Source organism: Rana temporaria, chromosome 4 (genome assembly GCF_905171775.1).
Source record: "Rana temporaria chromosome 4, aRanTem1.1, whole genome shotgun sequence".
Lineage (NCBI taxonomy): Eukaryota > Metazoa > Chordata > Amphibia > Anura > Ranidae > Rana > Rana temporaria.
This window is the reverse complement of record NC_053492.1, coordinates 21,727,081-22,015,438: the sequence shown is the minus strand read 5'-3', so window position 1 is coordinate 22,015,438 and position 288,358 is coordinate 21,727,081. Positions and strand designations below refer to the sequence as shown.

The window sequence follows — 288,358 nt, the reverse complement described above, 5'->3', positions numbered from 1 at the left end:
AGTGTTTTGCCCTCTTCCATAGTAAGACCTAGGCTCCCTTCATGCCATCTTTGAGACTTCTTTGCTTTTGTATAATAAAGTTATCGCTCCAAAACCAACAGAGATCCACTTAAATCTCATTCGACCACTCTGAGGAGGGAAGGCTATTGTAGAAAAGAAGGTTCAGTTCACATGTGTATCAATATCTTGATGTATTTATGGTCATATATACCCACCAGGAAGCAGGGTCGGATTCAAGTCCCATGGTGTCTTATATCCAGGCCTAACCGTGACTCAACCGGTGCTGTGACGGCACCAAACTTTGAGGGCTCCTCAATGCTTCATTAGTGCTAAAGGGCCTGTCTGCGCACCGGAACTGGGGTATTTTTAATGCATTACCGCCATGGTAGGCATCCAGAGATTAGCCATACCTGGAAATGATACTCCGGATGGACTCTTAGAGGGTGACTTTCTTCATCTGGTCAAGACTTGACTGAAGAGAACCAAAGCTTTGTAGCAAATGACATTATGGAAGCGTAGACACTTTGGATTGTATTTTTTTTTTTTTTTTTCAAGTTGTAAAGGTTTTACTGTGATTTTCACCTTGACATATTTAGAAGACAAAAGGGGGGTTAGGTGTGACTGGCGCCAAGTTGTCTACAAGGAGATCACAACCACTGCAAGTCACACTTAACTCTCCATCGCTATAATCTCTTTGGACTGCTGTAGGAATAAAAAAAATACAAGAATAGGAATAGACTATTCACACTTTAAAATCTACAATACCCCCCTTTATAACTGAAAAAAAAAATGATTGACGCTCTTCCTTTGCTGTATAACGTGTACAGTAAAGTGAGGGGTCTACTACGAAGCAAATGGAGCCTCGTCCAAAAAAAAAAAAGGCCATCAAGACCTTCCAAGGTCACCTTCTTCTAGAAAATCCGGCCCTGGTGTGCTTCTGATGTAATATGTAACAGAGTGGTTTGTATTATAAAATCCTGCAAATGGCTATCAGTTTGTGTAGCCTAAGACGAGTAATTGCTTTAACCTGCTGCTAGGACATTTTATACCCTCCAGACTCGCCATTACTAAGTCCATAACAATGTAATCTATACTCAGGATATTCCTACTGCCTGTACCCCATAGTGGTACCATGCATCAGGAATCTGTATAAATGTTTTTTTTTTTTTTTTCTTTCTGTCTTAAGAACAGGGCCTTTATTTTCTTTCTTTTTTTTCATTTTTGTACATGGAAGGAAATCTTTATCTACACCAGTATTTTTTTTCTTTTTTTTTTATTAGTTAGATGTCGGGGAAAGTATAAAGGAATTGTATTGTACTTTTTGTAAGCATTGTTTTTACTCTGTGTTTTTGGAGGTCACAGGCACTGCCTTTTATTTCTTATTATTTTTTTATTTTTTTAATTCTAAACGTCTACGCGTTTAATCAAAATTAATTACAATTAATTGTCAATTAAATTTTTTTTTTTATTATTATTCTAAACTCGTTACAGAAATATGACATTGTTTTCAAGTAATAAATTGCTGTAATGAATAATGAATTAGAAAAGCAAGTTTTTGGACTTCATTTTAAACTCACACTATAGATTTGCATGAATTGGCTCACATGGGCAAAGAAGGGTCTGGTTAGGTTTCTGGTGTTAGAAACTGCAAACTGCACCTATTAATTTCTTTTTTTTTTCACACGTTCTCTAACTTGAATTAAAAAAATAAATACAGTTGAAGAGTTTGTATTTCTATTCAATTTTAAATTTGTATTAAAATAATATAGTTGAAGCATTTACTCATACTTAAAGCGGGAGTTCACCCGAAAAAAAATGTTAACCTTAGATTGATGCTCATTTTGTCAAGGGGAATCGGGTGTTTTTTTAAAATCGAAGCAGTACTTACCGTTTTAGAGATGCATCTTCTCCGCCGCTTCCGGGTATGGGTCTTCGGGACTGGGGGTTCCTACTTGATTGACAGGCTTCCGACAGGCTTCCGACGGTCGCATCTATCGCGTCACGAGTAGCCGAAAGAAGCCGAACGTCGGGTCGGCACTATGCGGCGCCTGCGCACCGACGTTCGGCTACTTTCGGAAAATCGTGACGCGATAGATGCGACCGTCGGAAGCCTGTCAATCAAGTAGGAACGCCCAGTCCCGCAGCCCATCCCCGGAAGCGGCGGAGAAGATGCATCTCTAAAACGGTAAGTACGGCTTTGATTTTAAAAAATCTACCCGAATCCCCTTGACAAAATGAGCCTCAATCTAATGTTAAAAATTAACATTTCCGGGTGAACCTCAACTTTAAGAGTTTTAGGAACTCTTCTGCTTCGACATTAAATAAAAAATTAGAGGTTTTGAGGAACCACACAACCGTGACTCATTATGACCAGCTATAATTGGCCTTTTTTTTTAATGATTTTAATTTACAGAAATATGTAGAAAAGCACTAAACTGCTGAGGAACGTTACCTGCTTCGACATTAAAATAAAAATTTGAGGTTTTGAGGAACCACACAACCGTGACTCATTATGACCAGCTATAATTGGCCTTTTTTTTTAATGATTTTAATCAAGAAATCAAGAAAATAAATATGTCATTATTTTTAAATACAAAATATTTTATTTTCTCTAATAAATAATGAATTAGAAAAGCACTAAAGTACTAAAGAGCTTAGGAACTCTTCTGCTTCGACATTAAAATAAAAATGAAAGGTTTTGAGGAACCACACAACCGTGACTCATTATGACCAGATACAAATTTTTAAAACTTTTTTTAAAAATGATTTTAGTTTACAGAAATATATGATTATTTAAAAAAAATATATATTTGATTTGCTCTAATAAATAATGAATTAGAAAAGCACTAAAGTTCTAAAGATTTTAGTAACATTTCTGCTTCAACATTAAAATAAAAAAGAAAGTTTTGAGAAACCAAACAATCATGTAAATGTCAATTAAAAAAAAAAAAAAATGTTTTAAAAATAATTTTAATTTACGGAAACAAGTCATTATTTTTAAATAGAAAATATCAGATCAACTCAGATTTAAATAATTATTAAACCAAGTTTTAGGACTTAATAAAAGATGTCATTTAAAAAACACTTCAAGCACATATTGTTTAAAAAAAAGATTATTTTTAAAACCACAAGTACATTTTTAGAATAATTAACAATGATGTGTTTGGTTTGTGTGTATATATATATATATATATACTCTACAAAAGGCAGTGCCTCTGACTTCTTTTAAAAGTAAGTGACTTTGTTATATTTGCTGCTGCAGATTTGCTGTATATAAAGCTACAGATACAACTTTTTAATTTTTCTCCCTTCTCACACGGTGGGCGCCTTTTTACTTTATCCAAAACCTGACTTCTAGAACTTGTAAAAAATAACCAGCATGTCAACACACTTCTTCTTCTTCTTTTTTTTTTATTTAAATCCCTGCAAAGGGCCTTGTTTCTAAGTCCTACTACTAAATGATAATTAAAAAAAAAATTCAAATAAAAAAAATTGTAAAAGAAACAAACAAACCACAAAGGCCCATATCTTTTAGCATTTCGGTAAATTGCTATATACAATTTATTATTACATTTTGGATCAAGATTCCTTAGCCAGCTGCTTTTTTTGTAATGTAAAAAAAAAAGTATGACAATAAGTTTTATATTGTGATTCTTTCTTAAGAAAAATGAAAAAAAAAACTGATACATCGGGATTTTTCATATTTTCCCCAACCTAATGAAAAAAAAAAAAAAAAGAAAGTGAAACTGTTTTCTGCTAAATAAAAGATTTGTTCCCCTAAAAAAAAAAATGTTTTATATTTTGTTTGAGATAACTGCTGGCTTATTGTAATGGATGAAATAATTTATTGTAAAAAACAAAAAAAGCTAACTGATCTTGCTTTTAATTTCTTAAGGAAAACTGCATAGCAAAAAAATAAAAATAAAATTCAGTTTTTGCTTCTATTTTCTCTACTTAGACTTTGTAGGAGTTAAGGAAAGAATGTACTGTAAGATGGAATTTAAAATTGAATACTTTCCAACGAGCTGTTTGGCGATTTAACGAATCCTTTTTTTTTAAGGTTTGCTCTGGAGAATAAAATACAAAAATATATTTTAAGGAACAGTCACTTCTTTAGAAAATTAAAAACAAAACAAAAAAAAAAACAAAAAACACAAAAAATAAAAAATGTAACAATGCATTAAACAAAAGAGACGAGAATGTAAGGTGCCCTATGATAATCATCTGAATTCAGATGCCTGTGGCGTGTCGCTAAAGAAAAAAAACTTTAATTTAGTTTGGTGACCCCTTTTTTCCCAGCCGGGCGGACCTGCGTCAAATTTGGAGATGTATAAGACGCGGGTTCTCCTGGCGGGGGAAGTGGGGCATGGGGCTGCAAAAATACTGCTTTGTGCTGTTATAATATTGGCTTGTTCAATGTTTAATTATTCTGTTATTGTAAATAAAGTCATTTAAAATTCTGAATTTTTGTTTTTGTCTTTTTTCAATCAAAAGTCTCACACCTCTTTTCATCTGAAAAAATCCTGTAACTAATTTTCATTTGGAAATGCCTTCAGATTGCTTTCTGCACTCCCACTCCAGTGCTCTGTGCTGGCATAGTTGAGTAATAGCCACACCCCTCACTGCAAGTGTTCCAGAGGAAGAGAGGGGGCGTGTCTGACCAGGTCACATAGACTGCAGAGTGCACTGGGCAGCACAGTATATTTGGCATCATGGAAGTGGGTCATGGAAGTATGTTAAATCTCAAGGCATCCCAGTTCAAAATGAGGACACCCTTCACATCAGAGCCCCAGCCCCCTTCCTTTTGCAAGGGAGTCCTCAGCCCCCCCTCCTTTCACATGAGTCCTTAGTGACCCTTCTGTCCTTAGTCCCCTCCCCCTTCACATAACAGTTCCTAGCCCCCTCTTTTTACATCAGAGTCCTTGGCCCCTCCTCCTCTACTTTACACAAGAGTCCTTTTTTTTTTTAAAGGTACATTTTTATTTTGAAATTTTTGTACATACAAAACAGACAATACAACAAACACACATCCTAGGCGAACATCGCCCGGTACATCATTTTACAAAACTTTGGTAGCTGGTACATATTGAGCATTTTCATAAAAACACACAGAGAAAGGTGGGAGAAAAACAACAGAATCGTTCATTTACTCACTTAGTTCTATTCAACGGGCAGAGGTATCAGTCATCAGTCAAAGTTCAAGGAGCAGGAGGTATGGTGCTCTCGGAATCAACCCAAGAGCCCCAGACCTTCAAGAATTTTTTTGGACACCCTCTGGCCTCATATGTCATTTTATACAGCGGTATAGCACGATTGATGGTGGTGAGCCAAAAGGTAATGGTAGGTAAGGATGGAGACTTCCAGTGGAAGGTTATAGACTTCTTAGCATAGAACAGTACTATCCGCAGGAAGGTTTGCATATTCTTAGATATAGTCTCGTCATCAATGTGGCCCAGTAAACACCTCAGAGGATTACATATATCAGAGTCCTCAGCCCCCCTCTCCCTTCACGTAAGAGTCCTCGATCGATCCCTCTTCCTTTTACATCAGTCGTTAGTCCCCCCTCCGTTCATTTCACATAGAAGTCCTTATTCCCTCCTTTTTCCTATAAGAGACCTCAGTACCCCCATTCTTTCACATCACAGAGTCCTTATCCCCCCTCCTTAGTCCCACCTTTCACAGAAGAGTTCTCAGCTCCACCTCCTTTCGTATGAGAGTCCTTAGTCCGCCCTTCTTCCTATAAGAGACCTCAGTTCTCCCCTCCTTTTACATTAGAGTCCTCAGCCCCTTCTCCCTTCACATAAGAGTCCTCGATCAATCCCCCTTCTTTTCACATTAGAGTCCTTAGTCTCCCCTTGTTTCTATTTCATATAGGAGTCCTTAGTCATTGTCCCCTTTCACATAAGAGTTCTCAGTCCCCCATCCTTTCACATCAGGGTCCTTCAACACCCCCTCCCCCACAAGAGACCCCAGCCCCCCTCCTTTTACATCAGATTCTTTAGTCCCCTCTACTTCCATTTCACATAAGAGTTCTGAGCTCCACCTCCTTTCATATGAGAGTCCTTAGTCCCTCATTCTTTCATTGTACATAGGAGTTCTTAGTCCCCCCTCCTTCCCATAAGAAACCTCAGCCTCAGTCCCCCTTCTTTTATATCAGAGTCTTTCAACATTCCCCACACTCCTTCCCATAAGAGACCTCAGCCCCCCTCCTTTTACATCAGTCTTTAGTCCCAACTTTTTTCATTTCACATAAGTGTCCTCAGCCCCCACTCCCTGCACATGAGAGTACTCAGTCCCCCCTCCTTTCACATGAGAGTTCCTAGTCCCCACTTCCTCCATTTCATATAGGAGTCTTTAGTCCCCCCCATGCCCCCCTCCTTTCACATAAGAATTCTCAGTTGCCCCCCTGCTTTCACATCAGAGTACCTCACGCCCTCCACCTTCCCATAAGAGACCCCAGTACCCTCTCCTTGTACATCAGAGTCTTTAGTCCCCCTTTCCTCCATTTCACATAAGAGTCCTTAGTACCCACTTTAACATCAGAGTCATTCACCCCTTCTCCTTTCACATCAGCGTCCTCGTTCCCCGCCTCCACCTTTTCACATAAGCGTCCTCAGCTCTCCGTTTCACATCCCAATTCCCCACTTTTCACATCAGAGTCTTCAGTCTACCCCACTGTCAGGAACAATGAATCAGACAAAGACAGAAAATGCAGTACATAAATCACACCTTTTAATATAATGGTAATAAAATTGTACAAATGGTAAACATAGTCAAAACATAGCCATGGTATGGTAGCCAAAGCGGGTAGTCAGAACAAGCCAGTAAATCGGGAAGCCAGAGATCAGCGTAGTCAGAGGCAGCAGACAGAATCGTCATTCAGGCAAGTCTTCAACAGGAACACAGCAGAGAGTCTCTAGATATGTTTGACCAAAGGCATCGAAGGAATAAACCAGGCAGTTTAAATAGCTAGAAGGGTCTGACTGATGGGCAGGAAATCACCAGGTGAGCCACTGTGGAACGATGGGTGCTGGCAATTAACCAACACCTGAGAAACCTGAGCACTGAGAAGGGAGGGCTGAGCCCAGCCCTGACACCCTCTTCATATAAGACCTCAGTCCCCACCCTTTCATATAAGAGTCCTACTTTCCAGTCTTCCACAGCCTGTCGGTGATGGCTGGGCAGTGGGTGAGAGACAAAGCAGGTCAAGAAGGCCAATGTCTGTCCCCTTCTGGATGCTAGGGCTGCCCTGAATGCTGCCTACCCATGACAGACCCAGTTGGCACCGTAGGGCGTTGCAGTGACCCCATTATGAATTGCTGCTCAGAAGGAGAAATCTGTGTAAAAAAAATTATAAAAGAAAGATAAAATAGATTTGAGCATGTTTGAGGTTAGTGTTGGAATCCAAGGCAGTGTGTTTTAGGTAGGATAAAAAAAGTTTCATATTTAGTGTGAGTTTTGTGTAAGATAAAAAAAGTCTAATTCTTGGTTTATCTATAAAATCCTTCTATTTGAGTACATCACAGAACACAACACAACCATAACAACAGGGTTATGCTGCCACCTTCAGGTGATCAGACACTGGCTATAAAAAGGACAGGAAGTCCCCTCACAAGCATAACTCCTCCCCATTAGGCCAGTCTGTTTTTTTGCAGAAAACCATGAACCACAAAAGGAAGATGGGAGAGCGATCTGTGTCCCGTGATGTACTTGTCAGAAACCATGAATCAGACCGAGACAGAAGTACAGTTAAATCACACTTGTTTAATAATAAAAGTAAATAGAACAAACATAGTCAAAACATAGCCAAAGTTCGGTAACCGGAACGGATAGTCAGACAAGCCAGGAAGTCAGGGATCAGCGTAGTGGAACAGCAAGCAGGATCTGGAACCAGAAGGGACGTCAGCCAAGCAAGTCTTTAACAGGAATGCAGGAGACTCTGTGATGTTGACCAGGCGAAGGCAGAGAAGATCTGGGCTGGACGGCTTAAGTAAGCAGGACTGCCGAGTAGGATATCATCAATAGGGAAGTAACTGTGAAGAGATAGGAGCTGGCAATTAACTGTTAGCTGAGTGGCCAGTTCAGAGAAGGTAGGGCTGAGCCTAGCCCTGATAATACTCCAGTTAAAAAAAAAATCAGTTGTTTTTTTGGTACATCTCGAGTCACAGAGCATTTTTATATTCATCCCAGAGCAATGAATTGAGGGGAGAGTACATGCTACCAACCACCAACCCCAAATAAGCAAGAACCTCACACAGCTGCCTGCAAAACACACCAAAACACATCCACTTGCTAAAACCGAGTAAAGGTATAAACCGAAGACCAGGTAGCAGCTTTACAACCTGAGCTAATTAAGCCTGAGCATGAATAGATCAGGAGGCACCAACACTCCTAGAAGAACAATGTGGAATCTCACCCTTTTAGATAAAATACATAGCCAGATCCATGGAGAAATGGTATATTAAAGAAGTTGCATGACCTCCTCTTGGGCCTTCAGGAAACACAAAAAGGAAATCCAATTACCGAATAGCAGCAGCTGAGTTCAGGTAACTCCTGATGGCACCAACCACATCCAAAGTGTGAAGAGCCCCGTCCTCCACCGCCTCAGGCTTAGGACAAAGGGACGCTACTACAATCTCCTTTTTCACTACTGACCCCAAGAGCTGCACAATTCTGGCCAGAATGATTTTAACTTGAAAAGAACTGCCAGAAAAAGCTTTGGGCCCGGATTCAGATACATTGGAGTATCTATCGGCGGGCGTAACGTATCTCAGATACGTTACGCCGCCGTAAATTAGGGCGCAAGTTCCGTATTCAGAAAGAACTTGCGCCCTATGTTACGGCGGCGTAACGTATGCGGTTTGGCGTAAGCCCGCCTAATTCAAATCTGGATGATGTGGGCGTGTTTTATTTAAATTTCATGTGACCCCGCGTATTTGACTTTTTTTTACGAACGTTCGTGAAAGAATCCCAGTGCGCATGCTCGAAATTATGCCGCAAATCGTCAATGCTTTAGACGTGAACGTAACTTACATCCAGCCCTATTCGCAAACGACTTACGCAAACAACGTAAATTTTTCAAAATGTGACGCGGGAACGACGGCCATACTTAACATAGGATACCCCTCATATAGCAGGGGTAACTTTACGCCGGAAAAAGCAGAACGTAAACGATGTAAAAAAATGCACCGGACGGACGTACGTTTATGAATCGGCGTATCTACCTAATTAGCATATTCCTTGCGTAAATCTATGGAAGCGCCACCTAGCGGCCAGCGTAAATATGCAGCCTAAAATACGACGGTGTAAGACACTTACGCCGGTCGGATTTTAGGGAAATCTATGCGGAACTGATTCTATGAATCAGGCGCATTGATACGACCCTGCAACTCAAGAGTTACGACGGCGTATCCGGAGATACGCCGTCGTAACTTGTCTCTGAATCCGGGCCACGGTGTTTAAGTGGTTAATAGTTCCTCATTTAGGCACACTGGGGCGTTTTTCATGCGGTACAGCGCTAAAAATAGCGCTGCTATACCGCATGAAAAATCATGCCCTGCAGTGTTCAATGTGAAAGCCCGAAGGCTTTCACATTAAAGCGGTGCGCTAGCAGGAGCGCACCAAAAGTCCTGCTAGCCGCATCTTTACCGCGGTATAGGAGCGGTGTGTTCACCGCTCCTATACCGCGCCTTCCCATTGAAATCAATGGGAAAGCGCGGCAACGCGGGCGGTATTAACCCTTTTTCGGCCACTAGCGGGGGTTAAAACCTCACCGCCAGCGCCCGAATATCGGGGTAAATACGACGGTATAGCCGCGCTACAAATATCGCGGCTATACAGTCACCGCGGCTCCACGCTGCAATGTGAAAGCAGCCTTACATACAGAAGTCTATTCCTTTGATGTAATAGTCAAATTGATACAATGTTTACACTTAACATTTCACTGACAGAATGTTTTCAAAAATTGGCAGACTGCCCAGACTTTGACTTTTGGCTGAGAGCAGAGAGAAAATTCTTTGCATACCAAAGATTGTGAAACGCTTTGTCAAGATCGCAACGGGAAAAAAATTGCGATAACGATTCATCCTGCAGCTCTACTGACCCCTGAACTCTGCATCACTACTGACCTCTAAACTTTGCGTCACTTACTACTGACCCCTGAACTCTTATTGTAGCGGCGTGCAGGAAGGCCCAACGTATGATGTTGCACACAGGCGCCCACTGCTATCAGCAAACGCCTCTTCAGGAGTGGCTCCTTACAGGAAAGAGCAGCCAAGTCCCAAACCTTGCGAGCCAAAGTAATGACAACCGGAAAAATAACCTAAAGGACTATCCTGGATGGGTTCAAATGGAGATTTCTGCAATACAGAGAGTACCAGGTGGAGGTCTCACGGTGTCATCGGAGTCTTAACCAGTGGAACAATACATGGAATGCTTTGCACAAAAGCCCACACTAAAGATCGGTCTCTGAAAAAGAACCGGCAAGGACAGAATTTGACCCTTGGCCGCACTCAAGGCCAGTATTAGCAATTATTTAGTTGCGGTTTTAGACTATGTATTAATAAAAAAGCTATGTTATCTCAACAATATGGGATAGAGGAATGCAATGGTAAAGTCTGCAGCCTCTAGTGGCCTACTTTTATGCTTGCTGTACCATATTTTGAGTATCATAATATGCACAAGGATCTTCATATTCGCCCCCTGGTGGTTATCTTGTATGTTGCCGCTGATCTGCCGATATGGTTCCGGCTATCGTGAAAGTTCCTGCGCAGGCGCAATCTGATCTGCCGATATGGTTTTCGGCTAACGAGAAAGTTCCTTTAAGGACAGCGCAGGCGCAAACTTGCCGACGGAAATCTCCGAACCTCGGCCGGCATCCAGGGCGACGTGGATTTCGAGGAAAGTGGCCAGTCGGCCTCACTTCGCTCGAACGGGCTCGCTCCGCCTCCTGGCTCTTTTTTTTTAACATCCTCCAATCCACGGGGATGTTAAAGAATGAGCCTGGATGCCGGGCGAGGTTCGGAGATTTCCGTCGGCAAGTTTGCGCCTGCGCAGTGCTTGAAGGAACTTTCCCGTTAGGGGAACCTTAAGGAGAAGTCACCGCCTCTGATGAACAACTGCTGAGCTCAGCCACAAACTCTTTTTTTCTGGGTCCTCTCCATGTGGCTGAGGTCTTATCTCAGGTGTTGTTCATCAGAGGATGCAACATACAAGATGACCACTAGGGGGCGAATGTGCAAATCCTTATGTGCGATAATATAAATAAAGGTACAGCAAACATAAAAAAAAAGTGAATACCACATGCAAAATTACAATTTAGATGGGGGGGGGGGGGGGTCTTCAAACGATGGCCTGTGGGCAACATCTGGCCCTCTACAGAACATTACCGGGTCCACAGGTGTATCCTCGATGTACACAGATTGAGGATTAAGGTCAGCAGAGGCTGCCTATGGTGCTTCAACCCACCCCAGAATGGGGAACCTGATGTAAGGGGGAGGGGGAGGGGGGGGCTCTTACAGGGATTCTGATGTTAAGGTGACTCTAATGTAAAATTGGACTGTAATGGGGACCCTGACGTAAGAGAAGACTGTAATAGGAATACGGAAGTAAGGGAGAACTCTGATGTAAAGAGGACTCTATTGAGGGGCCCGGGTCTACGGGGAACTCTAATGGTACCCCGATGTGGACTCTGATGTAGAAGACTCTAATGAGGACCAAAATCTACTCCAGATACCCAAAGCCAGATACAAGTCCAAAGGAGAACGTAGATTTGCAGTCCAAGGACCTCGACTGTGGAACGCTCTACCAACCAGCATCCGATTGGAGGTAAACCACCTGGCCTTCAGAAGAAAAATTAAAACCCATCTCTTCTGAGGGCAAAAAAGTTTACTTAGTGAATGGATACTAAGCGCCCAGAGGCGATTCAGTTCGCATGTGTTGCGCTATATAAGTTTCTCACTCACTTAACGTAAGGTTGGATTGTAATGGGGACCCCAGTGTAAGGAGGGACTCTAATGTACGCTAAGGGGTAGATTCACGTAGAATGGCGTAACTTTGTGCGGGCGTAACGTATCCTATTCACCAGTATCATTTTTTATTATTGCTACTCATGATTAGTAGCCAGACTATATTTTCCATTTTTTCCCATATATAAGGATTGGCTACACTTCCTCTGCACGTTATCCCACTCCCTATTCACAGCGCAGCACTACCCCTTTATTCTTCATTCGTATCCTATTTACGTTACGCATAACACACGCCCACCTCTTCACAATTTGAATTAGGCGGGCTTACGCCGGCCTATTTACGCTACGCCGCCGCAACTTTTTTTGAGAATACGCCACTTGCCTGTAAAAGTTGCGGCGGCGTAGCGTAAATAGGCCGGCTTAAGCCCGCCTAATTCAAATTGTGAAGAGGTGGGCGTGTGTTATGTAAATCAGGCTTGACCCCGACGTGATTGATGTTTTTTCCCGAACGGCGCATGCGCCGTCCGTGGAATATCCCAGTGTGCATTGCTCCTAAGTACGCCGCAAGGACGTCAATGGTTTCGACGTGAATGTAAATGACGTCCAGCCCCATTCACGGACGATTTACGCAAACGACGGCCATACTTAACATTGGTACGCCGCACTTACGCCACCATATAGCAGGGGTAACCATACGCCGGGAAAAGCCTAACGTAAACGGCGTAACTGTACTGCGTCGGCCGGGCGTACGTTCGTGAATTTGCGTATCACGCTGATTTACATATTTCGATGCGTAAATCAGCGTACACGCCCCTAGCGGCCAGCGTAAATATGCAGTTACGATCCGACGGCGTAAGAGACTTACGCCTGTCGGATCTAATAGATATCTATGCGTAACCTGATTCTAAGAATCAGGCGCATAGATACGACCGGCCGGACTCAGAGATACGACGGCGTGTCTGGAGATACGCCTTCGTATCTCCTCTGAGAATCTGGCCCTAAGATTTTATCCGGCTCTCGGATGTAAGAAGGTCTCTGATGGGGACTCTGATGCAAGGGGGAACTCTAATGTAAGAGTAGATTCTGATGTAAGAGTGAACTCTAATATAAGGGGCGAGTCTGATGGGGACTTGTGTATGGGGGGACTCTGAGGAGTCTCATGTAGGGAGGGACTCTAATGGAGACCCTGGTGTAAGGGGGCACTGTGATAGGGAGCCCAAGGTAAGTGGGGTGGGGGGGGCACTCTGACTAAGTGTAAAGGGGGAATCTGATAGGAACTCTCATGTATGGGGTGGGGGGGACGATAAGGTGTCTCATGTAAAGAGGGTCTCTGATGTAAGGTGGCACTGAGATAGGGACTCTGAGGTAAGTACGTGTGTTTGTGGGGGGGGGGGGGGGGGGACTCGGAAGTAAGAGTGAATTCTGATGTAAGCGTGGACTACAATGTAAAGGGAAGTCTGATGGGGACTCTCATGTATGGGGGGGACTCTCATTTAAGGGGACACTGTGATAGAGACGGACCCTGATGCAAGAGGGCACTGTGATAGGGAGCCCAAGGTAAGTGGGGCGGGGGCACTCTAATGTAAAGGGGAGTCTGATGGGGACTCTCATGTATGGGGGGACTCTCATTTAAGGGGACACTGTGATAGGGAGCCCAAGGTAAGGTGGGGGGCACTCTAATGTAAAGGGGAGTCTGATGGGGACTCTCATGCATGGGGGGACTCTCATTTAAGGGGACACTGTGATAGAGACGGACCCTGATGCAAGGGGGCACTGTGATAGGTAACCTAAGGTAAGTGGGGGACTCTGATGTAAAGGGGAGTATGATGGGGGATCAGGGCAGCCATCACAAATTTTGGGGCCCCTTACACAGCTTTAGGCAGGGCCCCCCTGAAGCAGAGAATCGGGGGGGGGGGGTAAAAAAAGTGTAATCTCTTCTCCCCTGATGCGAGATAATAAGCGGAGGGGGGGGGGGCCTGGGGACCATCGGGCCCCTTACAGGTGTAATGCAATAAATAAATAAAAAATGGGAGGGGGCCCCAGCCGGGCCTGTAAATGAAGTCTGCACAGAACTTGAATTTCAGACATTTCCATGTAGGCCACACCCCTAATTGGTCTGCCATAGCAGCCAGGGGTGGGCCTTATACTAGATCCCAAGGTATGGGGGCCCATTTGGTCATCAGGCTGGGGGGGGGGGGGGGGGTTATATATATATATAGTAGTGTATATCTTTATTATGGGGTCAGCACAAAAATAACGCTTTTTATTTCCACGTTTAGTTCAGCAGGTACAATTCTTCTCCTGCATATAACTGTATTTACTTTATTCAGCCAGCAGGTGGAGCTTTAGGCTCTTTTTTCCCCCCCATTTACAGAGCTGAAGGTCAGATTACACGTACAGCTGAACGAATTAAAAGTCTTCTTATGGATTTTTTATTTATTGTCCCAGGATAACCAAAACCTCACAATGACTTAGCTTAGAAAATATAAAATAAGAGTTGATTGTGGGGGAGGGGGGGTCCTTTAAGTCCAGAGGTGGAGCAGCCAATAAATATGTCGGTGAGGGGGCGGGGCAATCTGGTCACTTCAGCAGCTTGAACCTCTTGAGGTAGGGGTGGACCTCCTCCTTGCGGTACGGCCTCAGGGCGATGCAGGTGGGGATGTTCTCCGGCTGCTCCGTCCACAATTTGTGATCGATGTTCGCCTGCTTCAACGTCTCCGCCAATCCGGTGAGAGTCACCTCGTCCGGGACCTGAAACCACAACCGGCACCCAATCAGATCTGACCTCCGGGCTTACCATGCACAGTTGTTGGCCCTTTCCTCCCCCAGCCCGACGGTCACTGACCCGCCCCTTTTTAATTCATTGGCTTTCTGTTCTGTCAATCGGAGGCTAGGCATTACAAGTGGGCGTTGCCTACAGTGGTCTGTATGCAAAGGGAACGCCCACTTCTTCAAATATCTAAACGCTTTGATAAGTATCAGTTTGAAGAACTCCTCCCACTACTCACATCAGGGCTGAGGGATGAGTCTGGGGGTGCAGGCCCCTCCCACCAGCCATGATCTACCTGCATTTTTATCACTGTCAGTAAACATAGTGATCACTGTCAGAATATATTATAGTGATCACAGTCAGTACGTGTGTTGATCACTGTCAGTACATAACATAGTGATCACTGTCAGTACATAACATAGTGATCACTGTCAGAATATAACATAGTGATCACTGTCAGTACATAATATAGTGATCACTGTCAGTACATAATATAGTGATCACTGTCAGAATATAACATAGTGATCACTGTCAGTACATAACATAGTGATCACTGTCAGAATATAACATAGTGATCACTGTCAGTACATAACATAGTGATCACTGTCAGAATATAACATAGTGATCACTGTCAGTACATAACATAGTGATCACTGTCAGTACATAACATAGTGATCACTGTCAGTACATAACATAGTGATCACTGTCAGTACATAACATAGTGATCACTGTCAGAATATAATATAGTGATCACAGTCAGAATATAACATAGTGAGAATATAACATAGTGATCACAGTCAGAATATAACATAGTGATCACTGTCAGTACATAACATAGTGATCACTGTCAGTACATAACATAGACATAACATAGTGATCACTGTCAGTACGTAACATAGTGATCACTGTCAGTACGTAACATAGTGATCACTGTCAGTACGTAACATAGTGATCACTGTCAGTACGTAACATAGTGATCACTGTCAGTACGTAACATAGTGATCACTGTCAGTACATAACATAGTGATCACTGTCAGTACATAACATAGTGATCACTGTCAGTACATAACATAGTGATCACTGTCAGTACATAACAGTGATCACTGTCAGTACATAACATAGACATAACATAGTGATCACTGTCAGTACGTAACATAGTGATCACTGTCAGTACGTAACATAGTGATCACTGTCAGTACGTAACATAGTGATCACTGTCAGTACGTAACATAGTGATCACTGTCAGTACATAACATAGTGATCACTGTCAGTACATAACATAGTGATCACTGTCAGTACATAACATAGTGATCACTGTCAGTACATAACATAGTGATCACTGTCAGTACATAACATAGTGATCACTGTCAGTACATAACATAGACATAACATAGTGATCACTGTCAGTACGTAACATAGTGATCACTGTCAGTACGTAACATAGTGATCACTGTCAGTACGTAACATAGTGATCACTGTCAGTACGTAACATAGTGATCACTGTCAGTACGTAACATAGTGATCACTGTCAGTACGTAACATAGTGATCACTGTCAGTACGTAACATAGTGATCACTGTCAGTACGTAACATAGTGATCACTGTCAGTACATAACATAGTGATCACTGTCAGTACATAACATAGTGATCACTGTCAGTACATAACATAGTGATCACTGTCAGTACATAACATAGTGATCACTGTCAGTACATAACATAGTGATCACTGTCAGTACATAACATAGTGATCACTGTCAGAATATAACATAGTGATCACTGTCAGTACATAACATAGTGATCACTGTCAGTACATAACATAGTGATCACTGTCAGAATATAACATAGTGATCACTGTCAGAATATAACATAGTGATCACTGTCAGTACATAACATAGTGATCACTGTCAGTACATAACATAGTGATCACTGTCAGTACATAACATAGTGATCACTGTCAGTACATAACATAGTGATCACTGTCAGTACATAACATAGTGATCACTGTCAGTACATAACATAGTGATCACTGTCAGTACATAACATAGTGATCACTGTCAGTACATAACATAGACATAACATAGTGATCACTGTCAGTACGTAACATAGTGATCACTGTCAGTACGTAACATAGTGATCACTGTCAGTACGTAACATAGTGATCACTGTCAGTACGTAACATAGTGATCACTGTCAGTACATAACATAGTGATCACTGTCAGTACATAACATAGTGATCACTGTCAGTACATAACATAGTGATCACTGTCAGTACATAACATAGTGATCACTGTCAGAATATAATATAGTGATCACTGTCAGTACATAACATAGTGATCACTGTCAGTACATAACATAGTGATCACTGTCAGTACATAACATAGTGATCACTGTCAGTACATAACATAGTGATCACTGTCAGTACATAACATAGTGATCACTGTCAGTAAACAACATAGTGATCACTGTCAGTAAATAACATAGTGATCATTGTCAGTACATAACATAGTGATCACTGTCAGTACATAACATAGTGATCACTGTCAGAATATAACATAGTGATCACTGTCAGAATATAACATAGTGATCACTGTCAGTACATAACATAGTGATCACTGTCAGAATATAACATAGTGATCACTGTCAGTAAATAACATAGTGATCACTGTCAGTACGTAACATAGTGATCATTGTCAGTACGTAACATAGTGATCACTGTCAGTACGTAACATAGTGATCACTGTCAGTACATAACATAGTGATCACTGTCAGTACATAACATAGTGATCACTGTCAGAATATAACATAGTGATCACTGTCAGAATATAACATAGTGATCACTGTCAGAATATAACATAGGGATCACTGTCAGTACATAACATAGTGATCACTGTCAGTACATAACATAGTGATCACTGTCAGTACATAACATAGTGATCACTGTCAGAATATAACATAGGGATCACTGTCAGTACATAACATAGTGATCACTGTCAGTACATAACATAGTGATCACTGTCAGAATATAACATAGTGATCACTGTCAGTACATAACATAGTGATCACTGTCAGTGTGGCCCCTCACCTCCAGCACCACCTTGTGCATGGTGTCCAGCCCCTGTAGGTACTCCCGGGTCTGGGGGTGATCATAGTGCAGGTGAATGGCGGCGGTGGCAGCATGACAGGCCTGAGCCACCAGGGCCCCCAGGGGCCACCCGAGTCCGGCCTGCAGATCCTTCCGGAGCACCACATACTGCACTATGCCAGCCATCCCCCCGGCTACTGACTGTCACTGTCCGCTCTGTCTGTGCTAATAAAGTTCATTCATACAACACACACGTGGCTTCGCCTCTGAATCTTCTAACCACGCCTGGTGGATATAGGATGAAATGCAGCGATTGGTTCATTCAGGAAACCAGGCGCCAATTACCGCCGAAGGGACGCCCTTACTGTACATAGTCCACGCCCTTAAACTTTTACACTACTTCTATTCGCTGACTCATCTGTGTGACAACCAATCACAGCTGACTCCAGATAAACTTTATTGACAGTATTAAACATACAAAGCCTAGAAATGAACACCAGAGAGCGAAGCGTCTCTCTAAAAATGTGTCTCCGCCCGGAGCCCGTTTATAGCGGAAACAGCCATAGACGCAGTCTCACACAACATGGCCGCCAGGTTAATGTGAATGGAGCCGAGTTGGGGACAGGGGCCGCTGTCTATAGAAAGGAGCGTCTCTCTGTATTTGTTGACTCTGGACGTTCTTTGGCGGCAGATTTCAATCCAGGTGAGGGGATGGTGAAGCGCCACATGTCTGTCATGGCCTCTGCTAGCTGGGGGAGCTACACCCCTTCCCCTTCAGTTATTGTTATAGCAGCCAGTACTGGGGCCCTTATATTAGAGCCCCTGGGGGGCCCCCCAGACTAATAATGCAGCAGGTGGTCCTGTATGCCTTGCACATGGTCAGATATGTGGGGGCGTGTTCCATATAGGGTCTACTGCATTCAAAATAACATAGTTTTATTGTTCACTTTTTTAGTCCCGTGTGAACGACGACTCCTGAATATAGCCGTATTTACTACGCCCGGCCAGCAGGTGGAGCCCTAGACTCCTATCTACATCTGCAGAGCCGAAGCTCAGATTACACGCACATCTGAATGAATTAAAGGGGCGGCTCACCGCAAAACAAAAAAAAAAACAGCGTCAGGGGTTCAAAAACCAAAAAAAAAACTGCGTCAGGGGTTTCACCTTGTGTTGGTGACATAACAGGAAGTGAATGGGGATTTTCCCAGAGAAGATGCAGCAATAATGAGAGGTTTCTGACCCCCCCCCCCCATCCCTCCTGCACCATATACTGAATTCTGAGGACTGTTGTGCGTAGAATAATTTGAGGCTTGGCTCAAGACGATCGATTTTTGTAACCGCGTTCTGTCATTCAGGTCACCCCGGTTTATACAGACCTCTGGACGTGTCAAGGGACAGACGGGAGTCATGGAGGAGGTCCAGAATCTGTTCCGGGAAGGTAAGACTGAGAAACTCTGTATTATCTGCACTCTACACACCGTCATCTACAAATTCTATAAAATGTTTTACTTCAACATCAAAGCTGCGTGGGGATCAGTTGTTTACCGGTGTCGGTACTTGAAGGCTGCTTTCTGTCAGGCGGGGGGGGGGGTTCCTGGAGGATCCCGAAGAGTATAAAATGATGGGATGAGAGCGCCGCGGGTCGAAGATCCATCCGTTAGAAGTTTATTACCCACAAGGAGAAGTCAGAGGGTATTGCTGACTTGTTTCAGGGTTTGTGGTAAAAACCAACGCATTTCGGAAGGCTTCATCAGATCTTGCATCCTGGTAATGACTGATGATAATACTGGATGGGTCATTGAGGGAAAGGAAGAGTAAGTAATCACTATGCCTCTATTGCCGGCATACAAGCCCTGATGCTGTGATTATTTACTCTTCCTTTCCCTCAATGACCCATCCAGTATTATCATCAGTCATTACCAGGATGCAAGATCTGATGAAGCCTCCGAAATGCGTTGGTTTTTACCACAAACCCTGAAACAAGTCAGCAATACCCTCTAACTTCTTCTTGTGAGTAATAAACTTCTAACGGATGGATCTTTGACTCATGGCGCTCTCATCCTATCATTTTATACTCTTCAGACTCCCTCCAGGAACACCCCGTCTGACAGAAAGCAGCCTTCAACTACTGACACCGGTAACAACTGATCTCTGATGAAGCCTTCCGAAATGCGTTGGTTTTACCATCTGACCTCGGAATGAAAATAATTAAGATTTCACTGGACTTATCTTTGATTTGTGGCACTCTTCATACAAAACGAGTCAATGGAAATGCAAAACCCACTTGATGGAGGTCAGGGAGGGGGTCTAATGTAGGTCACTATGAGGTGTAGTGCAGGTCATGGGGTCTGCTGTAGGTCTAGAGGAGGACAACTGCAGGCCAGGCGAGGGTCTAGTGCTGGTCAGGCAGAAGTCTACTGCTGGTCAGGAGGAAGAGGTGCAGTGCAGGTCGGGAGGAAGAGGTGCGCTGCAGGTCAGGAGGAAGAGGTGCGCTGCAGGTCAGGAGGAAGAGGTGCAGTGCAGGTCAGGAGGAAGAGGTGCAGTGCAGGTCAGGAGGAAGAGGTGCACTGCAGGTCAGGAGGAAGAGGTGCAGTGCAGGTCGGGAGGAAGAGGTGCAGTGCAGGTCGGGAGGAAGAGGTGTAGTGCAGGTCAGGAGGAAGAGGTGCACTGCAGGTCAGGAGGAAGAGGTGCAGTGCAGGTCGGGAGGAAGAGGTGCAGTGCAGGTCGGGAGGAAGAGGTGTAGTGCAGGTCAGGAGGAAGAGGTGTACTGCAGGTCAGGAGGAAGAGGTGCAGCGCAGGTCGGGAGGAAGAGGTGCAGTGCAGGTCGGGAGGAAGAGGTGTAGTGCAGGTCAGGAGGAAGAGGTGTACTGCAGGTCAGGAGGAAGAGGTGCAGCGCAGGTCGGGAGGAAGAGGTGCAGCGCAGGTCGGGAGGAAGAGGTGCAGCGCAGGTCGGGAGGAAGAGGTGCAGTGCAGGTCGGGAGGAAGAGGTGCAGCGCAGGTCAGGAGGAAGAGGTGCAGGTCAGGAGGAAGAGGTGCAGTGCAGGTCGGGAGGAAGAGGTGCAGCGCAGGTCGGGAGGAAGAGGTGCAGCGCAGGTCAGGAGGAAGAGGTGCAGCGCAGGTCAGGAGGAAGAGGTGCAGCGCAGGTCAGGAGGAAGAGGTGCAGCGCAGGTCAGGAGGAAGAGGTGCAGTGCAGGTCGGGAGGAAGAGGTGCAGTGCAGGTCGGGAGGAAGAGGTGCAGTGCAGGTCGGGAGGAAGAGGTGCAGCGCAGGTCGGGAGGAAGAGGTGCAGCGCAGGTCAGGAGGAAGAGGTGTAGTGCAGGTCAGGAGGAAGAGGTGCACTGCAGGTCAGGAGGAAGAGGTGCAGGTCAGGAGGAAGAGGTGCAGCGCAGGTCAGGAGGAAGAGGTGCAGTGCAGGTCAGGAGGAAGAGGTGTAGTGACGGTCAGGAGGAAGAGGTGTAGCGCAGGTCAGGAGGAAGAGGTGCAGCGCAGGTCAGGAGGAAGAGGTGCAGCGCAGGTCAGGAGGAAGAGGTGCAGCGCAGGTCAGGAGGAAGAGGTGCAGCGCAGGTCAGGAGGAAGAGGTGCAGTGCAGGTCAGGAGGAAGAGGTGCAGTGCAGGTCAGGAGGAAGAGGTGCAGCGCAGGTCAGGAGGAAGAGGTGCAGCGCAGGTCAGGAGGAAGAGGTGCAGCGCAGGTCAGGAGGAAGAGGTGTAGCGCAGGTCAGGAGGAAGAGGTGTAGTGCAGGTCAGGAGGAAGAGGTGCAGTGCAGGTCAGGAGGAAGAGGTGCAGTGCAGGTCAGGAGGAAGAGGTGCAGCGCAGGTCAGGAGGAAGAGGTGCAGTGCAGGTCAGGATGAAGAGGTGCAGTGCAGGTCAGGAGGAAGAGGTGTAGTGCAGGTCAGGAGGAAGAGGTGTAGTGCAGGTCAGGAGGAAGAGGTGCAGTGCAGGTCAGGAGGAAGAGGTGCAGTGCAGGTCAGGAGGAAGAGGTGCAGCGCAGGTCAGGAGGAAGAGGTGCAGCGCAGTTCAGGAGGAAGAGGTGTAGTGCAGGTCGGGAGGAAGAGGTGCAGTGCAGGTCAGGAGGAAGAGGTGCAGTGCATTGTGAAAAGCTCTTGTTGGAAACCATTCATCTTGATTCTGCTCTGTATTTCGGGGGAAGGTGTGATGTCCCACCTGGACCGGTTGCAGGCCCTGTCCCAGAACCTGGCCCAAAAACAAGATGAAAAGAGACAGCAAGAGACGGACCTGAAGCAGAAGAGAGACCTGATAGTGAGACTGCAGAAGGAGCGGGGGGAACTGCGGAGCCAGATCCAGCTGCAGAAGGAGACGGTAAGTACGCGTTTCCAGTTCCTTCCATTAATGTTCCCTCTGTATGGTGAAACTTCCTCTATCAGGGATCCTCAAACTACGGCCCTCCAGCTGTTCCGGAACTACACGTCCCATGAGGCATTGTAAAACTCTGACATTCACAGACATGACTGGGCATGATGGGAATTGTAGTTCCTGAACAACTGGAGGGCCGTAGTTTGAAGACCCATGCTCTACACCATGGAAGCCATGATGGGAACACACAGAGCAACACGGCTCCCTTCATTTCAGGAAAGGAAATCTCTCAATGGAGAAGAGGTTCTGATTTTAGTTTTTGATATGATGAGGATTTCTATATTTTATGTGACTTTAGACTAACAGGGGAGACGTGTCTCTTTATCAGATTCATTCGTTATCAGCAAGACAAGAGGGGAGTGAGCCTCAAGTACAGAGCACACAGAGCGCCCTGCAGGAGCTGAGGCTGGAGGAGATGAAGAACATCATGGAGGCTCTCTGGTTCACAGGTACAGGATCCCCCCCCCCTTTACTGAATGGAGACATTATGGAGACACTCTGGTCACAGGTACAGGATCCCCCCCTTTACTGAATGTAGACATCATGGAGGCACTCTGGTCATAGGTACAGGATCCCCCCCTTTACTGAATGTAGACATTATGAAGACACTCTGGTCACAGGTACAGGCTCTCCCCCTTTACTGAATGCAGACATTATGGAGACACTCTGGTCATAGGTACAGGATCCCCCCCTTTACTGAATGTAGACATTATGGAGACACTCTGGTCATAGGTACAGGATCCCCCCCTTTACTGAATGTAGACATTATGAAGACACTCTGGTCACAGGTACAGGCTCTCCCCCTTTACTGAATGCAGACATTATGGAGACACTCTGGTCATAGGTACAGGATCCCCCCCTTTACTGAATGTAGACATTATGGAGACACTCTGGTCATAGGTACAACCCTATTCCTTTACTGAATGTAGACATCATGGAGGCACTCTGGTCATAGGTACAGGATCCCCCCCTTTACTGAATGTAGACATTATGAAGACACTCTGGTCACAGGTACAGGCTCTCCCCCTTTACTGAATGTAGACATTATGGAGACACTCTGGTCATAGGTACAACCCTATTCCTTTACTGAATGTAGACATCATGGAGGCACTCTGGTCATAGGTACAGGATCCCCCCCTTTACTGAATGTAGACATTATGAAGACACTCTGGTCACAGGCACAGGCTCTCCCCCTTTACTGAATGCAGACATTATGGAGACACTCTGGTCATAGGTACAGGATCCCCCCCCTTTACTGAATGTAGACATTATGGAGACACTCTGGTCACAGGTACAGGCTCCCCCCCTTTACTGAATGTAGACATTATGGAGACACTCTGGTCACAGGCACAGGCTCTCCCCCTTTACTGAATGGGGTAGAAGAGGGGGTTGGGACTTTAACCACTTAAGACCCGAACCAATATGCAGGTTAAGGACCTTGCCCCTTTTTGCGATTCACCAGTGCGACGTGGCTCCCAAACAAAATTGGCGTCCTTTTTTTCCCCCCACAAATAGAGCTTTCTTTTGGTGGTATTTGATCACCTCTGCGGTTTTTATTTTTTGCGCTATAAACAAAAATAGAGCGACAATTTTGAAAAAAAATGCAATATTTTTTACTTTTTGCTGTAATAAATATCCCCCCAAAAAAGATATAAAAAAATGTTTTTTTTTTCCTCAGTTTAGGCCGATACGTATTCTTCTAACTATTTTTGGTAAAAAAAAATCGCAATAAGCGTTTATCGATTGGTTTGCGCAAAATTTAAAGCGTTTACAAAATAGGGGATCGTTTTATGGCATTTTTATTAATAATTTTTTTTTTTTTACTACCAATGACGGCGATCAGCGTTTTTTTTTCGTGACTGCGACATTATGGCGGACACTTCGGACAATTTTGACACATTTTTGGGACCATTAGCCCGGATTCAAGAAGCAATTGCGCCTGCGTAACCATAGGTTACACAGCACAATTGCTTACTTGCTCCGGCGTTACGAATGCTCCTGATTCAGGAACATTGTAACGCCGACTGCAGCCTAAAATCTGCGCGGCATAAGGCTCTTATGCCCTCATATTTTAGGCTGCATTCTTGCGATGGCCGCTAGGGGGCGCTCCCATTGTGCTCAGTGTATAGTATGCAAATTGCATACTTACGCCGATTCACAATGTTGCGCGGGCCCTGCGTACGCAAGTTACGGAGTTTCCGTACGGCGTGTTTAGCGTAAGGCTGCCCCTTCTAATAGTAGGGGCAGCCAATGCTAAAGTATACACGCCGTTCCCACGTCGTGAAATTTGAATTTCACGTCGTTTGCGTAAGTGATTCGTGAATGGCGCTGGACGCCATTCACGTTCACTTAGAAGCAAATGACGTCCTTGCGACGTCATTTTCTGCAATGCACGTCGGGAAAGTTTCCCGTCGGAGCATGCGCTCTACGCTCGGCGCGGGAGCGCGCCTAATTTAAATGCTTCCCGCCCCCTACGGGATCATTTACATTAGGCTCCCTTACGCAGGGCAATTTTAAAGAGCGCACACGCAATTTACGGAGCTACTGCTCCGTGAATCGCGCACAGCGCAGATAATTTGCGGGGACGCAGGGCAAAAACGCTGCCCTGTGCCTCCGTAAAAAAGGGGCAAATCGTACCTGAATCTGGGCCATTGTCATTTTCACAGCAAAAAATGCTATAAAAATGCACGGATTACTGTGAACATGACAATTGCAGTTTAAGAGTTAACCACTAGGGGGCGCTATAGGGGTTATGTGTGACCTCATATGTGTTTCTAACTGTAGGGGGGGCAGGGCTGGACGTGTGACATCAGTGATCGTCTTTCCCTATATTAGGGAACAGACGATCAATGACGGCGCCACAGTGAAGAATGGGGAAGGTGTGTTTACACACAGCTCTCCCCGTTCAGCTCCTGTGAACGATCGCGGGACACCGGCAGCGATCGGGTCTGCGGGTCCTGTGACCATCATGGAGACACTCTGGTCTACAGGCACAACCCCTATTCCTTTACTGACTGTAAACATCATGGAGGAGAACCAACTGATGGGAAAACCATAAAATGTATGCAAGCCTATTAGAACTACTTGTTGCCTATGAGCATTAGGACCCTAACAATAACCGGCTATACATCCCATCATTTCAATAACCTCAAATATCTATTTATTTTACACTTTTACTTTGCAATCACGTGATGTAGTCCATCTACCTCACTGTCTGATAGTGGAGATTATGGGCCAGATTCAGGTACAATTGCGGCGGCGCAACGTAACCCCTTTACGTTAAACCCTCGCAAATTTTCAGTGTTAGTGCCTGATCCTCAAAGCACTTACCTGTAAACACGTCCGGCGTCGGATGTTCTGCGCATGCTCTGTTCGCAATTTTCCCGACGTGCTTTGCGCGAAATTACGGCGGCGCAACGTGTTTGTGAATCGCGACGTGCGTAACGTACTTACGCCGGGAAAAAAAAAATTCAAAATCGACGCGGGAACGACGGCCATACTTTAGCATGGCTGGTGTAAAGTTAAGCAATGAAAAACATTGCTTAACTTTGAGACGGGAAACTAAGACTTGCGCCGACGTAACGAACGCAAAAACCGTCGTGGATCGCCGTAACTGCTAATTTGCATACCCGACGCTGGAATATGACGCAAACTCCACCCAGCGGCGACCACGGTACTGCATCCTAAGATCCGACGGTGTAAGACAATTACACCTGTCGGATCTTAGGGCAAGCTATGCGTAACTGATTCTATGAATCAGCCGCATAGATACTCTGAGAGAAACGCCGTCGTATCTCTTCTGTGAATCTGGCCCTAAGGGCCAGATCCACAGCCAGTGGGCTTAACTTAAATGTTCCTATTTATGTTACACCGCCGCAAAATTTCTACCTAAGTGCCCGATCCACAAAGCACTTACCTAGAAATTTGCAGCTGTGTAACTTAAATCCGTCTGGCGCAAGGCGTTCCCAATCTAATGGGGCGAGTCCCATTTAAATTAGGCGCGCTCCCGCGCCGGACGTACTGCGCATGCTCCCGACGCTATTTTCCCGACGTGCTTTGCGCGGATTTACGTTGCGCCGAGTTTTGAAAATTGTGACGGGTGTAAAAGAAAAAAAAAAGACTTGCGGCGGGAAAAAAAAAATTGAAAAAAAATTTGACAGCGACGCGGGAAAGAAGGGTATACTTTTACATGGTGTACTAAGTTTACACTTTGTAAAAGCAGACATATCTTTGCGACGGCAAACTAACAACTTACGGAAAAAAAAACGAAGGGAAAAAGATTTGTGGATGTCCGTAAGTGCTAATTTGCATACCCGACGCGGAATTTCAACGAGAAATGCCCCCAGTGGCGGCCGCGGTACTGCATCCTAAGATCCGACAGTGTAAAACTATTACACCTGCCGGATCTTAGGAATATCTATGCGTAACTGATTCTATGAATCAGTCGCATAGATAGAAACAGGGATACGACGGCGTATCAGTAGATACGCCTGCGTATCCCTTTTGTGGATCTGGCCCTAAATGCTTAAACTAATGAAACTTGGGAGAGCAAGTGTTGTATGAAAAAAACACATTCTGATATCCCTTTAGTCATGCATTCTCCTCCGTGCTGGCCACTGAGGGGTGCAGATTGTGGCTGTGCAATCTTCTGCTTGATTACACTATCAGACCTATTTTTGGAACAGATTGCACAGCAGTAGTAATTCATGGACATCTAAAGGGATGTTAGGATGTGTTCTTTCATAGGGCTAAGAGCATGCAAGGCTAAAGCTTCAGGATCGGCTGGAATATTGTTGCCACTCTGAATAAGGAAGAAGAGATAAATGACAGGATCAGCCAGGTGTTTACTCTCCTAAGAATTTAGTGATAAATGAAACGCTGAGCACACAGGAAGAGCGACTTATGGATTTTATTTCTCCCGTCAGGGATAAGCGGGAAGCTAAAGGATGACGCGGTGTGTTTCTGCATCTCCACGGCCTTTGAGGGCACGTACCTGGACTCTTACTACATCCAGGTGAATAATCTAAAGAACCCCCAGGTGTTCCGTCACTCCATCCCCGCCTTCATCCCGCTGAGCGACCTCGCCAAGGAGCATCTGCCGGCCGACCTGAAGAAGCTCCTTCATGTTCTCTATGAGCGGCTGAATGGCTATGCGGGGAGGAAGTTCCAGGCCGATCACATGGAGGTAATAACACGAGGAGTGCCAACCATGGAGGGCTGATTGTCTTCCCCCTGATTGGTCGGTATTATGGTCATGTGACCTGCTGGTGATAACTGTCTGGATTTGTCTCCTTGTACAGAAAAAATCCCCTGCGTACGTGGCGGGGTCTCTGCAGAGGAATTCCCTGTACACCGTTCTGTCCTTCACTTACAACGTAACCATAGAGGGTCAGACAGTCAACTTCACCGCCAAATTTCTCTACGGAGACCTCACCGACACCCTTCCCACCGAGGTGACCGTCACGTGTTCAGGTAACTGCCGTCTGATTGGTCCCTGTATTTCCCATTGTACTTTTTCCCTATGCAGTAGCTTTGAAGAGAACCGATGGTTGGATTGAACTCCTTACCAAGGACTGAGGACCCTCCATCGCCCCTTGTGGGCGGGCCCTGCATTGCAGGAGACGGGATACAGAATAACTAACATCTTATTTGTAAATGAGCAATGAAAACGGAAAATTGTATCATACTTACCAGTAATTTTCCTTTCCTGGTGCCTATCCATGGCAGCATACCTGTGATAAATAAACATTTATTGTTAACTAGCTGACATGGGTGGGATAATGCTTAACAATAAATATTTAACCACTTGACCACTGGGCACTTAAACACCCTTCCTGACCAGACCAATTTTCAGCTTTCGGTGCTCTCACATTTTGAATGACAATAACTCAGTCATACAACACTGTAACCAAATGAAATGTTTGGCCCTTTTTTTCCCACAAATAGAGCTTTCTTTTGGTGGTATTTGATCACCTCTGCGGTTTTTATTTTTTTTGCTATAAATGAAAAAAGAACGAAAATTTTGTAAAAAAATGAATTTTTTTTCATTTCTATCATAACATTTTGCAAAAAAAGTAATTTTTCCTCATAAATTTGGCCTAAAATGTATACTGCTACATATTTTTGGTAAAAAAAAAAAATATGGGATATTGGCACTGTAGTGGCACTGGGCACGGTAGTGGCACTGATGGAGCACTGGCGGCACTGATAAGTACTGTAGTGGCACTGGTGCGGCACTGACAGACACTAGCAGCACCAATGGGCACTGAAGTGGCAGAGGAGGCACTGGTGGGGACTGTAGTGGCACTGGTGGGGACTGTAGTGGCACTGGTGGGGACTGTAGTGTCACTGGTGGCACAGATTGGGACTGTAGGGGCACTGATGGGTAGTGTACTGGCACTGCTGGGCACAATGTAGATGGCACTCACTTTAAAAATCACTTCTCTCCTCACACGCTGTATCGGTGTGAGGAGAGAAGAAAAGACCTCAGGATGACCTTTTTTTTTTTGTTTACTTTTCTCTGCTCCCTCATTGGAGGGAGCAATCAGGTGGTGAAGAGCTGCTATCATTGGCTTTTTACAGTGATCCGTGTTGCGTCGGGTCCCCTGGACCCGGCCAGCACGGACACTTCCGCGAGCGCGTCTCAGGGGGCGCGCAAACGAGGAAGTGCACGAGGACGTCCCAGGGACGTTGTGTCAAAACAACTTGACCGCCCTGTAGAAGTATTTTTGCTATAGCGCGGTTGGCAAGTGGTTAATTAGAAGAGGACATAGCAGCCTGAACTGCCCTTCTTCCGAACTCAACAGTCGTGAGAGCTCCTGGACCAATATGGTAGTGTCTGAGGAACGTATGGTGAAAATTCCAGGTGGCGGCCCTGCACACCGTCTTCAACAAAACATTAGCCCTTGCTGCCCAGGAAGCTGAGACTGCCCTTGTAGAATGAGCATTCACTCAGGATGGAGGATATTCTTCACCCTGTAGACCTTCTGGATTAACTTTACAACCCAAGATGCCAGAGTTCTGATGGAAGCTTCTTTGCCCCTGTATATACTGAACGGTGCAATGAAAAGTCTCTCAGAGTTTCTGAAGGGGTCGATGGCTTCTAGGTAGGCCCTGAGCACTCTGGATACATCCAGCTCACGACAAGACTCTGAACCTGAGTGCTCAGGGCCTACCTAGAAGCATTACTCCCCGTTAGCAGTATCGTCTGAGATAGTCGTTGTTTCTTCCACTGCGCCAAGAAACCTGTCTGGAACTACCTCAAGTGCCAATGGGCCCAAGGAACCATGGGTATACAAGAAGACATTGTGCAAATGAGGCTCAGGCATTGTGACGCCGTCAGATACGGGCTCCGGATGACTTTGATCATTCTCTGGTTGACAATCCTTGCCTTTGGCGGTGGTAATGACACTGTCCCCTCCTGAGTGTTGAACATTGCACCCAGGTAGATCACCTGGTGTGTGGGTGCTAGTTGACTCTTTTCGGAATTTATTAGCCACCCTAGCTCTTTTAGGGACTGTAGAAGAATTTCCCGGTGACATACCAACTGATCCGGATCGCTTGCTAGGAGGAGGATGTCGTCCAAGTAGTGGTATATCCTCAAGCCCCTCTACCGCAGGGGAACCAAAGCGGATATTAGTATCTTGGTGAACACCCTGGGAGAGGTGCACAGACCGAAAGGCAGGGCTTGAAATTGTAGGTGGGTCCATCCCACTGCAAATCTCAGATATTTTTGAAATGCAGGTATAATTAGAACGTGTAGGTACGCATCCTGCAGATCGACTGAAATCATCCAATCTGATGGCTGGACTGCCTGAATAATCGTCTGCAGGGGCTCCATTTCGAAGCTTTCGGGGCGGATATACCGGCTGAGCCTCTGAAGGTCTGTCACAGGCCTCCACCCACCTGCCCTCTTTGGGACCAGAAATAGGGTGGAGTAGAAGTCTGCGAAGCGCTCTGCCAAGGGAACCAGAACAGCCGCCCCCTGAAGCTGGAGTAACGTTGGGTAGTTTTTACAGAGTTTGAGCCTTCGGCGGAGAGGATGGAATCTCTGTTCCTTTGAAAGAATTCCAAGGTGGGGGATGAGAGAAATTCCAAAGGTGCCCCCATTGAATTGTTGACAGAACCCAGGGGTCCTGGCAGCATGTGGCCCAGACTGGGACGAAGAACTTTAGCCTGGCTCCCACCGGGAGTGCCTGGGCTACTCTGGCGTCAAAAAGACTGCTTCTGCTCCTGTGGAGCCGGAAAGGTCCTTTCATCTTCCTGTTCCTTTCCAAGGTCTTTTGTTGTCTCTGGGCTGTCTTGACTGCCTAAAATCCCTTGGATTTGTCTGGCGGAACCTAGAGGAACCGCCTCTGAATCTTCGCATCCTTCTGTCCTGGGGACTTCCCTCCTGACAGCCTGGAGATAGCTTTATTCGTTTTGTCCAATTGTCCAATTGCACCAATTTTGGTTGGAGGATAAGTCAGCCGTCCAATCTTTCAGCCAGAAGGCCCTCTTCACCATTACTGAATGCAACATGGATCTTGCACAGCACCTGATCGTGTCACTGGCCGCTACCCTGACAAAGTCTGCCGACAATCTAAGCTCTTCCAAGACTTCAATTATATCCTCCTTGGGGACATCCTGACGCAAAGCCGTCTCAATATTATCTGTCAAAGATCTTATGGCATTTGATACCGATGTGAGGGCGATGGCTGGCTTACACGCTGCTCTTCTAGCTCCTCTTCAGCTCCAGGTCAGTTCGCCTGTCTAGAGGGTCTTTGAAGGAAGTGGAATCCTCCATTGGTAAAGTATTTTTATTTATTTTTGCGAGTCGCACTACCGACGCGTCTGCCACTGGCATGGAGTTTAGTGACTGCCTTCCCGACTCTGTTAAGGGGTATAGTTTATTGAACCGGCCCCATGAAAGTTTTTTTAGCAGTTTTTGACCATTCATTCTGAATGACCTGACTAATCTTGCCCATCAACGAGAAGAGAACCTGCTTCCTTTTGAGGAATGGGAAGTAACTCGTAGACTCTTGGGGAGGCTCTTCCGCGTCTTTTCAGGTGATTGCAGTTTTGACTGCCTGGATGAACGGCTTTACCAAGGAGAGACTGAAGCCAGAAGGTTCTGACTCCTCTGAAGAATCTTCAGGTGGTGAATCTCTAGCTGGTCAGCCTGACAGTGGCAGAGGTGTACTGACTGCTGCAGGACCAGGGAGATTAGGTTCTGTATACTGAACCTGGGATATCTGCTGAACTGGTTGAGCGGGGACCAAAGTCACAAGCTCAGAGAAGGAGTCCTTCATTGTTCACTTGAGCAGGTCTACGTGCTGATTTTCTAGCTCGCAGCCGGACTCATAGTCCATAAAACAGTCCTTACAGTGGTCTTGTATTGGTGTGGCCCCACCTGTCCAGCATTTCTTCTTTGTATAGGTCCTAGGAGAGGGGGAAGGATCTTGTCCTCTGGATCTTGACCTCTCTAATCTATGACGTGAAGAATGGGACCTGGGACCGGTGGCGTGAAGAATGAGACCTGCGATCTGGGCTGTCGTCATCACAGTGTCTTGAAGATTTTCTGGACCTCTTGGAGTGGGCAGGGCCACGATGTAAGGAGCTCACGTTAGACCAGTGAGCGCACTTTTTTTTTTATACATATAGGGCCAGATTCAGGTAGGGCAGCGTAACTTTGTGCGGGCGTAGCGTATGGTATTTACGCTACGCCGCCGCAAGTTAGAGAGGCAAGTGCTGTATTCACAAAGCACTTGCTCCCTAAGTTACGGAGGCGTAGCGTAAATGTGCTGGCGTAAGAGCGCCTAATTCAAATGAGGAAGAGGTGGGCGTGTTTTAAGGAAATTAAGCATGACCCCACGTAAATGACGTTATCATCGAACGGCGCATGCGCCGTCCGTGGACGTATCCCAGTGCGCATGCGTTAGATAGAATGCCTAAGATACGTCGAGCACTGCCTATGACATGAACGTAACTTACGCACAGCCCTTTTCGCGTACGACTTGCGCAAACGACGTAAAAAGATAGGCTTGTTCCGACGTCCATACCTTGCATGGGCTGCGCCACCTATGGAGCAGCTTTATCTTTACGCTGGCATATCTCTTACTTAAACGGCGTAACTAATTGCGACGAGGGAACGTACGTTCGAGAATCGGCGTATCTAGCTCATTTGGATATTCGACGCAGAAAACAACGGAAGCGCCACCTAGCGGCCAGCGTAAATATGCACCCTAAAATACGACGGCGTAGGAGACTTACGCCACTTGTATCTTTGCCTAATCTAAGCGTATCTGGTTCCCAGAATACGCTTAAATGTACGACGGCGTAGATTCAGAGTTACGACGGCGTATATACTGATACGCCGGCGTAACTCTCTCTGAATCTAGCCCATAGTTGATCACATACCTAATAGAGGTGCGAGGATCTTTGTTGCAAGATAAATGACTAATTGCGGAGTTAGGCAGAAGGACCAGCTGCAGAAAATTAGTCAGAAAGGGTAAAAAAGGAACTATGGAGTTTTTTGACACTTTTTATTCTCAAAAAAAAAATGGATATTCAATTTTTTTTTTTTTATGTTTAAAAACAACACAAAAGGTACCTACCACAGAGCAGCGTCAGTGAAACCTAGCAGGGCACAGCTGAAGAGACTCTGGCAGCTAACCCTGAATCTGAACTTAAATAGGCTCAGGTGGGTGGGCTAATCCCATAAACCATCATTGCGAATTGATTCTGGAAGAAAAAGGGCAAATCTGGCCCTTTTTCCCAGAATCCAAGATTCCCAGACAAGTACTTATAACGAACTGCGCACGCCGTGAACGTAACCTACGCCCAGCCAGACACACGTCCAACGTAAAATGCGCCGGCTTGTGTTCCTTGGTGCAGTCCTTTGCATGTCTGCTGCTGGGTTGAGCCTCCTTTATGGGGAATAACTTTACGCCGGACTTACAACTTACGCACGCCTCTTGTAGCCTGCGACGGGCGCACGCAGGTTCGTGAATCGGCGTATTTCCCTAATTTGCATGTTTGAATAGCTAATCAATAGGAGCGGCACTATGCGCCCAGCCTAAATGTGCGCCCACTCTACGCCGGCGTAAGCAAGTTACGTCGGCAGGGTGAAGCCTATTTTTAGGCGCATATCTGTTTGTGGGTCTTGCGCACAGATACGACGGCGCACATTTGCACTTACGTCGGCGTAACTTGATATACGTCGGCGTAAGTGCTTTGTGAATCTGGGCCTATATGCCTACAAATAAAATGGAAACCACCAGCCTGGAAGGATGTGAGCTGATCCTTTTGCGACTCCACTGCATTCATCATGGATGCGATAGCAGACTGCGTTCCTGTGAGGAAACTCTGCGAGATGACCCCAACAGATCCACAGGGGGGTTCCCAGTCTTATCGGCGCTGTGAGCGGCCCAAGAACAGGGACTGCGCACGGGAAAGGCTAAACCCGGCGGACGCTGCCGACTGCAGAGGTATGAACGTACTGCTACTCTTCACCAGCACAAGAAGGTATGAGGGGAAAAAGGAGAATGTTGGGGGAGGGACTATGCCTTTAATTTATGCGATTCACTAGTCCTGAAGGAGGAGTCGAGGCGGAGCTCTATCACAGGTATGCTGCCATGGAGGCACCAGGAAATATTTTTATATCAGCTTTTGTCAGACAAGAGCAAATGTAACAGACGGGGAATATATGACCATGTCTGCCCGAAAATTCTGTATCATGTCTGCAGTCTTCTGACCATCTCCTGTATCAAATCTGCAGTCTCCTGACCATCTCATGTATCATGTTTGCAGTCTCTGACCATCTCATGTATCATGTCTGCAGTCTCCTGACCATCTCCTGCATCAAATCTGCAGCCTCTGACCATCTCCTGTATCATGTCTGCAGTCTCCTGACCATCTCCTGTATCATGTCTGCAGTCTCCTGACCATCTCCTGCATCAAATCTGCAGTCTCTGACCATCTCCTGTATCATGTCTGCAGTCTCTGACCATCTCCTGTATCATGTCTGCAGTCTCTGACCATCTCCTGTATCATGTCTGCAGTCTCCTGACCATCTCCTGCATCAAATCTGCAGTCTCTGACCATCTCCTGTATCATGTCTGCAGTCTCTGACCATCTCCTGTATCATGTCTGCAGTCTCTGACCATCTCCTGTATCATGTCTGCAGTCTCCTGACCATCTCCTGCATCAAATCTGCAGCCTCTGACCATCTCCTGTATCAAATCTGCAGTCTCTGACCATCTCCTGCATCAAATCTGCAGTCTCTGACCATCTCCTGTATCATGTCTGCAGTCTCTGACCATCTCCTGCATCAAATCTGCAGTCTCTGACCATCTCCTGTATCATGTCTGCAGTCTCCTGACCATCTCCTGCATCAAATCTGCAGTCTCTGACTATATCCTGTATCATGTCTGCAGTCTCTGACCATCTCCTGTATCATGTCTGCAGTCTCTGACTATATCCTGTATCATGTCTGCAGTCTCTGACCATCTCCTGTATCATGTCTGCAGTCTCTGACTATATCCTGTATCATGTCTGCAGTCTCTGACCATCTCCTGCATCAAATCTGCAGTCTCTGACCATCTCCTGTATCATGTCTGCAGTCTCTGACCATCTTCTGTATCATGTCTGTAGTCTCTGACCATCTCCTGTATCGTGTCTACAGTCTCTGACTATATCCTGTTGTTTGTCTCCTACACTGTCACTGAACATTCATTGAATTGAATGTGTGGCCCTTTGGGGGTCAAGAAAGCTGACCCCCATTGGGCTAATGCCTGCACTTTTTACCGGATCCCACAACTCGGCTTGTATATTTTATGTGTCCCTCTCAGTGATGATATTGAAGTTTCTCTCTCTCTCTCTAATATTTCAGATGCCTGGGCTCAGGAGATGATCTCATCCCACGTGTCCCTGTTCTCCGGCACAGCCCTGCACAGAGCCCTGGACTCCCTGGCTACATAGAGACGCTTCTATTCTCCAATGAACACACTCCGCAGCCCCGGCATAGTCAGGACTGCCGCGATACGGAACTGCGGGACTTTATGGAGTGTTTATTGTCCTCCTCTTCTCTACAGGGACTTGATTTTAATACAGTCATAATTCCGTGACACTTCATATAATTAGGACTGAAGGGAGAGTGTCAGCAGGTGCCCTCTTGTGGCTGAAATGTAGATGGCGGATTTTTACTCAATGGTGTAGAACAGGGGTCTCCAAACTTTTTACTTCGAGGGCCACATTCTATATTTTACACATATTCGCGGGCCGGAAACATAATTTATAAATAAATCCACAGAAGAAGAATAGAATAGAATTTGACTTACTGCTGACAGCAGGATTGGATGGTGCTCCTATATTCTTTTCTGGCACCTAAACGCTGGAGCATCATGCAGCGGGGCTAAACTTCCAGCGTGCATGAGGCTTTACATCCGTGTCACCATCATCTGTGTCCCCATCAGTCTTCCCATTCATCTGTGTCCCCATTTATCTGTGTCCCCATCATCTGTGTCCCCATCAGTCTCCCCATCCATCTGTGTCCCCATCCATCTGTGTCCCCATCCATCTGTGTCCCCATCCACCTGTGTCCCCATCCACCTGTGTCCCCATCTGTGTCCCCATTCATCTGTGTCCCCATCAGTGTCCCCATCCATCTGTGTCCCCATCCACCTGTGTCCCCATCATCTGTGTCCCCATCATCTGTGTCCCCATCAGTCTCCCCATCCATCTGTGTCACCATCATCTGTGTCCCCATCAGTGTCCCCATCCATCTGTGTCCCCATCCACCTGTGTCCCCATCATCTGTGTCACCATCATCTGTGTCCCCATCAGTCTCCCCATCCATCTGTGTCACCATCATCTGTGTCCCCATCAGTCTCCCCATTCATCTGTGTCCCCATCAGTGTCCCCATCCATCTGTGTCCCCATTCATCTGTGTCCCCATCAGTGTCCCCATCCACCTGTGTCCCCATCCACCTGTGTCCCAATCCACCTGTGTCCCAATCATCTGTGTCCCCATCATCTGTGTCCCCATCATCTGTGTCCCCATCAGTCTCCCCATCCATCTGTGTCCCCATCAGTCTCCCCATTCATCTGTGTCCCCATCAGTCTCCCCATCCATCTGTGTCACCATCATCTGTGTCCCCATCAGTCTTCCCATTCATCTGTGTCCCCATTCATCTGTGTCCCCATCAGTCTTCCCATTCATCTGTGTCCCCATTCATCTGTGTCCCCATCAGTCTTCCCATTCATTTGTGTCCCCATCCATCTGTGTCCCCATCAGTCTCCCCATCCATCTGTCTCCCCATCCATCTGTGTCCCCATCAGTCTCCCCATTCATCTGTGTCCCCATCAGTCTCCCCATCCATCTGTGTCCCCATCCATCTGTGTCCCCATTCATCTGTGTCCCCATCAGTTTCCCCATCCACCTGCGTCCCCATTCATCTGTGTCCCCATCATCTGTGTCCCCATTCATCTGTGTCCCCATTCATCTGTGTCCCCATCAGTCTTCCCATTCATCTGTGTCCCCATTCATCTGTGTCCCCATTCATCTGTGTCCCCATTCATCTGTGTCCCCATCAGTCTTCCCATTCATCTGTGTCCCCATTCATCTGTGTCCCCATTCATCTGTGTCCCCATCCATCTGTGTCCCCATCAGTCTTCCCATTCATCTGTGTCCCCATTCATCTGTGTCCCCATCAGTCTCCCCATTCATCTGTGTCCCCATCAGTCTCCGCATTCATCTGTGTCCCCATCAGTCTCCCCATTCATCTGTGTCCCCATCAGTCTCCCCATTCATCTGTGTCCCCATCAGTCTCCGCATTCATCTGTGTCCCCATCAGTCTCCCCATTCATCTGTGTCCCCATCAGTCTCCCCATTCATCTGTGTCCCCATCAGTCTCCCCATTCATCTGTGTCCCCATTCATCTGTGTCCCCATCAGTCTCCGCATTCATCTGTGTCCCCATCAGTCTCCCCATTCATCTGTGTCCCCATCAGTCTCCGCATTCATCTGTGTCCCCATCAGTCTCCCCATTCATCTGTGTCCCCATCAGTCTCCCCATTCATCTGTGTCCCCATTCTTCTGTGTCCCCATCACTCATTAGGCTATCCCCACAAATTGGTGTCCCCATTAGAGCCCCCCCCATCATTTATCCGAGTCTCCCTGCACATTTGTGTCCCCATCACAGCCCACCCCCGCCTGCATATTTGTGTCACCATTAGAGCCATCAGCCCCCCTCCTCACATGTTTGTGTCCCCATAAGAGCCACCAGCACCCCCACATTTGTGTCCCCATCAAACCCCACAGATATTTGTGTCCCCATCAGAATCATCAGCCCCCCACATTTGTGTCCCCATCAGACCCCACAGATATTTGTGTCCCCATCAGAGTCATCACCCCCCCCCCCCCCATATATATATATTTATGTCCCATCAGTCATCAGCCCCCCCCCCACATTTATGTCCCCATCAGTCATCAGCCCCCCCCCACATGTATGTCCCCATCAGAGTCATAAGCGCCCCAAAATGTGTGTCCCCATCAGTCTACAACCCCCCCTCCACGTGTGTCCCCAGCAGAGTCATCAGCCCCCCAAAATTTGTGTCCAAATCGGTCTGAAAACCCCCTCCACGTGTGTCCCCATCAGAGTCATCAGCCCCCAGATGTTTGTGCCCCATCAGCGCCATTCAACCCACCCCCACTCAAGTGTATCAGCCCCCCTCCTTGCATGTGTCCAGCGCGTCTCCACTCTCCGTCACTGGCTGTGCAGACCTGCTGCATCTCCCGACTCCCGCCCCGCTGGTATTGCACACTCGTTACTGGCTAACAGCGAGGCGGGAGCAGGGAGGCGGCAACGGGTCTGCCCTAAACACCTTATTGGCTGCTGGGATGCCGTGGTCCCAGCAGCCAACACACACAGTGAGATGCCGGGAGGGATTGCGGGACCTGCGCTGCATATTGCCTGGGGCGAATATGCAGCGCAGATTCCACAACTAACAGGTGGACTAAGGAGTCACGCTGCGGGCCGGAAGAAATGGCCTGGCGGGCCGGATGTGGCCCGCGGGCCGTAGTTTGGAGACCCCTGGTGTAGAACACACAAGGGGAGAGATTTATTAAAACTGCATAGAAACCAATCAGCTTTCAGCTTTTGTTGTCAAACAAGCTGAAGTTGGAAGCTGATTGGCTACCGTGCACAGCTGCACCAGATTTTGCACTCCGATATTTAGTAAATCGATCCCCATGTTACAAAGTGTTTACCTTCTATAGAAAAAAAGGTGAACTAACACCGTACAGGCTGCTCTCCTTATAAAGACTGCATTTCCTGTCCCTGTATGGCCACATCACTCCTCCACTGTATCTATGGAGGCAGCCGTGGTTGTTACCCTAGGCTCATCTCATGCTTGTAGTCTCTAGCAGGTTTGTATCTCTTCATCTCCGTTACATCGGGGAGCAGGGCAATCGGCAATTTACAGAAGATAGCAAGTAAGGAAGTGATTCTTTGGTGCAGCTCACAGCAAGTGACGAGGACGCTGCATTTCCAGCAGGATCAACAGGTATTTTCTGTACTTGCTGAAAATGTTAGCTTAAAGAAGAAAACGAATGCAGTCACACGACCACCTTATTCGTTGTAGGGGCTTTGCTCAGACATGACCAATCTGAAAAATGTCAAGATGAGGCAGGCACCCTTCCCAGTCTGACAGCCAGGTTTTCCCGTAGGAGCTACTCTCAGTCAATGCAACGATCTGTCCAATCAAAACGATTGAACCAATGGTGGCAGGTGCTGATGATGCCTAGACCATGGGTGCTCAACCTGTGGCCCTCCAGCTGTTTTGGAACTACAAGTCCCATCATGCTTTAGCCTTTGGGGGCCATGCATGCAACTTGTCAGCCTTGCAATGCGTCATGGGACTTGTAGTTCCTAAACAGCTGGAGGGCCACCGGTTAAGCACCCATGTCCTAGACCAGGCGAGGGCAAACTCGGCCCTCCTGAAACTACAAGTCCCATGAGACATTGCAAGACCCTGACAATCACAGGCATGACTCCTAGAGGCAGAGGCATGATGGGATTTGCAGTTTCACCACAGCTGGAGGGCCGAGATTGCCCACCCCTGGCCTAGACCCATATATGGTCACCTGGGAGGGCATCTGCCCAATCAGGTGGTGCTGCATGTGACATGGGGTAGATAATGACATCAGCAGCTCCTCCTATCAGCCTCCCAGCTGCCTGATTGTCATTGCTGGCAGGGTAGACCAGGAAGGATGCTAAGGTCATGTCATTGCTGGTAGGGTAGACCAGGAAGGATGCTAAGGTCATGTCATTGCTGGTAGGGTAGACCAGGAAGGATGCTAAGGTCATGTCATTGCTGGCAGGGTAGACCAGGAAGGATGCTAAGGTCATGTCATTGCTGGTAGGGTAGACCAGGAAGGATGCTAAGGTCATGTCATTGCTGGTAGGGTAGACCAGGAAGGATGCTAAGGTCATGTCATTGCTGGTAGGGTAGACCAGGAAGGATGCTAAGGTCATGTCATTGCTGGTAGGGTAGACCAGGAAGGATGCTAAGGTCATGTCATTGCTGGTAGGGTAGACCAGGAAGGATGCTAAGGTCATGTCATTGCTGGTAGGGTAGACCAGGAAGGATGCTAAGGCCATGTCATTGCTGGTAGGGTAGACCAGGAAGGATGCTAAGGTCATGTCATTGCTGGTAGGGTAGACCAGGAAGGATGCTAAGGTCATGTCATTGCTGGTAGGGTAGACCAGGAAGGATGCTAAGGTCATGTCATTGCTGGTAGGGTAGACCAGGAAGGATGCTAAGGTCATGTGACGGTATATGTCTTGGTCCCGCCCACCACCCAGGCAGTTCAGAGTCCAGTGTAAGCAAGGTGGTCACCTGACCCATGGGGAAGTCTTAGTCCAATGTTGAAAACGAAAAATGCCTTTGCAACATTGCAGAGGCGCAGGGAAGTCACTGGCCTCCTATGCACGTTTTTTATTATCAAAAGTGAAATTGGTATTTTAAGCAAAACAGAATGACTGTGCCTCTCTGTCGTTTTATATGCAATTAAAAGGATTTTAGCCATCTCTGTAGCCAATTCTTACCTGATTCTGTTCTGGAAATACTGACAGAGGCCCTCTGATCAGTTGAAATCTTTCCAAAGTGCAAATTGCAATTTTCATTTCTTTTACATTTTAAATGGAAGTGAGCGTTATTTTTTCCCCCATATGTCTACAGGAGCCATAGAGAAACAGGTGTTCCAATTTGGCAATAAACTGACATGCTATTTGTAAAACACGTTCATGCAGCCTGAACAAATACCCCTCCCCCTTATTTTCTTTAATAGATTATTTCCTTTGGCTGTCTACCCCCATCTAGTGGCCAAAATGTGCTCTATTTTCTCATTGAAGGATTTCAGGTATATAGAAAACTATACTGCATTTCGGCCACTAGATAGAGCTGACAGATTAATTTCTTTGATTGTCCCAGAAAATACAGGATTAAAGGGGTTGTAAGGGTTCGTTTTTTATTTTCTAAATACCATATTTATCGTGCTCCGGCGTATAGCGCGCACCCCTAATTTTGACCCTAAAATCCTGTAAAAAAAACATTTTACTACTTACAGTTTTGGTGTCTTGCCCGGCGGCGTCGTCCGGTCCGGCGTCCGTCTGCGGCCTCGGTGGTGTTCTCCCGCGCTGTCTTCATGTCGAAAACCCCGCTTCCCGCGCTCAGTTTGAAGCCTTCCGCCGACGTATACCGAGCGCAGTACACTCGGGTATATTCGGCCAGGCTCGGCTTCTCACGCATAAACGTCACAGAGCGTGACTACGAGCGAAGCCGAGCCTGGCCGAATGTACCCGAGCGTACTGCGCTCGGTATATGTCGGCGCAGGCATTCAAACACGGCGCGGGTATCGGCGTATATCGCGCACCCACGATTTTGCCCTGATTTTCAGGGCAAAAAAGTGCGCGGTATACGCCGATAAATATGGTATATAGAAAACTATACCGCATTTTGGCCACTAGATGGAGCGGACAGATTAATGTCTTTGATTGTCACAGAAAATACAGCATTAAAGGGGTTGCAAAGGTTTGTTTTTTATTTTCTAAATAGGTTCTTTTAAACTAGTGTATTGTTGGTTCACTTACCTTTTCCTTTAATTTACCTTCTAAATGTTTTTTTTTCTTTCTCTGAATTTCTCACTTCCTGTTTCTTCTCAGTAAGCTTGCCACCATCATCCGAGCCGTTCTGGCTGGGGGTTAGTCAGCCAGAACAGCTTACTGAGGAGGAACAGGAAGTGAGAAATTCAGACAAAGAAAAAACATTTTTAGAAGGGAAATGGAAGGAAAAGGTAAGTGAACCAACAATGCACTAGCTTAAAGGAACCAATATAGAAAATAAAGGGGTTGTAAAGGTTCGTTTTTTAAGTCGTCCAGCCTGCACAAATCTGCAGGTTATTCATCTTCCGAACGTTTTTATAAATAAACCCCCTTAGTGTAGTTGACCTAAGGAATTTGGAAGGGATGCTCCATTTTGTGTTGTTTGACCCCAAGGGATTGATTTACTAAAGCTGGAAAGTTCAAGTTCTGGTGCAGCTCTGCATGGTGGTAGCCAATCGGCTTCTAACTTCAGCTTGTTCAATTAAGCTTTGACCAAAAAAAAAATTGCAAGCTGATTGTATGCAGAGCTGCTCCAGATTTTGCACTCTCTCTCCAGTTTTAGTAAATCAACCCCACAAGGGTCTACTACAAATGGAGATGAGTGTTCTGGGTGGTCCTTTCACCGAGCCCTATGCCCTAGGATGGGTCATTCTCTAGAAGACCTGGGGCTGGATTCAAAAAGGAGATACGCCGTTGTATCTCTGAGTGGGGGCCGTCATATCTCTGAGTGCGGGCCGTCGTATCGCTGAGTGCGGGCCGTCGTATCTATGCGCCTGATTCAGAGAATCAGTTACGCATAGATATCCCTAAGATCCGACTGGCGTAAGTGTCTTACACCGTCGTATCTTAGGCTGCATATTTACGCTGGCCGCTAGGTGGCACTTCCGTATAGTTACGCGAGGAATATGCAAATTAGGTATTTACGCCGATTCAGAAACGTACGTCCGGCGCATTTTTTTTACGCCGTTTACGTTAGGCTTTTTCCGGCGTATAGTTACCCCTGCCTTATGAGGCGTAGCTAATGTTAAGTATGGACGTCGTTCCCGCACCGAGTTTTGAAATGGTTACGTAGTTTGCGTAAGTCGTTCGCGAATAGGGCTGTACGTAAGTTACGTTCACGTCTAAAGCAATGACGACTTGCGGCGTCATTTCAAACATGCGCACTGGGATTTTTTCACAAACGGCGCATGCGCTGTTCACAAAAAACGTAAAATACGCGGGGTCATCTTAAATTTAAATAAAACACGCTCACAACATCCCCATTTGAATTAGGCGGGCTTACGCCGGCCCACATACGTTATGCCGCCGTAACTTAGGGCGCAAGTTCTTTCTGAATGCGGAACTTGCGCCCAAATTTACGGCGGCGGAACGTATCTGAGATACGTTACGCCCGCAGAAAGATCCGCTCATCTTTCTGAATCCAGCCCCTGGGTGCTAAACAACAATGTGGGCTCATCCTACGGCCCAATAAATCACGTTAGCCTAGGAAGGTGAAAAAGATAGTTGCACATTATGACATTTCAAACACTTGCAACTTTATTGTTCTTGATAAACAGAGTGCCCATCTGGGACCTTCTCTGACACATTTGGCCCACAGCTGGGCATGGATGAAGGCCAAGCTACGAATTAAAGAGGATCTTCGGCTGACTCTCTCGCCCCACCCATTTACGCGCTTACCAAGGTCAAGGTGGCACATTTCTGATACTCGCCACCCAGAGCATCCAGCCTTGTCCCGCTGAGATCGTCGTGCATTCCGTCACCTCTCAGTTCCATGCCTCAATGTTGAATGAATGAATGACTTGTATAGCGCTACACATGCAAACTGAATCGCCTCTGGGCGCTTTTTCCAGCCAGAGTCTGCTTGGCTGGTGTGGTCATTTTACCCCATATGATCGTGACATGCTTGGGACACACAGTCATACATGATTGTGACATCATCAAGAGGCCCACTGGCTCTTCCTGGTTCTGCCGGCCTTGCTCCCTATAAAGCGGCACAAGGGTGGGGGAGGGGGGTTGGAAAGGAGGGAAGGTCTCCTCTGAGGGTGAAGATTCACTTTAAGCCCAACTTTATGGTTGGGACATATGAGAAAGAATCCCTGCCTCTCACCTCCCTATCTGGTACAATAAAGTTCCCAGCATTTGAACTTTCCTGGACTCTGTCCAGTTTTTTCTCTCCCCTATACAAACACAGGTAGACAACCGAAGAAAGCAGAACATTCCAAGATTGGGTGTTTATTTGGTTGGCAAAAAGTTCAAGAATAACATTTTTTTTTTCCCTTGGAGCAGGAAGTGGCATCCATTCCTATTGCATAAAGTAGGCTGACATTGGTGTCTCTGGGTGAAGGGGGATTGGCCTGTGTATGCCTCGGGTTGGCTCCACTGTCTAATGATGTTGGTCAACCAAAGAGGACAGGAAGTCAAAAGATGTTTGTTTTCCGTACATTGAGAGACACAGAAATCATACGCTGTTGAGTTAAGCTCAACAAAAAAGCTGAAGGCAAGCCCAGGAAAACCCTCATCTACTTAGCATACCTCCAAATTTAGACATCTTTTCTTCAACTTATTTATTTTCTTACCCCATATTTCTTAGGTCCCTTTCTGAACCTGTTCCTAATAAGGGCTTGGCCTCATTCCATTGTTGACCGTGACCAGTTTTTTCTTCCTTGGAAATATATTCCAGCTGTTTTGGTGAGTTCTGGTCGTCTTCTCGCTTGATCCATGGTTCGAAGCTTCCTTCCATGTGGATTCATTCCTTGGTGTGGTGTGGCGTGGCGACCAGTCTTGAGCATGAGGCTGTTGCTTTGTGTTTTTCCTCTGGTTGTGTTGGCAGGTAGCACTATCAGGATGGGGGGTTCGGCCTAATCTGCCATCAGTTTGGGTGTTGGTGGGTTGGTCCTTCAGGGGGCTGTTGGGAAGCAGGCAGTCCCAGAGTTCCATTCTCCCTGGGCTTGATGGTGCTGCTGTCCAGCCCTCACTTTTGGACTTCCTCTGGTTTTGTTGGCAGGTACCTCTATTGGACAGAGGGGGGTTCGGCCTAATCTGGCATCAGTTTGGGGGTTGGTCCTTCAGGGGGCTTCTGGGAAGCAGGCAATCGCTTAGTTCCATTCTCACAGGGCTTGATGGCGCTGTTGCTCAGCCCCCACTTTTGAAACTCCTGACCGTATCCAAATACCTGTGTCCCTCCCACTACTTTTTTTGTAGATCATGTTCCTAAAGCCTAATTTAAATAGTCGATTTTAACAGAGGTCTCAAACTGGCGGCCCTCCAGCTGTTGCAGAACTACAAGTCATCATGCCTCTGCCTGTGGGAGTCATGCTTGTAACTGTCAGCCTTGCAATGCCTCATGGGACTTGTAGTCCTGCAACAGCTGGAGGGCCACCAGTTTGAGACCCCCCTGATTTAGAACCAAGCTGGTCCAAACAAACTTTTTCCTTCAGGATACAGTGCTGCTCAGCCATTCACAAGCCTTGTATTTTTATAAATGAATACAAGGCTTCCTGTGATTGGCTGAGGTGGAGATCGTGACATCGTCCGCCTGCCTCTCCACGTCAGCCAATCAGAGGAAGCCTTGTATTCAAAGTCCCTGTGAACAGTTACGCAGAGATCAGCCTGAGTTGATTTTGTTCCAGGGACGGGAAGTACTGCTTTCGAAACACGGTGCTGTATACTGGGCCATATTCTTGTAGAAAGTAGGTGGGCGGCGCGTAAGCCATTTACACTCCGCCGCCCCAACCTACAGGAGCAAGTGCTGTATTCCCCAAACACTTGCTCCGTAGTTTGGGGCGGCGGAGTGTAATTGGCCCGGCGTATCCCCGCGTAAATCCAAAGGGGGCGGCTTCTATTTAAATTAAGCGCGCCCCTGATTCGAACGAACTGCGCATGCGCCGGGCTTAAAATAGACGCCGACGCGTGCGTCATTGACGTAAAGTCGTATTCAAGAACGACTTAGTAAAACGTTGTACCCGACGGGAAAACACGGCGCGGACCCGACGCCATACTTAACATGGCCTACGTGGGACTGGCGTAAGGTTACCCCTCATATAGCAGGGGTAACCTTACGCCTACGCAAGCGACGGTTACGCGACGCAAATTCGTTCGGCAATCGGCGTATCAGGCTCATTTGCATAAACAAATGAGACCTGAACGTAAACGCCACCTAGCGGCCGACGGAGTAATTACATTTAGGATCCGACAGTGTAAGTGTCTTACACAAGTCGGATCCTAGCCTAAATCCGGCGTATATTGTTTTGTGAATACAAAACAATGATACGCCGGCGGGAATTTCAAATTACGCCGGTGTATCAGTAGATACACCGGCGTAACTTGTTTAAGAATATGGCCCACTGTATTTAGCTGATGCTAATGCAGTTCATACAGCACTGACAGCGGGCGCATGTACAGCACTGACAGCGGGCGCATGTACTAGTATAGGAAAACTGTTAAAAGTTAAATGAACTTAGACTTTAATACTGCTTGTTACAAACTGAGGCATGCTGGGTAGAGGAGGAGGTCTAGTTTGCTAGTGTCCCATTGTCCTTTTGCTAGTGTCCCATTCTCCTTTTGCTAGTGTCCCGTTCTCCTTTTGCTAGTGTCCCATTCTCCTTTTGCTAGTGTCCCGTTCTCCTTTTGCTAGTGTCCCATTCTCCTTTTGCTAGTGTCCCGTTCTCCTTTTGCTAGTGTCCCATTTTCCTTTTGCTAGTGTCCCATTCTCCTTTTGCTAGTGTCCCATTCTCCTTTTGCTAGTGTCCCGTTCTCCTTTTGCTAGTGTCCCGTTCTCCTTTTGCTAGTGTCCCATTTTCCTTTTGCTAGTGTCCCGTTCTCCTTTTGCTAGTGTCCCATTCTCCTTTTGCTAGTGTCCCATTTTCCTTTTGCTAGTGTCCCATTCTCCTTTTGCTAGTGTCCCATTCTCCTTTTGCTAGTGTCCCATTTTCCTTTTGCTAGTGTCCCATTCTCCTTTTGCTAGTGTCCCATTCTCCTTTTGCTAGTGTCCCATTCTCCTTTTGCTAGTGTCCCATTGTTCTTTTGCTAGTGTCCCATTCTCCTTTTGCTAGTGTCCCATTCTCCTTTTGCTAGTGTCCCATTGCCATCACACCACACTGTCTCTCAATGGACTTCAATGAAAAAGATTTTATGGAGAATATCTTCTACATAAAGTAGGCTAGGATTGGTCTGGGTATGCCAAAGGATGGCCCACCCTCCTTCCTACAGCAATTTATAAGGATGCAACTATATAATACATCCAGTATTATCAGTTTGTTGTGGCAAGGGACTGTAAAGGGTCATATATACTGTACTATGACACCATCAAACACATATAAAATCTATAAACTTTATTGTACAGAGGTTAAAAACACATATAAATGTCCCATAAAACAAAAGGGCTGACCTATATATTCCATGCCAGTAAGCACTCATGCCACGTGTTGGCTTTTGTAAATAACTTTGCAGGCTTGACACGTTTCGGATATCACAATATCTTTATCGGGAGCATTCGTTGATAGAATCTTCAAATAATTATGGTATATATTTTATAACAAGAACATAACAGCACTTGTATATACATGTTTCCTCAATGCATGAATATATGCCTTCATACTGAAGGTCAAACTTAATTTCTTAAAAAATAAAAGAATTGAGGTTTGACCTTATGTCTAAATAGGTGGATTCAAATAGACCGCTGCATCTTTGCGGCGGCGTATCGTATCGTATTTACACTACGCCGCCGTAAGTTAGCTAGGCAAGTACTGTATTCACAAAGTACTTGCCTGCTAAGTTATGGCGGCGTAGCGTGCCTGCTAAGTTATGGTAGCATAGCGTGAATAGGCCGGCGTAAGCGCGCCAAATTCAAATGAGGATGTGGGGGGCGTGTTTTATGTTGATTAACTGTGACCCGACGTGATTGGCGTTTTTTAAGAACGGCGCATGCGCCGTCCGTGTACATATCCCAGTGTGCATTGCGGCAAAGTACGCCGCAATGACGTATTGGTTTCGACGTGGACGTAAATTACTTCCAGCCCTATTCACGGACGACTTACGCAAACAACGTAACATTTTCAAATTGTCGCCATCGTGCCATCAAACGCAGCCAGTGTGCCCATCAATTGACGTCACTGTACCATCAAACGCAGCCACTGTGCCCATCAATTGTCGCCACTGTGCCCATCAATTGTCGCCACTGTGCCATCAAACGCAGCCACTGTGCCCATCAAATGCCGCCAGTTTGCCCTGTAAAATGCCGCCAGTTTGTCCTGTAAAATGCCGCCAGTTTGCCCCGTAAAATTCCACCAGTTTGCCCCGTAAATTGCCGTCAGATTGCCCCATCAAATACCGCCAGTTTGCCCCCCGCCCGGCACTCACCTTTCTCGGGTCAGCCGTAGCAATAGGAAGAAGAAGATGGACAGCCGCACTCCGAAATAACTTTTCAAAAAAGTTGTCTTTTATTTTCAAGCAGGAACATGCATAATCACCACAACCATAAACCAGGACAGCCGACTAGTTTCGCACTTTTGCTAGTGCTTAATCATGGCTTCAGCCATCCTCCTCCACGCTCCCTCGATGTCGCTTCAGCCAATCAGGTGACCGGTAACCAGACCCCGTGAACCTGACTGGCTGAGACGCGTGTCAGTGTTAACCAGGAAACGCACACACCCTGTGCGCCCTCTGGTTAACCATTTGGAAGCCGATTAGAGCCCACAGGCTGTAATCGGGAAGCCTATCAGAGCCAAAACACACCCACCGCTGTTATTCAGATGGCCGGCACTCAACAAGGGGCTGGACACCTAAATAGTGGGTGGCAGCGGCGACAATACATAGATTCATGCATTGCATGTATTGTTGAGTGACGGTGCAGGAGAGAGGGGGTGGCGCTCCTGCGCCCACTATGGACCCATGCTCCTGATGAAGATATGTAAAATGCGAAACACCTTGAGCTACTGTATAATTGTAGATTCTATCCATACATGCTCCTTATGAAAAGATGTAATATTCGAAACACCTTGAGCTATACTGTAGATTCTATCCATACATGCTCCTGATGAGATATACAATATTCGAAACACATTGAGCTCTATTGTAGATTCTATCCATAAATTCTCCTGATGAAGTCCTTACTGACATGGAATATATAGGTTGAACTTTTTGTCTTCTGGGACATTTATATGTGTTTTTAACCTTTTGTACGGTAAACTTTATGGGCCAGATCCATAGAGGAATTACGCCGGCGTATCTATTGATACGCCGCGTAATTTCAAATTTCCCGCGTCGTATCTTTGTATCTACAAAACAAGATACGACTGCATCTGGGCTCGATCCGACTGGCGTACGTCTTAGTACGCCGTCGGATCGTAGGTGCATTTTTCCGCCGGCCGCTAGGTGGCGTTTCCGTCGAATTCCGCATTGAGTATGCAAATTAGCTAGTTACGGCGATCCACGAACGTACGTCTAGCGCATTTTTTTATGTCGTTTGCGTTCGGCTTTTTCCGGTGTATAGTTACCCCTGCTATATGAGGCGTACTCAATGTAAAGTATGGACATCGTTCCCGCGTCGAATTTTGAATTTTTTACGTCGTTTGCGTAAGTCGTTTGCGTAGAATAACGTCACCGTCGTAAACATTGGCTTGTTCCGGTTTAATTTCCAGCATGCGCACTGGGATACCCCCACGGACGCCCCAGGCGCCGTTCAAAAAAAACGTTGTTTACGTTGGGTCACAACGTATTTACATAAAACACGCCCCCATCACATCGATTTTAATTGCGCGCCCTTACGCCGCCAAAGATGCACTACGCCGCCGTAACTTACGGAGCGCATTCTTTGAGGATTAAAAAAAAAAGTGAGTTACGGCGGCGTAGTGTATCAGAGATACACTACGCCCGGCGCTAATATGCGCCGATGTACGTGGATCTGCCCCTATATATTTTATACGTATTGATGATAGTATATGCCCATACTACAACAAATTAGTCATTTTAAATTTCTAAGGATGTTGATCCCCAAGAGAGTCCTAAGGAAAGGGTTTGCTACTACTAATAAGGTGATTTACAGTCTGCAAATCGCATTGCCCTGTGTGTCTTTTGTAAATCACCACCACAATTCCTTTTTCATTGCACATCTCATTTGACTTGTTAGATATTACCACTGTAAAAAAATAAATAAAAATTCCAGCATAATTTATAGCAAGAGTGCAGTTTATTAAAAGCAGATACCAAAAAATAAATAAAAATGACAGTAGATGTGATCTTAAATTGTAGACGTACTTTTAAAATGTTTCCATGTCCTCCCCTGCCATGACCGACAAGTGTGATGACTGCGTAGCGGAGATGGGTCCGAAGTCTACACAAGTTCAGAATAAATACAACCCTCGCTAGTTTTATTTCCTGCCAGCGGCGGCGCCTGTCCCGGAACCCAACTGGAATCTTTTACCTAAATGATCACAAACATTTTCCTATTTCATGTGCTGTGCAAATCCATATTTGGCTCTATTTCTGAAATAAAAAACTCCACTTTAAACATTTGCATCATTTCTAATGACAGAGCTGATTGAAGAACTATTCCATTAATATTCAAGTTCAAGGTATTTTATTCCACAGGCAAGTTTTTTTTTTTATTCAAAGCCCAACACGTTTTGGGTGCTATACTCTCTTCATCAGGGCTCGGGTATGATGGTGGTACAAGTATGAAGAATCTGGATATTGGGCTGGCAGCTTCTGTACAATGAATGATGCCAACCTCGGGTTGTCATGAGGGTAAATAAGTCTAAGGTTGAAGCGACATACTTATGGTACGTTGAAGTCCAGATGTGATTTTATCCCAAAGATAAGTTATGTACAAAACCAATGCGTTTTGGAAGCTATACTCTGCCTCCTTCATCAGAGCTTGGTAAAATGGTGGTATAAGTATGAAGAATGTGGATATTGGGCTGGCAGCTTCTGTACAATGAATGATGGGGGTAAGCAAGTCTAAGACTGAAGCACCACACTGTAACATTTAAGTCCAGATGTAATTTTATCCCGAAGATGTTATTTCCAAAATCGAATGCGTTTCTGAGGCTATACTCTGCCCCAGTGGCGGCTGGTGCTCAAAATGTTTGCAGCTATCAAATGCAGCTACTGTGCCCATCGATTGCTGCCACTGTGCCCATCAAATGCAGCTACTGTGCCCATCAATTGCTGCCACTGTGCCCATTAAACGCAGCTACTGTGCCCATAAAACGCAGCCACTGTACCCATAAATTGCCACCACTGTGCCCATTAAAAGCTGCCACTGTGCCATCAAGCGCAGCCACTGTGCCCATCAAATGCAGCCACTGTACCCATAAATTGCTGCCGTTGTGCCATCAAACGCAGCCACTGTAACCATCAATTGCTGCCAGTGTGTCCCATCAATTGCCGTCAGTGTGCCCCATCAATTGCCGCCAGTGTGCCCCATCAATTGCCGCCAGTGTGCCCCATCAATTGCTGCGAGTCTGCCCCTTCAATTGCCGCCAGTGTGCCCCATCAATTGCCGCCAGTGTGCCCCATCAATTGCTGTCAGTGTGCCCCATCAATTGCCGCCAGTGTGCCCTAGCAATTGCTGCCTGTTTGCCCCATCAATTGCCGTCAGTGTGCCCCATCAATTGCCATCAGTGTGCCCCATCAATTGCCGCCAGTGTGCCCTATCAATTGCCGCCAGTGTGCCCTATCAATTGCCGCCAGTGTGCCCCATCAATTGCCACCAGTTTGCCCCATCAAATGCTGCCAGTGTGCCCCCCCTCCCGGCACTTACCTGTCTCGGGTCAGCGTTATCCTCCGCGCTCCACTCAGAGTCCTCAAAGTCTTCTTCCATCCACTTCTGCTATGATTGGACGCCTGATAAGTGTCCAATCACAATGTCTGTCGCTTCAGCCAATCAGGTGACAGGTAACCAGACCTGGTGCACCTGATTGGCTGAGAGGCGGGTCAGTGTTAGGGAAGTGATTTAGTCGATTCTCTAACACAACACTGTAAAGAGCGAACGCACAGCATTGCGCCCGCTGTTTACTCTAATCGGGACACCTATTAGAGCCGACGGCTCTAATCAGGCACTTCCAAAAACACCCCCCCGCTGTAATTCAGATGCCCGGCGCCTGACAAGAGGCAGGACACCTGAATAGGGGGCGGCAGCAGCGACAATAGATTAGATTCATTCAATGCATGAATCTATCTATTGGAGATTGACGGGTGCAGAAGAGAGGGGGCGGCGCTCCTGCGCCCTCTATAGATGCATCGCCACTGCTCTGCCACCTTTATTCAAACCCTGATAAACAATGGATGTGGACTCAACAATCAGTAAAAAACATTTTAATACTGGGCGAGTCCGCACAGCAGTTGAAACCAGCTGGAAATAAATTACTCATTGATTTTTGATTCCGCTTACATTGAGTCTTCAAGCCCCAATGGAGGTTGAGGAATATGGTCCCTGAAACGCTTTGGCTTTTGTAAATAACTTCTCTTTAGGATAAAAATTACACCTGGACTTGAAGATTACGCTGTGGTGCTTCATTCCTACGCTTATGTCGACCCAAGGTTGACATTATTTGGCGTGCAGAAGTTGATAGTTTCATAGTCCTAAGTCCATCATACTAAGCTCTGATGAATGGGGGCGGAGTATAGCCCCCGAAACACATTGGCCCGGATTCACAAACAGCGGCGCATATTTATGCCGCCGTAGCGTATCTTCTTTTACGCTACGCCGACGCAGCGCAGAGAGGCAAGCACTGGATTCACAAAGCCAGTGCTGCCAAATCTGCGCTGGGTTTCCTAGGCGTAAGTGGAAGTGGGCGTGAGCCATGCAAATGAGGCGTGACCCCATGCAAATGATGGGCTGAGTCTCAGACAGATACGTATAATGAACGGCGCATGCGCCGTCCTGTGGATGCATCCCAGTGCGCATGCTCAGAATCACGTCGGATCTACTCCCTAAGACAGTGTTTCTCAACTCCAGTCCTCAAGGCGCACCAACAGGTCATGTTTTCAGGCTTTCCATTATTTTGCACAGGTGATTTTATCAATTTCACTGCCTTAGTAATTACCACAGCAGTTTCATCTGAGGGAAATCCTGAAAACATGACCTGTTGGTGCACCCTGAGGACTGGAGTTGAGAAACACTGCCCTAAGATACGACGGATCACTGCCTACGGCGTGAACGTAACCTACGCCCAGCCATATTCACGTCCAACGTAAACAACGTAAAATACGACGGCTTGTGTTCCCTGGTCCATACCTTTGCATGGGTTGCGCCTCATATATGGGGAATAACTTTACGCCAGACGTACGACTTACGAAAACCGCGTATATTATGCGCCGGGCGCAAGTACGTTCGTGAATCGGCGTATCTCCCTCATTTGCATATGTGCATAGAAAATCCATGGGAGCGGCAAATGCGCCCAGCATCAATATGCGCCCACGATACGCCGGCGTAGGCAAGTTACGTCGGTCAGATGAAACCTATTTTTAGGCGTATCTTAGTTTGTGGGTCGGCGCATAGATACGACGGCGCACATTTGTACCTACGACGGCGTATCTTGAGATACATAGGCGCAAGTGCTTTGTGAATGCGGGCCGAAGATTACTCTGTGGTGCTTCAATCCTACACTAATTTCCCCGTTATGTTAAACCAAGGTTGGCATTATTTGGCATGTAGAAGTTGATAGCCCAGATTCTTCAGTTATACCACCATCATTTTAAGCCCTGATGAAGGGGGCGGAGTATAGCTCCCGAAACACGTGGAATTCGTACACATATCTTCTTGATGAAAATTATGGGGCAGATCCACAAAGAAGTTACGCTGGCGTATCTATTGATACGCCGCGTAACTTCTAGTTTGCTCCGGCGTATCTTTGTTTTGTATCCACAAAACAAGATACGCCTGAATCTGTGTTAGATCCGACTGGCGTACGTCTTAGTACGCCGTCGGATCTAAGGTGCATATTTACGCTGGCCGCTAGGTGGCGTTTCCGTCAATTTCCGCATCGAGTATGCAAATTAGCTATATACGGCGATCCACGAACGTACGTCCGGCGCATTTTTTTCGTCGTTTCCGTAAGGCTTTTTTCGGCGTATAGTTACCCCTGCTATATGAGGCGTACTCAATGTTAAGTATGGTCGTTGTTCCTGCGTCGAATTTTGAAAATTTTACGTCGTTTGCGTAAGTCGTTCGCGAATAGGGCTTTGCGTAGAATGACGTTCATGTCGTAAGCATTGGCTTGTTGCGGGTTAATTTCGAGCATGCGCATTGGGATACCCCCACGGACGGCGCATGCACCGTTAAAAAAAAAAAAAAATGTCATTTACGTCGGGTCAAGACGTATTAACATAAAACACGCCCCCATCACATACATTTGAATTGTGCGCCCTTACGCCGGGAGATTTACGCTACGCCGCCGTAACTTACGGCGCAAATTCTTTCAGGATACCGAAGTTACGGCGGCGTAGTGTATCAGAGATGCACTCTGACGGTAGAATGCGGAAGAATGCGCCGCACTATGTGGATCTGCCGCTATATCTGGACTTGAAGATTACTCTATGGTGCTTCAATCCTACACTCATTTCCCCGTTATGTTAAACCAAGGTTGGCATTATTTGGCGTGCAGAAGTTGATAGCCCAGATTCTTCAGTTATACCACCATCATACTAAGCCCTGATGAAGGGGGCGGAGTATAGTTCCGAAACACGTGGATTTCGTACACTTATCTTCTTGATGAAAATTATATCTGGACTTGAAGATTACTCTGTGGTTCTTCAATCCTACACTGATTTCCCCTTATGTTAAACCAAGGACTTGAACATTGCATTGTGGCGTCTCAATCCTAGACTTATTCAACTCAAGGGCCCAGATTCAGGTAGAATTTGCCCCTTTCTTACGGAGGCACAGGGCAGTGTTTTTGCGCTGCGCCCTCGCAAATTTACTGCGCTACCCGCGATTCACGGAGCACTAGCTCCGTAAATTGCGGGGGCGCTGTGTAAACTTGCCCTGCGTAAGGGCGCCTAATGTAAATGATCCCGTAGGGGGCGGGAATCATTTAAATTAGGCGCGCTCCCGCGCCGAGCGTAGAGCGCATGCTCCGTCTGGAAACTTTCCCGACGTGCATTGCGGCAAATGACGTCGCAAGGACGTCATTTGCTTCAAAGTGAACGTGAATGGCGTCCAGCGCCATTCACAAATCACTTACGCAAATAACGTAAATTTCGAACGTCGCGACGCGGGAACGACGGGTATCCTATAGCATTGCCTGCGCCTGCTATTAGGATGTGCAACCTTACGTGAAACCCGACGTACGCAAACTACGTAATTTGCGTACGCAGGGCTCGCGCAATGTTGTGAATCGGTGTTAGTATGCAATTTGCATACTATACGCTGATCACAATGGGAGCGCCCCCTAGCGGTCATCGCTAGATTGCAGCCTAAGATATGCGTGGCATAAGAGCCTTATGCCACGCAGATTTTAGGCTGCAGTCGGCGTAACGAGCTCTCTGAATCAGGAGAACTCGTTACGCCTGGGCAACTAAGCAATTGCGCTGGTTACGCAGGCGCAATTGCTCTCTGAATCTGGGCCAAGATTTGCATTGTTTATGTGCAGAAGCTACCAGCTCAATATCCATATTCTCCATAGTCATGCCACCATCATAGCGTTGGATGATGACAACAATAGAAAATTAACATATAATAAAACTCCAACCTTCCAGCATCTTCCAACCCATGTTTTGGAGTCTTCAGCCAACTTTTGTGTCGCCGGCCTGGGATGACCCAACTTTTGTGTCGCCGGCCTGGGATGACCCAACTTTTGTGTCGCCGGCCTGGGATGACCGGACTTTTGTGTCGCCGGCCTGGGATGACCCAACTTTTGTGTCGCCGGCCTGGGATGACCCAACGTTTGTGTCGCCGGCCTGGGGTGACCTTACTCCCATGAATGCACACGGGACATATGTAATCCCAGCACCCACATCATGCTTTACTACTGTAAAATGGTGAGAAAACTCATCCAAAATCCAAATAAATGATGAATTCACAAACCCTGGGTGAGGAATTAGGGATATATTGCACAGCACATGAATTTCTTTCTCCATCTTCATCCAGATGAAGGATTTCTATACTTGCTGTTTATTTTATAAGAACAATAAATACCTTATTAGCTGACTATTGCCACAATACTTGCAGATCACCTACAATTAAGACAACGCGTGTATCTGCCATCAATAACTCGCTTCAACTCATTGCCAAAAAAAAGAACAGCGCTCAAACCGTGAACGTAAAGGGGAACTCCAGTCAAAAAACAATTGAGGTCACTGCCCTGCATGAGTGCCTCAACTTTTGTGTGCATCCTGAGGACATCAACCAGTGCCTGAAACATGTGATTGTGGTAACAGGACCTTGCACGGTAATGAAAATACATAGTAGGAACCGCAGCTTTATTGTGGGCCCGTACTAAGTGCTGCTAATTGCGTCTTGGCAAATTCTTCTGTTTGCTAAAGGGAAGTTGTTCGGAAAGAATTATGGAGGCCTCCTATGGAGGCCACCTTCTGAAAATGATAGTATGCCTGGGTCTCTTCCTACGTCACTGCATTTGTATTACATAGTAGCCTACATATCTAAGACATCCCATAATTCCTGGTTTTCCTTGGATGTGATATCACCAACCTTCCTCAGCTTTGGATGTAGGGATCTGTATGTGCTTCTACAAGAAGTCTGTGAAAGACCCAACTTTTAGAGGGGCACAAGCCTTCTACCCACTGATTGACCCATGGAGAGCAGGAGTCTAAATCTCATTCAAGGAGGTTAACTTGTAGTGTAGGTGACCTAGTTATGGTCTAGCCCAGCCATTCTCAACCAGGGTTCCTCCAGAGGTTGCTAGGGTTTCCTTGAGTTGTGACGGGTTAACTTCCCATCCGATGATGGTGCCTACATAGTTCTGGGGACAATTCCACTTAGCAGAGTCAACAACATAGCACCAATTATGTTTTTAGCGTTCTGTAAGGGTGGCATTCTGACCACCACTGTAAGGGTTGCCTACTTTTAAACCAAATACACATTCGTTGTATTCCATACATACTTTGAAAATAAAGCTGATTTTTCCTACTGACCCCCAATGTAAGGGACATTGTTCCCACTGATCTCCAATGTAAGGAGCATTCTTCCCACTGATCACCAATGTAAGGAACATTCTTCCCACTGATCACCAATGTAAGGAAAATTCTTCTCACTGATCACCAATGTAAGGGACATTCTTCTCACTGATCACCAATGTAAGGAGCATTCTTCCCACTGATCACCAATGTAAGGAACATTCTTCCCACTGATCACCAATGTAAGGGACATTCTTCCCACTGATCACCAATGTAAGGGACATTCTTCCCACTGATCACCAATGTAAGGAGCATTCTTCCCACTGATCACCAATGTAAGGAACATTCTTCCCACTGATCACCAATGTAAGGGACATTCTTCCCACTGATCATCAATGTAAGGAGCATTCTTCCCACCGATCACCAATGTAAGGAGCATTCTTCCCACTGATCACCAATGTAAGGAACATTCTTCCCACTGATCATCAATGTAAGGAGCATTCTTCCCACTGATCACCAATGTAAGGGACATTCTTCCCACTGATCACCAATGTAAGGAACAATCTTCTCACTGATCACCAATGTAAGGGACATTCTTCCCACTGATCACCAATGTAAGGAGCATTCTTCCCACTGATCACCAATGTAAGGAGCATTCTTCCCACTGATCACCAATGTAAGGAACATTCTTCCCACTGATCACCAATGTAAGGAGCATTCTTCCCACTGATCACCAATGTAAGGAGCATTCTTCCCACTGATCACCAATGTAAGGAGCATTCTTCTCACTGATCACCAATGTAAGGGGCATTCTTCCCACTGATCACCAATGTAAGGAGCATTCTTCTCACTGATCACCAATGTAAGGAGCATTCTTCCCACTGATCACCAATGTAAGGGACATTCTTCCCACTGATCACCAATGTAAGGAACAATCTTCTCACTGATCACCAATGTAAGGGACATTCTTCCCACTGATCACCAATGTAAGGAGCATTCTTCCCACTGATCACCAATGTAAGGAGCATTCTTCCCACTGATCACCAATGTAAGGAACATTCTTCCCACTGATCACCAATGTAAGGAGCATTCTTCCCACTGATCACCAATGTAAGGAGCATTCTTCCCACTGATCACCAATGTAAGGAGCATTCTTCTCACTGATCACCAATGTAAGGGGCATTCTTCCCACTGATCACCAATGTAAGGAACATTCTTCCCACTGATCACCAATGTAAGGAGCATTCTTCCCACTGATCACCAATGTAAGGAGCATTCTTCCCACTGATCACCAATGTAAGGAGCATTCTTCCCACTGATCACCAATGTAAGGAACATTCTTCCCACTGATCACCAATGTAAGGGACATTCTTCCCACTGATCACCAATGTAAGGAGCATTCTTCCCACTGATCACCAATGTAAGGGACATTCTCCCCACTGATCACCAATGTAAGGGACATTCTCCCCACTGATCACCAATGTAAGGAACATTCTTCTCACTGATCACCAATGTAAGGAACATTCTTCCCACTGATCACCAATGTAAGGGACATTCTTCCCACTGATCACCAATGTAAGGGACATTCTTCCCACTGACCTCCAATGTAAGGAGCATTCTTCTCACTGATCACCAATGTAAGGAACATTCTTCCCACTGATCACCAATGTAAGGGACATTCTTCCCACTGATCACCAATGTAAGGAACATTCTTCCCACTGATCACCAATGTAAGGGACATTCTTCCCACTGATCACCAATGTAAGGGACATTCTTCCCACTGATCACCAATGTAAGGAGCATTCTTCCCACTGATCACCAATGTAAGGGACATTCTTCTCACTGATCACCAATGTAAGGAACATTCTTCCCACTGATCACCGATGTAAGGGTCATTCTTCCCACTGATCATCAATGTAAGGGACATTCTTCCCACTGATCACCAATGTAAGGAGAATTCTTCCCACTGACCTCCAACGTAAGGAACATTCTTCTCACTGATCACCAATGTAAGGAACATTCTTCCCACTGATCACCAATGTAAGGGACATTCTTCACACTGATCACCAATGTAAGGAGCATTCTTCCCACTGATCACCAATGTAAGGGTCATTCTTCCCACTGATCACCAATGTAAGGGACATTCTTCCCACTGATCACCAATGTAAGGAGCATTCTTCCCACTGATCACCAATGTAAGGGACATTCTTCTCACTGATCACCAATGTAAGGGACATTCTTCTCACTGATCACCAATGTAAGGAACATTCTTCCCACTGATCACCAATGTAGGGGACATTCTTCCCACTGATCATCAATGTAAGGAGCATTCTTCCCACGATCACCAATCTAAGGGGATTTTTTTTCCATTGACCCCCATTAATTTGGTTTTGGTAAGAGTCCCCTGAGATCTGATTTATTTTAGGGGTTCCTCTGGGGTACAAAGGTTGAAAAAACCTGGTCTAGCCCATCTGGTCCTGGTGGATGAATTGTTAGATGATCTATTCAGGGGTGTGAGTTTTGGAGCACCTTGTTGATTCCTTTGAAATATTGTTTAGAACAGGCTTTCTCAACCAGGTTTCCTCCAGAGGTTGCTGGGGGTTCCTTGAGCAATTTATACCTCTCAGATTAGTTCCCACTGATTGATCTTTTTAGCTATCTGTAAGGGGGTAATTTTTACCAATGACCACAAGTGTAAGGAGCGTTCTTCCCACTGACCATCACACTAATGTATCACGCGTTGTATATATCGTACATTGTAGCAGGGGTTTCCTGAGATCGGCAAGTTATCTAAAGCAGTGGTCATCAACCCTGTCCTCAGGGCCCACTAACAGGCCAGGTTTGCAAGATAACTGAAATACATCACAGGTGATATCATTTGCTGCTCAGTGATTGCAGTATTCTAGTCTGCATCTCCCCAAGGCAATACATAAAATCTGGCCTGTTAGTGGGCCCTGAGGACATGGCTGATGACCGCTGATCTAAAGGGTTCCTCTGTTGAAAAGGTTGAGAAAAGGCTGGGTTAGAATGTCATATACAGGCAACACGTTTCGGGGAAAGACCTCCCTCTTCATCAAGGCTTAGCTGTATTGGTCCTAACTTTTTCTAAATGGAATTCACTAGGAAGCCAGATTTAAGGCTGAAGAGGGCTGATGTGTCTTTGTGGCAATAAGGACGGAATCCTGCCCTGAAGAAGGGGAAGGCCTTTCCCCCCGAAACATGCTGACTGTATATAGGATGTTCTTATCTAATAAACATTTTAAAAGAATCATTGTACTAGATAACTGTACTTGGCACTCCTGTCCCCACACACAAGACTTGAGAGAATTAGATATCGGGAAGCAATCTCTGAGGCTTCTCAATAACTCTGATCTGCCAACAAGCTATTAGCAGAATACACCCCTCCACAGCAGGGGTGTATTTAGGTTTTGTGCTGCCCTAGGCCTGGTGAAACTCACGCACCCCCTACTTTATATATGACGCGCCCCTTTTTAAGACCCGCCCTGTCATTTTCATGGGATGAGGACAGAGGGACGCAGTGGGATGAGAACAGAGGGACAGGGTGGGATGAGGACAGGGGGACAGGGTGGGATGAGGACAGGGGGACACAGTGGGATGAGGACAGAGGGACAGGGTGGGATGAGGACAGGGGGACAGGGTGGGATGAGCACAGGGGGACAGGGTGGGATGAGGACAGAGGGACAGGGTGGGATGAGGACAGAGGGACAGGGTGGGATGAGCACAGGGGGGCAGGGTGGGATGAGCACAGGGTGGGATGAGCACAGGCGATTTTTTGCCGCCCTAGGCCTGGGCCTTGTCGGCCTAGGCCATAATACATCTCTGCTCCACAGAAAACACAATGCGAGGAGATGGGCAGTGGCACTGGTATTTCTAATATAGAAATATTGTATTTCCAGCCAGAACTTTCTTTTTTGGATAGAGCGAGGGAGGGTTTGAACTTTTGCGCTTTGTGAAAATTTTCCCTTTTTTTTTGCATCGTGATGAAGAGAAGCCTCCAAAAGGGACACAGGCAACAGCGAACCTCTAATTAGTAGAGAAAAAAAAATATGTCTAGAACCTCTATCTGCTAATAAAGACCGCTCACTGCTGCTCTTTCTCCTGGTCAGGTCTCCGCCCCCCCCTCCTATAGGTGCCTGTATTGGGGTGGAGTCTGCTGGGCCCCGCCCACAGCTCTGCACAGGCTATGTACAGTACAGTGATGATGTCACTGCTGCTTTTACACGGTCCTATCTGGGCTTGCCAAGACATTTAGTGCACACAGTGTGGATTTATATCCTTTATGGCTATGGACGAATATATATAAAAAAATATATATTTGTTCCTGGATCAGTCATGATTGGATACTTTTTACAGATAGAGTTGAAGATAATGCAAGGTCCTGTTTAAATAAATAGTGACTGATGATTTCCACTGGTGTCACACACACACATATATATATATATATATATATATTAGTATGCAGTGTATGAAGTATTAGTATGAAGTATTAGTATGAAGTATATATATATATATATATATATATATATATATATATATCAGTATGCAGTATATATATATATATATATATATATATATATATATATATATATATATATATATATATATATAAAAATGTGTATATAGAGAGGAAATGTTTTTGCCTGGAGTTCTGCCTAGAAGGCCGCCCCTACCCAAAGTCCAACCTTATCTCTCATAAATATGTCATGGTGAGGATACCCCACAGTGGTCCGTGTCTCTGCCCATCCTACAAAGGCCAAAACAAAAAAAAAATAGGAACTTTTCGCAGTTGGGCTTTTTGATTCTTTTTTTTATTTTTATTCTCCAGCAATCACGGGCAGCCCATTGGCAGAGACAGCCAGACAACCCAGCAAATGGCCTTGAGGATATCTCCCTGAGAGCTCTAAAAGCCACAAACTGAACTATTTAGGGTTGGAAAAGTCATTTGGCGTTAGTCTTCCCCCCTACATGCTGTACTCTGTTTCCCCCCCCTCGTTCAGTGCATATCAAGATTTCTAGCATCCAAAAATGTGTAAAAATATAACTGTGAAAAAAAAACAAAAACAAAAAAAAAGCAACGAAAGTAGACCTCTGTCAATATACGACTTCACGTAAAAACCACCAACTCTCCACATGATCGCCATCTAGTCCCAGGTTCATGTTGTGGAAGCAGCGTGTTCTCTTGTACAAAAGTATATATATGTATATATATTTATCTAGATTTCTGTGTTTATTTTGGGAAAAAAAAAATATAGAGGAATGGCAGAGACTGTATGAAGATTTGCTGTTCTGCAAGCACCAACGTGCACTAGATCTCTTAATGGCCACCCAGCCTTAAGTCTTCCCCCTCCCTGCAAATTCTCATTTAAAGCAAAAAAATAAATAAAAAAATGGTGGTCCACAAGCAGTGAGGGTGGTGCAGGCAGGTGGCAGAAAGGAAAATCCTAGCGGACACTTAAAATATAAATGGTTTAAGGTTTTTTTTTTTGTGTATATATATTTTTACCTTTTTCATATTTTTTTCTGCTTTTGTCCTTTTTTTTCCTCCAAATATAATGAAATATATTGCACTCTTGTTGCATCCCACTAACTACATGGGGCAGGTAATTATCACAGTAAACTAGCAGAGAGCCGTCCGTCCCAAGTCGGACGTCTTGTGACTGACGAAATTCGCTTTCTTAGTCTGTGCTCATTGAAGGCTCCAATAAAAAAAATGTTGTCTACCCTGAATGTTGTGTCGTAATGCATCTTATGTTGTAACGTCTACAGTTTCTATCAATGGTCATCTGTGTCTTTCCCATTTGAATCAGCTGAATCCAGCAGTATCTATCGATAATCATCGGCCATCCTGTTGGGTCAGTTGAATCCTACAGTATCTATCGATGGTCATCCTTGTCCATCCAGTTGGGTCAGCTGAATCCTACAGTATCTATCGATGGTCATCCTTGTCCGTCCAGTTGGGTCAGCTGAATCCTGCAGTATCTATCGAAGGTCATCCTTGTCCGTCCAGTTGGGTCAGCTGAATCCTACAGTATCTATCGATGGTCATCCTTGTCCTTCCAGTTGGGTCAGCTGAATCCTACAGTATCTATCGATGGTCATCCTTGTCCGTCCAGTTGGGTCAGCTGAATCCTACAGTATCTATCGAAGATCATCCTTGTCCGTCCAGTTGGGTCAGCTGAATCCTGCAGTATCTATCGATGGTCATCCTTGTCCATCCAGTTGGGTCAGCTGAATCCTACAGTATCTATCGAAGATCATCCTTGTCCATCCCGTTGGGTCAGCTGAATCCTACTGTATCTATCGATGGTGTGGTTATCCTTGTGCATCCCGTTGGGTCGGCTGAATCCTACTGTATCTTATCGATGGTTATCCTTGCCCATCCAGTTGGGACTGCTGAATCCTACAGTATCTATTAATGGTCATCCTTGTCTTTGCTGTTGAGTCAGCTGAATCCTACAGCATCTATGAATGGTTATCCTTTTCCATACTGTTGGTCAGTTGAATCCTTCAGTATCTATCAATGCTCATCCTTGTCCATCCCATTGGGTCAGCTGAATTCTACAGTATCTACCGATGGCCATCAGTGTCCATCCCATTGAGTCTACTGAATTCAGCATCTCGAATATCTAAGACCATCGGTCTTTATACCTGTAGATCGGTCAGACGTCAAGCAGAAACGTTTAAAAAAAGGCAACTTTAGAGATAAAAGAAAGTGTATAATATACTGTCTCTTCACGTTTGTTTTCCTGGTGTTTTTAGGGTAAGCACTGGAGAAATACCTCCAGGTTTGGTGGCATAAGTCTGCTTGGACTTCATGGTGGGTTGTCTGGGCGATAGCTGCTTGACAGTACAATGGGCTTATCAAGAGTTCTCCACCACTTGGTGGGGCAGAGTGACGGATGAGCCGTTGATGAAGGATCCTTGTTTGTCTCGTCCTTTCAAAAAAAATGTGAGCAGCTCGCCTTTGCCTTTCACAAAAATCGGACCCCTCCTCACGAATCGGAAACCGTACTCCTTGAGGATGTCGTGTGTATCTTCAACAACCTGCAAGTAAGGAGAATACGAAGAGTTAGAATCAGAATTGTAACCATGGATCATGGGGCCACACAGCAACTTTTTTATTGGGCACCCCTGTAATTTCTCTCTGTGGCACCTGGCAATTATATTGTTGTTTATCTTTATCAAGAACAGGCATTACAACCTGAGGCAGATTGCATAGAGCCAGAGGTGTCAAGCTCAATTTCATCGTGGGCTACATTAGCATTATGGTTGCCCTCAAAGGGCCAGTTGTATCTAAAAGACTAGATGTCCAGAGCACCCCACCATGAAGTTACATCAGCTGTCAAGAGCCCACCCTCTTAAGTCAAGCTCCCCCACCCTCCCTTACATCACAGTGCGCCTGAAGAAGAAGGTGGGGTGGAGCTGGGAAGCAGAACGTGCAGGGTCTGGAGGATGACCAGAGGAAGGCTGGAGTCAGCTGAATGCTGAGACCAGGGGAGGCGGTGACCAGGGGGTGCTGTGGCTGCACAGAGAGGCACAGGATCAGTAAGAGGAGTTCTGTCCTCCTCTCTGCTGCCGACTGCTGAGATAAAGTGGTGGCGGAAACGAGGGGTGTTCCACAGCTGCAGGAGAGGTGCGAGAGCCATGTAAAATTGCCTGGTGGACCAGAATCGGCCCTCGGGCCTTGTGTTTGACATATGTGCATTAGGCATAGAGGGTAATCTTACTGCTGGCTAGTAGCTGTAGGAAGTTCTGAGGGAAATACATTTACACTGCTAACACAACAAACAAATGATGCTTACTGCACAATGAAAGAAAAGGGGATCTGCGACTATCTGATGTCAGCTCTTCTAGACTGGAGACTACACAGGGGGTACAGGGCCAATGTCAACTCCAACTTTTAATCATACAGTACTGGATTGGTGCAATCTTCACATATTGTGTTTAATTTGCCTCAACAGCCCCTGTAATGGTGCCCAGTGCCCACCACTACCCTAAGGCCCCATAGCAGCCACATGGTCTACTAAGGCTATGGTTACGCCATTGGTGTAATCGGCACTCCTGTCACCGTATTGCGTTCCTCGCTGGAGCGCATACGGCGACCGCGCAATGACGTCATCGCCCGGCGCCGTGTGCGTTCCAGCTTGGAACGCGGAAGTGCCGAGCATAATCACGCTCAAATCGGCACACCTGCCTCTCCACTATAAACAGAACAGCGTGTAGTATACACGCTGTTCTATTATTGTCAGCACTAAACCTTTATTATTTCCAGCACTAAACCTTTCATCTGATTTCTAAATTGCTGCATTTGTAAATTCCAAAAGCCAATATAAAGGAATAGTAGTGGTAAAAAGCACTTGTGGGTTTAACCAATCTGTTTTTTTTGTACAATTCTCCTTTAAGGGGGCGTGGAAAGGGGTGTGTCCAGGTGGTGCCATTGACTGGCTAGCTCTTCCAGAATGTCACCTAATCACATCCCTCATGTGACCAGCAACAGTGTCTGTGTTTAGGTACTGGTCAGTTCAGGAGGACATGGCTGTACTTATAACACGAGTTTCCCAAATCATCCTTCAAAACAATTAGCCGGATTCAGGTAGAGCGGCGTATGTTTAAGCGGGCGTAGCGCATCTCATATGCGCTACGCCGACGTAACATAGAGAGGCAAGTACAGTATTCACAAAGCACTTGGGCCGGCGTAACCCCGCCTAATTCAAAGTAGGCATGTAGTGGGCGGGCTACATTTAAATTAACCGTGACCCCATGTAAATGAGGGCCGTTCGTACGGCGCATGTGCGCGCATGCTCAGAATCACGACGCAAATACTCCCTACGAAACAACGTTGGCTCAATGCTTTCGACGTGAACGTAACCTACGCCCAGCCCCATTCAGGAACGCTTCCGCAAACGACGTAAAATACGACGGATGTTCCGTCGTCCATACCTTGCATGGGCTGCGCCATCTTTTTGGTGGTTTATCTTTACGCCGGCGTATGTCTAACGTAAACGGCGTAGCTTACTGCGACGGGCGTACGTACGTTCGTGAATCGGCGTATCTTGCTCATTTACATATTCGACGCGTAAAAAAAGATACGACATTGTAGGAGACTTACGTCAGTCGTATCTTAGCAACAGTGAGGCGTATCTCATTTTAAGAATGCGCGCAAAGATACGACGGTGCGCATTCGGACTTACGACGGTGTATCTACTGATACGCCGTCGTAAGTCTTTCTGAATCCGGCTAAATGAGTTTGAACCCACTCATTCGCTCGGTTGGGTCCTGCTCAGTAGGTATGTCATTAAAATTTCTCTTGCTCTAAAGTTGAGTTACTAATTTAAGTTAGTCAAACAAAAGTTTTTTTTCATGGAAGAGTAAAAAAGACTAAATATTGACACACGCTCAATGAGGAAAGTTATACCCATAGGGCCAGATTCACGTAGGGCAGCGGCGGCGTAATGTATCGTAGATACGTTACACCGCCGCAATTTTTCATCGCAAGTGCCTGATTCACCAAGCACTTGCGATGAAAACCTACGCCGGCGCAAGGCGGGCCAATTTAAATAGGCGTGTGCCATTTAAATTAGGCGCGCTCGCGCGCCGGACCTACCGCACATGCTCCGTTTCCGAACTCCCGCCGTGCTTTGCGCGCCGTGACGTCATTTTTACCAACGGCGACGCGCGTAGCGTAATTCCGTATTCCCGGACGGCTTACGCAAACAACGTTATTTTTTAAATTCCGACGCGGGAACGACGGCCATACTTTATACAGCAATACGATTGCTGTGTAAAGTTAAGGCACCAAAAAAACCGACTAACTTTGCGACGGGAAACTAGACTAGCGGCGACGTAGCGAACGCGAAAATCCGTCGGGAATCGCCGTAACTCCTAATTTGCATACCCGACGCTGGTTTAACTCCCCCCAGCGGCGGCCGCGGTATTGCATCCTAAGATCCGACAGTGTAAAACAATTACACCTGTCGGATCTTCTGGCTATCTATGCGTAACTGATTCTATGAATCAGTCGCATAGATAGAAACAGAGATACGACGGCGTATCAGCAGATACGCCGTCGTATCTCTTTTGTGAATCTGGCCCATATACACAGTAGGAAGTCAAGGATCCTTGGAATGGTCTGGGCTTAAGCTCATTTAACTAGTATTTAAACTGCGATAGTGAATGAAGGTAGACCACCTCAATCAAGGGAGGCTGTGGTGTTACCAAACTCAGGAGATATTTTCCAAGATTTCAGTGCTGGCAAGGTGGGCCTAATGTTTACACATTCTCAATGAAAAAAGCTATGTCAATAATGGGCAGCATGATATCAACGATCCCTGGGGTGTTCTGGGTTCAAGCTCATTTTTGACCACCCCAGGAACTAATATTTGAAGACTGGAATGGGTTAAAACAGAGCTTAGACAAGCAACTCCAGAAAACTGACGGAGGCTGTGGTGTTACCCTACTCAGGAGGAAGTGCCTCAGATTTCAGTCCTGGCAATGTGGGCCTAATGTTGGCATGCTCTCAATAAGAAAAGCTATGCCCACTATGGGCAGCATGACATCAACCATACCTGGAGTGGTCCGGGCTCAAGCTCATTTTAGACCACCCCGGGGAACTAGCATTTAAAAATTGGAATGGGTTCAAACAGAGCTTAGACCATGGGTCTTCAAACTACGGCCCTCCAGGTGTTCAGGAACTACAATTCCCATCATGCCTAGTCATGTCTGTGAATGTCAGTGTGTTACAATGCCTCATGGGATGTGTAGTTCTACAACAGCTGGAGGGCCGTAGTTTGAGGATCCCTGGCTTAGACAAACCACTCCGAATAACCAAGGAGCTACAGTACTAACTGAGACAGTGAGTGAAGGTAGACCACCTCAGTAGTCAATGGAGACAGTGGCGTTACCCTACCCAGGGGGAAGTGTCCAAGATTTCAGTGCTGGCAAGAACTGGGGGCCTAATGTTGACACTCTCAATTAGGAAAGCTATCTTCATTATGGGCAGCATGACATTAACAATTCCTGGAGTGGTCTGGGCTCAAGCTCATTTTAGACCACCCCGGGAACTAATATTTGAAGATTGGAATAGGATCAAACAGAGCTTAGACAAGCAAATCCAAATAACTGACTGAGATTGTAGATAAATGTAGACTACCTCAGTCAAGGGAGGCTGTGGTGTTGGCCTAAGCAGGAGGAAGTGTCCAAGATTCATTTTCTGACAAGGTGGGCCTAATGTTGGTTGGCATGGTCTCAATAAGGAAAGCTATGCCCACTATGGCCAGAATGACATTAACCATACCTGGAGTGGTCTGGGTTCAAGCTCATTTTAGACCACCCTGGGAACTAGTATTTAAAAAATTGGAATGGGCTCAGAGCTTAGACAAGCCACTCTGGATAACCAAGGGGATACAGCACTGACTGAGATGGTGGATGAAGGTAGACCACCTCAGTCAATGGAGGCTGTGGTGTTACCCTACTCAGGAGGAAGTGTCCAAGATTTCAGTCCTGGCAAAGTGGGTCTAATGTTAAATGCTAAATAGGGACAGCTATGTCCATTATGGGCAGCATTACATCAACGATCCCTGGAGTAAAGCCCATTTTAGATCACCCCAGGAACTAGTATTTGAAGATTGGAATGGGCTGAAACAGAGCTTAGACAAGCAACTTCAGATAACTGACTGAAATGGTGGATGAAGGTAGACCACCTCAGTCAAGAGAGGCTGTGGTGTTAACCTACTCAGGATGAAGTGCCCAAGAATTCAGTCTTGGCAAGGTAGGTCTAATGTTGATGCATTCAGAATAGGGAAAGCTACTATCTGTCCATTAAGGGCAGCACAGCATTAATGATCCCTGAAGTGGTCTGGGATCAAGCTCATTCTAGACCATCCCAAGGCTTAGTCTTTCAAAGTTGGAACATTACAAGAGTTTCTTATCCAAATCACCAAGAGTGGACCAAGTCCAAGGCTGTTTGGAAAATAGAGAATAGGTGCAGGAACACCTCCTTCCGATTCACCTCTTGTGTCCACTGCCTACCCACCTCCAAGCACCATTCCTTGGTTCCACCCCTACCCACCTCCGAGCACCATTCCTTGGTTCCACTCCCTACCCCCTTCCAACCCCAATTCCTTGGTTCCACTCCCTACCCACTTCCAAGCACCATTTCTTGGTTCCACTCCCTACCCACCTCCAAGCACCATTCCTTGGTTCCACTCCCTACCCACCTCCGAGCACCATTTCTTGGTTCCACTCCCTACCCACCTCCGAGAACCATTCCTTGGTTCCACTCCCTACCCACTTCCGAGCACCATTCCTTGGTTCCACTCCCTACCCCCTTCCAACCCCAATTCCTTGGTTCCACTCCCTACCCACTTCCAAGCACCATTTCTTGGTTCCACTCCCTACCCACCTCCAAGCACCATTCCTTGGTTCCACTCCCTACCCACCTCCGAGCACCATTTCTTGGTTCCACTCCCTACCCACCTCCGAGAACCATTCCTTGGTTCCACTCCCTACCCACTTCCGAGCACCATTTCTTGGTTCCACTCCCTACCCACCGCCGAGCACCATCCCTTGGTTCCAGTCCCTACCCACCTCCAAGCACCATTTCTTGGTTCCACTCCCTACCCACCACCGAGCACCATTCCTTGGTTCTACTCCCTACCCACCCCCGAGCACCATTTCTTGGTTCCACTCCCTACCCACCTTCGAGCACCATTCCTTGGTTCCACTACCTACCCACCTCAGAGCACCATTTCATGGTTCCACTCTTTACCCACCTCTGTGCACCATTCCTTGGTTCTACTCCCTACCCACCCCCGAGCACCATTTCTTGGTTCCACTCCCTACCCACCTTCGAGCACCATTCCTTGGTTCCACTACCTACCCACCTCAGAGCACCATTTCTTGGTTCCACTCTTTACCCACCTCTGTGCACCATTCCTTAGTTCCACTCCCTACCCACCTCTGAGCACAGTCCCTTGGTTCCACTCCCTACCCACCTGAAACCTGATGTCATTATGGTGCATTTTGGGTTGTCAATTAATAGGGGCTGGAGTTAGAAATGCCATTTGCTTCCTGATACCAAAGACATCCTTAATCATCTGGACTGTTTATAAAATGGTTCTAGCCATACCTGGATATTTCCCATGACTCCGGTGGATTCCATTCTGCTGGCCACGTTCACTGTATTCCCCCAAATGTCATAATGTGGCTTGCGAGCTCCGATCACACCAGCCAAGACGCCCCCTTTGTTCAGTCCTGCCATAAGAAAATTTTGATTTATTTTTTGTTAGATCTTTAAATATTTATTCTGTTCACATCCAACAGACCGCACTGCTTCCAAATACTTTCAAGTAGAGCTACAACTGCACCGCCAGTGCTGCCCAGACCTAGGTCTTCTATAGAGTCAAGTTTTATGATTAATGAGAATATAGCCAGTGCAATTTAGCTTCATCACCCACATCAGCTCCCCATACTAAAATGTTGTGTTCGTGAGGAGAGTGTACTGTATGGTGACCTGGGGCTGGTTTCAGAGAAAACCCAGGGGACCCATTATTTGTTAGAACAAAACTAACACCAAATGGGACATTTTATCCACGTTGCCCAGGTCAACGCTGACTCCTAATATTTAAAACAAATGCGCCAGTAGTAATGTATTAGAGCACTACTAGGATATGTCACTGAGGTCAGGGATCTGTGCAGGCCACCCGTGTTCCTCAAACAAATTAAACCATATATTTATGAATCTGGTTTTGTTCACAAGGGCAGCACAGTCATGCTGGAATATAGGATGATGTTGACCAAACTGTTACCACAAGGTTGTAAGAGCACCATGGTCTACAATGTCTTTGCATACTGATCTCCCGCAGCCTCTTATCAGCCACTTTCTGTCCACACAGACTTCAGCGATGGCTGTATGGCAGTTCTGGGGACAAGTTTCCTAATTGGACATCATGCCTAAGTAATGTGCATTTAAATTACCAATTGTAGTCTCCATCGGAAGCCCAGGTGACAGGGTGACATTTGGGAGAGAGGGCTGCAGCATTGTCACCCTATAGCAGGAAGTGCCTGAGCAAGGCGGGATCACCAGATTTGATTTTAATAAAAGCTGCAGATTTTAAAACATTGAAAGGTTGATCCAGGGAATATCTGATTGCCTCTTGGGTGACCAGGAAGGTCCCCCCCCCCCCCCCCCCGCAGGAACAAATTGGATCATGCATTGCTGGGTTTTATTTTTTCAGCAAATTCTTTAAGTATGTAAACAGTAAAAAAGGGAGGACAGACCATATTGGCCCCATAAAGAATGAGGAAGAAAATCTGATTAGAAAGGATGGGGAGATGGCGAAGATATTGAATTTATTCTTCTCTGTCTTCACAAGGGAATAGGGGGGCTTCATTAACCACTTCCGGACCACCGCATGTATATGTACGTTGGCAGAATGGCACGTACAGGCACATTGGCGTACCTGTACGTCCCTGCCTAGACGTGGGTCGGGGGTCCGATCGGAACCCCCCCCCCGCTACATGCGGCGGTCAGAAACCCGCGGGGAGCGATCCGGGATGAGGGCGCGGCTATTCGTTTCTAGCCTCCCCCTCGTGATCGCTCCCCGGAACTGAAGAACGGGGAGAGCCGTATGTAAACACGGCTTCCCCGTGCGTCACTGTGGCGGCTGCATCGATCGAGTGATCCCTTTTATAGGGAGACTCGATCGATGACATCAGACCTACAGCCACACCCCCCTATAGTTGTAAACACACACTAGGTGAACCCTTAACTCCCAAACTGCAACTGTCATTTTCACAATAAACAATGCAATTTAAATGCATTTTTTGCCTTTGAAAATGACAATGGTCCCAAAAATGTGTCAAAATTGTCCGAAGTGTCTGCCATAATGTCGCAGTCACGAAAAAAATCGCTGATCGCCGCCATTAGTAGTAAAAAAAAAAAAAAAACTATCCCCTATTTTGTAAACGCTAGAAATTTTGCGCAAACCAATCAATAAACGCTTATTGCGATTTTTTTTACCAAAAATAGGTAGAAGAATACGTATCGGCCTAAACTGAGGAAATTTTTTTTTTATATATATATATGTTTTTGGGGGATATTTATTATAGCAAAAAGTAAAAAATATTGCATTTTTTTCAAAATTGTCGCTCTATTTTTGTTTATAGCGCAAAAAATAAAAACCGCAGAGGTGATCAAATACCACCAAAAGAAAGCTCTATTTGTGGGGAAAAAAGGACGCCAATTTTGTTTGGGAGCCACGTCGCACGACCGCGCAATTGTCTGTTAAAGCGACGCGGTTTGTAAAAACCCCTTGGGTCATTTAGCAGCATATTGGTCCGGTCCTTAAGTGGTTAACCAAAACTGCAGTGTTTATCCTCATGACACATCACAGGAAGCACCTCCATGGTTAACAGAGGACAGAATTAAAATTAGACTTGGGAAAATTTACATTAATAATCACAGGGACCAGATGGCTTGCACCCGAGGGTACTTAGGGAACTCAGTCAAGTAATCGCGAGACCATTGTTCCTAATTTTTACTGACAGTCTACTGACTGGAATGGTACCAGCCGATTGGAGAAAAGCCAATGTAGCACCAATATTTAAAAAAGGGCCAAAATACATTCCTGGGAATTACAGACCAGTTAGCCTAACATCAATAGTATGTAAGCTATTGGAGGGGATGATAATGCACCATATACAAGATTTTAGTAATGAAAACAGTAACAGTAGTAATCAGCATGGATTCATAAGGAATCATTCTTGCCAAACTAATCTATTAACCTTCTTTGAGGAGGTGAGCTGCCATCTAGATAAAGAGAGGCCTGTTGGCATTGACCATAGGGTGAGTATGTGGATTGAAAACTGGCTACAAGGGTGAGTTTAGAGGGTAGTGATAAATGGGGAGTACTCAGAATGGTCCGGGGTGAGTAGTGGGGTCCCCTAGGGTTCTGAGCTTTTTTTTTTTTTTCATAAACGACCTGGAGGATGGGGTAAACAGTTTTAAACCCTGTATTTGCGGACTATACTAAGCTAAGCAGGGCAATAACTTCTCCGCAGGATGTGGAAACAAAGATCTGAACAAATAATGGGGTGGGCAACTACATGGCAAATGAGGTTTAATGTAGAAAAATGTAAAATAATGCATTTGGGTGACAAAAATTTGAATTCAATCTACTCACTGGGGGGAGAACCTCTGGGAGATTCTAGGATGGAAAAGGACCTGGGGGTCCTAGTAGATGATAGGCTCAGCAATGGCATGCAATGCCAAGCTGCTGCTAACAAAGCAAACAAAATATTGGCATGCATTAAAAAGGGGATTAACTCCAGAGATAAAACGATAATTCTTCTTCTCTACAAGACTCTGGTCCGGCCGCACCTGGAGTATGCTGTCCAGTTCAGGGCACCAGTCCTCAGGAAGGATGTACTGGAAATGGAGGGAGTACAAAAAAGAGCAACAAAGCTAATAAAGGGTCTGGAGGGTATTAGTTATGAAAAAAAGGTTGCGAGCACTGAACTTATTCTCTCTGGATTTCAATTTACAAATACCATACTGGTGACCCCACAATAGGGATAAAACTTTTTTGCGGAAATGAGTTTAACAAGCATTAAAATGCGAAGAAAAGCGGTTTAAACTTAAACTACGTAGAGGGTTCTTTACTGTAAGTGTGGCAAGGATGTGGAATTCCCTTACACAGGCGGTGGTTTAAGCGGGGAGCATTGGTGGTTTAAAAAAACTATTAGATAAGCACCTGAATGACCACAACATATAGGGATATACAATGTAATACTGACATATAATTACACACATAGGTTGGACTTGATGGACTTGTGTCTTTTTTCAACCTCACCTACTATGTAACTGTGGGTATATGATTGTGTATATAGGATTATATATTTTTTTCCCCTTTTATTGGTTGAACTAGATGCACTTGTGTCTTTTTTCAACCAGACTAAATATGAAAATAATAATAATAAAAAAAAAAAAAAAAAAAAGCTTATGAGTATTTTTGGGTGGCCCGTTACCTCTATCTTCTCACTGTCCAGGGTAAAAAGGGAGTCTTAAGAATTTCAATGTCCACACAATGCACTTCTTTTTCTGGGATTTATTTGTAGAACTTTAGTAGAAAAGAAGGATGAGGGGTGGAAGGGTAGGTAGGTTCAGGTGTATAGTCAGAAATAAGGAAACACTCCTGCTTCCAGCAATCATTTCTCGTCGCCACTCTAGCCAGAGTGGGTATTGCTCATCCGGATAGGTCCCTCTCACTGGCATAGCAGCCGGGATGGCACATGGAATAAAGTACAGTCTCTGCCACAGACCTTCCTTTATGAGGAGACACTTTTGGTCCGGAATCCTCTGCCACAGGATTCAGCACCCGGATCTCTCCAGCTTAACTTCTGTAGAACTTCAGATCCGACAGGCGACCACCGCCAGGCCTCTCGGTGTGCTGCACATCCTTCGATGAAGTTTCCAGGCCTTCTCCCAAGGTACCAGCCTCTTGCATGGTCCTCTCCAGGATAGGTCCTCCCCTGGCTTCCTTCATCAAGTGGCTTCCTCCCGCAGGACGGACAGCACACGATCACCTTTGCAAAAGAGCAGGCCCCAGTCTGACTACTGGGCCTACCAGGCAAAGCCGCGACCCTGGACCAATGTGGTCCCGGAGTCAGGATTCAGGACACGCACCTCAGGCCAGGCGGGCCACAAGGCGCAAACAACCCCCACCAATGGTGTCTGTCCCTTAAGTACTTCTCCCCAGCATGCACAGCGGGGCGACCACTCCCACTGATTTGCTGCTGAGGGGGACACCCAATACACCCTGACCTTGCTGCTGCCACCCTTGGCCTGGGGTGGTAATAACACCCCCAGGCGAGCAACGGTGGACACTCCGAGCACAGCCATGGCTGGAACAGAGGCTAAATTGCCCTTAATCACACTAGTCTGAGTCAAATAACAGCTCAGACCCCCACTACATTTACAACAGCACCTGTTCAACAGGAGCAGGGCGCTACACTTATATGACATTTTTAGTGATTGGGCTTATATCTACTTTAAGCTCATGTAAAGACACATCTCCAGGAATAATAACACACACCACTTGACTGAAAGAACCCCAATCAGCATAAATATGGGACCTTGACATAGTGTACCTTGACATACTGGCCCGGATTCACGTAGAAGAGCGCATCTTTGTGCGGGCGTAACGTATCCTATTTACGTTACGCCTCCGCAACTTTGACAGGCAAGTGCAGTATTCACAAACCAAAGTTGCGGCGGCGTATCGTAAATAGGCCGGCGTAAGCCCGCCTAATTCAAATGTAGAAGATGTGGGAGTGTGTTATGTTAATTTTATGTGACCCCACGTAAATGACGCTTTTTACGAACGGCGCATGCACCGTCCGTGAAAGTATCCCAGTGCGCATGCTTCAAATTAACCCACAAGAAGCCAATGCTTTCGACGCGAACGTAAATTACGCACAGCCCTATTCGCGAACGACTTACGCAAACGACGTAATCAACGGGAAATTCGACGCTGGCCCGACGTCCATACTTAACATTGGTACGCCTCATCTACGCCTCATATAGCAGGGGTAACTTTACGCCGGAAAAAGCCTAACGTAAACGTAATGCGATGGCCGGGCGTACGTTCGTGAATTGGCGTATCTAGCTGATTTACATATTTCTAGGCGTAAATCAGCGTACACGCCCCTAGCGGCCAGCGTAAATATGCAGTTAAGATACGACGGCGTAGGACACTTACGCTGGTCGTATCTTATACAAATTCTGGCGTAACTGATTCTTTGAATCAGGCGTCAAGATACGATGCCTCAGACTCAGAGATACAACGGCGTATCTGGAGATACGCCGTCGTATCTCCTACGTGAATCTGGGCCACTGTGTCTTGGCATGGAAGCATGTCATAATCTAAAATGGCCACAAGATGGCAACAGTTCTCAAAAAAAGAAAAAACCCTCTAGAGCAGTGCGTCTTTACCAGGGTGCCTCGCTGTACACAGAATGAGGCAGAATAGGAAATATGTGGTGCACAGAATGAGGAGGTGTGGAATAGAGAATGTACATTGCAGTGTACGGAAAGATGAAGTGTGAAATAAGAAATGTACAAAGCAGCACGGTGTACAGAATAATGAGGTGTGGAAAAGAGAATGTACAGCACAGTGTCAAGTATGCGGTAATGTGGAATAAGGAGTGTACAGGATGAGGCGATGTGGAGTAGGGAATGTACAGTGAGTGAATAAAGTATTTTACCCCCTGCTGATTTTGTACGTTTGCCCACTGACAAGGAAAATCCCTCTATAATTTTAATAGTCGGGTTATTTTAACAGTGAGAGACAGAATAACCACAAAAATATGCAGAAAAACACATTTGAAAAAAGTTATAAATTAATTTGCATTTAAATGAGTGAAATAAATATTTGATCCCCTAAAATTTTGCAAGATTTCTGGCTCCCAGGTGTCTTCTATACAGGTAACAAGCTGAGATTAGGAGCACTCTCTTAAAGGGAGTGCTCCTAATCTCAGCTTGTTACCCGTATAAAAGACACCTGTCCATAAAAGCAACCAATCAGATTCCAATCTCTCCACCATGACCAAGACCAAAGAGCTGTCCAAGGATGTCGGGGACAAGATTGTAGACCTACACAAGGCTGGAATGGGCTACAAGACCATCGCCAAGTAGCTTGGTGAGAGGGTGACAACAGTTGGTGAGATTATTCACAAATAGAAGAAACACAAAATAACTGTCACTCTCCCTCGGTCTGGGGCTCCATACAAGATCTCACCTTGTGGGGTGTCAATGATGATGAGAACGGTGAGGGATCAGCCCAGAACTACACGGGGGAATCTTGTCAATGCTCTCAAGGCAGCTGGGACCATAGTCCCCGAGAAAACCATTGGTAACACACTACGCCGAGAAGGACTGAAATCCTGAAGCACCAGCAAGGCCCCCCTGCTCAAGAAATCACATGTACAGACCGTCTGAAGTTTGCTAATGAACATCTGAATGATTCAGAGGAGAACTGGGTGAAAGTGTTGTGGTCAGATGAGATCAAAATCAAACTCTTTGGCATCAACTCCAAAGACATGCTGGTAGGTTAATCAGATCCTGTCTATAAATTGGCCCTAGTATGTGTATGTGTTTGTATGCGCGTCAGGACCCTATGGGGTAAGACCGTGCTATATCAAGACACCTCTCAACTCAACTCAACTCGCCGTGTTTGGAGGAGGAGGAATGACCCCAAGAACACCATCCCCACCGTCAAACATGACAAGCTTTGGGGGTCAGAGACAGGGGACAGGACAACTTCACTGCATCGAAGGGACGATGGATGGGACCACGTTACCGTCAAATCTTGGGCGAGAACCCCTCAGCCAGGGCATTGAAAACGGGTCGTGGATGGGTATTCCAGCATGACAATGACCCAAAACACACGGCCAAGGCAACAAAGGATTGGCTCAAGAAGAAGCACATTAATGGAGAAGTCAAGCCTGCGCTCATTCGGCTGGGCTTCTCCTATGGGTCACAGGAGTGTTCAAGAAGAAGCACATTAATGGAGAAGTCAAGCCTGAGCTCATTCGGCTGGGCTTCTCCTATGGGTCACAGGAGTGCTCAAGAAGAAGCACATTAATGGAGAAGTCAAGCCTGAGCTCATTCGGCTGGGCTTCTCCTATGGGTCACAGGAGTGCAATATGTTTTGTACTCCTATGACCCGTTTTCAGCAGAGAGCGGTCTGAAGTCCACTCTCTGCGGACGTCACCAAGATCAGTCCAGGCACTGCATCATCCCGACTCTGGAAGTCTGGATCCGCCAGGTGCCTGGACTGATCCCAGTCTCAGCCTCTCAGCGAGCTGCTGAGACGGCTGCTTCGCCCCCTCCACAGCTCAGCGTTCCAGTGAGCGTGGAGGAGCTGCTGATTGACAGTCAGCAGCTCTCCGCTCAGGGGAGCAGTGAGAACCGAGCCATTGGCGGTGTTCAGTGGCTCAGTTCTCAGTGTAGAGGTGCCGGTGGACAGATGCAGCATTGGACCGATGCTGCATCCACCTAGGTAAGTATTAATCAGCAAAAAACAGGATTCCCATACTTTTCCTTTAAGGTTCTGAAAAGGCCTATCCAGTTTCCAGACCTTAATCCCATAGAAAATATGTGGAGGGAGCTGAAAGTTCCAGTTACCAAACGTCCGCTTTAAAACCTTAATGACTTGGAGAGGATCTGCAAAGAGGACAAAATCCCTCCTGAGATGTGGGCAAACCTGGTGGCCAACTACAAGAAACGTCTGACCTCTCTGATTGCCAACAAGGGTTTTGCCACCAAGTACTAAGTCGTGTTTTGCAAAGGGGTCAAATACTTATTTCACTCATTAAAATGCAAATCAATTTGGAACTTTTTTTAAATGCATTTTTCTGGATATTTTTGATGCTATTCTGTCTCTCACTGTTAAAATAAACCGACCATTAAAATAATAGAGGGATCATTTCCTTGTCAGTGGGCAAATGTACAAAATCAGCAGGGGGTCGAATGCTTTTTTCCCCTCACTGTACATCACAGTGTACAGAATAAGGCAGTGTGGAATAGAGAATGTACAGCACAGTGTACATAATGATGAGGTGTGCAATAGGGAATGTACAAAGCAACACAGTGTACAGAGTGATGGGGTGTGCAATAGGGAACGTATAAAGCAACACAGTGTACAGAGAGATGGGGTGTGCAATAGGGAACGTACAAAGCAACACAGTGTACAGAGAGATGGGGCGTCCAGTAGGGAACATACAAAGCAACACAGTGTACAGAGAGATGGGGTGTGCAATAGGGAACGTACAAAGCAACACAGTGCACAGAGAGATGGGGTGTGCAATAGGGGATGTACAATGCAACACAGTGTACAGAGAGATGGGGCGTGTAATAGGGAACATATAAAGAAACCCATTGTACAGAGTGATGGGGTGTGCAATAGGGAACATATAAAGAAACCCATTGTACAGAGTGATGGGGTGTGCAATAGCGGATGTACAATGCGACACAGTGTACAGAGAGATGGGGCGTGCAGTAGGGAACGTATAAAGCAACACAGTGTACAGAGTGATGGGATGTGCAATAGGGAACGTACAAAGCAACACAGTGTACAGAGAGATGGGGTGTGCAATAGGGAACGTACAAAGCAACACAGTGTACAGAGTGATGAGGTGTGCAATAGGGAACGTATAAAGCAACACAGTGTACAGAGTGATGAGGTGTGCAATAGGGAACGTATAAAGCAACACAGTGTACAGAGAGATGGGGCGTGCAGTAGGGAACGTATAAAGCAACACAGTGTACAGAGTGATGGGATGTGCAATGGGGAACGTACAAAGCAACACAGTGTACAGAGAGATGGGGTGTGCAATAGGGAACGTACAAAGCAACACAGTGTACAGAGAGATGGGGCATGCAGTAGGCAATGTATAAAGCAACACAGTGTACAGAGTGATGGGGCATACAATAGGGAACATACAAAGCAACACAGTGTACAGAGAGATGGGGCGTGCAGTAGGGAACGTATAAAGCAACACAGTGTACAGAGTGATGGGATGTGCAATGGGGAACGTACAAAGCAACACAGTGTACAGAGAGATGGGGTGTGCAATAGGGAACGTACAAAGCAACACAGTGTACAGAGAGATGGGGCATGCAGTAGGCAATGTATAAAGCAACACAGTGTACAGAGTGATGGGGCATACAATAGGGAACATACAAAGCAACACAGTGTACAGAGAGATGGGGCGTGCAGTAGGGAACGTACAAAGCAACACAGTGTACAGAGTGATGGGATGTGCAGTAGGGAACGTATAAAGCAACACAGTGTACAGAGTGATGAGGTGTAAAATTGGAACCGTAAAGTTGACTTTGTTTTCTTTTTTTGGGGGGGTTTTGCTGGTATTTGGGCTGGTAATACATGTTGTTTGCTCTGCACAAAGCCCTTCCATACGTACCTTGCTCTGAAAGCTAGTTACAAACATTGGGGCAGTTGCCTTCTCTTTTTTTTTTTTTTTTAAATCAAGAAAGTTTTTATTGCTCACAGAACAAGCAAGAAATCAACAGTATGACATCTCTTACAGGTTACAAACATTACACTTCACATACATCTTTTCATTCGGTACAAGCATGAATACAATCTGCTTTATATTGCGCCCTCTCATCCCACTCCCCCAGTTCTAACGGGTTTAGTTTCCTCCTAGCAATCTCGCCTGGACGAGCTCCATAGGGCTCAGACCTGGTGTAGCTAGCCATGCATCCCATATTTTGTCAAACTTGCCCGCCCTACCCCTATGCTGATATATATATTTTTCCATCACGAGCATCTTGCCCATATGTGTCACCCATAGTTTAAACGTGGGGGGTACCTCCAGCTTCCATTTCAAAAGGATGACCTTTCTGGCCTGGAATAATGCCCTATTAAATACCAGTCTGGTCATCTCCTCCGCCACCGCTCCCTCCAATACTCCTAGCAGGCAATAGACCGGTTCCAGGGGAACGGAAGTCTGGAAGACCGAGTTGAGCGTGTCCAGGACCTCCCTCCAGAACCTATGGAGTTTGGGGCAGCGCCAGAGCAGGTGGATCAAGTCACCCGTTCCTACCCTGCACCTGTTGCACAAGGGGTCGGGGACCCTGCCCATTTTAAAGAGCTTCACCGGGGTGTAGTGGACCCGCAATAGGATGTATAATTGAGATACCTTTTGTGCAACGTTTAGGGAGCACCTGTTTACCACCTGCATCGCCTCCTCCCACATGTCACCTGTCAATGGCCCAACGTCCGCCTCCCACTGATCTGCCACCTTCATGGGGTGTCCTTCCAAGAATGAGTCAAGTAGCATATTGTAGCACTGCGAGATAATGCCCTTTGTTTCTAAGGCTTCCCGCAGGATGCGGAATACCGGAGTGGGGGACTGAGCCCACTCCACCGCACTCCCCTGGGCCCTAATTGCGTGTTGCAGCTGGACGTAGTAAAAAAACATGTTTTGTGGAAGCGCATACCTGGACCTTAAAGTATCAAACGGGAGCAGTGTGCCCCTGTGAAAAATCTGTTTGAGGAGGGCGACACCTCTAAGGCGCCATCTGGGACCCTGATCCAGTTTGGCCAGTTCAGTGAACGTGTTGTTATCCCATATCGGGCTAAATTCAGTAAACCCCGTGACCCCCTGCAGCTGCCTCACCTTATTCCACACCTTCTGGATAAGTACATATGTGGGCATTTTCCTATTGGGCTTCTGAAAGTGCTGAGCCTCCAGACCCTCCGGTATCGACCGGGCCCCAGTGCCAAACATCAGAAGCCTGGCCGAGGAACCCGCCGGGACCGGGGACATGGCCCCAATCAGGTGCTGTAGCTGCGCAGCTAGGTAGTAAATCCATGGGTTAGGAAGTGCCAGTCCCCCTCCCTCCTTGGGGCGTTGCAATTGCTCCAGTTTTATCCTGGGGGCCCTAGTGTGCCATAGCAGTTGTCTAAAGAGCGAGTTTACCACTCTGAAAGTTTTAAGGGTGATAACTATTGGGGAATTGTGGAGCAGGTATAGTAACTGCGGCATCAGGATCATTTTGATGAGATTAGTCTTACCCGCGAGGGACATTTGCAACCTATTCCATATGTGTATTTTGTCTCTAAACCTGGTCAATAGGGGAAAGATATTCAATCTGCTATAGTCAGTCACATTGGGGGACACATGCACCCCCAGGTATTTAAAAGAGGGCACTATCGGGACGGGGGTTGAGGGGCCGTCCTCGGTCATGGGAGGTCCGTCCAGGAACATCAGTGCAGATTTAGTCCAATTTATGGTGAGGCCCGAGAAATGTCCAAACCTCACCACAAGGGACATCACCTGGCTCAGGGAGTCCCCAGCATCTTCCAAAAACAGGAGCATGTCGTCGGCATACAACATGAGCTTCTCATGCATGTCTCCGTAGCGGAAGCCCTTTACTGCTGGGCAATCTCGTACCATAGCCGCCAGGGGCTCAATCGCCAGGGCGAAGAGCAAAGGGGACAGGGGGCAACCCTGCCTGGTCCCCCTGCCCAAAGCGAAGGCAGTAGACATCCGGTCCGACAACCGTATGGCCGCCTGGGGCGCGTCATACAATAGTCTCACCCATTTTAGAAAATTGGGGCCAAAGCCAAACTTGGCCAGTACCGCCCACAGATACCGCCAGCCGACACTGTCGAAAGCCTTATTGGCATCTAGTGACAACAGTGCCCTTTGGCCGACGGAATCCGAGGGGGTCTGCATGTTTAGGTACAAGCGGCGGAGATTGGTGGCGGTGGAGCTGCGAGGCATAAATCCTGCCTGGTCTGGGTGGATTATGGATAGGATGATTTTATTAACCCTCATGGCCAGTACTTTGGCTAGTATTTTTACGTCGCTCTGCAGCAGGGATATGGGCCTGTATGAGCCTGGGTCAAGGGGGTCTTTGCCCGGTTTTAACAAAAGAATGATGTTGGCCCTTGTCATAGATGGAGGGAGCTTCCCCAGTTCAAAAGCAGCGTTGAAAACCTCTAGCAGCTTGGGGAGAATCTCCCCCCCGTATTGTGTGTAGACCTCCATGGGGATGCCATCGTCCCCCGGAGCCTTACAGGTAGGGAAGGAGGCGGCCGCCTCCGTTAGTTCGTCAAGGGTCAGGGGAGCGTCCATCGCAGCGCGTGCTTGTCGGGACAGCACCGGGAGGGTCACATCGTCTATGTACGTCTGTAGCTCACTGTCAGGGTAGTCGTCGCAGGGTTTATACAAATCCATGTAGAAGGTCGCCAACACGGCAACTATCTGCTCTGGATCATTCACTAGCCGCCCCTGAGAGTTGCGAATCGCTCCGATGGCCGGGGACGCCTGCTGGGATCTGGCGATCCTGGCCAGTAGCCTGCCGGTCTTTTCCCCCTCCTCGTAATAAGCTTGTTTGGTGAAAAAGCGTTTTTTTTCCGCGGCGGACGCTCTCAGCCGGTCCAGGGAATCCTGGCCCGACATCCAAGCCTCCCTCGCGGAGTCCGAGGGGTCTGTCACATACTTTAGTTCCAGTCCCTGCACCTGATCCCCTACCTGCTCCAGAAGTGCTGCTGAGTTACGTTTCACTGCTGCAATTTCTGCTATGAATGTGCCCCTAAGACAGGCCTTAAATGCATCCCACACCTCGACTGCGCCACCCACTTGGCCATTTTCCGCAAAGTACTTTCCTATCTGCTGCCCTATTCGCTCATGTGAAGTGAAGAGTTTTAACCAGAATGCGTTCAATTTCCAGGGGGCTCTGGGCAAGGAGGAGGCCGGGCGGGTAACAAGGTGCACTGCCAGGGGCGAGTGGTCTGATACTCCTCGAGGGAGGTATTCCACCTTGGATACCATGTGCATAACCTGGGTAGACCCCACGCAAAGGTCAATGCGTGAAAGCGACCCATGGGTCTTAGAAAAGCAGGAAAATTGTTTGGTCGTCGGGTGTCTGGCTCTCCAAACATCAATCCAGCCCACCTCCGCTAGCAGGCGGCTCAAAATGGTGCCTCTGCCCCCCAGTGGTGGTATGGCTGGCGGATGTCTATCTAGCCTGGGGTCCAGGCATCCATTAAAGTCCCCCATAATCACAACAGGCATATCAGGCTTATCTGCTAAGTATGACAGGAGACATTGTAAAACCTCTCTAGAAAAGGGGGGGGGGAATATATACAAAAGCAAGTATCATTGTCACAGTGTAGAGTTTGCAATACAAAAAAACATATCTCCCTTGGGAGTCTATTACCGAGTCTATTTCCTGGTAGGCCAAGGATTTGTGAACCAAAACACTCACCCCCCGTGAGTAGGAGGTGTGTGTGGAGTGGTATGCCTTGCCCACCCAGGAAAATCCTAGGCACCCAATGGTGTCCTTCGTGAGGTGCGTCTCCTGGAGACCCACCACAGCGGGATGGAACTTCCTCAAGCATGAGCCAATCATAGTACGTTTCAAGGGATCATTGACACCACGGACATTCCATGATACTATGGTTGTGGCTGCCATGTCTGGTGTGGATTAACGGTAGCGCCGCATGGCGGCAGTGTCACAAGTCCTCTTCGAACCCTGGGGTCCAGAAAAAATGATGCACGCCCATTTGTAACAGTCCATGTGCAACGTGGGTGGAGGCAGATAAAGTATAATAAGGGGGGAGGGGAAGCAGCATAAAGTGTAGTGAAGTGAGCAAAAAACAACATAAAAACATAGGTGAGACAACAGTGTCTCTGGGACTCCGTGCCAACCTGGCACCTAACAGTCCCCTTCCGACCTTGAGGTCGTGGTCTAACTTGCGCGACATAAAGGGGGGGCCTCCCCCGCTGCCGCTCTGATTCCAATCTTGGAAGGGGCATTGTACAACAGCTCTGAGCTCACGCTGCCCAAAACACAGCTGGAAAGAAAAATAGCAATGTCCCGCATTTAAAGATAACAATAACAGGTAATTCCCACAACAGGTGTCATACCTAGTCCTCTGAGTGTGGTTTGGTGCTTCAGTCCCCCTCGTCTACTTCCCTCCTCCTGCGCAAATCTTGTTCGTTGCGGTCCAGCCAATCCGCAGCGTCCGCTGCGGATTCAAAGAAGGTGGCCTGTCCTCTGACCGTGACTCTCAATTTAGCTGGGTACAGCATGGCGTATGTTACTGGAATTTTCTGTAGGCGCTTCTTTATATCAGCAAATTTAGCTCTCCTGCGCTGTACTTCTGCAGAGAAATCCGGGTAGAATGAAACCCTTGCTCCATTATAGTGTACAGTCCCCTTCTCCCGCGCCAGCCTGAGCACTATTTCTCTGTCCCTGTAATTGAGGAGCCTGGCTAGCATGGGCCTCGGCGGATTTCCAGGTGGGAGAGGTCTGGGTGGCGTGCGGTGTGCCCTCTCCACCGCAAAAAGTGTAGTAAATGCTTCTGCACCAAACATCTCTTGGAGCCATGACTCCACGAATGCCGTGGGGTCCCGTCCCTCCACCTTCTCCGGGAGCCCAACTATACGGACGTTGTTCCTTCGTAGGCGGTTCTCGATATCATCCGTCTTTGCGTTTGCCTGGCCCGCTTGCTGCAGCGCTGTTCTGGTATCTCTGATGAGGGGGGGCATCTGGTCCTCCACCTCGCTAACTCGCCCCTCCACCGCCGTGGTGCGTTCCCTGATTTTCTGGATGTCATGCCGGATAAATGACACTGTTTCCGTCAGGGCCCCAAATTGCAACTTTAGGCCGTCTACTGATGCAGTCACAGACGTGGTGCAGCGTTGCACTGCCTGCAGGATCTCACTCAGCGTGGGCTGTGGGGCATCGTCTGGCCTCTCAAACAGGTCTGCTAACTGATCTTGGGACACCTCAAGGGGTAGTGTGTCGTCCAGGGCAGAGGCGCCATCTTGCCCCCCGGCCTCATGTAATGGCGTCTGTAGCTGAGGGGAGGGGGAGCAGCTCGGGCCTTGTAGCTTTTGGGCATAATACAGCATGTCTTTGGGCTGCTCCCTCCCCTGCTGTTTTTGGGTCTTAGCCGGCTTACCCGTCTCCTTGTGTGTCTCCCAGCCACGCGTAGCTCTCTGAGGGAGGACAGGGCCGGCGCCATCTTGGAGGGTCAGGGCCGCCACCGCTGCCGCTTCCTTGTCGCCTCTACGGGCCATCTCGAGGATCGGGAAGGACTCCGTGTGGTCACCGCTGCGTAGAGGAAGGTAGGGTGAGTCTGTCAGCTGTTTTTTTGCGGTGCAGGATCGCTGCGGGAAGGATCAATGCAGGGTCAATAGCGGGAGCTCCGTGCCAAGCGTCCGCTCACATGCCTGTCCAGGCCACGCCCCCCTCTTTTTTTTTTTAAGCTAAAGAATACCATGTGATCCAAAAATTCAATGGTGATGTTTTAAATCAGTCAGACCTGACTGGTAGACTGAATGCATTGAGAGGAATGTTGAAGCACAATCACTGTGCAGCACTACTAAGCAGGAAGCAGAACCTTCATTTGTAGCAATCAGTATGGATGCCACGGGTATGAATAGGCCGTAACAACGTTTTTTTTCTAAACATTAACACCCACTGGTAAAATTATTTCTAATGTACCTCTGCTGTGTATATCTAAAACAAATATATTAAGTACTCACCAATCCTCAGCATGAAGTTGTTGAACGACTGGTAATTAATATTCATCAATGTCACCTTCATGGCCAAGGCGAAGTCCGCCAGGTCTGCCAGGTGCTGCCAGCGCTCCTTGTCCGAGATTTCCTCCTTCTGCAAAAGGGAATGAAATGGAGGTGTCATCTTAGAGATCCCAAGTAACACTTCATATTCGGATCGCACACATTCCTGAATGAGCTCTCAAATTTGGGTGCTGCAGCAACAACCAGCTGGATACTGGTTCAAGTCACAACGAAGATATTTGCCAGCATCAAGAAACAACATAAATAGCGTCCAAACGGATAGTTTATTGCATGATCACAACACAAGGAGAGTGCAACGTTATGGAGTCACGCAGGACCCCTTCGTCAGGCATGTGATGACATGCCTGACGAAGGGGTCTTCGTGACTCCGAAACGTTGCACTCTCCTTGTGTTGTGATCATGCAATAAACTATGTGGACGCTATTTATGTCATTCCATGGTGTGCTGGCAAATATCTTCGTTTCATCTTAGAGATCCCTGCACCACATTCCCCCACCGAGTATCACAATCCCAGTCAGGGGGGAAAGAAGTCAAAACAGCCAGGATTAACATACTCCGCCTACTGTGTCCATTGGGTTTGCCAAAGTCAAGGAACTCATGGTAATGGAGAACTTAAATGCCTCTCTCAAAAATACAGACCTCAAAACGACCTGGACCTCCTGGATCTATTTTACTACTACTCCCTCCTACGAGGCTTTTTAAACCCAATTTCATCTGGACAGTGGTGCAGGATGGGTTTCCAGTGTCCAGGGGCAAAGCAAGTATTGAACCCCGTAACCCATGGTGGTAATACATAGAAGGAAAATCTGTGTCCTAACTAAAGTCCCCTGCACACCTGGCTTTCTCATCTACTTGTAGTGGTGCCTCCTGTGGCCCTCTGCCAGCCCTGGAGAGACTGGAAGACGTTGCCTAGCTGGAACCCTCAACCCCTTTTCTCCACTTACACTACACAACAATAAATATACTGGGCCAGATTCAGATAGAATCGCCTATCTTTAGGCGGGCGTAGCATATCTCAGATACACTATGCCGCCGTAACTTAGTGAGGCAGGTCCCGTATTCAGAAAGAACTTGCACCCTAAGTTACGGCGGCGTATTGTAAATGGGCCGGCGTAAGCCCGCGTAATTCAAAGTAGGCTGGTAGTGGGCGTGTTGTATGTAAATGACTCGTGACCCCACGTAACTGACGCTCCTAACGAACGGCGCATGCGCCGTCCGTGAACGTATCCCAGTGCGCATGCTCAAAATCACGTCGCAAATAGTCAATGCTTTCGACGTGAACGTAACTTACTCACAGCCCTATTCGCGTACGACTTACGCAAACGACGTAAACCACGTAAAATTCGACGCTGTTCTGACGTCCATACTTAACATTGGCTACGCCTCATATAGCAGGGGTAACTTTACGCCGACAAAAGCTTTACGTAAACGACGTATATCAATGCGCCAGGCGCACGTTCGCTTCTGAATCGGCGTATCTAGCTCATTCGCATATTCTACGTGTAAATCTACAGAAGCGCCCGTAGCAGCCAGCGTAAATATGCAACTAAGATACGATGGCGTAAGAGACTTACGCCGGTCGTATCTTAGACAAATTCTGGCGTATCTGATTCTTTGAATCAGGCGCTAAGATACGACGCCTCACATTCAGAGTTACGACGGAGTATCTGGAGATACGCCGTCGTAACTCCTTTCTGAATCTGGCCCACTGTATGTATATATCCAACCAAGGAGTCCTTACACCCATAACACCCTCATAGGTACCTGATACTATCTTCTAGCTTTCCTAATCCATTTTTGAATCGTTGTTCTGACCAACACAAGGTGGATGAGTTACCCACCACTGTTTTCCCCCTCTTCATTCATTACTATGGACTGTTTTCCACATTACTTTACCCACTGTTGCATTAAAACTGTTGACTTGGTGTTACTTTTGATATTGTTTGATAATTGATGTAATGCGTGTGTAATGGTTTTAGTTCAAGTATTCTTGAAACCCTTACAATTTAAAGAAAAACGGCTAGGCTTCCTTGGTTCTCTGTAAAGCTGGCCATTACAGATTACGGGGCAGATCCACAAAAGGATTACGCCGGCGTATCTATGGATACGCCGCGTAATTTTAAATTTCCTGCGTCGTATCTTTGTTTTGTATCCACAAAACAAGATACGACGGCATCTGGGATCAATCCGACAGGCGTACGTTTTAGTATGCCGTCGGATCTTCGATGCAATATTTCGGTGGCCGCTAGGTGGCGTTTCCATCGATTTCCGTGTCGAGTATGTAAATTAGCTATTTACGGCGATCCACGAACGTACGTCAAGCCGGCGCATTTTTTTACGTCGTTTTCGTTCGGCTTTTTCCGGCGTATAGTTAAAGCTGTTGTTATGAGGCGTACTCAATGTTAAGTATAACCGTCGTTCCCGCGTACAATTTTGTAATTTTTACGTTGTTTGCGTAAGCCGTTCGCGAATAGAGATTTGCGTAGAATGACGTCACCGTTGTAAGCATTGGCTTCTTCCGGGTTAATTTTCGAGCATGCGCACTGGGATACCCCCCACGGATGGCGCATGCGCAGTTCAAAAAAAATGTTGTTTACGTCGTGTCACAACGTATTTACATAAAACACACCCCCATTACATCCATTTGAATTAGGCGCCATTACGCCGGCAAAGATACACTACGCCGCCGTAACTTACGGCGTGGATTCTTTCAGGATTTGAAAAAAAAAAGTCCGAGACGGAAGCCCTCGGTCTGGTAAAACTAGCATTTGTAACGGTTATAGCACATTCGTCACGCTGTAACGGACTGAAAAGCACGAATCGTCTCTCACCAAACTACTAACACGACTGGTATTGAATTGCCCTTTAATAGTGCCATCGTACGTCTTGTACGTCACCGCGTTCTTGGCATTTGGAATTTCCGACAAAATTTGTGTGACCGTGTGTATGCAAGACAAGTTTGAGCCAACATCCGTCTGAAAAAAAATCCACTGTTTTGTTGTCGGAATTTCCGATCGTCTGTACGCGGCATTATTGTACAATTTATGTACAGTCTCCTTTAGGTTACCTATGTAACATGATCACCTACCTAATCAATCTAGTCAATTTATAGGCAATGAGATAGGCCTTACACTACAAACGTAGTTGGTAGATCTAATGGAGATTTTACACTCAGATCTAACATGCGCAAGCTTTCTGCTCTAGATCAATAGAACATCTTTAGTTTTAACCAACATGGCAAAGAAAATGGGAGCAGGGGGAGATGTTTCAAGGCCACTCTTGGTTTCATCCACCCTCACAACCTATCTTTTCATGTCTACGCTGACGACACCCAGTTCTACATTCCTCTGCCCAGGGATGGGGGGGCACAGATAACTCTGGCCACCTGCCTGGAGGAAATTCAAGCCTGGATGGGGGCCAATTATCTTATGCTCAATGGCTCCAAGACTGAGTGCATTGTTTTATGCAATCAGCCATGGTCGGGCGGTTTCCCTACCTGGCCGGACTCGTTTTCATCGGTCCCAGTGCCAGTCACCCAGGTCAGGGATTTGGGAATCATCTTGGACGAGAGATTGACGCTACGACCACAGGTAAACCAGGTGGTGAGTTCTTGTCACTTCCACTTGAAACTCCTGAGGTCGACTTTTCGCTTCATTGAAGAATCGCATAAGATCTCCATGGTCAATGCCATTATCGGAAGTCGATTAGATTATTGTAATGCTTTGTACCTGAGTTTACCTAATAACATCATGCACAAATTACAGCTTATTCAGAATGCCGCTGCGAGGCTACTCACGGGTGTTGGTCGTCGTGACCACATCACGCCATCGCTGAGAGCCCTGCATTGGCTACCCGTGAAGGAACGGGTTCTGTTTAAGACTGGATGCATGGTGCACAGGGCTACCCATGGCAAGGGGCCAGTGTACCTGCAGGAAAAATTCACCAAGTATGTGCCCAACCGTACCTTAAGGTCGGCTAATTTGGAAACTTTGGTGATTCCTAAATTTCGTAAGAAAAAATGCGGAGGGAGGACGAGTGCGGTCCAGGGAGCACAGTTTTGGAACTCCCTGCCTCTAAAATTAAGGCTTGAGAATGATCTTTTTAAGTTCAGGAAGCTTTTAAAAACTGAGCTTTTCAGTCTAGCCTATGGAATTACATAGGTTTTTATAGTTCTTTGATCTGCTAACTATTTTAAATTTGATCTGTTCCGCTGCCTGTGTGTGTTTTTTTTGGTTGTTGCTGTATTGTTGTTCTCGGCGCATCGAGGCCTACGGGTAACTGACTGCGTTTTGTACTTTTTTTGTACTTTTAAGAATTTTAATAAATAAATAAATAAAATGTGTGAATTTGCGCCCATTCAGCCAGAAGAACATTTGCGAGGTCAGGTACTCATGTTGGATGGGAAGACCTGGCTCACCATTGGCATTCCAATTCATCCCAAAGGTGTGCAGTAAGTCCGCTAATGCTTTAACAACTTCGCTACGTTGTTGACTTTTAGGGTGGGGGTATCTGAATGATGCCTGCGGCTACAGGCATCATTCAGATATTATTATTTTCAGGCAGCGATTCTGTGCACGATAAGAACAATCATAGTGGCATTTCCACCACTTGATCATTCTTACAGGCGACGGGAGGGGAAGTCCCCCCCCCCTCCCGTCGCCATCCAGTGTTTCTCTGGGCTCTCCCGTGCCATCCGGGACCCGGAGAAAGAATCGGCCACCGCCGGATGACGACCATAGAGATTTCCGGTCATCTCTATGACAGTGGGAGGCCCGGGTGCGACGTTATGACGTTACGTCCAGGTCCCGGATGTAAACAAAGCCACGATCGTTGCTGTCAGCATGAGATTGGTGAATTTTTCTTTCCCGATCTCATGCTTTCCAGCCTGGAGGAGAGATGTGGGGTCTTATTGACCCTACATATCTCCATAAAGAGGACCTGTCACACACCATTCCTATTACAAGGAATGTTTACATTCCCTGTAATAGGAATAAAAGTGATAAAAACAATTTTTTATGTAAAAGAAAGTGTAAAAATAAAAAAAAAGTAAAATAATAAAAAAAATGTTTTTGTTTTCTCTTTCGTTCATAGACGGACACAGCATCCTTTGACCTTCGGGTTATGTTCTTCCTACCAGGAGATTTTAGGCAGAATTCTTACAGCACTTAAGGTGTTAAAACTTTCCTTCATGCCGCTCCTCCCAGGGGGCGTGGCTCCCCCAGGCATAACCCACACCCTGCTCCAGCAGCTTCAGTTTGTTTCTGCCTAACCGTCAGGAGAGTCAGGCTCTCTCTGGAGTCCTGGACTCTGGAGTTTTTTCTTGCAAATTTTTTTGCATTTTGCGAGTTTTTTCCTCGCTTTTTTATTCTATTTTTATTTTTGAATCCTGCGATTCTTCTATCAACAGCCGACTGGGTGACAGGCTGGGTCCTCGACCCTTGTAGTCCCCCCAGGTTCGGCCTTCGAGCGTGTGCCGGCCCTCAGCTCCGCTTTGGGACGTCCACGACAGGCCCCATTGCTCCAGGGGCGGCCGGGGAACTTCGGTTCTAGGGCACACATATGACCGGTCTCTATGGCCTTGTCACAGTGTGTCTGGCTGACAGCCATGCCGTTCGCGGACGTTGGTTCTGTCTGGGATACCTCCAGCCGGGTAGTCGCAGGGCAGGTAAGTAGTGGCCCCTTACTCAGGTAAGTGGTCTGGCTGGAATGTTTTCCCTTGGGAGGTCGACTGAGGGTTTTCCCCTGCTTTCCTCTCTCCCTTATTCCTCTCCCTCCTTCCCCCTTTGGGTGACAGCTGTGCAGGGGTTTTTTTTTCCCTGGGGCTCATATTTTTTTCACTCGGGTATGGCTGGGGCTGTTCTGTGTCACTGCAGGGGACTGTGGTGGACATTCTGGGCATTTTTGTGTGTGCTGTGTGCTGTTTTGGTGTACTGTCATTTTTGGGTACACTGTCTTTTTAAAACTGCGCAACGGCGGCCATTTTGCCGGAGCCGCGCTTGTATTATTCAGCGGCCATTTTCTTGTGGCCGGCGCCGTTTTCAGCACTAGTTCGGCCTCTAGTGGCCGTTTCGGCGGGGAAAAAAGACCGCGAATCATCTGAGGGGACAGACGCAGCGCTGCAGCTTCTCCTCAGCACACACTTGTCCTTCACAGACCGCGCTGTACCAGGGGGGTGGTGAGTCTCAGGGGGCCCCAGACTGTGCTCTAGCGGCCGGGAGGTGACCTGTGGGGGACTTTTTTCCTGCCATTGGCAGTGGGGGTGACACGGCAGCTGCAATATGGAGCCTGAATCAGGCCCCTCATTCCTCACAATGCCGGAATTAACCCTTAGCGCCCCTCCCCCTGCCACATCTGTTGAATCGGTGTCGGCTGTCCTGGAGTCTTTTCTCACCAGGTTTGAAGCTGCCAGTGCTCGGTTGGGGGGTAAAAAGCGCCCCCCCCCCCAGAGGCTGTTTCTGGGGATATCTCTGACGCAGAATCTGATAACGCTGTTGCTGCTTCTGGTTCTGTCATGTCTGAGGATGCGGGCTTAACCCACATGGACAGCGAGGATGACTCTGCTGCGGAGTCTGCTGACAAGGAATTTGTTGGAGCTCTTATTACTGCGGTACGTGAGACTCTTCATTTAGAGGATGTGGCGGAGACACCAGCGGTGTCAGTCCCTTTTGGATTCCGCAAACCACCGCGTACCGCTAAGGTATTCCCCTGTGTTCCTTATTTGGACAATTTGTTGTATAAGGAATGGGATACACCGCAAAAGGCTTTTACTGTTCCTAAAAGCTTTGCTACCCGTTACCCCCTGGAGGAGGACTTTTTAAAAAAGTGGGTCACTCCTCCGTCGGTGGACCCTCCTGTGTCCAGACTGAGCAAGGCTACTACGTTGCCTGTGGAGGGGGCTCCTGCTTTCAAGGACCCCGCTGATAGGAGAGTGGAGGCCGTGGCCCGCTCCCTGTTCTCGGTGGTGGGTTCGGCGGTAAGGCCGGCTCTGGCCGGCGCCCTGGTTGCTCAGACGCTAACTGAAAGGGCGAAGCTCCTGCTGCAGGATCTGGAGGTCCAGGGTGCTTCCGAGTCCTCTAGGGACCTGGCTGAGCAGTTGATTCAGGGTCAGAAGTTTCTCTGTGAGGCGGCTATGGATTCGATTCCTTTGCTTTCCAGGGCTTCTGTCTACGCAGTGGTTCTGCGCCGCCTTATATGGCTGAAGTGCTGGTCAGCTGACCAGTCCTCGAAAAAGGCCTTGGTGGATTTGCCCTTTAAGGGCGGACGGCTCTTTGGGGCATCCCTGGATGACATCATTAAGGATGCCACTGGAGGTAAGAGCACCTTGCTCCCTCAGTCGGGGAAGGGTAAGGAACCTCGCCGCAAGCAAGGTCCTACTTTTACTACCCCTAAGCGGTTTTTTCGTGCGCCCAGCGCGGCTGGAAAAGGTCCGCAAGGGGCAAAAGCCCCTGCTGCCGGGCGTAAGCGCCCCTGGTTTAACAAACCAAACAAGCCTGCGGACAAGCCTGCTTCCGCATGAAGGTCTGCCCCCGCCCGGGTCTCGGGTGGGGGGACGGCTTCACGACTTCGCGGATCGGTGGAACTCTCTTCTGACCGACCGTTGGGTTTGCGAGGTGGTCGCCTCGGGGTACAAGATAGAGTTCCTCTCTTGTCCCCCAAACAGATTTTTTCCATCCAACCTCCAGCTTCCTCAGGATCGGCGACTAGCCCTATCCGGGGCTGTCCAGGATCTTCTGGACAGAGGGGTGGTTGTGCCGGTTCCCTCGCTGGAACGGTTTCGGGGGTTCTACTCCAATCTGTTCGTGGTTCCCAAGAAGGGAGGGGTTCGCCCTGTCCTGGACCTAAAGGCCCTCAACTCCTTTGTCAAGGTGCAGCGATTCAGGATGGAGTCGGTCCGTTCTATCATAGCGGCCCTCCACCAGGGGGACTTCATGGCGTCCTTGGACATCATGGACGCATACCTGCATGTCCCCGTTTGCACAAGCCACCAAAGATATCTGCGTTTTGCGATCGGGGAGGACCACTATCAATTCGTGGCCCTCCCGTTCGGGCTGGCGTCGGCACCACGGGTGTTCACCAAGGTGCTCGCCCCGATCCTGGCCTTGCTAAGGCAGCGAGGGATCGCTATCGTGGGATACCTGGACGACCTTCTCCTGAGAGCTTCTTCAAGCTCAGAGTTAGAGGAGGACGTGTCCATCACGTGTCGGACTCTGCAGGAGTTCGGCTGGCTTCTGAATCTCAAAAAATCAGTGTTGGTTCCATCCCAGAGGCTGGAACACCTGGGGCTGGTTTTGGATTCGGGGGAGGCAAAAGTGTTCCTCCCATCGGAAAAACTGCGGACCCTGCAATCTGCAGTGAGACAGTTGTCGACCCAGAAGTGGTCGTCTCTTCGCTTCTGCATGCGGGTTCTGGGTCTGATGGTGGCCTCCTTCGAGGCGGTTCCGTATGCCCAATTCCACACCAGGGTACTACAGAAGGAGGTTCTGTCACGATGGGACAGGGTCCCATCTTCTCTGGATCGCCAGATTCGGTTGAGCCATCTGGCCAAGTCTTCCCTGGCATGGTGGCTGACGTCTCCGGTGCTTCGGTCCGGGAAGTCTTTTCTTCCGTGCCGCTGGACAGTGGTCACGACGGATGCCAGCCTCTTCGGCTGGGGGGGCGTCTGGGGCACCCAGTCAGCCCAGGGGCGCTGGACTCAGGAGGAGTCCCGCCTGCCGATCAATATCCTGGAGCTCCGAGCGATCAAGCTGTGCCTTGTCAGGTGGTCCCTGGAGCTGCAGGGCCGTCCTGTCAGGATCCAGTCCGACAACGCCACGGCCGTGGCGTACGTCAATCATCAGGGCGGCACAAGGAGCTCGGCCGCGGCGACGGAGGTCGCTCACATACTTCGGTGGGCCGAAAGGTCCGTTCCGGCCCTGTCAGCGGTATACATTCCGGGAGTTCTGAATTGGCAAGCCGACTTCCTAAGTCGCACGACTCTGGATCAAGGGGAGTGGTCTCTCCACCCGGAGGTTTTTCAGATCCTGTGCCAAAAATGGGGCACTCCAGACGTGGACCTTCTGGCGTCCCGTCTCAATCGGAAGGTACCACGGTTTGTGGCCAGGTCAAGGGACCCCTGGGCAGACGCGTCAGACGCGTTAGTGGCTCCCTGGGGTCAATATCACCTGATTTACGCCTTCCCTCCTCTAAGGCTCCTACCCCGCCTGCTGCGCAGGGTGGAAGCCGAAGGGATTCCAACGATCCTGATCGCCCCAGATTGGCCGCGTCGCTCTTGGTACGCGGACCTGGTACGTCTGGTGGCAGACGCCCCCTGGCGCCTGCCTCTGAGGGAAGATCTCCTGTCTCAGGGCCCGATCTTCCATCCTGCTTTACGGTCACTGGCTTTAACGGCGTGGCTGTTGAGAACCAGGTACTGAAGGACCGGGGCCTGTCGGGTCCGGTAATCTCTACCATGATGCGTGCACGGAAGTCCACTTCTCGAAAAATTTATCATCGTACATGGAAAGCATACATCTCTATGTGTGAGGAGATGAAGTGGCACCCCCGTACTTACGTGGTGTCCCGGATCCTGCTGTTCCTACAGCGGGGAGTGGACCAGGCTCTTGCCTTGAGCACGATCAAGAGTCAGATTTCTGCTCTGGCTGTTTATTTTCAGCGTCCCGTGGCAGCGCACTCTTTGGTTCGCACGTTTGTGCAGGGGGTCCGGCATGTGGCCCCCCCGGTGCGCCCTCCGCTACCTTCTTGGGACTTGAACTTGGTCCTCTCGGCGCTTCAGCGTGCCCCCTTTGAGGACATTCGGGAGATCCCCTTGCTGACTTTGTCGCAGAAGGTGGTCTTTCTGGTAGCTATTACCTCTATCAGACGAGTGTCTGAACTGGCGGCCTTGTCTTGCAAGGCCCCCTACTTGGTCATCCATCAGGATAAGGCGGTGCTGCGCCCGCGACCTTCTTTTCTTCCGAAGGTCGTTTCGGCCTTTCACATTAACGAGGACATTGTTGTTCCATCATTATGTCCTCAGCCGAAGAACCCGAAGGAAGCCGTTTTACATTCTCTAGATGTGGTTCGGGCCCTTCGAGTTTACTTGTCGGCGACAGCTCCGTTCCGGAAGTCGGACTCGCTGTTCGTGTCTGTGTCCGGTCCCAGTAAGGGCCTGGCAGTCTCGTCGGCCACCATTTCCAGGTGGATCCGACAGGTTGTGCTTCAGGCCTACGCCCTGAAGGGGCGGGCGCCTCCCTTTCGGGTCACGGCGCATTCGACCAGGGCGATTGGAGCCTCCTGGGCTTTCCGACACCAAGCCTCTGTGTTACAGGTGTGTAAGGCTGCGACCTGGTCGTCGGTCCACACTTTCTCAAAGTTTTATAAGGTGGATGTGAGTGCATCTTCTGATGCCTCATTCGGCCGCAGGGTGTTACAGGCGGCAGTTTAAGGTTGGAGTTCCTCCGTTGAGTAACTCCGGTTTTGTTTGGGGTGTAACCTGTTGTTTGCTGTGTTATTTTTCCCACCCCTCGTTTTTTGACACTGCTTGGGGACGTCCCGAAGGTCAAAGGATGCTGTGTCCGTCTATGAACGAAAGAGAAAAAAGGATTTTTGTACTCACCGTAAAATCCATTTCTCTGAGTTCATAGACGGACACAGCACCCACCCCTCCTTGGTTTGTACTGCTTGTTACGAACTGAAGCTGCTGGAGCAGGGTGTGGGTTATGCCTGGGGGAGCCACGCCCCCTGGGAGGAGCGGCATGAAGGAAAGTTTTAACACCTTAAGTGCTGTAAGAATTCTGCCTAAAATCTCCTGGTAGGAAGAACATAACCCGAAGGTCAAAGGATGCTGTGTCCGTCTATGAACTCAGAGAAATGGATTTTACGGTGAGTACAAAAATCCTTTTTTTTTTTAAACGCCCCTGTCCCCAGTAGCAAACACACACACGTAAGTCCCACACACATATGTAAATGCCGTTCAAACCACACATGTGCAGTATCACCGCGTGCATTAGGCCCCATACTCACGAGCAAACATGTCTGCTGAAACTGGCCCGCAGGCCAGTTTCAGCAGACATGTTTGGTCGTGTGTGGGCGCGAGCGGGCCGAATTCCAGCAAACATTTGCCCGCCGGGCCTTTTCCCAGCAGACAAATATTCCTGGACTTGTTTTAAAACAGTCCGCTGGAATTCTGCCCGCTCGGACATGTACGGTCGTCAGTACAGACCTACCGTACATGTCCAGGCGCCCGCCGTCCCTCGCATGCGTCGAATGACTTCGACGCATGCGTGGAAGCATTTTAAAGGCGGGCCGCCCACGTCGCCGCGTCATTGTCGCGGCGACACCTTCGTCATCGACGCGGCGACACCGCGGACACGCCCCGCGTATTGTTTACGCGCGGACTTCTGTACGATGGTGTGTACAACCATCGTACAGAAGCCCTCTGGCAGACATGTATGGTGAAAACGGTCCGACGGACCGCTTTCACCATACATGTTTGGTCGTGAGTACCCGGCCTTAGAGTGCGAGCAACAATTCTAGCACTAGCTCTCCTCTGTAACTCTAAACTGGTAACCTGTAAAAAAAAATTAAAGCGTCGCCTATGGAGATGTTTAAGTACCAAAGTTCGGCGCCATTTTATGAGTGTGCGCAATTTTTTTTTTACAGAAAGAAGTGTGCGCAATTTTAAAATGTGACATGTTGGGTATCTATTTACTCGCCATAACATCATCTTTCACATTGTACAAAAAAATTGGGCTAACTTTACTGTTTCGTTATTTTTTAATTCATGAAATTGTTTTTTTTTTCCTCAAAAAAGCCGTTTGAAAAATTGTCGCGCAAATACCGTGCAAGATAAAAAGTTGCAATGACCGCCATTTTATTTCCTAGGGTGCCTGCTAAAAAACATATATAATATTTGGGGGTTCTGAGTAATTTTCTAGCAAAAAAATTATGATTTTTACATGTAGAAGAATTGGCCTGGTATGGAAGTAGTTAACCTTACTATTGTCCTTCACTGGAAACACCTGAACCCTATCATCTGGAGGTCATCTGTTGGCCACATAGGTAGGTGTGATGGTCAGGTTTTCACAAACCTTAGCCCATATTATGTCATTAACGTGAAGTAAAAAAAACACAGGGCTAGATTCAAGTAGCCCGCCGTAAGTTTGTGCGGGCGTAGCACATGTTATTTACGCTACGCCGCGGCAACTTACACGGGCAAGTGCAGTATTCACAAATCACTTGCTCCGTAAGTTGCGGCGGCATAGCGTAAATGGGGCCAGCGTAAGCGCGCCTAATTCAAATGAGTATGAGGGGGCGTGTTTTATGTAAATGGGTGGTGACCCGACGTGATTGACGTTTTTCCTGAACGACGCATGCGCCGTCCGTGGAATTTCCCAGTGTGCATTGCTCCAAAGTACTCCGCAAGGACGTCATTGGTTTCGACGTGAACGTAAATTACGTCCAGCCCTATTCGCGAACGACTTACGCGAACGACGTAAAAAATTAAAAATTCGACGCCGGAACGACGTCCATACTTAACATTGCGTACGCCTCATAATAGCAGGAGCAACCTTACGCCGAAAAAGCCTAACGCAAACGACGTAAAAAAATAGCGCCGGGCTACGTAAATTTGTGAATAGGCGTATCTAGGTCATTTGCATATTCTACGCCGAAAACGACGGAAGCGCCACCTAGCTATCAGCGTAAATATGCACCCTAAGATACGATGGCGTGAGAGACTTACGCCAGTCGGATCTTAGGCAAATGTCGGCGTATCTTGCTTTCTGAATACAGAAAGAAGATACGCCGGCGCAGCTTTGAATTTATGCGGCGTATCTATAGCCCTAGGTGTACCATTGTTCAGCTTTCTTTAAAACCAACCTTTATGGTGTTGTTGAATCCATTTTGATTGGGGTCTGGAGTGACGCCGGATGCAGCCATGTAGGTGCTACCAATAGTCTTGATCTTGGTGATACATCGAAACTGTGGCTCATCCAACAGCTAGAAACAAAGAGATTTCGAAAAATGATCGGCTTTCACAAGGAATCAATATTACTGCACAAATGGATTTTCCTGCAACTGGAAAAGGAGATCGTACCGCATCAAAATCTGAGATGATCTCATTGAGGAACCTCAGACACTCGATACCGCCATTGTTGATGCTCTCCTCGGTGTAAAAGTCAGAGAAGTTTGGGATGGAAGCAAACATTACCCCGATCTCATCGTACGACTGGCTGTACAACTCCTGGAAGATATGCAGTGAAAATTCGATCAATTGAGTCCCTGTGTTTACAAAGAAGGCGTTTTAAAAATTGACAAAGAATTTGGAGAAAGTGGTGTAGGGGGAGCAAACTTTATTTTTTTTATAATTGACCATTTATATTGAATTTTAGAGTTTTCAATACAAAAATATAAAACACAGTTGAGTGAAGAAAAAGAGGGGGGTAGTAGAAACAAACATCTCCGGTAAGGGCAAAATGGTCTCAATACAACAATTCAAACTCAATGGGGCAGATCCACAAAGATCTGCACCGGCGCAGCGTATCTAAGATACGCTTAAATGTTGGCGTTTTTTTAGAACCCGAAAAATTATGTGAAGCCCGCACACCATCATTTTAAATTAAATTTTTTAAATTCAGCAAGAATTTACAACGGCGTATCTATTGATACGCCGCGTAAATTCAAAGCTGCGCCGGCGTATCTTCTTTCTGTATTCAGAAAGCAAGATACGCCAAAATTAGGCTAAGATCCGACTGGCGTAAGTCTCTTACGCCGTCGTATCTTAGTTGCATATTTACCCTGGCCGCTAGGTGGCGCATCCAACGATTTCAGCGTAGAATATGCAAATGAGCTGGATACGCCGATTCAGAAACATTCGTGCGCCCGGCGGATTTTTTTATGTCGTTTGCGTAAGGCTTTTTACGGCGTAACGTTACTCCTGCTATATGAGGCATAGCCAATGTTAAGTGTGGACGTCGTTCCCGTGTCGAATTTTGAAAATGTTACGCCGTTTGCGTAAGTCGTTCGCGAATAGGGCTTTGCGTAAATTACGTTCACGTCGAAAGCATTGACTATTTGCGACGTGATTAGGAGCATGCGCACTGGGATACGTTCACGGCCGGCGCATGCGCCATTCGTGAGAAACGTCATTTATGTGGGGTCATGTTTTATTTACATAAAACACGCCCACCTCTTGACAATTTGAATTCGGTGCGCTTACGCCGGCAGATTTACGCTACGCCGCCGCAACTTACGGAGCAAGTGCTTTGTGAATACTGCACTTGCCTCTCTAAATTGTGGCGGCGTAGCGTAAATAACATACGCTACGCCCGCACAAACTTACGTCCTACGTGAATCTAGCCGTTGTTTTTTTAATGCCGAAAAATGATCGTGTATACGCGGCATTAGACTTAGCTCATTGAAAATAGATAACAAAATACTGCAGATATATGTGCCCAGCTCAAATTTCATGAATCGGGTTTACATCCACTTTAACACTTAACGACCGCCCACTGTATATATACGTCCTATTTTTAAAGCTGAATATCTCGGTAACGGCAGCAGCTGCTGCCAGAACCGGGATATCCACCTTTACAGTGGGCGGCCGTGTAAACGATAACGGCGCTCTCCGCGGCGGATTCGCCGCGAGATCGCCGTTATCGGTGGCGGGAGAGGGCCGCCGCTTTTCCGCGCCCTCCGCCGCTTGAGATCGGATGTTGCCACCTGGAGAGTGAGGACTTGAGTGAGGGCAAGATGGCCCCCACCCGTCCTCATAGCTCTGCTGGGCGGAAGTGACGTCAAAACGTCAGTCCCGCCCAGCCTCTTAAAGAGACAATTTTTTTGTTGTCATTTTTTTAAATGACAAATTTTCCTTTTTTTTTTTTTTTCTTGCATTGAAGCCTAAATATGAGATCTGAGGTCTTTTTGACCCCAGATCTCATATTTTAGAGGACCTGTCATGCTTTTTTCTATTACAAGGGATGTTTACATTCCTTGTAATAGGAATAAAAGTGATCATTTTTATTTTTATTTTATTTCAGTGTAAAAAATAATAAAATTAATAAAAAAAAATAAGAAAACCAAAAAAAAATGTTTAAAGTGCCCCATCCCGACGAGCTCGCGCGCAGAAGCGAACGCATACGCGAGTAGCGCCGACATATGAAAACGGTATTCAAACCACACAAGTGAGGTATCGCCGCGATCGTTAGAGCGAGAGCAATAATTATAGCCCTAGAGCTACTCTGTAGCTCAAAAAATGCAACCTATAGAATTTTTTAAACGTCGCCTATCACGATTTTTAAGGGTAAAAGTTTGACGCCATGCCACGAGAGGGCGCAATTTTAAAGCGTGACATGTTGGGTATCATTTTACTCGGCGTAACATTATCTTTCACAATATATAAAAAAATTGGGCCAAATTTATTGCTGTCTTATTTTTTAATTCAAAAAAGTGAATTTTTTCCAAAAAAAGTGCGCTTGTAAGAGCGCTGCGCAAATATGGTGTGACAAAAAGTATTGCGATGACCGCCATTTTATTCTCTAGGGTGTTAGAAAAAAATATATATATAATTTTTGGGGGTTTTAAGTAATTTTCTAGCAAAAAAAACTGTTTTAGTCTTGTAAATCCCGAATCTGAAAAACAGGCTCGGGGCTTAAGTGGTTAAGGGTTTTTTAATCTTGACCTTTATTAAAGTTTGTTAAAATGTTATCCTTACACTTTTGTTTCTCATCATTATTTGTACAGCACTGTTGCCCCCCAATTCCATATACTATGAAAGGAAGGAGGCAGAATCATATGTTCCAACTTATAAAAGAAGGTGCAGTACAACAAGGCCTACTGCTACACTTCCGGCGCCAGGAAGCGAATTGATCTTTCAACCAAAGTGATAGTGAGGTGGTGACACACTATCTATATGTGTAGACACAATACCAATAATGTATGGTGTTGTTTCTAAAAGCAGCTATTTAAAATAAATGGTGACCCATCTATAAAGTGTATACTAAAAAGTTATCAAATAAAAGTGAACTATTGTTCAAAGTGATAAAACAGCGCTATAAACAGATATACTCTGTTCAGATGGATATCCTGAATAAGTGATGGTGAGAGAGGTGATCGATCAATGGTATATAAGCACCTTATACCAAACAAAATTTAATTTGTGAATGCACCAAAAATGTGGATAAGTCGCCCAAAAAGGAGGAAATAGGCTTACCACAGCAAATCTAAGTGAGATTTGCTAACAAACCATCTGTGTATCCAGGTACTGTGCGGGTTAAACCAACTCAGGCGGGGGTACATAGGAGGCAAAGAAACACAAAAATCGTGGCTACAGTTAGAGGCTACACGGAAGTCGAAAGTGCGTTCCACCGCGCTTCACCTTTTGTCCAACACAGCAGGAGAACGAGACCAGCTGATCTACAGTACTCGCGCGGCTCCCGGGGACAGAATCTGATTGGTGAAACCATTTCAATATATGCATACCTTTTTTTACAATATTGTACAGGCATTAATCAAAAGGTTTTTTCCATACTTAGGAGGGGTCATTGTTTAGTCACATTACACTATGATTTTTGTGTTTCTTTGCCTCCTATGTACCCCCGCCTGAGTTGGTTTAACCCGCACAGTACCTGGATACACAGATGGTTTGTTAGCAAATCTCACTTAGATTTGCTGTGGTAAGCCTATTTCCTCCTTTTTGGGCGACTTATCCACATTTTTGGTGCATTCACAAATTAAATTTTGTTTGGTATAAGGTGCTTATATACCATTGATCGATCACCTCTCTCACCATCACTTATTCAGGATATCCATCTGAACAGAGTATATCTGTTTATAGCGCTGTTTTATCACTTTGAACAATAGTTCACTTTTATTTGATAACTTTTTAGTATATGTTCCAACTTACCTGAAAAACGGGGCATTTAAAATCGCTACAGAGCAACAGGGAGCGAAGGAAAGCAAGTATAAGTAGCAGAAGTGGCGCCCTGTATAGGCAAAGTACACTTGTGTTCTCTGGGACCTCAATATACCGTATCTGCTGCAGATGATCATCTGAAAAGCTATAGCTATGATCGGGGGGCCCTTAGAGAACTATAAATTTGCACCCAAAATGTAAAAACATTTCTATGTTGGGAAGTGGTCTTCTTTAACCACTTCCCGCCCGGCCTATAGCCGATTTACGTCCGGGAAGTGGTTATGAAATCCTGACAGGACGTTCCAGAACGTCCTGCAGGATTTCATGCCGCGCGCGCCCGTGGGGGTGCGCAGCGCGGCGATCGGTGATGTGGGGTGTCAGTCTGACACCCTGCATCTCCGATCTCGGTAAAGAGCCTCCGGCGGAGACTCTTTACCACGTGATCAGCCGTGTCCAATGACGGCTGATCACGATGTAAACAGGAAGAGCCGTTGATGGCTCTTCCTCACTCGCGTCTGACAGACGCGAGTAGAGGAGAACCGATCGGCGGCTCTCCTGACAGGGGGGGTTCGCGCTGATTGTTTATCAGCGCAGCCCCCCCTCGGATCGCCACACTAGACCACCAGGGTGGGCAAAAAAAAAAAAAAACCTGAAAAAAAAAAAAAAAGTCTAAATAAAAAATAAAAAAAGCATTCAAAAAAAGATGCCAATCAGTGCCCACAAATGGGCACTGACTGGCAACCTGGCAAAATCAGTGCTGCCCCACAGTGTCCATCAGTGCCACCCCAGTGTCCATCAGTGCCACCCCACAGTGTCCATCAGTGCCACCCCACAGTGCCCATCCATGCCCAGTGCCCACCTATCAGTGCCCATCTGTGCCACCCATAAGTATCCATCAGTGCCACCCATAAGTGCCGCCCATGAGTGCCCATCTGTGCCGCCTATGAGTGCCCAGTGCCGCCTATGTGTGCCCATAAGTGTCGCATACCAGCGCCGCCAATCAGTGCCACCTCATCTGTGCCTGTCAGTACTACCTCATCGATGTCCATCAGTGCCATCTCATCGGTGCCCATTAGTGCCGCCATATCAGTGCCCGTAATTGAAAGAGAAAACTTATTTACAAAAAAATTAACAGAAAAAAATAAAAACGTATTTTTTTTTCCAAATTTTCAGTCTTTTTTTAGTTGTTGCACAACAAAAAAAATCGCAGAGGTGATCAAATACCACCAAAAGAAAGCTCTATTTGTGGGGAAAAAAGGACGCCAATTTTGTTTGGGTACAGCGTAGCATGACCGCGCAATTGCCATTCAAAGTGCGACAGTGCTGAAAGCTGAAAATTGGCTTGGGCGGGAAGCTGCGTAAGTGCCTGGTATGGAAGTGGTTAAAGTGTGACTGTGTTTCTCTGTATACTACCACCTTGGAAATTGGGTTGTTCCTGCCTATATGGGGTATTCCCACTAATGAAAGATGGAAGCCCTCTGAAAGTCTGTATCACATAACTGGGACCTCCAAGCTCAAGGTGTCATCATTGGAGAATTATACTAGTAGCTACAGAGGAAAGAGTACAGATGGGTTCTATTTAACTTTCTTCGTATGCGGCCTTCTCTCACCTCATCCCTCTTCTTGGAGCCCAGGAAGTGTCGGGCCACGTGTTCGGGCAGCATGTTAGTGACTAGAGCCTCGTTCCAGCGCCTCATATCGTACACCTTCTCCTTCTGCTCATGGACGTCGATCTTCCACAGGAACAATGTCCTGGCCAACTTCTCAACCTATAGGAGTCAAGTACAACTTTCAACTTCAAGTGAACCTGAATTCAAAAAGTGAAGATTTTCTATATTATAGGGAACATCCAGAAATTGTAATTGTGCCTAAGTAATACCCTGAAAACCTACCTTTTGTCTTTTATTCCTCCTAAAAAAAATAGCAAGGCACATCCCTATTCTGTAGCCCTGTGGTTGTATATCTGCAGTATGAGATCATCTAAGGCAGTGGTCTTCAAACTACGGCCCTCCAGTTGTTCAGGAACTACAATTCCTATCATGCCTAGTCATGTCTGTGATTGTCAGTGTGTTACAATGCCTCATGGGATGTGTAGTTCTACAACAGCTGGAGGGCCGTAGTTTGAGGATCCCTGATCTAAGGCAGTGGTCTTCTGTGGCCCTTTGCTTGCCTTTTTTCATCAATTTTGACACTCTTCCCCTCTCTGACATCAACAATGTGGTATTATTCTCCCCATTGACAGCAATGTTAGAGTATAAATTCTTCCTCTGACAATAAAAGATGGGGCACTATTCCTTCTACTGACACCCACAATGGGGCACTATTCATCCCACTGACACCAATGATGGGGCAACAATCGTCCCGCTGACACCAACAATGGGGCACTATCCCTTTCACTGACACCAATGATGGGGGCACTATTCCTCACACTGACACCAACAAGGAGGCACTATCCCTCCCAATGACACCAATGATGGGGGGGCTATTCCTCCCACTAATATCAATGATTGGGAACTATTACTTCCACTGACACCAACAGTGGGGCTCTATTCCTCTCACTGACACCAACAATGAGGCACTAGCCCTCTCACTAACACCAATGATGGGGGCACTATTCCTGCCACTGACACCAACAATGAGGCACTATCCCTCCCGCTGACACCAATGATGGGGGAACTATTCCTCCCACTAATACCAATGATTGGGAACTATTACTCCCACTGATACCAATGATTGGGAACTATTTCTCCACCTAATCACAGGGGTGCTAAGTAATTACTCCCACTGACCACCAACCCTGAGGCATTATCTATTCCTAGTGTCCACAGTCTGGCCCCCCTAAAGTCTGAAAAACAGTAAATTGGCCCTTTGTTTAGAAAGTTTGGAGACCCCCAATCTAAGGCATCTGACTGGTAGCCTCGTCAGATTTGATGGTGTCACTTCTGCGCTGATCACTGTTCTCCTTGCTGGAGAGAAAGCTGTATGCGAAGGCCTGCAGTGAAAAACATTTCCCTGCTTCTGCTTTATTCATTCTGTGGGTATCATTACCCCAACAGTCATCAGGAAGGTATCTTTGACAAGATTAAGCTAAGCCCTGCCTCTACCAAGATGTCTGCCTTCATAGAGACACAAGGCATGGTAAATCAGTAAATGGGAAAATATCAGCGTTGAGGAGCCTGTAAGCAATACTGATCACTAGTCTTTTGCTCTCCGCTTACTTTTTTGGGACAAAGCTTCCACAGTACAAGTCCTCTTTTTACATGCAGCCTGTAAGTTGGAACCATAACTGGGCTTCCATGGTAAATGTTGGAGGTCACCATACAAAAATGCACTTACGTGGCGGGCAAAGTAGTAGAAGCTAAACATCATGATGAAAATCATTGCTGTCATGGAATATTTGGAAGGAACGAGGTTCGCTCTGTGCAAAGAGACCAAAAAACGATTTCAATATAAAAATTCCATAAACGACATTGTTCGGTAAGCAGAGGACCTTAACAGAAAGTAACCTTGCTAGATAGACGCAAGCAAAACCTTGTGGAGCATGTCATTGCTTTGATGTTATCCCTAATCTGGACCCTACCAAAAAAAGCTAACACTTAGGCCCCGTACACACGTCCGAGGAACTCGACGTGCCAAACACATCGAGTTCCTCATCGAGTTCAGTGTTGAAGCCGCCGAGGATCTCAGCGGGCCGACTTTCCTCATTGAACAACGAGGAAATAGAGAACATGTTCTCTATTTGGCCCGACGAGTTCCTCTTCGGCTTCCTCGCTGAAAAGTGTACACACGACCAAGTTTCTCGGCAGAATCTAGCTCCGATCGAGTTTCTGGCTGAATTCTGCCGAGAAACTCGGTCGTGTGTACGGGGCCTTACGGTAAACCCTTACACCTTAGTCTAATATTAAACATCAACTCAACCCTTTAATCTAACATTTAACCTCAACCTTACCCCTTCCTTTGACGCTTATCCTCAACCTAACCCCTTCAGCTAACACTTAATCGCAACCAACCCTTGATCTAACATTTACCTCAATCTAAGTTCTTCATCTAACACTTAATTTCAACATAGCTGCTGCATCTATTTATTAACAAATTAGTTGGATGAATTCGCATTCGCCCAGCTGTAATTTATTTTTGTCTATTAGGTTTCTTTCCAATGGTGGTCAGCTCCATCTAGTGGTCATAATGTGCTGTTTTACTGATTGAGGAATTTCAGGAAAATACTGCATTATGGCCACTAGATGAAACTAACAATCATAGGAAATAAAACTAATAGACAAAATAAGAAGAAAACTTGATAAGGCTTTGTGACATTTATCCAGCAAAATTTTTATAAATAGACCCCTTAATTTCAACATAACGGGCCAGATTCACAAAAGAGATACGACGGCGTATCTCCTGATACGCCGTCGTATGTCTGTTTTAGGGTCTTCATAACTATGCGACTGATTCATAGAATCAGTTACGCATAGTTTGCCCTAAGATCCGACAGGTGTAATTGAATTACACTGTCGGATCTTAGGATGCAATACCTCTGCCGCCGCTGGGGGGAGGTTTGCGTCGTAAACCAGCGTTGGGTATTTGTACTTACGGCGATCCACGACGGATTTTCGCGTTCGTTACGTCGTTGGTAGTCTAGTTTCCCGTCGCAAAGTTAGTTGTCGTTTTAGGTGCCCTAACTTTACACAGCCCACGTATGGGCTGTTTAAAGTATGGCCGTCGTTCCCGCGTCGAAATTTTATTTTTTTTTGTTCTTGCGTAAGACGTCCGGGAATACGAAAGTACGCTACGCACGTCGCCGCTCAAAAAAATGACGTCACTTCGCGCAAAGCACGGCGGGAATTTCAAAACGGAGCATGCGCAGTAGGTCTGGCACGGGAGTGCGCCTAATTTAAATGGCACACGCCCCTTTGAATTACACGGGCTTACGCCGGAGGCCGCCGGCGTACGTTTTCTCCCAAGTGCTTTGAGAATCAGGCACTTGCGATGAAAACTTGCGGCGGTTATAATGTATCTACGATACGTTACGCCGCCGAGATTCTACGTGAATCTGGCCCAACAACTTCGTCCAGCACTTAACCTCAACATAATCCCTTCATCTCATACTTAACTCAACCTAAGCCCTTCATCCGATTGGTTATCCTCAGCATAATGCCTTCATCTAACCTTTAAACTCAACCCCTCATCTAGCTAACCTAAGCCTTTCATCTAACACTTATGCGAAATGTCAGCTTATTCTCCTCATCAAACCCTAAATCCAACCTGACCCCTTTATCAAATCCCATAACCTCAATATCACCCCTCCAGCTAACCCTAAACCCCAACCTAACCCTTCCCTCTGTCCCTAAATCTCAACCTTCCTCTGACACATTACCCTTACCAACCCTCTGATCTAATCTAATCTAATTTAAACCTCAATTTATTCTCTTCATCAAATCTCAATCTAACCCCAAAACCTAGCCTTAATTCTTAATCTCACCCCTTTGTCTAACCCTAAACCCCAACCAAACCAATTCAACTATTCCTAAACCTCATCCCAACCAAATCCACTAACACATCACCCTTAACCTAATCCTCTGATCTAATGTTAAACCTCTACCTTTTCTCTTCATCAAACCCAAAACCTCAATCTAACCCCAAAACCTAACCTTAAGTCTTATTCTCACTCCTTCGTCTAAATCTAAACCCCAACCAAACCCCTTCATGTATTCGTAAACCTTAACCTAACCCAATCCTCGCTAAAACACATCACCCTTAGCCTAACCCTTTGATCTATTACTAAAACTCTACCTATTCTCTTCATCAAACCCAAAACCTCAATCTAACCCCAAAACCTAACCTTAAATCTTATTCTCACTCCTTCGTCTAACTCTAAACCCCAACCAAACCCCTTCATGCATTCGTAAACCTTAACCTAACCCTATCCTCGCTAAAACACATCACCCTTAGCCTAACCCTTTGATCTATTACTAAAACTCGACCTATTCTCTTTATCAAACCCCAAACTTCAACCTAACCCCAAAACCTAACCCTAAATCTCAATCTCATACCTTCATCTCTTGCTAACCTCCAACCTCTTGCACCCTATACATTTTTGGACCCTATGTTCTAGACCTGATATTTCCTACCAACATTTCCTTTTCCTTATTTGACAAAAATGCATTGAAGTTATTGTACCCATAACTTCTATACTTAATACATACATATCAATGGTATACGCCTCAGCTACTGCTTAGACATCCATTTTGTGCTCTCAGCATACCACCTGAGGCACAATGCTTTAGTAAAGAATAATATATTGACATTAGGTATCTTGATACTTGAGCTTTTGTTCACATTATAAAACGATGATGCTGTACGACTAGTTCAGTCTAGTTCAGAATATTGCGACATTCCGTAATATTGTTTAATGTCCTATACTGTACATGACACGAGTGTTTTAGAAATAAAGACTTTACAAAAAAAACCTAGTCTAACCATTTCAAAACATCCAAGTAGATACCAAGCACAAAATCTGCGCTTGAAAGTGGGCCAAAGGAACACGGTTGGTTAAATTCTCATCCTGGCCTTTCACCTAACACTAATGCCGCGTACACACGATCGGAAATTCCGACAAGAAAAGTCTGATGTGAGCTTTTGGTCGGAAATTCCAACCGTGTGTAGGCTGCATCTGAATTTTTCTGTCGGAATTTCCGCCAAGAAAAAGTTTAGAGCTGGTTCTCAAATTTTCCGACAAGAAAAGTTCTTGGAGGAAATTCCGATCGTCTGTATGGAATTTCCGACGCACCAAAAACACGCATGCTCAGAATCAAGTCGACACATGCTCGGAAGCATTGAACTTCATTTTTCTCAGCTCGTTGTAGTGTTGTACGTCACCGTGTTCTTGACAGTCGGAATTTGGTGTGACCGTGTGTATGCAAGACAAGTTTGAGCCAAGATTCCCTCGGAAAAAAAAAATCCATGGTTTTCTTGACGTATTTTCCGATCGTGTGTACGCGGCATAAGCCTTACTCTTTCATCTAACCCTAAGCCTCAACCTATCACCTTTATCTAAAACTTTACCTTAAAGTAACCCCTTAATCTAATGCTAAACCTCAACCTATTCTCTTCATCAAACCCAAAACTCTCAAACCTAGAATCTAACCCTAAATCTTAATCTCACTCCTCCAACTAATCATAAAAAGCAAACTAAACCTTTTATCTAAACCCCAACCTAAACCCTTTTATCTAAACCTCAACCTAGCCCTTTTATGTAACATTTTACCTTACCTTAACCCCTCCATCAAAACTTAAATTTCAATCTCACCCCTTCATCTCCAAACTAAGGCCCCATGAGCCATTGTAAAACTCTGACATTTACAATACATGACAAGGCATGATGGGAATTATAGTTCCTTAACAGCTGGAGTTTCAAGACCCCTCTACCCCAAAGCCTCAACCTAACCCTTTCATCTAACCCTACATTTCAACCTAACCCCTTCATCTAACACTTTACCTCAAACTAACCCCTTAATCTAATACTAAATGTCAACCTATTTTCTACATCAAAACCCAACTCATGAACCCAGAATCTAACCCTAAATAATAATCTCAACCCTTCATTTAACCCTAAACCTTAAACGAACCCTTTCATCTAACCATAAACACCAACCTAACCCTTTTATCTAAACCTCAACCTAACATTTTTATGTAACATTTCATCTTACCTTAACTCCTTCATCAAAACTTAAATTGCAATCTCAACCCTTCATCTAACCTTAAACCCCAACCTTACCCTTTCATCTAACCATAAACCCCAACCTAACCCGTTTATCTAAACCTCATCCTAACCCTTTTATTTAAACCTCAACCTAACCCTTTTATTTAAACCTCAACCTAATCCTTTTATGTAACATTTCATCTTACCTCGACCCCTTCATCAAAACTTAAATCTGAGTATCACCCCTTCACCTAACCCAAAACCTCAACCTGACCCTTTTTTCTAATCTCAACCTAACCCTTTTATGCAACATCTTACCTTAACCCCTTCATCAAAATGTATATCTTAAGATTACCCCTTTATCTAATCCTAAACTTCAACCTAACCCTTTCATCTAACCCCAAACCTCAACCTAACCATTGTATCTACATTTCAACCTAACCCCTTTACCTATCATTTTACCCTAACTTAACTTCTTCATCAAAACCTAAATCTCAATTCGAACCCTTAGTCTAACCCTAGATCTCAATCTAAATCCTTTATCTAACACTTTACCTTAACCAAACTCCTTCATCAAAACCTCAATCTCATGTACATTCCTGTGACAGGAGTCACTTTGGGTGGGGGGTTTGTGAAACTCAGCTTACCCTGGAGAGCTCTGGAAACTCTGTGTCCAGCTTCTCCGACCCCTCTTATGTGTAAATCACCCCGTGTCTCTAATAGGGGCACATGGTGAATGAGAACCCCACTATGATCTGTGCTAGTCAGTCAGACTCAATGTTGTATATATGTATATATTGTGTGTTGTCTCATGCTGTTGTGGACTCTTTGCTGTGATCGTTTGGGGTGTGACTGTATTCTGTTGTTCTATTGTGGCTGTCTGCCTCAACTATTATGGGATGTGTAAGTGTGTTTGCTGTGAGGAAAGAGGGAGGGGATTCCTCTAGCAGCCCCCCTGCTGATAAGACTTTTACTGATGAGAAGTTTGAACACACCTGACCTATGTGTCTGTTGTCATTGGACAGTTTAACCCGCCCTGTTTCCAAGGGTTGGGGGGAAGAGTCTCTGAGTTTTTTTTTATCTGGGGTGTCCATGCGTGATAATAAATCAGTTGGTTGTTTGCCACTCTACACTTGTGTTGTCTGGTGACTGGGTGGGCTAAAGAGTCTTGGATAGTGCTGGTTCTGGACAGAGAAAGCATAGACGGCGAAAATAGTCCAGTTTGAGAACAAAGGTTCTTCACAACCCCTTTATCTACCCCTAAACCTCAACCTTACCCTTTCATCTAACCTTAAATGTCAACCTAACCTTTTTATCTACACTTTAACCTAACTCTTTTTTCTAACACAACTTTACTTAACATAAACACTTCATCCAAACCTCAATCTCAATCTAACCTTAAAACTCAAGTTAATACTTCCATCTAACCCTAAACCTCAACCTAACCCTTTCATCTATCCCTAACCTTCAACCTATCCCTTTTATCTAACACTTTACTTTAACTTAAACCCCTTCATTAAAACCTCACGGTCAACCCTTTATCTAACACCAGACCTCAACCTAACCCTTTAATCAAAGCCCAACTGTCAATCTCATCTCTTCATCTAACCCTAAACCTCAACCTAACCCCTTCATCCAACACTTCAACCTAATACTAGACTTCCACCTATTGTTTTTATCAAACTCTAAACCTTAAACCAAGCTCTAAATCTAACCCTAAAGTTCAAGGCAAGCTTCAACCTATTCTCCAGTGACAATATCACAACAAAAAAATTATAGTGTCACTTGGATAATCATTATTTCACATTGATATTATAGTTCCAAAAATGATCTAACTATGATGCAACAAATTTGGCAAATTGACGTCTACAGAAAAATGCAAATCGCCCCTCTAATTGAAATAGGAGAGACTCTTACACGTAGCCGTTGAAACGTTTTCTGTCATAGTCATCAAAGATCGGTTTCCAGGCGTAAATGTTTACCACTCCCACAGCGACGCTGATCATCAACATGAGGGTCAGCTTGACCATGTGGCTGACTTGTACCAACATGATGGTGGCGATGAGGGCCAGGACTGCGATGTAGCTGTAATATTTGGGGTTCTCCACACAGCCCCAGGTCTCCCCAGACTGTGAGGTGACGTTGTAGGTCGTGGAGTAGTATTGAAGGCAGCTGAGCTGTGGAACGAACAAAGAACCGTCACATGTGTGAAATATGGTCTCCAATCAATAGGAGATTATCTGTCACTGGTTACTCTGTATTAAAGTGGTGAAAACAGAAATTGGACTAGACATTAAAAATTCTCTATCACAGCCCAGAACATGAAAGCCACTTCTTTATAGGGATATAAGAATACCCAATTTGGGAAATATATAAGAAGACCATTACCGGCCTTCTAAAAAATGCTAGCTGCTTGGCTGTCATACTGAGTTCTCCTTTAACAACTGAACAAGGTTAAGCATTTGGTTATGCAAATAGTGACCAGCTCCTATGGTCTCTGGCCACCCATTTTCACCTTCTGCTTATTTGATTGGCGAATAAGGCTGCGTTAGGACAAGGTGATTGAGCACCCAAGACAAAAAGGACAAGGTTCACCCCCCTCCATAATCATGGATTGCAAGTCCTGCCCATTTTCCAGGTGAAAAGCCCAAGGCGGCTATCTCTCCTGCCTACCCCTCGGCCTGACCCTGCATCACAGCAATGAGCCAATAATAAGGTGGGATGGGGTCAGCTGGGACTGGTGACCACAGGACTAACAAGGTGGGATGGAGTTGGTTGGAACTGGTGACCACAGGACTAACAAGGTGGGATGGGTCGGTTGGGACTGGTGACCACAGAAGTAATAAGGTGGGATGGGGTTGGCTGGGACTGTTGACCACAGGAGTAATAAAAACGGATGGGATTGGCTGGGACTGGTGACTACAGGAGCAATAAGGTGGGATAGGATCAGCTGGGACTGGTTACCACAGAAGCAATAAGGTGGAATGGGGTCAGCTGGGACTGGTGACCACAGGACTAACAAGGTGGGATGGGTCGGCTGGGACTGGTGACCACATGAGTAATAAGGTGGGATGGGGTCAGCTGGGACAGGTGACCACAGGACTAACAAGGTGGGATGGGTCGGCTGGGACTGGTGACCACAGTAGTAATAAGGTGGGATGGGGTCAGCTGGGACTGGTGACCACAGGACTAATAAGGTGGGATGGGGTCGGCTGGGACTGGTGACCACAGGAGTAATAAGGTGGGATGAGTCAGCTGGGACTGATGACCACAGGAGTAATAAAGTGGGATGGGATCAGCTGGGATTGGTGACTACAGGAGTAATAAGGTGGGATGGGTCGGCTGGGACTGGTGACCACAGGAGTAATGAGGTGGGATGGGATCAGCTGGAATTGGTGACTACAGGAGTATTAAGGTGGGATGGGATCAGCTGGGACTGGTGACCACAGGAGTAATAAGGTGGAATGGGTCGGCTGGGACTGGGGACCACAGGAGTAATAAGGTGGGATGGGTCGGCTGGCACTGGTGACCAAAGGAGTAACAAGGTAGGATCGGTCGGCTGGGACTGGTGACCACAGGAGTAACAAGGTGGGATGGGTCGGCTGGGATTGGTGACCACAGGAGTAAAAAGGTGGCATGGGTTGGCTGGGAATGGTGACCACATGAGTAAGAAGGTGGCATGGGTCGGCTGGGACTGGTGACCAAAGGAGTAACAAGGAGGGATGGGTCGGCTGGGACTGGTGACCACAGGAGTAATAAGGTGGAATGGGGTCAGCTGGGATTGGTTACTATAGGAGTATTAAGGTGGGATGGGATCAGCTGGGACTGGTGACCACAGGAGTAATAAGGTGGGATGGGGTCGGCTGGGACTGGTGACCACAGGAGTAATAAGGTGGGATGGGGTCGGCTGGGACTGGTGACCACAGGAGTAATAAGGTGGGATGGGTCGGCTGGGACTGGTGACCACAGGAGTAATAAGGTGGGATGGGGTCGGCTGGGACTAGTGACCACAGGAGTAATAAGGTGGGATGGGTCGGCTGGGACTGGTGACCACAGGAGTAATAAGGTGGGATGGGGTTGGCTGGGACTGGTGACTACAGGAGCAATAAGGTGGGATAGGATCCGCTGGGACTGGTTACCACAGAAGCAATAAGGTGGAATGGGGTCAGCTGGGACAGGTGACCACAGGACTAAAAAGGTGGGATGGGTCGGCTGGGACTGGTGACCACAGGAGTAATAAGGTGGGATGGGGTCGGCTGGGACTGGTGACCACAGGAGTAATAAGGTGGGATGGGTCGGCTGGGACTGGTGACCACAGGAGTAATAAGGTGGGATGGGTTGGCTGGGACTGGTGACCACAGGAGTAATAAGGTGGAATGGGTCGGCTGGGACTGGTGACCACAGGAGTAATAAGGTGGGATGGGTCGGCTGGGACTGGTGACCACATGAGTAATAAGGTGGGATGGGGTCGGCTGGGACTGGTGACCACATGAGTAATAAGGTGGGATGGGGTCGGCTGGGACTGGTGACCACAGGAGTAATAAGGTGGGATGGGTCGGCTGGGACTGGTGACCACATGAGTAATAAGGTGGGATGGGGTCGGCTGGGACTGGTGACCACAGGAGTAATAAGGTGGGATGGGGTCGGCTGGGACTGGTGACCACAGGAGTAATAAGGTGGAATGGGGTCAGCTGGGACTGGTGACCACAAGTGTAATAAGTTGGATGGGGACCACTGAGACCAGTGACCACAGGAAATTCTTGCTATTTGAGAGATTTTCATTGCTCGAAGCTATAGTACAAATTCCATGAATGGAGGACGGGCAGATGAATGAAAGGTCCACTCTCCATTCATAGAGCGATTTTCATTGATGAAAGCTATAGTACAGTATGAACGGAGGACAGGTGGATGAATGAATGGTCTGCCTCCTCCATTCATAGAATGTTTTTCTTTTTCAGAAGCTACAATACTTTGCAGTTACTGAAATCAATCTTATTCTCTGCCACGAGTGCCAAGGTTTGACTTCTGCGGTAAACCTGATCTAGTAATTGCTCTTAACATTATAAATATTTCAGTTCTTTGTTCAACTCTCTTATTTGTAAAAATATCAAAAAAATTTAATAAATGCTCTGGTATGTAACAAAAAACGAAATAAAAAAGGAGGCCACCAGCAAAACTGTTGCTTATTCGACAGACAAGTCCCAGCTTTCTTACCATGTCCACAATGTCCGCCATGGTGAGGATAAATATGGCCGACATGGCCCAAGTGTTTCTCGCCCACCTGGTCCTGTCTATCCAAGTAGAAAAGGCCACAAGCTTTTTTGGGAAGACCTAAAGAGAAAGAAAAGAGAGAAAGGTCATTCTCCAAAGCATGAATGTTACAATATGCAGTAAGTACGTGGAGGCAGATAGACTTCTCTTCATTACATGGGGGGGGGGTCTGCTTCATGCTTTAGTAGTGCTGCACAGTGACTGTGCTCTGCTGCTTCTTAGGCCCCGTACACACAACCGAGTTTCTCGGCAGAATTCAGCCAGAAACTTGATCGGAGCTGGATTCTGCCGAGAAACTCGGTTGTGTGTACACTTTTCACAGAGGAAGCCGACGAGGAACTCGTCGGGCCAAATAGAGAACATGTTCTCTATTTCCTCGTTCAATGAGGAAAGTTGGCCCGCCGAGATCCTCGGCGGCTTCAACACAGAACTCAACGAGGAACTCGATGTGTTTGGCACGTCGAGTTCCTCGGACGTGTGTACGGGGCCTTAGTCTTAATGCAATTTTACCAGTCAGGACTGACTAGCTATGTACAATAGGTTCTCTCTAGGACTGATATTTTGTCTCAAAAGGTGTTGTTTAGGTAGTGCACCAGAAATATCGTATAGCATAAAAACATAAAAGCTCATTAAAAATACAATGCGAGTGAAAGAGTTATTTACATCTCGTAAATTCGTTTTTGTGAGAGTCACCGAGTCTTCACACCTGCTGTGCCCATTATGAGGGGTTCCCACCACCCCTAAGCTGAATTCCTGGGTCTGAACACCTGCTGTGTCCATTATGAGGGGTTCCCACTATCCCTGTGCTGAGTTCCCATGTCTGTACACCTGCTGTGCCCAATATGAGCCCACCATTCCTGTTCTGAGTTCCCATGTCTGTACATCTGCTGTGCCCATTATGAGGGGTCCCCACCATTCCTGTGCCGAGTTCCCGGTTCTGTACACCTGCGGTGCCCACTATGAGGGGTCCCCACCATTCCTGTGCTGAGTTCCCATGTCTGTACACCTGTTGTGCCCATTATGAGGGGTTCCCTCCATCCCTGTGCTGAGTTCCCGGTTCTGTACACCTGCTGTGCCCATTATGAGGGGTCCCCACCATTCCTGTGCTGAGTTCCTGTGTCTGTACACCTGCTGTGCCCATTATGAGGGGTCCCCACCATTCCTGTGCTGAGTTTCCATGTCTGTACACCTGCTGTGCCCATTATGAGGGGTCCCCACCATTCCTGTGCTGAGTTCCCAGGTCTGTACACCTGCTGTGCCCATCATGAGGGGTTCCCACTGTCCCTGTGCTGAGTTCCCATGTCTGTACACCTGCTGTGCCCATTATGAGGGGTCCCCACCATTCCTGTGCTGAGTTCCCAGGTCTGTACACCTGCTGTGCCCAATATGAGGGGTCCCCACCATTCCTGTGCTGAGTTCCCAGGTCTGTACACCTGCTGTGCCCAATATGAGGGTTCCCACCATTCCTGTGCTGAGTTCCCAGGTCTGTACACCTGCTGTGCCCATTATGAGGGGTCCCCAGCATCCCTGTGCTGAGTTCCCAGACCTGTACACCTGCTGTGCCCATTATGAGGGGTCCCCACCATCCCTGTGCTGAGTTCCCAGGTCTGTACACTTTCTGTGCCCATTATGAGGGGTCCCCACCATTCCTGTGCTGAGTTCCCATGTCTGTACACCTGCTGTGCCCATTATGAGGGGTCCCCACTATCCCTGTGCTGAGTTCCTGTGTCTGTACACCTGCTGTGCCCTTTATGAGGGGTCCCCACCATCCCTGTGCTGAGTTTCCAGGCCTGTACACCTGTTGTGCCCTTTATGAGGGGTCCCCACCATTCCTGTGCTGAGTTCCCATGTCTGCACACCTGCTGTGCCCATTATGAGGGGTCCCCACCATCCCTGTGCTGAGTTCTCAGGTCTGTACACCTGCTGTGCCCATTATGAGGGGTCCCCACCATCCCTGTGCTGAGTTCTTGGGTCTGTACACCCACTGTGCCCATTATGAGGGGTCCCCACCATCCCTGTGCTGAGTTCTTGGGTCTGTACACCCACTGTGCCCATTATGAGGGGTCCCCAGCATCCCTGTGCTGAGTTCTTGGGTCTGTACACCTCTCTGCGTTTCTCTATGCAATGTAGGCAGATCATAACCTGTGGGAGGGGCCAGCAGGGTGCTGTACATGACTTCCTGAAAACAGCACACTGCCTCAGTACTCCGCTCATGAGTCCTCCTGATGCAAGCAGTGGAAGGAGTTATGCAAATATCAAATTTCCGTGACGGGTGGATGACATTTGCGTGCAGACCACCCATGGTTACGTCCACATTTAACCACTTCCATACCAGGCACTTACGCACCTTCCCGCCCAAGCCAATTTTCAGCTTTCAGCACTGTCGCATTTTGAATGGCAATTGCGCGGTCATGCTACACTGTACCCAAGCAAAATTGGCGTCCCTTTTTCCCCACAAATAGAGCTTTCTTTTGGTGGTATTTGATCACCTCTGCGATTTTTTTTTGTGCAACAACTAAAAAAAGACTGAAAATGTTGAAAAAAAATTAAGTTTTTATTTTTTTCTGTTAATTTTTTTGTAAATAAGTTTTTCTCTTTCAATTACGGGCACTGATATGGCGGCACTGATGGGCACCGATGAGATGGCACTGATGGACATCGATGAGGTAGTACTAACGGGCACAGATGAGGTGGCACTGATTGGCGGCGCTGGTATGCGGCACTGATGGGCACTCATAGGCGGCACTGATGGGCACACATAGGCGGCACTGATGGGCACACATAGGCGGCACTGATGGGCACACATAGGCGGCACTGGGCACTCATAGGCGGCACAGATGGGCACTCATGGGTGGCACTTATGGGTGGCACTGATGGATACTTATGGGTGGCACAGATGGGCACTGATAGGTGGGCACTGGGCACTGATGGACACTGTGGGGTGGCACTGATGGACACTGGGGTGGCACTGATTTTCCTAGGTTGCCAGTCAGTGCCCATTTGTGGGCACTGATTGGCATCTTTTTTATTTTTTTGAATGTTTTTTTTTTTTTTTTTTTGCAGGCTTTTTTTTTTTTGCCCACCCTGGTGGTCCAGGGTGGGCATCCCTGGTGGTCCAGTGTGGCGATCCGAGGGGGGGCTGCGCTGATAAACAATCAGCGCGAACCCCCCCTGTCAGGAGAGCCGCCGATCGGCTCTCCTCTACTCGCGTCTGTCAGACGCGAGTGAGGAAGAGCCATCAACGGCTCTTCCTGTTTACATCATGATCAGCCGTGATTGGACACGGCTGATCACGTGGTAAAGAGTCTCCGCTGGAGGCTCTTTACCGAGATCGGAGATGCAGGGTGTCAGACTGACACCCCGCATCACCGATCGCCGCGCTGCGCGCCCCCACGGGCGCGCGCGGCATGAAATCCTGCAGGACGTTCTGGAACGTCCTGTCAGGATTTCAGAACCACTTCCCGGACGTAAATCGGCTATAGGCCAGGCGGGAAGTGGTTAATCCTCCTGAGCCTCCATGATTGAAAGAACTAAAATTCAATGACTGAAGGAGGCTGGAGAGGAGAAAATGAGGCAGCGTCGATCTGACTTTGCTGCAGCTTCTAATGCACAATGTGAGAAGCTCGCAGTGTGCGGTGAAATCAGAGTAAGCCATTTCAGTCCAGGAGAGGAACCGGTGCAACTGTGCGAGACTGAAGGGAAGTCCGGACTTCAGATTTAATTATCACAGTTGCTCTCCCACCAGCTGTAAAAGAGTGAAAACATATCTTTACAGAATCAGTCGTTTGTTCTTTATGCTAAATATGTTTGCTGTGCAAATTTTAATTTCCTCGTTTTCCAATGAGATAACAAGCCCAGGTGTACTGTATGCGCAGTGACAGGAGATTAAAGAGTAAATAAAAAATAAGGGATTTGGCCGTGTTAATCAAACAAAAGCCCGGCGTTATTATAACAAGATCCAATAAAGCCGTTCTACTCAGAAAGACATGGCGGATGCTAGAAGTTGCTGGTTGCCTGGCTGTCACGCACAGTGCCGATCCTGACCTCCCTGGGGCCCTAAGCGGCTTGCATAGTGAGCCTATAGGGCGGACCGGCCCTGGTCACGCAGGTCTGCTGGCTTCAATGGCCCAGATTCAAGTAGAATTGCGCGATATTTGCGGGGGAGCAGGGCAACGATTTTGCCCTGCGCCCCCGCAAATATTTTGCGCTGCCCTCGATTCACGGAGCAGTAGCTCCGTGAATTGCGAGGGCGCGCCGGCAAATTTGCCCGGCGTAAGCGCGCACAAGTTAAATGATCCCGCCGGGAATCATTTAAATTAGGCGCGCTCCCGCGCCGAGCGTACAGCGCATGCTCCGTCGGGAAACTTTCCTGATGTGCATTGCGGCAAATGACGTCGCAAGGACGTCATTTGCTTCTAAGTGAACGTGAATGGCGTCCAGCGCCATTCACCTTTCACTTACGCAAACGCCGTGAAATTCAAATTTCACGGCGCGGGAAGGCCGGCTATACTTTAGCATTGGCTGCCCCTACTATTAGAAGGGGCAGCCTTGCGCTAAAAGTAGCCGTACGGAAACTCCGTACCTGGCTTGCACGGGGCCCGCGCAAGCTTGTGAATCAGTGGTAGTATGCAATTTGCATACTACACACTGATACACAATGGGAGCGCCCCCTAGCGGCTCCCGCAAGAACGCAGCCTAAAATCTGCGAGGCATAAGAGCCTTATGCCGCGCAGATTTTAGCCTGCAGTCGGTGTAACGAGGTTCCTGAATCAGGAGCACTCGTTACACCGGAGCAAGTAAGCACTTGCGCTGCGTAACCTATGGTTGCGCGGGCGCAAGTGCTTCTTGAATCTGGGCCAATACTCCCAAGTGACCTGGATCACATTTTGTCTGACTTTCCTGATCTGTATCTATTTCAGGTCAGTGATTCAGAAATGATGGATGCCAGTGCGCTCAGGGCACAACATTTTCCCGGGATGGGTCAATAGATTTAAGAGGGCTACTACACTACTTTCCTCTTCCTGGATAATATGCTGCTATATAGCTAGATTCAGGTAGAGTTAGGTCGGCGTATCAGTAGATACACCGACCTAACTCGGAATCTGCGCCGACCTAAGTTTAAGTGTATTCTCAAACAGAGATACACTTAGCCCTATCTAAGATACGACGGCCTGCGCCGTGCTATCTTAGGGTGCAATATTTAGGCTGGCCGCTAGGTGGCGCTTCCATTGCGGTCGGCGTAGAATATGTAAATCACTAGATACGCCTATTCACGAACGTACGCCCGGCCGACGCAGTACAGATACGCTGTTTACGTAACGCTTTATCAGGCGTATAGTTATTCCATCAAATAGTTGGAATAGTAATGTTAAAGTATGGCCGCCGTTCCCACTTCGAATTTCGAAAATTTTACGTTGTTTGCGTAAGTCGTCCGTGAATAGGGATTTACGTCATTTACGTCCACGTCGAAATCAATAGGACCGTGCGGCGTACTTAGCCGCAATGCACACTGGGAAATGTAGGCGGACGGCGCATGCGCCTTTCCAAAAAAACGTCAATCACGTCAGGTCAAAGCAAATTATCATAAAACACGCCCCCTCAGCCTATTTTGAATTAGGCGCGCTTGCCCCCGCCGCATTTTCCTCTACACCGCCGAAAGTTAGGAGGCAAGTACTTTGAGAATACAGTACTTGCCTCTCTGACTTAAGGCGGCGTAGCGTAAATACGCTGCCTTACAGTTGCGTGCCCCTACCTGAATCTAGCTAATAGTCTCCTTCCAGTGCCAAGCATGGCCTATAAGGTTGAGCTTAGGTGTGTTTGGATCCTAGGATGCTTATGTTTTTATTTTTTGGGTCATTTTTGGTGTTGCGCCCTCTACCATAGGTAGGTGCTAGAGGGGAGGTGTTTTGGGTGATAGCTGCCAGGCAGGTAAATTTAGGTAGGCCTATGCATGCTAGGCCTGTTTGTTTTGATCTGGGGGTCAGGGAGTGGTTAGTGTAGCAGTGGGTGTGACCGCCTGTCTTTCAGGGAGAATGTTCTGGAAGAGGGGCAGGGCTGGTAATTGGAGTGACAGGGAATTCATGTGAGGAGCCCTGACCAATCCTCAACTAGGATTGGCAGGGGGCAGGCCTCCTACATAATGAGGATATTTGCCAGCACACCATGGAATAACGTAAATAGCGTCCAAACGGATGATTTATTGCATGATCACAACACAAGGAGAGTGCAACTTGTGATGCCTGACGAAGGGGTCCTGCGTGGCTCCGAAACGTTGCACTCTCCTTGTGTTGTGATCATGCAATAAATCATCCGTTTGGATGCTATTTACGTCGTTCCATGGTGTGCTGGCAAATATCCTCATTGTGACTTGTACCAGTATCCAGCTGGTTGTTGCTACAGCACCCAAATTCAGGAATGTGTGCGATGGGAATATGAAGTAGACCTCCTACATAAACTCAGGTCCAGCCCACTGAAGGGAGTTGTTGACTGGATGAAGTGAAGAATGGAGTATTAGACTGCAGCAGGAGCCCCACCACATCTGGGGGGGGGGGTATAGGCCTCGGCGGAGGAGCTTGGGAGCTAGGAGGGAGCCCCTCCTTACACGGTCATGGAGAAGGTGTCCTGGAACAGAGGAGCTGGAGAAGCAGTCGGTACGCACGGTCCGGGTAAATTCTTCATGAAGGACTCAGGGCGGGAGAAGTTTGGTGAGTGAGGCACAGTGGATATCTGGAAGAGGAATGCCAGGGGAGCTGGGTGCAAGGCCAGAAAAGAGACTGGGGTTCTGTGACAAATCGATGTGGCCTGGGGGCACATGATTTGCAAGTTGGGCTGGCTGGGATCAGTAGTTTGTCTATCATTTAATTCTGCTAAGCAACTAGGCCTTCAAGAAGGGGTACTGCAGGCCCCTGGCCTATCAGAGTTCAGCCACAGCCAGGGATTATTCAGAGTGATCGATAAGACAGTTTAAGATGATGCGGCAGAAAGACTAGCGATGTGACAGGTGGAAAGACTAACGCTGTGACAGGCAAGTTTGTGCAGGAGGAGAAGAGTCCTGGGAGTAACAGTCTGCAGGAGCTGTGAAGAGGAGGAGTAACAGTCTGCAGGAGCTCTGCAGAGGAGAAGTGTAAAGGCAAAGTCTGTCAAGGTTAGAGTCCATCATTTTTCCATGTGCTCTATTCAGAAAATGCAAAGTAATCTTTTCTATGGGCATCCCATACTCTTTCCCCAACCAAGTTATATTCCCCAAATAAACAAAAGCAAAACAACGCAAATGGCTGTTCATTGTCTACTTGAGAGTGATGTATGGAAGTCTGGCAGCAGGGTGAACATGTGTGGATGATAGTAACTAGTAGCAACCAACTGCTACATTGGCAAAATTGATTTTGATGAAAACTTTTTGGCAATTTTTTTGCCTAAATGGAAAAGAGGGTTGTTTGGCGTAAGCTTGGTATTAATTCTCACAGCCGGCGACGGGCTTTTAGATAAAAGTGGTCCAGGAGGCGCAGCCTAATCGCTTTTATGGGTCTCTAATGGTGTAACACCACAAGCACTTCCCCCCCCCTTCTGCCGGCACCCAAAGTGGTTCCTGAGCTCTCCTTTTTCTAGAGCCACCTGATTACTTTTATGGGTCTCGGAAGGTGTGCCCTCAACCTCCCCTCAGCCAGTGGTGCCAGTGGTGGTTCCTGAGCTCTCCCATTCCTCTGAGAAGACTGGGACCACGGTAAATGCCGTAAACTTCTAACTGATTTTTTTTATAGAAGGTGAAGGCCTTTCAGATAAAAGTGATCCTGGTGGCACAAGAGACACCTGATCACTTTTATGGGTATCTGAAGGTGTGCCTTCAACCTCCTCCCAGCCGGTGGTGCCAGTGGTGGTTTCTGAGCTCTCCCATTTTTTACAGAAGGTAAAGGCCTTTCAGATAAAAGTGATCCAGGAGGCTTTAGAGCCACCTGATCACGTTTATGGGTATCTGAATGTGTGACCCCCAACCTCCCACCAGCCGGCACATAAAAGTGATTTAGTGAAAACTTTTATGGGTCTCTGAAATTGTGCCCCCAGCCCATGATGCCAACGATGGTTCCTGACTCTCCCATTCCTCCGTGGAGACCGGGACCTCAGTAAATGGCATAAGCTTTCTATTCTTTTTTTTCAGCTGGCAAAGACCTTTCAGATAAACGTGATCCAGGTGGCTTTAGAGCCCCCTGATCACTTTTGGGGGTCTCTGAAGTTGTGCTCCCAACCTCCCCTCAGCCGGTGGTGCCAGACCTCTCCCATTCCTCTGAGAAGACTGGGACCACGGTAAATGCTGTGACCTCGTAACTGATTTTTTTTACAGAAGCTGAATGTCTTTCAGATAAAAGTGATCCAGGAGGCTCTAGAGACACCTGATCATTTTTATGGGTCTCTGAAGGTGTGCCCCCAATCTCCCACCAGCCGGCACAGAAAAGTAATTCAGTGAAAACTTTTATGGGTCTCTGAAATTGTGCCCCCAGCTGGCAATGCCAGCGATGGTTCCTGACTCTCCCATTTCCCCGTGGAGACCGGGACCTCAGTAAATGCCATAAGCTTTCTAGTAATTGTTTTCAGCTGGCAAAGACCTTTCATATAAAAGTGATCCAGGTGGCTTTAGAGCCACCTGATCACTTTTATGAGTCTCTGAAGGTGTGCCCCCGACCTCCCCCCAGCAGGTGGTGCCAGTGGTGGTTTCTGAGCTCTTCCATTCCTCTGAGAAGACTGGGACCAAGGTTAATGCCATGACCTTGTAACTGATTTTTTTTTACAGAAGATAAAGGCCTTTCAGATAAAAGTGATCCAGGTGGCTCTAGAGACACCTGAGCACTTTTATGGGTATCTGAAGGTGTGCCCTCCAACCTCCCACCAGCTGGCACATAAAAGTGATTTAGTGAAAACTTTTATGGGTCTATGAAATTGTGCCCCCAGCCAGTGATGGTTCCTGACTCTCCCATTCCTCCGTGGAGACCGGGACCTCAGTAAATGCCATAAGCTTTCTATAATTTTTTTTCAGCTAGCAAAGACCTTTCAGATAAAAGCTTTAGAGCCACCTGATCACTTTTATGGGTCTCTGAAGGTGTGCCCCCAACCTCCCCCCACAGCCGGCGGTGCCAGACCTCTCCCATTCCTCTGAGAAGACTGGGACCACGGTAAATGTCGTGAGCTTTAACCGTTTTTTTCAGGAGGCAAAGGCCTTTCAAATCAAAGTGATCCAGGTGGCTCTAGAGCCCCCTGATCACTTTTTTTTTAGTTTTTTTTTTGTTTTGTTTTTTATTGTTTTATTGAAGAGTTTCACAAATAACAGAGATTAAAGAACATAAGAACGGTTGTAGACCTTGCCATATATTGAGATCCGACAATGAGCAAGTCAATTGGGGGTGTCAAACTCAATTTCATCGTGGGCCGCATCAGCATTATGATCGCCCATAAAAGGGCCGGTTGTATCTGTAAGATTAGATGTCCAGCGCATCCCCTCCCCTTACATTAGATGTCAAGAGCCACCCCACCATCAGAAGTTGAGTCCGCCACTCTACCTTACATCACAGTGAACCCCCCTTTCCTTATGCTGCTGCTGGGAAGAAGATGGATGCATTGCTTAAAAGCAGAAAGTAAGGCTCTGGAGGAGGGCTGGAGCTCTCCTGCAGCTGTCAGAGGTGCGAGGGCCACTTAAAATCGCCTGGAGGGCCGTATTCGGCCAGCAGGCCTTGTGTTTGACACCTATGGTTTAGATACATATGACATAGCAGGGTGTGAACAAATATGAACATTCTAAACAGTGTTGACAATACTGATAGCCAAGAATAAGGTTAGGGGTACCCCCGGACACCCCATCTGGGATCGAACTGTGTCGGGGGGACTCCAATCACTTTTATGTGTATCTAAAGGTGTGCCCCCAACCTCCCACCAGCCAGCACATAAAAGTAACCCAGTGATCACTTTAATGGGTCTCTGGAGGTGTGCTCCCAACGGACCAGGACTACGGTAAATGCCATAGGCTAGTTATTAATTTTTTCAGCTGGCAAGGGTCTTTCAGATAAAAGTGATCCAGGTTGCTCTAGAGTAGTGGTTCTCAACTCCTGTCCTCAGGACCCACTAACAGGCCAGGTTTGCAAGATATCTGAAATACATCACAGGAGATATCATTTGCTTCTCAGTGATTGCAGTATTCTAGTCTATATCTCCCCAAGGTAATATAACAGGAGTTGGGAACGCCTGCTCTAGAGCCACCTGATCACTTTTATGGGTCTCTGAAGGTGTGCCCCCAATTTCCCCCCCGAATCGGCGGTGCCAGCGGTGGAGAAGAGTAGACCAGGACCAGGGTAAATGCTGTGTGCTCGTAATTGATTTTTTTCAGCTGGCAAAAGCCTTTTAGATAAAAAGTGATCTAGATGGCTCTAGAGCCACATGATCACTTTCATGGGTCTTCGAAGGTGTGCCTCCAGCTGGCGGTGCCAGTAGTGGTTCCTGGATTCCCCTGTTCCTTCGGGGAGCCCGGGATCGTGGTAAACGGCTCCCACAGGAAGTGCTCCTTTGGTGACTAATGAACCCGGAAGTGGATGGCAATAGGACTCTGATGTCTCCATAAGGACTCACCTACCCAATGCTATCATATTGGGAACTTGTTAGCCCCCTGTGACAGCAATAAAGTTAAATAAAGAAAACATGTAAAAAGTGTAAAAAATTATATAAAATAAATATTTGAAAGCACTTTCTTAACCCTAATACACACTCCTATTCATACATACAGCATAAGGCACGCATGTGTATGCAAACATAAATTGAGCCACACATGTGAGGTATTGCTGTGCAGCAAACATCAGCGTGAGAGCAAAAATTCACTGTTAATTGTAAACTGATAACCTGTTAAATCAATAGATACAGCAGAGTGAGAGCAATAATTATAGCACCAGACCTCCTGTGTTACTCTAAACTGGCAACTTGTAAAGGCTTTTAAAGCATTGCCTATGGAGACAGAGGAAAATAATCACACCCAAGGACTGGTAGGCTGCAACATATTACATCTTTGATTTTGAGTTAGGATACGCTTTGTGTTGTACTAATGACTTGTATCATATCTGCAGTCTCTGACCATCTCCTGTACCATGTCTGCAGTCTCTGACAATCTCCTGTATCATGCCTGCAGTCCCTGACCATCCCCTGTATCATGTCTGCAGTCTCTGACCCTCTCTTGTACCATGTCTGTAGTCCTGACCATCTCCTGTATTATATCTGCAGTCTCTGACCATCTCCTGTATCACATCTGCAGTCTCTGACCATCTCCTGTATCATGTCTGCAGTCTCTGACCATCTTCTGTATCATGTCTGCAGTCTCTGACCATCTTCTGTATCATGTCTGCAGTCTCCGACCATCTCCTGCACCATGTCTACAGTCTCTGACTATCTCTTGTACCATGTCTGTAGTCCTGACCATCTCCTGTATTATGTCTGCAGTCTCTGACCATCTCCTGTATCACATCTGCAGTCTCTGACCATCTCCTGTATCATGTCTGCAGTCTCTGACCATCTTCTGTATCATGTCTGCAGTCTCTGACCATCTTCTGTATCATGTCTGCAGTCTCCGACCATCTCCTGCACCATGTCTACAGTCTCTGACCATCTCCTGTACCATGACTGCAGTCTCTGACCATCTCCTGTATCATGACTGCAGTCTCTGACCATCTCCTGTATCATGACTGCAGTCTCTGACCATCTCCTGTATCATGTCTGCAGTCTTTGACCATCTCCTGTACCATAACTGCAGTCTCTGATAATTCCTTGTCACAAGCCTGCAGTCTTTTACCATCTGATGTTGCATGTCTCCAGTCTCTAAAGCTCTCTGTAGCAATACATTCACTTATAACTATGTGTGGCCCCTTTGGTGATGTCAGGAGCCGCACTTGAGGCCCCTTATAGCACAAAAGTTGACCACCACTGCCTTAAACAAAGTCTCTTCTTACCCTGGGAAATATGGCTGCCAATGAGCAGATGGTGAGAACCAGGAGAAGGATTTCACCGATGACAAAAGTCACATAGTTGGCCACCAGCCTAAAAAAAAAAAAAAAAAAGGACAAGATATTTATTGCAAAAGCAGTAATTTTACTTCCAGGTCAGAATTGTCATCACCTTTGGTGTCATCCTACTGATTGTAACTATGTTTCTTCCAACCTACTTCCCACATCAATTAGCACTGCTGGTATCCTGGAGAATATTCTGGGGGAGTTTCTTTAGTTGCCCGAATCATTAATTATTTGGTTTTACACACAAAATTAAAACAAAAATATATGTATATATTTAAAATTATTCCTTTTTTTTTTTAATACTATACTTGTATCAAACAGTTACAGTATTAAACACCATCTCCAGGCTGCAATGTCCTCTGCAAGCAAAACCCATTTGTTTCTGAATGAAGACTTAAGCTATATACAGACCAGATATGGGTACATATGAGGCATGAGCATACTGAGACTGAAGTAGTAAACTAAAAACTGATGTTTCAATTATGGGGGGGGGCTGGTGGGCTTCCTGCTTAGATATTTCAACAGTAACATCTTCCCACCATAGTCCTGAGTTTTTGGTGTTCCAGATCATCTTGAATATTTCAATTATAGGGGGCCCGGTGGGCTTGCCACTTTGATACTGTGTGCAAACTAAGCGACTCACTCACTACAGGGATAGTGGGAACCCTTCATAATCTGCGGGTGGTGGGAGACCCTCATAATAGACACAGCAAGTGTGCAGACCAAGGAACTATGTGTAGAATGATGGGACCCCCTTATAATGGGTGCTAAGTGATGAAGATCCAAGAACTCAGTTTAGAGATTGTGAGAACCATTATAATGTGAATAACAGGTGAGCAGACTCAGGAATTCAGCTTAGGGATGGTGAGAACCCTTTATAATAGGCATGGTAGGTGAGACAACCCAGGAACCCAGCTTAGGGATGGTGAGAACCCTTTACAATGGGCACAGTAGGTGAGAAGACCCAGGAACTCAGCTTAGGGATGGTGAGAACCCTTCATAATGGGCACAGTAGGTGAACAGACCCAGGAACTCAGCACATGGATGGTGGGAACCCTTTATATTGGGCACAGTAGGTGAGCAGACCCAAGAACTCAGCTCTGGGGTGGTAGAAACCCTTCATAATTGGCACAGCAGGTGTGCAAACCCAGTATCTCAGGGAAGGGATGGTGGAAACCCCTCAGTGCAGGGATAGTGGGTACCAGGTGTGCAGACCCAGGAACTCTGCAAAAATCTCACCAATAGAGTCTGCAAGAGAGGAGATATGGTCAAGAGTTTTAACTCTCCAGCATCTACTGAACCCTTAAATATTAGTAAAATAACCCTTGAAATCACCTCTATAGACTTACATGGGATCGATGAGCATCTGAACAACAGCAGTAAAGAACAGAACCACACAGGAACAGCTGAAGGCGGCCCCGCTCTGTTTCTCCTTCTCCACCGAGAAACGAGTCTCCATCTCTGGGTTGATGAACCTCATGGACAGGCGGTAGGTGTACTTCCCTTTTAAGCTGCAGACAAGAGAGACATCAATCAAATCACTGTTAAGCCTCCAGTATCACATCTACCAGAAATGTTCTTAGGTATGGAGTTAGGAGTTCTTAGCAAAAACAGTCATCTAGCTTGGTGATTGGTATAAAATGTTTATTGATTAAGGACATCAAATACAACCAATGTGTTTTGGGGGAAAAGCCTTCCCCATCTTCAAGGCTTAAAAGAAGACCTGTTTTGGCCAAATTTGACCAAAGGTGTCACCATCATTCATATTCTTCATATGGAGATGACCAGGGCAGACTGGGGGCTAGATTCAGAGAGAGTTACGCCGGCGTATCAGTAGATACGCCGGCGTAACTCTGAATCTACGCCGTTGTAAATTTAAGCGTATTCTGGAAACCAGATACGCTTAAATTAGGCTAAGATACGAGCGGCGTAAGTCTCCTACGCCGTCGTATCTTAGGGTGCATATTTACGCTGGCCGCTAGGTGGCGCTTCCGTTGATTTTGGTGTAGAATATGCAAATGAGCTAGATACGCCGATTCTGAAACGTACGTGCGCCCGGCGGATTTTTTTACGTCGTTTACGTAAGGCTTTTTCCGGCGTAAGGTTACTCCTGCTATATGAGGAGTATCCAATGTTAAGTATGGATGTCGGGACAGCGTCGGATTTTGTGCCGTTTACGTTGTTTGCGTCGTTCGCGAATAGGGCTTTGCGTAAATTGCGTTCACGTCGAAAGCATTGACTATTTGCGACGTGATTAGGAGCATGCGCACTGGGATACGTTCACGGACGGTGCATGCGCCGTTCGTTAGAGACGTGATTTACGTGGGGTCATGTTTTATTTACATAAAACACGCCCACCTCTTCAGAATTTGAATTCGGCGCGCTTACGCCGGCAGATTTACGCTACGCCGCCGTAACTTAGGGTGCAGGTTCTTTGTGAATCCAGCCCCAGCCTCACTAAGTTACGGCGGCGTAGCGTATCTGAGATACGCTACGCCCGCACAAACTTACGGCGGGCTATCTGAATCTAGCCCTGGATCTTGATCTGATGAATATCTGCTCCACACTGCATGATTTATGACATCCCTTCACCCATTTCATACTGCTTGAACACTGGCTCAAACACTAAAAGGTTCAATTTGTTCATTTGGACAACACAGTCTCCATGTGAGTTTTTTTTGGATTATGGTTTAGGCAAGGTCTGGTTTACCAAACATAAATGTTTCGGATGAATGGCGTCTAGGTGTGCTACGTCACTCAGGGAACTGCATTGGGTGCAAAGTCCAGTCCTGCACTGGCAGCATGCCCTGGTGGTCAGTTTAGGCCCCTTATACTTCGTAAGTTGTCAACCACTGGTGAAAGGTCTGGGTGGAAGTGTGTTGTTATGAAGGTCTGGGGGGGTGGGGGTTGTTATAAAGATCTGGGGTGCTGGGGGTTAGTTATAATACAAGCCGATAACTTACACTTGCACGGTCTCTCTCTCCAGGAGGGCCTCATTCAACAGCTTGTTCAGCTCTTGCTCGTTCTGTTGGGCGTCGATGACTCTCTCAGCCAGGTCTCGGAGAAGGTTCAATTTGTTCATTTGGACAACACAGTCTCCATGTGAGGTCTTTTTGGATTATGGTTTAGGCCAGGTCTGGTTTACCAAACATAAATGTTTCGGATGAATGGCGTCTAGGTGTGCTACGTCACTCAGGGAACTGCAATGGGTGCAAAGTCCAGTCCTGCACTGGCAGCATGCCCTGGTGGTCAGTTTAGGCCCCTTATACTTCGTAAGTTGTCAACCACTGGTGAAAGGTCTGGGTGGAAGTGGGTTGTTATGAAGGTCTGGGGGGTGGGGGTTGTTATGAAGATCTGGGGTGCTGGGGGTTAGTTATAATACAAGCCGATAACTTACACTTGCACGGTCTCTCTCTCCAGGAGGGCCTCATTCAACAGCTTGTTCAGCTCTTGCTCGTTCTGTTGGGCGTCGATGACTCTCTCAGCCAGGTCTCGGAGACGAAGGCGTCTGCGGGGGTTGGGGAAGGATGGGTTCACCACCTGTGAGGGGCAGGATGGAAAACATAAGATAGCCGTGTTATTAGGATAGAATGCGCCAAGGAGGTGCAGTACATAAAACGAAAGCTCATTCATCAGAATTATTGTCTGCTATGTTTCTTAACTGTAAGGGTAGTGAGGTTGCGGACATTTTTCTATTTGAGTAGACATATCGAGGAGGGGGGGTATTTACAAAAAGTTTTGCAGAACTATACATCCCACAAACTGTGCAAATGGAGGCCAAATCAAATATTCTCGGGCTATCATCTCTCCATGTCATGTATTATTCATTCATAAATAGAGTGGTTCACATAAATATCACATTATGGCCAATAGATGGAGTCGTTGATCATACAAAATAAATACTAGTTTCCTATGATCATCGGCTCCATCTAGTGGCCATAATGTGGTATTCTCGCAGATCACTTTTTTTTTTATTGAATAACAGTCAACCTGTAGAGGATATAGCCTGATAATATTGGATTCTGCCCTGTTCATGCAGAACGAATTTACCAGCAAGAGGGTTAGCTATGCTTCCTTTTTTTTTTTTTTTGGAGTACACCCTAAATATTTGTGTATACAAGTAAAATTAACATTCTTTACTATAGGTAAGGTATTTATATAGCGCCAACAATTTATGCAACCATTTAGATACTGTACATTCCCAATCAATCCCTGCCCTTAGCCCCCCTGTTCACACCGAATCTGACTTTAAAATTGTGCAACTTCATTCGAAGTTGCACAATTTCAAAGCCGCAGGTCAGTGCGACTTCAGATGCAACTTGGCTGACATCTGTGCAACTTTATGCACAGATGTCTATGCAAGTCGCACCTGAAAATTGCAAAAAATTGTGCCGTTACTTTTTTCAAATCAGTGTGGCACCGTACAGTCAGTCTCCGACCGATTTGAACAGTTTCATTGCCGACTATAGGGTGCGACTTGTACCTGTCAAATCGCATGACAAGTTGCACCGGTGTGAACGGAGGCTCAAGGAGCTTACAGTCTCAGGTCCCCATTTCACATGCATACACCCACATACTAGGGCCAATTTAGACAGAAGCCAATTAACCTACCAGCATGTGATTGGAGAGTGTAGGAGCAAACTGCAGTACCTAGAGAAAATCCACACAAACACAGGGAAAACATGCAAACTCCATGCAGATAGAGTCCTGGCCAGGATTAAAACTGGGAACCCTAGTGCCGCAATGACACAATTTTCCAAAGAACTGGTCATTGTGGCCTCGTCTCTGGTCAGTCAGAAGAAAGCTGGATTATGCACGGGGTAGCATTGTGAGTTGTCATGTAGAGGAGGATGACTCAGCCCTCTATCATGTGGCAGGAGAGCACAGTGACCTACCATATAACAGCCTTATTATCAATACAAAAGCTCGCTGACATTTCCGACTGCAAGAAAATAAAAAAATCATTGACAGCTCACTGTAGTCTGAAAATATTGTCCGAGTTTATTAACTGTCCAATCTTACGGTGCATGTCCCATGGCCAGGTCAAGAAAAGAAGATTGGCCTATAATATAGGGTTGGCATTCTCCAGGAAAGAGTTCAATTCTTTCTATGTACTATACAGCTCAATGATTTACACTCTCAGCTTGTTAACTTTAATGAGAAAGCCTGAAGCCTGGGTGAAGTTGGAGAGTCATGCTGGTTGGGCTTGGTCTCTGTTGTTAGAGGAGGTGGTGTCACAGATACTCATGGCACCAAGTAGGCTGCATGCAGTTGACCAATCGACAGACTTGTTCTCATGAACTAGCTTGTTGGAAAATTTTGCTTTGATCAGCACATGCAGGCGATCCGCTACAGCACTGATCAGTGTATTCTGACAATCTGGCTGGGAGAATCTGCATGGCCAGCTTTACTCACTAACCATTTCATGTAGCATGTCCCAAATCTCTCACCATCTCCTGTAGTATGTACACATCCTCTGCCATCTCGTTTTGGGTCGACAATCTCTGACCATCTCCTGTAGCAGGTCCCCAATATATGACCATCTATTTTTATGTCCCATATTTAACCATCTCCTAGAAAGTATGCCCAGAAGCTCCAGACATCTCCTTTAACATATCCAGTATCTCTGATCATCTCATGTAGAATGTTCATAACCCTAACCATCTCCTTAAATTTATGACCATGTCCTGTAGCATGTCCCCAATCTCTGACCATCCCCTATAGCATGTCCACAATCGCAGACCATTCCTTAATATGTCTCCAATTTCTGACCATCTCCTTTAGTTTTTATATAACTCTAACCATCTCCTTAAATGTATGTCTCTGACCATATCCTAAATTGTCTCCAATCTATGACCATCTCCTGTAGCATGTGCACAATCTCTGACCATCCCCTGATATGTCTCCAATCTCTGACCATCTCCTGTAGCTTGTTCCCAATCTTTGACCATATCCTGTAGTACGTCTCCAATCTCTGACCAACTCCTGTGGTACGTCTCCAATCTCTGACCATCTCCTGTAGCTTGTTCCCAATCTCTGACCATATCCTGTAGTACGTCTCCAATCTCTGACCATATCCTGTAGTACGTCTCCAATCTTTGCCCATATCCTGTGGTACGTCTCCAATCTCTGACCAACTCCTGTAGCATGTCCACAATCACTGACCATTCCTTAATATGTCTCCAATTTCTGATCATCTCATTTATTGTTTATATAAATCTAACCATCTCCTTAAATGTATGTCTCTGACCATATCCTAAATTGTCTCCAATCTTTGACCATCTCCTGTAGTATGTGCACAATCTCTGACCATCCCCTGATATGTCTCCAATCTCTGACCATCTCCTGTAGCTTGTCCCCAATCTTTGCCCATATCCTGTGGTACGTCTCCAATCTCTGACCAACTCCTGTAGCATGTCCACAATCACTGACCATTCCTTAATATGTCTCCAATTTCTGATCATCTCCTTTATTTTTTATATAAATCTAACCATCTCTTTAAATGTATGTCTCTGACCATATCCTAAATTGTCTCCAATCTATGACCATCTCCTGTAGCATGTTGCCAATCTCCGACCATCTCCTGTAGCTTTTTCCCAATCTCTGACCATCTCCTGTAGCATGTCCCCAATCACTTACCATATCATGTATGTGGTTTCGATCTCTGACCAGCTCCCATAGCATGTTTACAATCTTTGACTATCTCCTGTAGCATGTCCACAATCTCTGACCATCCCCTGATATGTCTCCAATCTCTGAACATCTTCTGTAGCTTGTCCCCAATCTTTGCCCATATCCTGTAGTACGTCTCCAATCTTTGACCAACTCCTGTAGCATGTCCACGATCACTGACCATCCCCGGATATGTCCCCAATGTCTGACCATCTCCTGTAGCACGTCCACAATATCGGACCATGTACTGTAGCTTGTCCCCAATTTCTCACCATCTTCTGTAGTATGTACACAACCCCTGACCATCTTCTTTTTGTCCCCATGATCTAACCATCTCCTGTAGCATGTCCCCAATCTCTAACTATCTTCTAGAGTATGTCCACAATCCCTGACCATCTCCTGATATTTCCCCAATCTCTGACCATCTTCTGTAACATGTTCCCAATCTCTGACCATATCCTGTAGCTTGTCTCCAATTTCTGACCAGCCGCTCATATGTCCCCAATCTTTGGCCATCTCCTTATATGTCCCCAATGTCTGACCATCTTTTGTAGCATGTCCCCAATCTCTAACCATCTCCTAGAGTATGTCTCCAATCTCTGACCATCTACAGCATGATGTCTCCGATCTCTGACCAACTCCTGTAGCATGTTTACAATCTTTGACTATCTCCTGTAGCATGTCCACAATCCTGTAGCATGCCCCCAGTCTCTGACCATCTTCTATGGTATGTATACAATCACTAACTATCTCCTTTTATGTCTCCAATATCTGACCATCTCCTGTAGCACGTCTACAATCTCTGACCACATCCTGTACCATGCTCCAATTCTCTATCTCTTGTTATGCCCCCAATCTCTAAACATTTTCTGCAGCAGGTCTACAATCTCTGACCATCTCCTGTGGTACACAACTCCAACCATCTACGTTTATGCCTCCAGCATCTGACCATCTCCTGTAGCAGGTCCCCAAACTCTGACCATCTCCTGTAGCATGTTCCCAATATTTGACAGTCTTTTTTAGCCCAATATTTGACCATTTCCTGTAGCACATCCTCAATTTCCAATCAACTCTTCGAGTATGGCCACTATCTCTGATCATCTCCTGATATGTCCCCAATCTCTGACCATCTCTTGTAGCATGTCCACAATCTTCAACCATTGCTTCTACAATCTCTAACCATCTCCAGTAGTATTTCCCCAGTCTCTGCCTATCTTTGTCCACAAATGCTGACCATCTCCTCCAGGATGACCCGCATTTCTGACCATCCCATTTTGCTTGTCCCTAATACCTGACCATCTTCTTTAGTAGATCTACAATCCCTAAGGCCTTGTACACACGGACGGACAGTCCGCTGAAAACGGTCCGCCGGACCGTTTTCAGCGGACATGTCCGCCCGGAGATTTCTGTCTGATGGTTGTACACACCATCAGACAGAAATCCGCGCGTAAACAATAAGCGGGGACGTGGCCGCGCCGTCGCCGCGACGATGACACGGCGACGTGGGCGGCCCTGGAAGTTCAAAGCTTTCACGCATGCGTCGAATCAGTACGACGCATGCGAGGGATAGCGGCCGATCGGACGTGTCTGGTGAGTCTGTACAGACGACCGAACACGTCCGACGGACAGTTTTCCAGTGGACAGATTTATTAGCATGCTAAGAAATTTTTGTCCGCTGGTAACTGTCCGATCCGCCGGACAATTGTCCGGTCGGGCCTACACACGACCGAACATGTCTGCTGAAACTGGTCCGTCGGACCAGTTTCAGCGGACAGATCCGGTCGTGTGTACGGGGCCTAACAGTCTTCTACAGCGTTGCATATAAGAGATATTAGGCCCCATCAAAGAACCAGGGGCAGCAGTTGAGGCATCTTATACCTAGTAAGTTAACCGATTTTTAGATTGTACTCTCCTCTAGGGCAGGGACTGATGTGATTGTGCAGTGTGATCTCTGTAAAGTGTTTTGAAATATCAGAGATCACAGGGCTGGAGATGTAGAGGCGATCTGCCCCCAAGTTGACATCACTTCTACCCTATACCCATGGGGTCCCAGAACTTCTCCTCCAGCCCTGTGAGCACCTCTAGTGGCCGTGATTAGCTATCATTGACGGGACTGGGACACCTATGAATATTTTGTATTTGGCCACATGTACTGTGAGTTCTAACATTTTAAATAAACAGCCCACTAGATGGCGCTTTTCTCTTTCTACACACACACACAGGTGCAGTGGGAGAAATTAAATGCGATTCGGACAGGAAATGCACCACATTCATGCTTGTGACACAAGTCTTAGGCTGTATGGGTATGTGCTTAGTAGCTATAGACGGCACTCACTCTGGTGTCCAGTTCCTCATTCTCATCGGGTGTAGTACACGTGGTGTGGATACTTCCGTTACATTCTTTGGTGTTGATCAGCTGTGGGGAATTTCCATGTGATGATGTCAGGGACAGCTTCTAAATAAGCAAACATAAAGACTTAAAGGAGGGAAATGTTAGTGCAAATCCAAACATTATGGAAAGATATGTTACTGCAGATCCAATCATTATGTGATGTTGGTCTCGTGTTTTATGACATTGCAAAGTAAAACCAGTCCAGGATAAAAACACAACAGAAGAAATTAAAGAGAACTACCCTATTTCCCCGAAAATAAGACCTACCCCGAAAATAAGACCTAACGTTATTTTCCAGGAGGTTGCAATATAAGCCCTACCCCGAAAATAAGACCTAGTTTAAAATCCTATAATCCACTCTATTACAGTATTACATAATGTACAATGTGTGTGTTTCTGTAATATAAATGGGGACAAGAGAGCTCCGGCGGCTCACAGAAGTGTAGAGCGGCGCTATAAAGAAGGTATTTGGCACAATTATATTACAGAAACACACACATTGTACAATATATACTACTGTAATGGAGTGGATTATAAGATTTTACAAGCATTTTAACTCAGTTCACACTGGGGATTCCTGACAGGCAGGGAGGGAGAGGGGGAGAGAAGACAGCACATTACATGGTAAGACCTACCCCGAAAATAAGCCCTACTGTGTCTTTTGTTGCCAAAATTAATATAAGACCCGGGCTTATTTTCGGGGAAACACAGTATAATGGGGGCAGTCTTAAATGGGCGGGTTCTCGCCCATGAACTAAAGTACAATGGGGTAGATTCAGGTACTGCTGCGCACCCTTACGGAGGCGCAGCGTTACGTTTTTACGCTACGCCTCCGTAAATTACTTGCGCTACGCTTGATTCAGGAAGCAGTAGCTCCGTAATTTGCGGAGGCGTTCCGTAAAAGTGGCCGGCGTAAGCGCGCGTAATTTAAATGATCCCGTAGGGGGCGTGGATCATTTAAATTAGGCCGAACGTAGTGCGCATGCTCCGTCGGGAAACTTTCCCGACGTGCATTGCGGTAAATGACGTCGCAAGGACGTCATTTGCTTCAACGTGAACGTAAATGGCGTCCAGCGCCATTCACGATTCACTTACGCAAACGACGTCATTTTTAAAAATCGCGACGCGGGAACGACGGGTATACGTAGCATTGGCTGCCCCTGCTAATAGCATGGGCAGCCTTACGCAGAAACCGACGAACGCAAACGACGTAAAATGCGAACGCCGGTCGCGCGTACGGTTCTGAATCGGCGTGAGTATGCAATTTGCATACTCTACGCTGACCACTACGGGAACGCCACCTATCGGCCTGCGTAAGAATGCAGCCTACGATACGACGGCATAAGAGCCTTATGCCAGTCATATCTTAGGCTACAGTCGGCGTATCGAGCTTTCTGAATCAGGAGCAGTCGATACGCCGGCGCAACTAAGCAATTGCGCTGCGTATCTATGGATACGCAGACACAATTGCTTACTGAATCTAGCCCACTGTGAAAAGGAAAGGTTACCTATATGGGCGCATCCACACCAATGCATGTGAGTTACCACACGTGCAACCAGAATCTAGTCCAAGGTATTGCCCGCATTCTCCACCAAGTGGTAAAGGGAGAAGGCTCAACTGGTATTGGCAGCAATAACCCATGCAAGAGACAGGGACACCCAAAAACAATCAGGTTTGTCCTAAACTTTTATCCAATAAGGCAGCAAACAGATAAAGTTTCAGTGCAGGAGGTCTTTGTACAGCAAGTCCATAGCGTAAAATGAACAAAACAAATGATTGTCTGACACGGAAATCAAATGAAACGGGCAACACACCAATAGTGTTCCATTTAATTCACTGACAGCACATACCGCCAAGGGTACCTATATGGGCCCATCCACACATATACATGCGAGTTACCACACGTGCAGCCAGAATCCAGTGCAAGGCAGAGGCGTTGCTAGGGGGGTGCGGTCCGCACCGGGTGACACCCGCTAGAGGGGTGACACCATCCCGTTTTGTTTTTTTTAGCCGACATGCCCAGCCTGCCCTGTGCAATCCCAGCCTGCCCTGTACCACCCAGCCTGCTCTGTGCCACCCCAGCCTGCCCTGTACCCCCCCAAACAGCCCTGTACCACCCCAGCCTGCCCTGTACCAGCCAGCCTGCCCTGTGCCACCACAGCCTGCCCTGTACCACCCCAGCCTGCCCTGTACCACCCCAAACTTTCCCATGCCACCCCAACTTGCCCTGTGCCACCCTAACTTGCCCTGTTCCACCCCAATCTGCCCTATGCCACCATAACTTGCCCTATACCACCCCAACCTGCCCAATGCCACCCTAACTTGCCCTGTACCACCCCAACCTTTCCCATGCCATCCCAACTTGCCCTATGCCACCCTAACTTGCACTATACCACCCCAACCTGCCCTGTACCACCCTAACTTACGCTATACCACCCCAACCTGCCCTATGCAACCCCAACTTGCCCTATACCACCCCAAACTACCCTATATCACCCCAACATGTCCTATACCACCCCACTACACCAACCTGCCACTATACCACTCTATACTACCCTAGCCTGCCACTATACTGCCCTATACTATCATTTACAGGGGCTGGTTTGGGGTGCGCCCCGTGCCCGTGCGCTGCCTGCTTGGTGCTGGGCAGCCTAGACAGAGGGGGGATGACACCATGTTTTACCGCACCGGGTGACACCAACCCTAGTGACGCCACTGGTGCAAGGTATTGCCCATGTAGCATCCTCTACCTAGGTAGGTGCTAGAAGTTAGGATTTTTGTAGTGCAGGCAAATTTAGGCAGGTCTAGCTGGAAGCTAGGCCAGTTTGTTCTGATCTGTGTGGGCTGGTAGTGGCTCAGAGCAGCAGCTGTGACTCAAAGACAACATCACTCCACTGTCACCTCCCTCTTCCTTCTAGAGGATTCTAGAAGAAGAGGAGGGGAAGAAAGGTGGAGCAGTCTGGGGTGTCTCAGGGAGCCCTGACCAATCTCCAACTAGGATTGGCAGGGGCATAGCTCCCAACTGTCCCTGATTTCGAGGGGCTGTCCCTGATTTCGAGCAATGTCCCTCTGTCCCTCTTCCCTCCTCATTTGTCCCTCATTTTGATCTGATCTATATAGTTGTATATAAAATGCACTTTGTATCTTTCAAAAAGTGTTTCCCAGTGCTAAACCTTTCATCCAATTTCTAAATTGCTGCATTTGTACATTTTAAAAGCCAATATAAAGGTATCGTAGTGGTAAAAAAAAAGTCCTTGCAGATTTAATTAACCTTTGTTTTGTCAATTCTCCTTTAAGGGGGTGTGGCAGAGGGGCGTGTCCTATGCCTAAATATGTTTGTTAGTAGGTGTCCCTCATTCCCATCTCGAAAATGTTGGGAGGTATGCAGGGGGCAGGCCGCCTTGAAATACCCAGGGGTCAGTACACCTGGGGGGAAGTTGTCAGGTGCATACTTGCCAACTGTCCCGTTTTTAAAGGGACAGTCCCGTTATTTGGGACCTAGTCCCAGCTAATTTAGCCTGCCGGGACTTGTCCCGGCTATTGGGGAAGGCAGGTGCGGCTTCTGGGTCTCAGCAGGGACCTGAGCCTGCGCTGTGTGTTTGGGATGCAAAGCTCCTTTCTGTCCCCTCCCCTCCCTCCAGTCTCGTGCTGTGCGGGGTCCTTGTTATCTCTGACTCAGCCTCCCCCTCCAATCAGCAGCGCGGTGTGCTGTGAGACCTGGGAGGCGGAGCTCACTGTAGCTCCTGTCGGCTGGCCAGAGGAAGGGAGGAGGTGAGTAAGCTGAACTTTTCTGGGAGAAGTTTCCTAGGGTGGATAGTAGTACACACTTTCAATGGGATTTTTTCTTAGGAGAAGAATCAAAGGAGATAGTGAGGGGGAGGGGGCTGAGGTCTGCAGCCCAAACACATTTTGGCAGATCACTTCTAAGCATGAACACTCTGTGCAAACATCATCCAATCCAATTGCTCAGACTAGATAATGTGGAGTCATTTATAGCCATTCATGTAACCTGTGTGTGTATGTGGTGAGTTCACACCTCTGATTGTACATGTATACAGGTTCTGAGTCTGTGCAATCAGAAGTGTGAACTCACCACTTACACACAGGTTACATGAATGGCTATAAATGACCCCACATTATCTAGTCTGAGCAATTGGATTGGATGCAGAGTGCTATAAACTGGATTGCATAGATCTGTACTTACATCTAGTACTGTTGTATGATTCATTGTTTTAAATGTTTTTAGTGGATGAGTTTTTTTTTATTATATACATCGCTATCTGACCACTTCTCAGTCCCCCTCTCCTGTACATACTGCCCCCAGGTTGCATCACCCCCAGATCACATCATACAGACATCACTCCAAGCTGCTTCCTACCCCCCCCCCCCCCCCCAGCTGAGGGACATCATTCCATGGTCACTTTCCTTCCCTTATCTTCCCAACATCACTTCCTGATTACCCCATAGACACCACAAGAAATCCCTCCCCATTATGCCACCGCCATACCCTCCAAACTCCTCTCCCGTACTAACTGTGCCCATCATACCCTCTGCACTCCTCCTCTCCTGTACATACTGCCCCATCATACCCTCTGCACTCCTCCTCCTCTCCTGTACACACTGCCCCCATCATACCCTCTGCACTCCTCCTCTCCTGTACATACTGCCCCATCATACCCTCTGCACTCCTCCTCCTCTCCTGTACACACTGCCCCCATCATACCCTCTGCACTCCTCCTCCTCTCCTGTACACACTGCCCCCATCATACCCTCTGCACTCCTCCTCCTCCTCTCCTGTACATACTGCCCCATCATACCCTCTGCACTCCTCCTCCTCCTCTCCTGTACATACTGCCCCATCATACCCTCTGCACTCCTCCTCTCCTGTACACACTGCCCCCATCATACCCTCTGCACTCCTCCTCCTCCTCTCCTGTACATACTGCCCCATCATACCCTCTGCACTCCTCCTCCTCCTCTCCTGTACATACTGCCCCATCATACCCTCTGCACTCCTCCTCTCCTGTACACACTGCCCCATCATACCCTCTGCACTCCTCCTCTCCTGTACACACTGCCCCAGCATACCCTCTGCACTCCTCCTCTCCTGTACATACTGCCTCTTCATACCCTCTGCACTCCTCCTCCTCTCCTGTACACACTGCCCCCATCATACCCTCTGCACTCCTCCTCTCCTGTACACACTGCCCCATCATACCCTCTGCACTCCTCTCCTGTACACACTGCCCCAGCATACCCTCTGCACTCCTCCTCTCCTGTACATACTGCCCCTTCATACCCTCTGCACTCCTCCTCCTCTCCTGTACACACTGCCCCCATCATACCCTCTGCACTCCTCTCCTGTACACACTGCCCCAGCATACCCTCTGCACTCCTCCTCTCCTGTACACACTGCCCCAGCATACCCTCTGCACTCCTCCTCTCCTGTACATACTGCCCCATCATACCCTCTGCACTCCTCCTCTCCTGTACACACTGCCCCCATCATACCCTCTGCACTCCTCCTCTCCTGTACACACTGCCCCCATCATACCCTCTGCACTCCTCCTCTCCTGTACACACTGCCCCAGCATACCCTCTGCACTCCTCCTCCTCTCCTGTACATACTGCCCCTTCATACCCTCTGCACTCCTCCTCCTCTCCTGTACACACTGCCCCCATCATACCCTCTGCACTCCTCCTCTCCTGTACACACTGCCCCAGCATACCCTCTGCACTCCTCCTCTCCTGTACATACTGCCCCATCATACCCTCTGCACTCCTCCTCTCCTGTACACACTGCCCCCATCATACCCTCTGCACTCCTCCTCTCCTGTACACACTGCCCCATCATACCCTCTGCACTCCTCCTCTCCTGTACACACTGCCCCAGCATACCCTCTGCACTCCTCCTCCTCTCCTGTACATACTGCCCCCATCATACCCTCTGCACTCCTCCTCTCCTGTACATACTGCCCCCATCATACCCTCTGCACTCCTCCTCCTCTCCTGTACACACTGCCCCCATCATACCCTCTGCACTCCTCCTCTCCTGTACACACTGCCCCCATCATACCCTCTGCACTCCTCCTCCTCTCCTGTACACACTGCCCCCATCATACCCTCTGCACTCCTCCTCTCCTGTACACACTGCCCCCATCATACCCTCTGCACTCCTCCTCTCCTGTACACACTGCCCCAGCATACCCTCTGCACTCCTCCTCCTCTCCTGTACATACTGCCCCCATCATACCCTCTGCACTCCTCCTCTCCTGTACATACTGCCCTCATCATACTCTCTGCACTCCTCCTCCTCTCCTGTACACACTGCCCCCATCATACCCTCTGCACTCCTCCTCTCCTGTACACACTGCCCCCATCATACCCTCTGCACTCCTCCTCCTCTCCTGTACACACTGCCCCCATCATACCCTCTGCACTCCTCCTCCTCTCCTGTACACACTGCCCCCATCATACCCTCTGCACTCCTCCTCTCCTGTACACACTGCCCCCATCATACCCTCTGCACTCCTCCTCTCCTGTACATACTGCGGAGTGGGTGGAGCTTCGGGGAAGTGAGTGTGGTAATTAATTAATAGCTGTGCTGCAAAGTGTCCCTGGAATTTTTTTTCAAATGTTGGCAACTATGCAGGTGTAAGAACTCAGCATGGAGTACTAGGCTGTCGGGGGCCTTTAAGGGAGCTCCCCAGTCTGGGGGGTGACCTTGGGCCTGGGACTCAGGTGCAGGATGGAGTCCTTCAAGAAAGCATGAAGGATCTGGACAGGAGGCACAGGAGGAGTCAGAGAGCACAGCAGGAGCTAGTACTGCCGGGCAAGTCTTCAGGAGGGAACCACCGGTTGCAGCCAGGAGGGCTAGGGAGTGACATGTGCAGTCAGGAGGACTGGAGAGGCATGCCAGAGAGGACTGAGAGGAGACAGAGCTGGGTGTGGAGCCAGTAGTGAGGACTGCGATGTCATGGGCAGTCAGTGAAGTCGGGCAGCTGCAGCCAGGAGGGCTGGCAGGGCCTGAAAAAGACTGACTAAGAAGAGTAGTCCACCAGTAGGACAGCTAGCACCAGGGCTGTCTTAACTAGATGCCGACCAGCCGCCGCAGGTCTACGGCGGCAGGTTGGCTCTCCTGCGCGAGAGCCCGTAGCTCTACGTCGGCTCTCGAAGCGGCCACTAGGGGCGCGTGCGCGCCGTCGGAGGCACACGCGCGCGCCCCCTGTTAGTGTGCCCGGTGGTCGCGATCACCGCCAGGCACCCGCGATCGCTCGTTACAGAGCGAGAACCGGGAGCTGTGTGTGTAAACACACAGCTCCCGGTTATGTCAAGGGAGAAATGCCTGACCGTCTGTTCATACAATGTATGAACAGCGATCAGTCATTTCCCCTAGTGAGTCCACCCCCCCCCCCCTACAGTTAGAACACACCCAGGAACATACTTAACCCCTTTACCGCCCCTAGTGTTAACCCCTTCCCTGCCAGTGGCATTTTTATAGTAATCAATGCATTTTTATAGCACTGATCGCTATAAAAATGCCAATGGTCCCAAAAATGTGTCAAAAGTGTCCGAAGTGTCCGTCATATTGTCGCAGTACCGAAAAAAAAAACGCTGATCGCCGCCATTACTAGTAAAAAAAAAATATTAATGAAAATGCCATAAAACTACCCCCTATTTTGTAAACGCTATAACGTTTGCGCAAACCAATCAATAAATGCTTATTGCGATTTTTTTTTAACGAAAAATATGTAGAAGAATACGTATCGGCTTAAAAAAATAGTTTTTTTATATATTTTTGGGGGATATTTATTATGGTAAAAAGTGAAAAATATTCATTTTTTTCAAAATTGTCGCTCTATTTTTGTTTATAGCGCAAAAAAACTAAAAACCGCAGAGGTGATCAAATACCACCAAAAGAAAGCTCTATTTGTGGGGAAAAAAAGGACGCCAATTTTGTTTGGGAGCCACGTCGCACGACCGCGCAATTGTCAGTTAAAGCGACGCAGTGCCGAATCGCAAAAAGTGCTCTGGTCTTTGACCAGCAATATGGTCCGGGGCTGAAGTGGTTAAGGAGAGGGAACACCTGGGCACTGCCCAGGGGCCCCAGCTGCATAAGAAGCCCCTGCACTTTCCCCAAAGCAGCTGGTCCTTGAGCCCACACTTCCCTGAAATTGGGGGCCCCATGATGGCACTGAGAGTGATACTGTAGATGCAAAGGGGGTGCAGTCTGCCTCCTACCTACTTAATGTCTGTTTACCTGCACTGTCATCATTGTAGGGGCCCCAGAGCATTACTTTGCCCAGGGGCCCATGATGCTATTAAGACGACCCTGGCTAGCACTAAAGAGACTTCCTACATTTTTGCTACATTAAAGGGGCCAGCTGTCCCTGCCTGCAAAAGGCTATTGCTAAGGCCTGGCTGAGCCAGTGTCAGGCCCAACCACCATGAGATAGCTGTTCCTGGAACCACAAGATGGGAAGTGAAGAGTTGCGCTGGAGGAGTCTGGAGAAGTGTACAAAAAGTATACATATTTATCCCTAGCATCCTTGCTATTATTTCACTGGGCATCCCATATTTCCCACGCTCCATTCACATACCTCCTAACTTTTCAACTTCAGAATGAGGGACAAATGAGCATACTCCCAAACGAAGCTGTTGAGCGGGGGGGGGGGCATGGGGTCCAGAGTTGTTGAGCGGGGGGGGGGGGGTTCGCAGATCAGGCCAGTTTGTTTTGATCTGTGTGGGCTGGTAGTGGCTCAGAGCAGCAGCTGTGACTCAAAGACAGCATCACTCCACTGTCACCTCCCTCTTCCTTCTAGAGGATTCTAGAAGAAGAGGAGGGGAAGAAAGGTGGAGCAGTCTGGGGTGTCTCAGGGAGCCCTGACCAATCTCCAACTAGGATTGGCAGGGGCATAGCTCCCAACTGTCCCTGATTTCAAGGGGCTGTCCCTGAATGACCCTCTGTCCCTCTTCCCTCCTCATTTGTCCCTCATTTTAATCTGATCTATATAGTTGTATATAAAATGCACTTTGTATCTTTCAAAAAGTGTTTCCCAGTGCTAAACCTTTCATCCAATTTCTAAATTGCTGCATTTTAACATTTTAAAAGCCAATATAAAGGACCCGCGGGACCACTGGATTTACCGCGATTCTCGGGACATTCCCGCAAAATCCGGGACGGTTGGGAGGTATGCATTCAAGTTAAATTCCCTCACTAAAAATAACAAAAACAAAGCAACAGCATACCTCCCAACTTTCTGAGATAGGAATGAGGGACACCTATCAGCAAAAGAATGCAGGCATAGGACACACCCCTTGCCACGCCCCCTTAAAGGAGAATTGGGCCACATTACTTAGCAGCTCCTATGGGGGTATCGCCACACCCGCATTCTCCACCAAATGGTAAAGAGGGCAGACTCAACTGGTAATGGCAGCAACACACCATGCATGAGACAGGGACACCCATAATGTCCGTCATACTCACCACTCCATTGATGCCATTCTTATTAACTGGCTGCTTAGGTACGATGACCAGGTAAGTGACAATACTCTTTTCTCTCAGGTAGTCACACCTTGTGCCCCCTTCGCCCGGCTCCACTTCAAACTCCCCCTTCAGGCAGTCGAAGGTGCTCTGCGAGATGTGCACGCGGCTGTGAGGAATTCAAGATGGAAATACATCAGTAGAAGCAACCAAAATGATTGGATGCACCGAGATATACATATACTGTATAACAGATGGCAGATGTTCTACTTACCCAGGAATGCCGCCGGCCTCCATCTTATTAGCCAGGGTGACGTCCGTGGACCACACATCGTACTGCCAACGCTTCTGGCCCAGGACCCCTCCAATCACGGTACCCGTGTGAACTCCCACACGCATGTCTACGTCTGTTTTGGTCTTCTCTCTGACGTATCTGATGGACGAAGAAAGTCTTAAGCTGGCCAAACACTAGTAAAACCTCATTCAATGTTTCATCTTTAAGAACTGTCTGACCTGAGTGTTCTCTGCCACAGTTCAGTGACACTTACAGGGCTTGTCCCTCCTCCAGTCCATGAATGGACAGGGATTCATTTGGAAGTTTCAATCATACAGGTGGAGCTGCAAAGCAAGCTGCTCTGCTGTCTTTTTTGATCAATGATCTCTAAACTTTTAAGTACAAGGGCCCCCCTTTGCATCAAGGAGTGACCAATAGAGTCACCATTTCATCCAGAAGTGAACATGAGACTAACTTTACATATAGGAGTGCTCATCAGGGTCCCCATTTACATACATGAGTGCCCATTGGAGTCCCCCTTACATCCAGGAATGCCCATCCCAGTCCCCCTTAAATTCAGTAATCCCTATCAGAGTCCCCCTTACATCCAGCAGTGCCTGTCAGAGCCCCCACCTTACATTCAGGATCACCCATCGGCATCCTCCCTTACATCCTGGAGTGACCATCAGCGTCCACTTACATCCAGGAGTGCCCATCAGAGTCTCCCCTTACATCCAGGTGTTCCCATCAGCATCCTCCCTTACATGCTGGATTGCCCATCAGAGTCCCCTTACATCCAGGTGTGACCACCAGAGCCCACTCTTAGATCCAGAAGAGCCCATCAGAGTCCTTTCTTACATCAGAATTGAAAATCCTTTCTTAGATCCAGGAGTGCCCATCAGAGCCCCCTCTTAGATCCAGGAGTGCCCATTAGCGTCCCCCTTTATATTCAGGACCTCCCATTAGAGTACCTCCTTACATAGAGGTGTGCCAATTAGAGTCCCTCCTTATAACCAGGAGTGCCCAGCAGAGCCCTTCCTTACATCCAAGAGTGCCCATCAAAGTCCCCCTTACATCCAAGAGTGCCCATCAAAGTCCCCCTTACATCCAGGTGTGCCCATCAGAATTCTTTCTTACATCAGAATAAGAACCCTTCCTTATATCCAGGAGTACCCATCAGCGTCCCCCTTTACATTCAGGAGTTCCCATCAGAGTCCCCCCTTACATCCAGGAGTGCCCAGCAGAGCCCTTCCTTACATCCAAGAGTGCCCATCAAAGTCCCCCTTACATCCAGGAGTGCCTATCAGAGTCCCCCTTTACATTCAGGAGTTCCCATAAGAGGCCCCCCTTACATCCAGGTGTGCCAATTAGAGTCCCTCCTTGCCCAGCAGAGCCTTTCCTTACATCCAAGAGTGCCCATCAGAGTCCCCCTTTACATTCAGGAGTTCCCATCAGAGTCCCCCCTTACATCCAGGAGTGCCCAGCAGAGCCCTTCCTTACATCCAAGAGTGCCCATCAAAGTCCCCCTTACATCCAGGAGTGCCTATCAGAGTCCCCCTTTACATTCAGGAGTTCCCATAAGAGGCCCCCCTTACATCCAGGTGTGCCAATTAGAGTCCCTCCTTGCCCAGCAGAGCCTTTCCTTACATCCAAGAGTGCCCATCAGAGTCCCCCTTTACATTCAGGAGTTCTCATCAGAGTCCCCCCTTACATCCAGGGGTGCCAATTAGAGTCCCTCCTTGCCCAGCAGAGCCTTTCCTTACATCCAAGAGTGCCCATCAAAGTCCCCCTTACATCCAGGAGTGCCCATCAGAGTGCCCCTTACATCCAGGAGTGACCATCAGAGTCCCCATTACAATCAGGAGTGCCCATCAGAGTGCCCCCTTACATCCAGGAGTGCCCATCAGAGTCCCCATTACAATCAGGAGTGCCCATCAGAGTGCCCCCTTACATCCAGGAGTGGCCATCGGAGTGCCCCCTTACATCCAGGAGTGCCCATCAGAGTGCCCCTTACATCCAGGAGTGCCCATCAGAGTCCCCATTACAATCAGGAGTGCCCATCAGAGTGCCCCCTTACATCCAGGAGTGCCCACCGGAGTGCCCCCTTACATCCAGGAGTGCCCCCTTACATCCAGGAGTGCCCAACAGGGGGGCTGGCAGAGGGTCATGGCTGGCGGGCTGGCCAGGGTATTCACATGAACAGATGCTGCAGGCCGGACAAAATCTTGTTGAGGGTTGGATGTGACCCTGAGGCCATACTGAGCTAACCCATAGTGATCTGGAAGTCCTTTGTTACTTTTGAAATGTTTATTTGCAAAACAATTATCATACATACATACAGTAGATTGTAAAAAAAGGTTAAAAAACAAGAGTGTAAAAACTTAAAAAAACTAAAATAGATCTAAAGCCAAGACGTTTATTTTGCACAGTGGAACCTTGGTTTACAAGTAATGCAATTAACAAGCGTTTTGAAAGATGAGCAACTTTTTTTTTAAATCCTGACTCGGTTTGCAAATGTTGTCTTGCAAAACGAGCATAATTCAAACAAATAGGGTGTGCAGTACCACATTTGGCCAGAGGTGCGGGGGCGCCGATGATACTCTCAAATACTCCGTTCCTGACTATTTCCAAACCTTTCAAGGGTTTCCGAGATTAGCTGAGCTGTCCCTGACCATTTCCAAGGCTTTCTGGCGCCCCCCCCACCTCTGGCCACATGCGGTATTGCATGCCATAGAAGTCAATGCGGAACTAATTATCTTCGTTTTTTCATTGACTTCTATGGGGAAACTCGCTTTGATATGCGAGTGCTTTGGATTACAAGCATTCTCCTGGAACGGATTATGCTCGTAATCCAAGGTTCCACTGTATTGGATTGTTTAGAGAAAGATTACAACCCCTGCCAGCTTAACATCTGCTGATCCTGTCAGAAATATAGAAAGCTGATAACGGTGCAGAAAAGGCAACGAGCATGGAAGATATCAGTAAGCATAGTTCCCATGTATTTCCATGGACTACAGAACACCTCCCCACTATGTTATGAAGATGAAGAGAGGAGGCTGTGTTCTGTAGTCCTAACACACTTTGGCCCAGATTCACAAAGGAGATACGCCGTCGTATCTCTGAGTTGTGCCGTCGTATCTATGCGCCTGATTCTTAGAATCAGTTACGCATAGATTTCAATTCGATCCGACCGGCGCAAGTCTCTTACGCCGTCGGACCGTCACTGCATATTTACGCTGGCCGCTAGGGGCGTGTACGCTGATTTACGCCAAGAAATATGTAAATCAGCTAGATACGCGAATTCACGAACGTACGCCCGGCCGACGCAGTACAGATACGCCGTTTACGTTAGGCTTTTCCCGGCGTATAGTTACCCCTGCTATATGGAGGCGTACCAATGTTAAGTATGGACGTCGTTCCCGCGTCAAATTTTTTATATTTTACGTTGTTTGCGTAAGTCGTCCGTGAATGGGGCTGGACGTAATTTACGTTCACGTCAAAAGCAATACGTCCTTGCGGCGTACTTTGGAGCAATGCACACTGGGATATGTCCACGGACGGCGCATGCGCCGTTCGTGAAAAACGTCAATCACGTCGGGTCACGGTTATTTTACATAACACACGCCCCCCTGTTCCAAATTTGAATTAGGCGGGCTTACGACGGCCTATTTACGCTACGCCGCTGCAACTTACGGAGCAAGTGCTTTGAGAATACATTACTTGCCCGTCTAAGTTGCGGAGGCGTAACGTAAATTGGATATGTTACGCCCGCGCAAAGATACGCCGAACTACGAGAATCTGGCCCTTTCTGTCCAATATTGACAACACCGCTCCTCCATAGATACAGTACATTGGGTAAGCGTTGTCACTGTAGGACAGGAAATGTGTTACTGGCAGGATCACCAGGTGAAAATGAAAGGGAAAAAAAATAGGATGAGAAAAGGGAAAACGAATGCAAGCATCACATCTAAACACTGGTAAGCTGCAATATATTACACTTTTGTTTTTTTGAATTTAAAACATTTAAAATGTTCCAGTACTTACGATATGGCATCTACCATGGCCAGACCCATCATGATGGAGCAGTAGGCGTGATCTTCTCTGTAATCAGGGAGGCCACAGATGCAGTAATAACAGTCACCTAGGATCTTAATCCTCAACTGGTGATATTTCTACAAGATAAAACAAGATCTGATATTACTGTTCTAGTAAGTGTGAGAATATCCCTGGGTACAAGAGAACCCAACCACAGATGAGAAATGGCCAGATCCACCTGTGGTGTTATGTGGCTCAGGAGACGGTAGGCAGGTCAGGTGAAGGCGAAACAAGGCGAAAACCGGCCGTGTGTACGAGGCTTCAGTAAACAAGGCATTTGGGTAACGTACATAGTGCAGGGGTCAGGGTTGGGTAATGTATATAGTGCAGGGGTTAGGGTTGGGTAATGTATATAGTGCAGGGGTTAGGGTCGGGTAACGTATATAGTGCGGGGGTCAGGGTTGGGTAATGTATATAGTGCAGGGGTTAGGGTCGGGTAACGTACATAGTGCAGGGGTTAGGGTTGGGTAACGTACATAGTGCAGGGGTTAGGGTTGGATAACGTACATAGTGCAGGGGTCATGCCGCGTACACACGGTCGTTTTCTGCGATGTAAAAAAACGACGTTTTTAAAAACGTCAATTTAATTGACCGTGTGTGGGAGAAAACGACGTTTTATGTCTTCTGAAAAACGACCAAAAAAAATTGAAGCATGCTTCAATTTTATGTGTCGTTTTTCAAAACGTCGTTTTTGACTTCACAGAAATTGACCGTGTGTAGCAAAAAACGACATTTCAAACGACGTTTTTCCACCCGCGCATGCCCAGAAGCTAGTTATGAAGCGAGCTTCAATGGAAAAACGTGGTGAACGTAACCTCGCTTTGCTAGAGCATTGTGAAAAAACGATGGTGTGTAGGCAACATCGTTTTTGAAAAGTGTCGTTTTAAAAACGTCGTTTTTTACTTCACAGAAAACGTCGTTTTTTTACATCGCAGAAAACGACCGTGTGTACGCGGCATCAGGGTTGGATAACGTACATAGTGCAGGGGTCAGGGTTGGGTAACGTATGTAGTGCAGGGGTCAGGGTTGGGTAACGTACGTAGTGCAGGGGTCAGGGTTGGGTAACGTACATAGTGCAGGGGTCAATGTTAGGTAACGTACATAGTGCAGGGGTCAGGGTTGGGTAACGTACATAGTGCAGGGGTCAATGTTGGGTAACGTACATAGTGCAGGGGTCAGGGTTGGGTAATATATATAGTGCAGGGGTCATGGTTGGGTAACGTACATAGTGCAGGGGTCAGGGTTGGGTAACGTACGTAGTGCAGGGGTCAGGGTTGGGTAATGTACATAGTGCGGGGGTCAGGGTTGGGTAATGTACATAGTGCGGGGGTCAGGGTTGGGTAACGTACATAGTGCAGGGGTCAGTGTTGGGTAACGTACACAGTGCAGGGGTCAGGGTTGGGTAACGTACATAGTGCAGGGGTCAGGGTTGGGTAACGTACGTAGTGCAGGGGTCAGGGTTGGGTAACGTACGTAGTGCAGGGGTCAGGGTTGGGTAATGTACATAGTGAGGGGGTCAGGGTTGGGTAACGTACGTAGTGCAGGGGTCAGGGTTGGGTAATGTACATAGTGCGGGGGTCAGGGTTGGGTAATGTACATAGTGCGGGGGTCAGGGTTGGGTAATATATATAGTGCGGGGGTCAGGGTTGGGTAACGTACGTAGTGCAGGGGTCAGGGTTGGGTAATGTACATAGTGCGGGGGTCAGGGTTGGGTAATGTACATAGTGCAGGGGTCAGGGTTGGTTAATATATATAGTGCGGGGGTCAGGGTTGGGTAACGTACGTAGTGCAGGGGTCAGGGTTGGGTAATGTACATAGTGCAGGGGTCAGTGTTGGGTAACGTACATAGTGCAGGGGTCAGGGTTGGGTAACGTACATAGTGCAGGGGTCAGGGTTGGGTAACGTACATAGTGCAGGGGTCAGGGTTGGGTAACATACGTAGTGCAGGGGTCAGGGTTGGGTAATGTACATAGTGCGGGGGTCAGGGTTGGGTAATGTACATAGTGCGGGGGTCAGGGTTGGGTAATATATATAGTGCGGGGGTCAGGGTTGGGTAACGTACGTAGTGCAGGGGTCAGGGTTGGGTAATGTACATAGTGCGGGGGTCAGGGTTGGGTAATGTACATAGTGCAGGGGTCAGGGTTGGTTAATATATATAGTGCGGGGGTCAGGGTTGGGTAACGTACGTAGTGCAGGGGTCAGGGTTGGGTAATGTACATAGTGCGGGGGTCAGGGTTGGGTAATGTACATAGTGCGGGGGTCAGGGTTGGGTAATATATATAGTGCGGGGGTCAGGGTTGGGTAACGTACGTAGTGCAGGGGTCAGGGTTGGGTAATGTACATAGTGCGGGGGTCAGGGTTGGGTAATGTACATAGTGCGGGGGTCAGGGTTGGGTAATGTACATAGTGCGGGGGTCAGGGTTGGGTAATGTACATAGTGCAGGGGTCAGGGTTGGGTAACGTACATAGTGCAGCGGTCAGGGTTGGGTAACGTACATAGTGCAGGGGTCAGGGTTGGGTAACATACGTAGTGCAGGGGTCAGGGTTGGGTAATGTACATAGTGCGGGGGTCAGGGTTGGGTAATGTACATAGTGCGGGGGTCAGGGTTGGGTAATATATATAGTGCGGGGGTCAGGGTTGGGTAACGTACGTAGTGCAGGGGTCAGGGTTGGGTAATGTACATAGTGCGGGGGTCAGGGTTGGGTAATGTACATAGTGCGGGGGTCAGGGTTGGGTAATATATATAGTGCGGGGGTCAGGGTTGGGTAATGTACATAGTGCGGGGGTCAGGGTTGGGTAATATATATAGTGCGGGGGTCAGGGTTGGGTAACGTACGTAGTGCAGGGGTCAGGGTTGGGTAATGTACATAGTGCGGGGGTCAGGGTTGGGTAATGTACATAGTGCGGGGGTCAGGGTTGGGTAATATATATAGTGCGGGGGTCAGGGTTGGGTAACGTACGTAGTGCAGGGGTCAGGGTTGGGTAATGTACATAGTGCGGGGGTCAGGGTTGGGTAATGTACATAGTGCGGGGGTCAGGGTTGGGTAATATATATAGTGCGGGGGTCAGGGTTGGGTAACGTACATAGTGCAGGGGTCAGGGTTGGGTAACGTACATAGTGCAGGGGTCAGTGTTGGGTAACGTACATAGTGCAGGGGTCAGGGTTGGGTAACGTACATAGTGCAGGGGTCAGGGTTGGGTAATGTACATAGTGCGGGGGTCAGGGTTGGGTAATGTACATAGTGCGGGGGTCAGGGTTGGGTAATGTACATAGTGCGGGGGTCAGGGTTGGGTAATGTACATAGTGCAGGGGTCAGGGTTGGGTAACGTACATAGTGCAGCGGTCAGGGTTGGGTAACGTACATAGTGCAGGGGTCAGGGTTGGGTAACATACGTAGTGCAGGGGTCAGGGTTGGGTAATGTACATAGTGCGGGGGTCAGGGTTGGGTAATGTACATAGTGCGGGGGTCAGGGTTGGGTAATATATATAGTGCGGGGGTCAGGGTTGGGTAACGTACGTAGTGCAGGGGTCAGGGTTGGGTAATGTACATAGTGCGGGGGTCAGGGTTGGGTAATGTACATAGTGCGGGGGTCAGGGTTGGGTAATATATATAGTGCGGGGGTCAGGGTTGGGTAATGTACATAGTGCGGGGGTCAGGGTTGGGTAATATATATAGTGCGGGGGTCAGGGTTGGGTAACGTACGTAGTGCAGGGGTCAGGGTTGGGTAATGTACATAGTGCGGGGGTCAGGGTTGGGTAATATATATAGTGCGGGGGTCAGGGTTGGGTAACGTACGTAGTGCAGGGGTCAGGGTTGGGTAATGTACATAGTGCGGGGGTCAGGGTTGGGTAATGTACATAGTGCGGGGGTCAGGGTTGGGTAATATATATAGTGCGGGGGTCAGGGTTGGGTAACGTACATAGTGCAGGGGTCAGGGTTGGGTAACGTACATAGTGCAGGGGTCAGTGTTGGGTAACGTACATAGTGCAGGGGTCAGGGTTGGGTAACGTACATAGTGCAGGGGTCAGGGTTGGGTAATGTACATAGTGCGGGGGTCAGGGTTGGGTAACGTACATAGTGCAGGGGTCAGGGTTGGGTAATGTACATAGTGCGGGGGTCAGGGTTGGGTAATGTACATAGTGCGGGGGTCAGGGCTGGGTAACGTACATAGTGCGGGGGTCAGGGCTGGGTAACGTACATAGTGCAGGGGTCAGGGTTGGGTAACGTACATAGTGCAGGGGTCAGGGTTGGGTAATGTACATAGTGCGGGGGTCAGGGTTGGGTAATGTACATAGTGCGGGGGTCAGGGTTGGGTAACGTACATAGTGCAGGGGTCAGGGTTGGGTAACGTACATAGTGCAGGGGTCAGGGTTGGGTAATGTACATAGTGCGGGGGTCAGGGTTGGGTAATATATATAGTGCGGGGGTCAGGGTTGGGTAACGTACGTAGTGCAGGGGTCAGGGTTGGGTAATGTACATAGTGCGGGGGTCAGGGTTGGGTAACGTACGTAGTGCAGGGGTCAGGGTTGGGTAATGTACATAGTGCGGGGGTTAGGGTTGGGTAATGTACATAGTGCAGGGGTCAGGGTTGGGTAACGTACATAGTTTAGTAGTTTAAGGTTGGGTAACATACATAGTGCAGGGGTCAGGTGTGTAAAGTACAGAGATGATGTCACTTATTCAGAAGCAAAAAAATTGGGGTAGTGGCGCTGAAAAAACAATAAAAAAGAAGTGGCTAACAATTAATCATAATGCATAGAAAAAAAACCTCCTAAGTGTGGATTTATAGGTATGGAACAATAATAAATGATTAATGAATAAAACCTTAGAATGGAGCTGAAGCAGGGAGCATGGTAATGGTGAGAGGGATGCAGTCCTTTGCAAAAGCAGATGGTAACAGTCTATGATCCGGGGCAGAGCCTTCACAGGTTGGGGAGATAAAAGCAGAGCTCCAATATGCAAAAAAGAGAAAGAGAAGGCGCCTCCAGATTAGTACACATAAAAACTTTAATCATACAAAGGTGCAGCATCCACTTACAGTAAAGGATGCGACGACGCTAGCGCTGGCTCTGAAACGTCGTCGCATCCTAGTGACGTCACCGCGGCCTACGTTTTTCCTATCGTTTAGACTGAACGACGGAAAAAAACACAGGCGATCTCCACCATCGAGCGCGGACTGACAACACCTAAGGGACTTTCCTAAATATGCCGTATTTCTACTACTTTACTGTAAGTGGATGCTGCACCTTTGTATGATTAAAGTTTTTATGTGTACTAATCTGGAGGCGCCTTCTCTCTCTTTCTCTTATTCAGAAGCAAGCAATGCTACATGGACTGCGTGTTCACTTACCGCTGCAAGCTTGTCAAAGCGGGCAAAAAGCTCATTTAACAGTTTAACCAGCTCCTGGGCACTGCAGTAGGAGGACAGCTGAGTGAAGCCCACGATGTCTGCAAAGAGTATGCTGCGGGGGAGACAGAGATAAGGACAGGGGTTATCTCTGCTTGGTGAAAACATAGAAGGCACAGACATTAAATCTTGGTTGCCCAACAGATTTAACATTAACTGATGCTGATAAAGGTTGCAGGCCTGTTTTCCTTGCTCCTGCTGTCCCCGGGGATTTGTAAAGGGAAACCTCATTGGTTCTGTTTGGGCCAACGGCTAAAAGCTGTGGCCCAATCTTCTGTATTCTTATATTCTTTCGCTGTGCACAAGGGCGCGCTCCTAGCTCGCAAAGGACCTTGCGGGGTTGATCAAGAACTTGAAAAATACATGATGGTGTTACCATTCATATAACTATAGGTTGTAATCTGCCTTTCTTTATTTCTTATAAACATTCTTCCAGACATTCGGGGGCGCTGTGTGCAAATGATGATTTTAGGTCTGTAAGCCAATGATTCATTTATATTAATCAAAAACCATGCCGTGCGAATATCTCAGCATGTGCTTAGCTGTTGCAAACGCTCCCTGTGATTTGTGCTTGCAAAGTTAGTTTATTTCCCATTACGGTCAGCTCCACCTAGTGGTCGTAATGTGATGTTTTCCTGAAACGCCTCAAATTCGGGAAGATACTGCATTATGGCCACTAGGCGGAGCTGCTTATGATGATAGGAAATTCACATACACACACACTTAGGGGTCTGATTGGTTGCTATGAGTTACTTCCTCCTTCACAACTTTCTGTTTACTGATTAGGCTTGACAGCCTGCATGAGGGATCTGATTGGTTGCTATGTGTTACTGCACACTCATATCTCCTGTTTGCGGACTAGGCCCCACAGCCTTTGTGTGGGATCTGATTGGTTGCCATTGGTTATTACACACTCTCATGTCTTCTGTATACTGACTAGGCCTGACAGTCTGCATGAGAGATTTGATTGGTTGCTATGGGTTACAGCATGCCCTTATGTCTCCTGTATACTGACTGGGCCTGGCGGCCTCAGTGACAGATCTGATTGGTTGCTCTGGTTTCCTGTACCATCTCATGTCCCCTGTACACTGACTAAGCCTGACAACCTGCATGAGGAATATGATTGGTTGCTATGGGTTACTGCACACGCTCGTGTATCCTGTATGCTAACTAGGCCTGATGACTTCAGTGAGGGATCTGATTGGCTGCTGTGTGACTGTACACCCTTGTGTATCCTGTATACTAACTAAGCCTGATAGCCTGCATGAGTGATCTGATAGGTTGCTATGGGTACTGCAAGCCCTCGTGTATCCTGTATTCTGAGCTTCATGGTTTCAGTGAGAGATCTGATTGGTTGCTTTGAGTTACTTTCCCCCTTACGTCTCCTTCTCACTGACTGGGCCCATCAACAATGTATCTGATTGGTTACTAGGGGTTACTGCACACTCTCATGTCTCCTGTATATTGACTAGGCCCAGCAGCCTGAGTGTGGGATCTGATTGGTTGCTATGGGTTACTGTTCACTATTATGTCTCCTGTATACTGACTAGGCCCAGCAGCCTGAGTGTAGGATCTGATTGGTTGCTATGAGTTACTGAACACACTTATGTCTCCTGTATACTGACTAGACCCACCAGCCTGAGTGTGGGATCTGATTGGTTGCTATGGGTTACTGCACACTCTCATGTCTCCTGTATACTGACTAAGCTCAGTAGCGTGAGTGTGGGATCTGATTGGTTGCTATGGGTTACTGAACACTCTTTTGTCTCCTGTATACTGACTAGGCGCTTCTGAGTGTGGGATCTGATTGGTTGCTATGGGTTACTGCACACTCTCATATCTCCTGTATACTGACTAGGCCCAGCCAGCATCCTAAGTGTGGGATCTGATTGGTTGCTATGAGTTACTGCACACTCTCATGTCTCCTGTATACTGACTAGACCCAGCAACCCGAGTGCAGGATCTGATTGGTTGCTATGAGTTACTGCACACTCTCATATCTCCTATATACCGACTAGGCCCAGCAGTCCGATTGTGGGATCTGATTGGTTGCTGTGGGTTACTGTACACTCTCACGTCTCCTGTATACTCACTAGGCCCAGGAGGCTGAGTGTGGGATCTGATTGGTTGCTATGGGTTACTGCACACTCTCATATCTCCTGTATACTGACTAGGCCCAGCAGCCTGAGTGTTGCTATGGGTTACTGCACGCTCTCATGTCTCCTGTATACCGACTAAGCTCAGTAGCGTGAGTGTGGGATCTGATTGGTTGCTATGGGTTACTGCACACTCCCACGCCTCCTGTACACGGACTAGGCCCGACAGCCTGAGTGAGGCCTAGCTGCGGTATACCTGACGTTTTCATGGCGGTACATGTACATGGTGTTGAACTGCTGCAGCTCCTTTTGCTTCTGGTCCTTCTTCATGTCGTTGAGCATCTCGTCAGCGATGTGCTTGGGCAGGATGGAGAGGAGGAGTCTCTCCTGGAAAGAAACAAACATGACAGCCATGGTTAGAGCGAGACGTTCTTCTGTTCTAGGAAATTCTAGCACGTGGCGTAACGGATGAGGACTTCTACGGCCCTCCGGAGCCACCAGACTGTACAAACAGTGCAAGAGAAATCACAATGACTCACCGCTGTCCTGATACAAGGCCGCCCACCCTTCTGCTCCACAACACGCTAATGGCGGATAAATGCAGGACAACACGCGCGTACATTTGGGTGCCATTATCCTTCGATGGCCCCCCTAAAGACGATGAGATTCTGCCGCCATTGTCACGCAATAGGATAGCTTAGCAAACTGCACCTTTACAAATCGCACAAAGCTTGTCACCCAATAAGGGGCAGGAGCTTCCCCTTCGCGAGACAAACGCACATACGGAAGCCTATTTAAGTGAATGGGATTTCCTATGTGACACACAGAGTCGCGTGAAAAGTGCGCAGTTTAAATCGCATAACGAAGACATGGCCTTGAAAGGCTTGATTTGCCACATGATCCTGTTGTGAGACAGTCGCGGCTGAATCGCATCACATTTGGAGAGTAGTAATGTGGTGCTCATAGCGTGAAGCAGCGAACAGTGGGTGTGGTCAGATTGCTCTTGCTGACCTTATCATCCCCCCCCCCCCCCCCCCAGTGATGCTGAACCTGGCCCTAGACAGTAGCAGATTTCAGTGTGACTATCTTGGTTACTTGGGGAGCTACAGCCTGGCCTGAATATTGTGTCCGGGTTTGAGTGCGCCTGAAACCCAGACACTTGATTTAAAACCTGCGCTGTCCGGGTGCATCCAAGACAGGTGGCAATCCTAACGCCCATGCGAGGTTCAAGTTTGATGTAATTTGGGACGCAGCTATGGCTGCCAATCTGACATCCATGTGGATGCAGGTGCATGTCCCAGAACTCACACAGGGCTAGATTCAGCAACAAGATACGGCGCCGTAATTCCAAATCTGCGCCGTCGTATCTTTACGCCGATTCTCAAAGGCAGATACATTTAAAAAATAGGCTTCCTCCGCCGACGTAACTTGAATCCGCCGGCGTATAATTGTGTGCAATTTTACGCTGGCCGCTAGGTGGCGCTTCCGTCGTTTTCGGCGTAGAATATGCAAATGACCTAGATACGCAGATTCACAAATTTACGTACGCCCGGCGCTATTTTTTTACGTCGTTTACGTTAGGCTTTTTCGGCGTAAGGTTACTCCTGCTATTAGGAGGCGCACGCAATGTTAAGTATGGCCGTCCTTCCCGCGTCAAAATTTAAATTTTTTACGTCGTTTGCGTAAGTCGTTCGCGAATAGGGCTGGACGTAATTTACGTTCACGTCGAAACCAATACGTCCTTGCGGTGTACTTTGGAGCAATGCACACTGGGATATGTACACGGACGGCGCATGCGCCGTTTGTAAAAAACTGTCAATCACGTTGGGTCACCAAGAATTTACATAAAACACGCCCCCTCATCCGCATTTGAATTACGCGTGTTTACCCCGTCCCAGTTTACGCTACGCCGCTGTAACTTAGAAGGCAAGTGTTTTGTGGATACAGCACTTGCCTCTCTTACTTACGTCGGCGTAGCGTAAATACGATACGCTTCGCCGCCAGAACTATGCGCGCCCCTACCTGAATCTAGCCCTCAGTGTGCATCAGTATGAACAAGGCCAAAGGCAGGCTGCACGGGGCTGAACAATTGGCTACCACAGAACTGCGTTCCAGACCTTGGCCCCTGAACACACAGGGCCCTAAATGTGGGTACCACTTGGCATTCACCCCCCAACCAGTGAATGCGTCTTCAGAGACCATGCAGGCGCATTGGGCCATGGGTATTACTGACGCCAGATATGAAAAGTGCTAATGTTGTCACTGCGGGAGTTCAATCGTCAGTTAGCGGGCAGCCGCTGGTGTTGGGCAACTTTCACAGCTGATAAGTGGATTTGGTCTATTACTAGGGTGAGCGTTATTCCAGTTTGTGATACTGCAAAAGCTGGACGTCATGTCCGCTGCTGGAATCGTAAGGGTTCAATATTGTTTTTCTGATGCCAATACGAAACCGATATTTCGGCCACCTCACAGGCCAATATTGTGTGCCGATATCCTGTACATTTTTTAAAAAAAAATCGTTTTTACACTTTTTTTTATCACTGTTATTAATGTCACATCCCTTGTGACAGTAATAGGCAGTGACAGGTACTCTTTATGGAGGGACCGGCTAGATTTGGCCTGCAGGTGTCACTGTTGTCATATCCTCCAGTGCAGGTGCTGGCGTCCTGCAGCATAGAGAGCACCTGGGCCCTTGTTTGTACACACACCTGTTCCTGCCCGTTCCATCGGGCCCAGCGTTTGGCTTGGAGTACAGAATGTGAGTGCGTTTGTTTTCCAAGCTGACGTCATATTTATCTGATATAAGACGAAGGAAAGCTCAGGCTCGTGTGTGTGATCCATGAGGCGATCGTTGCCCTGATCTTTTGCACGTGTCATCATTTTCATAGTATTTTGGAATCAATGAATGAAAAACTCCTGTGTGATAATCGTTTCATTTAGGTTTTGATTGCGACAATCTCTTCTATCTTTCAGAAATACTACTGGAGGTTCCCACCATCCCTGTGCTAAGTTCCGGGGTCTGTACACCTGCTGTCACCATTATGAGGGTCTCCCATCATCCCTGGGCTTAGTTCCCAGGTCTGTACACCTCCTGCGCCAATTATGAGGGGTTTCCACCATCCCTGTGCTAAGTTCCTGGGTCTGTACAGCTGCTGTGCCTATTATGAGGGGTTCCCACCATCTCTGCACTAAGTTATATGTCTGTACACCTGCTGTACCCATTGTGAGGGGTTCCCACCATCCCTCAATTGAGTTCCTGGGTCTGTACACCTGCTGTGCCCATTATGAGGGGCTCCCACCATCCCTGTGCTGAGTTCCCGGGTCTGTACACCTTCTGTTCCCATTATGAGGGTCTCCCACCATCCCTGGGCTTAGTTCCCAGGTCTGTACACCTCCTGCGCCAATTATGAGGGGTTTCCAGCATCCCTGTGCTACGTTCCTGGGTCTGTACACCTGCTGTGCCTATTATGAGGGGTTCCCACCATCTCTGCACTAAGTTATTGGGTCTGTACACCTGCTGTACCCATTATGAGGGGTTCACACCATCCCTCAATTGAGTTCCTGGGTCTGTACACCTGCTGTACCCATTATGAGGGATTCCCACCATTCATGTGCTGTTCCTGGGTCTGTATACCTGCCATGCCCATTATGAGGGGTTCCCACCATGCCTGCGCTAAGTTCCTGGATCTGAACACCTGCTGTGCCTATTACGAGGGGTTCCCACCATCTCTGCACTAAGTTATTGGGTCTGTACACCTGCTGTACCCATTGTGAGGGGTTCCCACCATCCCTCAATTGAGTTCCTGGGTCAGTACACCTGCTGTACCCAATATGAGGAGTTCCCACCATCCCTGTGCTGAGTTCCCAGGTCTGTACACCTGTACAAGTCGCCAGGACACTATTTCTAGTCGCCATGTCGACCTGGCGACCAGGATTTGTCAAGCCCTGCTGTACACCTGCTGTGCCCAATATGAGGGGCTCCCACCATCTCTGTGCTGAGCTCCTGGGTCTGTACACCTGCTGTGCCCATTATGAGGGGCTCCCACCATCCCGGAGCTGAGGTACCAGGTCTGAAAACCTGCTGTGCTGATTATGACGGGTTCCCACCATCCCTGTGCTAAGTTCCTGGGTCTGTACACCTGCTGTGTCCATTATGAGGGGTTCCCACCATCCCAGAGCTGAGATACCAGGTCTGAAAACCTGCTGTGCCCATTATGTACCAGGTCTGAACACTTGCTATGCCCATTTTAGGGGCTCCCACCATCCTTATACTGAGTTCCTGGGTCTATACACCTGCTGTGTCCATTATGAGGGATTCCCTCCATCCCTACACTGAGCTCCTGGGTTTTTACACCTGATGTGTCCATTATGAGGGGTTCCCACCATCCCTATGCCAAGTTCCTGGGTTTTTACACCTGCTGTGCCTACTATGAGGGGTTCCCACCATCCCTGTGCTGGGTTCCCAGGTCTGTACATCTGCTGTGCACGTTATGAGGGGTTCCCACCATCCCTCCCCTTAGTTCCTAGGCTTTTTTAAATTATGGATAGAGTGGGGAAAGGTTAAAACCATTGTCAAGTTTCCATTCTCCATATGTGTCCTACTGGGGTAATTTTCCTTTACTTCCTGCCCTGAGAATAAGTGTTCCCATTGGAGTATTCCCCCTCTATTCCCTCCCCGCAGGGATTGCTCTTCAAAGAGCAAATGTAGTGTGAATGAGCCCTGACAGTCCATACGAAGCACACAGCTGTGAGCTTCCCCTAACCCCTTGAATTCCAGGACCTTTATAAATGCATCTTAGTAGACAAGGGGTTATTTGCACTGTGATTCCACAGCCACAAGGGTCTCCGTCAGGCTGGCACAGTAAGTGTATGCTTTAATTTGACGCGGAATTGTCAAATCGTCATTAATGGAAGATCAGATAAAGGCAACGTGTTTCGGGGAGAAGGACTCTTTCTTCAGTACTAACAAGTAAAGAACGTTACTACTTAAAATCGGATAGTCCCATGGATGTGATTAAATTGCACCTGTCAATGCCACTTCTTGCTGCCAGAAGGAACAGTGTGTTAATGCTTGTACAGCATTTAGAAGCATACATGTAGAAATTCATGAATGGAGGATCAGATAAAGGCAACGTGTTTCTGGGAGAAGGACTCTTTCTTCAGGGCTAACAAGTAAAGTAATCCTCCCAACACAAATTTGGGCTAATACGCATACAGACCTAAATAGAATATGCCTGTCAACACAGATTCCTTCCATTTGCTTCAACATGAACGGAAATGGCATCCAGTGCCATTCACGATTCACTTACGCAAACAACGTAATTTTCAAAAATCGCGACGCGGGAACGACGGGTATACTTAGCATTGGCTGCTCCTGCTAATAGCATGAGCAGCCTTACGCAGAAACCGACGAACGCAAACGACGTAAAAAAATTCAGCATGGCGCACGTACGTTTGTGAATCGGCGTATCGAGGTAATTTGCATATTCTACGCCGAGAACGACGGAAGCACCACCTAGCGGCCAGCGTAAATATGCAACTAAGATACGACGGCGTAAGAGACTTACGCCGCTCGTATCTTAGCCAAATTTAAGCGTATCTGGTTTCCAGAATACGCTTAAATTTACGACGGCGTAGATTCAGAGTTACGACGGTGTATCTCCTGATACGCCTGCGTAACTCTCTCTGAATCTAGCCCAATGTTTTCTTTTTCTTTTTGCACATTTCACAAGCATAGGGAAGACCGAAAATGCAACGTACGGGAATGCATAAAAAAGCGTGCATATTCGGACACACCCCATGGCTTGAAAGAGCCCTGAAAGTGAGGGAGCCAGTTGTCACTGAAATGCAAACGGAGGGGACGTTTTTTCCAACGGGGGACACTTGTTCTGATGACAACTACGAGAATATTTTTCTCACTTCCTGTTGTGTCTTATGACAGGAAGTGAGGGAAAATCAACCGGATGGGACACAGAAAAAAAGTAAAAAATGACTGTTAAATAATAAAAAATAAATAAAAAAAGGATGTATTTCCTGTTCGCCGGATCCAGCCAAAAAACGATCGGTTTTATCGTAAATCTAAAAAAGATGGATTCCAGCCCGTCGCCTGCGGTCTAAGGAGAAGACCACAATCTCGGCTATTATCAACATCATTATCCGGACTGCTAAGCATGAACACAATAATGTCATTAGGATCTGAAATAGCCTTGCAGAGCAATCAAAATATTCCCACTGCAGGCAGCCCTGGTTACAGGTCCCCCCCCTCCCTTCCTTAACGGGCGGCGTCCCCAGGGGGGGGGGGGGGGGGCGCTCTGTAATAAACCCGAGCAGCTGACACATCTCCAGATGCAAGTGTTACAGGCAAAGCAGTCTCATTCACACCGCTGCGCTCCGTCTGCAGTCGGAAAGGAATTATTTTTAGAAAGGGAGGATACAGCCTTCATATCATTTTAATTTATATTTTTTTATGAAACCCAATCACTAAAATAAAATGTAACATGTTAATGTCGAAAGTCATGTTTAATGTATTTTTCTTTTAACCACTTCCATACCGGGCACTTACGCACCTTCCCGCCCAAGGGAATTTTCAGCTTTCAGCGCTGTCGCACTTTGAATGGCAATTGCGCGGTCGTGCTACGCTGTACCCAAACAAAATTGGCGTCCTTTTTTCCCCACAAATAGAGCTTTCTTTTGGTGGTATTTGATCACCTCTGCGATTTTATTTTTTTGCGCAACAACTAAAAAAAGACAGAAAATTTTGAAAAAAAATTACGTTTAAATTTTTTTCTGTTAATTTTTTTGTAAATACGTTTTTCTCTTTCAATTACGGGCACTGATGGACATCGATGAGGTAGTACTAACGGGCACAGATGAGGTGGCACTGATTGGCGGTGCTGGTATACGGCACTGATGGGCACTCATAGGCGGCACTGATGGGCACACATAGGCGGCACTGATGGGCACACATAGGCGGCACTGATGGGCACACATAGGCGGCACTGATGGGCACTCATGGGCGGCACTGGGCACTCATAGGCGGCACAGATGGGCACTCATGGGCGGCACTTATGGGTGGGCACTGGGCATGGATGGGCACTGTGGGGTGGCACTGATGGACACTGTGGGGTGGCACTGATGGACACTGGGGTGGCACTGATGGACACTGTGGGCGGCACTGGGCACTCATAGGCGGCACAGATGGGCACTCATGGGCGGCACTGATAGGTGGGCACTGGGCATGGATGGGCACTGTGGGGTGGCACTGATGGACACTGTGGGGTGGCACTGATGGACACTGGGGTGGCACTGATGGACACTGTGGGGCAGCACTGATTTTCCCAGGTTGCCAGTCAGTGCCCATTTGTGGGCACTGATTGGCATCTTTTTTTATTTTTTTGAATGCTTTTTTTTTTTTTCAGACTTTTTTTTTTTTTTTTTTTGCAGGCGTTTTTATTTTTTCCCTGGTGGTCCAGTGTGGCGATCCGAGGGGGGGCTGCGCTGATAAACAATCAGCGCGAACCCCCCCTGTCAGGAGAGCCGCCGATCGGCTCTCCTCTACTCGCGTCTGTCAGACGCGAGTGAGGAAGAGCCATCAACGGCTCTTCCTGTTTACATCGTGATCAGCCGTGATTGGACACGGCTGATCACGTGGTAAAGAGTCTCCGCCGGAGGCTCTTTACCGAGATCGGAGATGCAGGGTGTCAGACTGACACCCCGCATCACCGATCGCCGCGCTGCGCGCCCCCCACGGGCGCGCGCGGCATGAAATCCTGCAGGACGTTCTGGAACATCCTGTCAGGATTTCAGAACCACTTCCCGGACGTAAATCGGCCATAGGCCGGGCGGGAAGTGGTTAATCTGCAGCTTTTTATTTAAATATTACCAGGTGATCCCGCCATGGAGGTCCTTGTCCCTGTTATGCGGTGACAACGCTCTGCTCCTTTCTCCCAATTGTGCTCCTACGTTGTCACCTCGTTACACGGGCTACACGAGCAACACATTTACCAGGTATTGTCCCCTTGTTATCACCTTCTGGAATGACAGCAATCTATAGGGAATCCTCTTGTCATTGAAGGATGTCTACAGCTTCGAGCAGAACCAAATTCAATCATCTCATACGCTCACCGGCCACTTTATTAGGTATACCTGTTTAATTGCTTGCTAACACAGATGGCTATTCACCCAATCACGTGGCAGCAACTCAATGCATTTAGGCAACTAGACGTGGTAAAGACGACTTGCTTAAGTTCAAACCAAGCATCAGAAAGGGGAAGAAAGGGGATTTACTGTATGTACTCGAATATAAGCCGACCCGAGTATAAGCCGAGGACCTAATTTTACCACAAAAAAAATCGGGGTTACTTACCGGTAACATCCCTTTTCCAGGAGTCTTTCAGGACAGGCACCTTAGAGCAGCGGTTGACAAATTTGCTTGGAATCTAGGAGCCAGCTAAAAAAGTTAGGAGCCAGAAAACGCGCCCCGTCCCGACGAGCTTGCGCGCAGAAGCGAACACATACGTGAGTAGCGCCCGCATATGTAAACGGTGTTCAAACCACACATGTGAGGTATCACCGCGATTGGTAGAGCGAGAGCAATAATTCTAGCCCTAGACCTCCTCTGTAACTCAAAACATGCAACCTGTAGAATTTTTTAAACGTCGCCTAGGAAGATTTGTCGGCATTCCACGAGCGGAGGCAATTTTGAAGCGTGACATGTTGGGTATGAATTTACTCGGCGTAAAATTATCTTTCATAATATTAAAAAAAAAATGGGGATAACTTTACTGTTGTTTATTTTTTAATTAAAAAAAGTGTAATTTTTTCCCAAAAAAGTGCGCTTGCAAGACCGCTGCGCAAATACGGCATGACAGAAAGTATTGCAATGATGGCCATTTTATTCTCCAGGGTGTTAGGATAAAAAATATATATAATGTTTGAGGGTTCTAATTAGAGGGAAGAAGATGGCAGTGAAAATAGTGAAAAATTACATTAGAATTGCTGTTTAACTTGTAATACCAACGGCCACCACCAGATAGCGCCAGCTTACACATCTGGTGGTAATAACTTGTAATACCAACGGCCACCACCAGATAGCACCAGCTTACACATCTGGTGGTAATAACTTGTAATACCAACGGCTCACCACCAGATGGCACCAGTTCCCAAAAAAAAAAAAAAAATTTTTTTTTTTTTTGCCCCCCTTCCAAGCCAAGTCGCCAGGACCCTATTTCTAGTCGCCATGGCCACCTGGCGCCTGGGATTTGTCGAGCCCTGCCTTAGAGAGACACATGCTCCTCCCCTCTTAGGAAACACCGCCTTCCAATTAGAGATTTAAACCTCATCCTCCCTCCAGCTCAGTGGCGTAGTGTGGGGGGGTGCAAGGGGGGCCACCGCCCCGGGCGCAAAATTTAGAGAGGCGCTGTCACGAGTGTGGAGAGGTCATAAAAAAAACAATATTTCATCTTACCTGACGGCCTCGTATGATGAGTTTCCAGAGATATCCACTAAAAAAAGGGTGGGTACCGGTGCTGTCCTGAAAGACTCCTGGAAAAGGGATGTTACCGGTAAGTAACCCCGATTTTCCCTGTTCGTCTTTCAGGACAGGCACCTTAGAGAGGATAAGCGAGCAACTTACCCTAGGGTGGGACTACTGCCTGTAGTACTTTGCGCCCAAAGGCCTGATCTTTGGCTGAAAGCAGGTCCAGTCTGTAGTGTTTCGTGAACGTCGAGAAACTAGACCACGTTGCAGCTTTGCAGATCTGCTCCGGGGAAGCACCAGCACACTCTGCTTGCAAGGTCGATACTGCCCTGGTGGAGTGCGCCCTGATACCTTCTGGAGGCTCCACCCCCCTTGATACATAGGCCTGAACAATGGCTGATCTTAACCACCTGGCTATTGTGCGTTTAGAGCAGGGGTGGCCCGCGGAGCCCTCTGATGTGGCCCGCGACCTCCTGCTCTGGAATAGTGTTGCTCACGAATATTCGCATTGCGAATATTCGTTACGAATATGGCATATTCGAATATTCGCGAATAACTCGAATTTCGCGGCCAAAATTCGCTATTCCGAATATTCGTATTTTTTCAAATTTATTTTTAAAACAGATCACATCCTATCGACGTCTAAAAGCATTGCTGGTATGATTAGAGACCCTGGGCCGAGTAGCTAAGCTGAGGCGATCCTTTTATGTTGCCGAATATTCGCAATCGCGAATATTCGATTTCCGAATATTCGCGAATGCTTTCTCCGCCCTTCTTTTGCATCAGAGCCAATCAGAGTTCTCCTACCACAGTTGTCAAAATTTCGCAATCAATTTCGCATTCGCATTAGCGAAATTTCGATAAAATATCACGCATATTCGATTTCCGAATATTCGCGAATACTTTCTCCGCCCTTCTTTTGCATCAGAGCCAATCAGAGTTCTCCTACCACAGTTGTCAAAATTTCGCAATCAATTTCGCATTCGCATTAGCGAAATTTCGATAAAATATCACGAATATTCGCCAATACTTTCTCCGCCCTTCTTTTGCATCAGAGCCAATCAGAGTTCTCCTACCACAGTTGTCAAAATTTCGCAATCAATTTCGCATTAGCGAAATTTCGGCAAAATTTTTTTTTGATAAAATATCACGAATATTCGATTTTAGCGAATATTTCACGAATATTCGTCTATATATTCGTGATATATCGCGAAATCGAATATGGCGTTTTCCTGAACTGACTTGTGCTACTTAACCACTTAAGGACCGGACCAATATGCTGCCTAAAGACCCAAGGTGTTTTTACAGTTCGGGACTGCGTCGCTTTAACAGACAATTGCGTGGTCGTGCGACGTGGCTCCCAAACAAAATTGGCGTCCTTTTTTCCCCACAAATAGAGCTTTCTTTTGGTGGTATTTGATCACCTCGGCGGTTTTTATTTTTTTGCGCTATAAACAAAAATAGAGCGACAATTTTGAAAAAAATGCAATATTTTTTACTTTTTGCTATAATAAATATCCCCCAAAAACATATATAAATTTTTTTTTTCCTCAGTTTAGGCCGATACGTATTCTTGTACCTATTTTTGGTAAAAAAAATCGCAATAAGCGTTTATCGATTGGTTTGCGCAAAATTTATAGCGTTTACAAAATAGGGGATAGTTTTATTGCATTTTTATTAATTATTTTTTTTTTACTACTAATGGCGGCGATCAGCGATTTTTTTCGTGACTGCGACATTATGGCGGACACTTCGGACAATTTTGACACATTTTTGGGACCATTGTCATTTTCACAGCAAAAAATGCATTTAAATTGCATTGTTTATTGTGAAAATGACAGTTGCAGTTTGGAAGTTAACCACAGGTGGCGCTGTAGGATTTAGTGTACACTTAGTGTGTGTTTACAACTGTAGGGGGGTGTGGCTGTAGGAATGACATCATCGATCGAGTCTCCCCTATAAAGGGGATCACTCGATCGATGCAGCGCCATAGTGAAGCACGGGGAAGCCGTGTTTACATACGGCTCTCCCCATTCTTCAGCTCCGGGGAGCGATCGCGATGGAGCGGCTATAAACAAATAGCCGCGCCGTCGTCCCGGATCGCTCCCCGAGGGAACCCGACCGCCGCGTGTAGCTGGGGGGGTCCCGATCGCACCCCCGACCCACGTCTAGGCTGGGACGTACATGTACGCCAATGTGCCTGTATGTGCCATTCTGCCGACGTATATGTACATGCGGCGGTCGGGAAGTGGTTAAGTACTGGAGGACACACCTCCTAACGTCTAAGTTATGAAAGCTGCGTTCCTGTTCCCTCACAGGATTTGAGCAAAACGAAGGCAATGTAATTTCTTGGCTTCTATGAAACTTAGAAGATACCTTCGGTAAGAAGGCCGGATCCGTTTTGAAAACAACGCGATACGAAAAAAACCTGAAAAAAAGGTGCCCTAATAGAAAGGGCTTCGAGTTCACTTACTCTTCTAGCTGTGGTGATCGCTACTAGGAGCACAGGCCCATATTCTCTGTAAATGTCCGCGGGCGGCGCGTAAGGCATTTACACTCCGCCGCCCCAAACTACAGGAGCAAGTGCTGTATTCCCCAAACACTTGCTCCGTAGTTTGGGACGGCGGAGTGTAAATGGCCCGGCGTAGCCACGCGTATCTTCAAGGGGGCGGCTTCTATTCAAATTAAGCGCGCCCCCGATTCTAAGTAACTGTGCATGCGCCGGGCTTAAAAAAGCCCAGTGCGCATGCTCCAGTTCTCGGCGGAAAACGCCAATGACGCCGACGTGTGCGTCATTGACGTAAAGTCGTATTCAAGAACGACTTAGGGAAACGACGTAGCCGACGGAAAAACACGACGCGGACCCGACGCTATCCGTAACATGCCCTACGTGGGACATGCGGAAACTTACTCCTCATATAGCAGGAGTAAGTTTCCGCTTACGCAAACGACGTTAGCGACGGGTACGCGACGCGAAATCGTTCGGGAATCGGCGTAGCAGGCTCATTTGCATAAACAAATGAGACCTTCACGTAAATGCCATCTAGCGGCGGGCGGCGTAATTACATTTAAGATCCGACAGTGTAAGTGACTTACACATGGCGGATCTTAAGTGTATCTATTCGAAAATGATTCTAAGAATCAGTCGCATAGATACACGGGCCAAAAAAGAGAGATACGATGGAGTATCCTGAGATACTCCATCGTAACTTCTCTCAGAATATGGCCCACAGTCTTAAGTGTGATCACCTTTAACATACAGCTTTCTAACGGCTCAAACGGTTCTTCTGTGAAGGCCTGTAAGACCAATGAGAGATCCCATACTGGGAAAGTGGGGGCTCTAACTGGTCTCCGCCTACTCAAGGCTTTAAAAAACCTAGATACCCATGGATCAGTTGCTAACTTTAACGCTGAAACCTGACCCTTCAGAGTACTAATGGCTAGGCCCTTATCTGCTCCAGACTGCAAAAATTCTAACACAGCCACAGGGCTATGGACATTGAAAGAGCTTTCCGAGCACCAGCTGTTGAAGCGCTTCCAAACATTCAAGTAGATGGCTTGCGTTTCCTTCTTTCTGCAACTCTTAACAGAGGGGTAGATTCAAGAAGCAATTGCGCCTGTGTAACCATAGGTTACACAGCGCAATTGCTTACTTGCCCTGGCGTAACGAGTGCTCCTGATTCAGGAACCTCGTTACGCCGACTGCAGCCTAAGATCTGCGCGGCATAAGGCTCTTATGCCCGCATATCCTAGGCTGCATTCTTGCGGTGGCCGCTAGGTGGCGCCCCCGTTGTGCTCAGTGTATAGTATGCAAATTGCATACTAACACCGATTCACAACGTTGCGCGAGCCCTGCGTACGCAATTTACGTCGTTTACGTACGGCGGTTTTCGCGCAAGGCTGCCCCTGCTATTAGCAGGGGCAGCCCATGTTACGTATACCCGTCGTTCCCGCGTCGCAAAATTTGAATTTTACGTAGTTTGCGTAAGTGAATCGTGAATGGCGCTGTACGCCATTCACGTTCACTTTGAAGCAAATGACGTCCTTGCAACGTCATTTGCCGCAATGCACGTCGGGAAAGTTTCCCGACGGAGCATGCGCTCTACGATCGGCGCGGGAACGCGCCTAATTTAAATGATTCCCGCCCCCCTACGGGATCATTTAAATTGCGTGCTCTTGCGCCGGGCATTTTGCCGGCGCGCCCGCGCAATTTACGGAGCTTCTGCTCCGTGAATCAAGGGCAGTGGAGCAAATTTGCGGGGGGCGCAGGGCAAAAACGTTGCCCTGCGCCTCCGTAAATGATGCGCAATTCTACCTGAATCCGGGCCAGAGTTGTTATTAAACGTTCCGAAAAGCCTTTGCCCCTTAGCAGCTCCTCCTCAGAAGCCAAGCTGCCAGATTCCATTTCTCTACTTGCGGACAATGGATTGGACCCTGAGCAAGAAGATTGGCAGAATCCAGGGAGGTTCCACTGACAAACCCATCAGGATGGAAAACCATGGTCTTCTGGGCCAGTGAGGTGCAATCAGGATAAGTGTTGTACTCTCCCCCTGCAGCTTTCTCAAGACTGCCGGAATCATGACCGGAGGGGGGAACGTCCACCCCTAGAGCTGTGTCCCACCTGTTCATTGAGGCGAACAGATCCACCTCCGGCATTCCCCACCTTTGAGTGATCACTTTGAAAACCTCTTGGTTCAGAACCCAATCGCCCTCCCTCAGCTTTTTCCTGCTGAGGAAGTCCGCAACTTGGTTTTGATCCCCCTTCAGATGAACTGCTGAAAGAGACAGAACGTTGGCCTCCGCCCACCTGAGGATGGATTCTGTCAGATTCCACAAGGATCTGCTCCTGGTGCCCCCCTGCTTGTTGACATAAGCTACCACGGAGGAGTTGTCCGACCGGATCCTTACATGCTGGCCCTGAAGGTCCCTTTGAAAGGCTCTGAGGGCTAGATCTATCGCCTTCAGTTCCCTCCAATTCGAGGATCTCCTTGAGTCCTCTTTTTTCCAGGTACCTTGTACCAGATGAGAATTTAGGTGCGCTCCCCATCCAGTGCCACTGGCGTCCGTCGTTACTGTTCTGGAAATTGGAAGGATCCATTCCAGACCCTGTAACAGGTTCGCCCCCTTCCTCCACCACCAAAGGGCCCCCTTGACCTGAACCGGTACAGATATTAGGGAATCCAGAGATCTGCCTGGTTGAGTCCAGTACATACCCCAGGAAGGTGACCTTTTGCGAGGGCGTCAGACTGGATTTCTCCAGATTCAAGAGCCATCCCAGGTTCTCCAGGATCTCCCTTGCTACCTGGAGGTCCTGGGATAACTGTTCCGGAGAAGATGCAAAAAATAACAGGTCGTCCAAGTACGCCACCACTGAGATGCCCCTGAGATGAAGGAACGCCAGTACCTCCACCATTACTTTGGTGAAGATGCGGGGGGAAGAGGAGAGCCCGAAAGGAAGAGCTTTGAACTGTAGGTGGAACGTCCCCTCCTTGGATCTTACGGGCAGCCTGAGAAACTTCTGATGGCATTCCGCTATAGGGATGTGTAAATAGGCATTCTTCAGGTCTATTGATGCCAAAAAACAGTTCGGAGGGAGAAGTACCCTTACAGAGTAAATTGAGTCCATCCGGAATCTCTTGTATGTGACCGAGACATTTAGGGGCTTCAAATTTAGTATAAGTCTGAATTTCCCGGAGGGTTTGCGGACCGCAAAAATGTGGGAGTAGAAGCCCCTGCCTGACTCCTCTGTTGGGACCTGAACCACCCCCTCTTGATCCTCCAACTCCTGAAGGGAGGAGAGAAGAGCCACAGATTTTTCTTTACATTACACGGCACCCTGCACCTCTGGACCCCTTTACATTACACAGCACCGCACCATAACACGCACCTCTGGATCCCTTTACATTACTCAGCACCCTGCACCTCTGGACCCCTTTACATTACACAGCACCTTGCACCTCTGGATCCCTTTACATTACACAGCACCTTGCACCTCTGGATCCCTTTACATTACATAGCACCTTACAGCTCTGGACCCCTTTACATTACACAGCACCCTGCACCTCGGGATCCCTTTACATTACACAGCACCTTGCACCTCTGGATCCCTTTACATTACTCAGCACCTTGCACCTCTGGACCCCTTTACATTACACAGCACCTTACAGCTCTGGACCCCTTTACATTACATAGCACCGCACCTCTGGACCCCTTTACATTACACAGCACCGCACCATAACACCGCACCTCTGGATCCCTTTACATTACACAGCACCCTGCACCTCTGGATCCCTTTACATTACACAGCACCTTGCACCTCTGGATCCCTTTACATTACACAGCACCTTGCACCTCTGGATCCCTTTACATTACTCAGCACCTTGCACCTCTGGACCCCTTTACATTACTCAGCACCTTGCATCTCTGGACCCCTTTACATTACACAGCACCTTGCACCTCTGGATCCCTTTACATTACACAGCACCTTGCACCTCTGGATCCCTTTACATTACTCAGCACCTTGCACCTCTGGACCCCTTTACATTACACAGCACCTTACAGCTCTGGACCCCTTTACATTACACAGCACCCTGCACCTCTGGATCCCTTTACATTACACAGCCCACCACAGTTTGTTACACAGACACCCCCCTAACAGTTCTGAGCCCCCTGCATGTTACACAGACCTCCCTACAGTACAGACCCCCTCCCTACATTACAGACCCCCTCTACAATACAGGCCCCCCTCTACAATACAGGCCCCCCTCTACAATACAGACCCCCCTCTACAATACAGGCCCCCCTCTACAATACAGACCCCCCTCTACAATACAGACCCCCTCTACATTACAGACCCCTTTACATTACAGAGATGTGACCTGTAGTTTCTGAATTTACGGATTTTCGAATTTTGGAATTTACGAAGATATTTCAGATTTTCAAATTTTCGCATTTACGGATTTTCTCATTTTACAGATTTGCGGATTTTCGAATTTACGAATTTTGGAATTTATGAATTTTCTAATTTACGAATATTCAGAAAAATTAGTTAAACGGGCTTTCGTTAATGCGGATATTTCCGAATTAACACATTTTTTGAAATTCGTTAAACGAACTTGTTACAAAATTAATTGCACATGTCTAATTATTTAACAGTGCCCCAAACGCGTTTTAGCTGAGATTGTCGCACGAAAATTGCGGGCCAAACAACGCAAAACGCAGCCTGGCTCAGTGCCAAAAATTGGTACATGAGCTTCTTTGGCCGATTTTTGTAGCGGAAGGGAGGCCCATATTTAAACGAATGGTGGCGCTCCAAAAAGATGCTCATATCACTTCATTCTAACCACTAAGCCATACTATCCTTATATCACAGGAATGCTAACCACTAAGCCATACTATCCTCATATCACAGGAGTGCTAACCACTAAGCCATACTATCCTTATATCACAGGAATGCTAACCACTAAGCCATACTATCCTCATATCACAGGAGTGCTAACCACTAGGCCATACTATCCTTATATCACAGGAAAGCTAAGCCATACTATACTTATATCACAGGAGTGCTAACCACTAAGCCATACTATGCTCATATCACAGGAGTGCTAACCACTAAGCCATACTCTGCTTATATTACAGGAGTGCTAACCACTAGGCCATAATATCCTTGTATCACAGAAATGCTAAGCCATACTATACTTATATCACAGGAGTGCTAACCACTAAGCCATACTAGACTTATATCACAGGAATGCTAACATATAAGCCATACTAGACTTATATCACAGGAATGCTAACCACTAAGCCATACTATGCTCTTATCAGAGGAGTGCTAACCACTAAGCCATACTATGCTCATATACCAGGAGTGTTAACCACTAAGCCATACTATGCTTATATCACAGGAATGCTAACCACTTAGCCATACTATCCTTATATCGCAGGAGTGCTAACCACTAAGCCATACTCTGCTTATACCACAGGAGTGCTAACCACTAAGCCATACTATCCTTATATCACAGGAATGCTAACCACTAAGCCATACTATCCTCATATCACAGGAGTGCTAACCACTAGGCCATACTATCCTTATATCACAGGAAAGCTAAGCCATACTATACTTATATCACAGGAGTGCTAACCACTAAGCCATACTCTGCTTATATCACAGGAGTGCTAACCACTATGCTTATATCACAGGAATGCTAACCACTAGGCCATAATATCCTTGTATCACAGAAATGCTAAGCCATACTATACTTATATCACAGGAGTGCTAACCACTAAGCCATACTAGACTTATATCACAGGAATGCTAACATCTAAGCCATACTAGACGTATATCACAGGAATGCTAACCACTACGCCATACTATGCTCTTATCAGAGGAGTGCTAACCACTAAGCTATACTATGCTCATATACCAGGAGTGTTAACCATAAGCCATACTATGCTTATATCACAGGAATGCTAACCACTTAGCCATACTATGCTCATATAACAGAAGTGCTAACCACTAAGCCATAATGGAAATATAGGAGAAAATAAATCTGTGAACATTTCAGGAAAGGATTCTCCATTAGATCTTCGGTAAGTTGGGGGGACAGCGGCAGGAAATTCGGGATAATTGGCAAAGCCTGCAGGATTGCCGCAGTCAGCGAGACGCGGAGTCAGCAATTTTCTGCATATTCCATGTGCTGCGCGCCGGCAGCCTATAGGACATCACTAGTCGGTGTTGCCATGGTAACCCGGACAGTTCGGAGCAGGCCTGAACTTCCTCGTTGTTGTTTTTTTTCCCATCAGTCCCTCTTCTCGCCAGTCGGCAGCTGTCCTACTTCAGATCAGTATTCAGGAAGAATACCTTGTGCGCGAGCCCAGCCTGCCGAGTCTAAAAATAGAGCGCGGTATATCCCCCCCCCCCCCTTTTTAGTGTGTACAGAAATGCAAAGCCTGCACTATATATATATATAATATGCATATATGCCATACACACTGTATATACGCACGCAGCACAGGCATGCTTTCTAGTAAGAAAAGCATGCTGGGACTTGTAGTTCTGTTATAGCTAGTTGGCTGTATACTAGTTTATGTATACTCTACAGATTTTTTAGATTTTTTTTAGAGATCAGCTTGATGTAAATAGTCTTATCTATGTGTTTTCTATAGACCTAGTATGGTCACTTGCTGACTCTGCACCATCCACAAGCAGCTTTACTCTTCATTAACACACATAAGCTGAGCCTCAGCACAATTTCACTTTAGGTAATCACAGTACAGAGCATTGTATTTCCAGCCTTATGATGTGTAAAAAGATAATTGCCCTGACAGCGAAGAGCTAACCCTCCTTGAGGGGGCATCAAAAAACAGGGGGAGGGTCTAGCTAGGGCATTAAAAAGGAGGGGAGGACAGAGGGAGTTACCAAAAACAAGTAAGGAAGTTGTAATGGCCCTAAACAACCACTAGATGTCAGCATGCTACAGAAAAATTGTAGTTCACAGAAAAAAAAAAACACATCCTGCCAGTGACACACTTACTGTGCTAAGGTGACAACGCCCACTGTACTGAATTCATGGAGGAACCAAGTTGTCACCCTAGAAAAGAAAGGCTGTTGGGACTAGAGAAGCCCTCACTCTCTCCTAGAAGAGGAAGGTGTGCTGTAGCCCTGGGAACAATGTACCTGATAGGTGTTCAACACAGGAAGCTAGGCAACCCTAGTAGGCCTTTACGCCTGGACACTGCGGCCAAGGTTTCTGTGCTAAGAGAGCGTGCTCCCAGGACACCAACCTAGTTATCTCAGAAAGCTCCTGGTGGGAGGGGCTCCTGACCATGTGATCACTGTAAGCCAGTCACAGTGATTGGGAAGGGATTAGCAGACCAGAAAAGAAGTTCACTGAGACCAAGAGAAAGAACACGGCAGCATAGCATAGAACTTCTGGTACCTCATTTTAATGCAACAGTCAACCAACACAAAGCTCTGCCCAGGGGCCACCTCCCACCGGCGTGTTTCGTCCAAGATTGGGCCCTCATCACAGAGAAGACTTTATACACTCATTAATTTGCCTGAATTTTAGGACTCAAGCTGCACATTCCGTAGGGTTTTTTGGTTAGGTCTCCCTGTTGGGGAGAGTTCTCTTCACTCCACTTCTCGACATGGAGACACAACAGGAAGTGTCCCCATTGGAAGATTTTTCCTCACTTCCTGTTCCAGGGACAGTTTTGGGTTTCCCGCTTTGCTCACTAGGACAAGTATAAAGGGCGACCTTCTGCAGCAGGGACCCAGACAGCAATACAAATCTGGGGTATGTAGAACTTTGATGGTCTATCCAGAACCCCAAAAAAAGGCTCTAAATTAGCACTTCTTAGTTTTCAGTCCCAGCTCCCTTCAAAAGTGTGCAAAATATGGAGGTCCAACGTGCAAAATGTAAACGTTACATATCAATGGGAAATCTGAGCCTGGGATAATGCACACAACCACTTTGAGATGCCCCCTTCACATCAGAGGTCTCCCCATCACATCAGAGGTCCCCCCTTCACATCAGAGGTCCTACCATCGTATCAGAGGTTTTTCAATCACATCAGAGGTCTCCCTATCACATCAGAGGTCCTCCCATCATATCAGAGGTTCTCCCATCGTATCAGAGGTTCTCCCATCATATCAGAGGTTCTCCCATCACATCAGAGGTCCTCATCACATCAGAGGTTCTCCCATGGTATTAGAGGTTCTCCCATCACATCAGAGGTCTCCCCATCACATAAGAGGTCCTCATCAAATCAGAGGTCCTCCTATCACATAAGAGGTCCTCCCATCACATCAGAGGTCCTCATAACATCAGAGGTCCTCCCATCGTATCAGAAGTTCTCCCATCACATCAGAGGTCCTCCCATCACATCAGAGGTCCTCCCATCACATCAGAGGTCCTCATCACATCAGAGGTCCTCCCATCATATCAGAGGTTCTCCCATCACATCAGAGGTCCTCCAATTGTTTCAGAGGTTCTACCATCACATCAGAGGTCCTCCCATCGTATCAGAGGTTCTCCCATCACATCAGAGTCCTCATCACATCAGAGGTCCTCCCATCGTATCAGAGGTTCTCCCATCACATCAGAGGTCCTCCCATCATATCAGAGGTTCTCCCATCACATCAGAGGTCCTCCAATTGTTTCAGAGGTTCTACCATCACATCAGAGGTCCTCCCATCGTATCAGAGGTTCTCCCATCACATCAGAGTCCTCATCACATCAGAGGTCCTCCCATTGTATCAGAGGTTCTACCATCACATCAGAGGTCCTCCCATTGTATCAGAGGTTCTACCATCACATCAGAGGTCCTCATCACATCAGAGGTCTCCCCATCACATCAGAGGTCCTCCCATCATATCAGAGGTTCCTCCATAATATCAGAGCCCCCCCTCACATCAGAAGCCCCTTCACATCAGAGGTCCTCATCACATCAGAGGTCCTCCCATCGTATCACAGGTTCTCCCATCACATCAGAGGTCTTTATATCATATCAGTGGTTCCTCCATCATATCAAAGCCCCCCTTTACATCAGAGCCCCCCTATACTTTATATACTTTAGAGACCCCCTCACATCAGAGGCCCCTCCCCCCATAACGTCAGAGGTCCCCCTCGTATCACAGGCCCCCCATTACCAAGTCAGAGTCCCCCATCACATCAGAGTACCCCTATCACCACAGAGTCCTCTCATCCATCTCTGATCCAGGGAAAACTGTGTCTCATACTTGCAGCCCCCTGGGGAACCCAAATGGCACCCTGGTGGAGAAACACTGCTCTAAGTGCACTTAAACTTCCAAGAATACAATGATAATACCCCGGCGTCTTGGGATCTCTTTATGGATAACGGCACAGTACATGAACCCCCCCCCGCCACATCTGACATACATCTTAGAATCTCTGCTGATCTCCCGCTGTTTGGACAAGGCAATGCTTCATAATATCTTCCCACCATTGGTTCCGCCGCGTACTCATAATCCTCTGATCCAAATCTGGTGGCCGTATCAAAAGCTTAAAGGAAAACTTCATTCTAACCCGATTTTGTTATAATCCCTTCCTACAATTTCCAAAATAACTTTACTACGAGATTTTGGTCATCTGCACAATATTCTTGACTGTGATTCTGCCTCATCAGACCACACAACATGGTAGGAATAGAAGAGAGACAATTCAAAATCTGGACTCCGGGAAGATATAAAAGACTTAAACAAATCCAGCCCTGTAATTATGAAAGTAGAACGAAAGGCAAAACATTTTTTTTTGGTTAGAGTAAAGGAGACTTTTTTTTTTAGCCATCTGTGTCCCATTGTGGAGATTTCCCTTCACTTCCTGTCCCACAGCCATAATAACATAGGGTGACCCCGATTTCCAGGGACAGTCCCCGGATTGAGGACACTGTCCCCAGAGCCTGTCTGTCCCCAGATTTGTCCCCGGATTGCAGGGCAGGTGCTGAGGCAGAGGAAGGGTGGTCCGCCCCGAGTGCCACACATCTGAATGTGGTAGAATGGTGACTAGCATTCAGATGGAGCCCTGCATTCGTTATGTAGCGCACCCCTGAGCCCTGCATTCGTTATGTAGCGCACTCCTGAGCCCTGCATTCATTATGTAGCACACTCATGAGCCCTGCATTCGTTATGTAGCGCACTCCTGAGCCCTGCATTCTTTATGTAGCGCACTCCTGAGCCCTGCATTTGTTATGTAGTGCACTCCTGAACCCTGCATTCGTTATGTAGCGCACTCCTGAGCCCTGCATTCTTTATGTAGCGCACCCCTGAGCCCTGCATTCTTTATGTAGCGCACTGCTGAGCCCTGCATTCGTTATGCAGCGCACTCCTGAGCCCTGCATTCTTTATGTAGCGCACTCCTGAGCCCTGCATTCGTTATGTAGCACACTCCTGAGCCCTGCATTCTTTATGTAGCTCACTCCTGAGCCCTGCATTCGTTATGTAACGCACTCCTGAGCCCTGCATTCTTTATGTAGCGCACTCCTTAGCCCTGCATTCGTTACATAGTGCACTCCTGAGCCCTGCATTCTTTATGTAGCGCACTCCTGAGCCCTGCATTTGTTATGTAGCGCATTCCTGAGCCCTGCATTCTTTATGTAGCCCACTCCTGAGCCCTGCATCTGTTATGTAGCGCACTCCTGAGCCCTGCATTCGTTATGTAGTGCACTCCTGAGCCCTGCATTATTTATGTAGCACACTCCTGTGCCGTGCATTCTTCATGTATCGCACTCCTGAGCCCCGCATTCGTTATGTAGTGCACTCCTGAGCCCTGCATTCTTTATGCAGCATGCTCCTGAGCGCTCCTTAGCCCTGCATTTTTTTTACGTAGTGTGCTCCTTAGCTATTTTCATAACATTTGGTAGCCATATCACAAAAAATTATAAATATATCCGCATATATCATTTAAAGCGGGGGTTCACCCTAAAACATCTATATACTGTTACATCCAGCATACTGCTGACATCAACAGTATGCTGATTTTTTTCAGCTGTACTTACGTTTTTTGGCGTTCTATTCACCCGGCTTCCGGGTTCTCGCTCCCCCGGGGAGTAGGCGTTCCTAAGACGAGGCATAGATGATTGACGTGCGGGTAAAGCGCGTCATCGCCTTCGGAAAATAACCGAGGGGGACTCGGCACTTTACGGCAGGCGCCGTATAGCGCCGTAAAGAGCGGAGTCCCCGTCGGATATTTTCGGAAGGCGATGACGCGCTTTACCCGCACGTCGATCGTCTCCTGGGAGGATCAACACTCACTCCTAGGAGACATTGTGCAGAGCTCCCCGTCGGGGGAAAAGGAGCGACACGCCCACTCCCCGCAAGGAAGAAGACCCGGAAGTAAGGCTGAAGACAGGTAAGTTTACACATTTAAAAAAAAAATGACAACGCTACAAGCCTTTATTAAGGCTGGAGATAGGTTAAGTAAAAAGTAAATTTTAAGGGTGAACCTCCGCTTTAAGGAAAATATGCTTATAAAATTGTTTACCAATTGCCAATAATAAAAAAAAAAAATATGTCCCCGGATTTCATTTTAAAAATCTGGTCACCTTATGTGAGTGAGGAAATCCCTTTAACCACTCCTGGAACGCCTCCTGCATATATACGTCGGCAGAATGGCACGGCTGGGCACATGTACGTACAGGTACGTCCTGTACTAGTACCCAGCCGTGGGTCGCGGGCCCGCGGTCCCGGTCCGAAGCTCCGGGACCGCGGGTCCCGCGGACCCGATCGCCGCTGGAGTGCGGCGATCGGTCCCCGGAGCTGAAGAACGGGGAGAGCTGTGTGTAAACACGGCTTCCCCGTTCTTTACTGTGGCGGCTGCATCGTGTGATCCCTTTTATAGGGAGACACGATCGATGACGTCACTCCTACAGCCACACCCCCTACAGTTGTAAACACACACTAGGTGAAACGAAAATCCTTCAGCGCCCCCTGTGGTTAACTCCCAAACTGCAACTGTCATTTTCACAATAAACAATGCAATTTAAATGCATTTTTTGCTGTGAAAATGACAATGGTCCCAAAAATGTGTCAAAATTGTCCGAAGTATCCGCCATAATGTCGCAGTCACGAAAAAAATCACTGATCGCCACCATAAGTAGTAAAAAAAAGAAAAATTATAAAAATGCAATAAAACTATCCCCTATTTTGTAAACGCTATAAATTTTGCGCAAACCAACCGATAAACGCTTATTGCGATTTTTTTTACCAAAAATATGTAGAAGAATACGTATCGGCCTAAACTGAGGAAAAAAAATGTTTTTTTTATATATTTTTGGGGGATATTTATTATAGCAAAAAGTAAAAAATATTGCATTTCTTTCAAAATTGTCGCTCTATTTTTGTTTATAGCGCAAAAAATAAAAAACGCAGATGTGATCAAATACCACCAAAAGAAAGCTCTATTTGTGGGGAAAAAAGGATGCCAATTTTGTTTGGGAGCCACTTCGCACGACCGCGCAATTGTCTGTTAAAGCGACGCAGTGCCGAATTGTAAAAACCCCTTGGGTCATTTAGCAGAATATTGGTCCGGTCCTTAAGTGGTTAAAGGGAATCCCTGGTTGTAACCGGAACTATTGTTCCCTTTGAAAGATTTCCCTCTCATGTAGAAGACCAAGCAAAAAATCCAACACCTTTAGGGAGCCCCGATGAAGGAGGGGATTTTTGGGAGAAACGTGTTGGCTTTTTTTTCTTGGTTTTCTACCTGCTTCTACATTGGCCATAAATGTGTTTCTGGGCCATTAAATGCATCTGAGATTGTTCACAAGGTTCAGTAGTGTATCAATGGGAATGTTTGATCATTCTTCCAGAAGCACATTTGTGAGGTCAGGCACTGATGTTGGCTCGCAGTCTCCACTCTAATTCATCCCAAAGGTGTTCTATCAAGTTGAGGTCAGGACTCTGTGCAGGCCAGTCCAGATCCTTCATCCAAAACTCGCTCATCCATGTCTTTATGGACCTTGCTTTGTGCACTGGTGCACAGTCATGTTGGAACAGGAAGGGACCATCCCCAAACTGTTCCCACAAAGTTGGGAGCATGGAATTGTCCAAAATGTCTTGGTATGCCAACGCCTTAGGAGTTCAAAAATAGAAAATAAACATTGAAAAGAAAAAAAAAGATAATTAACACAGGAGTATTTTTTGCTGAACTAGGATCTAACCCATCCTATTTAACAAATTATATATAAATCCTCATCTAATATAGCAAAAATAAACTTTAGCCCCTTCCAACCAAAGGACAGCCTCAGGCATCCTATATATATATAAAGGGGAAGATTCTCGTAGATCGCTGCATCTCTGCGGCGGCGTAACGTATCTCATTTACGTTACGCCGCCGCAAGTTTTACGGGCAAGTGCTTGATTCACAAAGCACTTGCCTGTAGAGTTGCGGCGGCGTAGCGTAAATCCCCCGGCGCAAGCCCGCCTAATTCAAATTAGGCGGGTAGGGGGCGTATAGCATTTAAATTAGGCACGTTCCCGCGTCGAACCTAATGCGCATGCGCCATCCCTAAAATTTCCCAACGTGCATTGCGCTAAATGACGTCGCAAGGACGTCATTGGTTTCGACGTGAACGTAAATGGCGTCCAGTCCTATTCACGGACGACTTACGCAAACGACGTCAATTTTTAAATTTCGACGCGGGAACAACGGCCATACTTAACATTGGTTGCCCCTCATATAGCAGGGGCAACTTTACGCGTCGCAAATCTAACGTAAACATCGTAACTTCACTGTGTCGACCGCATGTACTTTCGGGAATTCGTGTATTTTGCTAATTTGCATACCCGATGGAGAAAACAACGGAGGCGACACCTAGCGGCGAAAAAAATAATTGAATTCAAGATCCGACAGCGTAAGAGCCTAACGCCTGTCGGATCTAATGGTTATCTATGCGTAACCGATTCTAAGAATCAGTCGCATATATACGACACCCAGATTAGGACATTGTAAGCCATCGTAAGCCCTTTGAGAATCTGGGCCATACTGTATTTATTGGCGTATAACACTCACTTTTTTACCCTGAAAATAGAGGGTAAACTGTGCCTGCGTGTTATAAGCAGGGGGCTATGGAAAGTATATTTCCTGAAACTTCCCTCTTAAAGTTAAGGGGCCGGATTCAGAAAAGAGATACGACGGCGTATCTCCTGATACGCCGTCGTATGTCTGAGTCCGGCCGTCGTATCTATGCGCCTGATTCATAGAATCAGGTTACGCATAGATATCCTTAAGATCTGACAGGTGTAAGTGTCTTACACCGTCGTATCTTAGGCTGCAATTTCACGCTGGCCGCTAGGTGGCGCTTCTGTTTGTTTACGCAAGGAATATGCAAATTAGTATTTACGTCGATTCAGAAACGAACAGCCGCCCGGCGGTTTTTTTTTTTACGTCGTTTGCGTTCGCCTTTTTCCGGCGTAAAGTTACCCCTGCTATATGAGGGGTATGTGCGGCGTATCCTATGTTAAGTATGGCCGTCGTTCCCGCGCCGAGTTTTGAAATGTTTACGTTGTTTGTGTAAGTCGTTCGCGAATACGGCTGGACGTAATTTACGTTCACGTTGAAAGCATGACGATTTTCCGACGTCATTTGGAGCATGCACACTGGGATTCAGTCGCGGCCGGCGCATGCGCAGTTCGTTCGGCGCGGGGACGCGCATCATTTAAATGATACACGCCCCCTACCCGCCGAATTTGAATTCCGCTGGGTGATTTACGCTACGCCGCCGCAACTTTACAGGCAAGTGCTTTGTGAATAAAGCACTTGCCTGAAAAACTTGCGGCGACGTAACGTAAATGAGATACGTTACGCCAGCAGAAAGATCCGCTGATCTTTCTGAATCTGGCCCAGGGTGCGTGTTATACGCCTGTGCGTGTTATACGCCGATAAATACGGTATATATAAATGTCTATATTAAATCCATGGGTCATTTCCCCTTGTGGGCATACAATGCCGTATATGGCTTATCTAGCCACTTTGCCCACCTTTTGTCAAACTTACTAGGGCAGCCCCTATTCGTGTCGGTATCCCTGTAGTGGGAGATTATTATTTTCCAATTGTTTCCAGTATACAAGCGTAGGAGCAGAGGGTTTCTTCCAATGTAAAGCAACAGCTTTTCTCGCATAAAATAATGTAATGTTAGCGAGCACTCGCTCTGACGCTGTAGGGAGAGTGGCCTCCTCCACCAGACCCAGCAAGCATACAGGCATTGAAAGCTGCAAAGGCGCGGAAGTGATTAGAATTCAACAAATCCACCACTTCCACCCAAAAAAGTAACTATATATGGTCAAGTCCAGAAGATGTGTGTGAAATCCCTCTAAACCGCGCCACACTGCTAACACTCGGATGAGCACACAGGATTTATCTTTTGAAGTCTGTGTGGCGTAATGTATGCTCTATGTACCAATTTAACTTGAATCATACGGTCTCTCAAGGATACCAAGGATCGCGGAGGGAAGTCCGAATTCGGTATGTCTCGCATCCACCTAGCTCTAGGACCCTCCAATGGCAGGAGGGAAATTAAGGGTAAATGAGAATATAATCTGAAAGTGGACCTCTCCAAACATTCAGACTTACAGGCCCGGGTTCAGAAAGCAGTTACGACGGCGTATCTCCAGATACGCCGTCGTAACTCTGAGTGCGGGCCGTCGCATCTCGGCGTCTGATTCATAGAATCAGATATGCCTCAATGTTGCCTAGATACAAGCGGCGCAAGTCTCCTACGCCGTCGTATCTTAGGGTGCAATATTTACGCTGACCGCTAGGGGCGCTTACCTAGACTTCCGCTTTGAATATGCAAATTAGGTAGATACGCCGATTCAGAAATGTACGTCCACCTGGCGCATTTTTTTTTACGTAGTTTACATTAGGCTTTTTCCGGCATAAAGTTACCCCTGCTATATGAGGCGTATCCTATGTTAAGTATGGACGTCGTTCCCGCGTCGAATTTTGAAAATTTTACATTGTTTGCGTAAGTCGTTCACGAATAGGGCTGTACGTAAGTTACGTTCACGTCTAAAGCATTGACGATTTGCGGCGTAATTTCGAGCATGCGCAGCGGGATTCTTTCACGAACGGCGCAAATACGTGGGGTCACAATTCATTTGTATAAAACACGCCCACATCATCCACATTTGAATTAGGCGGGCTTACGCCACACCACATACGTTACGGCGCCGTAACTTAGGGCGCAAGTTCTTTCTTAATACGGAACTTGCTCCCTAATTTACGGCGGCGTAACGTATCTGAGATACGTTACGCCCGCCGATAGATACACCAATGTATCCGGGCCACAGTGTCTTGCGAAAGTATTCACCCCCCTTGGTTTTTTATCCATTTTGTTACATTACAGCCTTTAGTTCAATGCTTTTTTTATCTGAATTCTATGTGATGGATCAGAACACAATAGTCTAAGTTGGTAAAGTAAAATTTGAAAAAAATATACATAAAACAATTTTTCAGAAATAAAAAACTGGTAATTGGCATGTGCGTATGTATTCACCCCCTTTGTTATGAAGCCCATAAAAAGCTCTGGTGCCACCAATTACCTTCAGAAGTCACATAATTAGTGACATGATGTCCACCTGTGTGTAATCTAAGTGTCACATGATCTGTCATTACATAGACACACCTTTCTGAAAGGCCCCAACACCTAAGCAAGAGGCACCACTAACCACACACTGCCATGAAGACCAAGGAACTCTCCAAACAAGTAAGGGACAATGTTGTTGAGAAGTACAAGTCACGGTTAGGTTATAACAAAAATATCCAAATCTTTGATGATCCCTAGGAGCCCCATCAAATCTATCATAACCAAATGGAAAGAACATGGCACAACAGCAAACCTGCCAAGTGACGGGCGCACACCAAAACTCACGGACCGGGCAAGGAGGGCATTAATCAGAGAGGAGCACAGAGACCTAAGGTAACCCTGGAGGAGCTGCAGAGTTCCACAGCAGAGACTGGAGTATCTGTACATAGGATGACAATAAGGCCTCGTACACACGACAGAGTTTCTCGGCAGAATTCACCGAGAAACTCGGTCAAAACCCGGATTCTGCCGAGAATCTCTGTCGTCTGTACAGTTTTGGCTCGATGGAGCCGCCGAGGAACTCGACGAGAAAATAGAGAACATGTTCTCTATTTTCTCGTTGTCCTCGTTGTTCTATAGGAGAAGGCGGCCCGCCGAGCTCCTCGGCGGCTTCATCCCAAAACTCGACGAGGAACTCGACGTGCCAAGCACGTCGAGTTCCTCTGTCGTGTGTACGGGGCCTGAGACGTACGCTCCATAGAGTTGGGCTTTATGGCAGAGTGGCCAGAAGGAAGCCATTACTTTCAGCAAAAAAACAAAATGTCACGTTTTGAGTTTGGGAAAAGGCATGTGGGAGACTCCCAAAATGTATGGAGGAAGGTGCTCTGGTCTGATGAGACTAAAATTGAACTTCTTGCCCATCAAAGAAAAAGCTATGTCTGGTGCAAACCCAACACATCACCTCACCTCACCCAAAGAACACCATCCCCACTGTGAAACATGGTGGTGGCAGCATCATGCTGTGGGGATGTTTTTCAGCAGTCGGGAAACTGGTCTGAGTTGAGGGAAAGATGGATGGTGCTAAATTCAGGGATATTCTGGAGCAAAACCTGTACCACTCTGTGTGGGATTTGAGGCGAGGACGGAGGTTCACCTTCCAGCAGGACAATGACCCCAAACACACTGCTAAATCGACACTTGAGTGGTTTAAGGGGAAACATATAAATGTGTTGGAATGGCCTAGTCAAAGCCCAGACCTCAATCCAATAGAAAATCTGTGGTCAGACTTAAAGATTGCTGTTCACAAGCGCAAACCATCCAACCTGAAGGAGCTGGAGCAGTTTTGCAAGGAGGAATGGGCAAAACTCCCAGTGGTAAGATGTGGCAAGCTCATAGAGACTTATCCAAAGCGACTTGGAGCTGTGATAGGTGGCGCTACAAAGTATTGACTTTAGGGGGGTGAATAGTTATGCACATTGGCCCAGATTCAAGAAGCAATTGCGCCCGTGTAACCATGAGTTACACGGCGCAATTGCTTACTTGCTCCGGTGTAACGAGTGCTCCTGATTCAGAAACCTCGTTACACCGGCTGCAGCCTAAAATCTGCGCGGCATAAAGCTCTTATGCCTCGCAGATTTTAGGCTGCATTCTTGCGTGTGCCGCTAGGGGGCGCTCCCATTGTGTATCAGCGTGTAGTATGCAAATTGCATACTACCACTGATTCACAATCTTGTGCGGGCCCCGCGCAAGCCAGGTACGGAGTTTCCGTACGGCTACTTTAGCGCAAGGCTGCCCTTTCTAATAGCAGGGGCAGCCTGTGCTAAAGTATAGCTGCGCTCCCGCGCCGTGAAATTTGAATTTCACGGCGTTTGCGTAAGTGATACGTGAATGGCGCTGGACGCCATTCACGTTCACTTTGAAGCAAATGACGTCCTTGCGACGTCATTTGCCGCAATGCACGTCGGGAAAGTTTCCCGACGGAGCATGCGCTCTACGCTCGGCGCGGGAGCACGCCCCCGGCGGGATCATTTACATTGCGCGCGCTTACGCCGGGCAATTTTGCCGGCGCGCCCTCGCAATTTACGGAGCTACTGCTCCGTGAATCGAGGGCAGCGCAAAATATTTGCGGGGGCGCAGGGCAAAATCGTTGCCCTGCGCCTCCGCAAATAGAGCGCAATTCTTTCTGAATCCGGGCCAATGACTTTTTCTGTTATTTTGTCCTATTTGTTGTTTGCTTCACAATAAAAAAATTAAAATCTTCAAAGTTGTGGGCAAGTTCTGTAAATGAAATGATGCAAATCCTCAAACGATCCATGTTAGTTCCAGGGTGTGAGGCAACAAAACACGAAAAATGCCAAGGGGGTGAATACTTTTGCAAGGCACTGTAAGTACTGATTTTAGAGTGGGTTGTATAATTATTAAGCTATCTTGTGGAAACTGGGCATGAAAGGTATTAAAAAGCTAAAAATATCGAAATAAATGAGAACTAGTCAAGGTAAATGTTGAAGCAAGTGTAGAGAAGGTAGACAGTTTCTGATCAGTGACCACCCGAGAGAGCAATTTGATATTATACTTAGTCCATGCAATATGGATCAGGTAATTTATAAAATTGAGAAAGGGTAGGATTAAACCATAAGGCCGCGTACACACGATAGGATAGCCAGAGGACAACGGCCTGAAGGACCGTTTTCATTGGTCAAAACCGATCGTGTGTGAGCCCCATAGGTTATTTAACCATAGGTTAAAAAAAAGCCAACTTGCTTTAAAATTAACCTATGGATTGGTAACCGATAGGTCAAAACCGATCGTTAGTACGCACAACCATCGGTTAAAAACCCACGCATGCTCAGAATCAACAGCGTGAGGAGAAAAAAAAAGCAGATCACTGGCCTATGTGCAAGGGACATCAGTCCTGAAGAGGAAGGAGGCAGATGTGCCCACAATTACCGCCTGCCAGTGCCACCTGCCAGTGCCCATGAGTGCCACCTATCAATGCCCACCAGTGGTGCCAATCAGTGCCACCTAGCAGTGCTGCCTAACAGTGTAACCTACCAGTAAGGTAGAGGATCGATCCGCTGAAATTGATCCGCGGACCGGTTTCAGCGGATAGATCCTGTGGTGTGTACGATCCAGCGGATATTTATCCGCGGATATATTTCGGGCCGACCGATTTCCAGCGGATAAAAATTTCTTAGCATGCTAAGAAATCTATCCGCTGGAATCGGCTCCAGCGGATCGATCCGGTGGTCTGTACAGACTCACCGGATCGATCCGTCCGAACCCATCCCTCGCATGCGTCGTAATGATTCGACGCATGCGTGGAATTCCTTTATATGACAGCGTCGCGCACGTCGCCGCGTCATCATCGCGGCGACGGCGCGACACGTCATCGCGATGGGAATTCGGCGCGGATTTCGATCCGATGGTGTGTACACTCCATCGGATCAAAATCCTCAGGGGATTTATCCGCGGAAACGGTCCGGAGGACCGTATCCGCGGATAAATCCTCTCGTGTGTACTAGGCATAATGATCAATGCCCATCTTTGCCACCCATCAGTGCCCATCACCGCCAGCTATCAGTGCCACCTATTAGTGCCACTTCTCAGTGCCCGCCAGTGCCACCTATCAATGCCCTTCAGTGCCACCTCTGTGTCACCTCTCAGTGCCCACCAGTGCCACCTATCAGTGTCCACCAGTGCCGCCTATCAGTGCCCACCTTTGGCACCTTATCGGTGCCCATCAATGAAGCCCATCAGTGCAGGCTATCGGTGCCCATCAGTGCAGCCTCATCAGCGTACATCAACGAAGGAGAAAAATTACCTATTTGCAATGTTTTATAACAAAATATATGTATCTCAGATACGCTACGCCGCCGTAACCTAGTGAGGCAGGTTCTGTATTCAGAAAGAACCTGCACCCTAAGTTACGGCGGCGTAGCGTATGACAGTCGGCGTAAGCCCGCCTAATTCAAAATTGGAAGATGTGGGCGTGTTTTATGTTAATTCAGTGTGACCCCACGTAAATTACGTTTTTAACGAACGGCGCATGCACCGTCCGTGGACGTATCCCAGTGCGCATGCTCCAAATTACGCCGCAAAGCCTCATTGGTTTTGACGTGAACGTAACTTACGCAAAGCCCTATTTGCGGACGACTTACGCAAACAACGTAAAAGACAGCAAAATTCGACGCTGGCCCGACGTCCATACTTAACATTGGCTACGCCTCATATTGCGGGGGTAACTTTACGCCGGAAAAAGCCTAGCGTAAACGATGTAAAAAAATGCACCGGGCGGACGTACGTTTCTGAATCGGCGTATCTACCTAATTTGCATATTCAACACGGAAGTCTTGGGAAGCGCCCCTAGCGGTCAGCGTAAATATTGCACCCTAAGATACGACGGCGTAGGAGACTTACGTCGCTCGTATCTAGGCAACATTGAGGCGTATCTGATTCTATGAATCAGACGCCGAGATGCGACGGCCCGCATTCCGAGTTACGACGGCGTATATCGGGAGATACGCCGACGTAACTCCTTTCTGAATCCGGGCCTTTATCTGCAGAGGTGATCAAATACCACCAAAAGAAAGCTCTATTTGTGGGGGGGGGGGGGGGGGGAATTAATTTGGGTACAGTGTTGTCTGACTGCGCAAATGTCATTCAAAGTGCATCAGCCCTGAAAGCTGAAAATTAGCCTGGGCAGAAGGGGGAGGGTTAGGTGCCCAGTAAGCAAGTGGTTAAAATAATTTTTCACAAACAGCCTAGCGTTTTCAACAGTCACAAACGGGATATCATACGCAATTTCAGGTCGCCAAAGAGAGTTTATTTTTTTTTCGAAGTTTGCCCATTTCGGATGCAGGCTCAAGGTTATGTACAGGTGACTTCAATCTTTTTTATCCTGACGTCCATCTAGTCTCGCACAGTCCCTCATAATAATGGTTACAATTAGGCACATGGCTTGTGTTTTGTGCCAGTGTCAGAGGCCGGTGGGACTTGAACCCTGGTCACATGTTTCCTGGATTGCTAATTTTCCACAGGCACAGCAGAGCTGGTTGATTTCCTGTGAGAATAAGCCGCTCAGTCCTCGGCGTGTCGGCGGCTCTGCGCGAGGGCTTCGCTTGCTCCTGCTTTGAATTTTACGTTGTTTATGACACAAACCATTCCCAAATATCTATTAAAAAGTGAAAGAAGGATGTTCTGCTTTTAGGAGGCACTATTCCTCCCACTGATACCAATGATGGGACACTATTCCTCCCACTGATACCAATGATGGGACACTATTCCTCCCACTGACACCAATGATGGGACACTATTCCTCCCACTGATACCAATGATGGGACACTATTCCTCCCACTGACACCAATGATGGGACACTATTCCTCCCACTGATACCAATGATGGGACACTATTCCTCCCACTGATACCAATGATGGGACACTATTCCTCCCACTGATACCAATGATGGGACACTATTCCTCCCACTGATACCAATGATGGGACACTATTCCTCCCACTGATACCTATGATGGGACACTATTCCTCCCACTGATACCAATGATGGGGCTCTATTCCTCCTACTGATTTCAATGATGGGACACTATTCCACCCACTGATACCAATGATGGGACACTATTCCTCCCACTGATACCAATGATGGGGCTCTATTCCTCCTACTGATTTCAATGATGGGACACTATTCCTCCCACTGATACCAATGATGGGGCACTATTCCTCCCACTGATACCAATGATAGGACACTATTCCTCCCACTGATACCAATGATGGGGCTCTATTCCTCCTACTGATACCAATGATGGGGCACTGTTCCTTTAACTGACACCAATGATGGACCACTGTTCCTTTAACTGACACCAATGATGGACCACTGTTCCTCCTATTGATACCAATGATGGGGCACTATTCCTTCCACTAATACCAATAATGAGGCACTATTCTTCCAACTGACACCAATTAAGGGGCACCAATCCTTCCACCGATACCAATGATGGGGCACTTTTCCTTCAACTAATGCCAATGATGGGGCACCATTTCTTCCACTGATACCAATGATGAGGCACCAATCCTTCCATTGATACCAATGATGGGGCACTATTTCTCCAATTATTACCAATAATGGGGCACTATTCCTCGCACTGATACTGATGATGAGGCACAATTCCTCCCACTGATACCAATGATGAGGCACTATTCCTCCTACTGATACCAATGATGGAGTACTAATCATTCTACTGATACCAATGATGGGGCACTATCCCTCCCACTGATACCAATGACGGGGCACTATTCCTCCCACTGATACCAATGATGGGGCACTATACCTTCTACTGATACCAATGATGGGGCACTATTCCTAATGCCTAGTACACACGATCGGTTTTCCCATCGGGAAAACTGCCATGTTTTCCTTTGGCCGCGTATATGCTCCTTAGCAGTTTTCCCGACAGGAAAACTGTGGTTTAAAAAATTAGAACATGTTGGCCCGGATTCACAAAGCACTTACGCCGGCGTATCTCGAGATACGCGGCGTAAGTCTATCTATGCGCCGTTGTATCTGTGCGCCGTGCCCGTAAACTGAGATACGCCTGAAAATAGGCTTCATCCGAGCGACGTAACTTTCCTACGCCGGCGTATCGTGGGCGCATATTTACGCTGGCCGCAAGTGGCGCTCCCATTGATTTCCTATTCAAATATGGAAATGAGGGAGATACTCCGATTCACGAACGTAGTTGCGCCCGGCGCATAATATACGCGGTTTGCGTAAGTCGTACGTCCGGCGTAAAGTTATTCCCCATATAGGAGGCGCAACTCATGCAAAGGTATGGACCAGGGAACACAGCCGTCATATTTTACGTTGTTTACGTAGTACGTGAATAGGGCTGGGCGTAGGTCACGTTCACATCGTAGGCAGTGATCCGCTGTATCTTAGGGAGTAGTTCCGACGTGATTCTGAGCATGCGCACTGGGATGCGTCTACGGGATGGCGCATACGCCTTTCGTTTTAAGTACTTGTGTGGCACTCGGCCCATCATTTGCATGGGGCCACGCCTCATTATCATGGCTCACGCCCACTTCCACCTACGCTGGCTTACGCCAAGGAAACCCAGCGCAGTTTGGGAGGCAAGTGCTTTGTGAATTTCGGTGCTTGCCTCTCTGCGCTACGTCGGCGTATCGTATATTAGATACGCTACGACGGCATAAATATGCGCCAATGTTTTTGAATCCGGGCCGTTCTCTTTTTTCTCGACGCAAATCGCTGTGGCTTTTTTCCCTGCAGTTTGCGGTTTTCCCGACCAAAGCTCTCCTGGAAGTTTTCCTGTCAGGAAAACCGGCCGTGTGTACAGGGGAAAAGGGACCGAGCCGGTTCTCGGTTTTCCCCTCTGTCTTTTGACCTTCGGGAAAACCGATCGTGTGTACTAGGCATTACACTGATACCAATGATGGGGCACTATTCCTCCAACTATGATGAGGCACTATTCCTTCTACTGATACCAATGATGGAGCACTATTCTTTCCACTAATACCAATGATGGGACACTATTCCTTCAACTAATACCAATGATGGGACACTATTCCTCCCACTGATATCAATGATGGGACACTATTCCTCCCACTGATATCAATGATGGGACACTATTCCTCCCACTGATACCAATGATAGGACACTATTCCTTCCACTGATACCAATGATGGGACACTATTCCTCCCACTGATACCTATGATGGGACACTATTCCTTCAACTAATACCAATGATGGGACACTATTCCTTCAACTAATACCAATGATGGGACACTATTCCTCCCACTGATATCAATGATAGGACACTATTCCTCCCACTGATATCAATGATGGGACACTATTCCTCCCACTGACACCAATGATGGGACACTATTCCTCTCACTGATACCAATGATGGGACACTATTCCTCCCACTGATACCAATAATGGGGCACTATTCCTCTCACTAATACCAATGATGGGGCACTATTCCTCTATTCATATATGGATGCAAGTTATTATTGTATCGTTCGTTCATGATTTACTGGTAGGACATGCAAGTACAATTTCCAGAGACAAGGTGAAAATTTATGATAGGACTGAGATTTTTTTTTGTCCAAATCCAACTCATTCTTTTTATTTACACAAGTCATATGAGATCAGTGTGATGGAACAAAACCTAAAAATATCCATATTTATATCCATGGATTATGAAACAAGGCTGAAATGTTATTCCTTTCTTGTATAAACCATGAAAACATCCTTAATATGGATGCAAAATGTAATTCATAAAAAATACAATTTATAGTTTATAATGAAAATAACACAAAATCATGAGAACCAGTCAAAGCAAAGGGACTGTTAAAATGATGAATATATATATATATATATATATATATATATATATATATATATATATATATATATATATATAAAAAACTAGCGTTAACGTAATTTCAAAAGTTATTTTCTGTATTTTCGAATTTTTCATTAAAATAATTCCTGGTGATCTTGCCATGAAGGTTTCTTATTCTGGCAGTTCCTGCTATAGGACGAGAACCCTCTGATTATGTGTCTCAGATGTTGTCACCCTGCCATAAGGCTTCCAAAGGGGGGGAAGTAGTCATTTCAACAGACATTACATAGTCATAGTCCACAACTGTCACCATGAGTAAACCCGCCCAGAGAAATGCCATGCGTCTATCTCTGGAGTACAAGTAGAGTGGTTTCAAAAAGGAGAAAACAAGTATTATGTAAAAATAATAATAATAATCAGGGCTTTCTTTCTCAGAGAATAGGTGCGGGAACACCCTCTTTCCGAATCACCTCTTGTGTCCACCGTCCACCCACCTCCAAGCACCATTCCTTGGTTCCATCTCCTACCCACCTCCAAGCACCATTCCTTGGTTCCATCCCCTACCCACCTCCGAGCACCATTCCTTGGTTCCACCCCCAAGCACCATTCCTTGGTTCCATCCCCTCCCCACCTCCGAGCACCATTCCTTGGTTCCACGCCCTACCCACCTCCGAGCACCATTCCTTGGTTCCACCCCATACCCACCTCCAAGCACCATTCCTTGGTTCCATCCCCTACCCACCTCCGAGCACCATTCCTTGGTTCCACGCCCTACCCACCTCCGAGCACCATTTCTTGGTTCCACTCCCTACCCACCTCCGAGCACCATTCCTTGGTTCCACTCCCTACCCACCTCCAAGCACCATTCCTTGGTTTCACTCCCTACCCACCTCCGAGCACCATTTCTTGGTTCCACTCCCTACTCACCTATGGGCACAGTTCCTTGGTTCCACTCCCTACCCACCTCCAAGCACCATTCCTTGGTTTCACTCCCTACCCACCTCCAAGCACCATTTCTTGGTTCCACTCCCTACCCACCACCGAGCACCATTCCTTGGTTCCACTCCACCTCTGAGCACAGTTCCTTGGTTACACTCCCTACACACCTCCAAGCACCATTCCTTGGTTCCACCCTCTACCCACCTCTGAGCACCATTCCTTGGTTCCATCCCCTACCAACCTCCCAGCATCATTCCTTGGTTCCACCCCCTACCCACCTCCGAGCACCATTTCTTGGTTCCTCTCCCTACCCACCTCCGAGCACTATTCCTTGGTTCCACTCCCTACCCATCTCTGAGCACCATTCCTTGGTTCCACCTCTACCCACTTCCGACCACCATTCCTTGGTTTTACTCTCTACCCACCTCCGAGCACCATTTCTTGGTTCCACTGCCTACCCGTCTCCAAGGACCATTTCTTGGTTCCACTCCCTACCCACCTTCGAGCACCATACCTTGGTTCCACTCCCTACTCACCTCCGAGAACCATTCTTTGGTTCCACTCCCTACCCACCTCCGAGCACCATTTCCTCTTTCTTCTCCCTACCCACCTCCGAGCACTATTCATTAGTTCCACTCCCTACCCACGTCTGAGCACAGTTCCTTGGTTCCATCCCCTACGCACCTCCGAGCACCATTCCTTGGTTTCACTCCCTACCCACCTCCAAGCAGCATTTCTTGGTTCCACTCCCTACCCGTCTCCGAGGACCATTTCTTGGTTCCACTCCCGAGCACCATTCTTTGGTTCCACTCCCTACCCAACCTCCGAGCACCATTCCTTGGTTCCACTCCCTACCCACCTCCGAGCACGATTTCTTGGTTCCACTCCCTACCTGTCTCCAAGGACCATTTCTTGGTTCCATTCCCTACCCACCTCCGAGCACCATTCTATGGTTCCACTCCCTACCCAACCTCCGAGCACCATTCCCTGGTTCCACTCCTTACCCACCTCCGAGCACCATTTCTTGGTTCCACTCCCTACCCGTCTCCGAGGACCATTTCTTGGTTCCGCTCCCTACCCAACCTCCGAGCACCATTCCTTGGTTCCACTCCCTACCCACCTCCGAGCACCATTCCTTGGTTCCACTTCCTACCCACTTCGAGCACCATTCCTTGGTTCCTCTCCCTACCCACCTCCAAGCACTATTCATTGGTTCCACTCCCTACCCACCTCTGAGCACAGTTCCTTGGTTCCACTCCCCACCCATCTCCGAGCATCATTCCTTGGTTCCACTCCCTACCCACCTCCGAGCACCGAGTACTGTTCCTTGGTTCCACCCCCTACCTACCTCCAAGCACAATTCCTTGATTCCACCCCCTACCCACCTCCGAGCACCATTCTTTGGTTCCACCCCCTACCCACCTCTTAGTAATGGATACAGAACCAAGTATCAATTTGTGGTGCTAAGTAATTTGTATGTAATTTGTTAATGATGGGAAGTAAAATAGATCCCCTGTAGCCAGCAACTAAACCCCTTTTACCTTTTTAAGTCAAGGAGGCCGCCATCTTAGCCCCTGTTTGATGTGCAGCTGCCATGGTGCTGCACATGTGATCAGTTATGACTCCAGCCATGAGATGAATTGACAGTTTTGTTAAGAGTGCAAGCAAATGTGACAATTAGCATTCCCAGCAACTGTTTTTTTTTTAAACTGTGAAATTTATGGGTTTAGTTCAGCTTTAATAATAAAATGGCAGTTGTTTATAATATATCGTGTTTTAGCAAACTGAATGTAATTCTGTTAGGGTTTAAATCTACATGTGATATAATCCATGTCCTTTGGGCTCCTAACATCACATGACCAGATTGAAGACTGCAGGAAAAATGTTATGAATGCACATTTTCCACAAAAAAAAAAGTGGAGGGGTGCTCCAAAGAAGGTGGGGGCTGGAAGGATAGCAGATTTGGAAGATAGCTTAATGAGATTTTAGATGTCCTGTAATGGATATTTCCACATAGATTAACAAAGGCCTCTTAGGTAATACAACATATTTGGGGCCAATTACAGAACAAATCCAGTGCCAAGCTGCACAGGAAAAAAAAACATGCTTTCAAATTGGTTGGTACAGGCTTTGCTCCAGTGTTGCCTATCCCTTGCGATTCACTGGCATGGCTGCAATACTGGCCGACAACCTAAAACACTGAGGCTAGGCAGTTAGAAAATGTATGAAATTCTGGGATGCATGACTAGAGGGGGTCACCAGCAGGAGGAAGGAGTTCCTTATTCCTCTATATAGATCTTGGTTGGCACCGGCCCAAGTAGGGCTAGGTGCCACGGACTAGATGAGGAGATGGGACAGTCAGGAAAGGGGTTAAATGAGTCTCTCCCTTTTAGTTCATCCCCCCTTCCCCCTCCCTTCGGAAAGGGATGTTCTCGTAGGCAGACAGGACCAATTACATAGGCGCAGGGGGGAGGCATTTGGGGCATGTGACCAAGGCTTTAAGGTGGGTTTCCCTCCCACCTTCTTCCTCTTACCCGCAGCAGCCCCCAGCAAGTGAGCTCCCCGCCCTCCCGCCCCTTGTTTCCCGTTTTATCAAGCATTTTCAGGTGGTTTTAAAAAAAAAAAAGAGAAGAACATAAATGTAATAAAGTTTAAAAAAAAAAAAAAAAAAAAGATGGTAATGAGCAAGCGAATTTTGTACGGAGGAGTTATGACGGGGTTATTGCCGTACTTTTATTACGGTTTTACGGTTTGGCTTTGCAGCCCTTGTTTATTCGTGTTATGATGTGAAATATTTAATTGTTAAGTCACAGCTGGCGGTAATATTAATAAAGGAAGGGGGAAGGCTATTATGCCCGTCGGTTTAGGCCGGCGGCCGGCTGGTTGCTTCCCCCTTGGTAATCTTACCATGAGATGGTTATTAAAGGTTAAACAGGTGTTTATGGTTAACAAATAAAGCTGTGGCCGACCCCTACGTCCATTCAAGGATAACATGTTGTTTGAGTCTTTATTTATGGTTAAGGGGTGAGACGAACACATGGGTACGGTTGAATGGGTTGTTCAGGTAGTCTTATATCACTAGAGGGGTCACCAGCAGGAAGAAGGAGGTCCTGATTATTCTATAGAGCTTTTGTTACCACTAGAGGGATCACCAACAGAAGGAAGGGGGTCCTGATTCCTCTATATAGATCTTTATATCACTAGAGAGGTCACCAGTAGGAGTACGGAGGTCCTGATTCCTCTATATAGATCTTTATATCACTAGAGAGGTCACCAGTAGGAGTACGGAGGTCCTGATTCCCCTATATAGATCTTTATCACTAGAGGGGTCTTCAGTAGGAGGAAGGAAGTCCTGATTCCTCTATATAGATCTGTTGTTACCACTAGAGGGATCACCAGCAGGACAAAGGAGATTCCTCTATATAGATCTTTATATCACTATAGGAATTACCAACAGAATGAAGTAAGTCCTGAATCTTTATATGGACCTTTATATCACTAGAGGGATCACCAACAGGAAGAAAGAGGTCCTGATTCCTCTACATGGACCTTTATATCACTAGAGGGATCACCAACAGGAAGAAAGAGGTCCTGATTCCTCTACATGGACCTTTATATCACTAGAGGGATCACCAACAGGAAGAAAGAGGTCCTGAATCCTTTAGATTGACCTTAATATCAATAGAGGGATCACCAACAGGATGAAGGAGGTCCTGAATCCTTTATATGGACTTTACTTTTAATAAAGCGCTGCGTAAACTGTTGGCGCTATATAAATCCTGTATAATAATAATAATAATAATAATAAAGGGATCACCAACAGGATGCAGGAGGTCCTCATTCCTCTATATAGATCTTTATATCTCTAGAGGAGTCACCAGCAGAAGGAAGGAGGTCCTGATTCCTCTATATAGATCTTTATATCACTAGAGGGATCACCAGCAGGAGAAAGGAGGTCCTGATTCCTCTATATAGATCTTTATATCACTAGAGGGGTCACCAGCAGGAGGAAGGAGGTCCTGATTCCTCTATATAGATCTTTATATCACTAGGGTGGTCACCAGCAGGAGGAAGGAGGTTCTGATTCCTCTATATAGATCTTTATATCACTAGAGGGATCACCAGCAGGAGGAAGGAGGTCCTGATTCCTCTATATAGATCTTTATATCACTAGAGGGGTCACCAGCAGGAGGAAGGAGGTCCTGATCCCTCTATATAGATCTTTATATCACTAGAGGGGTCACCATCAGGAGGAAGGAGGTCCTGATTCCTCTATATAGATCTTTAGTTGTCATTGGAGGGATCACCAGCAGGAGAAAGGAGGTCCTGATTCCTCTATATAGATCTTTAGTTGTCATTGGAGTGATCACCAGCAGGAGAAAGGAGGTCCTGATTCTTACATGTGTATTTTTAAGTGTCAGATAGATTCGAGAAATTTTGATTGGTTTCTAAAGAATTTGCTCCAGTGTTGACATGTCTATCCCCTGCTACTGACTGTCATGAATGCAGGGCTGAATGGCAACCCAAACCAGCTAAATCCTATCCTTCATGTTACATTAAGTTGTCCAGTATTCTTCCTATTTACGGTCAGCATCCAAGTCCTGATTAAATCCCGAAGTAATGAACCCCCGAAACATGTTGTTGTTTTTTCGTGTGACTCCCTGTTATGCAAATTAAACATCTGCAAGACATACAACATCTTTGGCACTCTCACTCCTTTCATACTTTTTAGACTACCTTAAGGACCCCCCCAGGAAAACACGGTTAACAGAGAGTTGCCTCAAAAATTTAGATCTTAAGCCTTTTCCTTCCAGTTTTGGGTTCAGTGCTCTACTAATACACCTATTGTCGAATGGCTGCAGGGATGTCAGAGTTACGCAGCCCGGTCTCTCTGGAGTCAGATTGACGTGGTTGCTATTCTGAGCTGGCCTGTTCGCTCTATCCGCAGCAACAAGATCTCATCATTTTCCCGCTGTTCCAGTATCGTCTAAATAAAATAATGACAAGGGACAAGAGCATGCTTAGCACACAGCAGAATTTCACCAGCCTCAGCTCCCACAGGAGAAGTCAGTATTCGCACATTTTGATGTTGGAAAAAAAAGCAAACTAGCTGTAACAGTCGCAACCAACCATAATTTGCATCTGAAAAGCATTTAGAGCACAACTATGACAATCCTCAAACACACTACTGAATTATTGAAGCTGGTAGGGAAGGGTGCATATCAGATGAGAAATTCATAGCTGATGACAACCCAAAGATGAGAAACCCGCTAAGAGACCTTTGTCAACCTGCTTACCTATGAGGAACCCTTAAAATTATCTTCAGGCCTTGGGAAACCCCTACCAATTAACTGGTAGTCAGTGGTAGAATTGCACCTTACATTGGTGTCCAGCGGGAAGATCCCCCCCCAACAAACAGCTAAAATGAAGTTGGCATTACACAGCTGGCCCTGACAAGTGACGTCGGCCCTGGAACTATGCAGACATCATAAAATAGAAGGCAAATCAGTCACAGCTCAAGAAACCCCTAGCAACCTCTGGAGAACCTTGGTTGAGAAAGTAGGTTCTATGGCAGCCTTTCTCAACCTTTTCAACACAGAGCAACCATTGAAATAATTTTCCAGTCTCTCGGAAAATCTACTGAGGAAGACCCGAAACCCACCTGATGCCTAATCACTTTAATTTTCATAGCAGCTAGAATTACGATCACATTCCAAAGTCTTGGAACTCTCCTGTGATATTTTTTGACCACTTGAAGCATAAATTGTCCTGGATAATGTTAAACGAACACCTCTCTGGTATTCTGCAGGATAGGATGCCCAAATCGTAAAAAAAACTGGGACCCCTGGATCACCTACCTGACGACCTTTTAGGTGCCTTTCACACTGGGGCGGTGGAGGCATCGGCAGTAAAGACCTGCTATTTTTAGCGGCGCTTTACCGTCAATTTCAAGGCACTATTTGGCCACCAGCCGGGCTCTTTTAACCACCACTAGCGGCCCAGAAAGGGTTAAAACCACCCGTAAAGCGATGCTGCAGCAGCGCTTTGCCGGCGGTATAGCCGCGGTGCCCATTCATTTCAATGGGCAGGAGCGGCCACAGCGTGACCTTGGAACGGCTTGCAAACGACTTCTTTAATAGAAGTCAATGCAAGCCACTCCGAAGTCGCCCCCAAGTAGTACAGAAACCTTTTTCCAAGTCGGAGCGACTTCAGTCGCTCCCATTAGAACGGTTCCATTGCACTGCATGATGTGTGACTTGTCAGGCGGCTAAGTCGTCTGACAGGTCACCCCAGTGTGAACCGGCACTTAGTGTCAAAGGGGGGGCTTGCTGTCTTTTTCTCATTTCTTTTTTCATAATTTTTTACGTCTTTCTTTCTTTGTCCTATTCCCTCTTTTCCATTCATCAAACCTTTTGATTGTTTGGGGAGAGCCGTGGGACTGCTGGTCGGCCACCAAGGGTCCCACTCCCCGTTTGAGGGCTGTGTATACGAACATGATGACCAGTTAATATGACTAACCTGCCTTAGACGAGGGTGACCCCCGGCTATGCAGCTCCTTATAGGAGGATATAATCAATGATCTGGGTGAATGTAGTTACAGTGCAATTTACCTTATATCGATACTTTGTGATCAATGCAGATCAATCTACAGTAACTGTGTGATGCCATCATGTCAATATGGACCAAAATCTCTGAGGAATGTTTCCAACAACTTGAATCTATGCTTCGAAGAATTAAGGCAGTTCTGAAGGCAAATGGGGGTCCAACCCGGTACTAGCAAGGTGGACCTAAAAAAGTGGCCCATGGTTGGCATGGAGGGTGCACTGTGCATGCATAGCCATTCATTGCTTTCTAGTAGTTGGGGATGGGGATGTGGTTGCACATGTACGGTGTGTTTTTCATGTTGGCAGTGAGAAGTTAAGGTGAGAAGAGCAAACAGAAAACCATTGCCCGGTAGAAGGGGGGCCACCATCTCATCTGCTAGTTGACAACCACCAATCTGGATCTGACTACCAAATTTCCTTCCTTTCCGGCTGCCCCTCCTGCCCCCCCTTCCTTTGTCCTTGTCCTGGTGGTAACTCATTGATTATCCTAACTCAAACGCTACACCTACCAATGCCATCCAGCTGGCCTATTTATAGATGGTTGACTACCACCAACCTGGATCTGACCACCAAACTTCCTTCCACCCCAGGTGCCTCTGCTGCCCCCCCTTCCTTTGTCCTTGTCCTGGTGGTAACTCATTGATTATCCTAACTCAAACGCTACACCTACCAATGCCATCCAGCTGGCCTCTTTATAGATGGTTGACTACCACCAACCTGGATCTGACCACCAAACTTCCTTCCACCCCAGGTGCCTCTGCTGCCCCCCCTTCCTTTGTCCTTGTCCTGGTGGTAACTCATTGATTATCCTAACTCAAACGCTACACCTACCAATGCCATCCAGCTGGCCTCTTTATAGATGGTTGACTACCACCAACCTGGATCTGACCACCAAACTCCCTTCCACCCCGGCTGCCCCCCTTCCCCCCCCCCCTTGTCCTTGCCCTGGTGGTAATGCATGCATTGCCCTACTTGAGAAGTGTGAATCCAGCCATTAGATCACTAACTTTCTTGCCTGGGACTAATATACAGTATGTAATGTTTGAGAGGACATTCAGAAAATGCAGACCTAATAGAGGAAATGAGGGTCAGTTAGTGTGGACAGGATACATGGTTTACTGGGGTATGCTGTAGAAGTCAACACGAAACTGGGAACATGTAACATGAGGCTAGCAGAGATAAATGCTGTCACCCTAATCAATGTTCCCACTACCCACTACAGACTGCTGAGGGCTGAACATCATATAACAAAGAGCCACATGCAGCCCTCGGGTCATAGGTTGGGCACCAGGGCTGATGCTACACCTACCAGTGCCATCCGATTGGCTGACCACCATCAAACTGCTTCTAATCACCAAACTCCCTTTCTCCCCAGTTGCCCCTCATGCCCCCCCCCCAGCTCCATCCCTTGTCCTTGCCCTGGTGATAATGCATGCATTACCCTAACTTAGAAGTGTGAATCCAGCCAAGAGGCCCTTTAGACCACTGCTTTCCTTGCCTGGGACCACAATACGAAGGCGACCAAAGTCAACGATGGAGCTGAAATGCATTCTACTACCCGGTATAAGTTACCATAGGCCCTACACCTGCCAATGCCATCCAGCTGGCATATTTATAGATAGTTAACCATCACCAATCTGAATCTGAAGACCAAATTCCCCCCCTCCCCCCACCCTTGATCTTGCACTTGTGGTAATGTATGCATTATCCTAACTCAGAAATATGAATCAAGATGAAGGGGGCCTTTAGACCACTGCCTTCCTTGCCTGGGTCTAGAATACAAAGGCAAATAAATTCCTAGAAGTCAAACATGGAACTGAAATGCCTGGCATCAGTTACTGTAGATGCTACACCTGCCGATGCCATCCGACTGGCCTATATATAAATGGTTGACCACCACCAACCTGGATCTGACCACCAAACTGCCTTCCTCCCCGGCTTCCCCTACCGCTCCCCCCGGTCCTTGGCCTGGCGGTAACACATGTATTACCCTAACTCAGAAGTGTGAATCCAGCCAAGGGGGCCCTTAGAGCACTACCTTCCTTGCCTGGGACCACAATACAAAGGCAACCAATTCCTTAAAGTCAACGATGGAGCTGAAATGTGCTCTACTACCCAGCGTCAGTTACTGCCTACCACCTGGTCCTGACTCTGATGGTAACGCATGAATTACCCTAACTCAGAGGTGTGAATCCAGCCAAGGGGGCCCTTAGATTGCTTTAGATGCTACACCTGCCAATACCATCCAGATGGCCTATTTATAGATGGTTGACCACCACCAATCTGAATCTCACCACCACACTTCCTTCCTCCTCAGCTACCCCTCCTTCCCCCCCTTGTCCTGGCGCTGGTGGTAACATATGCATTACCCTAACTCACAAGGGTGAATACAACCTGAGCGTGCCCTAAGACCACTCACTGCCTTCCATGCCTGGGACCACAGTATGAAGGCAACCAATTCCTAGAAGTCAACTATGGAGCTAAAATGTGCTCTACTACCCGGTATCAGCTACCGTAGACACTACACCTGCCAATGCGATCCTGCCAGCCTATTTATAGATGGAAGGAATTCCCATCTCTTCCCCCATTTTGCCTAGAATATCACGAGGGGAAGGCCAGAAAATGAAAAGCAGTTCTGTCATCTCCACACCAGACGGATCAAGGCCACTTCTGTAAGGCCTTGTTACGCTGCAAGAGCGAGATCACATTCCCACTCTGGGTTGCCATGGAAACAGGAGGAGCCGGTCTCCCATACACGCTCAGCCTACGTGCGTTTATCCAAACAGGAAACCTTACATTAGCTTTCTTTTTCTTTAACATTTCTATGTCTCCCGACTTTCTTAGATGGGATAAAGGACCATCTTTTGACGGTGACAACGTAAGACAAAAAATGCGTCCGTGCCGCATTTGCCACCATTCTACCATTAGTTTCACAAGCAAAAGATGCAATTTTGTTTATTTACAATAATCAAGAGGAAGAAAGATACGCTGCAAGCATCTGAACATTCAGGCTTTAAACTGACACAAAACAATATCCTTATTCTCCAAAAATAATCCATGCGCATCCAATACCTAATGGCCCTGTGATCTATTTTTCATGAAATAGGTTTTTCTGCCACCTTGTAATGTCCTCCATGAGCTCTTGAATTTCTCCTTCCCTCCCTCACTTCCCTAGTTGCATTCCTGTGCCCTTCTCTATGCACACTACACATCCCATAGTCCATCTCAATAGGGGAGGGTGGCTACATTTCTACATACGGTTAGACCATTGAGGTGCCATCAACTGTCAAACTCGGCCATTCAAGTCAATGGGGCAATGCCGCAACCACAAACCAATCGCTTAGCTTGTGGTTGAAGCGTGTTAGCCCCATTTGTATCAACAACAAAAAAAAGGGCCATTCAAGAGGCATCGGGATCACCTCTTGAACACTTGACAGCACCCATGCCTTTCAGAACATGAGCAAGTGTGAATAGGGCCGAGACAAGGGTAGGCAGGGGGGGAAGCTCCCCTGGACACAGCAGAGCAAAGGGACAGAGAATTCCCAACTCCAAAAAATAGAAAAATATTAATTTCATATTCTTTACTTGTTATACGGCCCTACTGAGGCTTCAAGTGGGCTTTATTTTGGCCTTCCCCATAGGCATTTTTACCAAAATTTTATCGAAAATTCCAAATTTTTGCCAAAGTTTGGGTAAGTGAAAAAGCTCAGGGGCAGAGGCAACACCCAAAAACCACAGAGCTCTGGGTTCTTCCAATTATTAGGACCCATTCACACTTTGCATAGATGGAACGCATGTTTCCGTCCACAATATTTTAAGGTGATTTAAACGTGTTTCTGCGTGTCGTGCAAAGGGTTAATCATTGACTTAAATAAGCTACCCTATGTGCATTTGTTGTGTAAAATAAGCTTATGCACTTGTTATGGGTGACAAGCTTCGTGCAATTATTTTTTAGACGTCTGGCCGAAATTGCTGTGCGCTTTTGTGGTGTGAGAATCGCGGCAATAAACATATTAAAAAGGAAAGGCACCCAAACGCGTGTAACGCGTTTTACTGCAATGTGAGGCCTCGTACACCTGATAGGTTAACCAGAGGACAGCGGTCTGATGGTCCGTTTTCATCGGTCAAAACAGATCGTGTGTGAGCCCCATAGGTTAATTAACCATTGGTTAAAAAAAAGCCAACTTGCTTTAAATTTAACCGATGGATTCCTAACCGATAAGTCAAAACCGATCGTTAGTAGACAAGACCATCGGTTAAAAATCCACACATGCTCAGAATCAAGTCGACGCATGCTTGGAAGCATTGAACTTCATTTTTTTCAGCATGTCGTTGTGTTTTACGTCACCTCGTTCTGACACGATCGGTTATTTAACCGATAGTGTGTGGGCGCGACGGACCATCAGTCAGCTTCATCGGTTAACCGATGAGAACGGTCCTTCAGACCGTTCTCATCGGATGGACTGATCGTGTGTACGAGGCTTCAGAGTGGGGTTAAAAATGGACAGAACTGGTGTCTGATCATGTGACCACTGTGGCAGCCAATCCCCCCCCCCCCAGGCGTGAAGACCCAGCTAAAGGCACTCTAGGACTAGGCAGGACGGGTTTATTGTAGCCCTACAAATTTAAATAACGTAAATGAAATGTGAGAAGTATAGTTGGGCAATCATCTACATCTGTCCACCCCAGAAGCCCTGTAAAAAAAAAAAATGAATCTGGTTGTACACTGTTTATCAGTTGGTTATGGGGTGTCACCAAGACAGGAAGTAAAAGGAACTAGCAGTTCCCTACTCCGCGTGAAGCCAGAAAAATAAAGTTTCCATTTTAAGGTCAAGAAAGCATCACTGGGCCTGGAACTAGTATGGGGTGCAATAGTCAGGACATTTTTTCTTTAACCAGGGCCTTTTCACAGAGGTATGTCCTGTTGGTAGGTATTCATGCATACCTACCAACATTTTGATCCTGTATCCCAGGGCACTGTTAACCTCATCCAAAGTCTATGTTCTGCACACCCACTTTCCATGTTGGCATACCTAAATCCCACCCATTTTACAAAATGGCCCTGTCCAGGTCCTGCCTCTAAATATGTGGGGCTCACCCATCATGCCCACTTGACAGGTTGATCCTGCCCAGATCACCACCTTTAAATATGCGAGGACCACCTACTTGTGGCCCAGATCACCACAATTCCTTTTTGAGCTACTGTGCAAATAAGGGTATTGCTGTGATCCCAGGACATGGCCCTGGACACTTTATGGGACATAGGACCAAGATGCGGGACTGTCCTGGCGAATTTGGGGCAGTTGGCATCTATGATGAAAAAATCAAACGTGCACTTAGATGGGAACGAGTGTATGAATAAGCATTGAATTTTCCCTAATAACCATCACATGATTGTACTGTACAGCCTTGTGTGACCATGATAGCTCACTCACCAAACATTCACATTATTTCACTACAAGGTTATCTCCCATCCACAGTGAAGTTCAGCCTTGACCTAGAGTTTCTGAAGCTAACCACATAATATACAGTTTTCTGCTGCCAATGCAACCAATCTCATTATGTTGTTCAGCCTATTGAGAAGCCTCTGTGTCTGCTTAAAGAGTATCTAAACCCCAAAAACAAAAATTTGATATATTACAGTCTACCAGTGCTTAGGTATGGTGGCTGCACTAGTTTTCTTTCTTTTTTTCAGCCTTTGTTTCCTTTATTGGTGATCCTGTCAATAAAACACAGCCTGTCCTAGGAAAGGTGCTAGGTGTAAACCTGGACTCTGACCTCTCTTTTTGCCCCCCATCCAATCACTGTCTAAATATTACCACCTTCACCTCAGTAACATTCCCAAAATGTGCCCCTTCTTAACCACTGACACCACCAAGATACTAATTCACTCCCTGGTTATCTCTCATGTTGACTATTGTAACTGCCTCATCATTAGCCTCATTGGCCTATCCCCCCTTTAGTCCATCATGAAAGCTGCTGCCAGACTTATACACCTTACCAACCATTCAGTGTCCACCATCCTTCTCTGCAAGTATCTACGATGGCTTCTCCTCAGTGTCCACCACCACTTAACTGAATTCTGCTCAGTGTCTACCACCCCTTTCTGCCAATCCCTTCACTGGCTTCCATTCAGTGTCCACCATCCCTTTCTGTCAATATCTCCACTGGCTTCCATTCAGTGTCCACCATCGCTCTCTGCCAATATCTCCACTGGCTTCCATTCAGTGTCCACCATCCCTTTTTGTCAATACCTCTACTGGCTTCCATTCAGTGTCCACCACCCCTCTCTGCCAATATCTCCACTGGCTTCCATTCAGTGTCCACCATCCCTCTCTGCCAATATCTCCACTGGCTTCCATTCAGTGTCCACCATCCCTCTCTGCCAATATCTCCACTGGCTTCCATTCAGTGTCCACCATCCCTCTCTGCCAATCCCTGCACTGGCTTCCATTCAGTGTCCACCATCCCTCTCTGCCAATATCTCCACTGGCTTCCATTCAGTGTCCACCATCCCTCTCTGCCAATATCTCCACTGGCTTCCATTCAGTGTCCACCATCCCTCTCTGCCAATATCTCCACTGGCTTCCATTCAGTGTCCACCATCCCTCTCTGCCAATATCTCCACTGGCTTCCATTCAGTGTCCACCATCCCTCTCTGCCAATCCCTGCACTGGCTTTCATTCAGTGTCCACCATCCCTCTCTGCCAATATCTCCACTGGCTTCCATTCAGTGTCCACCATCCCTCTCTGCCAATATCTCCACTGGCTTCCATTCAGTGTCCACCATCCCTCTCTGCCAATATCTCCACTGGCTTCCATTCAGTGTCCACCATCCCTCTCTGCCAATATCTCCACTGGCTTCCATTCATTGTCCACCATCCCTCTCTGCCAATATCTCCACTGGCTTCCATTCAGTGTCCACCATCCCTCTCTGCCAATATCTCCACTGGCTTCCATTCAGTGTCCACCATCCCTCTCTGCCAATCCCTGCACTGGCTTTCATTCAGTGTCCACCATCCCTCTCTGCCAATATCTCCACTGGCTTCCATTCAGTGTCCACCATCCCGCTCTGCCAATATCTCCACTGGCTTCCATTCAATGTCCACCATCCCTCTCTGCCAATATCTCCACTGGCTTCCATTCAGTGTCCACCATCCCTCTCTGCCAATATCTGCACTGGCTTCCATTCAGTGTCCACCACCCCTCTCTGCCAATCCATGCACTGGCTTCCATTTAGTGTCCACCATCCCTTTCTGTCAATACCTCTACTGGCTTCCATTCAGTGTCCACCATCCCTCTCTGCCAATATCTCCACTGGCTTCCATTCAGTGTCCACCATCCCTCTCTGCCAATATATCCACTGGCTTCCATTCAGTGTCCACCATCCCTCTCTGCCAATATCTCCACTGGCTTCCATTCAGTGTCCACCATCCCTCTCTGCCAATATCTGCACTGGCTTCCATTCAGTGTCCACCATCCCTCTCTGCCAATATCTCCACTGGCTTACGCTCAGTGTTTACCACTCCTCGCTGCTGATCCCTCTACCAATCAGTGTTCAACATTCCTATCTGCCAATATCTCCATTGGTTTCTGCTCAGTGTCCACCACACCTCTCTGCTAGTTCCTCTTCTTGTTTCCATTCAGTGTCCATCACCCCTCTCTGCCAATCCTTCCACTTGCTTCCATTCAGTGTCTGCCACCCTTCTCTCTCAGTGTTTGCAATGGGTTCCGCTCAGTGTCCACCACCACTCAACTGGCTTCTGATCAGTGTCCACCACCCCTCTCCGCCAATCCTTCCACTTGCTTCCATTCAACTAACCTCCTTCCCTTCTGCCAATCCCTCTACTGGCTTCCAATCACCCCACAAATAAAATTCAAAATACAAAGCCATCCACAACTTTGCCTGAAGCTACATTACCACCCTCATATCACTCGAACCTTTGTCTTTGCTCCTTCCAAGACCTCCTGCTCTTTAGCTACCTCATTATCTTCCAGACCAAGGTAGTGTAGCATGGCTAACACGATGTTTGTCCACGTGTAACAGGTGAATAAATAAGGTCAGATTTGTGGACAGATCAGTGGATCACCAATCTGTTCATTACAGATCACTTGTTACTTCATTACTCCTTACTTTTTCCCATGCTGACCTCCAAGACTTCTCCAGAGCCTCTCACATCCTCTGAAACTCCCTACCCTACTCTCTCCAACTATCTCCTACTCTGTCCACCTTTAGTTGATCGCTGAAAATGTGTCTCTTTCGGGTAGTACATCCCGCCTCAACCTTACCTTTGTGTACTACTTCCCTTTGCCTTTTAGACGGTAAGTTCTCAGGACCAGGGCCCTTCTAACCCTATTGCCTTCAAGTGTATTGTAAATGTACTGCCATCCACGTTCCTCCTGGTCCAAGGTACCTCCTGGTTCCTCACTGAGTCTGCCGAGAATATTAGGACTGAGATTGGAAGGAAAGCGCTGACATCCAGGCTACTAATCGCCCCTGTGTCCCTGTGTGGACCTGGAAGTAATCAGGCCTGGCAAGTAGCACATTCAGAAGAATTAGTATAAGAGGTCAATCTCAATGGTTTCCTTTAGTTATTATTGGCTTTAGTTGTTGACCAAAGGTGCCGTTTTAGGGTTTTAATACAATTAAATGATGAAAAACCATTCAGCCCATTGAGGAATGTCTCCCAGTAAGAGGTCTCCTGTCTCTGCCATCCTCCTGGCATTCCGCAACCTAAGCTGGGCTCCAGCTGTGACTGAATCTCTGTCTCCATGTAAGGGAAATTTCTCTATACAGTGCATGGAAGACTGCACGGGGCCCTCAGCAAGCGCACAATATCAGACCTCACAGAGGGAATTCTGTGCCACTATCATCCAAAATATCTGTTTATTTTTCATCTGAATCCTATGGAACATTCTTATGATGCAGGTCCAAAGGCATGTGTAGACCCTGGAATGAAATGCTAAAGAGACTGCTCTGTTGGAGACCGTGCCATGCTAAAGAGACTGCCATGTTGGATAGACTGTGCTGTTAGGGATGGTGTTATTTTAGGCTGTGTTGTTAGAGGCACTGCAATCTGTGTTAGACTGTGGTGTTATGCCACGTACACACGATCGGAAATTCCGACAACAAAAACGTGGATTTTTTTCAGACGGAATGTTGGCTCAAACTTGTCTTGCATACACACAGTCACACAAATGTTGTCGGAAATTCCGACCGTCAAGAACGTGGTGAGGTACAACACTACGACAAGCTGAGAAAAAGGAAGTTCAATGATTCCGAGCATGCGTCAAATTGATTCCGAGTATGCGTAGGATTTTATGCGCTTCAGAATTGCATACAGACGATCGGAATTTCCGACAAGAACTTTTCTTATCGGAAAATTTGAGAACCAGCTCTCAAATTTTTGTTGTCGGAAATTCCGACAGAAAATGTCCGATGGAGCATACACACGGTTGGAATTTCCGACCAAAAGCTCACATCGAACATTTTTTGTCGAAACTTCCGATTGTAGCATTAGAGATCCTGCTGTGTTAGACTGTGGTGTTAGAGGCACTGCTGTGTTATGCTGTCCTGTTAGAGACACTGCTGTGTTAGACTGCTGTGTTAGAGACACTGCTGTGTTATGCTGTCCTGTTAGAGACACTGCTGTGTTATGATGTCCTGTTAGAGACACTGCTGTGTTAGACTACGGTGTTAGAGACACTGCTGTGTTATGCTGTCCTGTTAGAGACACTGCTGTGTTATGCTGTCCTGTTAGAGACACTGCTGTGTTATGCTGTCCTGTTAGAGACACTGCTGTGTTAGACTACGGTGTTAGAGACACTGCTGTGTTATGCTGTCCTGTTAGAGACACTGCTGTGTTAGACTGCTGTGTTAGAGACACTGCTGTGTTATGCTGTCCTGTTAGAGACACTGCTGTGTTAGACTACGGTGTTAGAGACACTGCTGTGTTATGCTGTCCTGTTAGAGACACTGCTGTGTTATGCTGTCCTGTTAGAGACACTGCTGTGTTAGACTGTGGCGTTAGAGACACTGCTGTGTTATGCTGTCCTGTTAGAGACACTGCTGTGTTATGCTGTCCTGTTAGAGACACTGCTGTGTTAGACTGCTGCCTTAGAGACACTGCTGTGTTATGCTGTCCTGTTAGAGACACTGCTGTGTTAGACTGCTGTGTTAGAGACACTGCTGTGTTATGCTGTCCTGTTAGAGACACTGCTGTGTTAGACTACGGTGTTAGAGACACTGGCCCAGATTCAGGTAGATTTGCTTCTAATTTGCGCGGGCACAGGGCAACGATTTTGCCCTGCGCCCACACAAATTAGCGCCGCTGCCCTCGATTCACGGAGCAGTAGCTCCGTGACTTGCGAGGGCACGCCGGCAAAATTGCCCGGCGTAAGCGAGCGCAATTTAAATGATCCCACCGGGGGCGGGAATCATTTAAATTAGGCGCGCTTCCGCGCCGAGCGGAGAGCGCATGCTCCGTTGAGAAAACTTTCCCGATGTGCATTGCGGCAAATGACGTCGCAAGGACGTCATTTGCCTCTAAGTGAACGTGAATGGCGTCCAGCGCCATTCACGTATCACTTACGCAAACGCCGTGAAATAGTCGCGGGAGCGAGGCTATACTTTAGCACAGGCTGCCCCTGCTATTAGAAAGGGCAGCCTTGCGCTAAAGTAGCCGTACGGAAACTCCGTACCTGGCTTGCGCGGGGCCCGGGCAAGCTTGTGAATCAGTGGTAGTATGCAATTTGCATACTACACGCTGATACACAATGGGAGCGCCCCTTAGCGGCCCCCGCAAGAATGCAGCCTAAAATCTGCGAGGCATAAGAGCCTTATGCCGCGCAGATTTTAGGCTGCAGCCGGTGTAACGAGGTTCCTGAATCAGGAGCACTCGTTACACCGGAGCAAGTCAGCAATTGCGCCGTGTAACCTATGGTTACACGGGCGCAATTGCTTTCTGAATCTGGGCCACTGCTGTGTTATGCTGTCCTGTTAAGAGACACTGCTGTGTTAGACTGCGGTGTTAGAGACACTGCTGTGTTATGCTGTCCTGTTAGAGACACTGCTGTGTTATGCTGTCCTGTTAGAGACACTGCTGTGTTATGCTGTCCTGTTAGAGACACTGCTGTGTTATGCTGTCCTGTTAGAGACACTGCTGTGTTAGACTGTGGCGTTAGAGACACTGCTGTGTCAGAATGTCCTGTTAGAAACACTTCTGTCTTGGTGACTATGGTGTTGAAGACATCCCATATACTTTTTTCTCTTATATCCCCTGCACTCTCATCTCCTTATACCCCCCTACATGCCCTGTGCCCTCTTCCTTCTGTACCCCCTGCACCCTGGTACCCTTACAGTTCTACAGTATGGGCTATATTTAGCCAAAGATGTTCAGAACAGATGAGCAGAAGATAAAAATAAAATAAGCAGAATTGTATCACAGGGTGTAAATGTTAGATCGTTGTGCTTTATAGGCTGGTCCCACCCAAACCCCACCTCTAAATATTCTGGGATCACCCACTTTATGTATTGGTCCCATCCAGACCCCACCTCTAAATATTCAGAGATCAGCCACTTTATAGACTGGTTCCACCCAGACCCCACCCCTAAATATTCCCGGGATCACCCACTTTATAGACTGGTCCCATTCAGAACACACCTCTAAATATTCCTGGGATCACCCACTTTATAGGCTGGTCCCACAAAGACCCCACCTCTAAATATTCAGAGATAAGCCACTTTATGGATTGGTCCCACCCAGACCCCACCTCTAAATATTCAGAGATCAGCCACTTTATTGACTGGTTCCACCCAGAACCCACCTCTAAATATTCTGGGATCACCCACTTTATAGGCTGGTCCCACCCAGACCCCACCTCTAAATGTTGAGAGATCAGCCACTTTATTGACTGGTTCAACCCAGACCCCACCTCTAAATATTTCAGGATCAGCCACATTATAGGCAGGTCCCACCTAGACCCGGTCTCTAAATATTTCAGAAATCACCCACTTTATGGGCTGGTCCCACTTGGACCCCACCTATAACTATTCCAGGGTCACCCATTTTATGAACTGGTCCCACCCAGACACCACCTAAATATTTTGGGATCATCCACTTTATAGGCTGGTCCCACCCAGACCCCACCTCTAAATATTCCAAGATCAGCCACTTTATTGACTGGTTCCACCCAGACCCCACCCCTAAATATTCTGGGATCACCCACTTTAAACGCTGGTACCACAAAGACCCCACCTCTAAATATTCCGGAATCAGACACTTTATGGATTGGTCCTATCCAGACCCCACCTCTAAATATTTCAGGATCACATGCTTTATGGACTGGTCCCACCCAGACCCCATCTCTAAATATTATGGGATCACCCACTTTATAGGCTGGTCCCACCCAGAACCCCACCTCGAAATATTCTGGGATCACCCACTTCATAAATTGATCCTATCCAGACCCCACCTCTAAATATTCCGATATCAGCCACTTTATTGACTTGTTCTACCCAGACCCAACCCCTAAATATTCTGGGATCACCCACTTTAAACGCTGGTACCACAAAGACCCCACCTCTAAATATTCCGGAATCAGACACTTTATGGATTGGTCCTATCCAGACCCTACCTCTAAATATTCCAGGATCACATGCTTTATGGACTGGTCCCACCCAGACCCCATCTCTAAATATTATGGGATCACCCACTTTATAGGCTGGTCCCACCCAGAAGCCCACCTCGAAATATTCTGGGATCACCCACTTTATGTATTGATCCCATCTTGACCCCACCTCTAAATATTCAGAGATCAGCAACTTTATTGACTGGTTCCACCCAGACCCCACCCCTAAATATTCCGGGATCACCCACTTTATAGACTGGTCCCATCCAGAACACACCTCTAAATATTCCTGGGATCACCCACTTTATAGGCTGGTCCCACAAAGACCCCACCTCTAAATATTCAGAGATCACCCACTTTATGGATTGGTCCCACCCAGACCCCACCTCTAAATATTCAGAGATCAGCCACTTTATTGACTGGTTCCACCCAGAACCCACCTCTAAATATTTTGGGATCACCCACTTTATAGGTTGGTCCCACCTAGACCCGGTCTCTAAAATATTCTGGGATCACCCACTTAATAGATTGGTCCTATCCAGACCCCACCTCTAAATATTCTGGGATCACCCAATTTATAGGCTGGTCCCACCGAGACCCCACCTCTAAATATTCCGAGATCAGCCACTTTATTGACTGGTTCCACCCAGACCCCACCTCTAAATATTCCGGGATCACCCACTTTATGGATTGGTCCTATCCAGACCCCACCTATAAATATTTCTGGATCACCCACTTTATGGACTGGTCCCACCCAGACCACACCTCTAAATATTTCTCTAAATATTCCGGGATCACAGACTTTATGGATTAGTCCTATTCAGACCCCACCTCTAAATATTTCAGGATCACATGCTTTATAGGCTGGTCCCACCTAGATCCGGTCTCTAAATTTTTCAGAATCACCCACTTTATGGGTTGGTCCCTCCTAGACCCCACCTATAAATATTCCAGGATCGCGCACTTTATGAACTGGTCCCACCAAGACCCTACCTCTAAATATTCTGGGATCACCCACTTTACAGGCTGGTTGCACCCAGACCCCATCTATAAATATATATTTTATTATCCACAATGGCTCAAAAGTGATATGGTCCAGAAATATTTAGACAGAATAAAGGTGGATAAAGCACCTGGACCAGATGGCATCCACCTACAGATCCTAAAAGAATTGAGTTCTGTAATTTCAAAGCCATTGTGTCTCATTTTTAGGGACTCATTAATGACAGGAATGTACCACTGGATTGGCGCAGGGCCAATGTGGTGCCCATATTTAAAAAGGGAACAAAGTCTTTACCAAGTAACTATAGACCTGTTAGTTTAACTTCTATAGTTGGGACGATACTGGAGAGATTAATAAAAGACCACATGATGAGTTCTGGCTGGAAAAAAAAAACATTTTAACCACTTAAGGACCGCCTCCTGCAGATATACGTCGGCAGAATGGCACGGCTGGGCACAAGCACATACCTGTACGTCCTCTTTAAGTGCCCAGCCGTGGGTCATGGGCGCACGCCCACGGCGCGTGCCGCGACCCGGTCCGAAGCTCGGTGATCGCGGCCACGGGACCCGCGGACCCGATCGCTGCCGGAGTCCCGTGATCGGTCCCCGGAGCTAAAGAACGGGGAGAGCTGTGTGTAAACACAGCTTCCCCGTTCTTCACAGTGGCAGCTTCATTGATCGTGTTTTCCCTAATATAGTATAATATATATTTTACAGTAAACAATGCATTTTTATAGCATTTTTTGCTGTGAAAATGACAATGGTCCCAAAAATGTGTCAAAATTGTCCGATGTGTCCGCCATAATGTCGCAGTCACGAAAAAAATCGCTGATCGCCGCCATTAGTAGTAAAAAAAAACGTCCAGCCCTATTCGCGAACGACTTACGCAAACAACGTAAAAAATTCAAATTTCGAAGCGGGAACGACGTCCATACTTAACATTGGCTGCGCCACCTAATAGCAGGAGCAACCCTACGTCGAACAAGCCTAACGTAAACGACGTAAATAAATTGCGCCGGGCATACGTACGTTTGTGAATCGGCGTATCTAGGACATTTGCATATTCTACGCCGAAAACAACGGAAGCGCCCCTAGCGGCCAGCGTAGAATTGCACACAATTATACGCCGCCGTATTCAAGTTACGTCGGCAGAGGAAGCCTATTTTTTTAGCGTATCTGCCTTTAAGAATCGGCGTAACGATACAGCCTGTGCTTAGCTGTGCATGGGCTACAAGCAGGGCTCAAGTCCTGCGGGAACGCGTGGGAACGGAGTTCCTGCACTTTTTTCACAGCAGGAACGCAGTTCCCTTTGCAGGACTAGAGCAGCCGAGCCGCCCGAGCCAATCCTTCACTAAGCGGCGATGCCCAGCTCGAGTCACTGCCAGGGGCAGGCAAACCTTAGTAATCCTTTATGTTACTGGCCGCTTCCTGTATATGGATTCATCGGGTAGTGTGCGGGTATTCCGTCACTTCCTCGATGCCGCAATGTCTCCAGGGAGCTTTTGACATTGCGGAGGTCTGCCGCGAGTTATCGCGGGATTTGGAAAGAACTTGCTTCTTAAAGCAATTAACTTAAAGCATTACTAAGGTACAGTGGATCGAAAAAAAAAAAAAACATGTGGTTTAGTAATTATGCATATGAGCGTATCATTTATTTATTTTTGGTGGGTCTTGGGTGGGAGTTCCCACACTTTTTTCCCCAGGACTTGACCCCTGGCTACAAGGTTTAATTTGTCTTTTGTATCTGCTTCAGTAATGGCCCACACGTACCCTACTGTCTCTGGGCTTACTGTCACTGGAAAAATTTGGAAATCGGTGAAACCAAAAGGCACGGCAACTTGAAGAATCCAGAAAATAGGGAAGGATGGGTCTTTGGGGTCAAAAGGAAGAAGAGCAGACAGTACATATTTCCACGTAGAGGACTAAGTATGAGTAGTGTAAAGTCTGGATGTCAGATGTGAGTATCAGCCGAGTGCAGCGACTAAAGTAAACAGTTGCTGGATTCCTGGCAGCAGTCATAACATATACGGTAAGACGTATGGTCTGCGCACCCCCCCCCCCCCCCATACAGACATGGTCTACAGAAACATCCCGACAGCAACAAACCCTTCATATAAAAGGCAGGCGTAGTGCCTGGGCCAAGCAAGGAGAAGGCTCATTGAGCCACACCGTCACAGGTGAATTAAAGGTGAACTCTGCTCACAACAACATTCAATTAAATCAGATCAGATCCCATAATGCACTATGATCTTCTCCTACTCCAGGCAAGCTATACCAGAGACAAAAGCTATACAAAAGCTAATAAGCCTGGCTGCAAGGGGTCATATGAAAGTAAGATTAAAGCATACTTACCATCATTATGCTCCTGGATCTCGAAGACCACAAACCAAATTCCATCTGCCCACTTTACAGGTTGGTCCTGCCAGACTCCGCCTTCTAAATCTGCATGGACTGCTCTAACACATCCACTTTATGGGCTAGTCCCACCCAAACCCAACCTCTAAATATTCCAGGCTCACCCACTTCATAGGCTGGACCCACTCAGACCCCATCTCTAAATATTCCAGGGTCACCCACTTGATGAACTGGTCCCACCCAGACCTCACCTCTAAATATTCAGAGATCACCCACTTTATAGGCTGGTCCCACCCAGACCTCACCTCTAAATATTCAGAGATCACTCACTTTTTATTGGGCTGGTCCCGCCTAAACCCCACCTCGAAATATTCCGGGATCACCCAATTTATAAAATGGTCCCACCAAGACACTGCCTCTAAATATTCTGGGATCACCCAATTCATAGGCAGGTCCCACCAAGACCCTGCATCTAAATATTCCGGGATCACGACTTGATGAGCTGGTCCCACCCAGACCCACCAAGACCGCCAAGACCCTGCCTTTAAATATTTCAGGATCACCCATTTTATGGGCTGGACCCAGCCAGACCCCACATCTAAATATTCCGGGACCACCCACTTTATTGCCTGGCCCCACCCAGACCCAGATATCCAGGAAATATTTCATCTGGTTTAACCCCATAAATCTTCTGCCAAAGTCTCCAGGGATATGACCTTGGTTTTTAATGTATGAAGGATGACCGTGTGATCCTGTATTATATCTTCCGTTACAGAGACCTGCTGCTCAACGTCTGTCATATGTTCCCAAAAAGCATCTAGGTCATAGTCAGGGCTTTTTTTCTGTGAAAATAGGTACAGGAACTCAATCACGAAGCTCGCCGTCCCTTACACACACGCTCCAAACCACATCAAAAAGTGGGTGTGGTCAAATCTCACTAACAGTGGGAGGGTCTTAACAGAGTCATTAAATAGGCCCAAAATGGCTGATAGAGTCACATGGGGTGGCAGCATCCATTACATGCATGTTTTAAGGTGCTCCAATTAAAGTCTATGTGGACCATAAATACATAGCTCGTGTTGTTTTTTTCATTTTGAGAGACAAGCTCCAAGCCACAGGATGCTCAGGTGTGAATGAGCACCATAGGATATAATGGGAACCCTGTTAAATAGACCCAAGATGGCTGTTAGAGTCACATGGAGTGGCAGCATCCAAATAGATAGCTTACCCAGTGACCCAGGAAACCATAGAGAAACCATGTTCCTCTTGACTTTCGGAAGAGGGCCACCTGCAGTGGAGAAAGTATACTGCACCTGCCTACATGTTGGCCAATGAAAAGCTAATTAATAGGAGAAAAAGAGGCAAAAAATTGTGCTAAATTTGCACGTTACATGCGATTTTTAAGGTGCTCCAATTAAAGTCTATGTGGACCAAAAATACGTAGCTCATGTCATTTTTTTCGTTTTGAGAGACAAGCTTCAAGCCACAGGATGCTCAGGTGTGAATGAGCACCATGGGATATAATGGAAACCCTGTTGAGCCTTGGATTGATTGAGCGTTGGATTGGTTAAGCGTGGGAGGTGGATATTTTTTTTCTGGCTTTAATAACTCTTATTTTCAGGAGCTCCCATTGAAGTCTTTGGGGCCATAAAACCTTCTACTTCAAAAATAGCTCATGTACCTTTTTGAATGTCAGACGTTAAGCTACAGGTTCCAAAGCTTCAAGCTATAAAACGCTCAGGTGTGAACCAGGGCTTAACGTTATCACATAATGGCGGCGTACATGCTTTCTGAGATTCGCAGTGATCGTTCAGTATTGAGTTCCAATGTAGTGATGAGATAATTGGAAATGCAGCGGATGCAGGTGCTGAACTGGCAGCAGGCCGAGCTAGTAAACTCATCAGCCACCGGCTGGGGTCAAAGTTCGCTTAATCAACGCGGTCAGCTAAATAAAAGCCATTATGGTGTTATCAGCAGCATTACCGTCTCCTGGACATCTGTTGGTTCCCGACTCGTAATCAACCAGCTCTGATTCGGATTGGAATCATGAAAAGGTTCTTATTGATTACCTTTGCACGCTTTAGTCTGACTTATCAGAGAGTCTGACGGGGGAAGCGTTTGCGCTTCCTGCAGCAACTGACTGAAGGCTCCCTTAGATTCTATAAATAGAAAACTTGGGTATATTTGCCATTTTTGAGAAAATGCTATGTTTGCCCTTGCGGATCGTGCGCTGCCCTCACCTCAATGTCTGGATTCCCTTTTTTCCCATGTAAAAACAGGAGCTAATCGCTCCATCATCAAAGTCTAGATTCGCAACAATTTTAGTACATTAAGCCCAACATCTTCTTCTGCATACCTATATACCACCCTTCGCTCCCAAGATACATCATATAGGGGCCATAACTGATATAGAAGTCCTTCCTAAGGCCTCATTCACACAGGCGGACTCTGTTCCTATGGAGTCCGCCTGCTCCCGCCAGCTCAGCGGGAGATCAGTCCGCAGATCTCAGCTGAGCCGACGGATGACAAGCTCCTCTCTGCTCACTGAGCGGGGAGGGGCTTGTCGGGCACCGCTGTCTCCTATGGAGCGATCTGATGAAGACGGACAGCATGTCCGTTTTTATCAGATCTTACCCGATCCGATCCGCCAAGGACGGATGGGGACGTGCCCTGCATACGTCTGTTTTTAGCGGATCGGATAGGGTCGAATGTCAGCGGACATGTCTTCTCTGACATCCGACGCTCCATAGGGATACATGGAGCGGCCGTTCAGGTCCGCCGTCAAAACTGACAGGCAGACCTGAATGATCCGTCCGTGTGAATGGGGCCTAAAATAGAAGGTACCTGGATGTCATCACTGTGACGGACTTTTATGCAAATATCAAATATGCTTCAGTCTAATTCTCTCCCTGCTAGTTTAATGCTGTGTGTTAGATGAAAAGGTGATTTCATGTGTGACTCATCTCTCTGTGAAGACTGTTAATATGTTAAATAAGGCTAGCTTTTGAAAGGCCTTTAATTGTGTGATAACACTGTCTAAAACCTATTGATGCTCAGGTGTGAATAGGTGTCAAGTGGCATGCGGAGACGAAACGTCTGCCTAGGAAACTCAGTGTGTGAAGGTGGTTTGTTTGATGCCATTAATTAAGGAATGTGCAGTGATTAGACATGATAATTATAGGCCGGTGCCGACCTGTCTAGAATGTTGTAGTAATTAGCCTTAGTGTGTGATTAGGGGGGTGGAGATCTCATTGTTGCTTTAATGCCTGGTACTGTATATAAAGCTGAGAAGAAACCATTAAAGTGTCTCTTGTTCCAGCAGTAAGCGTGACCCATGTGTGGCTTATTGGGTGATTCCAGGAATATCCCTCCTCGTGGAATATTGGGGTGATTTTCTTTATGGGGAGAAGGGAAGACTTTTACGGGGATATCTACCACTACCGTCACAATCACTTTAACCACAAATATGAAGAGAAGTCTATCGATCTCCCCAGAGCTTGTTTTCTCAGGGAATAGGTGCAGGTACTCCCCCCCCCCTTCCAATTCACCCCCTACCTACCTCCGAGCAATGTCCATTGGTTCCACCTCCTATCTGCCTCCCAGTATGGCCCCCTTTAGACAATACAGACGCAAGTATCATTTTTGGGTGCTAAGTAATTTGTATGGAATTTGCTGGTGAAAGGCAGTAAAATATGTGATGAGTAAACATACCTGCCCCCATGCACGTGTATAATTACAAACTATAGGCAGAAAAAACGTTGGCCTTATAAGTTACAAAAATAATGGGTGACCCCCTTCCAGGATTCAGTGCTCAGGCCTGTACATTGTCAGTTGATTACGAAGATGATGTATCAACCCTTACTAAGCGCCGACACCACAGAAGATTTGACTGCTAGGAAACTGAAGTTGGTCTAGTGGGTTGGGCTATTGGATAGTGTGCAGAACCTTGCAGTTTATCCTTTTACACTCCTGAAGTCGGGTGTGCATACAAATACAAGCAATTTAAAATTGCTAGGGATACACATAGGTCTATGCTCAGACAACAATGTTAAAAAGAGCCAAAAGTATCTAGAGTTGGGTTGACCCATGTCCTTATAGTGGCGTTGGATCAACGTTGGAGGTGTTTAACTCAAAACGGTAATTAACTTCAGATCTAGTATGGAAGGATTAGCTTTTTGTTAAGAAAAGATCTTCGGTTTTGGGAATGTCCGGTTACAAAATGTTTTTGGAAAGAGGTTTTTCTAATCCTCTCAACCTTATTCAAAAAAACAATCAAACCTGACCCTTCAATTGCACTACTAAATCTAAAACCGACTTCTATTTCCCACACTCAATTCAAACTCCTTCTACAAATCACTACGGCAGCAAAGCAGACAATCGCCAAAGCATGGAAAACCCCAACATTAATGATCTCAGAAACCAAAACCAGAATAAACCAAGCCATGACCCACTCAAAAACGGAAGCCATTACCAATGATAATATTGCAAAATTTGAAAAAATCTGGAATCCTTGGGTGACTCATTTTTTCCCTCCCAACTTTGACATCACATTATTAAGACCTTGGTAACATAACTACTAATAGCTATATAATATGCTAATAACATAAGACAAACATAATAAGATACCCCGGGGACCCTTTTGACCTTTTCTATCTTATCTACATACTATCTTTATTTTTTTTTCTCTTCTTCTTCCCCTTCCCTCTATTCTATCTTGCCTCTTTAGTTTTTTTTTGTTGTTTTTTCTTTCTTTTTTTTTCTTTTTTTTTTAAAGTGTATTTTGTGCGTGTACTCGAGAGAGGAACCGGACTGCAGGAGTTGGGAGTAGGCAGGCCTCCCCCAGAGGCAATCTGCCACCTTTCTCCATGCCCCGGGTGGCAATGGTGGGTGTGTGAGGGGGTCCTCCCACACAGCCCACCCTACCTGCTCCGCTTTGAAGCCCAACGGGGCAGAGGGACTCCCTATAAAGGAGTGAGAGGATCTAGCCCACTCAACCAGCACCGTTAGTCCTTTGCCTCTCTTTTTAGAGACCGTGTGGTCAAAGTATGTGCATGTTAACCCAATTTAAGCGCAGGCTTACCTCGCATAGCACACCCACCGGGAGCCGGGCTGAGACCACCAAACTCAATTCACATGTAGCCGAGACTGGGATCCGAACCCCTAGCTGCAGAGGTGAATGGCTTGTCAGCGCAGTGCCAATCGCGTTGAGCCACCGAAGCTCCCCCTTCTTTTTTCTTTCTTAGCATATGTTGTTATTATATGCAAAAATGGTAGCAGCATTACTTTTTTTTTATGTTTTTATTTATCAGTATATTTCAGCTTTAGAGCTCCATTGAAACAGTACAAACCTAATATCTATACAATAAATCCCTGTTTATCTTCATTATATATTACCCCAACATTATACAAGGTCTAGAAATTATGACCCTTAATTTTTTTCTTTATGTATTCTCATATTACCTTACACTGTTAATATATTACTATATCTGGTTTTTAATTACTAAATTCAACACTAAGCATATATTTTAGCAAGTCTCCAGATAATGGTCAACATATGTTAAACTCAAATTACTGTTTTTTTTCTTTTGTTGTTGCCTTCTAAAAAACACTGGAGCTTGATGTAAATATCTAACTTGTGTTCTCCTTAACTGCTACTATTTATAATGTCTATGTTTATTGACAATATATTCTTGTAATTTTGAAAATTTAATAAAAAAAAGAAAAAAAAGAAAAAAAAAAAAAGAAATACAAAAAAAAAGAAAAGATCTTCGGAAAGTACAACATGAACATCCCCCCTTGGTCCTTCTCCAGCCAACAATATCATGACACTAATCAACCAACAATATCATGACTGCCCAATCAACCAACCAACTAACCAAGCCACCAACCAACTCAAAGGAGTGGGCTCAGTTTTTAAATGATGTCATGCAAAGAGATACCCTGGTAGAACCCAATTAAAACAGAATTCAACAAGCCCACAGAGAATGGGTTCCATTTAAAAAACGTACCCAAATAAAACCGTATACTGTGTAGATATCCAGACTAGAATGTCCCCAACCAAGTAGGAAATCTTTTCAACAGTTTGGCCTCTAGTAGTCCCAATCCGGACCTGACTCATTTTCTCTATGACCCAATTCTTATGATGTCTTTATTTTATAGATGATGTGCAGATACTTGTAAATGTCTTACATATCCTTCCTACAACTCTATACTTTATTAAACCTTTTATGACCACAGCTTTTTCTAAGTTTTTAGATGCCCAAATCAAGTTTAGAAGAGCCATTATGCATCAGTAAACTTAACAACAACGCAATGATTGGACATTTGGCCAAGAACTAGGAAAACGCACATTCCTAGTTCTCTGCTGTGAGGTTAATTACAGTTCTCAAAGCAGAGAACTAGGAATGCGCGTTTTCCTAGTTCTTGGCCAAATGGGCATTCCTAGTTCTCTGCTGTGAGGTTAATTACAGTTCTCAAAAGGGAGCTGCGGTGGCTCAACGCGATTGGCACTGCGCTGACAAGCCATTCACCTCTGCAGCTAGGGGTTCGGATCCCGGTCTCGGCTACATGTGAATTGAGTTTGGTGGTCTCAGCCCGGCTCCCGGTGGGTGTGCTATGCGAGGTAAGCCTGCGCTTAGTACGCCCACCCCCTCCCACAAAAACCACCACACTTACACATACTCGAAATTGGGTTAACATGCACGCACTTTGACCATGCGGTCTCTAAAAAGAGAGGCGAAGGACTAACAGGGCTGGTTGAGCGGGCTAGATCCTCTCACTCCCTTATAGGGAGTCCCTCTGCCCCATTGGGCTTCAAAGCGGAGCAGGTAGGGCGGGCTGTGTGGGAGGACCCCCTCACACACCCACCATTGCCACCCGGGGCATGGAGAAAGGTGGCAGATTGCCTCTGGGGGAGGCCTGCCTACTCCCAACTCCTGCAGTCCGGCTCCTCTCTCGAGTACACGCAGAAATACACTTTAAAAATAAATAAAAAAATTACAGTTCTCAACATAAGGAACATTTTTCATGTGGACTTAAAGCGGGGGTTCACCCTATCGACGAAAAAAAAAATTTTTTTTTTTATTTTACCATAAAATCAGGCATTGTAGCGCGAGCTACAGTATGCCTGTCCCGAATTTTTTACCCCCGTACTCACCTTGTTCTCGTAGATTGAAGATACCGGGGAATGGGCGTGCCTATGGAGACGGAGGATGATTGACGGCCGGCTCTGGCGCGTCACGCTTCTCCGGAAATAGCCGAAATAGGCTTGGTCTTCACGACGCGTGCGCATAGCCTGTGCGCAGGCGCCGTGAAGAGCCGAGACCTACTCCGGCTGTCTTCGGGGAGAGTGACGTGCCAGGGCCGGCCGTCAATCATCCTCCCTCTCCATAGGCACGCCCATTCCCCGCGGGAGCCGAAAAATACGATCTCCGATTACAAGGTGAGTCCGGGGTTAAAAAAATCGGGACAGGCATACTGTAGCTCGCGCTACAATGCCTGTCTCGATGGTAAAATGTGTCGGGGGGGGGGGGGGTGAACTACCACTTTAAATAGGCAGGTTGTGGTTATGAAGGGGATGCATATCTTGATAGGTTTGGATGTATACTGCGACCAAATGTAATGATTATTGTATACCTTCTCCCTCTTCCACAATCCAAATGTTTGTACCCTCCCCCATGTGTTACCATTTCCGTCCTTACATTAATCTATCGTTGTGTGATATACATGTGAATTGAGTTTGGTGGTCTCAGCCCGGCTCCCGGTGGGTGTGCTATGCGAGGTAAGCCTGCGCTTAGTACGCCCACCCCCTCCCACAAAAACCACCACACTTACACATACTCGAAATTGGGTTAACATGCACGCACTTTGACCATGCGGTCTCTAAAAAGAGAGGCGAAGGACTAACAGGGCTGGTTGAGCGGGCTAGATCCTCTCACTCCCTTATAGGGAGTCCCTCTGCCCCATTGGGCTTCAAAGCGGAGCAGGTAGGGCGGGCTGTGTGGGAGGACCCCCTCACACACCCACCATTGCCACCTGGGGCATGGAGAAAGGTGGCAGATTGCCTCTGGGGGAGGCCTGCCTACTCCCAACTCCTGCAGTCCGGCTCCTCTCTCGAGTACACGCACAAATACACTTTAAAAATAAATAAAAAAATTACAGTTCTCAACATAAGGAACATTTTTCATGTGGACTTAAAGCGGGGGTTCACCCTATCGACGAAAAAAAAAATTTTTTTTTTATTTTACCATAAAATCAGGCATTGTAGCGCGAGCTACAGTATGCCTGTCCCGAATTTTTTACCCCCGTACTCACCTTGTTCTCGTAGATTGAAGATACCGGGGAATGGGCGTGCCTATGGAGACGGAGGATGATTGACGGCCGGCTCTGGCGCGTCACGCTTCTCCGGAAATAGCCGAAATAGGCTTGGTCTTCACGACGCGTGCGCATAGCCTGTGCGCAGGCGCCGTGAAGAGCCGAGACCTACTCCGGCTGTCTTCGGGGAGAGTGACGTGCCAGGGCCGGCCGTCAATCATCCTCCCTCTCCATAGGCACGCCCATTCCCCGCGGGAGCCGAAAAATACGATCTCCGATTACAAGGTGAGTCCGGGGTTAAAAAAATCGGGACAGGCATACTGTAGCTCGCGCTACAATGCCTGTCTCGATGGTAAAATGTGTCGGGGGGGGGGGGGGTGAACTACCGCTTTAAATAGGCAGGTTGTGGCTATGAAGGGGATGCATATCTTGATAGGTTTGGATGTATACTGCGACCAAATGTAATGATTATTGTATACCTTCTCCCTCTTCCACAATCCAAATGTTTGTACCCTCCCCCATGTGTTACCATTTCCGTCCTTACATTAATCTATCGTTCCTTGCTGACAATCAGTTTTTCTACCATTTATGCTTTGTTTATATCACACATAGATATATAAAGATATATCTGATGGAAAAGGTCAGACCCATTCCAGTTGAGCCACATCTTCCCATTGGCATTAGATCAATGTTGAAAAAAGGGACTACCTCCAGATCAGGTATGGAAGGATGCCCCAGTTTAACTTCCTAGTAATAAAAGGTCTTCAGAACAAACCTCAACAATGCCCTCTCTGCAGGTGGCCAACTCATCAATGATACATTGGCCCTTCTCCAGAATTAAAAAAGCACATCTTACACAACTGCTTTTGGGCAGCCAGCAGTATCGAGACAGTGAAAGTCTATCTGCTCAACCAACCAAAAGGAATGGGCTCAGATTTTAAATGACAAGATGCAAATGGATACCCTGAGAGAATCTCATTAGAACAGAATGGAACCTTGGGTGGCTCATAACCACCCTTCACGATTTGACCCAGCGCTCCTCTCTCTCTAGTACGCCTCTGGGCTCCCTTCTTCCCTTACCCCCCTTTTTCTTTCCCTTTCTCTCTGCCTTGCACACCTATCCTATTCATTTTCTGGTCTTCCTTCTCCTCACTGCTTCTGCCTATCTTTTTTTTATGTCTCTCTGGCCCACAGGCCTGGTCCCACTGGGATTGGACACATGGTGAGAAAATGCTTCTTTTGAATAACGGTATATACTACCTTTCTTTATGTATTCTTTTTAGTTTTTCTCTTTTTGAAATGTTATGTTTTGTATTTCCCTCTCGACACATGTTTTTACATATGGCTCTGCAAGACCACTACCTAGTCTAGCACAGGGTTTGACAAATTTGCTTGTAATCTAGGAGCCAGCTAAAAAAGTTAGGAGCCAAAAAACGCACCCCGTCCCACCAAGCTTGCGCGCAGAAGTGAACACAATTGTAAACGGTATTCAAACCACACATGTGAGGTATAGCCGCTAGGGTTGTCCCGATACCGATACCAGTATCGGTATCGGGACCGATACCGAGTATTAGCGGGAGTACTCGTACTCCCGCAAATACCCCCGATGCCAAAATAGAATACTTCCCGCTGGCGCCGCAACCGCCGCCGTTGTGTGTCGCAAACGCCACCGCCGCGTAAATCACCGCAGAGCGGGGAACATTACAGTCAGCTTTCGTTTGAATAGCTGTTTTCCCCGCCGCGCATAGACACTCCCCCTTGGACGGATCTGTCCAATCGCGAGCAAGGGGGAGTGTCTCTATACACAGCGCGGCAGGGAAAACAGCTATTCAAACGAAAGCTGACTGTAATGTTCCCTGTGCGGTGATTAACGCGGCAGCGGCATCATTTAGGTACGGGGGACATGGCTGCATGTGGGGGGACATGGCTGCATGTGAGGGGAAATGGCTGCATGTGGGGGGACATGGCTGGATATGTGGGGGACATGGCTGCAATATGTTTGGGGACATGGCTGCGTATATGGGGAACATGGCTGGATATGTTTGGGGACATGGCTGCATATGTGGAGGACATGGCTGCATATGTTTGGGGACATGGCTGCATATGTTGGGGACATGGCTGCGTATATGGGGAACATGGCTGGATATGTTTGGGGACATGGCTGCATATGTGGAGGACATGGCTGCATATGTTTGGGGACATGGCTGCATATGTTGGGGACATGGCTGCATATGTGGGGGACATGGCTGCATAAGTGGGGGACATGGCTGTATATGTTTGGGGACATGGCTGCATATGTTGGGGACATGGCTGCATATGTGGGGGACATGGCTGCATATGTTTGGGGACATGGCTGCATAAGTGGGGGACATGGCTGCATATGTTGGGGACATGGCTGCATATGTTTGGGGACATGGCTGGATATGTTTGGGGACATGGCTGCATATGTTTTGGGACATGGCTGCATATGTTTGGGGACATGGCTGCATATGTTTGGGGACATGGCTGCATATGTTTGGGGACATGGCTGCATATGTTGGGGACATGGCTGGATATGTTTGGGGACATGGCTGGATATGTTTGGGGACATGGCTGCATATGTTGGGGACATGGCTGCATATGTTTGGGGACATGGCTGCATATGTTTGGGGACATGGCTGCATATGTTGGGGACATGGCTGGATATGTTGGGGACATGGCTGGATATGTTTGGGGACATGGCTGGATATGTTTGGGGACATGGCTGTATATGTTTGGGGACATGGCTGCATATGTTTGGGGACATGGCTGCATTTGGGGACACATTTAAAAAAAAGTATCGGTATTCGGTATCGATAAGTTAAGCTTTAACCTGTTAAGCTGTATTTTCAATAAAACTCTTTGTACAAAAACAGAATGAAACAAACCCACAGAGAATGGGTTCTATTTTAAAACATAGCCAAATAAAACCATACTGTGTATAGATATCCAAAAACAGCTACCCAGACCAGCAATATGGTCTCTAGTAGTCCCAATCTGTACCCAACTAATTTTCGCTTGTACCCAATTATGATGTCTTTGCTTTGTAGATGGTGAGACAGTATCAGAACCATTCAGGTTGTGCCACTTTTACCACTGGCATCGGATCACTGGTGGCAGTGTTTAACTAAAAAGTGTGATTACCTCCAGGTCCGGTATTGAAGGATGCCCCGTTTTAGCCTCCTACTGAGAAAAGATCTTTACAACATACACAACATGAGCATCAACCTCTTTGCAGGTGGACAAATCATCCATGATATATTGGCATGTCTCCAAAATGAAAAAGGACATCTTACACAATTGCCTTTGGGCACCAAGCAGTTTTTGAGACAGTGAAAGTCTATCTACCCAACCAACCAACCTACCTAAAGGAATGTGCCCAGATTTTAAAGAACATAATGTAGATGGATACCCTGGTAGAATCCAATTCGAATGGAACAAGCCCACAGAGAATGGGTTCAATTTAAAACGTAATCCAATAAAAACCCCTATATAGATATCCCACAACAGTTACCCAGACCAGCAATATCCCAAGCAGGAAATCTCTTCATTAGTTTGGCCTCTAGTAACCCCAATCTGGACCCAAATAATTCTTCCTCACAGACCCAGTCCTTATAAAATATTTTTTTAATTTAATATGACACCTAGATACATGTAAATGTTCTACTTATCCTTCCTATAACTCTACTCTTTATTAAACCTTTCATGACCACAGTTTTTTGAAGCATAGAAGCCCAAATTAAGTTTAGCAGAGCCATCATGCATCAGTAAACTTGACAATAACTCTATGACCATTTTTCTGTTTGACATTGGGCCTGGGAACTAGGAACACACACAGTTGCATATTCCTAGTTCTCTGCTGCAAGGTTAATTACGGCTCTCAGCGCAAGGAGAACTTAAAAAGGCGGATTTTGATCATGAAGAGGCTAATATATCTTGATATGTTTGGATGCATACCATGACCAGATGTAACGGGTCTTGGATACTCTCTCCCTCTACAATTCATGTATGCACCCAACTCCATTTCTACCCTTCCCATCCTTATCTCCATCCATCCCATCTTGTTGACAATGAGGTTTATTACCATTTTTTGTTTTGGTCATATCAAACTTAGATGGCACACTATGATGGACCACCTTGATGGACCACTCTGATCGGCCACCTTGACGATTTTGACGGACCAACTTGACGGACCACCTTGTTCTTCTTGATGAACCACCTTGACCATCTTGATGGATCACCTTGATTAACCACCTAGTCTCCATCCATCCCATCTTGTTGAAAATTAGATTTATTACCATTTTTGTTGTATCAAACTTAGATGGCACACTATGATGGACCACCTTGATGGACCACTCCGATGGATCACCTTGATGGACCACTCTGATGGATCACCTTGACCATTTTGATGGACCACCTTGATGGACCACCTTGACCTTCTTGATGGACCACCTTGATCATCTTAATGGACCACCTTGATGGACCACCTTGATCATCTTAATGGACCACCTTGACCATCTTGATGGACCACCCTGATCATCTTGATGGATCACCTTGATTGACCACCTAGTCTCCATCCATCCCATTTTTTGTTTTGGTCGTATCAAATGTAGATGGCATACTATGATGGACCACCTTGATGGAACACTTTGGGCCATCTTGACCATTTTGAGACCAACTTGATGGACCACCTTGACCTTCTTGATGAACCACCTTGATCATCTTAATGGACCACCTAGATGGAACACCTTGACCATTTTGATGGACCACCTTGATAGATCACCTTGATTAACCACCTAGTTTTTTTCTGTTGTGATTTTAGCTGTTGATCCATTGCTCACACACACATATACAAAGAAGGCCAGAAGAATGGTAAAAATTGTTGGTAATCAAGGTATAGATTACTTGTTACCTGTTGTTGGCTTTGTTCTTCTAGATTGAGTTTGACCTCCAAAGACTGGCGTGCTTCCAGAAAGGCTTTGCGGTGCTTGCGATCCGCCATGTAGTAGGACATGATGCCGACAGTGATTGTGCACAGGTAGATGGCTATATTGGACAACACCTTGGGAGAGGAAAGAAGTTATAAGAGGCTCATTAGTTGTGTATAAGACTGATAACTTCAAGTTTTGTTCAAAACCTAAAAGCAGTTGAACTGTAAAGACTGCCTGAAGTCAAAGGAAACATCATGGAGGACAATTACCGCCACTGTCTTCAGCTGTGACAAACACTGAATATACCTAATATGGTGCATGCAGAGTAACAGGTCCATTCAGGGAAGATAGCACTGCTACCATGTACCTTGCACCATGTGCCAAAAATACTGGGCCGGATTCAGATAGAATAGCCTATCTTTCTGCGGGCGTAATGTATCTCAGATACGGTACGCCGCCGTAAATTTGGGCGCAAGTTCCGTATTCAGTGTCGGCGTAAGCCCGCCTAATTCAAATGTGGATGATGTGGGCGTGTTTTATGTATATTAACTGTGACCCCGCGTATTTGACGTTTTTTACGAACGGCGCATGAAAAAATCCCAGTGTGCATGCTCGAAATTACGCCGCAAATCGTCAATGCTTTAGATGTGAACGTAACTTACGTACAACCCTATTCGCGAACGACTTACGCAAACGACGTAAAATTTTAAAAACTCGACGCGGGAACGACGTCCAAACTTAACATTAGCTACGCCTCATATAGCAGGGGTAACTTTACGCCGGAAAAAGCCTAACGTAAACGACGTAAAAAAATGCACCGGCCGGACGTACGTTTCTGAATCGGCGTATCTAGCTCATTTGCATATTCCTTGCGTAAATATACGGAAGCGCCACCTAGCGCCCAGCGTACATATACAGCCTAAGATACGACGGTGTAAGACACTTACGCCGGTCGGATCTTAAGGAAATCTATGCGTAACTGATTCTATGAATCAGGCGCATAGATACGACGCCGCACACTCAGAGATACGACGGCGTATCCGGAGATACGCCGTCGTATCTCCTTTCTGAATCTGGCCCAGAGATTTAAACTTAAAAAAAGTTTCAGAAAAGGCCTGGCCAGCAAGTGGATAGAGAACCACAAAGACCCAGTGAAGATATCACAGGGTCTAATATAAGGTATACAGACCCCTCCCACCAGCCATGATCTACCTGCATTGTATACAGAAGTACAGAGACCCACTGATGACATCGCTGGGCCTAAAATGAGATATGTAATGAAAATGGAAAGACTTTATTAAAAAAAAACTGTGCAATCCTTTTTTCTTTTTGCCATTAAAATTGGCAATTGTGTTATAGAGGCCTGTGCTGTAACAGCGCCTCTCGGTCGCGCGGATTCGGGGCGTTGTACTCCGATGCAGAAATGCATTCTCTCTTTTTTCACCTTCGTATGAAAATCAACCAGAAAGTGATACATCAAACAATTACACTGCAAATGAAAAAAGATGAATCCCTCTTAGCATTAAGCTAATCCTATTTTTAGGGCTTGGGCGTCTTAAAATAGCCCATTTTTTTTCCATAAACAGCTGGGAGGAGAGGCCGCCACTTTACCAGAGGACGGCGTGACGACATGCCTTCACCGCACACGGCACACATCACATCGCATTTTTATTGAAGTCCATTACTCAATAGCCACAAAGGATAGAAATCCACTTTGTGTGCAGCAAAATTCCTTTGCAAAGCCAGATATTGCTTAGTAAAAGTAGCAGTGATATCATCACTGTTCTGTACATTGAGAGCAGAATTGTGGGAGGGGCCCAGCAGGGGGCAGTAGCGTAACTAGAGTTGGTGTCACCTGGTGGGGCTGGGATTAGGGTAGTGGATAGAGACGGCATGGGATTGGGGGTGGATGGGGCCGGAATGGGATTAGGGTAGTGGATGGAGCTGGGATGGGATTGGGGTGGTGGATGGAGCTGAAATCGGATTGGGGTGGTGGATGGAACTGAGATGGGATGGAGGGGCAGGGATAGGATTGGGGTAGTGGATGGAGCTGGGATGGAATTGGGGTGGTGGATGGAGCCGAGATGGGATCAGGGGGGGGGGAGGATGGAGCTGGGATGGGATCAGGGTGGTGGATGGAGCTGGGATAAGATGGGGGGGGGCAGGGATGGGATTGGGGTAGTGGATGGAGCTGGGATGGGATTGGGGTAGTGGATAGAGCTGAGATGGGATTGGGGTGGTGGATGGAGCCGAGATGGGATCAGGGGGGGAAGGATGGAGCTGGGATGGGATCGGGGTGGTAGATGAATCTGGGATAGGATCGGGGGGAAGGATGGGATTGGGGTAATGGATGGAGCCAGGGAGAGGGGATGGATGCTGCCCGGGATGGGATTGGGGTAGTGGATGGAGCTTGGATGGGATTGGGGTGGTGGATGAAGCTAAAATGGGATTGCGGTGGTGGATGGAGCTGAGATGGGATCGGGAGATGGATGGAGCTGAGATGGGATTGGGGTAGTGGATGGAACTGAGATGGGATGAGATCAGACGGAGAAGGATGGAGCTGGGATGGGATTGGGTGGTGGATGGAGCTGGGATAGGATCGGGGGGGGGGGGGCAAGGATGGGATTGGGGTAGTGGATGGAGCCAGGATAGGAACAGGGAGAGGGGATGGATGCTGCCCGGGATGGGATTGGGGTAGTGGATGGAGCTTGGATGGGATTGGGGTGGTGGATGAATCTAAAATGGGATTGCGGTGGTGGATGGAGCTGAGATAGGATTGGGAGATGGATGGAGCTGAGATGGGATTGGGGTGGTGGATGGAACTGAGATGGGATGGGATCAGACGGAGAAGGATGGAGCTGGGATGGGATCGGGTGGTGGATGGAGCTGGGATAGGATCGGGGGGGGGGGGGGGCAAGGATGGGATTGGGGTAGTGGATGGAGCTTGGATGGGATTGTGGTAGTGGATGAATCTAAAATGGGATTGCGGTGGTGGATGGAGCTGAGATGGGATCGGGAGATGGATGGAGCTGAGATGGGATTGGGGTGGTGGATGGAACTGAGATGGGATGGGATCAGACGGAGAAGGATGGAGCTGGGATGGGATCGGGTGGTGGATGGAGCTGGGATAGGATCGGGGGGGGGGGGCAAGGATGGGATTGGGGTAGTGGATGGAGCTTGGATGGGATTGTGGTAGTGGATGAATCTAAAATGGGATTGCGGTGGTGGATGGAGCTGAGATGGGATCGGGAGATGGATGGAGCTGAGATGGGATTGGGGTGGTGGATGGAACTGAGATGGGATGGGATCAGACGGAGAAGGATGGAGCTGGGATAGGATCAGGGGGGGTCAAGGATGGGATTGGGGTAGTGGATGGAGCCAGGATGGGAACGGGGAGAGGGGATGTATGGAGCCAGCCAGGATGGGATTGGGGTGGTGGATGGAGCCAGGATGGGATCGGGGAGAGGGGATGCATGGAGCCAGGATGGGATTGCGGGGGTGGATGGAGCCAGGATGGGATCAGGGAGAGGGGATGTATGGGGCTGGGATGGGATTGGGGTAGTGCATGGAGCTTGGATGAGATTGGAATGGTGGATGGAGCTAAAATGGGAATGGGAGATGGATGGAGCCGAGATGGGATGGGATCGGGGGGGAAGAATGGAGCTGGGATGGGATCGGGGGGGAAGAATGGAGCTGGGATGGGATCGGGGGGGGCAGGAATGGAACTGGGGGTAGTGGATGGAGCTTGGATGGGATTGGAATGGTGGATGGATGGAGCTAAAATGGGAATGGGAGATGAATGGAGCTGAGATGGGATGGGATCGGGGAGAGGAGATGTATGGAGCCAGGATGGGATTGGGGTGGTGGATGGAGCCAGGATGGGATCGGGGAGAGGGGATGTATGGGGCCGGGATGGGATTGTGGTAGTGCATGGAGCCAGGATGGGATTGCGGGGGTGGATGGAGCCAGGATGGGATCAGGGAGAGGGGATGTATGGGGCTGGGATGGGATTGGGGTAGTGCATGGAGCCGAGATGGGATGGGATCGGGGGGGAAGAATGGAGCTGGGATGGGATCGGGGGGGAAGAATGGAGCTGGGATGGGATCGGGGGGGCAGGAATGAAACTGGGGGTAGTGGATGGAGCTTGGATGGGATTGGAATGGTGGATGGATGGAGCTAAAATGGGAATGGGAGATGAATGGAGCTGAGATGGGATGGGATCGGGGAGAGGAGATGTATGGAGCCAGGATGGGATTGGGGTGGTGGATGGAGCCAGGATGGGATCGGGGAGAGGGGATGTATGGGGCCGGGATGGGATTGTGGTAGTGCATGGAGCTTGGATGGGATTGGAATGGTGGATGAATGGAGCTAAAATGGGAATGGGAGATGGATGGAGCTGAGATGGGTTGGGATCGAGGGGGGAGAATGGAGCTGGGATGGGATCGGGGGGGGCAGGGATGGAATTGGGGGTAGTGGAGGGACAAAGCCTGTAAATTAAAATGAAACTGCAGCAGAGTACAGTTCGCTCCCCTCCCCTGCCAGACAGGGTTGTACTTGCATGCTGATAGGAGGAAAGAAGAGAGTAACAGAGAGGTGGGCTCAATAGTCTGCTGCTTCTTCTTGCACTGTCCAATCACAGGCTGGGGAGAGGGACAAAACGCGTTATGTAACTCAGGTCCCCTCCTCTGCCAGACAGGACTGTACTGCGTGGCAGAGCTGTGTAAATCTCAGAACTGGATGGGATTAAAGACCCCCCCCCCCCCCCCTTATATGTATGTCCTCTGTGGCTAGGGTACAGCTTTAAATGTATAATTTGGGGGAATGTAGACTGTACCGTACACTCTACTAGAGATAGAAAGGAGCTGCGCAACGAGGAGAAAATTCCACAAAAGCATAAAACAATGGCGCATAGGATGGGGGATGGGCTCAAGAACTGACATATGTGAAGTCTACCTCCTATAGACTGTACAGGAGTGCTGACTGTATGGGGGATGGGAGTATGGGGGGGGGGGGGGGGGCTAGCAACACCGCCATTCTATAAATAGATTTCTATTTATAGAGTCACTCTCAGGCAGACTGCATAGAGCCGGGGTTTGGTTGCATCATCACGCCGGGACCAGAATAGTTAACCAAATCTCTTTGATTAAAAGGGTCATATGGCTGTGCAAACCGTCATAGTTTTCCTAATCCTCGTGATTATACCCGGGTCACATGATGCCCCCCTGGCAGCCATTCCCCATGACCGTCCGGAAGGCCACATATAATGGAATGAGTGAATTGAAAAAGCATAGACCCGTCCATCCATTGTCGGCTTATTATTCTGAAAATGCTAGTTCCCTGGCTGTCACTCTGACCCCCCCATACATCCATAGTTCTGGTCAATGACCCCCCCTGGGACAGGCCACATAGGAACACCTGGGATCGGGAATAATGAGCCCCAGAAGCCAAAGAGGAGCATTCCAGGATAAAGATGCAGCACGAGAGAAGTCCTGGATATGGGAATTCAGGATCAGAGGACAACAAACAGACCTCTGGAGCCCAACACATGACCCATGGGTTACCCAATGTTGGGGGTTATAATTGTGTCCAGTGACACCAATGTTGGGGGGTATTATTGTGTCCAGTGACACCAATGTTGGGGGGTATTATTGTGTCCAGTGACACCAATGCTGGGGGTTATTATTGTGTCGAGTGACACCAATGTTGGGGGTTATTATTGTTTCCAATGACACCAATGTTGGGGGTTATTATTGTGTCCAGTGACACCAATGTTGGGGGTTATTATTGTGTCCAGTGACACCAATGTTGGGGGTTATTATTGTGTCCAGTGACACCAATGTTGGGGGTTATTATTGTCTCCAATGACAGCAATGTTGGGGGTTATTATTGCGTCCAGTGACACCAATGTTGGGGGTTATTATTGCGTCCAGTGACACCAATGTTGGGGGTTATTATTGTCTCCAATGACAGCAATGTTGGGGGTTATTATTGCGTCCAGTGACACCAATGTTGGGGGTTATTATTGCGTCCAGTGACACCAATGTTGGGGGTTATTATTGTTTCCAATGACACCAATGTTGGGGGTTATTATTGTGTCCAGTGACACCAATGTTGGGGGTTATTATTGTGTCCAGTGACACCAATGTTGGGGGTTATTATTGTCTCCAATGACAGCAATGTTGGGGGTTATTATTGCGTCCAGTGACACCAATGTTGGGGGTTATTATTGCGTCCAGTGACACCAATGTTGGGGGTTATTATTGTGTCCAGTGACACCAATATTTGGGGTTATTATTGTGTCCAGTGACACCAATGTTTGGGGTTATTATTGTGTCCAGTGACACCAATGTTGGGGGTTATTATTGCGTCCAGTGACACCAATGTTGGGGGTTATTATTGCGTCCAGTGACACCAATGTTGGGGGTTATTATTGCGTCCAGTGACACCAATGTTGGGGGTTATTATTGCGTCCAGTGACACCAATGTTGGGGGTTATTATTGCGTCCAGTGACACCAATGCTGGGGGTTATTATTGTGTCCAATGACACCAATGTTGGGGGTTATTATAGTGTCCAGTGACACCAATGTTGGGGGTTATTATTGTGTCCAATGACACCAATGTTGGGGGTTATTATTGTGTCCAGTGACACCAATGTTGGGGGTTATTATTGCGTCCAGTGACACCAATGTTGGGGTTATTATTGTCTCCAATGACACCAATGTTGGGGGTTATTATTGTGTCCAGGGACACCAATGCTGGGGGTTATTATTGTGTCCAGTGACACCAATGTTGGGGGTTATTATTGCGTCCAATGACACCAATGTTGGGGGTTATTATAGTGTCCAATGACACCAATGTTGGGGGTTATTATTGTCTCCAATGACAGCAATATTGGGGGTTATTATTGTGTCCAGTGACACCAATGCTGGGGGTTATTATTGCGTCCAGTGACACCAATGTTGGGGGTTATTATTGCGTCCAATGACACCAATGTTGGGGGTTATTATTTTGTCCAGTGACACCAATGTTGGAGGTTATTATTGCGGCCAGTGACACCAATGTTGGGGGTTATTATTGTGTCCAGGGACACCAATGCTGGGGGTTATTATTGTGTCCAGTGACACCAATGTTGGGGGTTATTATTGTGTCCAATGACACCAATGTTGGGGGTTATTATAGTGTCCAATGACACCAATGTTGGGGGTTATTATTGTCTCCAATGACAGCAATATTGGGGGTTATTATTGTGTCCAGTGACACCAATGCTGGGGGTTATTGCGTCCAGTGACACCAATGTTGGGGGTTATTATTGCGTCCAATGACACCAATGTTGGGGGTTATTATTTTGTCCAGTGACACCAATGTTGGAGGTTATTATTGCGGCCAGTGACACCAATGTTTGGGGTTATTATTGTGTCCAATGACACCAATATTGGGGGTTATTATTGTGTCCACTGACACCAGTGTTGGGAGTTATCACTGACACCAATTATAACCTCTAATGAGCAGGACCCTCATACGTCCCCCTGTTATATTATAACCTCTAATGAGCAGGACCCTCATACCTCCCCCTAATATATTATAACCTCTAATGAGGGGGACCCTCATATCTCCCCTTGTCATATTATGATCTCCAATGAGTGGGACCCTCATACCTCCCCCTGTTATATTATAACCTCTAATGAGCAGGATCCTCATACCTCCCCCTGTTATATTATAATCTCTAATAAGCAGGATCCTCATACCTCCCTGTGTTATATTATAACCTGGAAAGAAATGGATTTTGGCCCCAGGACGAAGTCTACGAAGACGAAACGGCGTAGGGTAAAGTGGCGTGCTGACGCCACTGTGTTACATTGAGTCCCGGAGTGAACGGCTGTGTTAGCCGGCCGGCTATAGAACTTTTATACGCGATTTTATATCTACTCAAATGTGAGTGTGTTTTTAATTTTCATATTTTATTACATTTATTATTGGATTACGCTATGTGCGCCCTTTTTTCCTTTCCTCTTGTTTGGGTGTGATCAACATCGTCCTGAACGGCAGGGGATCCGTGAGATTTGGGGTGAAGACATCCTTGCCAGACAAACCTTGAGGCTGGGTTTATAGCCACAGGCTCACAGAAGATCTCTAATTGGGATCTTCTCATCTGGTAAGAAGCTGATAATCACTGTGGTGGAAGATCCTCTTTACTATCTGGTCACCTTTCGTGGTGTTTTTTACACCATTTGTTTCCTCTAGAGGAGCAACACATCTTGAGAGAGACGATCACTCTTTGAATCACTTTTCATTTATTTTTGTCACAAAGACTCAATTTTATTTGAGGACAAATTTTTTATTGAATTTCACTAAGATTGGGTTCTACATTCTCTTTGGAGACCTTCTTCATCTTCGATTGTCCACTCAGTGGTCGACACTTATAATATTTGCGCAGCTTGTTTTTTCTTATTTATATTATAACCTCTAATGAGCAGGACCCTCATACCTCCCCCTGTTATATTATAATCTCTAATGAGCAGGACCCTCATACCTCCCCCTAATATATTATAACCTCTAATGAGCAAGACCCTCATACCTCCCCCTGTTATATTATAACCTCTAATGAGGAGGCCCCTCATACCTCCATGTTATATTATGATCTCCAATGAGGAGGCCCCTCATACCTCCATGTTATATTACAAGTCCTAATGAGTGATACCCTCATAGCCTTTACTTTGTAAATGATGAGGTCAGTGATAACGGTTCAGCTCCCAGCTCCTAAGATTTATATACAATATTCTCATTGGATCATCTATTGCATTATTTATCAATGAATGATCTATTACCTTCTCCAGATAATGAAAATTGTGTCGTTTTGGGCATAGAGGTCTTATAAATATTAATGACATTGACGTTTTTCCCCAATGTGGTAACACATCCTCTGCGGTTCAAAGCGAGAGATAATGATCGATTATTTGTTATTAACTCTTTTTATTGCTCTCAAGCAGCTGTATAAGGATTACAGGTGTATATATATCGATCTGGTGTGTGCATATTCAAAATAAAAAAAGTTATATAACAGTAAGTGACAACAGAAAAACAAAAAGGTTACCGTATTTTCCGGCGTATAAGACAACTTTTTGGATGCAAAAAAATGCATCCAAAGTCGGGGGTCGTCTTATACGCCGGGTACGGTCTCCGTGCAGCTGCGATCGTTCATGATTTCAAAGCCGCGCCGTCTTCTCAGCGTGTCCTGTGATAGGCGGAACACACATCTTCCCAGCAGCGCCTCTGTTCTGTGTTCCGCCTATCACGGATGCCTTCTCATCCTCGGACGAGATGAGAAGGCATCCGTGATTGGCGGAACACAGAACAGAGGCGCTACTGGGAAAATGTGTGTTCCGCCAATCACAGGACACGCTGAGAAGACGGCGCGGCTTTGAAATCATGGACGCTCGCAGCAGACGGAGACTGTCACCGGCCTGCAAAACGTGAGTGATGGCACTGTGGGGGCAAGAGATGGCACTGTGGGGGCAAGTAATGTGATGGCACTGTGGGGGCATGTAATGTGATGGCACTGTGGGGGCATGTAATGTGATGGCACTGTGGGGGCATGTAATGTGATGGCACTGTGGGGGCATGTAATGTGATGGCACTGTGGGGGCATGTAATGTGATGGCACTGTGGGGGCATGTAATGTGATGGCACTGTGGGGACATGTAATGTGATGGCACAGTGGGGGCATGTAATGTGATGGCACAGTGGGGGCATGTAATGTGATGGCACAGTGGGGGCATGTAATGTGATGGCACTGTGGGGGCATGTAATGTGATGGCACTGTGGGGGCATGTAATGTGATGGCACTGTGGGGGCATGTAATGTGATGGCACTGTGGGGGCAAGTAATGGCACAGTGGGGGCATGTAATGGCACAGTGGGGGCATGTAATGGCACAGTGGGGGCAAGTAATGGCACAGTGGGGGCAAGTAATGGCACAGTGGGGGCAAGTAATGGCACAGTGGGGGCATGTAATGGCATAGTGAGGCTTGAAAAAAGCCTGTTTCTGTCAGCGGTTGTTTCTGTCAGCGGTTGTTCTGGCTCCCCCTCAGCTTCCAGAAAGACTAGTAGGAAGGGGGTAGTCTTATACAGTGAGTATATCCCAAAACCAAAATTTTTCCTGGAAAATTAGGGGGTCGTCTTATACGCCGAGTCGTCTTATACGCCAGAAAATACGGTATGTTTAATCCTATAATCATCAGCTCCATCTAGTAATTGGCTGTATTTTCCGCATTGAGGTGCTCTAGGAAAATACCACATTATGCCCACTAGATGGAGCTGAGGATCACAGGAAATAAACCTATTAGGCAAATGACAAAGTATCATTCATGATGGATGGGCAAATGCTTGTTTGGGATCAATTATGTTGATTTTTTTTTTTTTTTTTTGCAGGTCAACAAGCATCCTTCATCGTTATTGACGAGGATCTGTATAGCTGGAAGACATGATTGATAGGGGTTGTTGTACAGCATGGGACTTTTGTTTTTAGGTGCAAATGATTTACTCATTAACAAAGAAGGGTTAGTGTCTGGTGGTGGCACTGTTATAGTTGGAGGCTTCCAGATTTAGATACGGCCACACGCACAGACCCCCACAACCACACGTCCAGGGTTGCGGGGAAGAGGCCCTTTTCCGTATTACCATGGGGACAAGGTGCTTTGCATGCTCCCCATCAAACGTTTTCTCTTGGGTACAATTTCCCCAGGATACTGCCCAGCAAAACACGATATCTGTTTCATAATTTCTTGTCTATTAACCTAAAATTGGCCATTATTGATTTCTAACATTTGGCTCCCATTGACTCTAATAGGGTTCGGATTCAACACCCAAGCTTTAGTAATGTCCGCCAAACGGGCCAGGAACTGAACCCAGGTACATTTGGTCCATCCCTACTCCTGAGTACTGTGTGAATCTTGTGGACTGGATTAGACTTTGTCTGGAGAGCATATGCTAAAGGCCTAGAGGCAAAGTCTGGAATTTTAACATGGCCATCTAGGAAGATCCTTGAAGAATTTCTGAAACTGCACAATGGGTTAGGGCCTACAGTCTCAGCAAGAGCCCACCATCAATCAAACCTCCCGAAATCCCCAAAAAGGGTTAGGAGTGCTGGTGACCACTAATGTACAGGGGGATAAGTACTAAAGGGGTGGTGGTGCAGGGGCTATTGGAGGGGGGAAAGAGTAGGGTAATGCATATTAGAATTAGGATGGGAGGGTAATGGAGGAGAGGGAGGGGAAAAGGGGGGGGGAATGGAGGAGAGGGAAGGAAAAGGGGGATGGGGGAGATGGAACGAAAAAGGGGGGGAATGGAGGAGAGGAAGGAAAAAGGGGGGGGAATGGAGGAGAGGGAACGAAAAAGGGGGGGAATGGAGGAGAGGGAGAGAAAAAGGGGGGAATGGAGCAGAGGAAGGGAAAAGGGGGGGTGGAGGAGAGGGAGGGAAAAAGGGGGGAATGGAGCAGAGGAAGGGAAAAGGGGGGGGGTGGAGGAGAGGGAGGGAAAAAGGGGGGGAATGGAGGGGAGGGAGGGAAAAGGGGGGGAATGGAGCAGAGGAAGGGAAAAGGGGGGGTGGAGGAGAGGGAGGGAAAAAGGGGGGAATGGAGCAGAGGAAGGGAAAAGGGGGGGGTGGAGGAGAGGGAGGGAAAAAGGGGGGAATGGAGCAGAGGAAGGGAAAAGGGGGGGGTGGAGGAGAGGGAGGGAAAAAGGGGGGAATGGAGCAGAGGAAGGGAAAAGGGGGGGGTGGAGGAGAGGGAGGGAAAAAGGGGGGGGGGGTGGAGGAGAGGGTAGGAAAAAGGGGGGAATGGAGGAGAGGGTAGGAAAAAGGGGGGGGGGGGGGGGGGAGGGTAGGAAAAAGGGGGGGAATGGAGGGGAGGGAGGGAAAAGGGGGGGAATGGAGCAGAGGAAGGGAAAAGGGGGGGTGGAGAGGGAGGGAAAAAGGGGGGGAATGGAGGAGAGGGAGGGAAAAAGGGGGGGAATGGAGGGGAGGGAGGGAAAAGGGGGGGAATGGAGCAGAGGAAGGGAAAAGGGGGGGTGGAGAGGGAGGGAAAAAGGGGGGGAATGGAGGAGAGGGTAGGAAAAAGGGGGGGGGTGGAGGAGAGGGAGCGAAAAAGGGGGGGAATGGAGGAGAGGGAGGGAAAAAGGGGGGAATGGAGCAGAGGAAGGGAAAAGGGGGGGGTGGAGGAGAGGGAGGGAAAAAGGGGGGGAATGGAGGAGAGGGAGGGAAAAAGGGGGGAATGGAGCAGAGGAAGGGAAAAGGGGGGGTGGAGGAGAGGGAGGGAAAAAGGGGGGGAATGGAGGAGAGGGAGGGAAAAAGGGGGGGAATGGAGGAGAGGGAGGGAAAAAGGGGGGAATGGAGCAGAGGAAGGGAAAAGGGGGGAATGGAGGAGAGGGGGGGAGGGGGGCAGTCCATGGCAGGGGAAGGGCAACCTGTTCTATAGTAAGAGCTAGAGATTCATCGATTTATCTATCTATCTTTATAATTAATTATCTATCTATCTATCTATCTATCTATCTATCTATCTATCTATCTATCTATCGCTATAATTATCCATCTACACTATGGGCCAGATCCACAGTCGCCGAGCGCAACTTAACTTTTCAGAGTTAAGTTACACTGCCGCAAATCTCCCAAGTTAGGTGCCGATCCACAAAGCACTTACCTGGAAATTTGCGGCGCTGTAACTTAAATCCGTCCGGCGCAAGGCGTTCCTATTCAAATGGGCGAGTCCCATTTAAATTAGGCGCGCTCCCGCGCCGGACGTACTGCGCATGCTCCGTCGGGTAAATTACCCGACGTGCATTGCGCTAACTGACGTCGCTCCGACGTCATTTGCTTAGACGTTAACGTAAATGGCGTCCAGTGCCATTCACGGACGTCTTACGCAAACGACGTAGAATTTAAAATTCGACGCGGGAACGACGGCCATACTTAACATGGCTTAGGACAACTAGGGCTTAGCCCTAGTTTTACGCGGCGGAACTCGACGTAAACGACGTAGATTTAGAGCGTCGGGCCCGTCGGAGCGTTCGTGGATCGCCGTAACTGGTCATTTGCATATTCTACGCCGGCCTCAATGGCCTCGCCACCTAGCGGCCGGCCTAGAATTGCATCCTTAAGATCCGACAGTGTAATTCAATTACACATGTCGGATCTTCGTCCTAACTATGGGAAACTGAGTCTGTGGATCAGTTCCATAGTTAGGACCAGGGATACGACGGAGTAACAGCAGTTACTCCGCCGTATCTCTTTTGAGGATCTGGCCCTATATTACCAAAAGTATTGGGACACCTGCCTTTACATGCACATGAACTTTAATGGCATCCGCGTCTTACTCTGTAGGGTTCAATATTGAGTTGGCCCGCCCTTTTCAGCTATAACAGCTTCAACTCTTATGGGAAGGCCGTCCACAAGGTTTAGGAGTGTGTCTATGGGAATGTTTGACCATTCTTCCAGAAGCGCATTTGTGAGGTCAGGCACTGATGTTGGACAAGAAGGCCTGGCTCGCAGTCTCCGCTCTAATTCATCCCAAAGGAGTTCTATCGGGTTGAGGTCGGGACTCTGTGTGGGCCAGTCAGGTTCCTCCACCCCAAACTCGCTCGTCCGTGTCTTTATGGACCTTGCTTTGTGCACTGGTGTGCTGTCATGTTGGAACAGGAAGGGGCCTTCCCTAAACTGTTTCCACAAAGTTGGAAGCATGAAATCGTCCAAATGTCTTGGTATGCTGACGCCTTAAGAGTTCCCTTCACTGGAACTAAGGGGCCAAGCCCAACCGGTGAAAACAACCCCACACCATAATCCCTCCTCCACCAATCGCCACCAAGTCCTTGAGGCGATTCAGTTTGCATGTGTAACGCTATACAAGTTTTTCATTCATTCATCAAATGATTTGGACCAGTGCACAAAGCAAGGTCCATAAAGACTTGGATGAGCGAGTTTGGTGTGGAGGAACTTGACTGGCCTGCACAGAGTCCTGGCCTCAACCCAATAGAACACCTTTGGGGTGAATTAGAGCGGAGACTGTCAGCCGGGCCTTCTTGTCAAACATCGGTGCCTGGCCTCACAAATGCGCTTCTGGAAGAATGGTCAAACATTCCCATAGACACACTCCTAAACCTTGTGGACAGCCTTCCCAGAAGAGCTGAAGCTGTTATAGCTGCAAAGGGCGGGGCCAACTCAATATTGAACCCTATGGAGTAAGACTGGGATGCCATTAAAGTTCATGTGCGTGTAAAGGAAGGCGTCCCAATACTTTCGAAAATATAGTGTGTGTTTCTATCTATCTAATTATCTGTCTATTATATATCTATATGGACACAAGGGGCCAGATTCAGGTAGGGCGCGCGTAAGTCTGTGCGGGCGTAGCGTATCCTATTTACGCTATGCCTCTGCAACTTTGACAGGCAAGTGCATTATTCACAAAGCACTTGCTCCGTAAGTTGCGGCGGCGTAGCGTAAATTGGCCGGCGTAAGCCTGCCTAATTCAAATCTGTAAGATGTGGGCGTGTTTTATGTAAATAAAACATGACCCCACGTAAATGACGTTTCTCGCGAACGGCGCATGCGCCGGCCGTGAACGTATCCCAGTGCGCATGCTCCTAATCACGTCGCGTAAATGACCCTGCATAAATGACGCTTTGCGGCGTCCGTGAAAGTATCCCGGTGCGCATGCTCGAAATTACGCCGCAAGTCGTCATTGTTTTAGACGTGAACGTAACTTACGTACAGCCCTATTCGCGAACGACTTACGCAAACGACGTCAAATTTTCAAAACTCGGCGCGGGAACGACGTCCATACTTAACATTAGCTACGCCTCATATAGCAGGGGTAACTTTACGCCGGAAAAAGCCTAACGTAAACGACGTAAAAAAATGCGCCGGCGGGACGTACGTTTCTGAATCGGCGTAAATACCTAATTAGCATATTCCTCGCGTAACTATACGGAAGCGCCACCTAGCGGCCAGCGTAAATATGCAGCCTAAGATACGACGGTGTAAGACACTTACGCCGGTCGGATCTTAGGGAAATCTATGCGTAACTGATTCTCTGAATCAGGCGCATAGATACGACGGCCCGCACTCAGAGATACGACGGCGTATCTGGAGATACGCCGTCGTATCTCGTATCTGAATCCGGCCCAGTGTATCTATCTATCTAATTATCTGTCTATTATATATCTCTTTATCTATCTATGTACACAAGTCCTTCTTGCAGGAGAGCGTGCTGCGTCTGCCGTTCCAGTTCCCGACAACTGCTTACGAATGACATGAAAAAAAAAAAAAAAGTTTCTCACAAAAAAAAAAAAAAGGATGTTTATAATTTTATAACCTGACTGGGAAAGTATTACAGAAAGCGGCTATTTTTAATGGTCTCTCCGGGTTTCCATAACAACGCGCGTTCTACGATGTGAACAGACATATCGGAACGTGCTGTAGAGTGAAGGATGGAAACAACAGAAAGGATGTGGAGCTTGGCGTCTTCTCACACCCAACGCTCGGTAAGGAACGATAAGTGGACATTTAAAGGGACATTCCACTTAAAAAAAAGTCAGTTATGTTGTGCAAACAGTTACAAAGGGCCAGATCCACAAAGAAGTTACGCGGCGTATCTATTGATACGCCGCGTAACTTCTAGGATGCGCCGGCGTATCTTTTTTTTCTGTATCCAGAAAGCAAGATACGCCGGATTTTTGCTTAGATACGACTGACGTAAGTCTCTTACGCCGTCGTATCTTTGTTGCATATTTTCGCTTCCGTAGATTTACGCGTAGAATATGCAAATTAGGTAGATACGCCGATTCACGAACGTACGTGCGCCCGGCGTATCTATATGCGTCGTTTGCGTAAGGTGTCGGACCGGCGTAAAAGTTACCCCTGCTATAGTGAGGCGTACGCAATGTTAAGTATGGACAGCGTCAAATTTTCCGTTGTTTGCGTAAAAAAGTTCGCGAATAGGGCTTTGCGTAAGTTACGCTCACGTCGAAAGCATTGACTATTTGCGACGTGATTTCGTGCATGCGCACTGGGATATGTCCACGGACGGCGCATGCGCCGTTCGTAAAAAGCGTCAATTAAGTGGGGTCATGCTAGATTAACATACAACACGCCCACTCCAAGCCTACTTTGAATTACGCGGGCTTACGCCGGCCGATTTACGTTACGCCGGCGCACATATGGGAGCAAGTGCTTTGTGGATACCCTACGAGCCACTCTGAGTTACGGCGGCGTAGCGCATATGAGATGCGCTACGCCCGCCTAAATATACGCCCGTTTTTGTGGATCTAGCCCAAATTGTTTTTCACCCTGTCTGCCAAGATATGTTTATAAACGTTGCAGTATACAAGGGGTTAAAGCAAGCTCGCGGCTGCTGCTGCCACAATGAGGTTGTTGTTGATCTTTCATATAAACGTGATCCAGGTGGCCCTAGAGCCACCAAATCACATGTATGGGGCTCTGAAGGTGCTCCCCAACCCTCACCAGAAGCTCAGAATGGTGGTTCCCATGCTCTCCCGCTCCTCCCACGAGGTGATGAGGAAAAATCAGTTCTCCGATCCCTCCTGCAACTAATGAACCTGGAAGTGATGCGTATTATGTCACTTCTGGGTTCACAGCTGTCATTCCCCTGGCTACTGTAGCTGAAGATGCAGCTAATCAAGCATGATCTGTCCTTGATGGTCTGCAAAGGAGGGCTTCCACAATGACAGCAGGAGGTGATCAGAGAACATTGGTTCTCCGATCCCTCTTGCGACATGTATTATGTTACTTCCGGGTTCACAGCTGTCATTCCTAGGGTACTGTAGCAGAAGATGCAGCTAATCAAGCACAATCTGTCCTTGATTGGCTGAAAAGGAGGGCTTCCACAATGACAGCAGGAGGTGATCAGAGAACATCAGTTCTCCCATCTCTCCTGCGACTAATGAACCCAGAAGCTATGTGTATTACCTCACTTCTAGGTTCACAGCGGTTATTCCCTGGCTACTGTAGCTGAAGATTCGACTATTTAAGCACAATCTGTCCTTGATTGGCTGCGAAGGAAGGCTCCCACAAAGGCAGCAGGAGGTGATCAGAGAACATCAGGTCTCTGATCCCTTCTGCGATGAATGAATCTGGAAGTGATGAGTATTATGTCACTTCTGGGTTCACAGCTGTCAGTCCATGGGTACTGTAATTGAAGTTGCAGCTAATCAAGCACAATCTGTCCTTAATTGGCTGAAAAGGAAGGCTCCCACAGTGACAGCAGGAGGTGATGAGGGATCATCAGTTCTAAGATCCCTCCTGTACCTAATGATCCTGGAAGCAATGTGTATTACATCACTTCCGGGTTTACAGCTGCCATTCCCTAGCTACTGTAGCTGAAGATGCAGCTAATCAAGCACAATCTGTCCTTGATTGGCTGCGAAGGAGGGCTCCCAGTGACAGCAGGAGGTGATCATAGAGCATTAGTTCTCTGATCCCTCTTGCGACATGTATTATGTTACTTCCGGGTTCACAGCTGTCATTCCTGGGCTACTGTAGCTGAAGTATTAAAACATTTTGCTTGTCTTGCAAAAACGCTCTCAAACCAAGTTACTCTCAAACCAAAGTTATACTGTACTCCCCATTTATCACCACCCTCTGAACCCGCCCCTGTAGCCAGTTTTCAATCCATGTACTCACCCTATAAAAGGGTCCATGCCAACGGACCTTACTTTGTACAGTAAACGTTTATGTGTCGTGCTCGCCCACTCCCTTGGACTACAGGAGAGTCAGGACGCCCACTAACACACGGCTCCTTTCTCTATCTGCAACGTAGAGAGCGTCCTGACTCTCCTGTAGTTCAAGGGAGGGGGGCCAGCACGACACTCCACACCAGGGAGAAAGCCTCGCATTACGGTGTGGAGTTGCAGACAGAAGAACAGGAAGTGAGGATTTCTCAGAAGAAATAAGGACATTTAAAAGCAAAATGGAAGGATGAGGTAAGTGAAGGAGGACTGCACTAAGGTAAAGGAAGCTATTTAGGGAAAAAAATTGTACCTTTACAGCCCTTTAACATGAGAATGCCTAGAACCCCTGTAAGGGAAATCTCCCTTGACTTCCTAACAAACCCAACAGGAAGGAAGACAAAATCAGCCCACAGTCAGGGAAATGCCCTCGAAGAGAGGTAGCCCCCAATGGAAGATTTCCCTATTACTGTTCTGGTGACAACTCAGGGCCAGATTCAGATACTTTGGAGTATCTTTAGGTGGGGCGTAACGTATCTCAGATACGCTACGCCACCGTAAATTAGGGCGCAAGTTCCGTATTGAGAAAGAACTTGCGCCCTTAGTTACGGCGGCGTAACGTATGTTGTCCGGCGTAACCCCGCCTAATTCAAATGGGGATGATGTGAGTGTGTTTTATTTAAATGAATGGTGACCCCGCGTATTTGACATATTTTACGAACGTTCGTGAAAAAATCCCAGTGCGCATGCTCGAAATTACGCCGCAAATCGTCATTGCTTTAGACGTGAACGTAACTTACGTACAGCCCTATTTGCAAACGACTTACACAAACGACGTAAAATTTTCAAAACTCGACGCGGGAACAACGTCCATACTTAACATTAGCTACGCCTCATATAGCAGGGGTCACTTTACGCCGGAAAAAGCCTAACGTAAACGACGTAAAAAAAAAATGCGCCGGCCGGACGTACGTTTCTGAATCGGCGTATCTACCTAATTAGCATATTCATTGCGTAACTGTACGGAAGCGCCACCTAGCGGCCAGCGTAAATATGCAGCCTAAGATACGACGGTGTAAGACACTTACGCCGGTCGGATCTTAGGGAAATCTATGCGTAACTGATTCTATGAATCAGGCGCATAGATACGACGCCGCAACTCAGAGATACGACGGCGTATCCCGAGATACGCCGTCGTATCTCCTTTCTGAATCTGGCCCTCAAAGTTTTGGATTTTCCGTCACTTTCTGTCTCTGTGACAACGATCACCGGGGAAAACAACGAGAGGAAAAAAACTCGATAGAAGGTCTAAGCTGCCATATTCTATCCATAACTAAAATAAAACGCTTTAGCTATACTTTCACAGCCAGGAATGCTACATTTTCTGAAAGGTATCGGTAATGGCTAATCTCTTCTTATTTCATTTCACGCGGCGTGTGGAGGAATGCTCCGGCACTACTGGAATATGTTACAAGTTCTATGTGGAGTTCACCAGGAGAGTCGTCCGTTGTCACACCAAACAAACTAACTACGGCGGGGAATAGCGAGACTCTGGGGAACGCAAGCACTGCGCAAGAGATACATAAACATCCAAACCACCACATTTCATCACTGGGACCATCCCATCCTATCTATCCATAAATGTATCTATAAACCTATCCATAAATCGATCGATCTATAAAACCACCTACCTATCTATCTATTGATCATCATTCATTCCAGCTCTCTATCTATCATCTATCTACAAATCTATCTGTCCCTAAATTTATCTATATATCTATTGAACCATGTATCCATCTCCCATCTATCTCTCTGTCTCTATCTCTCTCTATCTCGCTCTTTCTCTCTCGATCTATCAATAAATCTATCTGTCCCTAAATCTATCTATATATCTATCTATTGAACCATCTACCTATCTCTCTGTCTCTATCTATCGTCATTCATTCTCTCTCTCTATCTCGCTCTTTCTCTCTTTATCAATCAATAAATCTATCTGTCCCTAAATCTATCTATTTAACCATCTTTCCATCTCCTATCTATCTCTCTCTATCGTCATTCATTATATCTATCTATCTATCTATCTATCTATCTATCTATCTATCTATCTATCTATCTATCGTCATTTATTACATCTCTCTACCTATCTCTCTCTCTATCGTCATTTATTCCATCTCTCTATCTATCTATCTATCGTCATTTATTACATCTCTCTATCTATCTATCTATCTATCTATCTATCTATCTATCTATCTATCTATCTATCTATCGTCATTTATTACATCTCTCTACCTATCTCTCTCTCTATCGTCATTTATTCCATCTCTCTATCTATCTATCTATCGTCATTTATTACATCTCTCTATCTATCTATCTATCTATCTATCTATCTATCGTCATTTATTACATCTCTCTATCTATCTATCTATCTATCTATCGTCATTTATTACATCTCTCTATCTATCTATCTATCTATCTATCTATCTATCTATCTATCGTCATTTATTCCATCTCTCTATCTATCTATCTATCTATCTATCTATCGTCATTTATTCCATCTCTCTATCTATCTATCTATCTATCTATCTATCTATCTATCTATCGTCATTTATTCCATCTCTCTATCTATCTATCTATCTATCTATCTATCTATCTATCTATCTATCTATCTATCGTCATTTATTACATCTCTCTATCTATCGTCATTTATTACATCTCTCTACCTATCTCTCTCTCTATCGTCATTTATTACATCTCTCTATCTATCTCTCTATCGTCATTCATTTTATCTATCTCTCTCTCTATCTATTGTCATTCTATCTATCTATCATCTATGTATAAATCGATCTGTCCCTAAATCTATCTATTCATCTCCTAGCTATCTCTCTGTCTATCTCTTGTTATTCATTCTATCTCTCTATGTATGTATGTATGTATCTATCAGTGGCGGTTCGTCCATAGAGGGTGCTGGAGCGCCGCCCCCTCTGGCTCTCACCGCCACTGAATAACATAGATTCATGCATTGCACGAATCTATGTTATTATCGCCGCTGCCGCTGTTCTATTCAGATGGTCGGCGCTCATGTCCGGCCATCTGAATAACGGCAGCTGGTTGGCTGTTCGGAAGTGCCTATCAGAGCCAACGGCTCTGATAGGCTTTCTGAGTACAGCCCTCGGGTCCCGGAAGCTTATACAAGGAATGCACTAGGGATGCGCTCCTTGAAAAAGACTGACAGGCGTCTCAGCCAATCAGGTTGGCCAATTCTGGCTACCGGTAACCTGATAGGCTGAGACGCCTGTCAGTCATCGAGGGCGGTAGAAGACATCGAGGGACGTGGATGGCTGACTCCAGTAAAGGTAAGTGCCGGGCAGGGAGGGGCACTTTGCAGGGCACAGCGGCGACAAAGGGCACTACTAGGAATGTATGGATGAAGCTACATTAACATTTTCCACAACAAAGTAGCTAAGAATGTTCTAAATCCACCATAACTATAATAATTACGAAATGCCTGATAGTATCAGGCTGATACAGGGGGTGACAACTCTTACACATCAAATGTGGCATTCTCTTCCTCATCAGACTGCTATTCTTGAATAAATATTAGAAGATATGGTTTTATTGATGGCACAGTGGCTGCGTTTGATGGCATGGCACAGTGGTGACAATTGATGGCACAGTGGCTGCATTTGATGGGCACAGTGAGGCTGCAATTATTTATTTTGTTTGCGCCCCCCCCAAAAAATTTGAGCACCAGCCGCCACTGGTATCTATCTATCTATCTATCTCTATATCTATCATCTATCTATAAATCGATCTATTTAACCATCTTTCCATCTCTGATCTATCTCTCTCGCTATCGTCATTCATTATATCTCTCTCTCTCTATCTATCCATATCTATCTATAAATCTATCAACAGTGTCTTGAAAAAGTATTCATACCCCTTGAAATTTCCCACATTGTGTCACGTTACAACCAAAAATATAAATATATTTTATTGGGATTTTATGTGATAGACCAACACAAAGTGACACATAATTGTGAAATGGAAGGTATTCAGGCCCCTTTACACAGATACCCCTAACCAAAATCGAGTGGAACCAATTGCCTTCGGAAGTCACCTAATTAGTAAATAGAGTCCACCTGTGTGTAATTTAATCTCAGTAGAAAAACAGCTGTACTGTGAAGCCCTCAGGGGTTTGTTAGAGAACCTTAGTGAACAAACAGCAGCATAAAGGCCAAGGAACACACCAGACAGGTCAGGGATAAAGTTGTAGAGAAGTTTAACCACTTGTCCACCGGGCCTATTTTGGCACTTCTCTCCTTCATGTAAAAATCACAATTTTTTTGCTAGAAAATTAATCAGAATCCCCAAACATTGTGGGCCAGATCCACATACATTTCGATCGGCGCAGCGTATCAGAGATACACTACGCCGCCGTACCTTACCTGGCGTATATTCAAATCCTCAGCAAGTTCACGCCATAAGTTACGGCGGCGTAGTGTATTTCTGGCGGCGGATTTCAAATTGGGCGGGTTGGGGGCGGGTTTCATTTACATGAAGCGCGTCCCCGCGCCGAATGAACTGCGGATGCGTCGTCTCGAAATTTCCCGCCGTGCATTGCGCTAATTGACGTCGCTAGGACGTCATTTTTTTAACTTAGACGTGAGTTACGTCCATCCCGATTCACGGACGACTTACGCAAAAAATAAAAAAAATAAAAATTTCGACGCGGGAACGACGGCCATACTTAACATGGCAAGTCTATCTATACGCCGCAAAATACCAGCTTTAACTATACGCCGGAAAAAGCAGACTACAGACGACGTTAGAAAATGCGACGGCCGCGCGTACGTTCGCGAATCATCGTAAATCGCTAATTTGCATACCCGACGCGGAAAACGATGCGAACTCCACCCAGCGGGCGCCGAAGTATTGCATCTAAGATCCGAAGGCGTACGAAGCCGTACGCCTGTCGGATCTTACCCAGATGCCGTCGTATCTTGGTTTGAGGATTCAAACTAAAGATACGACGCGGGAAAATTGAAAGTACGCCGGCGTATCAGTAGATACGCCGGCGTACTTCGTCTGTGGATCTGCCCCTCTATATATATTTTTTAGCAGACACCCTAGGGAATAAAATGGCGGTCATTGCAACTTTTTTTCTCGCACGGTATTTGCGCAATCATTTTTCAAACGCCTTTTTTTGGGAAAAGAAAACGGTTTCATGAATTAAAAAAAAATAACAAAACGGTAAAGTTAGCCCAATTTTTTTGTATAATGTCAAAGATGATGTTACGCCGAGTAAATAGATACCTAACTTGTCACACTTTAAAATTGCGCACACTCATGGAATGGCGCCAAACTTCGGTACTTAAAAATCTCCATAGGTGACGCTTTAACATTTTTTACAGGTTACTTTTTTCGAGTTACGGAAGAGGTCTAGTGCTAGAATTGTTGCACACGCTCTAACGCACGCGACGATACCTCACATGTGGGGTTTGAACGGCGTTTACATATGTGGGCGGGACTTGCATGCGTGTTTGCTTCTGCGTGCGAGATAACGGGGACAGGGGCGTTTTGAAAAACACCTTTTTTTTATTTAATTTTACTTAATTTTTTTTATGTTTACACTTTTTTTTTTTTTTTTTTATCACTTTTATTCCTATGACAAGGAATGTAAACATCCCTTGTAATAGGAATAGTGTGTGACAGGTACTCTTTATGGAGAGAGGCGGGGTAAATAAGACCCCCCATCTCTCCTCCAGGCTTGAAAGCATGAAATCGGTGAAAAAAAATAAATAACTGATCACATGCCGACAGCCGCGATTGCGGCTTTGTTTACTTCCGGGTACCGGGCGTGACGTCATAACATCGCGCCCGGGCCTCCGACGGTCATAGAGATGACTAGTGACCATCTGGTCACCAGTCATCTCTATGCTTTCCAGGCAGCGCCGACCAATTCGCTCTCCGGGCCCCCGATGGCACAGGAGAGCCCGGAGAAGCACCGGATGGCGGCGGGATGTCCCCTCCCGCTGCCTATAAGAACGATCAAGCGGTGGCACCGCCGCTTTGATCGTTCTTATCGTGCACAGAATCGGCGGCTGAAGACGGCGATATCTGAATGATGCCTGTAGCTGCAGGTGGCTTAATTCTTGCTTCAGCATATAGACCCTCATCCACTGTCTTTGAAGTAGGTAGTGGTCGGGGGAGGTGGTAAAAATGCAGCTCAGCCACGTGTTTTTCCCATCCTCCAACCGCAAGTGCAAAGGAACTCTAAATGCAAGTTTTTATCTGCTCATGTGCATGAGGTCTAATGGTAGCCACATACACTTTCATAAATAAATAATTTCTTTTACAGTTGAATTTTCCTGCTGAAAAAAAAAAACGATCTATAGGGCTAGATTCAGGTATGTCTGCGTAATTTTGAGGCGGCGTAGCGTATCGCATTTACGCTACGTCGCCGTAAGTTAGAGAGGCAAGTGCTGTATTCACAAAGCACTTGCCTCCTAAGTTACGGCGGCGTAGCGTAAATGGGCCGGCCTAAGCGCGCCCAATTCAAATGTGGAACAGGGGGGCGTGTTTTATGTAAATGACTCGTGACCCGACGTGATTGACGTTTTTCACGAACGGCGCATGCGCCGTCCGTGGACATATCCCAGTGTGCATTGCTCCAAAGTACGCCGCAAGGATGTATTGGTTTCGACGTGAACGTAAATTATGTCCAGCCCCATTCACAGACGACTTACGCAAAAAACGTAAAATTTTCAAATTTCGACGCGGAAACGACGGCCATACTTAACATTGGCTAGGCCAGCTATTTGTTCGACTAACTTTATGCCGGAAAAAGCCTTACATAAACGACGTAAAAAAATGCGCCGGGCGCACGTACGTTTCTGAATTGGCGTATCTAGCTCATTTGCATATTCTACGCCAAACTCAACGGAAGCGCCACCTAGCGGCCAGCGTAAATATGCATCCTAAGATACAACGGCGTAGTATCTTAGCCTAATTTAAGCGTATCTGGTTTCCAGAATACGCTTAAATTTACGACGGCGTAGATTCAGAGTTACGACGGCGTAGCTACTGATACGCCGGCGTAACTGTACCTGAATATAGCCCATAGTCAACAACTCAGCTGATCTTTATAGCACACACAGGAAAGTGAATGTCAGTTGAAAGTTAGAAGATATGATCCTAAAGCCTCGTACGCTCGATCGAATTATCTGACGGGAATGGTGTGACGACAGGCTGTTGTCGGAAAATCTGACCGTTTGTATGCTCCATCGGACAAATGTGGGATAGCATGCTTTAAAATTGTCCGCCAACAAATGTGTGTTCACAAGTCCTTCGGACTAAACTCCAAAGTACAAACACGCATGCTCAGAAGCAATGCTCACCATAACACAATATTAGCAGAAGTTGCCCAAAGGGTGGCGCTAAAGAGCTGAAAAAACACGTAGTTTCATGTTTGTTGGCCGACAATTCTTTGCCGTTTGTATGCAATACACGTTCCTGCCCAAAGCCCTTCAGACAAAAGTCCTACGCTCTGTCCGAGGAAAATCCGATCGTGTGTACGAGGCTTAAATGATCGCATCTCTGTTTCCAATATGCAATCTCCTAATCTGACTGATTAAATTATGATCGTATTCCTGAATAAAGTATCTCAGTTTTGCCGACTGATGCAAAAATGGCCGATAATCATCTACCCTGGGCAGTTGGCTCAGTTTGATCTAATCCGATCTAACTCAAATCCAAAATCGAGTCGACGGGAAGTCATGGCTTTTTAATTACTTGCAGATTTATTCATTTTGATTTTCATCTACCGGATAATAATAAGTCTCCCAAACAAAGGGAACCGATCTATAGTTACAACTTTTATATAATAGAAATAAAGAAAGACATGGTATAAGAACAGAAAACCAACCAATGGATTTTATTGATACAAAATCTTATAATTGTCTGTCTATTTCAATCAACCTTTCCCCATGGTGCCATTAATTACAGACAATGGGCTAGATTCAGAGAGAGTTACGCCGGCGTATCAGTAGATACGCCGTCGTAACTCTGAATCTACGCCGTCGTAAATTTAGGCGTATTCTTGAAACCAAATACACTTAAAGCGGAGCTCCACCCTAAAGTGGAACTCACGCTGATCGGAACCCGCCCCCCCTCTGGTGTCACATTTGACACCTTTCAGGGGGGAGGAGGGTGCAGATCCCATAAGAAGATGGAACCTCTGATGCGAAAGGGGGCTTTGAATGTGATGGAGGGACCTCTGATGTGGAGGGGGACATTGCATGTGAGAAGGATACCTCTGATGTGATTGGGGGGCTCCCATATGAAGCCCCCCCCCCCGGTGTCGGATGTGAGGAGGGTACCTCTGATGTGATTGGGGGCTCCCATATGAAGCACCCCCGGTGTCGGATGTGAGGAGGGTACTTCTGATGTGATCGGGGGCTCTCGTGTGATGGTGGATCCTCTGATGTAAGGTGGACTTCAAATGTGATGGGGGACCTCTGATGTGGAGGGGGGCTCCCATGTGATGGTGGACTTCTGATGTAAGGGGGATTCGGATGTGAAGAGGGTACTTCTGATGTGATTGGGGGGCTCCCGTGTGATGGTGGAACTTCTGATATAAGGGGGGCTTCGGATGTGAAGAGGGTACTTCTTATGTGATTGGGGGGCTCCCGTTTTATGGTGGAACTTCTGATATAAGAGGGGCTTCGGATGTGAAGAGGGTACTTCTGATGTGATTGGGGGGCTCCCGTGTGATGGTGGAACTTCTGATATAAGGGGGGCTTCGGATGTGAAGAGGGTACTTCTGACGTGATTGGGGGGCTCCCGTGTGATGGTGGAACTTTTGATATAAGGGGGGATTCGGATGTGAAGAGGGTACTTCTTATGTGATTGGGGGGCTCCTGTGTTATGGTGGAACTTCTGATATAAGGGGGGCTTCGGATGTGAAGAGGATACTTCTTATGTGATTGGGGGGCTCCCGTGTTATGGTGGAACTTCTGATATAGGGGGGCTTCGGATGTGAAGAGGGTACTTCTGAGTCATCAGGTCATCCCTAAACTGTTTCTACAAAGTTGGGAGCATGAAATTGTCCAAACTGTCTTGGTATGCTGATGCTTTAAGAGTTCCCATCACTGGAACAAAGGGGCCAAGCCCAACCCCTGAAAACCAACCCCACACCATAATCCCCCCTCCACCAAATGATTTGGATCAGTCCACAAAGCAAGGTCCATAAAGTCATGGATGAGCGAGTTTGGGGTGGAGGAACTTGACTGGCCTGCACAGAGTCCATAGAACACCTTTGGGATGAATTAGAGGGGAGACTGTGAGCCAGGCCTTCTTGTCCAACATCAGCGCCTGATCTCACAAATGCGCTTCTGGAAGAATGGTCAAACCTTCCCATAGACACACTCCTAAACCTTGTGGACAGCCTTCCCAGAAGAGTTGAAGCTGTTATGGCTGCAAAGGGGGGGCAAACTCAATATTGAACCCTATGGACCAAGACTGGAATGCCATTAAAGTTTATATGCGTTTAAAGGCAGGCTTCCCAATACTTTTGACAATATAGTTTATGTTATTATCTAAAATAATGAAGATAGATTTAACCGTAACCGACTCGGCTCCAATTAGTTGCTTAGTAATCCCCAGTGGGATAGCAATGTACTATAGATAAGGCAACTCAACAATATAATTAAAAGCTTAAAAGTAAAAGGTAGTTAATGTCATGAATGTCATGACAATCCCCTTAGCATGCAAACTATTTGGACAAATAGGTATAATTAAAGGGTATCCAAGGCTTAAACCGAATCTGACCTGTAATTTGCCTCTTATAGTTCCTGTACCGCAAAGTTGAGGTGTAAAAGGAAAAAGCATGTGGGTTGTGATGTGACCGGGGGCAACCTGCTGCAGAGCAGATAACACTAGGCAACTTTGTACATCTCCATAATAACTTTGTTCAGGGCTCTTCTTCTGGAGGAACTCAAGACCTTATGACCACCAAGTGGCCTCCAGAAAAGTCTAGCTGGAGCTCCTCAGGTTCCCAACCAGGGATATACTATCCCACTCAAACATGACTCTTCTTTTGGATGACCCCTGAACCACCCAGCAGCCTGCAGAACATTCTAGCTGGAGCTCCTCAGGTTCCCAACCAGGGATATACTATCCCACTCAAACAAGTCTCTTCTTCTGGAGGAACTCAAGACCTCAGGACCACCCAGGGGCCCCCAGAACAGTCTAGCTGGAGCTGCTCATGTTCCCAACCAGGGATATACTATCCCGCTCAAACCTGACTCTTCTTTTGGATGACCCCTGAACCACCCAGCAGCCTGCAGAACATTCTAGCTGGAACTCCTCAGGTTCCCAACCAGGGATATACTATCCCACGCAAACAAGTCTCTTCTTCTGGAGGAACTCAAGACCTCAGGACCACCCAGGGGCTCCCAGAACTGTCTAGCTGGAGCTCCTCAGGTTCCCAACCAGGGATATACTATCCCACTCAAACAAGACTCTTCTTTTGGATGACCCCTGAACCACCCAGCAGCCTGCAGAACATTCTAGCTGGAGCTCCTCAGGTTCCCAACCAGGGATATACTATCCCACTCAAACAAGTCTCTTCTTCTGGAGGAACTCAAGACCTCAGGACCACCCAGGGGGCCCCAGAACTGTCTAGCTGGAGCTCCTCAGGTTCCCAACCAGGGATATACTATCCCACTCAAACAAGACTCTTCTTCTGGAGGAACTCAAGACCTCAGGGGCCCCCAGAACTCTCTAGCTGGAGCTCCTCAGGTTCCCAACTAGGGATATACTATCCCACTCAAGTGACTCAAACAAGACTCTTCTTCTGGAGAAACTCTGAACCACCCAGCAGTCTCCAGAACATTCTAGCTGGAGCTCCTCAGGTTCCCAACCAGGGATATACTATCCCACTCAAACAAGACTCTTCTTCTGGAGGAACTCAAGACCTCAGGACCACCAAGTGGCCTCCAGAACTGTCTAGCTGGAGCTTCTCAGGTTCCTAACCAAGGATATACTATCCCACTCAAACAAGACTCTTCTTCTGGAGGAACTCAAGAACTCAGGACCACCCAGGGGCCCCCAGAACTGTCTAGCTGGAGCTCCTCAGGTTCCCAACCAGGGATATACTATCCCACTCAAACAAGACTCTTCTTCTGGAGGAACTCAAGACCTAAGGACCACCAAGTGGCCTCCAGAACTGTCTAGCTGGAGCTTCTCAGGTTCCCAACCAAGGATAAACTATCCCACTCAAACATGACACTTCTTCTGGACGAACTCAAGACCCCTGAACAAGCCAGCAGCCTCCAGAACATTCTAGATGGAGCACCTCAGGTTCTCAGTCTTGAGAGTCAGACTAGTCTACAAAGCCACACTGAGTCAACCCAACAGGTGCCCATCACACTCTTTCCTGCACAAGATCCTCAGGAGAACTCTAAAGAATAAGAATGCCCAGAAGATCAGAAGATGGTATACTGGGTTATTATTATACAGGATTTTTTTAAGTGCCAACCGTTTGCACAACGCTTTGCAATATAAAGAGTGGAAGTACAGCTATAAGAGGAGACAAGGGTTAGGAGGGCCCTGCTCAGGTTGTTCTTGAGAATGTTCAAGACATAGCCAGCATACAGAGGTCCAAGGTTGCAGCAACAAAAACCAACATGTTTCTTCAACAGTCCCATGTAACATTCCTTGAGCAGAACTCTTCCTGGTGCATCATCCTAATTACCAGCGGGAGAAACTTATAGCTAGATTCACGTAGGGTTACGCCGGCGTATCAGTAGATATGCCGTCGTAACTCTGAATCTACGCCGTTGTAATTTTAAGCATATTCTGGAAACCAGATACGGTTAAATTAGGCTAAGATACGAGCGGCGTAAGTCTCCTACGCCGTCGTATCTTAGGGTGCATATTTACGCTGGCGCTAGGTGGCGCTTCCGTTGAGTTCGGCGTAGAATATGCAAATGACTAGATACGCCGATTCACGAACGTACGTGCGCCCGTCGCAGTAAAGATACACCGTTTCTGTAAGAGGTACGCCGGCGTAAAGATAAAGCTGCCCCCTAGGTGGCCTAGCCAATGTTAAGTATGGCCGTCGTTCCCGCGTCGAAATTTGAAAACTTTACGTCGTTTGCGTAAGTCGTCCGTGAATGGGGCTGGACGTAATTTACGCTCACGTCGAAACCAATACGTCCTTGCGGCGTACTTTGGAGCAATGCACACTGGGATATGTACACGGACGGCGCATGCGCCGTTCGTAAAAAACTTCAATCACGTCGGGTCACCAATCATTTACATAAAACACGCCCCCTCATCCTCATTTGAATTAGGTGCGCTTACGCCGGCCCCATTTACGCTACGCCGCCGTAACTTAGGAGGCAAGTGCTTTGTGAATACAGCACTTGCCTCCCTGACTTAAGGCGGCATAGCGTAAATACGATACGATACGCTGCCTGAAAGATGCGCCCATCTACCTGAATCCAGCTATTGGTACACACCAATTGGCCATCAGCACACTGTATATTATGTTCCTTATGTGGGAAGTAGAAACCTTCCATATTACACCCTCTTCTTCACTGGGGAATAGTTCCTCACCCACTCCCAAGGGGTAGCAACCTAAAATGTCTCCACTACATGATGGTGCAGTTGTTCAGCACCCCTAGACAAAAGCTGTCTCCTTCTCCTCTCCCACGATCTAGTCCACGTCATCTAACTCCTTTCCAAGGGACCTTGTGTACTACCTGAGCCGTTCTGGCTGGGGGTTAGCCAGCGCACTCGCCCCCTCCCTTGAGACTACATCCCTGCCGGAAGTAGCTGTAGTCCCAAGGGAGGGGGCGAGCACACTGACTAACCCCCAGCCAGAACGGCTCGGATGATGGGGGCAAGCTTACTGAGGAGGAACAGGAAGTGAGAAATTCTGAGGCCCCATACACACGAGAGGATCCATCCGCTGGAATTGATCCGCGGACCGGCTCCAGCGGATAGATCCCCTGGTGTGTACAATCCAGCGGATCTGTTTCCGCGGATTTTTATCCCCTGGGATGGATTTCCAGCGGATAAAAATTTGAAGACATGCTTTCAAATCTATCCGCGTGAATCCATCCCAATGGATTGATCCGCTGGTCTGTACAGACTCACCGGATCAATCCGTCCGAATCAATCCCCCGCATGCGTCGTAATGATTCGACGCATGCGTGGAATTCCTTATATGACAGCGTCACGCACGTCGCCGCGTCATCATCGCGGCGACGGCGCGACACGTCATCGCGATGGGATTTCGGCGCGGATTTCGATCCGATGGTGAGTACACTCCATCGGATCAAAATCCTCGAAAATCCTCGAGAGGATTTATCCGCGGAAACGGTCCGGTGGACCGTATCCGCGGATAAATCCTCTCGTGTGTATGGGGCCTGAGAAAAAATTTTTAGAAGGTAAATTGAAGGAAAAGGTAAGCGAAAAAATAAGGGGAAAATCGTGGGTGCGCAATATTCGCCAATACCCACGCTCAGTTTGAATGCCTGCGCCGACGTATAACGAGTGCAGTACAATCGGCTACATTCGGCCAGGCTCGGCTTCGCTCGTGCTCACGCATAAACGTCACAGACCGTGAGCACGAGCGAACCCGAGCCTGGCCGAATGTAGCCGATTGTACTGCACTCGGTATACGTCGGTGCAGGCATTCAAACTGAGCGCGGGAAGCGGCGATTCGACGGGTAACAGCGCAGGAGAAGCCGGGAGGACACCACCGAAGCCGCAGACGAACGCCGGACCCGAGGAGGAGGACACCACCGAAGCCGCAGACGGACGCCGGACCCAACGAGGAGGACACCACCGAAGCCGCAGTCGGACGCCGGACCCGACGAGGAGGACACCACCGAAGCCGCAGACGGACGCCGGACCCGACGAGGCCGCCGCACAAGACACCAAAACTGTAAGTACTAAAATGTTTTTTTTACAGGAATGCGGGTCCACATTAGGGGTGCGCGCTATACGCCGGAACGCGCAATACCCCGATAAATACGGTATTTAGAAAATAAAAAACAAACCTATACAACCCCTTTAAGTGGCATATCCCTGTTGTGGGTTTATATATATATATATATATAAAACCCTCCACAAGACGTCAGCACTCTGAGCCGAGGCCCATCTGGGAGATGAACTAAGTGATCCCGGGAGGGTGTATCCAGTCTAATGAGCTATAGTGTGCCATCATTTACCCTCATTTACTGCTTGTTATTGTGAACCAAGCCACACACACACACAGCAGGATCATTATTAGCCAGGGTTGTTAGCACTGACACCTCCACCCATGTGACCGTGGTAGGAAGATTGGGAAGAACTGGATACAAAATGCAAGTGTATGGCACAGGAAGCCATCCATGAAGGAAGCCATCTTGGAAGGGGTTTGGAAGGAATAAAAACCCCATGTCAAGTTTTTATTGCAGTTTGTACCTCCGCCAGTGACGATTTCTGCAAATTTAACTGAAATTTAACTGAAAAAAATTACAAAATTTTGTGCAATGAGCTACTAAAACTTGCGTCCACGGGGAAATTGCGTTCCCGTGGACGCATCCCAGTGCGCATGCTCACAATCACGTCGGAACTACTCACTTCAGACGACCGAACACGTCCGACGGACAGGTTTCCAGCGGATAGATTTCTTAGCATGCTAAGAAATTTTTATCCGCTTGAAAACCGGTCGGCTGGACAAATGTCCGCCGAAAAATGTCCGCTAGGCCGTACACACGACCGGATTTGTCTGCTGGAACTGATCCGCGGATAAATCCCAGCGGACAGATCCGGTCGTGTGTACGGGGCCTAACACTGCGCATCACCCTGAACACACCAGCCCCACTGTGATGTGATGGTGGGGCTCTTATATGATGGGAGAAGCTCTAATGTGAAGTTCATTTTGTCAAGGTGGTTGGGTGCCTCATTACAGATTCATGTGATCGTGAGAATGGGTCCTAACAGAAGAATGAGAGCCCTGTTCTGTCTGGTGGGGGATATTATGAGCGGAGATTCTTACTCCGCTCCGATACTAGCCAACAAAATGGCCGGCTCCGAGGCAGCGTGAACTTTGTCCTCGTTAGCCGCTGTGCTGTCAAAACAGCCCAGTCTTCCTGTACCAGACTCTATTCCGTTGTCGTTGTTGTGTCCAACCACCAATTCGTCAAAATCTCAGATTACTAAGGTTTTAAATAAACCGGAAGTGACGTGGTTGGAGTTTCTGATTGGTTGGAGATATTGACAGAACACCCCCATCATTCATCCAAACTATGGTGGTGCAGAGCCAGGAACTCAGGTTTGGATTTTCCGTGTACAAAGCCCACCCCCTAGAGGAAATAGGCTTTAATCAGATTGCCCCCTTTAACCGGTTCCCGACCTCCTCATGTACATTTACGTCGGCAGAATGGCACGGACAGGCACATCAACGTACCTGTACGTGCCTGCCTAGACGTGGGTGGGGGGTCCGATCGGGACCCCCCCCGGTACATGCGGAGGTCGGGTCCGCTCGAAGAGCGATCCGGGACGACGGTGCGACTATTTGTTTTTAGCCGCTCCGTCGCGATCGCTCCCCGGGGCTGAAGAACGGGGAGAGCCGTGTGTAAACACGGCTTCCCCGTGCTTCACTGTGGCGGCGCATCGATCGAGTGATCCCTTTTATAGGGAAGACTCGATCGATGGTGTCAGTCCTACAGCCACACCCCCCTACACTAGTAAACACATACACAGTGATCCCTAAATGTTACAGCCCCCCCTGTGTTTAACTCCCAAACTGCAACTGTCATTTTCACAATAAAGAATGCAATTTAAATGCATTTTTTGCTGTGAAAATGACAATGGTCCCAAAAATGTGTCAAAATTGTCCGAAGTGTCCGCCATAATGTCGCAGTCACGAAAAAAATCGCTGATCGCCGCCATTACTAGTAAAAAAAATAAAAAAAATAAAAATGCAAAAAAACTATCCCCTATTTTGTAAACGCTATAAATTTTGCGCAAACCAACCGATAAACGCTTATTGCGATTTTTTTTTACCATAAATAGGTAGAAGAATACGTATCGGCCTAAACTGAGGAAAAAAAAACAATTTTATATATGTTTTTGGGGTATATTTATTACAGCAAAAAGTAAAAAATATTGCATTTTTTTTTAAATTGTCGCTCTATTTTGGTTTATAGCGCAAAAAATAAAAACCGCAGAGGTGATCAAATACCACCAAAAGAAAGCTCTATTTGTGGGGAAAAAAGGACGCCAATTTTGTTTGGGAGCCACGTCGCACGACCGCACAATTGTCTGTTAAAGCGACGCAGTCCCGAACTGTAAAAACCCCTTGGGTCTTTAGCCAGCATATTGGTCCGGGGCTTAAGTGGTTAAATTGGTTGTAAACTCTTACGTATACACGGTGAAAGGACTATGCTGATACACAGAGATGAAACAAATCCCCATACATAATTTGTATGTTTATCTGTAGTGTTCTCTTCTCTACATCCATCCAAAGTGCTGAATTTATAAGGTTGTCTGAGAGTTCAGAAACAAAGGGGAGTGGAGAGTTGAAGTTATAAACTGCAGAGCTCAGTGAGGAAAGCTCTGACAGCTGATTGGAGGGAAGAGACACACCCTCCTTCACTGGCATACAGGAACAGAGCCGAGGCTGTCAATCTGCTGGAGCTCCCTCCCCTGTCACCATTTTTCTCTTGGTGTCAGAAAAACTTGTTGTCAGAAGTGATTCATGCTGATAGCAGAGGAATGAGGACGGAAGTGAAACTTAGTGCTCTGGATTGGGACAATTACACTCTATAGAGGGATATGCTGTGTTCATATTTCATGCCTACAACCACTTTAACAATATAAATTCTGGAAAATCTTTCAAAATAAGGAATTTATTGACATAGGCCCAGATTCTCAAAGGACTTACGACGGCGTAGCGCCATGTACGCCGTCGTAAGTCCGAATGACCGTATCTATGCGGCTGATTCTTAGAATCATACACCGTCTTATCTTAGTTGCATATTTACGCTGGCCGCTAGGTGGCGCTTCCGTAATTCCTGCGTTGAATATGCTAATGAGCTAGATACGCCGATTCACGAACGTACGTGCGCCCTGGCGTAGCAAGATACGTAGTTTACGTAAGACATGCGCCGGCGTAAAGTTAACCCTCATAAAGCAGGGGTAAGTCATGTTAGGTATGGACGTCGGAAACGTACGAACAGCGTCGTGTTTTACATCGTTTGCGTAAGTCGTCTGTGAATGGGGCTGGACGTAAGTTACGTTCACGTCGACTAGGCATTGAGCGGGCGTAATTTAACATAAAACACGCCCACACTAGCCTACTTTGAGTTACGCGGGCTTATGCCGGCACAGTTACACTACGCCGCCGTAACTTTGAGAATACGGGACCTGCCTCACTAAGTTACGGCGGCGTAGTGTATCTGAGATACGCTACGCCCGCCTATAGATAAGCGCTTTTTTGAGAATCTGGCCCATAAAGTAGATTTAAAGCCCAAACTTATGTTTCCATTTTGGATGGATCAGGAAATTGTCAAAGCACCTGTTGGGTTTTCCCATTTTTGGTATCCCATTGAGGAGATTTCACTTCACTTCCTGTACCGTAGACTCAAGGAAATCTCTCCAAAGTGGGGGGAAATCCCTACTAGGATAGTTGCCAAGGGAACAGGTGTCCCCATTGGAAGATTTCCTCTCTAATCCTGTTCTGCTGACAACTCAAAATGTTGGATTTCCCCCTAAATTCCTGTCCCAGTGGCAGAGGCCACCAGGACAAAAATAAGTAGAATCCGACTTGAAAGAGAAAGGGACAGATTCACGTAGCTCAGCGGGTCTATAGATCCGCTCGATCTACGTGAATTAAGATCCGCTCCCGCAAGTTTAGGAGGCAAGTGGCTAATTCACAAACCACTTACCTCCAAACTTGCGACGGCGGATCCTAAATCCCCCGGCGGAATTCTAATTCCGCGGCTAGGGGAGTGTACTATTTAAATCAGGCGCGTTCCCGCGCCGATTTAAATGCGCAGGCGCCGTCCGCGAAATTTCCCGGCGTGCATTGCTCCCACTGACGTCGCTAGGACGTCAGTGGTTTCGACGCTTACGTAAACGACGTCCGTCCGTATTCGAGAACGACTTACGCAAACGACGTTAAAAAAATTCAAATTCGACGCGGGAACGCCGGCTATACTTAACATTGGCTGCGCCTGATAAAAGAAGGGGTAAGTATACGACGGGTACGCCGCTACGGAAACGTCGTAAGAAGACTGCGTCGGGTCCGCGTACGTTCGTGAATTTGCGTATCTCGCTGATTTACATATTATTTATCGTAAATCAGCGGGAACGCCCCCGGCGCCATTTTTAAATTGAAAAAAAGATCCGACAGTGTAACACAGTGTAACACAGTGTAACACTGTCGGATCTAGCCCTATCTATGCGTATCTGATTCTATGAATCAGGCGCATAGATAGGACCAGTGTAAGTCAGAGATACGATGGTGTATCTGTAGATAATACACCGTCGTATCTCTTTGTGAATCTGGCCCAAAGAGTTATGCCTGGGCTTATGCAAGGAAACAGCACTTAACTTTATTCTACTTACAATCAGATCCTTATGAATAATATATATGTGGTCCTTTATTCAGATTTACTTACTGTACAAAGAGTTTCAGCAGTGGTAAGCGAAAAAAATATATCTCCAAAGAAAACAATTTCATTTCTAATAGAAAAGGAAATGGTTAAAACACTTGTTTTGTCTCTTCGGGAAGATTTGCCTTCACATCAGGCCAGATCCACGTAGATCGGCGTAAATTTATGCGGGCGTAGCGTAACGTAGTTACGCTACGCCGCCGCAACTTTGAGAGGCAAGTGCTGTATTCACAAAGCACTTGCGTCTAAAGTTACGGCGGCGTATCGTGAATCTGCCGGCGTAAGCGCGCCAAAATCAAATGAGGAACAGGGGGGCGTGTTTTATGTAAACTAAGCATGACCCCACGTAAATGACGCTTTTTTCGAACGGCGCATGCTCAGTATCACGTCGAATTTTCAAATTAAATTACGCCCGCTCAATGCCGAGACGACGTGAACGTAACTTACGCAAAGCCCTATTCGCGAACGTTTTACGCAAACGACGGAAAAATTTGACGCTGTCCCAACGTCCATACTTAACATTGCGTACGCCTCATGAGGCAGGGGTAACGTTACGCTGAAAAAAGCCTTACGTAAACAACGTAAAAAAATGCGCCGGGCGTACGTACGTTCTGAGAATCGGCGTATCTAGCCAATTTGCATACTCTACGCGGAAATCAACGGAAGCGCCACCTATCGGCCAGCGTAAATATGCACCTTAGATCCGACGGCGTACTAAGACGTACGCCAGTCGGATCTAGCCCAGCTTCAGGCGTATCTTGTTTTGTGGATACAAAACAAAGATACGCTGGAGCAGCCTAGAAGTTACGCGGCATATCAATAGATACGCCGATGTAACTTCTTTGTGGATCTGGCCCATCCTGTTTCTGAGACACAACAGGAAGTGAGAGGAAATTGCTCCAAAGCAAGAGCAAATTCCCCTTTTGGGAGAGTTGTCACCAGAGCAGGTGTCCCCATTGAACGTTTTCCCCTCTCTGGTGACACCTGCAATATTCTGAATTGCTCCATTTTTGAGGTTGTCGGACCAACAGCGCTGCAACTAGGCTTTCGGTGGCCTTTAGATGACCCCGAGCTTTGAAACCCCCACCTCTGCGGCGCCCGGGTGTGGTGAACCCCGCGCACCCGCCTAGGATCGGCCCTGGGCGGTACTCCTAGTAGAGTGGTTAGCATGCAGGATTGGCAATGCTGTTCCCCGTAGCCTCGTAGGTTCGAATCCACAGGGGGGGCCGCCCACGACAGCTTGCCAGCATGCTTGGGTAGACAAAGGATCGGCCCTGCCTGGAGCCACCCTCAAATAATAAAGACAATATTTATCCTGCCCAATTATAAGACTTGTGCAGTTCTAGTCTTGCAGTTGTGCCTGGGACCTCGCCTCACTGCCAACCCATGTTCGTAACTTCACTAGTCTGAGGATTGGTTCACATGCACGCAACGTCAAGCCAAAAACTTGTTTTTGGAGATTTGGATAGCGTAGGGAGGGATATTTTTTTCACTATCTGGGACTGCATTAATGAGCTTTTCAACCACTTTCTGTCCCGATGACCATGGTTTCAACACACCAGAAGTATGAGACAATTTGCAACAGTAAAATGGTTCTAGTGTTCCCCAATTCATTGTTCATTTTTGTCGGTATTGCTTTTGGAGAGTTCCTCTCACTTCCTGTCTGATAAAACATTAGCAGGAGTGGAAGAGGAGAAGAAATCATCACTCCTGAATATCAGTAAACCCAGAAAATTGTATCAAATACTTACCATAATTTTCTTATCCTGGTGCCCATTCGTGGCAGTATTTGCAGTGCTGACTAGTATAGTGCCACGTAGGCACCAGGAAATGGAAAAATTGTATGAAATACTTACCTTAAATTTCCTTTCCAGGCTCTTATCCATGGCAAAATATAGAATGCCAACTAGTGTTCTACTATGTAGGCACCAGTAAACCAGAAAATTGCATCAACGTCTTGTCGTAGTTTTCCTTTCCTGGTTCTTATCCATGGCAATGTATGAAATCCTTACTAGTATGATGCCATGTAGGCCCCAGGAGACCAGAACATACAAATACTTACTGCAATTTTCCATTCCTAGTATACTATCGTTAGGCCCAAGAAAACTGGAAAATTGTATCAACTACTTACCACAATTTTACATTTTTGGTTCTTATCTGGTTCTGTAGACAACAGGAAAATTGTATCACAAACCTACCACAACTTCCTGGCGCCTATCCATGGCAGCATAGGGAATAGTGTTGAGCGGAATACGCCATATTCGATTTTGCGATATATCACGAATATATAGCCGAATATTCGTGAAATATTCGCTAAAATCGAATATTCGTGATATTTTATAAAAAAAAAAAAATTTGGCCGAAATTTCGCTAATGCGAATGCGAAATTGATTGCGAAATTTTGACAACTGTGGTAGGAGAACTCTGATTGGCTCTGATGCAAAAGAAGGGCGAAGAAAGTATTCGCGAATATTCGGAAATCGAATATTGGTGATATTTTATCGAAATTTCGCTAATGCGAATGCGAAATTGATTGCGAGATTTTGACAACTCTGATTGGCTCTGATGCAAAAGAAGGGCGGAGAAAGTATTCGCGAATATTCGGAAATAGAATATTCGCGATTGCGAATATTCAGCAACATAAAAGGATCGCCTCAGCTTAGCTACTCGGCCCAGGGTCTCTAATCATACCAGCAATGCTTTTAGACGTCGATAGGATGTGATCTGTTTTAAAAATAAATTTGAAAAAATACGAATATTCGGAATAGCGAATATTGGCCGCGAAATTCGAGTTATTCGCGAATATTCGAATATGCCATATTCGTAACGAATATTCGCAATGCGAATATTCGTGAGCAACACTAATAGGGAACGCATAATATTATGTTGCCATGAAAAATCCAGATTTACATAATTTGCCAAATACTTACCAAAATTTTCCTTTCCTGGTGCCTATCCATAGCAGCATACTAAGGGCTAGATTCAGAATGATAAGCGTATCTTTCTGCGGGCGTAACGTATCTCAGATACGTTACGCCGCCGTAAATTAGGGCGCATGTCCCGTATTCAGAAAGAACTTGCGCCCTAAGTTACGGCGGCGTAACGTATGTGGGCCGGCGTAAGCCCGCCTAGTTCAAATGGGGATGATGTGGGCGTGTTTTATTTAAATGACTGGTGACCCCGCGTATTTTACGTTTTTTACGAACGGCGCATGCGCCATTCGTGAAAGAATCCCAGTGCGCATGCTCGAAATTCCGCCGCAACTCGTCATTGCTTTCGACGTGAACGTAAATTACGTCCAGCCCTATTCGCGAACGACGTAAAATTTTCAAAATTCGACGCGGGAATGACGTCCATACTTAACATAGGATACGCCTCATATAGCAGGGGTAACTTTACGCCTGACGTAAACGACGTAAAAAATTGCGCCGGGCAGACGTACGTTTCTGAATCGGCGCAACTACCTAATTTGCATATTCCTCGCGTAAATATACGGAAGCGCCACCTAGCGGCCAGCGTAAATATGCAGCCTAAGATACGACGGTGTAAGACACTTACGCCGGTCGGATCTTAGGGAAATCTATGCGTAACTGATTCTATGAATCAGTCGCATAGATACGACGCCGCAACTCAGAGATACGACGGCGTATCTGGAGATACGCCGTCGTATCTCGTACCTGAACCTAGCCCTAAATGTTTACCAGTATCCTGCTATTTAAGCACCAGAAAACTGCAAAATTCTATCAAATACTTACCATAATTTAACCTTCCCGGTTCTTATTCATGGCAACCTATGGAATGCTTATTACTATGTTGCCATGTAGACACCGGAACAATTTTATAAAACATTTACCATAATTTTTCTTTCCTGGTGCCTATCCAGTGTAGCAAACAGAATGTTTCCTATTATGCTGCCATGTAGGGCCCAGGAAAGCAGAAAATTGTATCAAATGCTTAAAGGGATTGTAAACCTTCCCATTCTTTTACCTTAATGCATCCTTTTTTACCTTAATGCAGCCACCGAGGCACCCCAGAAGACAAGGTTCGGGGGCCACTCTGTGCAAAACAAACTGCACAGCGGAGGTAAGTATGACATGTATGACATGTTTGCTATTTAACCACTTAAGACCCGGACCAAAATGCAGGTAAAGGACCCGGCCAGTTTTTGCGATTCGGCACTGCGTCGCTTTAACTGACAATTGCGCGGTCGTGCGACGTGGCTCCCAAACAAAATTGGCGTCCTTTTTTTCCCACAAATAGAGCTTTCTTTTGGAGGTATTTGATCACCTTTGCGGTTTTTATTTTTTTGCGCTATTAAAAAAATAGAGCGACAATTTTGAAAAAAAATCAATATTTTTTCCTTTTTGCTATAATAAATATCCCCCAAAAATATATAAAAAAACGTTTTTTTTTTCCTCAGTTTAGGCCGATACGTATTCTTCTACCTATTTTTGTTAAAAAAAAATCACAATAAGCGTTTATCGATTGGTTTGCGCAAAATTTATAGTGTTTACAAAATAGGGGATAGTTTTATTGCATTTTTATAAAAAAAAAAATGTTTACTACTAAGGGCGGCGATCAGCGATTTTCTTTGTGACCGTGACATTATGGAAGACACATCGGACAATTTTGACACATTTTTGGGACAATTGTCATTTTCACAGCAAAACATGCTATAAAAGTGCATTGTTTACTGTGAAAATGACAATTGCAGTTTGGGAGTTAACCACAGGGGGCGCTGAAGGGGTTAAGTGTGACCTCATATGTGTTTCTAACTGTAGGGGGGCGGGGCTGGACTTGTGACATCACTGATCGTGTTTCCCTATATCAGGGAACACACGATCAATGACAGCGCCACAGTGAAGAACGGGGAAGCTGTGTTTACAAACAGGTCTCCTCGTTCTTCAGCTTCGGGGACCGATCGCGGGACTCCAGCGGCAATCGAGTCCGCGGGTCCCGCGGCCACAGAGCTTCGGACTGGGTCACGGGCGCGCGCCCACGACCCACGGCTGGGCACTTAAAGGTACAGGTACGTGCTTGTGCCCAGCCGTGCCATTCTGCCGACGTATATCTGCAGGAGGCGGTCCTTAAGTGGTTAAAAAAAAAATGTTTTAACCTTTACAACCCAGTTAACGTTATATGCTTAAAGTGGAGGTTCACCCAAAAACTCAATTTTTATCATTAGATGAGGCTTCTTTTGTCAAGGGGAATCGGGTGTTTTTTTTTTTTAAATCGAAGCAGTACTTACCGTTTTAGAGATAGATCTTCTCCGCCGCTTCCGGGTATGGGCTGCGGGACTGGGCGTTCCTATTTGATTGACAGGCTTCCGACCGTCGCATACAGCGCGTCACGATTTTCCGAAAGTAGCCGAACGTCGGTGCGCAGGCGCCGTATAGAGCCGCACCGGCGTTCGGCTTCTTTCGGCTACTTGTGACGCAATGTATGCGACTGTAGGAAGCCTGTCAATCAAATAGGAACGCCCAGTCCCGCAGCCCATACCCGGAAGCGGTGGAGAAGATTGCTCTCTAAAACGGTAAGAACGGCTTCGATTTAAAAAAAAACACCCGATTCCCCTTCACAAAATGAGCCTCAATCTAATGTTAAAAATTGTTTTTTTCGGGTGAACTCCCGCTTTAATATTATGTTGCCAAGAAAACTCTGAGAACATCGTTTCAAATTCTTACCAAATTTTCCTTTGCTGGTGCCTATCCATGGCAGCATACCGAATGCTTATTAGTATGCCGTCATGTAGGCCTCAGGAAGCCAGAAAATTGTATCAAATGCTTACCGTAATTTTTTGGGTTCCTATTTATGGCAGCATATGGAATGCTTACTAGTATACTGCCATTTAGGCACCAGGGAATTGGAAAGTTGCATTAAACACTTACAATAATTTTATTTTTCTGGTTCTTATCCATGGCAGCATCTAGAATTCTTACTAGTATGTTGCCTTGTAGACACCAGAAAAATTCTATCAAATAACCATACATTTCCTTGCCTGGCGCTCCCAACTTTGGCAGCATATTAAATGCTTACTAGTATGCTGCCATGTAGACCCCCGTAAAAAAAGAAAATTGTATTAAATGCTTACAGTAATTTTTCTTTCCTGGTTCCTATTTATGACAGCATACAGAATGCCTACTAGTATGCTGCCATGTAGGCAGGGCCGCCATCAGGGCGGTACAGGCAGTACACCTGTAAGGGGCCCAGAGGTCCCCAGGGGCCCGGATGGCAACCCTCTCTTTTTTTAGGGGTCCGGAGGTTTTTTTAGGGGTCCGGAGGTTTTTTTATATTTGTTTTATTTATTTGTTATATAAATATATATATTATTATTATATATTAAAGGGCCCGGAGGTCCCCAGATGGCAACCCTCCCCCTTTTTCTTATTTTAAAAAAATCTTTTTTTTTTATATTATTTGATTTCTTTTTTTTTCTTTTTATTTCTTTATATATATATATATTTTTTTATAAGGGCTCAGAGGTCCCCAGGGCCCCATGTGGGGGAAAAAAAACCTTTTTTTTATAAATGTTTATTTTTGTTTATATATATATATATATATATTTTTATTATTATTATTAAAGGGCCCAGAGGTCCCCAGGGCCCTGGATGGCAATCCCCTTTTTTTTTATTTTTTATTATTATTATAAATGTTTATATTTTTTATTTTTTTATATACTTTTTTTTATTAAAGGGCCCAGAGGTCCCGGATGGCAACCCCCTTTTTTTTGTAATTTCTTTTTATAAAAAAATAAATAATAATTTGTGTGTATATATATATATTATTAAAGGGTCCAGAGGTCCCCAGGGCCCCAGATGGCAATCCCCCCTTTAAAAAATAAAATATATATTCTTTTTTATTTCTTTTTTTCTTTTTATTAAAGGGCCCAGAGGTCCCCAGGGCCCCGGATGGCTACCCTCCTTTTTTTATATACATATATTTTTCTTCATTTCTTCTTTTTTTTGTAAAGGGCCCCTCCGCTTCTCAATTCGCGGTAGCCCCCCCTCTTTTCAGGCAGGAACTCCAGAAGGGCCCATGCCTGAAGCTGTGTAAGGGGCCCCATAATTCCTGATGCATGTAGGCCCCAGGAAACAAGAAAATTGTATCAAATACATACTGTAATTTAAATTTCCTGGTTCCTATCCATGGCAGCATACGAGTAACCATTCTGTATACTGCCCTGTAGGCACCAGGAAAACCCCCCGTTTTTTGTAATTTCTTTTTATAAAAAAATAAATAATAATTTGTGTGTATATATATATATTATTAAAGGGTCCAGAGGTCCCCAGGGCCCCAGATGGCAATCCCCCCTTTAAAAAAAAAAATATATATATTTTTTTTATTTCTTTTTTCTTTTTATTAAAGGGCCCAGAGGTCCCGGATGGCAACCCCCCTTTTTTTTCTAATTTCTTTTTATAAAAAAATAAATAATAATTTGTGTGTATATATATATATTATTAAAGGGTCCCCAGGGCCCCAGATGGCAATCCCCCCTTTAAAAAAATATATATATATTTTTATTTTATTTCTTTTTTTCTTTTTATTAAAGGGCCCAGAGGTCCCCAGGGCCCCGGATGGCTACCCCCCTTTTTTTATATACATATATTTTTGTTCATTTCTTCTTTTTTTTGTAAAGGGCCCCCCCGCTTCTCAATTCGCGGTAGCCCCCCCTCTTTTCAGGCGGCAGCTCCAGAAGGGCCCATGCCTGAAGCTCTGTAAGGGGCCCCATAATTCCTGATGCATGTAGGCCCCAGGAAACAAGAAAATTGTATCAAATACATACTGTAATTTAAATTTCCTGGTTCCTATCCATGGCAGCATACGAGTAACCATTCTGTATACTGCCCTGTAGGCACCAGGAAAATCTGATAGGGTTTCTGATTCTTTACCACTCAAATTTGGCTAGACATGCACCTTTATTGATATGTTCATTGCACAGGTTATGTGCGTGCAAGACCTTAAAAATGCATATTGAGGACATGAATTCATGGTTGAAACTTTTTGACTGTTTTGGTTCCATACCTTTGATTTCTGTGTTTTTAGGCCTCAAGCTTACCTGACGTAGCAGAGCGTTGGTATCTATGGATCCTTGCTGCTGTTGGGCGATCGTTACTCCCAGTACCAGGGTATGTATTCCACAGGAAACGGTGGTGATCAGGACAATGGGCGTAAGGCGAAGGGGCAAGGTGATGAAGAACGAAAACACAAAGAAGGCTTGCCAACCGACCGTGTCGCTGGCTTCATGGAAGTGGGCGTAATTGAGGCCCAGATAGGAGAAAATCTGTGCGGCAATCAATATCCACAGGATGTAGGGGACAAATTTGCGGGAAATACGATCCGGTAACAGCCCAAACTTGCATAGGACGAACAGCAAGAGATGGGCCAGGAGCCCAACCGCAGCCACCAAAGTGGAAGCCAACTTGTCTTGGGTGTAGACCACAGCGCACATAACGATAACGTAGCAGTCAAAGAGGGCAGCGAAAACCACTAAAACCAGGAGCGTCTCATGACGTTGCCGGCGAAAATAAGTTTGGTAGAGATTTTCCAGCGACTCGGGTGCGAAGGTAAGCCGCATAAACCGCGGCAGGCAGAGACAGCAGCCCGAGCTCCGCACCGTGACTTCATGCGTCCGGCCGACTCCATGATCCGGGTCCGAAGGCAAGCTCACAGAGTAATCCGCCGAATACTCCGCCGAGTACTCCGGCTCTGAAAAGGCCCGGTTTCGCGGCATTTTTTCCTGGTAAGGGCTTCGGCAACCCGAACGAAGAGATCCTTCTTAAACTTTTCTGAAGATGGCGAAACTTCTCTCGACTTTACCAGAGGCCGCTCGGAAGCCTCATCTCTCCCATATGGATCAAGAGCCGCTATCGCCGAAAAAGTGGTCGCAGCTACCGCAGCTGCAATATTCCTTCCACCGGTTTCATTCTGATCGCTTCCGAATTTCTGCCGATTAAAAAAGTCTTGCTACATTTTGAGTCATTTTTTTCAAAATCTCTTTTTCAAAACATTTCTAAAAAAAAATTCACAGAAACACTTGGTCATTTTTTTTTCCTCAGCAGCATAGTCCCAGGTATAAAAAGCGTTGACACAAATCTAATCGCGCATTTGGTACGTCAATAAGTATGGGACCCCCACCTTTTTTTCCTCAGCCAAGACCACCGTTGAAAATCTCCATTGGGGTTTGAAGGCAGGTGCCTGTGTCCGTCTTACCAGGATAAGCCTGGAGCTCCGTGTAGCCGATGCATCGCATATGTTTTTCTTTGCCTCGCCGCGTTCCCCTTGTGCAATCTGTTGTTTTTTTTTTTTTTTTTTTAATCAAAGAACACAGTGTAATTCCTCCCAAAGCCTGGATCTTGCATCCTCAATCAGGCACGACTCGTGACAGAAACGTTGAGAAGCAAAAAATCTGCATGTTCAAATCCCACGTACGGCCAAACATCCCTCGGCAAATAGAATATTAAAAGAAAAAAAATATATCAAAAATTTTGGTAAAAATTTCTAAAAAAAAAGGGCAGCAAAAATCCGATGAGTTTCTCGCTACGGTGGATTAAAAAATAAATAAAATAGGTGATACGGTAAAGGTGGTGGTGGTGCAATGGATTAAATTGTGAGGCGATTTTTGAAGGTGCGAGTCGAAGGATGGGTAGCTGGAATCTCTAGTGGTTCAGGTCGGGGGGATGCGAAGGATGGGTACGGTTTTCTCCATGGCAAGGGAAGAGCGTTGAGGAAGAGAGCTGCATCCAAGGATTCCAAGCCTCCTGGGAATCACACAAAGGAGGGAGCAACAGACAGCTGTCACATGCATCCAGATGTCTGCAGCCAGATCTCCTGGCCAGTGCACAATCCCATGTACTGGTAGTCAACCACACAGGTCTCAGCCTGCAGTCCCAATGTGGTGGCAAGTCTTCCTGATCACAAATGCTTGGAGGGGGTTCCAGATTCAGCTTCGTTCACATCCCATCCATCTTTGCTGCTGCTGCTGCTATTGCTGCTTCTCTCCCCCTCTGCATCCTCCACCCCCCTGCTGCTGCTGCTGCCTGCCTGTTCCTTCTAACCTGGTGCCTTGTGCCTGCTAGGTCCAAATCTGCCCTCTGCTGGACATAGATGGAAATGCCATAGGAAAAAGCATTTATCAACCTTTTTTTTCCAATCAGGGCACCCTTTAAATGTATGCAAGTTCTTGAGGCACCCCAGTCTAAAAAAAAAAAGGAAAAATTGTAAATGTTACTTATCAATGGGAAACCTGAGCCTGGGACAACCACAAAACCACCTTAGTTACATAATTACATAGTTGGTAAGGTTAAATAAAGACACCAGTTCATCCAGTTTAACGTGTGTGTGTGTCATTTCCCCATATCTCTGTATGTCATCAAACCTACACCTTGATTAAATTAACTTCACACCAGAGCCCCCCCCCCCCCTTCCATCACATCAAACTCCCCCCCTGCACACCAAAGATCAACTATCAGATCAGAGGTCCCCCTCCATGACCTTAGTGGTCCCCCTACCATATCCGAGGTCTCACATCAGAAGCCCCCCCATTACATTAGAGGTCCTCCTATCATATCAGATGTCCCCCTATCACATCAGAGGTCCCCCTATCACATCAGAGGTCCCCCTATCACATCAGAGGTCCCTCCATTACATCAGTAGACCTCCTTTCATATCAGATGTCCCCCATCACATCAGAGGTCCCCCATCACATCAGAGGTCCCCCATCACATCAGAGGTCCCCCATCACATCAGAGGTCCCCCTATCACATCAGAGGTCCCTCCATTACATCAGTGGACCTCCTTTCATATCAGATGTCCCCCATCACATCAGATGTCCCCCATCACATCAGATGTCCCCCATCACATCAGATGTCCCCCATCACATCAGAGGTCCTGCTATCATATCAGATGTCCCCCATCACATCAGAGGTCCCCCTATCATATCAGAGGTCCCTCCATTACATCAGTGGACCTCCTTTCATATCAGATGTCCCCCATCACATCAGAGGTCCCCCTATCACATCAGAGGTCCCTCCATTACATCAGTGGACCTCCTTTCATATCAGATGTCCCCCATCACATCAGAGGTCCCCCATCACATCAGAGGTCCCCCTATCACATCAGAGGTCCTCCTATCATATCAGATGTCCCCCATCACATCAGAGGTCCCCCTATCATATCAGAGGTCCCTCCATTACATCAGTGGACCTCCTTTCATATCAGATGTCCCCCATCACATTTAGAGGTCCCCTCTCATCACATCAGAGTCCCACTATCACATCAGATGTCTCCTAATCACATCAGAGATCTCTCATCAAATCAGAGGTCCCCCCCCTCCAATCACATCAGAGATCCCCCCTCCAATCACATCAGAGGTTCTCCTCCATCACATCAGAGGTCCCCACATTGCATCAGAGGTACCCCCATTTCATCAGTGGTCCTCCCTATCACATCAGAGCCCCACCATCACATCAAAGGTCTCCCAATCACATCAGAGGTCTTAATGTACAGCAGAGACCCCCCCACCACCACCATTACACCCCATCACATCAGTGGTCCCCCTATCACATCAGAGGTCCTCCCATCACATCAGAGGTCTCACATCACATCAGACGCCCCCCCCCCCCCCATTACATCAGTGGTTCCCCTATCATATCAGAGGTCCCCCATCACATCAGAGGTCTCCCATTACATCAGAGGTCTCCCATTACATCAGAGGTTCTCCCAATCACATCACAGGTCTCACATCACATCAGAGGTCTCACATCACATCAGCGGTCCCCCTATAATATCAGAGGTCCCCAATCACATCAGAGATCCACCATCAAATCAGAGGTCTTCTAATCACATCAGAGGTCCCCCTATCATGTCCCTTCCATTACATCACAGCCTCCCCTTTCACATCACAGTTTTACCTTCATAACAAAGGTCTCTCCAAACATCACAGTCCCCCTTCATATCAGAGTCCCCCATCACCTCAGAGGTCTCCCCACCACATCAGAGGTCCTTTCCAGGTTCTTATTCATGTCAACATAAGAAATGCCTACTAGTATGCTGCTATGTGGAAACCAGGAAATTGTATCACATTTGTGTAGTAATTTCCCTTTCCTGGTTCTTATCCATGGCAATGTATGGAGCCCTTTCTGGAATGATGCCATGTAGGCACCAAGAAACCTATTAAATGCTTGCCATAACTTACCTTACCTGGTTCCTATGGCAACATATGGAATGCTGAGCCCAATGGTGGATAGTGGAATACCTTGGGGGCTTGGGCTGCTGCTTTTTCTGGTATAACATTGTGGTTGTTTCAGTGAGATTCTTATCAATAGCAGCGTACGGAACTGGTTACTAGTAAGTTGCAACGTTGACACCAGAAAAATTGTATCATATACTTACCAATATTTTCTTTTCCTGGTGCCTAGTCAGGGTAGTAAATAGAATGCTTACCAATATGCTGCCATGTTCGCACCAGGAAACTAGAAAATAGTATAGTTACTATTATTTTAACTTTCCTGGTTCTCATCTATGGCAGCATACAGAATGCTTACTATTATGTTACCATGTAACAAACAACCACCTTAGTTACATTGTTACATAATTACTTAATTGGTAAGCTAGAATAAAGATACCAGTCCATCCAGTTCAACGTGTGTGTACCTTGCGTTTATAGTTACATACACCTTGATGTAATTAACTTCACATCAGCGCCCCACAACACATCAGATGCCAACATCACATCAGAGCCCCACAACACATCAGATGCCAACACCACATCAGAGGTCTCCCATCACATTAGAGGTCCCCCTTTAACATCATAGGTCCCCCATCATTACATCAGAAGTCCCTCCCATCACATCAGAGATCCCCCTTTCACATCAGAGGTCTCTTATCACAACAGAGCCCCACTATAACATCGGAGGTCCCCCCATCACATCAGAGGTCTCCCATCACAACAGAGCCCCACTATAACATCAGAGGTCCCCCCATCACATCAAAGGTCTCCCATCACAACAGAGCCCCACTACAACATCAGAGGTCCCCCCATCACATTAAAGGTCTCTCATCACAACAGAGCCCCACTACAACATCAAAGGTCCTCTTCTTTACATCAGAGGTCTCCCATCACATTAGAGGTCCCCCTTTAACATCATAGGTCCCCAATCATTACATCAGAGGTCCCTCCCATCACACCAGAGGTCCCCCCATCACATCAGAGATCCCCTTTCACATCAGAGGTCTCCTATCACAACAGAGCCCCACTATAACATCGGAGGTCCCCCCATCACATCAAAGGTCTCTCATCACAACAGAGCCCCACAACACATCAGATGCCAACATAACATTAGAGGTCCCCCTTTAACATCATAGGTCTCCCCCCCATCATTACATCAGAGGTCCCTCCCATCACACCAGAGGTCCCCCCATCACATTAGAGACCCCCCTTTCACATCAGAGGTGTCCTATCACAACAGAGCCCCACTATAACATCGGAGGTCCCCCCATCACATCAAAGGTCTCTCATCACAACAGAGCCCCACAACACATCAGATGCCAACATAACATTAAAGGTCCCCCTTTAACATCATAGGTCTCCCCCCCATCATTACATCAGAGGTCCCTCCCATCACACCAGAGGTCCCCCCATCACATTAGAGACCCCCCTTTCACATCAGAGGTGTCCTATCACAACAGAGCCCAACTATAACATTGGAGGTCCCCCCATCACATCAGAGGTCTCCCATCACAGCAGAGCCCCACTATAACATCAGAGGTCCCCCCCATCACATCAAAGGTCTCTCATCACAACAGAGCCCCATTACAACATCAAAGGTCCTCCTCTTTACATCAGAGGTCTCCCCATCACATCAGAGGCCTCCCTTCACATTAGAGCGCCTTATCACATCAGAAGTCCCTCAATCATATCAGAGGTAACTCCTTCATATCAGACATCAGAGGTCCCCCCATTACATGATCAGAGGCCTCCCTTAACATCAGAAATCCCCCAATCATATCAGAGGTAACTCCTTCATATCAGACATCCCTCTTTAACATCGGAGGTCACCCATCACATCAGAGGTCTCCCTTCAGATCAGATGGCCCCCCACTACACATCAGAGAACCCTCCTTTCACATCAGAGGTCTCCCATCACATCAGAGCCCTACTACAACATCAGAGGTCTCCCATCACAACAGAGCCCTACTACAACATCAGAGGTCCCCCCATCACATCAAAGGTCTCTCATCACAACAGAGCCCCACTACAACATCAAAGGTCCTTCTCTTTACATCAGAGGTCCCCCCATCACATCAGAGGCCTCCCTTCACATCAGAGCGCCCCATCACATGAGAAGTCCCCCAATCATATCAGAGGTAACTCCTTCATATCAGACATCCCTCTTTAACATCGGAGGTCACTTATCACATCAGAGGTCTCCCATCACAACAGAGCCCCACTATAAGATCAGAGGTCTCCCATCACAACAGAGCCCCACTATAAGATCAGAGGTCTCCCATCACAACAGAGCCCCACTATAAGATCAGAGGTCTCCCATCACAACAGAGCCCCACTATAAGATCAGAGGTCTCCCATCACAACAGAGCCCCACTATAAGATCAGAGGTCTCCCATCACAACAGAGCCCCACTATAACATCAGAGGTCTCCCATCACAACAGAGCCCCACTATAACATCAGAGGTCTCCCATCACAACAGAGCCCCACTATAACATCAGAGGTCTCCCATCACAACAGAGCCCCACTATAACATCAGAGGTCCCCCTATCACATCAGAGGCCTCCCTTCACCACATCAGAAATACCCCAATCATATCAGAGGTAACTCCTTCATATCAGACATCCCTCTTTAACATCGGAGGTCACCCATCACATCAGAGGTCTCCCATCAGATCAGATGGCCCCCCACTACACATCAGAGATCCCTCCTTTCCCATCAGAGGTCTCCCATAACATCAGAGCCCCACTACAACATCAGAGGTCCCCCATCACATCAGAGTACTTGCTTCACATCAGAACCCCCCCAGCACATTAGAAGTCCCCCAATCATATCAGAGGTCCCTCCTTAACATCCGAGGTCCCTAATTATAACATCACGGGTCAACAAGGAAACAAAAAAGGGAAGCGCCACCTAAGTGCAATATGTCATATACTATGTTTATTCTCAAAAGAAATGCACTTACAATACACAATTACAAAACAGGCTCATCAAGGGGAGGGGGGGGGGGGTAATCTGGACATCTAATTTTATAGATACAACCGGCCCTTTGAGTGAAACTGTAATGCTGATGTGGCCCACAATGCAATTGAGTTTGACACCCCTGCTTTATCATGTCATAGCCCCCCTTATATTACATCAGAGCCCCCCCCCCACCATTTACATCAGGGTCTCATCTTCATATCAGAGGTCTCTCATCACATCAGAGTCCCTCCCTCCCCCTCTCCACATCACCTCAAAGGTCTCCCTATTACATCAAAGAACCCACTTACCGTATTTATCGGCGTATAACACGCACTTTTTTCCTCTGAAAATAGGGGGAAAATCAGGGGTGCGCGTTATACGCCGATACCTCCCCAGAGTCCCCCTTAAATATAAGAGCCCTCCCATACATGAGATCCCCTAACATGTCAGAGGCCCCCTACACCACAGAGTCCCTCCGTCACATCAGATCCCTACAAAAGAGTGCAAATTACAATGCATCACAACACATCACTGCCTATATATTATGCATTGTAGTTTGTGGCATTGCGTTAAAAGGTTCATGTGCATTTTATCATCTGTTGCAGTGCCTTGGCAGCCCATTCATAATGAAGGAAGAGAACGTTGGGAACCCCTTATAATGAGCACAGCAGGTGTACAGACTTGGGAACTCAGCACAGGAATGCTGGGAACCCCTCATAATGGGCACAGCAGGTGTACAGACCTGGCAACTCAGCACAGGGATGGTGGGAACCCCTCATAATGGGCACAGCAGGTGTACAGACACAGGAACTCAGCACAGGGATGGTGGGAACCCCTCATAATGGGCACACAGTTGGGGGGGGGGGGGAACTTGAGGTCACAAGCCTCGGGACTTTAAAGGTGTCATATATGAGGATATAGAATCACTAATACACTAAAATAAAGAAATAGTTTATTACAAAAATGGTTAAAAAAACATGAGACAGCTTTATATTCATATCACAAATCAATTGTTCCATTGAAGCACACTGAACAGACAATACCACTCTCTCAACATGTTTCGCTCAGCAGAGCTTCCTCAGGAGATTTTGCTGTGGTGTCTGGTATGCTATGGGTATGAATACTCATGTCGGCAATAACATATATAAACATAGCAAGCAGGTTGGCATGAATATAAAATATAAAATAGTTATGCGAATACATCAAAATTATATAGAACAATCAAAATATAGGGCATAGAAACATCATTTTGAAGTATATGGGAACATAGACAATGAACCTTACCAAGGTTGCTCAGTATGTACCTGTTACATGAGATTGAGATTTCCAGAAAATGACAAAGAACACAACAATCATATTTGTAGGAAAAACTATAAAGGGTTATAAAAGTACAACCAAGGTAAGGAAAAAAAGATGGTGAATATAGAGAGGGAACAAAAGTTACCTTCACTGCATCAGCAATGATGAATCAATTGCATATTCTGAAGTGCCTCCCAAAGAGGTGAATAAATATTCACCCCCTAGGAGATTTAATGGGGACAAATAGTTTGAAGAAACAACCCCTAGTTAGAGAGGAATAGAGGCCAAAATGGACCCACAGTTTGTGCTTCCCAATGTAGAACCTACAGGGAAATACAGGGCCAGATTCTCAAAAGAGATACGACGGCGTATCTCCAGATACGCCGTCGTATCTCTGAGTCTGGCCGGTCGTATCTATGCGCCTGATTCTTAAAATCAGTTACGCATAGATTTCCCTTAGATCCGACTGGCGTAAGTCTCTTACGCCGTCGGATCGTAACTGCATATTTACGCTGGCCGCTAGGGGCGTGTACGCTGATTTATACCTAGAAATATGTAAATCAGCTAGATAAGCGAATTCACGAACGTACGCCTGGCCGACGCAGTACAGATACGTCGTTCACGTTAGGCTTTTCCCGGCGTAAAGTTACCCCTGCTATATGGTGGCGTACCAATGTTAAGTATGGCCGTCGTTCCCGCGTCGAATTTTGAATTTTTTACGTTGTTTACGTAACTTGTCAGTGAATGGGGCTGGACGTAATTTACGTTCACGTCAAAACCAATACGTCCTTGCGGCGTATTAGGAGCAATGCACACTGGGAGATTTCCACGGACGGCGCATGCGCCGTTTGTGAAAAACGTCAATCACGTCGGGTCACAAGTTATTAACATAAAACACGCCCCCCTGTTCCAAATTTGAATTAGGCGGGCTTACGCCGGCCTTTTTACGCTACGCCGCCGCAACTTACGGAGCAAGTGCTTTGAGAATACAGAACTTGCCCTAAGTTGCGGAGGCGTAACGTAAATCGGATACGTTACGCCCGCGCAAAGATACACGGAGTGTAACAGATCAAAAAAAATATATATATATATGAAACGTAGTTTCACTTTAAATAGTCAAGAAGGCTAGCACAGCCAAAGAAAGCACATAAAGGAAGGGGTATTCTTACCAAAGATAAAGAATACCCCTTCCTTTATGGACTGCCAATTATAATTATCTACCTTTGTACTGTTTCTTTATTGATTTCAGTATACTGTGGGTCAATACAATTGCCCACTGATGTATCAAAATACCTTTTTTGTTTTTTCTTGAATTAATTGGGATGTCAGATTCTTTCACTGTGTACAGTTGCCTTTCCACCCCCTTGGTCTTTTGGATCCATTGCCTGGTTTTGTATGGACACCCCGGGCACTCATCGATCGGTGTTTAATCAATACTCTGACCTATGTGAGCCTGGTTAGAGTTGCCTGTGGCGCATCTCCCCAGTCCCCTATACATTTTTTTGTTAGCCCCGGTTATTGTCGTCTGCTTCGGATTGATATGCATGGACTCATTGATGTGTATCCTGCCCGATCCACTCTTGGCCCTGTCCCACTTTATTTTCATCTTTGTGGGCATCAGATCTTTTAAAATGGTCGCTGTGGATTTTACTCCTCAATGTCATCCATCGTGCCATCAGGTTATTGTGGCGCATGCGCACGAGCACTGTTCTTCCATGTCCGCGGTGCGGCGATCACGTCAGATACCGCTGTGACAGAACCCACTGTTACTGTGTGTTTTGGAAGGGAGTGTGCGCGTGCATCCTACCGACAGACTATGGGCCAGAAGATACTGGAAACCCGGGACATGCTGGCACTGAGATGGGAGGGGTTACCCCGGCAGACAGACCTGGAACTTTAAGACTACTTTTCCAACATCCTCAAGTTGACCCGTTCGGGGTCCCACTGTGGCTGTTGGACTGTTTCGCAGGGGAAGTATTGTCATGGACCTTGGAATGCAGAAGTGTTCCTCCTTGAAATCTGTTACACAGTGGGGGGGTCTTCTTCACTGTCTTAAGGCTACAGACGGCTCCATTGTTCTGTGTCTGGTTTTTGTGTACATTGATTGCCCCCTGGGGCTTCTGTCTCATTACACATAACAGTCCTTCTAATCAAGCTATCGGACCAATCCCTGCTGACTCATTTTCAAGTTCTCATTTGCATGGCTAAGGAGGACCTGAAGGAGGACTACATGTACTCTAAAATTTACCAATAGGAAAGCGGTTGTTGGGGGCGGGATGTTCCAAATTCTGTATAAAAGTGTGTTGTGTACTTCCAATAAAGGTCTTCCTGTTTGAACTTACATACAGCCTGCCTGGTGTTTGTTCTAATGGATTCCGAACGGCACATAGCTGTATTTCAGATCCTGGAGCCTTGGATGACCGAACCATCAGACGTTGCGATCTGCAAGCGGACTCACTAGTAGCAGAGGAGTGTCAGGAGAGCGGAAGCGAGCGAGCAAGGGTCTCCTTACAACCGCCGCGTCAGTTTAGGACTTAAACGGCGGTGTTCGCCGCTACTCTCTGCCAGCAAGAGATGGATGAGATCAGATCTCCCCCAGGTCATCCCCTTATCCTCCACTTCACTTATCTTTGATAAGAATACCCCTTCCTTTATGTGCTTTCTTTGGCTGTGCTAGCCTTCTTGCCTATTTAAAGTGAAACTACAGGTGAAACTCGAAGAATTTGAATATCGTGCAAAAGTTCATTTATTTCATTAATGCAACTTAAAGTGGAGTTCCACCCATAAATATAACATTACATCAGTAGTTTTAAAAAAATGTCATTAGTCCTTTAAGAATTTTTTTTTTTTTTAGATGCCTTCAAAGTGTTGTTGCTAGGCAGAATAGTTAATCTTCCCTCTTCCTGCACCTAGGTGCTTAAGCTTCCTAATCTACACCGCACAGACTCCTGGGAATGTAGTGGGTGTAACTTTCCAGGAGTCTGTGCACTCCCCAGTCTCGAAGAATCATGTGACTTGGACAGTACAGGTGCTGAAACCTGATCTGAAACCTATTACGCTGCTTGTGCAGCACTGAGCATGTGCGAGATCTGCAAGGCTGAAATCCAGGAAGTCATACAGTCTGGCTTCATGATGCCCACACTTAAGATGGCCCCAGTCAATTTCTATTTTATAAAGTGTCTAAATGCTGTAACAACCTAACAAAACGGACCTTAGTTTACAGACTAACTTTACTAGAATACATTAAACTTGTGTATTACAGGGGTATTTATATTTAAAAAGTGAAATTGTGGCCGGAACTCCGCTTTAAAAGGTGAAACTAATATATGAGATAGACTCATTACATGCAAAGCAAGAAAGTTCAAGCCGTGATTTGTCATAATTGTGATGATTATGGCATACAGCTCATGAAAACCCCCAAATCTACAATCTCAGAAAATTTGAATATTGTGAAAAGGTGCAATATTCTAGGCTCAAAGTGTCCCGCTCTAATCAGATGATTAAGCCATAACACCTGCAAAGGGTTCCTGAGCCTTTACATGGTCTCTCTGTCTGGTTCAGTAGGAATCACAATCATGGGAAAGACTGATGACCTGACAGTTGTGCAGAAAACCATCATTGACCAGCTCCATAAGGAGGGAAAGCCTCAAAAGGTAATTGCAAAATACGTTGGATGTTCCCAAAGTGCTGCATCAAAGCACATTAATAAAGTTATGTGGAAGGGAAAAGTGTGGAAGAAAAAGGTGCACAAGCAGCAGGGATGAGCGCAGCCTGGAGAGGATTGTCAGGAAAAGGCCTTTGAAAAGTGTTGGGGACTTTCACAAGGAGTGGACTGAGGCTGGAGTCAGTACATCAAGAGCCACCACACACAGACGGATCCTGGACATGGG

The 288,358-nt window shown here is 47.0% G+C and overlaps 3 protein-coding genes and 2 long non-coding RNA genes across 6 annotated transcripts; 3 read left to right on the top strand and 2 right to left on the bottom strand.

The window, feature by feature from the left end:
* Positions 1 to 2,205: 2,205 nt before the first annotated feature.
* On the top strand, positions 2,206 to 4,464 carry LOC120936030. Its single transcript, XR_005748579.1, has 2 exons — positions 2,206 to 2,335; positions 2,482 to 4,464. It is a non-coding gene; the product is annotated as an uncharacterized LOC120936030 (long non-coding RNA).
* Positions 4,465 to 14,226: 9,762 nt separating this feature from the next.
* PTRHD1 (peptidyl-tRNA hydrolase domain containing 1) lies at positions 14,227 to 18,075 on the bottom strand. The gene is made up of 2 exons (XM_040348116.1): positions 17,818 to 18,075; positions 14,227 to 14,717 (listed from the first exon to the last, which is right to left on the bottom strand). The coding sequence occupies exons 1-2, from the start codon at positions 18,001 to 18,003 to the stop codon at positions 14,547 to 14,549; spliced, it is 357 nt and encodes a 118-aa protein (XP_040204050.1). The 5' UTR covers positions 18,004 to 18,075; the 3' UTR covers positions 14,227 to 14,546.
* Positions 18,076 to 18,323: 248 nt separating this feature from the next.
* Positions 18,324 to 35,379, top strand: CENPO (centromere protein O). 2 transcript variants are annotated; one of them, XM_040348114.1, is made up of 8 exons: positions 18,324 to 18,520; positions 19,173 to 19,255; positions 21,965 to 22,134; positions 22,517 to 22,637; positions 27,114 to 27,373; positions 27,489 to 27,660; positions 29,198 to 29,202; positions 35,059 to 35,379. In XM_040348114.1, exons 2-8 carry the CDS (start codon positions 19,225 to 19,227, stop codon positions 35,146 to 35,148), a joined length of 849 nt encoding a protein of 282 aa, XP_040204048.1. In that variant the 5' UTR covers positions 18,324 to 18,520; positions 19,173 to 19,224; the 3' UTR covers positions 35,149 to 35,379. The 2 variants fall into 2 exon arrangements, with proteins under 2 accessions (XP_040204048.1, XP_040204049.1); XM_040348115.1 differs by lacking the exon at positions 29,198 to 29,202 and having other exon boundaries at positions 18,325 to 18,520; positions 35,060 to 35,379.
* Positions 35,380 to 38,325: 2,946 nt separating this feature from the next.
* On the top strand, positions 38,326 to 40,258 carry LOC120936027. The gene is made up of 2 exons (XR_005748578.1): positions 38,326 to 39,950; positions 39,993 to 40,258. It is a non-coding gene; the product is annotated as an uncharacterized LOC120936027 (long non-coding RNA).
* A 22,066-nt stretch (positions 40,259 to 62,324) lies between these two features.
* Positions 62,325 to 280,445, bottom strand: ADCY3 (adenylate cyclase 3). The gene is made up of 21 exons (XM_040348113.1): positions 280,372 to 280,445; positions 276,038 to 278,176; positions 231,556 to 231,705; positions 158,144 to 158,274; positions 155,735 to 155,846; positions 150,331 to 150,458; positions 146,287 to 146,445; positions 146,016 to 146,181; positions 136,471 to 136,590; positions 130,861 to 131,003; positions 128,813 to 128,974; positions 127,404 to 127,491; positions 115,378 to 115,494; positions 112,081 to 112,340; positions 105,801 to 105,882; positions 104,075 to 104,233; positions 98,649 to 98,795; positions 98,432 to 98,551; positions 85,517 to 85,643; positions 69,555 to 69,679; positions 62,325 to 63,472 (listed from the first exon to the last, which is right to left on the bottom strand). Exons 2-21 carry the CDS (start codon positions 276,710 to 276,712, stop codon positions 63,290 to 63,292), a joined length of 3,354 nt encoding a protein of 1,117 aa, XP_040204047.1. The 5' UTR covers positions 276,713 to 278,176; positions 280,372 to 280,445; the 3' UTR covers positions 62,325 to 63,289.
* Positions 280,446 to 288,358: the final 7,913 nt, after the last annotated feature.

Excerpts from the sequence above, each read along its gene's own strand:
- PTRHD1 (XM_040348116.1), bottom strand. The coding sequence starts at position 18,003 with ATGGCTGGCATAGTGCAGTATGTGGTGCTCCGGAAGGATCTGCAGGCC. Across the intron at positions 14,718-17,817 it reads TGCACAAGGTGGTGCTGGAG|GTCCCGGACGAGGTGACTCT; the intron begins GTGAGGGGCCAC and ends TTGTGGTTTCAG.
- CENPO (XM_040348114.1), top strand. The coding sequence starts at position 19,225 with ATGGAGGAGGTCCAGAATCTGTTCCGGGAAG. Across the intron at positions 22,638-27,113 it reads GGAGGCTCTCTGGTTCACAG|GGATAAGCGGGAAGCTAAAG; the intron begins GTACAGGATCCC and ends TTCTCCCGTCAG. Across the intron at positions 27,374-27,488 it reads TCCAGGCCGATCACATGGAG|AAAAAATCCCCTGCGTACGT; the intron begins GTAATAACACGA and ends CTCCTTGTACAG.
- ADCY3 (XM_040348113.1), bottom strand. The coding sequence starts at position 276,712 with ATGCCGCGAAACCGGGCCTTTTCAGAGCCGGAGTACTCGGCGGAGTAT. Across the intron at positions 136,591-146,015 it reads AGAATGGCATCAATGGAGTG|AAGCTGTCCCTGACATCATC; the intron begins GTGAGTATGACG and ends TTGCTTATTTAG. Across the intron at positions 127,492-128,812 it reads CAGATGCTCATCGATCCCAT|GCTGGTGGCCAACTATGTGA; the intron begins GTAAGTCTATAG and ends TTTTTTTTTTAG.